At 44.2% G+C, this 287,389-nt stretch overlaps 7 protein-coding genes across 29 annotated transcripts; 1 reads left to right on the plus strand and 6 right to left on the minus strand.

Annotated features, from left to right (window-relative positions):
- The first annotated feature begins 4,428 nt into the window (after positions 1-4,428).
- On the plus strand, positions 4,429-44,723 carry CLSTN1 (calsyntenin 1). 4 transcript variants are annotated; one of them, XM_054849692.1, is made up of 19 exons: positions 4,480-4,791; positions 14,791-14,913; positions 21,528-21,557; positions 22,984-23,179; positions 25,307-25,515; positions 26,527-26,676; positions 26,775-26,960; positions 28,126-28,374; positions 30,159-30,280; positions 31,763-31,925; positions 34,052-34,102; positions 35,889-36,046; positions 36,710-36,858; positions 37,347-37,573; positions 37,986-38,156; positions 38,762-38,907; positions 40,410-40,545; positions 41,240-41,424; positions 42,096-44,723. In XM_054849692.1, the coding sequence occupies exons 1-19, from the start codon at positions 4,689-4,691 to the stop codon at positions 42,288-42,290; spliced, it is 2,949 nt and encodes a 982-aa protein (XP_054705667.1). In that variant the 5' UTR covers positions 4,480-4,688; the 3' UTR covers positions 42,291-44,723. The 4 variants fall into 4 exon arrangements, with proteins under 4 accessions (XP_054705670.1, XP_054705668.1, XP_054705667.1 ...); XM_054849693.1 differs by lacking the exon at positions 21,528-21,557 and having other exon boundaries at positions 4,460-4,791; XM_054849694.1 differs by lacking the exon at positions 34,052-34,102.
- A 114-nt stretch (positions 44,724-44,837) lies between these two features.
- PIK3CD (phosphatidylinositol-4,5-bisphosphate 3-kinase catalytic subunit delta) lies at positions 44,838-110,265 on the minus strand. 11 transcript variants are annotated; one of them, XM_054849681.1, is made up of 27 exons: positions 110,214-110,265; positions 105,930-106,014; positions 105,179-105,214; positions 104,871-104,915; positions 69,904-69,976; positions 69,358-69,521; positions 67,608-67,836; positions 66,973-67,202; positions 65,940-66,119; positions 65,138-65,287; positions 64,735-64,824; positions 63,485-63,706; positions 60,212-60,308; positions 59,683-59,813; positions 58,680-58,739; positions 58,309-58,476; positions 57,392-57,513; positions 57,087-57,230; positions 56,296-56,395; positions 55,271-55,449; positions 54,955-55,064; positions 54,261-54,339; positions 53,867-54,034; positions 52,857-52,980; positions 50,987-51,132; positions 50,604-50,736; positions 44,838-50,018 (listed from the first exon to the last, which is right to left on the minus strand). In XM_054849681.1, the coding sequence occupies exons 6-27, from the start codon at positions 69,496-69,498 to the stop codon at positions 49,881-49,883; spliced, it is 3,141 nt and encodes a 1,046-aa protein (XP_054705656.1). In that variant the 5' UTR covers positions 69,499-69,521; positions 69,904-69,976; positions 104,871-104,915; positions 105,179-105,214; positions 105,930-106,014; positions 110,214-110,265; the 3' UTR covers positions 44,838-49,880. The 11 variants fall into 11 exon arrangements, with proteins under 11 accessions (XP_054705656.1, XP_054705658.1, XP_054705659.1 ...); XM_054849683.1 differs by lacking the exon at positions 69,904-69,976 and adding an exon at positions 97,912-98,023; XM_054849684.1 differs by lacking the exon at positions 69,904-69,976.
- LOC129215827 (forkhead box protein E3-like) lies at positions 102,131-104,094 on the minus strand. The gene has a single exon (XM_054849700.1). The coding sequence runs from the start codon at positions 104,089-104,091 to the stop codon at positions 103,396-103,398; it is 696 nt and encodes a 231-aa protein (XP_054705675.1). The 5' UTR covers positions 104,092-104,094; the 3' UTR covers positions 102,131-103,395.
- TMEM201 (transmembrane protein 201) lies at positions 106,312-136,711 on the minus strand. Its single transcript, XM_054849696.1, has 11 exons — positions 136,421-136,711; positions 129,846-129,966; positions 129,003-129,197; positions 127,705-127,881; positions 126,729-127,120; positions 126,053-126,256; positions 115,355-115,572; positions 112,876-112,947; positions 111,706-111,996; positions 111,078-111,209; positions 106,312-110,626 (listed from the first exon to the last, which is right to left on the minus strand). Exons 1-11 carry the CDS (start codon positions 136,522-136,524, stop codon positions 110,529-110,531), a joined length of 2,004 nt encoding a protein of 667 aa, XP_054705671.1. The 5' UTR covers positions 136,525-136,711; the 3' UTR covers positions 106,312-110,528.
- Positions 136,712-137,710: 999 nt separating this feature from the next.
- Positions 137,711-159,654, minus strand: SLC25A33 (solute carrier family 25 member 33). Of its 3 annotated transcripts, none has more exons than XR_008580106.1 (8): positions 159,494-159,654; positions 149,989-150,168; positions 146,184-146,261; positions 145,152-145,252; positions 143,980-144,046; positions 142,347-142,630; positions 141,328-141,673; positions 137,711-139,967 (listed from the first exon to the last, which is right to left on the minus strand). XR_008580106.1 is itself a non-coding variant. In XM_054849699.1 (8 exons), the coding sequence occupies exons 3-8, from the start codon at positions 150,033-150,035 to the stop codon at positions 141,471-141,473; spliced, it is 780 nt and encodes a 259-aa protein (XP_054705674.1). In that variant the 5' UTR covers positions 150,036-150,168; positions 155,769-155,951; positions 159,494-159,533; the 3' UTR covers positions 141,098-141,470. The 3 variants fall into 3 exon arrangements, 2 of the variants coding, with proteins under 2 accessions (XP_054705674.1, XP_054705673.1); XM_054849699.1 differs by lacking the exon at positions 137,711-139,967 and adding an exon at positions 155,769-155,951 and having other exon boundaries at positions 141,098-141,673; positions 159,494-159,533; XM_054849698.1 differs by lacking the exon at positions 137,711-139,967 and having other exon boundaries at positions 141,098-141,673.
- Positions 159,655-209,841: 50,187 nt separating this feature from the next.
- SPSB1 (splA/ryanodine receptor domain and SOCS box containing 1) lies at positions 209,842-246,111 on the minus strand. Of its 6 annotated transcripts, XM_054849772.1 has the most exons (4): positions 231,422-231,598; positions 224,810-225,198; positions 215,308-216,138; positions 209,842-211,941 (listed from the first exon to the last, which is right to left on the minus strand). In XM_054849772.1, the coding sequence occupies exons 3-4, from the start codon at positions 215,999-216,001 to the stop codon at positions 211,814-211,816; spliced, it is 822 nt and encodes a 273-aa protein (XP_054705747.1). In that variant the 5' UTR covers positions 216,002-216,138; positions 224,810-225,198; positions 231,422-231,598; the 3' UTR covers positions 209,842-211,813. The 6 variants fall into 6 exon arrangements, with proteins under 6 accessions (XP_054705747.1, XP_054705742.1, XP_054705746.1 ...); XM_054849767.1 differs by lacking the exons at positions 224,810-225,198; positions 231,422-231,598 and adding an exon at positions 245,878-246,111; XM_054849771.1 differs by lacking the exon at positions 224,810-225,198 and having other exon boundaries at positions 231,422-231,575.
- An 8,140-nt stretch (positions 246,112-254,251) lies between these two features.
- Positions 254,252-269,061, minus strand: H6PD (hexose-6-phosphate dehydrogenase/glucose 1-dehydrogenase). Of its 3 annotated transcripts, none has more exons than XM_054849445.1 (7): positions 268,807-269,061; positions 268,261-268,402; positions 266,374-266,544; positions 263,954-264,610; positions 262,645-262,762; positions 260,152-260,421; positions 254,252-259,477 (listed from the first exon to the last, which is right to left on the minus strand). In XM_054849445.1, the coding sequence occupies exons 4-7, from the start codon at positions 264,578-264,580 to the stop codon at positions 258,120-258,122; spliced, it is 2,373 nt and encodes a 790-aa protein (XP_054705420.1). In that variant the 5' UTR covers positions 264,581-264,610; positions 266,374-266,544; positions 268,261-268,402; positions 268,807-269,061; the 3' UTR covers positions 254,252-258,119. The 3 variants fall into 3 exon arrangements, with proteins under 3 accessions (XP_054705420.1, XP_054705419.1, XP_054705421.1); XM_054849444.1 differs by having other exon boundaries at positions 268,517-269,061; XM_054849446.1 differs by lacking the exon at positions 268,261-268,402 and having other exon boundaries at positions 268,517-269,061.
- Between the last annotated feature and the right edge of the window lie 18,328 nt (positions 269,062-287,389).

Consider the following 287,389-nt stretch of genomic DNA (forward strand, 5'->3'; position numbering starts at 1 on the left):
CAGTCAGATTCCAAAGCATGAAAAAAAATAAAAAATCTTCATCCACCAAATCTAAAAACACATGAATTTTATGCCTCTCTATGTTCAGAGGATTGCAACCGTGTGTATTAGGGACAGCAAGGCTAGAAAAGATGTAACAGGTTATCTATGTATGGTTTTTATCTTCAAGCTGGTAGGCGCATTGCTCTAGCATTTTGTTGTGGGGTTTTCTTTTTGAATGACCCAAAAGATGCCACTTCTGCCTCGCAAGAGTACTCTGTGGTTTCATAGATCTCACTGTGAAGAATTAATTTTTTATATTGACCTTGAGTTATCTTTTTCTAAGTGCCATTATTGTTCACTCTTCCTGCTTGGCTTAGGCTGATAAAGCCATATCAGAACCAAAAAATACTAGAATTCAAATTCCCCAAATACTTTGGGATTCTCCTGTTGCTTTCTGTAGTGGGACTGGGAGTAGCTAGAGTGGAGCTATAATACAGCTTCTCAGAAACTGGTCTGTTGTTGCCTTCATCTAATATTTTGCTTGGCTGTGCATGCAACTCTCTCATGAGCTTAATTACTGCATAGTCTCTATGGCAATTGGTCCCCTTTCAGAAGTGGTTTCAGGGCAGCTGTGATAAACCAAATGCTTAGTAGAGGAGATAAAGCTAGGTTCCAAGTTCTAACTTCCCATTAAAAGCAATCGTAATCTGGAAACAAACTAGTACGCAGACATTAATTGAAGTACTGAGATGAAAGACGAAAATAAGCCCACACCCAGTTCTAGCCTCTTTAAATAAAGACTGGACCATTTTCTCAACCCAGTTCTAGATTATTTGAAGTTTGGACCCTTTCCCCATGCCTCCCCTTTTGAACAAGGGTCCAGGTCTAATGTCTAGAAGTAATGGTGCATATTCCGCATGTATTCAAAATCATTTATGAGCCTGAGCTCTAACAACCAGATCCAGACCTGCTGTTGACTGAGCGTGTCTCACTTCTCTCTGTATTTATGGTATGCACTGGCTTCCTTTAAGTAGCAAGCAAAGGCATTCATTTTTACCTATCACCTTATCTTTTCATTTCTGGCTGCTCAGCTCCATTCTGACAAGTGCAATAAATGTGTCCTCCTGGGTCCTTGCAAGCTGGGCATTAGTCACACTGTGCATTTCAAGGACATCAGTCCGATAGTTTTTCAGCTGTAACAGAAAACGTGTTCTGCCAGGAGCCATTTGTTCCAGTTTTGTTGCTTACTAATAAAATAAAAATCAATGGTTTTTTGGAGCTTGAGAAGCAGGTCAGAGAGTAGGAGGGAGCTAGGTGGTAAAAATGAAGGTGCTGAAGTTAGTTCTCTGAGTTTCTCTGAAATAATGGCATGTGGCATTTCAGATAAAGTGAGAATCTCTGTCAACCTGTGAAATGCAGTTACCTCTGGCAAACAGTATAGCTATTGTTTAACGGCAAATACAACTGGTGCATAGCAGGTCTCACACTGGACAATTTAAATAAAATTTAATTTTATGAAATGAAAGGTATTTGAGAGGATGTTGTATTTGGCATACTTTTAGAGTAAGTGCCAATGGAACATCAGTGGTGATACGGATCAGAATTTTATTTTGCTGTCTCCACCACAGGTGGAGTACCCATACTGTCTGTGTCCTCAACCACTAAATGCCAGTTCAAACCACTTAGTCATCTAACTAAACAGAATCATATAACTGATCTTAAAATACAGACTAAAGAATTGTTGGCTTTACTGAATCAGTGCCTTAGTCACAACTGACTCGGAGGAGTTTTGCTTGGAGAGTGAAATGCAATCAGTGCCTTCTCCTTGCTTGGAAATTTCCCAGTTTCATCGTGACTGATTCAGCTGATTAATTAATCTGAGCTGGTAGTGTCATTGTGCAATAAATAAGGTTTACCTAGACATAGTATTTCTTCTCTTAAAAATGTCTCTTTTTCCTAATTCTGCAGAATCAGAATAATTTAAAAGAGTCCTGATGGTAACACTGAAGTCCCCTTCTCACTGTGGTCAGTGCCAGTGTGCTTTCCCTGCTGTAATGCATGATACAGCTCAAGTGGACTGCAGAGCAAATTTTGCTCTTTAAACTGTCTTTTCTGCCACACCTGATGAACCTAGGTTGTTCTCCAGTTTAAAGGTAATAATTTATTTTGCAGAAAATGTTTTAGAGTATGTGTATATATTTGCATGCCAGCTGGCCGCTGACTTACAAGCCCTCTTTTATACTTTCATATTGACATTCAAGCTTTGTACATAGTTATATTCCTAATCAAAATCCAGTATTTGGGCAAATAGATTTGTGTTATGTCATGCATTCATCAATGGGCAATCATCTTTTAACTGATGATACCTTGCCTTGCAAATCTTTACTAATGGGGTGGTTCTTACTCATGCATTAAGTTAGACTAGTTTGAGAGTCATACTGAGCTGGACAGTTTTACTCTCCATACAAAAGAAAAATATATAATGTAGCATACTGTCAGCTGAAGCTGCGTTGGCAGAATGTAAAGACTCAGCTATCTGGCAACAGATTGGCTACAGGCTTCTTCTGACATGATCTGCCATCCAGCATATGTTAGACAGGCTGGGAAATCAAGGGGGTTTAGACTGAGGCTTTAGCTTTATTTAAAAAAAGAAAGATGTCTTAGATCTTGATAGAGCAGGTGGCCTACAGCACCATCAATGAAATAAATGGACTAACTTGGTTGCTCGGTTAAGGGATAGCTCCATGGCATAGTGTAGTAATTGGGGTATTGTTCATTGTATTAGACCGGTGTATTTCTCTTCAAATTCCTTTTCTGCTTGCGCGCACTCATATTGGCAAATACGCTTAAGGTATGGCAAGTAAAGATGGTTGGTTCTGAGGATGGAAGAAGCCGTTGGGTGTGCAGAACAGCTTGCCTTTGAATATCCAAACACATTGGCTTGCTGCAGACCAGATTCTGCCAACTTGCCGAGACCTCTGCCCCCGATCAAGGGCAGCAAGTTCGTTTCTCACCTTTGGCTGGTCCCCCCATCTTGAGTTTGGGCAAACAGGGTAGTCAACAGGGTGGGACCAGGATTGGGCTTGCCTTGGGAGGGAGGGGGAGGATTTTCCAGAACAGATCAATCTTGGTATTTAAATTGCATAGTGTTTTAAAATAAAGAAATACCACATCTCTAGGATTTTGAACATTCCGGACTTTATTTTTATTTCGCTGTGGGAGTGAAATGGCTAATAGGTACAAAGCATGAGTAGTCTTATCTAATTATAAAATAAGTTGGTTGCATTTTAGTTGTCAAAACTATAATGTAAGGTATTTTTTCCTCTGTTGAAGTATTTTCTACTTGAAATTTTTGACCAAAGAGCAAATAACTTTTCTATTACAGGACAGGTTCTGTGCAACTTAATTATTCCTATGAAACATCTTAATTTAGATAGTACTTGTGAATTTTTCCAAACAGAACAAATAGACTTTTGCCTTGATAGGAGTCAGTAAAACTAAACTAAAAAAGGTTTCTCACTCTGCAGAGTGTTTGTCTAAACCCTGAGGGCTGCTGTTCCTCCACTTAGGCAGGGTTAACGCCATGTCCCAGGACAGTCATTCTCTGCAGCGTGTGTACCTGGGGATGAGCACCAAGGAACCTCCTAGGTCTACAGGCGTTAACTTGGAGAGGCAGGATGGTGCTCTAAGGTGTGTTTATGTTTCAAGCAGACACGTTTCTGCAGGATTGCAGTTTTAGAGCTATGAAAACATAGCAAGAAAGCATGTATTTGTTTTGTGGTGCTTGTTGCAGGCAGGCATTGGCAGTTTGTTCCCTCCTGGGGGGGTTCAGAGCCCAGCAGCTGACCAGGGTTTGTGCATCCTGCTCCCGGTGCCATCCTGTGCCAGGCTTGCTGCTGGTGGCCTTGCTGTCTTTGGCATCAGTGTCAGGTTAGGTAAAAAATCAGCTTTTTTTGCCTTTTTGTTGAAAAGATCTGTGAACGTTAAGGTGAAAGCATTTAAATAGTTTTATACGGGTTTTAACTCTTTCTAATATGTGGGAGTTTAATCAGCATTTGCTTAAATCAGCTGCCAGGCTGCTGTGGGGCATCAGCTAAGCCCTGATTACACCTTGACCGCAGCTGCAGCAACGAGAAAAAAAAACAAAAACCCAAAACCACCAACCAAAGCCAACCACACCGGCAGGCCCCATCCCGCCTGGGTCAGGGGTGGAAGAGGCGGACGAGCAGCCGGTGTGGGAGCGGTGCGGTGCCGCAGTGCCCGCCAGCCGTCCCCCCCCGCCCCGGGCTCTCGGGGCGGAGCGGGGGCGGATTTGTGGCCGCCAGGCTGCGGAGAGGCGTTTCTTTCCGCCTGCCTCTCGCTTCGCCCGCCGCGCAGATGGGCTCTCCCGCATCCCCCGCGCCGTTGGTTCGCTCCCTCCCCCGCCTGGTAACCGGCGCGGGGGGACCGGCCGCGCTCGCCGCCGCCATTTTAGGTGCTGCTGGCGGGGCGCCGAGCTGCCAGGCGGGGGAGGGAGGGAGGGGAGGAGGGGAGAAAAGGCGAGCGGAGCGGGGCAGTGCAGCGCTTCTCCTCCCTCCTCTTCCTCCTCCTCCTCGGGGCCGAGCCGAGCCCTCCGCCCGGCGCAGAGCGGAGCCCGGACCAGCGGGGGCGCCACAGCCGCCCCGGCAGCCGGGGCCGCGCTCTGCCCTGCACCGCTCCGCGCTGCCATGCCGCCGCCGCGCCGCCCGGGCATGCCGCGCTCGCCGCCGGCCCCCGCCTCCTGCCTGCTGCTCGCCGCTCTGCTCTGCGGAGGAGCAGGGGCCGCTCGAGGTAAACAGATCCGGGGTGGGCGGGGGAGGCTGCCCGGCACCGGGGGAAGGGGAGGGCGGTAGGTCCCGTGCCGTTCCCCCCCCCGCCTCACACAGCTTGCGCGCTCGTTCCCCGGCCGCCCTGTGGGGCTGTGCCCCGGACGGACGGACCTGCTCGCGGAGGGGGGGACGGTGTCCTTGGCTCCCTGCGTCCTTCGGGAAGGGGGAGGGAGAGCAGAGGAGGATGTCTCGGCGGTCGGGAAGGGAAGGGAGGGAAGGAGGGCGCTGGCCGACCTTCCCCGGGGCTCGCTGGGTGCCGGGGTGACCCTGCCGCGGCCGTTGCACCTGTGGCGGGGAGGGAAGGGGCGGCGGCGGCAGCCGTTCGTTCTCCGCGCTCACCTGCGCCGGGCTGCGTTCCTCTCTTCCCTCCCGCCTCCCGAGACCTTCCCACCCCGAAGGTCGGTCCCTGCGGCCCTCAGCTGTGCGGCGGGGGGCTGCGCAGTGGTCTACCCGTTACATAACCGCTCCCACAGGCGCCGGGCCGCGGTGCCCGAGGTGGGCGGGGGTCGTCACTTGTTGCAGGGGGAGGGCGACGCTGGCGAAAAGCAGCGGGACCCAGGGTTTGTCCGCTGGAAACAGCCGCTCTCCTTGGAGCTCGGGCTCGTGAGAGAGCCTCGATGGCCAGCGGAATGCGCAGGGGAATTAAACACCTCGGGGAGCCCCCGGGGAGCCTGGCCTTCGGGCTTACGTGAAGGATACTCGTTCGGTTGTGAGCGAGAAAAGATAGTTTTGCTAAACCTCAAGCGATAACGGCATTTTTAAACGTCGGCCTTGTGGCTATTGATTGATCTTGTGGAGTAAAAGTATACGCATTGCAGGTCTCCTCTGAGCAGATTTCAGTAAGAGGCTTGCAAACGCTTACCTGAAGGTTACCCCTTGAATTGAGACTGCCATTTCTGCAAGATTTAGCTGATGATATGATGAGATTTGAGATCTTGCATTTAATTTGAACGTAGATTAGCAGTGTGGCTTTAAAATGGCTTGCAGATACGTCGAAGTTCTTGGTCTTAAACAAAACCAACTCATCTTGCTGCAATTTCCCTACATAGGATCAAGAAGCCCCTGCTGTTGTAAAGTCATTTGCCAGCTGTCTAGGTAGCAGCCATCATTTACCTGTACAAGATCTCTTAAGTATGACCTATTCGCTAGTATTCTTGTGACATTTAATGCTTGCCACACCAGTGTGGAAGCATAATTTCATTGAATTGCTATGCTTTTCCATCATTTGAAATTATGAATAAAAATGAGGACCAAAAACCCTTTTCAAAGAAAGCCAATATGTATTTGGAAACAAATGGCAAATTTAGATAGCATTACATAGGACAGCTCTGTTAGCTCTTCTGCAGTTTGTTAGAGGCTGTACTTGTTTTCAGTCTGATCTCCAGAGCTGCTGGACTGCAGGTCCTGATCTGTTAAACTTCATCACACGTAACTGAGTTACAGCATGAGGTCTGGTTTGGCTTAGTATGCGCAGTTGCCTTAGTCCTCACGACATTTTGGCTGCTCTACATAGGCCTGTTAATAACGTCACTTGAAGTGGCATTTAACAACAAGTAAGCTGTGGAGAACACCTGGAAACCTGCTAGAGCATCTCACTTTCATTTCCCTGTTGTTAGGAGAAATATTTGTTTGGAAGCATTTATGGTAAACTTTCTGGTTTGTGCTGTATTGTCAGTTCTATTTTTTTTTCCAAGTACAGATTCATTTTGTTCATCTGTTAGTTTAAAAGTCCTTGTTACTGAGGTCACTAAGATTTAAGTGGTGAAAACTGAATTGTGCTTGGTTCAGTAACGTGCAGAAATGGATGGGGGAAAGGCTACACCAGAGTGGAGAGTGGAACTCACCTGTGTTAGTCCTGTGGTTGGAGCAGGGGAAGTGAAAAGTGGTTTCTTCTTTGATGATGGAAAGAAATAGAAATAGCTTTTGGGGGATGTGACCTTACACGAAAGTTAGGTGTGAGCTAGCTACCATTTTCCCTGTAGTTATTTTAAGGGGTGCAAAGAGTGGTTTCAGAATCTGAAGAGGCATATTCCTGTCCAGCTGATGCAGAACTCTTAATTTAACTGAATTGATTATGTAATTGGTCAAGTTGACCCAAGTTATTTCTAAGCTTGTTGGACTAATGTTGCATTGGAAAAGCAATAGTTAGCAGTGCATTCAAATAGTGTTCGTCAAAGCAAAGCAAGCGGATGTTTATCAGCAGAGCTGAATGGCGAGAGGAATGGAGTGACTTTTCAGATGAGGAGGCAGTGCATCTAATGGCTGCTTCTTCCATATCTACTGACCAGGTAGAGCAATATACCTCTGTTGCCTTGGGCCCCTTCCAACTTATTGTCATTTAGGAAGGGTATTGATCAAAAAAAATACTATCTTGAAGAAGCTTTGCTGATCTGTGATTATTTCAGGAAGCTCTCTGGTGCTACGAATGCCTTAAATCCAAACCACAAACCACTTTCTCACTGTAACAGTCTTACTGCAGATGTTTCTTTGACACGGGAACAACCTTTATAATCCAGGGCTGCTGGTTAGGTTTCTATCTCCTTTATAGAGGCAAGGAAATTTAAGACTACCCTAAAGCACTATGAAGAGACAATTTGGCTATTTATGGGGGCTGGTTTTTTTTCCTGTAAGGATTTATGAAAGTAAGAGACCACAGAGAAGAGACAGAATTAAGCAGTGCTAGACCTTTCTATGATGCATAATGCTTGAGAAAGCAAAATATACAGCCATCTGTTCATGCAAACAATTTTAATCTCTTTTTCTGTATGTATTCTATAAAATCATATACTGCTGTTGAATTTGAAATGGAGGAGAGATGTTCTGGGCAAGCGTAGTTTACTTTGTGTGTTTGGAATACTATTGAGCCAGTTGTCTTCCATATTACTGGACTGCAGATTGTGCTGTCTGTGCCAAGTTATCAGGAAAAATTATCAACAGAAACTTTTCTAGGCTTCTAAATGTGTCTTTGGTTTCTGCAGACTTGAAATCACCAGTTTCAGATTATGGCAAAGAGGTTTTTTTTAAGGAGAACAGAAGCTAGGCTCATAGACTTCCATTTCTCATGGAAGTTGGAAGTTTTGAAGTTAAACCCAGATCAGGCCACAGGGCAGCATAATGTGAATGTCTCATCTCAAACAGATTAAACTAGAATTCTGGTATTCTGGGTAAAGCGGCACTTTTTGCCATGAAAATCTTAAGTATCTGATAGCTTAGTGGCTCATGGCTATGAAACTGTTCTGCAGAGGAGAAAACACTTCTGTAGTCATTGACTTTTTCTGAACATAAGCACTTTTACCATTTTTCTAAGCCTTATCTCTCATTCTATTTAGTTGTATTCAGAGAAGTCTCTCCGAACTTTTGTTTATGATATTAAGGGGCATACATCTTGTGGCATTATCATTATTGTCAAAGACAGAAGCAATACCTCAAAACATGGGAGAGTTTAGTACGTCGGAAGCCTTGGTCTTAAATAAATCTTATTTTGCACTCTAATGTATTTGATTTGTACTGATTGACTCACATTGGCTTCAGTAGGACTAAACCGCCTTAGGAGCCTTTAGAAAGGATTATTAGAAACCTCAGTGCCTTTGAAGAACTGTCTGTCTGTCCTTTGTTTATAGTATTAGGTCTCATCTCACTTGCTTTGTATTCAGATTGAAAACAAGTTGCTGCTGCTGCTGCTCCCAGTTGGTTTCTCTGTTTTTAAATGGAGTCAACAAGTAGAGCCAGCAGCACCGGCTTCGCTGAGATGATGTTTGCTGTGTTTGTAAATAAGATTCCCTTTCAAGGAGTGAAGTTTATAAATATGACAACAATTAGAAAGCGAGTGATTTCCGCTCTTGCACTATAATTAGCAACATTTAAGAGAATATTTCTTAAATGAATGTTTACAGTTAGACACTTATGTTTTCTATTTCAGTGATCTGTTTAGTTTAAAACATTTTAAATTTCACTTCAAAAATTAAGGCTTTGTTGCCTTAATCCTGTTTAGACTGTTTTGTGGTGGGATATTTTTGTTTTGCTGTTTCCCCGCCAGGCTTTTATCCAAATTGAAATGTGGTCAGTATATCCTCTAAGGTCTTTGGCGCTCTGAACATTTCTTCTGCTGCAGTTGTGGGTAATAAAAACTGCAACTAGTTTTTAATCAGTCATTTGCATGTACCTTAGTTTCAGGCGTATAGCAAAACTTCTGTGTATCTTTGTACAACTAAAATCAGATTTAGGCAACTGGTTCAGTGTATAACAGGAAACTCTGTAAGTGGTGATAAACCAGAGATTTTTTTTCCCTAGGTAAAATATAATTTAATAAACCTATTGAATTCCTACAGCCATTAGTTTGAATATGGTGTTTGGAGAATTAGTGTTAATTACACAGGCTCAAACTCGTAGGCACCTGAAAACGCATAAACATTATCTTGTGCTCCTAATGTATGACAGTTGAGCTTCCAGAGCACAAATTACAAATGCTCCTTAACTGTGGCAAATAATTCAAGATAGAGATCTGAAATTGTGGGATGAATTTCAACCACCTGATTTTCTTTCAGCTAGGAACTGTAGAGGTTAATGTTAATGGCTGCCCATGTGCTTACCCAGTCCCTCTCGTAGCGCACATTCATCCCCCTGTATTTTGTTACTGCCCACAGTTTTCATGTCCCAGTAATGGAAATTGTAGTTTGCCTTGGAAACCCATGCTATAGATAAGAAAAGTTCCATGCTAGCAGGAAACTCAGCATTTGAGCAAAACTTGTGTTCAGTTTCATCCAATTGATTGTGTTTGGTTGCAAGACTATGATTTTTGGATGAAATTCCATATATTAGAAGACTGAATTAAATAAATAAAATAGATCTTTTCATTACCGCTAATCTATTTCAAGTCGTTTATATACAACGTTAATCCTCACCCTTTTCTACCAGAAAATAGAGGCACAGCTCTGAATTGCAGGCTGGTGAGTCCAGGGCAGGAACAGAACACGTGTTATAATCGGGCCATGCTACACCCTTTCTTATTAAACTTTACTTTCAGGGTGGGGAAGGCATATTTTATTGTGTAGATCTTTACTCCTTGGCTGAGTTACATTTTTCTGTGGTTATGTACTACACAAATTTGTTCTTTTAATGATATTGCTTGAAATTTCATCAGAACAGTACTAAATTATGAATAGTCAAGGTAAGACGTGCTTTAGAGTTTTTATTGTCTCACTGAAAGGCATGCTTGTATTCTCTTACATCAAGAGGAAGACAATTAAAAGATGTACAGCAATCAAAATTTTTGTCAGAGCTTCAGGACAGGAGTAAACTCATTTCATTGAGTGCAGTTCATTTGAATTGACAGAGACTATAATTCTCTTTTTATGCAATGTCTGGATTTTTCATGCAGTCTCAAAGGTGGATTTTAGAAGTGAGTATTTTATATTTATCTACTGCCACTAGTTTGAGTATCTAGCTTTCAAACTCTAGTACTTATTATCAAGTTCAATGTGTTTTACCAGTTAATTCTTAAGAATTTGTTTTGACATAAATCATCTTAATCTAGTTCTAAAGATGCGTAGCATGGCTAAACAACACTACATATTAGAAGCAGTTATCCGGAAGAAAAAATATTTTCAGCTACAGTCTTTTCTGGTTGAGGTGTGTCTAAATCTTCAGTTACGTAGGTGCCAGATCCAGTTGAAGTCAAGTGAACTTCTGACCGCTTGTAAGAAGATAATGGAAGTCCTCAGAAAGGACTTCGATAAGTACATTTAATTTTAAATTTTTTGCATTCAAATAATAGAACTGAATTAATTCTGAATGTCTTAAGATTATAGCTTTTGATGAGAGTTTCCATACTAGTCCTAAACCCCACTGCCTTGCCTACATACTCATTTACATTCATTAATTCTTTTAAAGAGCAGGAAAAAGTTGCTGCTAGTTGATCTGATGGGTTGCATTCTGCATCATCAGCCATTGCTCTTGATGAAGCATCCTTTCTTTGAGGTACATTCCTTCTTCTGCAGAACGGTCAGTAGTAGTTCCAGTCTGTATTTGTAAAAGTCGGTCTGTTCAGTTCCATGAGAAACTGAGCACGTTTTCCTAGAGCGGATGGTATTTTAAAAACCAGAGTTCAAGGCACACGCCACATCAGGCACTAATTCCCTTTCCTCCTACAGCTTAGCAGCAATTATCTTTAGATAAACCAAGTTAGACAGGTGCCTTGTGCTCACCTCGCAGATGCATGTTCAGTGATTGCTTGGCAGCAGTAAAGGCTCTAGTGTGAGCTTTACAATTCCACTTGCTACCTGGAAAAAGAGGTATGCTTAGCTGTCTCTTAAACTATTTTGGCCCCTAAAAACTAAGTAGAAGTCAGCTTGCTGTGTTGTGCCAAGGTAGCTTCCCCTACTTGACTAGATGAAATGCTGGTTGGGATTTACAACAGATTCCGGTTGAGGCACTTACAAATAGTGTGAATATTGTATTTCAAGGAAACCGGTGTAGTTTATCCCAGTTAAATGGCAAGAGATTAACAGCTCAGGGCACTTTGTTAGTGTCAAGCTTGGAATAGGCCAACAGTGTGGCTTTGAACAACTTTCTCTGTAGATTTCACGAGTTTTGTGACAATTAAAGAGGGGAAGAAATGTGAAAGGATAGCTTTCAGTCCAGCATTTAATAATAGTTAAGGCAACTGAGATCTGAATAATACTGGGTTCAATTTCGTAGTTGGTTCAAGGGAAGCAGTAATGTATTGCTCATAAGCTGTGCCTCATATTTCACATGCTAGCTTGAGAATTTCTTACAGTCTGTGGTTATGCTAGAGTCAGTAGATCACAAATATGGATAACGGGCCCTTCCTGGATATTCAGCAGCTGGTTTGGTGTTTTAAAATCCAGTGATGTTTAGCCTTCATAAACACAAAGGGATTTAAGCTTCATGTTTTAAAATCTGGTGATATTTTAGCCTTCCTAAACACAAAGGGGTTTAAGCTTTATGATTTTATTGTCTACATCACAATAAAAGGACATGACTTTGCTTTTAACTGGGCTTGTTGTTTGAAGATTCACTAGACTCTGCAGATGCTTAGCATGCTCATAATTCTGTTCATATGTGGTTACAGTACTTCAAGCTTTTATGGAACTCCCTACCCTATAGTAGTGGGATTTACTGTAGGTTGCTAAGTTAGGAGAAGGTTTCTCAATGCTTAACAATTTTTTTGTATTCTACGTTCAGAAGTGTTAGAATGAAGATGGAAGGTTTTTTCTGGCAGAGAGTTGTAGTGTTTTGCAAAGACTAAGATGAATGGATGAAAGGACTCTGATGTGTTCAGTGGAGGTTTAACTGCCCCAGATGCACTGACAGAAAAATACACAACTGTGGTGTGTCCTCCTTGTGCTCCTAACAGCCACAGCTGTATTAGTGACATGCTTTTCTTTCGCCCAGATTTGAATTGAGAGACATGTTTCAGTTGGAGACTCACACTTCAGCAGTTATTGGTGCCTTCCTTCTGAGGGAGGAGTGACGTGTTGTTCCCTTTGAGCATGACGAAGTTGGTTTTAAAACGCCAAGTTCCTTGGAGGGTGCTGCAGCAGTGTACTTCTCTGGGGAAATAGAGCAATGTGGTTGACATTTAGCTGGCTATTTGGTATGCTGAATATTGAAAGCATGCCCATGTGAGTGTATTGAGGCAATAAAGATAGTGTTGCCATATTGAGTAAAACCACACAGCAGTAATTAAATACTGTTTGCATCGAAATAGTTTGTTGTGAGTTCTTTTTTGCTGCCTTACTGTGTATGAAGATATTGCATCCTGTCTAGCAGTTTGTTGCTACTCACCAGTAAAAGATTGCAGATGAAAGCATATTGGGAGAGTAGTATGGTTTCCTGTACAAGTTCTCTACCTCTAGGTTTAATCATTTGTTCAAGTGTCCTTTTATCACTGTTTTTTGAATTCTACTGGGTAAGCATATGACAGACATGAATCCATTTTGGTTTGTTGGAGAGGCAGGATTCAAAAGCCTAGGTTAGCCTTACGTCTCCGCTTCTTTTGACGATCTGCTCATATAGTTCTTTAGAAAGATGAAATAACAGGACTCAACTGTGTAGTAGTGTTCTAGCTGTAGTATGTAATTTGCTGTGATTGCATAGGCATTTATTTCAGAAGTTGTACGTACTTGATCTCATGAAGACCAAAATCTGGGTGATGTCACTTGCTGAATGCTATTTGGTGTGTTTGTTATAACCTCTAGCAAAGCATTTCTTATGTTTGACTACACATCCCTTGCTGAAGATGACTTGGTTTTGTATGCTAAGGAGCTGTTTTAAGGCCCTCTAGATAAATGTTTTCCGTAAGTTCTAAGCAGCTAGGTACGTACAACCTTCCAGAACTAGATCTGTGAAAATAGTATTAATTTAAGAAGCAAGAGTATGTGGTAGCCGAAGAGGTTTTTTGAAGTAGCAGATATACAGTGTCCAAACAGTTTAGGTGAAACTGATGCGTATCTGATATGTAACCTCAGCATGAAGAGAGCTAGACCAAGAGAAACAATACATTCAACTGTCAAGAAGAATTAATTGTTACACCACATATACTGGTACTGTAGACTACAAGCTGTATTTATCTTTGGAGAGCGCAGCATAAAGATAAATATTTAATAATCAAGGCACTCTCACATTGGATTGTCACGTAGTAGACGATAACCTAGTAGATAACATGTTTTTTTCCTCGCATCTTTTGTGATGTACTAGAAAAAACTGGTTTTGCAAGCTGATAGGAAAGATACTGCATTTCTTTGCAACAGAGGAAGAAATGGTTGGACTCGATGATCTTAAGGGTGTGTTCCAACCTAAACGATTCTATCATTCTGAGATGACCAGTCATCTTAAACATGCTCAAGCAATCGATTTACAGATTCTTATATGTAGAGTTGAAGAATGCTTTTATGGGCAATCTTTTAGTGGAGTTTCCCAGTCTCTTAAAGCAACTACTAAATAAGTGATATAAAAAGTAGTCGGTATTTCACTCAGATTTCAAGACATTCTGTTAGATGGCGGAAAAGGCCTGAGATTTTGGTCCCTTCTTCCAGTGGCGGCTGAAATTTGAATTTCTGTCTGAAATTGGGCATGTGCTGGATTAAAGACTACAAAGTACAAGTCTTCAAACTCAGAAGGACCTGGGACGCTTGCATCGCATCTCTGCGGCCAAGCAGAGGGCTGCAAAGCTGGTGTCTTGCCCTTTTCTATTGCCTCTCCTCTCTCTTCCTTTCTTGCATTTTGCATAGTTCCCCAGCTTCAGCACAACTCCTGGAGTCCTCCTTTCCCTGCGATGTCATATAAATGACTGGTAAAACTGATACAAGAGGTTCTAGGTCTAGATCTTATACTGGGACAGAGATGTCTGTCACTCCCTGTTTGTTTCCTTGGGAAGTGTCCTTAGGCCTTGTGGAGAAATTAGTTAAGTTTAATCTCTTTTCCACTGGTTCTCTTAATGGTAATAGCAAACCTCCTACCAGGCAAAATGCTGAAACTAGAAAAAGCCATCACATTCTGAAGAACAGTCCACCAACTGGATCCCATTTTCCAAGTTGGAGAGAAGTAGAGTGTAGACAAACACTTAGGTTTCGGGTTGGCCAGTCCATTTTCATCTAGTGCTGAACCTAGGTTTTTCTAGTGTCACGCTTGGCACTGATGGCAGTGGCTCCCCATCTCTGTTAGAAGGTTTTTGAATTGCACTTCAGGGGCGTCTTAAATCCCAGCATAGTTAAGAGACTAATTTAGATTCTCTGAGTTACTTTTGGAAAGCCTGCAGGGACGCTGGACTCTTCTGAACATAGTTAGCCAGGATTTTGTCTCAAATATTTTTTTAATTTAGTAAAATGCTGGTTGGGGTTTAGAAAAACGAAAGAAGAAAACATTGAAATGGGTATTATAAAGCATTTTTTAAAGAAGTCAGTTTCAAACATTTTGACTTTGTACTTTGGTTTCCTTTCAGTTAACAAGCATAAGCCATGGATTGAAACAACCTATCACGGTATAGTTACAGAAAATGACAACACGGTGCTCTTGGACCCCCCGTTAATAGCCCTGGACAAAGATGCGCCTCTGCGTTTTGCAGGTAAAGAATTCGTCTGCGTTTCTTTTTTAGGAAGTGGAAATGCTTTCTTGATGACAAATGCTGTGTGTTACTTAGTGTGCTTTCCCTAACAGTAGTATAATGTTTCAAAGCTTTTAGACCCTATCAAATGTTTGTGTGTGGACTGGAGTTTTATTTCATATTTACAGCCATAAATATACAGCTGTATCCAAATATCCAGACCAGAGAGTACTTTGTATTGCAGATATTCCATGCTTCTTTCAATTTCATCTGTATATGTAATTTTTTTATTTTGGGGGGGGGGGGGGGGGGTTGGGGTTGGTGGGGGAGGGTTTTGTGGGGTTTGGGTTTGGTTTGGTTTTTTTGTGGGGTTTTTTTTTGCATAGCATCTAACCTTTTTCTCAATCCTCTGGATTCCACATTTCACAACATTCAGTCTGGGAGTTCTGAAACAATTATTTTCCTATCATTCTGAAGAGAGGTTTTGGTTTTCTTGGTGTTTTTGATTTGTGTCTTAATATATTGAAAACAGGAATTAGTAGAATTAAGATTGCATTTCTTCTGTGCAGTATTTGGACTGAGAATTCCCGTAGAAATCCAGAATTTCTGTGATAAGCTTGCTTAGCAGTTTGGGGCGTTTTAACAAATGGACGGCCTCTTCTACCTGAAGAAAATGCTTTTTCTCCTCTAATAAAGAATATAGAGAATGATACACAAGCCATTTGCAAAATGTAGGCTAACTCCTCACTTTTGACATAGGCCTGACAGATGACGGTTTTCTTACAAACTTCTGCAGTTGTTTTTTTTCCTGGAAACTACTGTTCAAGAATACTGTATTCATTAAGTGGATGCAGTATTATGGAAAGTACTTTCTTGATTTGACAGAATAGTAGAAAACTCTGTTTGAAGAATACCATCAGGCATTTAGATTAGTTATAGTTGATAACACAAGCTTAAATTAGGTATCTACATAAGCTTACTTGGTTAAGTAATTTTAGAGTTAAGGATCCTAGTAAAATACCTAGAGGATGTTACATTAGGCATTTTGGGGAACATTGCTTAGCCTGGCTTCAAGGAGGAAGTGGTAGAAAAAGAGTGATTAAATTAACAGCTGCTTGAAATGTTCAGCATGCTAACTGCATTGTGTGCTACAGTATTATGGCAACTGGGTCACAATTTCTTAAAGTGGTACTTAAAATAACAGTTTTGTTGCATTATCATAAGGCTGTAATTATCTCTAATGCTGCCTTAGAAATTCAGGAAGTTCCGAGATAATGGTAAACCTCTGAAATTCAAACTTTCCCATGCATTGGATACACATGGCAGAGGCTCTTAAGTGATCTTAGCTGGAAATAAAACTGCTGTCTATGAACAAAAAACCTTTTCATTTCCAAATGAAGAAGCTTTTGTTGGGATACACAAAATCTGTTAAGTAAAAAGAGATATGGGACGGCTGACTTGCATACTTGGTGATGAGGAGAATATGAATCATCTCTTACAGTTCTTGAGTGCTTTAAATGTAGGCGCTGGTGGTTTGACAGCATTGAACAGATTTTGAAAATGGCAATTTTGTACCTCTTGGTGGATAGTAAAGCTTTCTGGAGTGCTGGATATCACGAAGCTTTAGGAGAGTACTGGCAGGATATCTTCAAATATGTTGTCAAATTTGCAGAGGAAACTCCAATGTCAAAGCGTCTCTTCAAATGAGACTGCTTTTCCACTGTGTTGCTCTAAATTGTATAAACCTGCTTTCATGTAATGAACTGGAAGTTGGTTTTATTAAACGTTTGTATAAACATTATATATTTTGGTTTTCAAAACCTGACAATTCTTAAGCTGCAGCAGAACAATGGATTTAAAATAGTTATCTTAAATTCCAAGTGTAGCACACTAACGTTGTAAAGAAATTTTCCTCAGTATGACTCTGTTGGATTTGAATTGCGTAAATTTTGAATGACTGTGCTATGGGAATCTATGAAAGTATTTGTCCACCATTAGATGGAACAATACTTGAATCTGTCTTTGAGTAGACCAAATGTGGGAGATGTGTTGAATCAGCATTATCAATTCTAGTTGGTGGTGCTGTAGTCACGTCCTAGAAGGGAGAATAGCGTTGTTATTGTCCAGCAGCATCTATGTGGGTGTTTAAGTGTGAGAAGCCCATTAGATCAGTGACATGTTTTCACAGCAAAACAAAGCGTTTGCAGGATTAAATGGCTGTTTCGGCCATAACTGGTATATTCCTACTTATAAATCAAATTTATTCATGCTTCGAAAGGTTGGATATTTTGAGTAACTGTGCCCCCTAGCTGAGCTGTGAAACTTTTGAACTGTGTACAGGTTTAAAATATTTTCAGTAGAGCTTTTTGCTTTATTTCAATTTTGAGCATGTCGAAACATCTTGGAACTAGTTCATTTAAATGCTTTGTAGGACATGAACTGTGGGGCAAGTAAAAGTAGTATTTTATTGCTTTGCTCACTCCGTGCTGCGGGTAGGATCCTAAAAATCAAGTGTGTGAAAATAAGTAGGGTTATATAGACATTTAGTTCTAGGGTAATTTGTATCATTTTGCATCTGAAACAACACACTTTTGAAAACGTAGTTTGAATATAATCGTGCCAGGTTGCCTCGTCATACTGCCTGACGTATAGGGACCCCATGGAGTCAGTCGTTTGTACCCTGATTGTCACAGATCTGCTGAGAAGACAGTGACCATTCTCTTTCCTCAGTGAAATTTTTCTATGTTACAAATTGAGTCATGCTGGAATATGATTCCAAATGGTTTTGCTGAAAAAATAAAGGACAGCTACATTTTCTATTGTACATAGAGTAATTTGTGTCTAAAATCAGTTTGATGTCTGAAGCTCTCAGTATGGATTTCCCCTTTGCTATGCAGAAAGGAACTGAAATTTTTATTGCATTTGAAACAAACAATATTATATCTAGATGCCTTCACATAGCTGGATGTGTTTTGTTACGAGAGTGTATCATGGGTTCTTGCTAGCAAGATGTTTGAAATGTTTCCCTGGTGGAAGGAAATGCTTCCTTGTTTTTGTGATGTGTCTGTAATAGGGTTTTAATCCCTCTTCCCCCACCCCTAGAGAAAACCAGTTCTCAGCTGCAGTACTTTATTTTCCCCTTACTAATCTGGGATGCAAGAAATATTTTTGTGGGGGTTAGGAATTTTTTGACTTAGAGCATGAATATGCATAGAGCTTTGAAAATGATCTTGCAGAATCTCTATTCATTCTTTTAAAAAAACAAAACCCAAAAATCCACCAAGCTGTTCTGTCAGCCTCTCTCCGGAGGTGTGTGGGGTTCACGTGTTGCGGTGGGTGAGTGCTGATGCCGTGTTTCCCCGCTGTGCTGCCAGCCTGTGTTTGTTGAGGGCAGGGAGCTGTGCTGACGTCACACCAGCATGTAGCGCAGTGCTCAGCGGCGTGATTGATATAAAGTGATGCGTAGCGAAGATGAATGATGCTCTGTAATCAAACAGATAAAGATTTTGATGCTGTCACATCCAGTGAGTCAGTCAATGGGCATACAACAAATGTCGCATGGTTGGTTGGCAAACTCAGGAGGAAATTTTGTTGCAATAGTATTTCAGCCATTTTTGCATCAAATTTAAGGCATGCACAACGTGACATTTTGGTTTATACCTCTCATGCCTACAAATACAAACTGAAATGGAGTTACCGCTAGTTGTGAAATTTAAAATTGGTTCACTTTTTAGCAGTTTTGTATGGTACTAAGAGGTACTTGCTTGGAGATGTTCTATACGTACTGAAATGGGAGGCTTTCCTGAAGTATTTATACTGTAATTAAGTATTTTACATCATTATAACAGTACAGAAAGAGATAAAACTAAAATTCAACAAAACCTTAAAATTCTACCAGGCCCTCACTGTCATTTGATTGTGCTGCACTAGAAAGGAGAATACTGAATGCCTTTAGGATACAGAATTACCGTATGTTTTCTGGCTAACCTAAGTTCCACAAACCTGTGCTATGTGTAAAATGAAATGGTTTTTCAACTTTAATTACAGCCGAGTGAAACACTGTAAAGTTCTATCCCAGTTACAGTTTATTTAGCTGAACAGTTTCCAATACATCATATATAAACTAATCTACAGATTGATCATCTAAGACTAGGAGAGGTCAAAATTTATTTCAGTAATGTATCTTAACTTCAGAATGAAATGAGAAAAAGCATTAAGCACATATGACAAAGCATGAAACCTTAGGGAGCATGTTATGGGACTAAGCTTGCTTAATGGCAATGAAGAAAATTCACTGCCAAGAATTCTGTAATAACAGAAGATCCTTACATATACTACATAAATATATGCATTTCATAACTGAGATGGAAATGAATATCATCTGTGTATGGGAATATTAATCTGTAAATTATCTTATTTGGAAACAGCTCTGTAACAGTCATATATTTTGGAGAAAGGAGGAGGAGCTTTACTTTTTTTGAAGTATTTTGTACTTTAGAGAACTGCTTTTCATTGTAGAGACACTTTGAAGAAGGGAGCTTAAAAGGCTTGTTTGGTTGGGAGATCTGCATTTGCTTATTCAGAGCACTAATACCATAAGTAACACCATAGTTTTTATGTGTTATAACTTCTTCAGTCACAAGTACCTTGTCTATGTAGTAATAAAAGGTCTTTTTGTTAATCTGAGTAGTGTGAAGTGGAAGATAGGATTGTATCAGGTCAGTTATTGTTTGAGAAACATCTGGCAGGAATTGAGCTATAGTACACCTTGAAGAGAAGCCTTACATCTTAAAAAGTATCTGGAGACACATGGATATTTACTGGAGAGCTTATTTATGTATTATGCTCAGGAGCCAAAAATATAATGCCTGAACTTCCTAGCAGCCAAATTGGTGGTGTGCCAGAGTTAAAGGTCACTTCAGATGATAAAGAACTGACCAGTTTTTAAACAGCCTCCCCTTCTTCCAAGTAGGTAATTCCTGCATTAATAAATACACTTCTCCTTCTCTCCATTATCAGGCTTCTTTCTGCTTTAATGTTCCCTTCCATATAATTTTTTTTCCTGTAATCTTAATGTTTCACACACAATGCCTGACTCTCAAGGTTAGTTACTGGAAGGAGGCAGGGAGGTGGGTGCCCTGGAGTAAGAGATGTGGAATATTTGAAAGCTTGCAGTTGGAATGTCACTTCTGGCTAACAGCGGTGTCAGCCACAAATTTAAGCAGTGCAAAATTCTCTTGAATGATCCTATTGCCAAAACATGTTAAAATCCAGGATTATATTTATATCTTGTGTAAGAATAGACTGAGATAAATTATGTGGGTGCCACAAGAGGCAGCATACTTGCATTAAAATAAAGAGCTGATTATAAGTCTAGGGATTACCTGAAGTGAATTTCAGGGAAAACTTCATGAGACCTATTTCTGAAACTGGCTCCTTTTTTTAAAAAAAAAAAAAAAGACTACAAATCATGATACATTATAAGGTATTTTTTGTTAATAATATTTCTATTTCAATATTAAGCTGTAAACTTGCCTTTTTAAGAAAAAAATTTCTCTGTAATTGTAGTGCCTCATCTCTTTTTAAGGCCACTCTAGAATGGAGACTTGAATAACTGTGTTACTGCAAGTTGTTTGAAATATGGGAGAATTAGCAGGAGATCTGCTAGAAGTGATTTTAAGGGTAGAAGTCTACTTTGTTCTACTGGAATTCAGGTCAGAGATGATGGTAACCAGGAAAAAATAATTGATATGTTGGATGATACATAAAAGGTGGTAGTTTGGGGTTTTAACAAATGCTGATTTCTGGGGGAGTGAAGAACAGGGTTAGCTGTGCAGCATAATTGTATTTTAACAGTAGAATAAAATTACAGAAGCTGTTGGTCGCTCGTTTAACCTGGAAAAGCAATATGCTGCCAGGACAATATATAGCTTCTCCCCCATCCCCACCCCCATTTCTTACATTAAAGCTTTTATGTTCATTAGGATCACAATTAAATGTGTATATTTTTAAATCATGAATTATGGCAATACTGTCAAGTTGAGTTTGATGTAGGATTTAAATTTTGCAAATGTTAGGTGTTAACCTAGACCGATTAAAAATTTATGTGGAAACACAAAAATCCCATTGACTGTTTTCAATTTTTTTTTTCCTGGAACTCAGAAGGAGGATATGAAGTTTTTTAATTGTAGAAACATGGTGGTTTCAGTATAATAGATAAAAGCTTGTTTAAATTATTTAACATCTCTTCTTTAAATAGAATAGCACAAATAAATTCTGATGAAAATTCTGCTTTATTGATAGTTCTTCTTCAACATGGAATTTTGAAAATATCTTTTGTTTAGCAGTTGGTATTACTAAAAAGGAAAGAAAAGGACAAAAAGAAAAAAACCTTTTGATAACCTTAGTAAATACTTCATAATTCTACAAATGACAACCTGGAGTTAAAAGATTAAATCATATTTAACATAACTAAAACTCTAAAATTGTAACAGTTACAGCAAATCGCCACTGGAATTTTAAAATACAGTTTTTCCAAAGCTTTTCTGTGTAATGTGTGCATCTTTGCCTTTTCCTTATTTGCTCCCTTTCAACCTTTCCTGTTACTGACTTGGGTTTATCTTTTCTCCCTTTAGAGAGTTTTGAGGTGACAGTCACCAAAGAAGGTGATAAAGGGTTCTTTCTATCCCTTTTATGAATATTAACATACTAACTTTGGTTATGAAATGGGGAATCAGCACTTAAACAGAAGATCCTGTCATGTTCTTTTGTCCCATTTATTCTCCCAGTTTTTTTCTATTTTCAAATCTATTGATAAAAACTGTTATGTAACCAAACCCTTGGTTAGAAATATCTGTAAATCAGACATCCATTTGAACCATGTGGGATTATTGTACGTTGTATGGACACTGAAGAAGTTATTTTGGGGGAAAACAGCATTTTCTGGCATTTTCACCGATAGCTTACTACTTTGGGACATCTTAAGTTTTTTCATATGCTTTGTAAAGTAATATTTAACTGCCGAAGCATTGTAAGGCCTTCCCTGCAGTACGCTTCCTTTAGTAGTTTAAAATCAGAATCAAATACCATTTTGTGAATACCTCTAGACATGTTTACAATAGGAGTGCATTCTTGGTACTGTGATACCGCTGCAACTATAAGAGCAAAATAGTGGTTTATGTTGGTGCAAGAAAATCACCTTCAAAACATAACAAGTTACACAGGTAAAAACACAGGGTAGGTGATCAAACTGTTTATTGAGTGGCTTTTGTTAGCACAGCTCGGTGTGCTAGGCTCACTCTGCTTACGTGCTGACACATGGACCTAGCTGTGCCAGCAAGGGCTCTTGCAGTGTCATCTTGGGCTTAGGTGTGTTTTTAAATGATGTGCTAGAGGCTTCTCCCGCAAGTTTGTTAGGATGAAGAGTTTGATGAGAAAAGAAAGCCTACTAAATCATTCCATGTGAGAGCTTCCTTGACTAATATTTGGTCTGCGTTAGTAGATAGCTGTTGAAATGGATGCCTGAGAAGTTGGTATTTCTACCTTTCTCATTCAGTAGTTTATTTTGATTCCCTAATTTTAGCCAGGTACATTGCACAGGAAGACTTTGTTCTTTGATCTGTTGACAGAATTTCTGTAATTATGGTGCTGAACCTGTACTTGAAGCTTTTTCATCCCTTGACTTGTAACTGTGCATTTTAACCTTTTGCTCTGGTCAAAATAAACAAGCTGCCCGGCTATTCCCAGTAGCTTGGCATAGAAGGTATTACCAGCGGCCTTGGCTGTATGCTCTCATAAGATCTACTCTTACCCTAGAGCTATCTCAAGTACTCCTGTGAAATGCCTGTCTACATTTCTCTTTTTCTCTTTCGTATTCCTGCATGAATGGATGCAAAGTAAACCAGTTGCTTGGAAGGCAGACGTATGCTTCTTTTTACTAAAGTTCCCAGAAATCACCCATTTTTTAAGCACAGTGCTCTTGCTTTGTCCACAGACCCTCACAAACCCTTGGCTGCAAAATATTTCGTCATTTATTTTAAAAAAATTTAATAATTTTGACCAGTTCTAACCTCTCTTACTTTGAATCTGTAGGTGAGATTTGTGGATTTAAAATTCACGGGCAAAATGTTCCCTTTGAAGCAGTGGTAGTGGATAAATCCACTGGTGAGGGAATAATACACTCTAAAGAAAAGCTTGACTGTGAACTACAGAAGGACTACACATTCACCATACAGGCCTATGACTGTGGAAAGGGACCAGATGGAGCGAATGCGAAAAAATCCCACAAGTAAGTAAATCTGTGGTGGGCTGAGGGGAAGTTTGGTTTCAAGCGGGCTCCTGCTCATGGTGATTTATGGTCTGTGTATTTAGAATAAATGTAAACCAAGTGTTAATACTGGAAGACTTTCATATAATGGTAATATAAATAGCAGCAAAATGGAAATGAACTCTTTTGACATCTCTTTAGCTGTATTCTAAATGATACTGCTTTATCCCTTGATATCTCAGAATTTACATTATAAAATAGTGTGGGGATAGAAGCAGGAAAACTGTTGATAAGGTCAAATCTGTCTTGAGTTGATATCAAGAGTTTGCATGGGATACCAAGCCTGGACATTGTTTCAGAATTCAGTTTCTAAAACTGAAGAACTGTTTCAAGAAGTCAATCTATATTAAACTTGACAAAATGGAAAAGAGTACAAGTTGCTGTCATTTCCAGACAGCCTCACCAAAAAAAACCCAAGATGAATAGCATAAGGTTCATCTTTGCCTAGATTAAAGAATAGGAACAAAGCAATCTTTAGCTAATCTTTATCTAAAGAAAAAACCACAATGTAAAAATGCTCTCTAGAAAATCCACTTGAGAATAACTGTTTAACACCCTGGTGTAAACATCTGCAGAGCATGTGGAAGATTACTGTTTGTGTGAAGCAAAGAAGGGCATAAATAAGATGAGGAATAGACCAGCAGTAGTCATCTTGGTGACAAATACAGCCTTGTTACTCTATAGCTGTATGCTTCAAATAGGCAGCAGGAAGTTATCTCCTCAAGGATTGCACTTATGGAAAATAGATATGCCCTTAAACTCTGTTTGATATTCAGTTTGTCTTTTGAAGAAAGATTTCAAAGAGAAAGATGGCAACAAATGTTTTGTTGGGTTGGCTGGAATGATATTCTTTGTTTGGTTTGATAGTGTACAGTTCCTTCTCCACACTGCAGAACTTATATTTTTCTACCTATGTTGGTTAATTGACAGATAAACTTTCTTCTGATGGGTCTAGTAAAAATTATGGTTATCCAAATTCATGGCTTTGTAATGAACCAGTACAGCTCTAGCAGCGTGCTGTGCAACTCTTCTTTTCCCACAGCAGAATCGTGGTTTTCCAAGACCTGCACCTACAAACTAGTGTTGAAATTTCCCTGCCCCATGGCTGGCTGTGTTATGTTTTTTGTGGCTTTTAACCATCTTGGAGTTTAGCCCTTAAAGTCAGGAATATAAAGTGTGTTTGACCATTTTTTTGTGGCATTTGTTTAGCACGTCGGATAAAAGAAAACCTTAGTTATTTTTTTTAGCATGAGCATTAGAAAACTTTTGCTTTTATAGAACGGCTGTAATGATTGAATTCTTTATTAGTTTACATTCCAGATACTTTTCATTATTCACTTTTTCTCATCAGTCATTGACAGAAACTGCATTGTTTTCCTGTTCTGCATATACCAGCAATTGGTGACAAGCATGAAAGGACGAATTGAAGATCCACTCTGTTTAGGGTTATCTAGCTAGCTATATGATGTGTTAAAGTATTATCTTCCACTTCTGTGATTCTTCCATTTAAATTGTCTGATTTCTTATTCCTTCATCCAAGAAATAAGCCAGTTTTCACTGACTTACACAGCTCAGTACTTTATTACCAAAAGAAAGCTAATCAAACGCACTTGACTGAGCTTTTAGTCTAAGACCAGTCTTAACTGTCATTCTTGTTCACATGAAATAAAAATTGGGTGTTTATATCAAATACTCTGACAGCAGGAAAAGCTTGAAGAATTATACTGTTTTAATAGAAGCAAAAACCTATTTTGTCACAGCTGTATTTTGTTGTATTTCTGTAAAATGGCGACAATTTAATAGTTGCAATACAAGGGTTTGAATTTTATTTGCACGTAAACTGCAATAGTGAGCAATAACCCAGAACTACACTGAATTATATAGCAACACACTGGAAAAATATCCACTGCTTTCCTAGTTAGGGTAGTTGAGATTGTTAGTTTGATTAGTCATTGGTCACTTCTTTCTGGGAGCTTAAATTCTGAAGGGTAACTTCATCTGTAGAAGAGGGAGCTGTTCTGTCAGACTGCTTGCAGGAATGGGAGGTTTGCAGTATATAGGAAGCTGACCTTTCTGTTTTATTTCCAGAGCAACAGTGCACATTCAGGTGAACGATGTGAATGAGTATGCTCCTGTGTTCAAAGAGAAGTCGTACAAGGCAACAGTTATTGAAGGGAAGAGGTATGACAACATCCTGAAGGTGGAAGCAGTGGATGCAGATTGTTCACCTCAGTTCAGCCAGATTTGCAATTACGAAATTGTAACTCCGGATGTACCTTTTGCTATCGACAAAGATGGTAAGAATATGATGCGAGATGGAGTGGGAATTACTGTAATTTGCCATCCTAAGAATAGGACTTCAAACTGGTCGGTGTAAAACTACAGTGACCTTGTTTTAACCCTTTCCTACAACATAGTTAAATGGACGTGTTCACTTTATCAGTTTGAATTGATAATGAAAAGTGAGACATCTTTCAATGCCATGTGCTATCTGCTGATGTAAGGAGCAGACGATCTGTTGCATGTGTGTTGTTTCTTGTAAAATGCTTTGCAAAATAAAGGAAATATGGGAGCTGTATTACGTTTAAAACCAGCTCTTGATAAGCTCCCCCCCCCCCCCGCCGTAGTTTCCTATTCTGTATTAGGAGAGCTTTTGCTAATGAGCTTTCAAAAATGGGGTTCCACGTGTGTGCTTCTCACATTTGTGATGCTCATATGTGGCTCTGAAGATTACAGAACCGTGGTTATTGGTTTTGAAGTGTAATGATTTGTTTAGGTCACTTCCGCCAGTGATCTGTGGACCCTTCAAAATCTATACGCTACTTCTAGGGGTTCAAGCAAGCTGATTAAGCAAAGCGAGGCGGTTTTTATTGTGCTTTAGTGTGAGTTTTGGGGGGATCCGTGTTGCCATTGGATAATTTTCATGGGTGTACAAATTTAAATAAAGTTAGAGAATCTTGGCATGTGCCAAACAATTTAAGTCTCAGTTGTTACATATGAACAGTTTCATTTAGAGTAATATAGTACACTGTTGAGAGCCTGATAAGTATATACCCGCCGTTGTGTGTATGTGTGCTCATTCTCTGGATTTATGTAATTTTTAAGGATCTGGGCCTGATGTCTGGCAGTGAAAAGTCAAGTAGTGAAGGGCTAATTCACTTGCAGATTTGTCTGTTACAGTCTTGGTACCTGTATGAAGTACGTAGATAGTATCTGGATGCATTTAACGTGGCAGTGACCCTGAGAAATGAGTAGATACTGACGTCTGATTGTTGCTTTTTGCTTTTTTTTTTTTTTCCCCCTGTCAGGTTATATAAAAAACATAGAAAAGTTAAACTATGGTAAAGAACATCAGTATAAACTGACAGTTACGGCGTATGACTGTGGGAAGAAGAGAGCTGCTGAGGATGTGTTGGTTAAAATTAGCGTTAAGCCTACATGCAAGCCTGGCTGGCAAGGTTAGTTTGAGCTCCTTTCTCACTACTTTTAGCATTTGCCAGTACCTTCAGTTAAACATGAGAGATTTTTAATATTATTTCTTTGGATAAATATACAGGTTGGAGCAAAAGAATAGAATATGAGCCTGGTACTGGTTCTTTAGCTCTCTTCCCTGGTATGCGTTTGGAGACATGTGATGAGCCAATAACCTCAATTCAAGCAACGGTTGAACTGGAAACCAACCATATTGGTAAAGGCTGTGACAGAGACACCTACTCTGAGAAATCCATTCACAAACTTTGTGGTAAGAATGCTTTTGTTAGAATAAAGTGATCTCTCTTGCTTATTAGTTTTTCTTCGAATATGTTAGACCACAAATCAGTGAGTGGATATGGTCTTCATTTGCATGTAGTTTCCTCCAACTTTTTGCCTATCAGGCAAAAAAAGCATGAAATTGGCTGAAGTTGACTTTCAAAATAATTCTCAAATGCAGTAAAGAATCTCTTTCTTCTACCTGTCTGCTAGCTTATATAGACTAATAATTTCCCTCACATGAGATTCAAGTTCAAGAGCTGAAAGGATGTTAGATATATGGAAGGGCCATTAAAATCTCTGTGTTTTTTTGAGGCATGATGGATGTGAAGGATGCAATGTAAGAGATACATGGTGGAAAAGAGGATGAGAAAGCCAAGGAAGTGTGGTTTGGAAAACACAGTTTACTTGCATCAGTTAAATTTATACTGTGATTGCTCTAGGAATAAAGGGCGCCTTGGCATCCATGTATGCTGCAGTTAAAGGGCTTATGAAAAGTTTATGAATCCTTTGTAGCCAGTATGGAAGAATGGAGATGCAGGACAAATTATCACCAATGATTTATGTCTTCAACTTCAGTTGAAGTTAGTTGGAAGTGTGAATACAGTGTAACCCAGGAGACCCAGGCAATTCCTGACTAAGGTCACTGTGACATTAATGATTTCGGCTTGAAGTAGGGAAAAAACAGCAAGCTGAGTACCTGCTGGGTATCTTTGCTCCTGACTATGATATTATTAGATAGTGATCTGGGAGGGGATGCCTGTGCAGCCCTCTTCACCCGGATGGATATTAGTCTTACAACTAATATAGTGTCAAGAGAAAGCCATTATGCTCACGGGCCTGAGGGATAAGTGGCATTAATGTAATGGTTCCTGAAATAGAGGCAAAATAAGGTTCTACAGCTGTAGAGGTAGTAAGCAAAAAATTTAAATGGGATTAGTTGTCTACCCAGTAGTTAAATTTATGGAAGTTATCGTGATATTAGATGTCTGTTATTAGCACCACGTTATTTAAAAGGAGAATTGCTTGATATGTGTTGGTAGTGTGTAATCCTGACGGTGCTGAAAAATTCGTGCTCAAAAAACCACTTTGGTTTGAAACAAGCAGTGATTTTTTTTTAGTTTCTGTGTTTTTTCATTTGAGTGTTTTTATTGTAGGTGCTGCTTCTGGCACAGCTGAGCTACTTCCCCCTCCAAGTAGTGCTGCTAACTGGACAATAGGACTTCCTACTGATAATGGTCACGACAGTGACCAAGTCTTTGAATTTAATGGCACGCAAGCTGTGAAGATTCCAGATGGTGTTGTCACAGTCAATCTAAAAGAACCCTTCATGATTTCAGTGTGGATGAGGCATGAGCCTGGAACCAAAGAGAAAGAGACAATTCTGTGCAATTCAGACAAGACAGGTTTGTCAGTACTTCAAATATAAACACTCTCTTTGGGTTTTGTTTGGTTTTATACACTGCGGCAGCATATGTGAGAACCTTCAGTTTTTTCTCTAGGTTAGGTTTTTCTTGGAAGTGAAACAGACTGTAAAAGTCCCTCTTCATTGTGCTTACCTATAGAGGCGTGGCCTTAGATTATCTAGCTTCAGATTAGGCAGGCTTGTTTTTCTAATTCTATTTCAATTTATATTATGCATTTCTTTTTGCTATGGTAGATGACTTATTCTGGCAATGCAGTCTCAATATTGCACCTCCAAAGATAGCCTTATTCTTGATGCTGCCTAAAATCATTGATATATATATATCAGGTTTAGTGGCAGCATTTGCTACTACATCTTTTTTTTTTTTTTTTCCTAGGAGGACATAATTTCTCTTTCTCCAGTGATGAAGTATTTTTTTCCACCCTGTGCATAATTTCAGTCTCTGAATGCTGCAGACGCAAACATTTTGCAGATGCTATTAATAAGAAGGAAATCTGATAACCCTGTTTCCATAATTGCTGTCTAATGGGGCTAAAAGAATTCTTGCCTTTGTTAGCTGGAACAGTGGATTTGTTCAGTGTATTAGAAAGATTTTATTTAAAATACTGCTAGGTCTTTCAAAGGAAACTACGCTGAACTAGATGATATTTAAGGTCCCTTCCAACCCAAACCATTCTATGAATATAGAGCAAACGCAGCAGCCCTTACCCTTAATTAAATTTTATTTGAAACCAAGAAAGATTTAACAATATTTGTAATATCCTAAAAGCATTTCTTTGAACAGGAGAAAAGTGACTGTCATTCAGAACCAGGTACAAATACTCTATTTTCCCTACCTTCGCTCATTCCTGAAAATAAAACTTGAATCTTTCGGTTCACGGAAGTGAACTGGAGAAAAAAGGCAAATTTTAACAGAGATTTTACTGATTTAAAGTCATGGGAAGCAGACCTTCAAAACAAGTTTCCCTTTTTTATTCCTTGGTTTGACCTAACTGTATAATTTTTGCCACAGTTTCTGGTAGTATAAATATCATTTGCCTTCATTTCAATGGTATATTTATTCTACAATATTGAAAGACTTGGAACTAGGTTTGTTGGAGGGAGGCAATTTAGAATATATTGCACTGGGACAATATAGTCAGATTTAATACTGTCAAGCTGAATGATTGACATGATTTTGGTATTTTGTTCATTCCCTTCTTTCTTGACTTATCCGTGCCGTGGAATGGATGATGTAGCTAAAATATTTCTTTTCCTTATTCTTACCTGTTTCTCTAGCATCTCACCTTTGTATTTATTTTAAATATTAAATCCTTCAGAGCTATGACTGTTTAGTTTTCTCTTAGGAAAGTGTGTCCACCTGCCATCATGTGTTCATGTTCCAAAACAGTAATTAGATGCAGTAGAAGCTACTCATTTGTAACAAAAAAGCTCTGCTGTTTGCAAATAGAGCTCTTGCTCTTTTTTCTTGCTGACAGGTTTATCTCTGTGAGTCTTCAGTCCTGTGCCTTGGTTTAGATTGGATTTGGAGATAGACATATCTATCTATTGTACAGTCTGTTGCTCATGGGTTGTTCAAGAACATTTTCCCTAACTACTATTACAAATATTTCTCATTCCTTTTAGCATGCCTGATTTACTTCTACATTTTTTTCTTCCTGTCAGTTACTTGGGGATTTATGTATGAGATTACAGAACAGGTGAATTTTGTGGAGTTCCTAACATTTACAGAAAATAACAATGTTAATTAAAACTCTTGTGCAGATATGAACCGGCACCACTACACGCTCTACGTACACAACTGCCGACTTGTTTTCCTCTTCCGCCAAGATCCTTCGGAGGGAAAAACATACAAACCTGCTGAATTTCACTGGAAACTAAATCAGGTAAGTTTGGAAGGACAGTTGGTAGGATGTTAGAATGCAGTGAAAACCATCGGAGACTAAACTCCCTGATAGTATAATTATTAATAAGTACTTTTTGCAACTCCAGGCTCCTGATGTCATGTCTTATAGAACCCAACAATACTTATTTTGTTTGTGGTAAGTGTCACAAACTTGTGGTAGATTCAGCTATACCTTTTCATCTTCACTATAAAATACTGCTTTAGTGGTTTTGTTAAACCCAGTGGGATACTCATGAAATAAAGTCATTGTCCAGAAAGGTAGTAAAATGTGGATTTATGTGTGAAAATACAATGTCAGTCTTTTAGCCGTGATGTCAGTTATCTTCACTAAATCCACTACAAGGTAACGTGCGTGAGAAAACAGGAAATACTCCAGTTTGTGTGAAAGTACTCCTGAGCTTTCAACATTTTTGCAGATCAAAGGATAACAGAAGAACTTACCTTCTTAGTCCTTTTTCACACTGAAATAAAATTTGTGACTTTTTACACATTGTGAGCAGTAGCTACAAATCAGTTTTCTTAATTAGACTTTACTCCACAAAAATAGAGTTAATAGGCCTCTGAGGGGTGCAGGTACTTTCTGCTTCCTATTTAGAGAGAGTAGTTGTCTGTTTGTATTCTTTCAGTCACGTGTTCCTAATTATTTTAGATTTGCAAGTGAAGACTGCAGTACCTTATCTTCCCTTTGGTCTTATTAAGATCTACAGAACTTATTTCTATGAATTCATTATTTTTATGATCATGAAGAGTGAGACAGAAGGGACTGAATATTTTGTGGGCTTTTCCAGCCCTCTGGATCTGAGTGCTAAAATAACACTTAGTATCTGTAAATTTATAAAGGTTCTTTTAGTTGCTTTAGGTTACTATTACAGGCTTGGTTTGCCCGTTAGTAAAACAATGAGTTACTTTCTAACATACCTAATTATATCCTAGTTTCTGTGCAGGGAATGTATACGGTTTTAATGGTAAAATGCCTATATATGTCCTTATGGGAAGATTGTTACTTTCCAAAAAACTAATCAGCTTTCACTATAAACAATTCTGTTGGGGAAGGCTTTTTCTCCTATTCAAAATGGTCACATTTTTCTCTAAACAGTCCCTCTCAACAAATACATGTCCTTTGTCAAGTAATGTTGTATTATAACAGTATTTCAGAATGTGCTTGCATGTAGATATTTTTAAATTGAAATATGCTGTTACTAGATATTATAAAAATTAAAGGAATGGAAATACATGCAGCTTCCTATATTGGCAATAGAAGAAAAGAAACTATTTATAAATGTTTAACAGTTGGTTTGCTTTTTTCAGATGCATGCCATGTGTGTGAAACATAAAGTATGTCTACACAGGCTTATAGGTTGTCAGTACACCTGCATGTATGTATGTGCAAAATGTGCATCAGAGTAGTTATTCAACTGTAAAAAAAAAATAAAGTAGAATTTTTAAAACTTTCTTCACTCAGGTGTGTGACAAAGAGTGGCATCATTATGTCCTCAATGTTGAATTTCCCGCGGTAACTCTTTATGTAGACGGTGTTTCATATGATCCTTTCCCTGTGACTGAAGATTACCCACTTCATCCTTCAAAGATAGAAACGCAGCTAGTAGTTGGTGCATGTTGGCAAGGTAACTATTTACAATTGTTAATACTTTTAATTAACTATTTTTTAATGAAATCTTCGTTGTTAGCCTAGAAGTACATAGCAGATCTTTTTAGTGCATGAGAGATAACTTGTTTTGTCTTTTGAAGGTTATTTTTGCTCCTAGCTAATATCACATATTTCCTCTTTCAGTAATTTTTTCCATGAGTGTTTTTTTGCTTGTTGGCCACAGGTGCATATGAAATACAAAGCTACGCACCAGGCAGCATTCCATCAAAGTGATTTTTGTGGTAACCGTGGGAATATAGATAGCTTATTTTTGATAACAGTTGTAAGAATACATCATATACTTAAGATTACTAAGCAGAACACTTAATTTCAAGTAGGTTGAAAAGCATATTGTAGAAAAAGTGTTCATGTAAATGGAAGCATGACCAGCAGACAATTCAGCTAAGCAGCACAGTGATGCTGTCTCTTGGATACTTTACCATTTCTGCTTTTAGAAGTAAACATGGAAAGCATCTGCTTTATTGTATGGAGACTATGGCTTAGAACATGATATTCTGCAAGCTGTAAAATGCTGATTCATGTACTTTAATACTTGTGAAACCTGCTCTTCAAAGCTTGAGGAAAAGAAGAATGCATCTGAATATGGAGGCTGATTACTAGAGATCTTTGTAACAAAGCTCTTGCTTTGCAGTCTTGAACTGAAACGTTTGCTTGCTAATTAAATTACACCCTAGCTGGTAGAAAGCTGATCTTTTTGGTCAGAGATAAAACAGCATTAAATCATTCACATTTCATTGTAGTTCAGAATGTAGACTGTAGTTGCAGTCTGCAACAATGCATAGAAGTAGCTTGTGAGTGAGTGACAAATGGAAAGCTTTGAGACATTTTAATCAAATTAACAATCGTCTGTCTTTGTCTTTTCTCTTTGAGTTTGAAAGCTTTGAAGTGTGAATGAAGGTTAAATTATCAAAATACCCTCTCCATCAAATTTACTATTTTGTGACAAGTTTGCCATCTTTCACTATTAATATTATTTCAGTTCTAAATTCATTCTGTTGTCCCTTCCTTTGAGTCAATTATTTTCTCCGTAATTCATCTCATTCAGTCTGTGACTTTCCAACTATTTCTTATAGCTCAAAGGGAAGCTATAGTGGCTGTTTTGCAAGAAACTGGAGCTTGGAAACTCTGTTCCAGCTAAGTGTATGGATTGTATAATGGCTTCCATATATGTTCTGCATCCTAACAAAAGCATATACTTTTAGCTTTAAAACTCCTGTGCTTTCATATTGGCACCATTATATGATTCTTTAATTTCTTCTGACATGAATTTTCTTTTTCATGACGGCAGACTGAAATAGGAGCATTAAAAGTCTGGAATACAAGAACTTGACGTGCTACCTTTTAAAAGTTCCACCAAAAGCCTGATTTTTAGGGGATTAGAACACGGGGGGAAGTATGCCAAAGGAGTGAAGATAGTGCTTAAGGCCATCCTCCTTGTCTTACCAAGATTTTGAAATAAATCAGGCTGCTCTACATTATATAAACAGCTCACCTCTAAGGAGAGAGAGATTTTATGCTTTTGAAAAAGTTCTTTTTTTTTCTGTTTTTCACTTTTGTCGCTTCTATCTGATAAATTGCTTAATACATATGATACTATTATTGTGATTAAAAAAATCTGTCAGTAATGGCTCCTTTTGATCAGCATTTAATACCTTTTGGTGATTTGCTGATAGAGCCTGGATCTCACCTTAATTTCCCCTTTAATAGTTGGGAGAGGAGAAAATAAATGGAGCCAGTTGATAGACCTGTATCTCATTACTAATTGTGGTTTGTGCGAGATTGGGTTTCTGTGGTTAAAGTGTTCTCCAGTGTGACTGCTTTTACTGCAGGTTATGTATGGGGCTCTTCAGCTGTCTTATCATGAACGTGTTATGTTCTTGTAACAACACAGTAGTGCTTCTTCCCTGTGTTGCAGCTATCAGTGTTTCAGAGAACTTATAATCCTTGAGAAGCTGGGTCGAGTTTAAGCAGACTTTTTTGGGGGAAGTGCTGCTGGGTGTTTTCTGTGATAAGAGAGTTTGCCAAACTGTAACAACTTGGTCCTTTCCCTGTTGTCCTATTCTTTGTCTTCCTTTTCTACAGAATATACAGGAAATGAAAATGACAATGAAACCGTGCCTGAGACCTCTGCAGGTTGCTGGAGTTTTTTCCCCTACTGTTTTATTTCATTTTTAAGCCAAGACATTGCTTCATCTCGCACACAGCATGAAATGCAGGCATTGCATTTGGGCCATTGACCTTCACATAATCCTCTCCTAGGCTTGTTTCTTCATTGTGCTTCTATTTCCAGAGCCTCATCAGCTGATTTCTTTTGCCTTTTTTTTTTTTTTGGTTGGTTGGTTTTTTTGGTAGTTATTTTTTTTGTTGCATCCAAACGCACATCCATGTACAAATCTGCAACCACTGTGATTGCAGTGAAGTGGTGTAAGATAAGTTGCTGATGTAAAATATCAGCTATAATTTCTTTCATCCAGTCTTGCTAACACATAAATGCACCTCATCCTATATAAATATATGTATATATATGTATGTAGGTATGCGTGTGTATTATAGAATTAGTCAGTAGGTTGGGAAGGATCCCTGGAAGTCAGGTAGCTCTGCTCCCCACTCAAAACCAATTTCACTTTTAGATCAAGTTGCCCATATATGACTCAGACCTGTAATTTACAGTGGATGCTCACTTGATCAGAAATGGCTATAAAGTTCTAATTACAGCAAATGGGCATAAAAGCTTTGGCTACCAGGTATTTCAGGTGGGCTACAGGGGTTTATTTTCTTAGAAATTTTTAGTGATAATTCAGAGGAATTTGTCTTGAGTTGAGACACTTAAAATCAGTGTATATTTCTAAAAGTGTATTGGAGATACGTACTTTTTATGTAAAGTTTAAGAATTCCTGGAATGGTCTAGACACAATAGACAAGAGGTTTATAGCTGTGCATCATGTTTTAATTCGGCAAGGATGTAACAGAGTCCAGGGTCTAGAAGCTGGAGCTGTACAAATCTAAACTGGAAATTACATAATTTGTAACAGGATAATTCACTACTGAAAATTTTACTGAGTTACACCAGGGATCTTTTATCACTTACAATCTTTAAAACAAGCTTAGGTATCTTTCTAAAAATCTGGTAGCTTAGTAAGTGACGACCTTGAAATACAAATTTCTGGGTGGTGTTCTGTGACCCCCAGTGTTTAGCAAGATATAGACTAGGTGATCATCGTGATGTCATCTTCGAAAAATCTAAGCAGCAAGGGATTTACTGGGTTGCAATTCATCAAACTTAACTCAGATATCTAAAAATGAGTTACCTGAGTTTAAACTGCTCGCTTGAGTCCATACAGAGAAGGCAATGCCTTTAGAGGGGAGCAATTAACTCCCCTTAACCTTTTTCAGAATGAGCTGAATCACTTTGTGAAGTTTCTTTCCATCCTTTGAGTGTAAAGAGCCTGCGATGATGGATTTAGATGTAGATTCTAATATCTGGAGGAAGGATGCTGTCGTCTTCTATCCTGATGAGCATTGCCTGTCTTGTAGAGCACTCTTGTAGAGTAGGAGGCATTACCTCAACATGAAGCTTCAGGTTTCATAGTTCATCTCATGGGTTCTGTCTTTCATTTCTGAAGAACACCACCTCGCTGTATGGGCGATTTCTTTTGAAATGTTTGTTATGGAAATATTAGCCTTAGTTTCACAGTTCGAGATGGCCACACCTCTTTTGAAGGCCATACGCATGGTGAACTGTTTAATTATTTCTTTATGCTTGAACATAATCACAAGGTTAACACCCAGAATGGATAAAAACTAACCCGCATGTCTATAATATGTTGTGGTACCAGAACGCATATTGTTTTACAAAAGAAAAAAAAAAGTGAAAAGAATAAAAACCTACAAAGATTTTTTCCTTCCTCCCTTTATGAAGGTGGTGAACTCCACATGGCTCAGTTTTTCCGAGGCTATCTGGCAGGTTTGATGATTCGTTCTGGTAAACTGGAAAACAAGAAAGTGATAGATTGCCTGTATACCTGCAAAGAGGGACTGGATTTGGAAATGGCTGATGGTGTTGGCAAAGGCGTGAAGGTAAAGTCGCATGTGAATAAAGGGGAGTATGTATATTGTTTTGCTGATAATAGTTACAAGTTTTACTGGCAGAGTTTGTAGGGGTGTCCCAAATTAAACAAACTAATCTGTAGTGACATTTTGCATTAAAATTACATGAAAACTAGGAAACCTTTCTTATATAGACATGGTCTTAGTGGAGTTTAAGAATGAAAGTTCTGTTCTCTTTTAAGTATTGAGGAGAAATTCCATATTCGTAAGCCTCTGCTTTAGCAGCTATACCAGGTTGTCTAATAAAATGTTCTGAACAAGCAGCTTAGTAGAATGAGACTAACTTGCATGCTTTCTTTTAGTAGCAAGGATCTGTGAACAGAGCTGCATTTCTCCTTTGTATTAGCTGTTGCTCTTTCATATTACTAGAATCTTCACATCAGAACTATGATAAATACCTAGATATTTTCTTAAAGAACAAAAACACTAAATATATTTGACTGGAATAAGGAAGTGAATAGGGAAGTTAAACTGTACTATAAGGCCAGCAAATAATGGCCTTACTGTTTTGAATACAGATGTAATTATTCTAGCATTTACCAGGCTTAAGCAGTGCTGGACTTCCAGTTCTAATTACCTGATCATGTTACTGTTTGGGTATTCTCTTATTTATTTTTTTCTCTGTTGTTTTAGATCCACATGAACCCAAGTCAGTCAACGCTGACCTTAGAAGGAGATGATATCGACAGAGTCGACAAGGCCATGCAACACATTTCCTATCTGAATTCCCGCCAGTTCCCAACACCTGGGATCCGGAGGCTTAAAATCACCAGCGTCGTCAAGTATGTCCTAGTGCTGAAATAACACATCTGTATGGTAATGCTGAAGCCTGGAACAATGTTCATGTATCTCAGATGTGATAAACAAAGGAGTCTTGCTGTATGTAACCATCACACATATGGCAAATGTTTTCTACACCAGCACTCTGTTTTCTTCTGAGAACGTAGTAAGGAGTGTGTAAGGTAGAGAAGAACTTGTTGCAAGGGTATGCTGTGAGTATGTCTCCAGTATTGCAGCCTTCATTAAAGGTGTTATCTGTGGCTGTTAGCATAGAAAATGGGGCCAAATGTTAACTGTAAGTAAAAATTAATTGTAAGATTGCTCCCTTGGCGAGGAATTCTTACTTTCTAACGCAGTTGATGGATTTATCTAAGACTCCTGGGTCCGAGACAGAGCTTTTTAAATATTTATAAAGCAATTACTCTGCATAATTGTGCCTCCCTCTCAAAGAGCCTCCTTGATTGTGCAAAACTGCTTCTGTATCTCATAGATGTTTCAACGACGAGGCCTGCGTCTCCATTCCTTCTGTGGAGGGATATGTAATGGTCTTGCAACCAGAGGAACCAAAAATCAGCCTTAGTGGCATCAACCACTTTGCCCGCTCTGCTTCAGAGTTTGAGAGTTCTGAAGGTGTTTCCCTCTTTCCTGAGCTTCGCATCATAAGCACCATTTCACGGGAGGTGGAGCCAGAGGGAGATGGAGATGAAGATCCTACAGGTAACATCATTTTCTGCTTAGGACTGTTGCTTATCCTCAACCCATTCAATCATCGCATTGGAGGATCTTCCTCTTGCAGAGAGATGTGGATTTGTCTATTAAAAGAGAATCTAGTAGGGGAAAAGAAGGGTGTGTATCTTGTGTGAGAAGGTGTAGATACTCTGCTCTAGGCTAACAAAAATTTACCTGGAAATGGTAGTAAGCCCAGGCTATTATCTTCATGTAAATATCCCTTTTTTGTATTTTGTATGGGTTTTTTAATCATTATTTCATGAATACTTGCTTTTTTTCAGGCTCAGATCTTAATATTTGTTCTGGAAGAAGCATTGAGTTTTCATGTGACATTTTATAGCTCCTGGGCTCTTCTCTACTTAACCTTTGTTTCTGCTTGCCTCTTTGGCTTTTTTTTTAGTACAAGAGTCTTTGGTATCCGAAGAGATCATGCATAACCTGGATACGTGTGAGGTGACAGTGCTGGGAGAGGAACTAAATCAGGAACAAGAAAGCCTGGAGATTGACATGACACGATTACAGCAGAAAGGCATTGAGATGAGTAGTTCCAACCTGGGCATGATAATCACAGGTAAGGGTTACTGCTTCTGGTCTTTTTTGTAGGAAGGGTCTGAAGACAGTGGTAATGGGAACAGTGTGCTAGAGAGATGGTTTGTAACACCTTACTCCAAATACTTTTTTGTATTTGTTTTTTGTCAAGAATTTCAAGCCAGAGGTGTTACAACTATTTTGTGGGAAGCAGTGATTCTAGAAAATACGTCATTCTAGAACCTCCTTTCTGTTCTTCTCTTATGTCCCAAATTGCCAGTTACCTCTGGACTGTGGAAATGAAGTACACTTTGCCCCAGAAGAGGCTTGTTCCTTGCACAGATAATCCAGTGCCTAGGAGTGTGCATCATTCCTTTCTATTTTATATCCAGAGTATGTTATGTATTCAGAATAAAGGCTTCTAAAATCCCTTTAAAGACTAACAGGGTCTAGATTTTATCGCAAAATCAATCCACAGAATTTCAGTGGGGCCACACAGGTGTGTGTCTATGGACTTACCTTTTTTCTACTAACCGAAAATCTGTCAGCCAAGAGAACTTACTTGAAGAAAGGGAGGAATATTTGTCGAGTATATGATGATGTACTAGTCTTTTGCAAAGTTATTGTTTTACTTCTTTCTCTCCACAGGGGTTGATACTATGGCTAGTTATGAAGAAGTTCTGCATCTGATACACTACAGAAACTGGCACACTGTTTCTCTCTTTGACAGAAAGTTCAAATTAGTCTGTTCTGAGCTTAATGGACGCTATGTCAGCAATGAGTTTAAGGTGGAGGTATGTAAGCTAATCTGATCACTCTGGGCAGTTTTAGAGCATGGATGGCTAGGAGGACGGAAGTTGTTGCTTGAACTGATAGATAATTGATCAATTATTTAGACTTTTGTCCTGTAAGTAAATATTAGTAAACGTATGTGTTTCAGGCTGTAGTTTATATATAAATGTGTTCTTAATCCTACGTTTTAGCTTCAAATATGGCTGCCTAAACAGAGGTGAAACTGTTGTGTTGTAGAAGTAGTAGCATGGCAAAGGGAAGCGTGAAGGCGAAAAGGTTGAATTGGATAGATAGCGTATTAATTTAGCAAAAAACTAGTAAATAAAGAGTAAACTTGAGTGGCCTTCATGTGTAACTTCAGGATTCTGCAAATGAACTTGCTGGGCCCTTTACTGTTTTGCTTGTGTGATGCTTAAAACACTGATACTAAGGGCTTATGTAAGAGTACAGACAGGCTAAAATTGCATTTCCTCTGCAGTAGAATACAGGTTACTTATTACTTAGTACACTTATATCAAATATATGGAAGTACAGCAGAAGAAAACATAAAGGGCACTAAAATTTCAGGTGCTGGAATGTGAAATTACTTGTATTGAGAGGAACTGTCATGTATCTCTGCATCTTTCAGCTATGAGCTTGAATTTCTACATTTTAAAGCTGACCAAAGGGATGACAATAAAGTTAATTGTATTTACCACTAGTTGGGTGGTTATGGTGGGCTGGGGAGCCTCTTGTGTTGCAGAATAGGAATTTTGTTATTGAGTAATGTGAGTTTGTTTCCTGAGGAAATTCTGTGAGCTTGAGTTGGGCTCTTACCAAACTGTTGAACTGCAAATGTTTTCCCTGTTCGTAGTAAACGTGCTTTCTTCCTGTTGTGCAGCTGTCAGATACCCTGTATCACAGTGCTGCACCATGGGAGAGGTATATTTACTTCTGCTTGTTTGGCAAGGAAAAGTGAAATATGCTGTGCAAATAATGAGCTTGCAGTTGTACCTGAAAGCCAGCTATGCTAAGTGTGGGTTAAACTTTAAAGCCTATTTTTTTCTTAACCCTTTGACTGTGATACATATCTTTTTCTTTAGTGTTAGCTAAAGATATATGGCAGAATAAGAAAAGATAGGAATAAAGAAAATGTAATTAATGTGCTATATATCTTTGTATATACTGTTATTTCAGGATTAAAATGGCTGGCTACCAAATTTGATAACAAAGTAGCTTTATCTGTTTTATTCTGAAATACTGGTGTCTGTACACAAACCTGCCAGACTAACTAAAACAAATTTGAGAGCTGTGAAACTGAAGGGGGTTGTGACAAGGAATTGGAACATAGGAGGAGCTGCTGATGGGCATGATTTGTCCCCTGAGACAAGCTGTTGCTGTCTTGAAGGAGAATTGGATGCCTGCTCTGGGAAATAGATTATTTTAATTATTTTTTTTTTCTTTCTATCTCTTCAGAAGTAAACTATTGCATTTCTGGAGTTCAACATTTAATTTTTGTTCCTAGGTGAATGTTATCCACACAGCTAACCCCGTTGAACATGCTAATCACATAGCTGCACAGCCACAATTTGTTCATCCAGTGCATCATACATTTGTGGATCTCTCTGGTCACAACTTAGCTAACCCTCATCCATTTTCAGGTAAGAATTAATGTCACTGAAGTTCAGCTGTTTTTTTTTCTGGCGTTAAAATGTCACAGAGGCTTCTTGCTGCAGAGACGTTTTTTTCCCCAGTGTTTAAACCAGTGTGTTAGACTAACAATCTGAGCAGCTACTCGGTCACGTTCTGCTGCTGCTCAGGCAGGGAGGACTGGATTACAAGAGATCTATAAAACAGCTTTTCCTGCCAGCTGGAGAGCTTTCTGTTGGGGTGTGTACATTGGGAAATGGGAGGTGTATGAGTCTTGGAGGGGACTGTAAGACCTGGATCAAGGACTGCGAGGAACTGGGACAGTATTTCTTCTGAATGGTATGAGGGAAGAATCACAGCGTTATTCCCCTGATGAGTTGTGGTATCTGTCCTTTCTTTTTTAATTTGGCATGGGTGTAGGACATGAGAGAAAGGGAAATAGGCATTTTAGAGAGGAGTCACTGTGTGTGGTGGAATCTGCTTTCCATGTGTTGTCAGTCCTTCAGATTGATGTAATTATACTTGAGGATTGTTTTAGTTCTTAATCTCCAACTGACTTTTTAAGTGCCCTTAGACAAGCTGCCTCTGTGTAGCTACATATAATATTTGTATAACGGTGTTTCCCTCTTGCAGGTGATGGGAACAAAGGACTAAGAGATACTTATCAGTATCCTCTAAGAAATGCCTTTTATTTTCTTGTTGCAGTTGTTCCAAGCACAGCAACTGTTGTGATTGTAGTTTGTGTCAGTTTCCTGGTTTTTATGATTATTCTGGGAGTGTTCCGAATCCGAGCTGCACATCAGAGAACGATGCGTGACCAGGATACTGGAAAGGAAAATGAGATGGACTGGGACGACTCTGCTTTGACCATCACTGTGAACCCCATGGAGGTAAAGCTGGTGTCTTGGCACTTCACAAAAAGGTGCTGTAATGGGTATGATTGTACGTGGACGGAGTAGTGGGGCAAAACCAACTGCAGAATGTAGAGACGTTAACTGTGAGTTTTTAATGAATGCGCCGAAGTGACAAATGCCAAGAGCAGTTATATTTGGGATCTTGTGTGGATTATAGCTTCACGATACGTAATCGGGTTTTACAGGTCAGTCTCCAACAGTAGTGTTTATTGTGCTGTACGCCACCTTAACCGGGATCTGCTTTTTTCTGGTTGCAAGAATTTATTGTTGAAACATCTGTGTTTATGATGTTTCCTTCTGCTGTGGTTGACATCTGAATTTTTAGAAGATCGGGAACAAGAAAGATGTGCAACCTTAATGCTAATTTGTGTGATCCTACTGAAAGATCCTTTTCCAGTAGAACGTGAAGGACTGGATCACACTCAGAATTTGTTTGTTTAGAGTGACAGGATTGATAGCAATATTACAAAGCTATTCTAAAGAGCACTACTTTTTCTTTTCTGCTTGCCTAATTACTGCTGAACATCTAAAACCAGGAAGGACTCTGTAATAGCTCCTTCTCAATATAGTGCCTAGTGCCTGAACTCACGAGAGTAAAAAGAATTTTGGCCAGTATGGTATCAACAGCTAATTTCTGTCTTAACCAGACTTACGAGGATCAACACAGCAGTGAGGAGGAAGAGGAGGAAGAGGAAGAAGAAAGTGAAGATGGAGAAGAAGATGACATCACCAGTGCAGAGTCTGAAAGCAGTGAGGAGGAGGAGGGAGAGCAGGAGGAGGACCAACAGAATGTTAATAGACAGCAACAGCTGGAATGGGATGACTCTACCCTCAGTTATTGATTCGAGCTGTTCCCTTTGTCTTTATGTTTCTGCTCTAGAGGACTCTGCTGTAATACACTCCATTGTTACCAAGGATTCATGGTGTTCAAAAACAAAACAAAAAAATCATTCTGGCCAGTAGATTCAACCCCCACACATCCCAGTGTGTTATGTCAGCTAGTTCCTGATGCTGTTCCTAGAATTGTAGTTAGCACCTCTTTTCCTTCAGCCATGCCTCAGTGACTGGATTTTTTTTTTTTTTTACGCTATGTGAGGAACCACCTTGCACTTTTTTCTTCATGTCATCTCAGCTAAGTGACTCTACAGATCTCTAGACATTGCACATGAATTTCTGAACTTTTTTTGCTCAGTGAAACAAACTTGGCTTTGTTCCTTTTTCTCTTTCCAAAAGATGCAAAGTTTGCTTCTTGACAAAGGGTAAAGCTGCTCATTTCAGCCTGTAGATTTTTTTTTTCCCCAAATTAGTGCATGTGTAAAGTGGCAGAATGAGGTTAATATGTAGAAGATTAACAGACTTTTTAATATTTTGTAAATATATTGGAATTATGTAATTATGTCATTTGTGGTAGTGAAAACAGGGATTGGGGTTTAAAACATGCTAAAGTAAAAAATCATGAAGCATGAAATATTACAAGTCTCATACTACTGCAGCAGGAGCACGGGCACAGTTATCTAGTGTAAATGTTTCAGTAATACAGTGTCATTGGCCTTGACTGCCATGTTTGCTCATGCCCCGCTCTGTTTTTTCTTTAATTTTTCTTTCCTTTTCCTTTCTCTCCTTTATTTTTGCAGAGGGACCAGACAAGCTTGTGAGAAATTGTAAAGGCTTTAGGAACCTCTGCAGAGGTTCAGCTGCCCTGTGCAATACAGTTGTTTGTTTTTTCTTTACCTTCCTTTTTTTTTTTTCCCCTCCAATTAAGTCTTGGCATAAGGGCTTTTAAGTTATTGGGAAAAAACACTACTCAGATGGTGGGCAAATCGGTGTGCTGTTGCTGTGGTGTGTTGCCACAGCTCCTTTTAATTACAGTGAGGCTGCTTGTAGCACAGTGATGGTCTGTTCATACAGCTGCCAGGGTGAATTATCCATTTAGTTGATTATTACGTCGGTAAGTGACGCTGGAAAGCCTGAGCCCTGTGTACCTGTGCACCTTGGCTGCTGGCCTACATAGATAGGTATTTGGGGGTTTTGGGCTGTTCGGTTTTTCCGATTTGGCAGTGGGAGGGTTTGGGGCATAGCTGATACCATTTCTAATAAACACACTCCTGCTCATTCCCTGTAGCCCCTTGTACAAGTAACTTGGACTGTTGGTGTATTAAGCCTTTGTTTACACTTAGTAATTGTGTTTTCCTGCTGGTGAAAACTATAGCATAAATTACCCACCCAGAAAATCTTGGGAAGCCTGTTAATATTATTCCAAGTCCAGATGATTTTGGTTGTTTCTAATCAAAGTTCTAACTTGGAATTGCAAAGGACTTTCTTAGAAATAGCTGAAAGGTACGAAAAGTAAGTTATGACCCCACGGTGGAGAGTGCTAGTTTTTTGTAAGGCAGGTCTTGTTTATTTAACTTTATTTGATCTTACGCAGAGCCTTGAATAATGAATATCTGCTTACTTGATTTTTATGTTTGGAGGTGGATTAAAAAGAGTAACTTGTTTTGCTTGTAACAGGAGACTAGGACTCCGTTCACTCCTCAGCATGGTAAGCAAAGTCCCAGTTTTTGATCCTGTCTGTAGTCTGCCTGTGTTGGAGGTGCACAGACCGCACATCTCATAGCAGGCTGGTTGGTGGCCGACAGCGCACAGCAGGGAACCGTTGCGCGGGGGGGAAGTGTGCTAGAGGAGCAGCAAGCAAACCAAAGGGTGAGGCACAGAGGGTCATAATTCCAAGGGATAAAAGATAAAGATTGATCCAAATGTTTCTAGAGTTTTGATTTTTCAGAGCAGACCTTTTCTCACCTAGTGATGTGCGTAATGGGATCGAACGGTGGGTTTTATCCGGGGTAACGCTTGACTGTGGAGTGCCTTTTACAATAGTAGATGGACCTGGAAGCAGGGAAGAGAACCCACACAACTAGCTTATTGTTTTTTGGGGTTGTTTTTTTTTATGTAAAATTTTAGATTTCTAAAATGGGGAAATGGTTTTGACTACTTACGTGGTAATATAACTGCTAGTTTTAAGTAAACTGGGAAACTTTTAACTTATGTCTGACAGTTGTCCTGTGTTAATGTGTAGAAGACTTATCCTTCCATATACTGTTGCTGTAGCTGCTGTATTTTAGACCAAAACTGATCATGACTTAATGGTGATACTGAAAGGTTGTAAACGTCCTGATGCAGTTTGTAGCCACTGTGGGTATAACTTTTCAGATGTGTATATTGGTAACAGGTCAGTTTGGAAAGTCTATAAGCTACAATAAATTTCTGGTTCTAAAGGTTGTTTGCATTTATTTCTTCCTGAATGGATGAAAGTTGAATCAAGTTCTGTTAACTGTGTGTTAATTTGCTGGTGGCAGTAGAAGAGTGTTTTTTGGTTTTGTTGGTGTCTCAAACATAGAAAGACTTTGGCAGCATTTGTGAACAACTTACCAATCTTTTATTTTTTTGACTTACAAAACATGTACCTAAAGCAACTGAAAAGTTAAACATGTAAACATTCTCTTCTTACAGAACCGTGGTTTGGCTTAAAAAAATACTTCTTTTTTCAAAGGCAACAGAATAAGCACAATTGGTTTGTACAGAGTTAAAAAATAATCACAGAAACATCTCTAAATAAATAGAAATAGAAAGGGGTATCGCTCTGAGTATATTTACAAAATCAGAAGCTACGTATTTATATATTATTTTATAGTGAAACGTAATATTTTTGGAAGTGATTTAAGTTTCAATCTTCAGTACAATTCAACTTACTGAAAACAATCAGGTGAGCTGCTGCTTTGTAAGTTTGGAGTCAAAGGCTCTTTGCTGACCTGACACAGCCATCAGAGCTTCATTCAAGGTGCTATTCCAGTGGTGTACAAGCAAGAAGGTCCACTTGATGACTCATTGGTATTTTTACTACTTGGAGGTAAGTCAATTTTCTAGACTAAGTAACCTCTGTAAAACTCTGCTGGATTGAGAAACACCTTTGGAATTGCTCGGTTCTTGCAGTTTACGCTGATACAACTTTGTTTTATTGCACTTCTCAAATTGAAGGACAGATGACATGAGCCACTGCTGCTTTGTACTTCTCTGGAACTATATTAGGGCCTGAGGTTTCTGGAAACACTACCAGAACAACAGCTGAACGTAGCAACCGTGGCAAGCCTGCAAACCCAAGTACCTAAGAGGGAGTAAGGAAACTGCTAGGTAAGAGCACCTTGCTGCAGCATGACAGGCAGGATCCTGGATTCCCAGTTTGTGGCGATGTAAGAGAATTGCTTTGACATTTACAACACTGTAGTATGTTTCTTCCCTTCCACAAGAATGTACAAGCCACTCATGAGGTGGTTGTGGGTTTAGTGCATCTCAAGACTGCATGTGGCCTGATATTTTTACATACTTTTTGCTCTGTAAATTAGTTAAATAAGGAAGGAAATAGCAATATTCATGTAGTCTCTAAAATGGAGCAAGGTTGTGTGGTCAAAAGGAACTCTGCAAGCAGGGTCTGGGCTTACCACCCCAGGGGAGGGAACACAAAGGGTTAGTAACTGTCTGCCTCCTGCTCCTGAGGGAGCAGCGATCTAGATGTGTCCAGTACTGTTTTCTCACTGTCTGATTTGCATGCAAAGAGCTCTTAAGTCCTGCAGTATTTTCTTCAAATATCAAAACAACCATTAGAGCGTTGAGCTTGTTTTCCTTTTTGCATTTCTTATTTGGTATTTCAGCAGGATCTCTGCCAACCTTACTTTATTCCACAAATTTTCTATATATTCCATGAAGCTTGGGTGCAGAATGCGTGGTCTCCACAAATCTGGCTCTTAAAAAAAATAAAACCTCGAACTACAAAAGATGGCAATGGTGGAACCTTGTAAGAGCATCATCCTAGAGGGTAGGTGACACAAAGGTTTGATGCACAAACCAGGTGCTTACCAGACATTCACTGTGTGCATTAGTCCTGCATCATATTAGCTGGGAAGTACATATGTGACCAGTTGTTTTTGGGGGGGGATATAGTAAGCAACAGTCATCAGATGGTGTGCAGCAGCATCTTGCTGTGAAAGCACAGACTCGCTGTCAGTTGTGGCAGAGCAGCTGACGTGTGGTAATCTGCTACCCTGTGGAAACTTGTTTGTCCAAGTCCTTGCGGTAATGGAATTTTTAACTGGATGCAAGAGATACAAGCATCTTCCTACTCCTAATTTAAATTGTGACACCCAGCATCCTCCTAGCCTGTGAAGCATGAGGCTATATAATCAGGCACAGGAAAGGAAAATTATCCTTATGAATACTTAAGCAGCTAAAAGCCCCCCTGTCTGATGGTTTACTTTTGTTATTTGTTGACCAGTTTCATAATGCTATACTTGTAATTGCAAATACGGATTCACTGTTTTAAGATCTTATTTGAAACCTGACACCCCTACCTGCTGTTCAGTTCAAGAAAACAGCGAGCAATATTCTAGCATATTGCAGAGAGCTCGTCTTTCACAGAGGACAATGCTCACAGACCACAGGAAGTTTCTTTTAGCCTGCTCTCTGGAAGCAGCAGCAGTTGTAGAATGCTTGGCTCCACTCGAGATGGCGTTTTGTTTCCTGCAGGTCAGTTTGTGTGCATGTATCCCACTGTTGTTTTTCTAGTGTTATGGTCGAATGCATAGTTACAGGCAGACCTGAAGCTAGCTTTCAGTTCTAGCTAACCAAGTAGGGTCTATAACACACAGCAAAACCAATTACTTGGTGCAAATATACTCTCAGTATTACTTATTTTTAAACAATATGCTGAAGAACTATTACAGAGGAATGTGTTAATAAGTAATTTGGATCACTTGAAAGGCTACATGCCATTCTATCTCAAAATATTCTGGCTACTTCGCCATCACAACAGCATCAGTTGGAAGGTGTAGAAAAAGGGGGGGTCTCCAAGGGTTATATAAAGTTAAAATGAGCTGTCTGCTATATCACTGTTTCTTCTAGTAACTGGTGCTCTGAGAGAGGCCACCTGGTTTATATCAATATATACTAAACAGTATAGAATAGACTTCATAGCATAACATCTTTTATGAAAAGAAACAGTAAGTACTTTAAATCAGAATTTAAATTAGCAACAGTGTATCACTGAATCATAATCTGCTAGTCTCCCTTTGTACGTAAAGGTAACAAGTTTAGTAAAGGGGTTTCATATTGCATTCACTGACCAAATCTCATATTGCCTACTGGTCATTTCTACTTAGCGTAGAAGTTACTTTTTTAAGGCAGTGTTAACTTGGCTATATAGCTGATGAAGAACAAATATATTTCAACTTGTCCTTAAAAAAAACAAACAGGTGAATTTGAACAGCCAGTATAAGGCAGCATTCTTTAAAGTACAGGGGCACCTGGTTTTAAAGTATAAAGAGAGCTGAAAGTCAGGAATGAGTGGTACCTATCTCTGTGCTGGATATAAAAACACTACCATCAAATCAAAGTTATATCTCATTTATTAAGAATAAACAGGCCAGTTCGGCCTCTGGCCTAAACTCGCTGGTTTTGTGGGCATTCTAAACCAGATGTGAAAGCTAAATTTACATGAGAACTGTCCATCATTTGACAATACATGCATCTCTTGTGACTTCAGAAACAGGATGTGAAATGCCTGTTTGTTTTTTTTTTTAACCTAACATCATTAAGAGTAAGTAAAAGTTTAAAAAAAAAAAACAGTTCTGTGAGTAAAAGAAAATTGCTCAACCTAGTTAAGGGCATACAAATCAAGTACAGGATTCAGCTTCAGGGGTGACTTGAAAAATTAGACTACGCTATTCGTTAAAAGGCAGGAATGATATAGCACCTCCATAGGAACCAGATGTTGTGGAGAACACAGGGAAACAGAAGGAAGCACCCTAGGGAACTGCTGAAGGAAGCAGGTACTGACCACGCTACTCTACCTGTCTTCCAGCATGACCCATAGGCTGCTGCCTGCTTGATGCACCTCACTACGCTCACGTGAGGCACTGCGTGGTAGCAGTGGCTCCTGTTCATCTGTCCCTGTGCACCACCAGCGCTCAGAACTGCTCACCGGGTGAGGACACTAGCCAGAGACAAAAATATGACACGAGTAGGAATACGTGATTCATTACAGCACCTTGTGGGACATGGGACAGATTCTGCTTGGGAAGGAGACAGGCAGCAGGGAGAACAGGAGGAGGCTGGAGCAGACACTGTCGGGATGTAGGTACCAGCACAGATGACGGCAGCTCGCTCTTTAGCCCCATACAGACACACACAGTCTTTGCACACCAGTTCTAATAACAGAGTCGCGTACCATGGTTGAGAGGAGGAAGAATGTGGAAGGGAATAGCAAATAAATTTCCAAGATGATGAGAATTGAGATGCTACTTACTGTGAGTAAGTGTTTCAGTGTTAAACCTGCTCATCTGGCACGCCTCTCTCCTCACACAGGAAGGCAGACTGGCCAAGTAACTTAGGCACAGAATGGTACCATCTGTCCCAGCTGACACTGGAACTACAGTGTTGGATCCTGGTGATTACGTAGGAGTGGGCCAGTGCCCTGCGTGCACGTATTACAGGGAAACCAGGTGGCAAACTAGCTCTAATGTACCCCAACAGGAGGTGCATGTAGCAACCAACGGTACATGCCAATTTTGAAAGTGCGATCTTACTGTTTTCAGGCTTAAAAACAGAATAAACACAGAAATCCAGGAATTGCTTGAGGCTCAACTAAAGTCTGACTTGGGAAAGCAAACAAAAATACCCAACCCATCGGTCAATCCAAGCCTGTTCCTCTGGCATGAGTTTTTTTGACAGCACTAGATGGGTTCCAGTTCAGTTTCATAACACTTTAGCCTCTGTAGCAGAGAGAAGGTAATATGACAACATGGATATTTTTACCCTGTCACAATACAGAGTAAAAAATTTGTCCAAGTCAGCTTCAGTGGTGATTTGAGCTGACCTGCCTTGATGTACACTGAAACAGGACAGGAGGAGCAATCGCATGGTGAAGTTAATGCCTCTCGGCTGTAATGGTGGGGACCTAGAAGGATGGGCCGTAGGAGTTACAGGCATAGTACGTTCTCAGTGTTCGGCTGAATTTTCAAGACAGAATGGACACGTTAACACACTGGAAGGATGTTACAACTGTCTCAACTCTTCTATGAGAAGCTGTATTTGAAGCTTAAGTTCTTAAGGATACAGTACATCTACCTACCTTTCATTGTCTGCTGTAATTTTATTGCCTCACATCTCTCCCTTGTTCCCTAAAGATCTACAGCAGACGTGATTATGTGGCTGATGACAGTCCAACAGTTTTTCAGTCATGCAGAAATGTCTGATCTCTGGGAATGCAGGTGCGGGATCTTCATCCTGGCAACATTCATCAGTCTTTAAAAACCTGTCTCAAATTGCTGGACTCAGTGCAGGTATTACATTCTCTTGCAGCAAGTGTGCAGGCTGATGTTGCTCTACTGTCTGTTATCTTTGGATACGTTGTGTGCCAGCCAGTTCACTTTGGTTTTCCAGCTCTCTCGCAGGGCTTCATTGAACTTCAGTCTGAAGTGCTTCAGTGCCTCCTCGTCTGTTTTCCCAAGAGCTAGGGAATCCTGAAGGTGAGAGGCAGAAATCAGCATAGCCTCTCTGAAAGTGCAACTGAACAATTAACTGCTTGACTACAAAGATGTCTACTCGCTGAGAAATTACTCCATTGAAAGGAGCACCAAGTAGGAAATGAGTAGCCATTAATTGTTTTAAATAGTTACTGTAGTTGCACAAGGTTTTTTCATTCTGATAAATAGATGCATCTTACTCTTGTGTTAGGAATAGGGAAACAGTAGGTTTTTAGTGCTCTTGTACGACACTACTTTGAGTTGGCCAGGGCTAGGTTGGTAGCATTTAAGATGCAAGCTGGGAACAGGAAACCATACACAACTAAAGAGCTCTGTCTCCTTCACTGCAAGCTGGTTCTTTCTACAAGGTACTTACTGCCTTTGGGCTGAAGAACCTGAAGCTGTATCTAAACACCAGTATCTGGCATTTCTGATGTCCTGCATGTGAACAATGGACACCTGCTTGTGATTTTTGGAGCTCGTTTGCTTCAAATATGCCCTTCCACACTGAACTCCTCCTCCTCCCTGAGCTACAAGATCAGGTATTCAGTTTTAACGGTATCTGGGGTCTGTGTCTCTTACCTTTAGATACTGAATGTCTTTAGAGCAGCTGAGTTCTGGCAGGCCAGCAGCTTTCATCAGTGCAAACAAGTGCAGGAAGAGAAGGCCATGACGCCTCAGAATCATGTAGGCTTTTTCGCAATAACCCCTGAATCTGTTCGGAAAGGAAGATGAGGCAAAGGAATGAAGACTGCAAGCTATACCATTTTATAAAACATGACTAGGTCATCTGCTGTCTGCGCTGATGACTACTAAGCTTTTTCACCTTCTCCAACAGGTAAATAATAATTTCCTTTTGTGTGTATAGACAGCTGTCAGCTATAGGCTACATACCACTGGTGGAAATAACTTCTGAAAATTCAGAGCTTAAAAAGCTTAAGTCAAGTTTAACTGCTAACACTTACCTTTCAAACTTCTCGTTGTTGTTAGTTTTTCCTTGCTGGATGACATGCACAAAGTCATAGGTTAAGATGAAAGGAACTCGTTCTCTGTTAATACCAAATTTAGTCTTGAAGTTCCCCAGAAAGTGACCAAAATCAATATGGAACAGCTGAAAATAAGGAAGAAAAAAATTGTTTCGTATCTATTTTAGCTGATCAGTGCTGAGTTCTTGTCACAGTTATTGTATTCAAAAAATACTGACTCTAGGATTTTGGGAGGGAGAAATTACCTCTCCCATGGCAGTCCTTTGGGAAAGGAGGCAATAATTTACTTGCCAAGATACTCTCTAGTGTAATTAGATATTGGATAGGGCAGAAAAGGTACTTACCTCTTCAAGACTTGGTATATCTCAAGAAATTACTGGGTTTCGTAATGTATGTCACTAGTAGAAGCAGAAAGAGAACTAAAGTGGCACCCTACCAGTCTGCAGTCCCAGACAGTGTGTGGAAACCCTGTTTTGAAGTTGCTACAAATATTACTTGCTCAGGTAAGGTGCTTTTTTTTTTTTTTTACCCCTCTCTTTTTTTTAACTACTAAGCACAGTGAAGCCGTTGCACCACTAGTGCAGTGATGGGAAGGAGGATCATGTGCAGAACCTTGCACATGGGTAATTTTGTGGAGCTGCTGTAAAGCCCAGATACAGAAACCTCAGGGCTGTGTACCGCGGGGCATCAGCTCCCCCGAGTGGACAAATAACTGAGGGGCTGCTGTGCTGCAGAAACCGTTTTGTAAGCTCCCTGCCCAGCTTTTTTTTAACGGGGAGAAGAGACAGTCCTAGATAAGGGCTGCTGCTAGTCACAGCCCAGGGAAGGAGGTTAGTGTCTTGTTAGCAAATGACACAGGTCTCTGTCCCTGCTGGGACCCCAAAACAAAGGCACGACTAGGTGTCTTTGACCATGACTGCTTGATTTAGGGGAATAAGATGTAGAGGAGTGGGATGCTACACAGAAACAGTGCAGGCAGGCGGTTGCACGTACCTGAGAGAGGGGAGTCAAAACGTGAGCAGCCGATTTCTTACTTTTGAATATTAACTAGCTGACTTCACTGGACCTGCAGGAGACTTACCTGGCACCTAGCACAGAGTTGTTTTAAACTTAATAGAATTAACAATTGTTAATTCTACTAACAATTAATTAACCTAACAAGAAAGACAGCTTAGACTTCCCCCTTTACCAAAATATTACTGATGTAGTTTAGTACGTGTCCTGTTAGCAAAGGGATTGTCTGTTTCCTAGTTTTGCCCTTTGTCTTCCAAGCAATATATAAGAAGATGTAAACTCTGGTAGCTATTCTTGTGGAATAGAGAACTAAAGGAATCGGTACAGGTATCAATGTGAAATTAAAACCATGCTGATCACTTGCATTCATTTGAAAAAAAAAAAATCCAACACAAAAACATTTTTTCCTAGGAGGAAGATTATAAATAATCAGCTTGGGTAAGCAACTGAGGATCTTACCTAGCAACTACAAGTGATTTGTGACTCTGCTGAAGTCAAGTAAGTCTTCAGACTGAGAAGTACAGTGCTTGAGTTTGCATCTGCAGACAATTTTAGGCCTGAGACGTACGAATTGCTCCACTGTAATTTCAAAGTGGGTATTAACAGCGGCAGCTGAAAGGCAGTGATGCTTATGGAATTGTAATTCAAATTATAAAACTGTATTTACCCTCTTAATTGATAGAAGGTATTGAGAATATTTGTCCAGTCTGCCTCTCGGCTGGGAGGTGAGGTACATTCCTTAGCAGTAGGATTGCACTGGGATGTGTCTGTCCATTGCTAAGTAGCATTCATGCCCCTCTTCCAGTACTTCAACAGCAGCAGTGAGTCCCCATACCTGTCCAGTTTCCCGGATCATGATGTTATCACTGTGTCGGTCACCTATCCCCAGAACATACGTTGCCACACAGTACCCAGCACAGGAAAGAGTGAATTCCTCTATAGCTTGTTCTAATGCGTCACTAAAGAAGGTAAGAAAAAGACTGAATGAGAATTTTACATTGAACACCAGTACATCACCACTGGGAAAGTTGCTTTTACAGCTTCCCCCCGTGCAAACCTGCAGGAGAAGGTAAGAGAATCACGTTTGAATTTCTGTAGTGCTTGCCAGAGGCGGTGCTCCCATCCAGGCTTCACAAAAACTAGCTGCAATAACAACTGTCTGTAACTGGAGAGGTCTAGATAAGGTTGTGTCCACAATCTCAATGAAAATAGTTTAATCTCAACTAAATTAACTCATTTCTAGATCTCCATAGATCCAAAAGATGAAGTGGGCTCCTAGAATGATTCCTGTTGGTGCCCTGTAATTTGGTGCCTGGCTACATCAGAGTAGCACTGACATATTGCTGCTGTCCATTTCTGTATCTAGTAAAACCCCAAGCTATACAGCTTTTGTGCTGCTTGCTTTTTTCACCTCCCAGTTTTGGCATTATTCCTTCTGCCCCTTTTCCAGCTGCCACCACGCTGACTATCTGTCTCTGGAGAAAATAACAGGACCAATGGGAAGATCAAAGTTTGGATCCAGCCTGTGGACAGCACTACCTTAAGCTGTCGAAGATCAAAAAAGCCTGCAAACACTAACCCAGATGCCTCCATTTCTGCTCAAGACCTGTACAGATCCACATGACGCCTTCTGGTGTGCCAGGCAGTGAAGCGGCCATAGATATTATGGGACAGCTTGGAAATAGGCATAACTGAAGGAAAAAAATTGAGTAAAGCAGAAGAGAGAGATTTAAGGTCCCTTCCAACCCAAACCAGTCTGTGAGTCTACGATGATGATTCTATGAAATGTCTCCAGCTGGAAGGAAGCAGTAAAGCAGCACTGAGTGAAAAGGGAAGCTCACTTACCCTGGGTTCTTGGACTTTAGCCAGTTCAGCAGTGCATCCTTGTTGAAGGCTGCAGTGGCCACCATGTTGCTCTTGTTCAGCTGGATGTTGGCAATGGTGTCTGAATGCATGACTACTTCTATTAGTCCAGTCTTGTCTCCTGTGGAGAGGCAGCCATAAGGGGTCATCCTGCAGAGATGAAAGAAACCCTTCCACTGAAATCTTGCCCAGAATTGGGTTGTGTTGACTTTTAAGCTTTCCCTTGTCTGTCATATCTAGTCCTACCACAAAACCTGACTGACTGCTCATAGAATACTAGACAGACCTCTCGGGGACAAAATAACCTTGCTGACAAAATGGCCTCACCACATGCAATTTATCATTGCAGTAGGACAAGTGTACGCACATTACTCACCTCAGGTCCAGGCCCTCCTGCTTCCACAGGATGTCCATCAACTGGATCATCTGCAGCGTCAGCATGTCCTGCCGAAGATCTATGCAGCATTACAAAGGAAAAAGGGGTCATAAGTACCTCCCATTCTCCACTCCTCTTGTGCTCTTGCAAGCAGCACTTGTTCTGCCCCTGAAGCAGGCTGCTAGAGGGGCCTTTGCCACGTTTGTCACTTGCTAGTAAAGAACATCAGCACGGAGCAATGTTTACTAGTGCAGTAATAGTGTAAAGCCACCATACTAGATACCTGAACTCAGACGTGATTATACTAATGGAGGTATCTGCTACTTCACTTTGCCAAAACTCTTCCCACAGCAGTCAATGTAGCACTTCAGAAAACATCCATGTGGACACAACAGTGAGCAGCAGCCGCTCCAACCCTACAAAGCCTGGACTGCTGTAGCCCTCAGACCTCACACTGAGTTTCTTTTTACTGTGCAAGCATATCCAGCTACTACTGTGCTAAAATCTTCATGAAGAGGGCAGCAGGTGAAATACAGAGGTGAGTTTATTATATCTCCAGATTACTGTCTAAAAACTCAAACACATTTTTGGTCCTCATTTACACATCATCTTAATGGTCCATATTTAGGCCCACTCACAACAAGAAATATTTGAGACTATTATGCCTGTGAAAACATATCCTTTAAAGACTTACCATCTCCATTTTTAAAAATAATGCCCACTCCACCTCCACCTGTCTCTTCATTATTAAACACAATCCATAAAGGTTTCATTTTGGAATCCATAAAGGTGCACTGGTCCACACTAGAGGAAACAAAAATATTACCATCAGAGTTTCCATCTATTAAAAAAAAAAGCGGCCATCTACGCTGCAAATTCAATAGCATCTACAAATGCTCATGGACTGGTGGCTTCCATGAGACAAGAGGGCCTCGGGGTAACCAGAAGCCTGGCTCTACTGCTGAACAAAGCCTGTGGCACAAATTAAGAGATGCAGCTATCTTCCTTACCAAACTTCAGCGAGGATAATGTTGGGGTTCAGGGGGGACTGGAGGTGGGAAAGTGCTTCAAGATAAGTTTCCTGCTTCATGCACATATGCATCATCTCCTTGGTTTGAGGCTTGGTGGCCTTCTGAGAACTCACTTTAACGAAGTCATTCAGAGCTTTCATCTTGTTGAGTGCTTCTCCCTGAAAAAAGGGATGGATGAAACAGGGTTAACAAATAGGAAATTCTTGGAGGAAGTTTAAAAACTATTAAAATCCACTGTGAAATGTAAACCTTGGTTGTAGCTCTTACTGTCTCTTCAACTGGTGGCAATTTCACACATTGCAACAAAACAAATTTAGTAGTACCTGCTTGAGGGAGATCCATAATCAATTATGGATATTCTGCTGGGCACAAACACACTGCAAGGTAATGCCTGCACCAGGAATAATGCACATTATCAAGCATCAAAGCAAGAAGTGAGGTGCACTGGCTACAATAGTGAGGATGAGACCTACAGACCCTGCCCTTCAATGCTTTTGGGGAGTTCTGGTTATGCAACAGTGAAAACAGAAGCAGCACTGGTTTGTGGGCACATCTTAGATACAACTTCATGCATACGAGTCCCCCACTTCTGAATTAGGTACAGTGATCCTGGATAGGTAACGGAAGTTTTAGAGAGTGCGTAAATGGCAGGATTACCTCCACACAGCAACTGAGGGAAAGAGTGCGCTGCTCTGAATCAGCCAGTTGTGATCAGCTCCTACTAAACAGTAACTCATTCAACTCATCTAATAACAGCAGTGGCCTTTGAACATTTTAAACACATAGAGTAGTTTGGGATGTGTGTGGGTGAGTAAGAGATGAGCAAAGTCACATGTGATAGGGAACTCCGGACTCCTAGTAGGATATGCCAAAACCAATATAGCAGTTAAAAGGAGTTTTTGGTTTGTTTGTTTTTTTTTTTTAATTAAGTTGGAAAAGCTAACAGCTGAGAACCTGCTCCAAGCATGAGGGAAGTCAACCTTATGGGTAAATGCAATTTTTACCTGTTTCATCAAAACTTTCATGTGATGGGTGCTGCCTCTGCAGTATGCTTCCAGGATCAGGCCAAACCTCAAGGCAACGGCAGGAACATGCATTTCTGACCTAGGGGAAGAACGGAGGTTAAAGCAATTCTGACTCACTGCAGTGAGTGACTAATTCTCCCATTCATGCCAGCACAAGGAGGGAGGGAGAAGAGGGTGCAGAATATTAGCTGCTGTTTAGAATCTTTCTATGTACTGGGGAGGGAAAAAAATTAACCCACCCAGAAGGTGATGTAGAAAAAAAACACTGCTGGAAGTGATGAGACATCCTTCTGGATAACTAAATTGGTAACCACTCCTTTGAGAATGTTACTTAAGGAGCAAGAACAGTTCAGAGCCTACAGCTCAGAACTGGCAGGTGGCCATGGATGTCCAAAGTAAATTTCAACTCACAGGCATGTGTGTATATATGAATTCTGAAAAAAACAGAACCTAATCCAAACACCACCACCACCAATGAAAAAAAATAACAAACAAAAAAAAGATTTTGTGTCCTCCTGGAATAATCCTTATTCAGTGTCCCAAGTAAAAAGCAGCGGTTCCTGGGTTTTGGTAATCACAGCAAGGAAATTCCACCAATGCTTTGATGAAAGCCACTAGTTAAAGGACAGCCAATAGCCTTTAAATAAATACCCTGGCATCTGTACAGACAGACATGCTTGCTGTTTCACTTCACAGAGCAATGACAAAAATCAGTAAATGCTGGTTTCACTTGATTACTGAGAAAAAAGAATAAAACATTTGCCCTTTACCTCAGATGCCAGAAGAGGAAGTGGCCAATCTTGCGGTTGGCTAATGCCCTGTCCAGCAGGAACTTGGTTAATTCACAGTCTAAGTAGGATTCATACTTAAGCACCTGGACAAGTTGTAGCAGGTATTGGAACAATTCATGATCTCTGTGGACAGAAAGGAAACAAAGAGAAGCTTATCTTTACTGCAAGAAGCATATGTGCAAAAACTGTAAAGACAAGACTGTCAGCCTTGTTCACAGTCCCCCTCAGCAGCCCTAAATATAAATAGAAAGGGGCTCCACATAGCCCTTTTGGCAAACACTTACGTCAGCTTCTTTAATGAGTTGATAGCAAAGGAACCAACATAACGGTCCGGAAAGCTAAAATCCAGCAGCTCCAAGGCATTCAGGACAGGCAACTCCGGCCAGGTCTGAAGCAGGGAAATCATCTGTAAGAAGAAAGGGGAGGGAGGAGGAAGCAAAACAAGGAAAAAGATTTTTATGACAATGGATAAAAATCTGAAATTCTACTGAGGGAAGAGCAGCTCCTTTGTGGGGGGTAAACCCTCTGTCTTAGTCAATACTTATAGATGCCTCAGAGCAAGTGTGCAAACACCAGGTCAAAAACCATTGGTCTAAACTTTCCAGGAAGGCTGACAGGAGGAGCCATCCCAGTCCGCAGCAGGGTTACATTTGCTGTACAACAATCAGTGAAATAAGCTCTTTGGGAAAAGCACTTTTTTGCAGCAAAATAATGTAGACAAGAACAGGACCTTTAGAAAGTCCTGTCAAAGCTCTTTAAGTAAGGAGGGATGAGCAGCACAGAGACCATCCCTAACTGATGTCTGACATTCTCAGTGGAAGAGACTCACTGACCCTCTGAGATAGCTTCTGTGCTGGTCTCTCACTATCAGCTCAGAAGATCCAATCCAGATCCTATTTATGCCGTGAATTAAACAGATTTTTTTCTTGAGGAAATAAGCGAGACCTTGTTGGTCAGTAATGAGTCTGGGACAGCCCAGAAGAGCCAAACCTCAACTCAGCTGGGTACCACTCAGCATACGTTCACAGTGACTGGTCGAGAACAGCAAATCTTCCTCAGCTTCAGTGATGCCAAATCTACCTGCGCAGGGGCCCTGTGAAACATCCCCCGCTAAGCTGGCCTCCCAACCACCACACACGAATGCAGACACTGAAAAATGGATTAAAAAAGGAGCCTTGGCTGCCAACCCCAGCATCCCCACCTGGGCAACATCTTCATGCTTGTTCCATTTGGTGATAATAAGCAGCTTTGCCAAAGCTTGTGGGTATTGGTCACGGATATCATATCTCATCTTCCACACCAGGTCTTTCTCGTGCTCATACAGTTCAGTGTGGCTCCTCCGCTCCAGTATCTCCTTCAGTTGCAGCTTCTGCTCATGGGAATCACAGGAAAGAGCATACACAGGGCTCAGTCTCAACCCAGAAGACTTGCTCTGCCCAGAGACCCCTTCTGTGGGGCTGGGATGTGACCCAGGTTGTTAAAAAAGCTGGCTGAGGGTAAGCTAGAAACATATAACTTGATCTGTGAAACCAGGCTTGCACATCACTGAAAAACTGCTGACAGAAGACTCACCTCCTCAGGATCTTCTGGTGCAGTGCGGGGTTGTTCTCCATTCCTCCCCAACTCCAGCAGCTAGGACACAAATAAAGAGTCTGAGAAAGTCTCCTAATTTCCTCTGTACTTCTGCCTCTCCATCACTTCAGGCATTTAGATCAGCATTAGAGATCAGTCCCTTGCCACCTCTGGAGAAGGGAATCACACCTCTCGCAGCCCAAGCGTACATAATGTACGCAGCAGGACCCCTCTGCTCAGAGGTGTAACCTAACCATAGAGTCCCTGCCCTGGTAGTAACAAGAATGACAGGATGAGTCCTTCTCCCCTAAAGGGCGCATCTGCACACCCATACAGTTCGTGAACGGGCTCTGGGTCACCAAGCTCCAGGCTAACATGAGCCATTCCAGATTCTTAGACCTGGCGTGCGTTTGCCAAGCAGACAGCGCTGCCCAAGCCACCCTGCACACTAGCACAATCTGTTAAAGCTTCTGAGCCAGAACACGCATCATGGGGGAGCATGTGTGTATGTCCCTGGCAGAGCAGATCTCCTTTCTTTCCTGTAATGGGCACATTTCTTCTTTCACTTTAAGTGTTTGGCCAGTTGCAGTGACAGATGGAAAGTCCCCATACCACACGGCATGTTATCACTCTGTGCTGAAAGGGAGGGAGCTGTCTACTTTCACTCATTTCCCCTTTTATTCCTCTTCCTTCCTACAGAGCCTAATCCTGCCTGCAGTTTAAAGGCGGCTCAGTTAAACACATTTTTAAAAACAAATGCTTGTCTACGAGAGGAGCTTTACCTCAGTAATTCGCAAGAATTCACAGCTTGGAAAAGTATTCACTCAAAGGTCCATTACTTAGGAGAAATATCAAATTTTCAGTTAACAATATCTATTCATCAAGTTTGCTTTTGCCTGGTCCCCATCGACAGCTGCCCAAGAGACAGTGATACTGTATGCTCCCACACCAGCAAAGCTAGGGAATTTCTGTGCCTCCCAAAAGAAGCGTCCATGTCCCCTACCTGCTCGAACGATGGGTAATACACAGGATGCAAAGCAATGCTGGGGAAGCAGATGACCAAGGCTGCTGCGCTTTCTGTGTTGGGGTTGCACTGTACCGTGCCCATGGGGTTCAGAAGTTCCCCTTTCTCATCTGAAAAGCAGAGTACATAAACCCATGAACCCAAATCTTCTGAGACTTTGTTCCAGAAAGCCAAGCACAGACTGCTTCCAGGTCTGTCACTGGGCATTGCCTGGCCCTGAGCAGCTCCCTTCATTTTCCTGACCTCTCACAAGCAAAGCATACATGACATCTTTAGGACAGCACCAACCTCTTATGTCATACGTGCAGTGCCAAACAAAACAAGGCCTTCATCTTGGCAGGGCTCTAGATGCCATCACAATATGGAGTGGTAATCGTACTGGGTCTGCTCGTCTGAACTATTATGGCCCCCTCCTACAACTACTGGACGCAACGCAGAATGCGGGGTGTCTCCTGTCTTTGTGGAGGAGACTAAAGACACAAAACAATAGCTCTGTGTCCTGACATACCTGGAAAGGAGGACCACATGTGCAAGCAGCACTCCCCTGTTTTCAGCTGGTCCTTATAGTCAAAGAGCATGACATTCACCCAGGCGATTGGGCAGTCCTGCAAAGCAAAGAAAAAAGCTCATTCAGGTGCTGTAATGGCAAAAGCTGGATGAAGGGATGAGAAGAACTAACAAGAAAGTGAAATATCCCCATGCAAAGCAAAGGCCTCGCAACACCCAGGAATAAGAAATTATATACTCTTTATCTTTTCCAAGTCTGCAAATTGCTACGCAGAATGCTACAGGCAGGTAACCTCCCATGCAAGAGTATGCAGGCACCCCCTCACCAAAGAGCTGCTGTTAAGAACATACCTCCCCAGGTAGCCACATCTGTCTGCTTACCTTTTAAGTTCTCCTAAAATCTGAGTACAAGATGGCATCAAATTCAGATACTTGCCAAAACCTGGGGTCTTTGTGTAGCGCTGAATGGCACCAAACACTCCCCACAAATACGTCTAAAACTTCATCACCCAATATTCTGCATAGCTGAAGAATCTCTAAGTTTCTGCTAAGGCCTTGCAATTCTATACTCGATGGTATTTGAAAGAGCTATGATACATATACTTCATATATTTCACAGTTTGAGGGGAGGGAGAAGAACCTTAATTTTGAAGCAGGGAACACAGAGTTAGCATGACTTCAGAAAACTAGGCAAAGAGTGCTAGATATTTCTGATAATGGCGAGAAAAGACTTGGCTCCTTTGTACAATAATAAACACTATCTATGGAAATCAAACTTTATGCTGCCAATTCCCCCTCACACCCCTAAAATAAAACCCACAAGCCCAAGCCAGCCACAGAAGTCAGTCTCATTTCAGAGGTGGGAGACTCCAGCAAGTGAAGTGACTGGGACATGGCCAAGAAAGAGAACCCGTCTCCCTGCTCTAACCCAGTTCCCGCCATCAGAGCAGACAGACATATTCCACAAGCGACCTAAGATTTCCGGCAGTCGGGTTCCCCAAATGGAACAGTTTACTTCACATAACAGTTTCAGCAACACCAGCATTTCATTCAGCTGCTCAAAACACACCAAGGCTTAAGCATACGCTAGCACAGAAACCAACTTGCAAAGAGGTTGCGAGGCAAAACTCCAGTGAGACGCACCCACAGCGTAATATTTGAAGGGAACCACAGCGAGACATCTTGTTCCACTGAGACATTCTAGAGAATGTACCAGGCTTACCCCGAAGGTACACCAAAGGACTTGGTGGAGGCAGCAAAGTCAGCATTTTCCCCTAATGCAACAAAATGAATCACTTCCAAGTGGCCTCTCGCAAACCTTTGAGCTGATCTGATTAGACTAAGTGTCTTCAGTAAAATCCTATTTGAGACATCAGCTTCTAGATCGTAGGGAAAAGCCAAACAAAGCACCACCAATAACCGTTTTTACCCAAGTAAATGACATCAAACCACAGCGCAGAGCCTGCCAAAACACAAGGCAAGATTTTTGGTGGATAAGGTCCAGCAAAGAAACGATTCAGCATTATAAGGACAGAAATCTCTCCTGCATGACTTACAGAAACACTGAAAGCCAACCCTCTGGGTGACATTAACTCTCTGACTCATCCAGTCAGTCTGCAAGCATGCCTGTTTTTGTGGTAATAAATCATTTAGTCCCACCTATCTGCTCTGGACAGTCTGCATAGACAAACAACATGCATGTAATTAACCTCTGAGTGCAGTAAGCAAAGCAAGCATAAAGATTATTAATCAAAACCAAAAATCAGAGTGCACTCTGACTGTTAAGCTCCTCTTACCAATCATTTTAAATCAGATCTGGACACCTTAGAGCTGCAGCTGACTATGTTGGAAAATCCATTTCCGCAGAGCTCAGCTCCAGCAAATATTCTGATTTTACAGTAAGAGCTCATCAGATGCATCCACCTTTCCCAGGTACCTATGAACAAGATACTCTTAACAACTCAGCTAGCCAGGCTGGTTTTGTTTCATCAATCAGAATAGCAAGATTTCCTTCTGACTGCTCCACAACTGAAAACTGTTCCAGTGTGACCACAAAAATGCAGCCTGCGGATGAATCAGATATTCTGCTCAACAAAAGCCTCCAGCAGGAGTTGGAGTTCTGCTATTCTTAAGTAAAAAAAACCAACAATAAAAAGGTTGATCCTGGTCCTGGCCTCAAAATGTTTCCAGTCTGAAGCCTCCAACCCAGAAACGGGTCCACACAAGCAGGACTTTGGTTTGCCTGTAGCTCCCCAGACATGAAAGCACTGTAACCCTGCGAGCCCTACTGATGTCAACACAGCAAAGCTCAGTGAACCTCCCAGCAGTGAAAAGGAGCTAGCAGGACTGAGACTAAAATCTTCTGCAATCACATTTATCAGTCTCTCATTTCTCCGCACTCTAGTAAAGATGGCATGACTAACGCTCTCTTTAAAGCATGGTATCGGTGTTTTTATGGCTGAAGAAACAATAATTTGCAGAGGAACAAATGCAGTTGTTGCTCATAGAGAAAACTTCACTCTGGCAAAGAGCCAGAGGCACCATGCTTAAGTTACAACACTGAGAAACTAGCAATTCAGTTACAGACTATAGTCAGATCTACTTTTAGTTACTAAATTATTAATGGACTAGAAGCTTTGGAATAGAGGTGAGGAAAGTGAGAAATATCACTACATTTCTGATCCAGAAGCTCAAACAAGCTTCCAAAGTGATTTAACACTTTCTGTCCTCAGTTTGCAGCATCTGAACAATAACCTTGAAGATTCTGCACTTTCATTTCACCACACCTAAAGCTTTGCTGTAACCAGTGTTTACATTCCCCATTTTCTTCCCCCTTCTTAGCTGTTAATTTGCTCCATGGGGGATTTGCATGAAAGACCTTACTAGAAAGATGGTTTAACCTCAAACTACAAAACAAGGAAGTTGCAGAACAGCAAAACGATGACACTAACAACTGATTCCTCTTTATGTACATTCAGATGCTGGGTATGTTTCTTAACGGTCTTTCTGGACAAGAAGTTACATTTAAAAAACCCTTCCTACAGGCAGCCACTCCTCAGGTTCCTGCTCCTGCTAAAGAAGTTACTGGCAATCATTCTGTAAGCTCTTTTATTCATGGAATCATAGAATTGTTTTGGGTGGAAAAGACCTTTAAGATCATCGAGTTCAACTAATAAAGTCGTCTTCTGAAAGCAAAGGGTATTTGGTTCAGAATGGCGTCTCATGCCCTCTAGCACTGGCAAGCCTGGCTTAGTCCCACATTGGCTTTACTTACAGCTTTCTTGGACTTCTTCTTTGTGGAACGTGCCTTCTTTGCCTTTTCGATGACAGCATAGAGAGCAAAGCAGAGCCGCGCCATACGGGGAAGGTCACAGATGTTAATATCAAAATCCAGCCTCTGCTTCCACACTGGCTCTGAGCATACGTTCACTTCAGAGCTTGACACTGTCTTGCACAGCATCTCATTGCCATGAAAGAGACCTGCTTGCACCACCAGCTGAGAGAAGGAGAAGTAAGAGAATACCATGAATCCACAGGGACTTGACCTGTTTGCTGAAGCATACACGATTAGAAGAGGAATGGGACAGGGCATCCACTCCCCTGAATAGGATGCCCTACTCCTGTCTCTTTTACAATTCACTGAGACATTAAGTTCATTAATCTTCCTCTTTACTCAACTTCAGTAAGGACATCATTATCTTTTTACTTCATGCAGACTTGCAAGAGCTGCTTAATCACTGCAAAATGCTTGGGTAATCCATTGGCAGGAGTATTACAGGTTTCATCCTGTAAAGCCAGACGATATAAATATTCACCAAGCCTTGCCCACCGAGATGCTGCAAAAGCTCAGGAACCTGTCGCGCTGAAAAAGCAGGGCAGACACCAAGTGCTTACGCCAAAGAGGAGGCAAATCAGCATCACAGGAGAAGGGCACATGCAAACAGCTGAGCCCCAAAACAGGCTGCAGCGCAGTGCCAACGGCGAGCTGTCTCCAGGTTTGCCTGTTTCTTTATAAAGCCTTGTTCTGCAGAACACTTGTTTACGTGATATATTCTTGCCGTTTCCTTCCTTTCCCAAAGGGCAGCCATTCCCTTTCTCGTTCGGCTGCTCCCCGCTTCATGGCAAACACCTTGCAAAACCCAGGGCTTTGCTGCATCATGCTTTCTGTGTTAACTTTACCAGTCACCACCTCTCTCATCATTCTCCCTTCTCAGAGCTGAATTTCCCCTCCCCTCCACACCGCTGGCAAAGGATATCACCACAGACCAGCAGCTGTGTTTGCTACTCAGAAACTTTTGCAGGGGAGTGTTTCTAAGAACGCATTGCTCTGTTACTGCGCTGCTGGCCTTCCCCTTCCTGTTGTGCTGCAGTTTAGAAACTGCCCAAAGGCTGAATGAAGCATAACGGAGGATCACGTGAGATCAAGGTGTCAGCCCCTGCTTTCCTCACCACACAAAACAAGACAGATGCTACTGGGAAAGCCAAAACACAAAACCAAAACCCCAAACTGAGTCAGTTACCTACCTTCATTCTCTCATCTGCATTGACCTTGCTACCTTGCACCAGCTCAATGTAGAAAGACTGCTCTAAGGACCAGAGAGAACCATAGTTTGGCTAGAAAGACAAAAGGGTTCTGATCAGAACTAGATGCGACAAAGACTTCAAGCCAGTGCCAGACCTCATCTCTCATCACATGCTTTTTGCTCCAACAGAAAAGAGCACTGCATTGCAGGTGGGCAGCATAAAGTCTGCGACAACCAGGGAAGTTCTGGAGGGAGCTGGAAGGCTGACTGGAAATTCCCAGCTCTTAGACCCTAGCTGAGAGAGGCAGGAAGAACCAGTCTCTGTTCCCAGACAAGACCAGCATCTCCACCAATGGATGAGTATGAGTTGAGGGTGACCCCGCTGTGTCACTGTCCCCCTTTACCTTTTTCTTAGGGAGTGGGGGAGGCTTGGCAACCATCTTCGGGGGGCTGGCAATACAGTTGGTTTGCTCATCTCTCATAGCAATGATAGTGGAGGAGTGTACCATGGTCAGGTGGGGCGTTAGGCCTCGGTGCAGGCAGCTGCGAATATACTGCAAAGAGAGGACAGCGTCAGCATGGATGAAACAGAGCCAGGCAGGCAAGAGCAGTCAAGCAAATGAGAACTGGCTGAAGCAGAAACAGGTGGAAGGAGGAAGGAAAGGACACAGCAACAATCAAAATGCAGTTTTAATTTATCTCCTCTTGCTTTATACACCTGCAACTCACTGGACTCATGTTGCCAGAACTGAGAATATGAAGTGCCTCTTATAGCTGGCATTTCATCAACTGATTCAAATGGCTGCATTAAGGGAAAACACCGAGGATTCAGTAATCCCAACAGCAGTTTGCCCTGCCAGGGGAACACAGGATACAGGATTACTTGCCCAACTTTCAGGAAGAGAACCCCCAGCCCACCATGCAAGCAGACAAACGTTTCCAGAGCCATAATCTATAAATCCATTTACGCAGCACTTAGTACCCAGGGACAGGCTTAGATCACTAGCCCCCAAAACTGTAAGGATCTGTTAGGTTGCTAGAAGTTTCCTTTGCCCTAAGTAGTATCCAGGTCCTGCCATCAATGTGTTGCATTCCTGTAAACAGCATTGCCTCCGTGATGGAGGACAACACCTCTCAATCCACCCTCCCAGCAAAAGGAGGCCATATGGGAACAGACTCATTGATAAAGCACGACAAAAGTCTCACCTGGAACTGGTACAGGGGGTAGTTCCCATAGAGGTATTCGTATTTCCCATTCACCTGTAGGGTGTAGTCCTCTGGGTTCTCCACTGTCTCATGGCGGAAGACAGTAGCCTGCTTCTTGATAGCATAGCTCATTAGCGTGATGGGGAACTCCTTTGGGGAGATCTGGAAAGTGAAGCTCTCCTGCAATCCCAACAACACAGCATACACTGTCAAACACCAGCAAAGGGCTGAAATCAGCACAAGGAGCTGCAGTAGCTCAGCGGATAGGTAGCAACATTCCTGTTGCTGACAAAGAGAAGGATAGGAAGGCAGAATTACCCACACACACACATTAGCGAATAAGTAGGGATGTTTGCCAAACTGGGCAGGAGCACATTTCAGCAGTGCAAGCGCAAGGCTGGAAATCAGGAACTTCAAGTCCAGTTCAAGGAGAATCACCAGTTCGTGTGGTTGGTAGTTAATAAAAATCTTCCCACTGTCATTCCACCAGCAAGGCAGAGGGTGGCTAGGGTCACCATGCTCAAACACACTGCTCTGGAAAGCCCTTCTCCCGTTGGGGTGGCTCCTGCTTCATGCTCAGGCAAACATGCAAAAAATCACATTAACCAAAGGTAGCAGGCAAGAACAGGGGCCCATGGGCAACACAGCCAGACGCCTGCAAGCCGTGTATGCTGAGCATGAGCTGAGCAGACTCTTGGGCTTCAAAAGGAAAAGCATGTATTGGTTTCTGTGCTCCTCTCCTACCCAAATCCAAAAAGCTTTCCACCACCACACATGCATGCAGCAACCTCAGCTACGAGCTAACCAGTACACCCAACGCATGTTGAGGAAGGGGAACAGCTCCCTTGGTTGGAGGCTCAGAGTCTCCCTCCCAACCATCTCCACAGGCAAAGGAATCTGGAGAATGAAGATGAACACTGAACACATGGAAACACTGTCCACGCACACATTATTCTGTCTCCAAACGCCCAAAGGTTCCCAAAGGGAAAGCACAAACCAGTTAAACATTGTCACAGAAAAGTTTGCGCTTTACCCCGCCAGACTGAAACTTGACGTTGACAAAAATGTTCTTGGTGGGAGTATGTAGAGAACCAGTCCCAAGGCCTTTGGCCATGGGCTCCAGCTGCAGGGGAAAGTTGTACTCCATCCAAGCTGCCCAGCTGAGCTGCTGCCGCTTTGCTGCTCTCTCCTCACAGAACTGGCACATTTTGGTGCGGAAATCATTCACCTCTGGATCCTGCACAGAGTCGAACTCATGCAAACCTGAGTAAGAGAGAAAGGCAAAATAAGCATCAGCACCCAACAGGGGAAATCAGCCTTTGATAATCAAGTGTCTGTGAAACAGTCTTCCTAAACACATGCTTAATATTTGGCCAAAAGGAGAAGAGTCAGCCAAGCTACTAATAATCACTATTTATTATGTACAACTGCACCAACTCAATTACTGCAGACCGCTGTCTGCTGGAAAGATGACCCTTCTCGGGTCTGCAGACACACTATTCCCTTACCAGATCCACCAGAGATCAAACTTGCTAATTTCATCTCCTGCATAAGCAGGGCTCCATCACTATTCCATAGGTAGCAAGGCTGTCTAGAACAGAAGCATGTTTCACCTACAGCCAACATCCTTGCCACACTCCTGGCGAGACTAATGATGGAGGAACTGACCTTTTCCAATGAGCAGGCTGATCTGGGAGTTAATAACTTTCTTGACTCTGTCACCTTCTCGAGCCACGAGCCGCAGTACCGGTAGGAAGGGCTGGATGTCACAAAGCCGCCGTTGCTCATCCTCCAGCTCTTGCTGTTCTGCTGTCTGGTTGATGCATGTGAAGACATAGGCCTCGGGATCACTGAGCATATGGTACAGCGGCTCATACTGAGCATGCTTCCACACCACCTGGGCCAGACCAACAGCAGAGTGAAACTACTGCTGCGCTGCCAGAACCCCATCTTCCTCTCACTGTCACCCCACAACCTCACTCTCCCGAGATACTCCATTTAGCAAAAGGAATGCACAGCCAAACCTTCTCACAGCGTTCCCGGACCTGCAATCATAAGCTGCTTTTCAGCCAAGTCTGGTGGCTCCAACTCGTGCAGAACAGCTAGGTAGATTTATTAGCAAGTGCCTTTTTAACTGACTTCCCTTTTTCGTGCTTGCCATTTGTTTCAGGCAAAGTAAATGCCTCAACCTGAGTATTTAAATAACCCCCACCTGAATACCTCACAACAAGTACCTGCTGACTGCTAGCCCTGTGAAGTAGAGGTATTACTCCTACTGGAAGCAAAACTGGGTTAAGTGACTTGCCCCCAGTAACATGAAATCTGTGACAAGAGCCAAGAACTTTTCTGACCTCTTATCCACGCTACCCAGTTCCCAAAGATCCTTCGCTCCCATGGATGGCACTTCCACATGACTGTTCATATTCCATTTCTTCACTCTCATTCTTCCCACTGTCATTCCACCAGCAGGGCAGAGGGTGGCTAGGGTCACCATGCTCAAACACACTGCTCTGGAAAGCCCTTCTCCCTGCTATAGGTGGGCCTCTGGTCTGACCCAGCATGCCCACAGGCTGTAAAACACAGACCTGTATCTTAACAGCTGGAACCAATCAGCTCTACTTACTGGTTTTTTGGTTGGGTTTGGGTTTTTTTAACCTGAAAATTGCAGCATGAGAAAACTTGGAATAATTTGGCACTGTGCTTCTGTCCCTTGTGATCGGTGACTCATCTAGGCCAGGTTGCTGCTGCAGAGAAAACCTTTTCCACTGTTTTCCTTCACTCTCCCCTAACCCTGCTTCCTGCCCAGGGAAACGAGGAAGCAGCTACGTTTTGTTTACACGTGGTTTCACTACAGCATTTATTCCTCAAATGAAGCACTACGAAAAATCCTCTCTATCATTATCATTCCCAATTTTCAATACTTAATTCCTGTGCTTCAGGCTGGACTGGCACCCTGAATACTTTGAGTCATTCCAGCATTTGCATTTGACTTCTCTTACTTGCATGCGCATACACGAGAACTTTCATAATGAAAAATCCAGCGCGGGGACTGGTTGGCTCAGGCGAGCAGCAATTGGACACACAGTCCATGAGCCTTACGTGGCCAACTCAAACCTGCCATAGTTACTCTAATTCTTATCCCAAGGTCGGATAAGTACCCAAAGAATTGAACCTGACCCCACTGGCACCACCACCAGCTGTTGCTGGCAGTCTCAGTGGCTAGACATGGGTCCATGGATGGCAGCGGCTGTCACAAAGGAGAGGCTGTGACAGTGAATCACAAGGAACTGCCTCAGAGCAATGGAGAGGAAACCCACTTGCACTGAGTTAAGACCCAACACATTTCCCCAGGTGCCCCCCAAGATGAGATTCCTTGTTCCAGGAGATTGTAGGTAAGACTGTGGAACAAGGCTGTTACCTGCTTGATGGTGCCCAAGCTGGCATTGCAGGACACGGAGAGGTTTAAGTATATGCCTGTGGGCAGCAGAAAGTCCACCTGGATGTTTTGATTTTCCCCCTTGGACCAGAATTCCATAGGGCAGTAAATGCCTGGGGGCATCCTGCTCACTTCTTAGCTACCACCTGCAAGAAAAGGGAAAAAGGCTGTTGCTGTTGACTACGTATCTTCTCAGATATTATATGTACAGATATACATGTACAGAGCTGGGCTCTGTACAAAGTTAATGTGCAAAAGAACTCAAAGAAAGAAAGGTTAGCATATTTTCCTGAGCTGTGAGGATATGCGCATTAGCCAAATTTCTAGTCCAGCGCCTTAAAGCCAGAGGTGTTCTTGCTATAGCATTCGCTTCTATCTCAATGCAGCCCTTTCTTAATCTCTACTAGACTAACATCTACATCTGCACTTGACAAAGAAATTAAAGAATTATCTTCACTTGAGAATGAAGGCGCTTGTCCCAATAGCTCATCTACAACCAAGCAGCCAACAGAAACCGCAAGTCCCTACCCCAGCTTTGTAAGGCAATCCTCAGGCCACATGCTTCAAGCTCCACTTTGTTTTTCCAGAGCTCAGTTCCAGTCTGAAAGAGGGAGAAGGTGGTGTTGCTGGTTCTGAGTATGCATGCATTTTTATACACACAAACAAATAATACTTCACTGTATATCCCCTCTCTACAAGTAGAGGAAAAGCTGAAATCTAAGGCTGAGGCAATCAAAACAGGTTTGTTAATTCCATCTGCATCCTTTCACTTGGCAGGGCTCTACAATTTATTCTCAGCACATCCAAAGAACACAAAGAAGAGAAAAAGAATCCTAATGCTATCAGGTACAAACTTGTTTTCAAACACAGAGTAAGCGCACACACAAACAGCTAAAACAAAAGGCATTCAGCAGAAGCCTGTCGCATGGTTTCTTTCTTAAAGACATGTAATACCAAAGTCACAGAAACCCTCACGCTCCATCCATTTGCCCACAAGCAAAATACTGCAGCAGTGTAAAATTCCAGTTTCCTCCACAGATGACAGGCAGAGTGTGGTGTCCCCATGTGCAGGAAAAGCTTGGAGCTGTTAGCATTAGCTCCTAGCAAGAGACAGGTAAGAAGCTTTAACTCCCTTCAACCACCTCAGCAGAGAAACCAGCTCACCTAAATTCCCTCTCACTTACCAGAGAGTTTTTCCACCATGGTTCCACCAGAACCATGCCAGCAGTGCTGCCTGGAGAGCACTCAGATAGCCATGGCTCATAGCTGCTGTGAAAACCAAGGCTTCAGCCTCCTGCCAGGCTGACTCTGCTGGTTCTAAATTCAGTCCTGCACGTGCTCTGAGCAATTCTAACGGTATCACTTATCCTCAGCCCATGAAACTAATATAAAATTTGCTCATTCACAACTTAAAATATGGCTTTGCAGCTGTCAGACAGTGTACAAACTTAGAAAAACTGAGCAACGTGCTGCCAAAGATTTGGGTCTCCCAAATCATGAAGTCCTGCTGGCAGCTTCTCATGATCCAGCCCTATGCTTCAGTATGACAAGCCGCTCAGCATCTTATCTGCCAGTGCCTGGGATCACACCACTTCCCCATCAGCAGTGAGGTAAGGATTCCCAGAAATGTGAGCTATGTTTTATCTGTCCTGCTTCCTCAGCACACATACTGTATCACACAGAGACCGGATACAGAGACCACAAAAACCACCCATGTGCATTAAGAGGGAGGGAAGTAAAAAGGGAAGGAGGCAAGGTTTACAAGTTTGAATAAAGCAAAACAAGCTTGCCTTGTCTTCTGCTCATTAATAATAAAACCAGCAAGTTTCTAGAATATCTGCTACCTCAGCCTTTCACAATGCCAACAAAAGCAGAAAACTACCACGGCTCTACTGACCAGCAGGGACAGAAGACACAACAATGGCTGAGCTGCTTCCTCCTACTGAGGATTTCTACCTGATGCCGCATCCCATCAGATATGAAGTACCTTATCTAAGCTATTAGCACTAGAATGTCAAGTTCAAGTTGCTCAATACTACCTTGTCTTTCCAAACTCACTGATTATCTCATGATGTAGAGGGATTTTTTTCCAACAGAACCTGGAGTGGATATGCCAAAAGGAAGAATAACTCTGGACTTGCACTGTCTCTAATACTTTGTTTACCAAGTCTCTCCCCATCCCATTGCTAAATTCAGAATGCTCTACTAGTTGGACCCTAGATCTGATCCAGTGTGACAGTTTTTACATGAAGCAAGCTCTGCACAGATTAATACTTCTGCACCACTCCACTTTCATCTTCCCTTTTGCCTTGGGAAATTGGAACAGTTCTCCAGGCTGTAACCTTGTTTGCACCATCTTGACCTCATGAGTAAAAGTAATTGCAATTACCTTTTCTCTAGGTCATTCTGCCATTTGTGAACAGCCAAATGCAGCATCACTCCCTCTTGTCAGAATTTACGCTACTAGGGTTGTTTGAGATATGCTCTTTGTCTTTCACTGTAGCAGTCTTTAAAAAAAGGATTCCCCATTGCAGCTGCCAATTTTTAAAAGCCCCAATGTCATCTCAGACTTTCATCCTGGTGGACAGATTACTGTTAAAAATCCCATGTTGTGGTAGTGTTCTGACCCATAGGTCTGGTAGCCTGAGGTTCAAGTTAATCAACCCACACTCGACAGCAATTAGTTTACTGCACAACTTGTACATCTCTCAAAGCTAGGGCAAGCAAGGGTGAGCAGAAGTTTGTGTTTTAGTGGGATGCAAACCCACAGAACCAACCTCAAGCAGGTACGCAGGCTATTAAAGACCCCTGCTTATCAATGCCGAGCTGTAGCCACCCACTTTCTACCATAAGACTCCCCCAGTCCTCACTCTTCCTACTGCAATATACCCTTAAACACCTTCCTGCTAGAATACTTCCATATTCCCCCACCTACATCTTCCTATATTACTTGTTCCTCCCCCACCAGCCACGTCTCCCACAACCCTCAAACACTCATTTCAAGAGCAAGGCACATACGCTGCTGCCTTCCGACTCCTAGAACGCCAGACACTTGAGCGGGACAGGATGCACGTGGCACTTGGCACCCCAGGGGCTAAGAAGCAGAACAGACAACCATAACGGACAAAGCTCTTGGTCTACATCCGGTGCGTACATACATCCCATCCAAGGGAGATATACCTCAAGACTGGCCAGCCAGCTGATCTGCTTGGGTGGCCTAACAAGTCATAACACCATATACATCCAGGCTAAAGACCTGGCCCTTGTGAGGGCCAAGTATATTGCTCTGTGAACTTCATGCAGCCCCTGAACTGGAGGCATGCACAGAACATTTGAGGAAACCACCGGGCCTCAAATACCTCCTCATCCATCTCAGGCAGCAATTTTCATCTGGGCCTGCTTGCACACAAGCCTGACCTAAAAACTGTCCTATGGTACATACTCACTTGGGAAGGACACCTAGGACCCTGCGCTGTAAAGGCTATGAGCGACAGGCTGTCTACAAGCCATGCAATCCTACCAACTCCAGGAAAGGGTATTGCACAGGCAGGAGTTGCAGGGGCAGAGTCCCAGTGGCAGTGCTGCTGGCATAGCTGAGCACATGAAAACAAGAAGCAGTTTGCTCAAAACATTATTCTGTTGCTTCCTGAGATGGGCAGGGCCCCAGCTGCCCTAAAGGAAGAACAGCTCTTCCTATCCCACAGGGAGGCAGTAATGGAAGCTCTTTTCCCAAAGAAGCAAGCACGCTCGATGGGAACCTCAGAGCTTGCTAAGAAAACGTGAGGAGTGACCGGCGACAACCCAACGGGAGAACCCAGCAGCGGGACAACCAGTGTGTGGACTGGCTGGTGTACAGCACGGGCTGTGACTACCATCTGTGTGCAGCCATCACAGATGCTTATTTCAGTCTGCAGATAAACAAGCTCTCAAACTTTGGACTTCTCAGAGCATTAAGAGGAAGAGAAATGCATGCTGACACACAACACAGGTCCCAAAGCATCAAGCACCCAACAATAGATTTCCATGGGTCTAAACATGAAGCTATTCCCCACAACTCCCACAGAATTCAAGTGTACTCCCCTTTTCACATGTATTTATGCCCTGTGGAATATTTTTGTAATGGGAAAGTAAAAATTTGTGCAAGACAGACTTTCTCAGGAGACTAGGAATGAAATACCCATGGACCCATTCCACACTGCCCCTGCCTCTGGTTCAGACCAGCCCAACAAGCAGCAAAAACTCCTAGTAGCGGACAACTGCTCCATAATCCCTCCGTAATTTTGAGATGTGGACTCATTCCTAGGGGAGCAACCAGGAAAGATGCATCCATTGGTACTAATCACTTACTTGCTGAGCGTCATATGGGCAATGAATCCATCTTTCAAGGCCCAGACCTCTTCATCACTGGGCAGAAAAAGAGGTGGAAGAAAATAATCATGGACAAAATTCCAGGTTTCATATGAAGGCAAGTCCTCAACTTCCTCTCCCCCCTTCGCCTCAATTCTGCAGGAAAGCTACAGGCTGCTTTGCCCTCCTTAAGGTCTCCCCTTGCATTAGTTGGCATGAAGGTAATAAATGTGTCTCCTTCCCAAAGGGGAGAGATGACCAAGGCAGAGCCGATACACACAAGGGACAAGTCCATGCACTCGCCTGCCAGGATGGAACATAAAAGTCCAATGTTACTGGTCACCATATAACGAATACAGGCACAACACCAGTAATAGCAGATAGCGTATCTTTTGAGTTCACACACCCTGAGGAATACATAGCTGCACATAAAGGCAAATTTACGCAGACCGTAACAGACACATTTGAAATTACTCAGTTGGTATTTAACACGACAACAGTCAACATGAAACACACTAACACAAATCTCTGATGAAGTTTATCAACCACAGCTCTGGTGTTTACAACATACAACTGGTATTGAGAGAGGAAAAAAGAAAAGAAAAAACCAGCAAGCTAGCAAGACGCACATGGAGTAGTGTTCCACAAACCTCTGAGAGGCTGCAGCGTTAGACAGACACGGAAGCTCTAACGCCCACAAACAGATTACAAAATTACTAAACCCCGGGACTACAAAAATACCTTTCAAGTTTATAAGAAATGAGTGGCGCAGAGCTCACAGGTGATGTGTGTTGCGTGGGAGACAGCAGGAAGCCACTTTCATTGCAGCCATCAACTTAGCTGGGGGAGGAGACCACGGGAATTTTTATGTACACACGTGCTTGACTTGTCCTCACCGCACAATCAAGACACACAGCAGATTTGAACCAACCCTAAGCTTCCATAGGCACAGACCCATTTCAGTGAGTGTTCTGAAGATGTTTTAAGCTTGGGTTAGCTTTTTTGGTGGGGGTCACAGGGTAAAACAGGTCCACCGTACACCACGGGCAAGTCATTTGAGCATTGACAGACTGTAAAATTAACACACAAATTCCCCTCCAAGAACAGACTGGGAAAACTCCTGCAGCAGGTCAGCGTGTCAAACTGTGATGGTATGTGGGAGTTTAGTAGGGGGACTCCCCGCCTTGCAGGGCTAGCAGGATACTCACACCCAGGTGCCAGCCACTTATCACACAGAAAAAACACACGCATCTGCTTGCCTTGCAGCATAACATAAAAAAATCCTGATTCAGGCTTCAGTCCCATGACGTGGATGCAACCAACAGAGGCTCATAGCAAGACTGGCCTTTGCTGCTCTGACAAGTATTGACAACCTGGGTCTTTTATTCATCTAAAAATGAATGCATGCTGGTGAGAGGTGCTAGAAACACAGCCTCAGGGAGTGCTGGCCTGCAGAGGTCCAAGTGTCTGCTGTGCTGCCCCATTCGCCCCAACTGAGCGGGGACCTCCAACGCAGCAGATCAGACTTGATGCTCTGGCCAGCCTACAGGATCCACAGCAAGACGGACTGAGAACTCACAGCCATCCCCTGCAGACTGCCACCAAGAGTGACTCTGAGCCCAGACGTTCAGCTAGCAGCAGCCTTTTATGCCAGAAGAATGGCTTAGCTGCCTTCCTGAATACCTGCTAATATCATTTGGGAGGTGGCATTAATAGGATAGATTTTGCTCTTGTATCGACAAAAGTGTTTCCTTTACAATTTGCATTAAGCTTTCTGTAAAATACACATTGGTGTCCCAACTGTGCTGTTAGGCCATTATTGCTCTCTTTCAGTTCCTGTGAAAGTGTTGCACCTTCAGTGTAGACCTGAGTTGCACCAGAGCTCTAATTGTCTCTGGTTCCTCCTTCAACACATACACACAAGTGTAAGACTTGGCCCATGAACTGGGTAGGAAAAAACTAGGACCCCTTGAAAAGGTGCGGAGAAGCATTCAAGTACTGAACAACCCCTAAAAACAATGCTTTTGTATCTTCAGGGTTTATTTCCTCAAACTCTAGTTTAGAATATTCTAATCTCCTTTACGTGGTTTACGGTAATAAAAGACTTCTACCTCTACCAAATACAAAAATCAAATAAAGGTTTTTGCATATTATCAGCTTCTGGTTTGTACATTGATCTCTTATATCCTGCTACACAATTCCCTGCACCGATTCATTCACGCTTTCAACAGTACTTCATTGTTCATCCAACTCTACGTAGTAGGCACAGTTACATTGGTTCAATAATGCCTTTTATGAGAGATTTCTAAGCCTCCGGTTAATCACCTTTACTCACACAAACCATTAGACTGAGGTAGACACACAATAGTATCTGCCCAGGATAACTGGGCAAGGGATGAAAATGCACGTACCTAACTCTTCAGGCCTCTAAAACACTACACAGCATCCCCTTCCCTACCTGAGGGGCCGACATAAACCACCATTTATGTACCAAAATCAGCATCTTCCGTGCATCAAGATGTCAGCAGAGAACCATGGATTTTTCCGCCTTCCAAGAAAATGTTCTAGCTATGCGCAGACTGCAAGGATCGGGCTTCGAACCACCACTGGATCCAAAGTATCCCTTGGCTTGTGTCCTTCCCTTTACGAAATAAAGACTCCTTTATTTTGAGCATTTATATTGCTCAATGCCTGCCTTACACATGCACACTCCCATAAAACAGGCTCACAGAGAAAAGTAATGGGAAGCAGAACTACACTAATGTAATCTGAACTGGAGCTAACCTTGTTTGTGTGCAGGGCTGATGATGAAAGGGGTTGTCAGCAAGGAAAGAGATAGGAAAGCAGAATGTACACGTGGTGATAAAAACAGGCTGCAGTTCTGTGGGGCTCCCAGCTCCAGAGCAACTAGAGAAAGAGCATCAGAATGATATGCCGTCACTGAGGCTCAGAGAGGGACCTTAGATCCAACCACAAGTAATAGCCAGAGGGAGGGAAAGAGGAGCTCAGGTAAAGCAACTTAGGAGAAATGGAAACCATACCTCATTCTGGAAATAACACAGTATCACTAGAGACAGGCAGAATAACACAAGGGAGTAAGAAAAGCATCTGAGGGGAGGACTTGAGAACCTTGCTCTGGTAGAAACTTTTGAGCAGCCTTTTAGGCAACTTCACAGTCAATCAATTATGTTTTCAGTATTGTCTGAGGAAGCATGTAGTGGAAAACAGTATATTTAATGGTTAAAGCAAGAGCTTGAAAACCAACAACTTGCAAAGTTCCATTCCCAGCCCTGACTATTGTTTGATGCGTGACTTCAAACAACTAACTCCTCCATGTTTCAGTTGTCTCATGTGCACAAGTATACCTCATGAAGGATGTTGCAATTCTTAAATGCTGGCAAAGTGATTTGGGATCTTTGCACTCTTGCTATTACTGCTAACATGAGCATAATCTGGGAGGTGGAGGAAGCTGTGATAAATGAAAGCTTCTAGCTGAAGAGGTTGCTGAAATTAGTTGGTTTTAACTGCTTCCGTGAGTGGACGATACCAGAAAGCCAAGTACATCTTCCTGATGAAAACAAAAAATAAGCCATACATTTCTAATGACCTTCCATCACTACATTCAACTTTCTTTACTTCCAGATTCTCATCTTGAGCATGTACAGCACCCCGTGCTTAGGTGTTAAGAGACTCTCTTCGGAGAGCTCCTAAAAGATTTCCTCAGCCCTGCCAAACTACGCAATCCAAAGCTAACCCAAGGCAGAAACACACATCACTGTTAGCGACTAACCCAGGCAGCACAACTTGGCAAAGGAGGTGCAGATGACCAGATATTGCCAAGCATGCACAAATCTCTGGGCAGTTCTTAAATGCAACGACAATTTGGTCCAAGCACCAAACCTTCCGGGCCCCTGCAGGACCAGAGCCCCTCTGCCACCCCGTGGCCCCGGTCCGCACGGACACGAGTGGTTACGGTCCAATTCCCGGCCCGAGCAGAAACCCCGCTGCCATCCACCCGCCCTGCAACCGAGAGCAGCGCTGCTGCCGGCACGGCCATTCCTGCGGGGGATGCGGCTTCAAGGGCTGACCCCCAAAGCAGCGACCAGTCTACGGCCAACGCGCGGATCGCCGGGTCTTAAACCGCCCAATTTTCGTAAAGCTGAAGTGTTTTTTCTTAAGAAGAATACAGTTTGTTAAAGGAGCCCGAGGAGCGATTAGGATTTGCCGCAAACGGCACGAAGACACGCGTAGGAGCGGGACACGGAGGACAGGGCGAACCTCCACCAGCCGCGCCCGGGCCGAACTCCCGGACCCGCGGCAGGGGGATGCGCGGCGGCCCCGGCCCGGCGGGGACGGGGACGACAGGCGGTCGCTCCTCGGCGGCCGCTCCTGCCGGGCCCCTGCTCCTCCTCGCCGCCGCCAGCGGCTCCACCCGGCCCCGGGCTCCCCGGCCCCCCGCCCGGCGCTCACCTGCGCTGCTCGCCCGCGGCGGCCGGGCTCCCGGCGCGGCCCGGCCCCGGCTCCGGCTCCGGCCCGGCCCCGCTGCCGGCTGGGCGGACGGCCCCGCCCCGGCCCCGCACGCGCCCAGGCACCGTCTGCAAAGGGCCGCCCGCGCCCCGGCGTCGGGCACCGTCTGCAAAGGGCCGCGCGCCACGCGAGCGAGCGAGCACGCGCCGCCCGCAAGTGTGCGTGGGCCAGCCGTAGCCCTGCACAGCAGCAACCGTGCAAGGACCCTGCACCGGGCTGCAGTCACGGCGTGCAGGCAGCCACGCACCTGAACCCCTGCACCAGCCGTGCATCGCACACCACCGATCCCCCAGCAGCCGTTCCACACTGGGCCCCAGTAACCGTACAGCTGTAGTCGCGTGTCACGCACCAGTAACCCTGCAGCGGGGACATGGCATTGTGCACCAGTAATCCAGCACTGCGCGGCAGTCGCCCTTTGTCACGCACAGGTCACTCTAGCTGTGCGCTGCACACCGGTAATCTGTGCAGCGCTGGTTTGTGCAGCCTAGCGCACAAGATGATGCGCAACTGGCAATGCAACACCCCCAGGAGAAATCAAGCCTGGCAGCCAGGCACAGAAAACGTCCGAAGCATTACATGGCTGCCACCAGCCTGAAGCTGCTGACATCGTGCCTGCAGCAAGGACATGCTGCTGGTAACACCAGACAATAGCTCCATTACTACCAGAGCTGAAGGACCAACTATAGGACACGATATTGAAGGTAGGCCCTAAATCCACATGTATGTGTAAAACTAATCATATAGGAGATTTAAAATGGTTCTGGATTCACTCCTTCCTTGGAAAGGGCTCCTTTGACAACCTCAATCACACAATTGTTCTTTCTTCATCTGGAAGAGTTTTGTGCAATAAGGATGGGGAAGACCCCAAATCCCAAAGGAGAGTCAAGGGATTGGGAGATGAGAAGAAATGCTGCCATGGCAGGCAAGGTGGCGGCGGGGCCAAGGGAGAAGCAGGGTAGCAATAGGTTGCAACACGCCTGATCTTTCACTAGTGCCTGGTAATCACGGGAGAGAGAGGAACCAAGCACACCTTGTATGCTGGACACCAAGGACGTACAAAGTACCCTTTTTTTCCTCCCCCAACTCTTTGCACGGGTGCGTCGGCTGCAGGGGAAACCCACCCAGGCACCAAACCATCGTGCAAGGGCCCATCCCACCACAGCCCCAAGGTGCCTCAAGGGTCGGCCACTTCTCAGACACCCACCCTTTTGCACAGAGCAGCTCTCTGACTCGTCATGGGAAATTAGTGGTTCCAAAGCAGCAGCAGATGAGGATAAGAAGCGTTTCCAGTGTTCAAAAGACAATCACTCTCCTCCGTCTCATTAAATTTTCAGCAGCAATTAGATACCCAAAGACCATTTGCTCATTTGAAAAAATCTCTCTTTTCACACGTCTCCTCTTGCACTTAGGAGCGCCCACCGTACTTTGGGTCACAAATAATAAGAGATTGTGAACCTGGATTTGTGCTTTTAATTATCTCACATGGAAACAAACAGTCCTGGTATAGGACATGGTTAGCGTCGGTGCATTGCGTTGACTGGTCCTGCAATTTTACAACTCCCAGAATCACCATTTTTCCTAAAGCTTCTACTGCTGGAAGCACGTGATTAAAGTATAAATTCTTTTTTTTTTTCCCCATGTTATAATCCAAGAAAAGCTCATTATTCTTGCAACCTCTTTTTTTTTTCCTTGAACATTAGTAGTTGGCAACACAGATATCTTGCCATCAGTACAAAATGTGACTGTTAAAACATTCCTTCAACTCCATTTGAATCTACTATCACGTCTTAATGCGACCTTTTAAAGCTCAGAAACTGTCTATTTTAAATCATCAGCCCTGACATGTGTTGAAGATATTTTTAACAGATTGTTTACAGGAATTCTGGTTTCTGTTCTGCTATTTTTTTTCCTTTTCAACAGCTTTTCTATTCATCATCTCCAAGTTTCACATATAGGACTGTACTGAACACTTATAGGACATTTGCCCACATGGCCTGTGAGAAATTGGACAACAGAAACCAGAAGGGAAAAAAGTTGCAACCTGCTACATTAAAGATCCGAGACCTCCAGGAAGAACAGAAGGGAAAGGTCAGTTGTTTTTCCTCCGTGTTATTGAGAACACAACAGCGTTAACGGGTTTGAAGAAAACACTCTTAAGAAGGGCTAGTGGTATCCCCGTGGCGTTATTTCAAGTGCATCCAATATCGGGCATGCACTAGGCTTGCCAGTTCAAAAAGACCATCTCCACACCATGCCAATCTGGTAGAAATTTACCCAGAGTTGTTCACAAAACTCTGAAAGGTTAATTTTGTATTAAATTCCCTGGCCATACAGCGGGCATGTGCTCCACGTCACTTACTCTGATGAATCCACCAGAAACATGATTTCATGATCATGCCAAGTCGGGGGTCAGCCTCGCCCTGCTCGGTGAACGGTGCAGACCCCAGCCTAGTACTCACGACTGTCGCACCACGGTCCGCATTTTATGCGGGGCTCATTAGGAGAGTGCAGAGGAGAGAAGAATGGTCGCTTTTCGTGTAATTGCAGGGGCTGATCTCTGCCACAGGGACATGGCAGCTCTGTCTTCAGTTAAGAGCCCTGCAATAATAACAAATAGGCTAGAGTATAGCAACTACAGCTTGACTCCAAGCTAAGCATCAGGCAAAGAATTAAAATTGGTATCTAAAACTTATGTGGACACAGTTGTTGGATAACACAAACTGACTTTCATTTAAAAAAAAAAAAAAAATCAGTATTTGCCATGCATAAACGAATGCACTTGAAAACAAGAGGGGATATTCTCTCAGACTGCATTATAAAGGACATGCACTGCGGACTACCCAGGGCTAACAAAACTATAGACAGGAGAAAGACAAATGGACAGGAGAAAAGGGACGGCGAGTTCTCAGATATTCTGCATCATACAACTGCTGGTTGAGGGAACAAGTCTTTGCAGGATAAGGAGTGCCCAGAGCTCACAGGAGAGAGGGGAGACTCCCTACGGATGGGGATAAAAATCCTGCAGTGCTTAGCTAGGGTTAAGGACTGCTGTCTATTTTATATTTACCAAAGCCAAATCTAAAGTACAATATTCTTTTCATCTTTTGGCTGTACCCTAGTTACAATGACTCCTGAGAAGAATATCTTCTTTTTATGTCGCTTTTCTTCAACAAAGACTTTTTCAATCCCTTAGTCTTTATTATCAGTCTTTTATAGCTCCACCTCTTAGCATTTATCCTCACATCCTTTTTCAGGTTGTTTCCTCTCTTCACTGCTCCAGCTACACCGTTCTTGCACATCTGCTTACCGTCTCTGCATCCCTTTACACAAGGGACATGGGTGGAAACACTGGCTGTACAGCTCAACCATCTCCTTTCCAAATCCTTTCTCTACACCAATTTGCTGCATGAGAAATTTAGCCAACGTTCGTAACCTAGATGAGACTGCTGGTCAGCTTTTGGAGGAAGAAGGAACAGGAGGAGAAAGAGAAGGATGACAACAAGCAAGTAATGTAACCACAGCGCCTTGGTATTTACAGGAACACTTTCAATTGCCAATGGAGCACCTGGAGAGAAAAACACCATGCCTGCCCTCCTGCGTCCCGAGCCACATAGATGTTGGCAATTTTAGTCAATAGTAGCATTTATGAAGCTGCATTGACCACTTCTACAGATGAGGCTAGAAGCAGCCTCTCTCATCCTCCAATTACTGGGGTAGGAGGTAAACAAACAAATTAATGCCCCCCCTCATCAAACTCACCACAAAGCAAACAGGAAGCCAAAGCAGGTTTAGGAGAGTTGAAGCTATTTACTCCATGTGGTTAACACTACCAATAGGCGGGAAACCGCGTTTTTGCTTCAGCTACACATTTGGTCTGCAAATAGGGCCGGTAACTTGCTCTTATTTAAAAGTCAAAAGAGTTTTTTTTGGCAACAAGATCTGAAATAGGATCACAGCCACATGAAGCGTACAACATTGATCCACACCAGCTATCACAGAGGCAAGCAGCAGAGCTCGTCTGTGTAAGTACAGCCACAGGATACATCCTTTGCTGAGAAATGCCCATGGCCAAGCCAAACAGCACTTCAAGATTTGAAGATCGCTGTTTCTTTTTGCATCTTACATGAAGGGTCTCTGCTATAGCATAATGCTACACTGCTACAGGCTGTTCATTCTTTGTTGGGATTTCTTTACATATATATATATATTTGGGCCTCTAGGCTCTCTTGCAAGCAAGCAATGTGCACGCTGAAGGGAAGTTAGGATATTAGGATAAACTGTACTAAGAATTTTAACTGCAGCTTACAGCCTCCAACTGCTGTACACATTCATTTTCATGTTTTGAACTTTCCAATTCTCCATCTTCAAATAGCCAGAGCTGCCACAGCCTTATCAATTAAGATGAACTTCATAAACAACTTAATACTGCTGTATTTTACAAATGTTTATTCAAATAGAACACAACATAAAAAATGAGGGGAAGACTAGACCTTCATCATTTTGAAAATGAGTGCTAGTGCTCTAAGGAAAGCATTGACTAATTTAAACCAACTACAGATCCAAAACCTCCTAAACTTTGTTGGGGAAATTCAGATATGAATTCCCAATTTTAATGTCAAGCCCCATATTATTCATATAGCAGTCAGCGGTGCAGTAGGACATTAGCGATAACGTGCGCAAACTGCTCAACTAGCCAGAAGTATTATCAAAGCAAACGCTCATCCCAGGGAAACCAAGCTCTGATCTAGCACTGGGAGTATGACGGCACCAACCTAATTTGACATAAATTCCTGTTTGATAGGAATATAGCACTAGTAATAACAAATAGTAAATGTTGTTAGTATATTCAGAATACATGCACTTTCATTTGTACTGCTTAAAAAACTTAAATAGTACGTACTGTAAACTCTGCATACCCATGCCTTTCCTCCTTTGCTCTTGACACACAAGAAAACCAAGGCACAGAAGTGAATTGCCCAAAAAGTACATAGGGGGATGATGGAAAAATCAAGTTAGATCTCTGGAATCCTCGCTAAAGGACTTGTTTTATAAGGATAATGTAAATTTACTTGTAGAACATCTATATATTCAGTAAGGAGAAGAAGAAGAAAGAAGAAGAAAAGTGGAGGAAATGGTGACTTAAAAAGCCAGTTAGGTACAGAATAATTCTGGTTGGGAGGTGACTGGGCAAAGGACAGCAAACGCATTGAGACCTATGACTGGTGGAAGTGTGACAAGACGATGGACAACGAACCACCACAGAGCTGCAAGGCAGACAACCCCATGGTTCCTATGATAGTGCTGGCTGCTGCCAGGGCTGAGGAAGGGGAGGAAGGAGGCTGTGAGGGCACAAAGATAATTTCCCTGGGCACAGCAGCACAGTAGGAAACATGGATTTGCTGTGGCGAGCAGTGCAAGGATTGCAGGGCAGTAGCCCCTGACAGATCTCTGGAGAGAACAGAAACTAGCAAAAAGCTGTGTTGAATAAAACTGAGAGGAGAAATCCACCACAACCTTCTTAAAATGAAGACTAAAACTATCACCTCTCTCAAGAGATCCATCACACGTCTCAGGTTCCACTTTCCCCCCAGCTCAAGTCCCACAAAAATGGCACGTCCCCTGCTAAGGACAAGGTAGAGGACAAACACCACATGAGGATACTTAGGGGAAGAAACCCCAAAGGATCGCAAGCACGTTTACCAGCTTTACCCAGTATGGGTTGCATTAACCTGGGGGGACCACCGATACAGGGACAAGGGCTCTTCGCTGCCCTGGGCTGACCACCTCCTTGCACTGATAACTTGTCACATCCTGAGGCACACGTCCTTAACCACCCCTGAAACGTGCTGTTTTTCTCCTGTTCTTCATCTACGCTCAAGCAACCTTCCCAAGAAGAGGATATTTCTCTGAAGAAAAATGCGGCAGTTATTTCACAGCTTGGACTTTGGGACAGCTGAGTGCACAGTGTTATAACATGAATTGTTTTTCTTCCAAGAACAAGGCCACAGTTTGCTTGTTGATATTGTCACAAGAGATATTTCAGAGAAGAAAACCATGACAAAGCCTCAGTACATTTTTCTCTTCATTTGAGGGACATGCATTCAAACAAACTCACCAAGTGAAATCTTTCCATTAGCTGTATAGGAGCTGATGGTGAATTATTAGGGAGTGGGATTCAAAGACCTGAGCAGCCTGTTTGTTCAGAGCCTCTGAAACAGTGTCAAGCCTGGGACCCCTGAATGACAGGGAGAAGGAAGAATGATGGCAAAGATACTCAGCTCTCTTGCTGAAGACCAGAATGGCATACTTTGGTGTCCTTGCCCAGACAAAAATACTGTTTTATTTGTGTGACTACGCATTTAAATGAAGGATGCTGCAGACTTGAGAACAATGCATTCCTCCATGATTTCCCCATAAATGTTTGCAGAGGAAAAATAAGCAACAAGAACTGACCTGAGCTAGCTGCAGCAAGCAGCTGAGATTCCTATCTTGATCATCAGCGACACCACAGGACTTCTAAAGAAGAAAAGTCCCTGGAGGCAGATCTCCTTAGGAGGTTATCAAAATGAACGAGGAGGCTTCGTTTGATACCTCCTTAGATGTTTCTTCATCAGAATTTCAAAGTTACAACCTCTGCCCGTGCCAAAGTATTGCGTTAAGGAAAAAGCAAGTTCTCTTAATTGTTGGTGTTGCAAGCAGCACAACATCCCAGAAAACGGAGTGGAAGATATTAGTCAAATGCTAGATGGGAGGAGATGCTACTGACCCAGTTCTGCAAGATACGTGAAGCTACAGCTATGTCAGGGATACAGTTTGGGTTACAGACTGCAAAAGCCCAAGACAAAATAGTTTGGGGAAAACACACAAAACCAAACCAAAACCAACAAAAACTCCCGCCAAAATTACACACACACTGCTCCAAAAACCCAAGACTTAATGCTTTCAAGGATAGGAGCTGGAGTAAGGTACTCACATTCTACTCCACACACTGGCACTGATGCCACGGCCTCTAATAAGTTGTTTCACCTGTTCCTCTGTGTGCAGAATACAGATAATATTACTTCCGTGTTTCACAGGGCATTTTGTGAAGCTTTGCTGTTTGTACAAGTCATTTGAGGTCTTTAGCTGGTGGTGCTACAGAAGTTCAAAGCATCAGTGTCTCAACACAAAATACTGTTTACTTCTTATCACTTCAAAATATAATTGCATACATACACCCAGCATTTTCCCCCCCACACAAGGAATGCCTCTCAAAAACTCACTTCTATTGAAGATGATTTTTTGATACAAAACCAAAGAATGTCAAATGCAAATGGACAGAAGGTACATCCCTTCCCTGACTATCAGTTCTTCAGGAGGGACAAACAACCTTTTAAATAACCTTTTTTTTGCAATACCATTTCTTGGGAGTACTTTTTGCGGAAAGTGAGTGATCTGTGAACCCACAAATTTCCATTATGAGTTGTAAACTGCCTGTTTAACTAAACTACACTATTTAATCTTGAAATTACCGTTAGGGGATTCTGGATCCTTTACCTTGCTACCAGAAGAAAAGCAGCACCCAGTCTTCCCACACTCAGAAGTACAGTTTAAGTTCACATGAGTGTTGGGTTCTCGAAAAATATAAAACTAGACCTCAGTGATAACATCAGAGCGTTAAAAAAAAAAAAAAAGAAAGAAAAAAGTCCTTCATCCAGTTTGGGAATTTTGGGGGTCCTTATTAATTGTTTCCAGTAAGACCGGATCTTGCAAACCTTTGCGTGGGTGGGTGGCTGCACACTGAAGACAGACAGATGCAGGTGCCTGCCTGCACTAAATATTTTGCACAAACTCATGTGTTTGTTATATTTGGGTGATTTTTGTTTGTTTAGTTTTATTTGATGTTTAAAGTGTGTATTCCAAACTAAGCAACATTCAGAACCCAAACAAATATATTCTGGTTTTTATGCAGAGTGTACGTATCATGTTACAAGATGAGGCAGATGCCAGTGACAAATGCTTTAAGAATTTTTTAGCAGCCACCTGAAAAATCACTTAGAGTCAGAAATAAGTAGCAACAGCCATTGCATGAGTCATCAATGACAACAAGGAGAAAAGGAATGTGAAGGGAATTTTTTTTCTTTTTTCCAAAGTGAGAAATGGCTTTGGCTGAAAAAAATTATTTTTTTTACTGTTACCAGAGTAAAATTTCCATTTGTGAATGGGGAATTTCCACCTGAGACGTATTGCTGAAGAAGCATTTACATAGCTGGAGGTAAAACCACAACTTTTACCCTGGGAACAGTGAAGGAAAAACAAACTCTTTTTGGTAGCAGGAAAGTGCAAAATTTTTGTCCTCAAATTTTGGTCCAGAAATAGATAATGTTTGTTTTCATTAAGTCTTTAAAAATACTTAAAAAGAAGAGAAGATGTATTTCACAGAAGCAAACATTCCAGCCAGCCTAAACAGAACTGGGACTGGGAAACTGTACCAGACAAGTATTAACTATGTTAAGCAATTACTCTATATGCTACAAGGGTGAGTATGCCTCTCAAAATAAAATAAAAAGCTTCATTGTTTATTATTACAGTATAATCATTTAAAATGTGGCAGCAGCCAGGATTTGAGTGAGACTGGGTCTCCCCTCACATCAGCAGGATGCATTTAAGCATCTAAATTTGCTGCCTCAAAGGCTTTTTGCAGGTCTCACCCTGCCCCTTTCCATGACATTGGCAATGCTACAAACTCGCTGCCTTAGTTTCCCTTTCAGGACAGTGGGAACAGCAATGTTTGGTACTGGATCACTTAAGAGATAAGCGGTTTTCCTCTCCCATCTTTATTGCCGGCTTTTCTTCTATCCTCACAAAAAAAGGGAAAAACAGAGTACCACAAACTAGGAAAGTCTTTAAAATCAGTCACCTAAAACCAGAAAGATAGGAGACTCTTGTGGGAAAGTTCAGGAAAGTTGTCCAGCAGCCCAAAACCATCTGCCCCAGTGCAGAAATCAGCAGTAAGTCACAGCCCGAGGATAATTTTGGGCAGTCCTTGGGATGGATGCCCTGGCAGACGGTTTGGTCGGAAAGAGCTGCTCAGTGCTAGGCTGGTGTCCAGTAGCCTGCTACGTTTTAAGGCAAGGGTAGGAATGGACATGTCCAGCAAAGCCTAGGTGTTTTGCAAGTCCAGCTCCTCCTGGAACACCTCTAGGAATAAACCTTCTTCCTATTAGAATGCTTAGGACTGGCATCACCCTGCACATCCACGAGACGCACTTCCTATGGTAGACAACAATCAGCCTTACACTGCCATGCTGCATGAGGAGGCGCTGCCTGTGAGCACACACGTGACACGTTATAGGCACATACAAAGTAAGAGATGAACTACATGCAAAACAGCAAAGCAAGACACCCAGAAGGTGGAGTTACAATAAGCATTGTATCTAAGCTATTGACAAAAACCCCAACTCGCTCCCACATGTGTATCTTGTACCACATCCTTTTGGGTCATCTGGAATTATCATCAATAGTTGCAGAGCTTGCGTCTTTTCTCTGGGACTTGAGGAAAGAAAAAAGCACATTCTTCTGCAAAAATTGTACATCATTATGATCTGCAGACTGGGTTTTGCACATACAAGACATGCCACTTATTTCTGAGTGTACGTTGTCCAGGTCCTCATCCCAAAGGCTGCCTTTCAAAGCCAAAGCACTGCACTCCTGGTAACTCACCTTCCCTCAACGCCCATGAAAAACTGAAACAGATTTATTTACTTAAAATCTTTTCCCTTCAATTTTCCAGGAAGACCATGCTGCTCATTTGTCAGGGCTTATTTCAAGGAAAACACTCGAATACTTGCAAATTAAAGGGGGGGATAAAAGTCCCACATTTAACTGGTGCTTTAGCTGAGTCTAGCACATTAAATAAGTCATCTACTCCTAAACAGATAAAACTGTCCATATTGGCAAACACAGAATATTAATTCAATTATTAAATCAATTGAATGATGGCAGTTTCCATGTGCAGTCTTAATTGCTTACTAGAACAGTTTGTACATTTTACAGCCCTGAGTAATGAGGCTTCACCTAAGTGATTTTTCCATTTTAACAGAAGGACAGCCATGTAACACAAATTACCCCAAGCTTACACACCTTTGCATATACAACTGCTCAGTCACTTGGTTGGAAAATTGTAAAGATCTTAGACTGAATTTGATACAACTATTTCCACTAGGTCCTCAATAGCCAGCTTCTGTATTAATATGACAAGCACACAGCAACTCACCCCCCATCTCTTTTAAACAGGTACAACTTTGGTCCTATCCAGACTGCCTGGAAGTCCCTTTTCTAAATTGTCTCTGCTGTAAGCCTGTTCTGCACCAAAGACCTTAAGTCCAGCTTTACCCTGACACTAAGAGGAATAAATCATCAAACAAAAGCAGCCATAAAGCACCTGCAGCCTGTGGTGCTGGTGGGGGCTCAGCAAGACGACAACTTTGTGCTGAATTTCCCATTTTATTTCCTTGTTACCTGCAACAGACTCAACCTCTCATTTCCTTCCTCCTACCCACTTTCTGCTTAGTGTTTTGAGTGACCGGTGTAAATTAGCTACAGTGAGGAGCCAGATTTTTCAATTTGCTCTTTTTCTAAATGCCATGGGTAGAAAGACACAGAGCAGAGTCTCCTGGATAAAATGAGAAATGACAGGGGTAAGGAGAGGACAGTAACAGACACACATAGTTAGCAGAGCCCCAGGCAGCAAGAGACTTGATGCTTGGATGCCTACAGGAAGAAACCCAGGGCATGCCACTATCAAAAAGGAGTGGATTGCACCACTGAGTTCGTGCACAAACTTTGGCAAGGCAATGCTTTCAGAATTAGGCTTGGTAATTTAATGGAAAAGTTTAGTGAAATCTGTGCAGCCTCTCTGCATAAGCACCAACTTCATAGGTACGTGCTATTATGTACGGCACAGTAATACTGCCAAAGCACACTGCCAAGCCACACCGCTTTGCGTGACTTTGAGAACGAGTTGACCTGGAGTTCCCATTGGAGATACCAAGAAACACGGAAACCACTTGAAAACATAGACCAAATACAGCCATTTGCTCGAGTACCACAAGAGGGGATGTAGCTTGTTTCCAGTGACCTGACCATAAAACCCTACTTCTAGAAAGAAAAGTTTTGAAAGAATTAGCAACAAGAAACAAGGCACCAGAAAAGGGAACTATTCCGTTTACGTTAGTGTCAGCAGAGAGTCTCTCTCTACCGTCCCATTTCAAACTGCTATATTCTCAAAGAGCAGCGCGCTCACAGTGGAGAGCAGCAGGAAACCTTGCTTGCTTTGCTCTGAGAAGTTGGAGATGCCAGGTCTTGAGGTAGATGTTTTGCTGGGAAGCACTAGCTTCAACTGTCCAAAGAGCTTATGGGCACTGAACTGCCTGTAGCACGAAGACTACCATGCTTTGCAAGCATGCTTTTGCAATCCCAGCATTGTTACTATGGCGCAGATGCACATGGCTTGCAAAATTGCAAACTGTATCAGCAAGCGTCTCGGGCTATGCAGGCTGGAGAAGCGGGGGGCGAAAGCAAAACATGACTGACAATGCCTTTTGTTGTGGTTACCTATTGCTAGATGTGTGGCTCACCAGTCAGCTGCCCAGCAGGTTAACAAGCCTCCTGCAGATGTATGGCACGACACCCCAGTGAACCCCCAATGGCAGCATTTCCTGCCTGCTTCTGTGGCGACCACACACCACCCACCTGCTCATCCGGTCAGGCTCCTTTGGGACGCTCTGGGGAGCCAAGATGCTCACTAAACTGTCTAAAGAAAAGAAGCCTTTAAAGACACTTCCTCCCCACCCCAAAAGCCCCCAACAAAAATATACCTAGCCACTACACATTATGATTCCTTCCATGGCAAAAGCAAAAGAAATTCACAAGCCCTTTGACACTAAAAATATATCCTTCCTCCTCCTTAGACTTCTCCTTTTACAGAAGCGTTTCTCTTTCTGTGCCATTTCCCACCCTATCACACTTGTCTGTCTTACTAGCTCCCACCCTGGAGCCAGACAAATGCCCTCTGAAAACACAGAGCTCCAGATGATGCCATATGGGCTTTTAATGTCATGCCATTAAAACCCAAGCCACAGCACCCGCTTACAGACCATTCAGTGCTAACAGGTCATGCCCTGACTATTCCTCCATGCACATTATTTATTTACCATTGTTCTCTTCCTTCACTACTTTATTGATTGCTGCTGTTTACTCCTGTGCACTCTGCTTGTGCATCCCATGTTGGGAGGTCATATGCAGCAGTGGGGGAATGGAGGGTAGCACTGCTTTCTGTTCCTGAAACACCAGACAGTCTTTTCCCTGTGGTCACATAAATATCCACATAGCAAACTTTAAGATTGGAGTAGCTCCCTCAGATTAGCAAATGACAACAACCAAAACCAACCAACCCCTCAAAACCCACACCTGATCTTTTTTTCACTGCTGAATCAGAACCACCGAAAGCCCACAGAGATGTGAAATGTATTTTGCCAAGAGGGGAGATGCACAAGTACACACATCTGATCGCATTTACCAGAATGGCTGGTAATCACCTTTGTCTTCCCTTATCTCTGATAACAGCACCCCAGCATGTTTGGTGGTAACAGATTACTTGGCACTGGGAATTGCTCAATCCAGAGCATCACAGTATTTTTCCCTACTCCTTGTCCTGAACCTCTTTTGTGGGGTCCAGCTGACCAAAGGAGGAAGGTCAGCCCAACTTCTACTCAATTTACAAATGACAAAAAATAGCACATGAAATCCTGCTACATTGCAAAAAAGTAAAGATGAGAATACCTGACAAACTTGCACAGGAAAGAGCGCTCACACACAAGAGTCTTCCTCTTCAGGCACTTTAGACAGCAAAATGACCAGCTGTGGGACAATCAAACCTTGACTGATTTTTTTTAATCGCCTTCTCAATGATCAGTGTTTCCAGCTCATCAACAGATGGCTGTGCCTACTACCTTGGCTGTACTTTGGAGACCTCGTAGCTACGAGCTGGCATGGGTGAACATGTGTCCTGGTAGCTCTGCTCACATGTGAATTAGCAAAGACTGAATGAGTCCAGTAAACAGTGCTCCCATCATCTGGGTCCAGGGGAAAGTGGTCTTCCTCCATGCTGGCAGCACCAGGAGAAGACATTGAGTGTGAATTGTCTAGTAGTACTCTCCACTTACTCTCTTGGGATCAGTCTTATAGCAGAAAATTAAAACCAGTCACACTGCTGCTCTTATGTCACCAAAAAAAAAAAAAAAAAAAGAGGCCATTAAAAAAAGCAGCATAACCGATTCTGAAAACAATGTTTTTCTCTGCTTGAGTGAGGAGTCAGCAGCTCTGATTGCACGTGTGTAAATTCCCCCAAAGTTTCCCTGAAACTTTCCATTACAGAGAGGCAACTGAGCTCTAGTAAAGCCAGCCATTAAGTTTATGCTGATACTTGTTTATTTACTTCAATTATCTGTTAGATCTTATCACGGGTCACTGAATCATCCTCTACTACATATGTGTAGTGCTCCTTTCCTTCAAGGAGAGTCAACATCAGCAGTTCTACAGATTGCAAGTGCTCAAAATTCATCTGGCTGTAACGGAGTTTCTCCCTGCAGTGCTTCCCCCCCCCCCTCCATTTTTAGCTGGTTGCCTTATGTGAAGAACAATGTTCTGTTGGGAGGACTGGGAACTGCTAACAGACAGGCTGATTCCTTTAAAGTACAAGACAGTTGTAGCTTTTATGCTATCTCTGCGCATCATGTAGGTTTAAAAAAAAAAATCTTCTTAGGTAATACAGAAAAAGATCTTGGCAAGAGATTGCAGAGAGTCAGGTGAGAGATAGTGAGATGCAGCACTCCAGGAGGAGAGAGCATCTGCTAAATTCTAAACAGAGGTCCCTGGAAGACTTGCAGTGGGAAAGAAATCCAGGAGGATAATGACCCTAGGAATTAATCTGGAAGACATGAAAGGGCATCATCATGAAATCACCAATGAAAGTTACATTCAGCACACAGCTAAATCTTATTAACTACATCCTTGTATCACAGTAGAGAGCTCTGCCCACAAAGCAGAGACCACAGCATTACTGTGCAAAAATCATTCATATGCTTGCTGGTGGCTCTGGAGGGAACTGTAAAATGGAGAAAATTGAATCCTAGTGAAAGCCTGTTCCTGTCATTTGGGAACCCGGACTAACCAGCATTCTGGCCAGTTCCTTTACAGCCCTGGTACCAATACATATATGGAAAAGCCAGGCAATTCTTCTCGACAAGGATGTGCAAGCTGTTCTTGCCTCTCCTTATTTCACTGGTCATATCTGGTACCACTGGTAACACCTGCTGAAAAGCCATGAAAATGGCATTTAATCTGCAGGAGCCTTTGGTGGAAGCCAAGAGCGGGCAGCTTAAATGAGGAGATGTCCCCTCCCTCCTTGCCCTGCTCTAATGTGCATGCAAAGCTCACACATTAATTTTTCATCTCTCTCCCCAGCCACTGATTAAAGGGACGCCTTACCCAATTCTCCTTCCTTGTCTATCTCCAGTGAAGTCCTATCTTTCCATGCTTTGGCAGCTGTTTTTCTCCACCTCCCTGCCCATTTGCCTGCTGTTGTTTTGCTAATTATTTTTACAAGGCTCAATAACTGATGCAATCTTTCCCATTTTTTCATCTCCTTCCTACAGCACTGTCTGGCAAGCAAGGAACTCCACAAGCAGCTGTGCTCAGTTGGTTGCCCATCCGCCTCCTGCGGAGAGGGACCATTGCCAGAACAAGACTTTGCAATCTAATCCTCTATTTACCTTTCTCTGGACTCTGCAACTGTTACCCAGAGGAGCAGCTTTTGAAGTCACTTAACAACATGTGAGCTCTGATGTCACCAATAAAAACAGCATCTCAGAAAGACCTGCTTGTGTCATGCCTTGAACCAAAGTTATCTGCAGCCATCTAGCTCCATTCCTCAAAAATTTTTGCTTCTAGAGAATTTATCTTTGACTCACTGGCAGACAAGGAAGCACCACAGTGATTTCAGATTAAAAATCATCTCCCATTATGCAAGAATCATACTGCCTAGAGCACAGGACTCCTTGTGCCTGTCTCTAAAGTGCGTGGCATTGAACGAGAACACAGATCAGATACTGATCCTATACGGTACAATCCTACAAGTTATTCATCTATCAAAGATGAATTATGGACTTCAGTAGAGCGAGTAGAGACTCACTCATGTCAAGTCTTTGTGAGACTGGAAAAAATGTTTTCAAACAACATTGTTAACAAGTCCTGTTCAGGAGAGGACTGCTGTAGGTTTGACTCAAGCAGCACACCTCACCCCAATGATATCCTAGAAATAGCTTTCTTCACATTTTGCATTTTACTGATGATCAAACAGAGCATTTCCCCCCTCTCAGAACAGAGGGGAGAAGACATAGCACTAACTACAGGAATTACACTAACTAGGAGAGTTCCTAATGCAACTTCTTTGTTTTCTATGAATGCTGTCAGGCATCAGAAAAACAGAAGTCACAGCTCTCAAGAATTTCAGTTCTTTGCAAACCGTTAGCAATTATTGTCTGGGTCACTGTTTGGGAATCACTTCTCTGAGCAGTTCACTATCATCCAGCCTTCGGACAAGCTGCCAGCTGCCTAAGGTCACAGAAAGGCAAGGCAACTCATAACCGTTGCACTTCGAACTAGATGCCTGCTCATTTCACACACTAAGCAAACCCGGACTGCATGGGGGTTTTAAAGCATAAAATCCCAAATTCTGCAGAAATCGGCACTGGTGGTTCATCTTTCAGCATTAATCTGACACTGATTGCATCTGACTCATTATCACAAGATGCCCAAATATAGGACAAATTCTAGTTTCGTCCATTCAAGAGCAGATGAGGAAGGCAGCTGCCAAAGAGGAAGATTAATGGGCAGTTCTGCTGCAATCACGCAGCACTGAGCAATGCATTTCTGAGGAGCACATGCCTACCACAGCACCACCTCCTCAGAGAGCCATTTTTGTGGTACACAGCCACAGGATCACACCCAGAGAAATACAAAAGCATGCAGTGCCTTTTCCAGAGCCTCTTCCAGAGCCTGCACCCAAACCTTTTGCGAGCATCGCCAGAGGCTTCTTCCAGACCGCTAACCTCCACCCCCTGTCCTTCTTGCTGCTTGCAGTTTGTTGTTTCAAAGAGCAGTGGTGTGAAAAAACAGGAAGCCATGCAGAGGAGAGAGAGAATACAGATTGAGGCACAAAAGTGCAGCAGCACCAGCTCCCCTAACATGCACCCCACCCCCTCTTCCCTTCCCACCCCCTTACCACAGGCCACGTTCTTGGTGAGAAACACCGTACTTGCTCTTGACGGGAAACTGGTTACGGAGTTGCACGGCCAGAGAGCCACTGAGGGAGGGGAAATCCAGCAGCACCGAGGGAAACGTGTCTCACCAGACTCTGCTGGTCTTGGGGGCGGGTGGGAGTGCAGCTGATATCGAGAGACCCACACTAAACCCACAGGTATCGGAGGTTCCTGGAGAGCCTGCTACACTTCACTATCAACGTGAGTCCTAGCACACACCATCCACTCCTGTATGGTGGAAGAGGCAGCACTGAGTGCAAAAGTCTCCCACTATCACATTCTCTTCTTTAGGAGGCTGTGCTGATGGGGATGGCTGGGTGCAACCTCTGACCATGCAGCAGCCCTGCATCTTGCAGCCAAGTTCTGGAAATGCTGCAGGAGCGAGGCAGGCAGAGGGCCTGCTCCAGATCTACCCAGGGCTCTGCAGCCTCCTGCCATGCTGAGAGAGATGCCACACTGACTGCAACCAGCAACTGCCCTCCAGCACAGAGAATAAGAACCAAGGACTTTGGGGAGGGGAGAACAGACTGGAGAGGGTACAGCACACCCAGAGCCTCTGGGGGAACAGGAGCTGTACCTTACCTCCCTCCAGATAATGCATGAAGCATCATTTCCCATACCTCCCCTCTCTGAGCTCCTTTGTTGCTGTCACTGGGAACTGGGATTGCTCCTTGCCTCCCCTTCTCTTCTCCTGTGTTACTTATCCCTTGCTAAGGTAGCTGGCCTTTCCACTGCCACTGTCAGCCACAACTCTGAGCACACTAAGTTCAAGAAAGTCAACAAATTCTGTTGCGATTCTTGTAGGCTGAAGAGGGATTTTTGAAGGGAGACGCAAGACTGAATTGTTGCTCATTTGTCCCTTTTGCAGCAGGCCACTCACAGCTATTACCTTGGTTTTTAAAGCTCGCCTCTCTTTGTAGCTTGGATAGGGGATTCTTGGTCCCCCATGCACAGGAAAAGTCCTAAGGCTAGACTAGCTTTAGGAGGTAACACAAGACTAATTCCTGCTCTGAAGGTCCTGGGGCCATGAAGTAAAAAGAACAGGTCAAAACAGGCACTGTTCCACAGGCAGCTCTGCATCCATTTTATGCTCTAAATGTCAAGGAAAAGTATGTAAATCCCTTGGTCCCCAAGAGTTCAGATTTGCAGCCTCAAATATCTACTGAGGACCATTCTACAGGCTATTTGAGCTTCATCTATGACCTATTGCATTTGAATGGCTCTTAGCACCATTTTTACACCCATATATATATAACATGTTTAAGGAATAAGGATTCTGAGTCGCATTTATCTATTGAAGAGGGACAGTGGATCAGCTTGTCTGCAGCTCTCAGCACTCGCAGCTCTCCCAACTCACACTCTGTTGGCAGCTTCTGACAGAAAAGTTTCTATTTTGCAAGAGTCTTCATTATTCACACCCTTATCTTTTCAGTCTTCTATACAAGAGATTAAAGGGGTGGAGATGATGAAACAACAGTTAGGGGTGAAAACATTAGTAGGGGACAGAAAGGCCAAGCAAATCACCAACACACAGACACACACCCTGGCTTCTATTTCATATAAAGTATTTCCAACTTTATCTCTGTACGTAACCATATCTGTGTGTATGTCAACCAACTAACTGGATAAAAAAAAAAAAGGAAAAGGAGCAATGTCATGGGAATCCTGGTATGCTGAAAGCAAGAGGAAAAGCCAAACACAAAGCACAGCTTGGCTAGTTTTTCTGGAGATGGGTGCTCAAAATTTAAAGCAAATGCCGGTGGGATAAGCCCGCACAACCTGAGCCATAGTGGGTAACAGTTCACAATATGAAGCCACAAAATGATCTAGCACAACCCATGGTGAGTGACAGCTCAGGAACAGTTATAGGCCTTAACATGTTAAAATATCAGCATGGTATCTCCCTACACCGCACTTAGCTTGGATTTTGTCACTCAAAATCTTTTACATCTGTACTAATTCAGCACTGTGCACAGGTGAATTGTCCCTCTTTTCTACTGTTAATAACAGATAAAACCACTGTTTTAATTGCTAAAACCAAAAAGGGAAGGAGTGAAGACAGATGTGAGGCAACACAATGGAAAAGAATGAAACAATCTGATATCTACTGGTGGGAAAGGGGAATGCAATATTTCTTTAGTCATTTTCAAAGCCTCTGTATTGCTTGCAAAAGGATATGCTGTGCTGTGGTTTATTTATAAAACCTATAAGAATGTTGACCCAAGGCTATAACTTGAAGAAAAAAAGCAGAGGTCAAGTTTTCTAAATGCCATCACAAACCCCGGAGAAAGAGACTCACTAATAAGACCCTCTGCTGTTAGAGGGATGCAAAACACAGGAGAGGCCCCAGTGCTTCTGAGCTGCTAAAAAAAGCCATGCAAACCATGAATAATCCCCCTGGTTTAAGTGCAGCCAACACTGCAGTTTTCTGTTCCAGCCACAGAAGCAAGGCGGGGAGTGGGGGGGCGTGAGAGCGCCTCAATGAGACTGAAGGGGATTCCCAGCACCTCCCTTTGTTGGCAGAGCTAGCCAGCCAGCCTTCCTAGGCAATTCAGTTTCTTGCCTTTTTATATAACTAATGAAGAGACATGCTCCTTCAAGCAGTGGTTCACAGCAGGGCCTTCATCTAAATGCTCTGAATCATTCTTTGGAAGAGACCATCTCTGCTGACAATTGAAGGAGCCTCCGGAGAAGGCAGACAGCTACAAGACATGATTAACTCTTCCACGGCATTCACATCAAGACATCCATGTAAGAGACCTAACTATTTGCTATTGGCACTGTGGCTCATTATCCAAACCTGCTCAAAAAAAACCAACAAAAAAACAACCACAAAAAAAAAAAGGACAAAGCGGGTGCAATAAGGAGCACGAGAGAAGGAAAAACAAGGCCCCTTACAACATGGTGCGCAACCCAAATACTTAAATTTCACCTACAACTGACCGGACCTGCCCATAGGCCCCATCACCTTAAGAAAAATTAATCAAGCCCAGCACGATGGGGACGCTGCTGGGAGGGGGCGAGCAGGAGCAACCACTGCAGGTGAAAATGGCAGTTGAACTTGTATTCCCATCTCCATTTGCAGACTTTTAGAACCTCCCTTTCACATTGCTCCAGCGTGTATTTATTGTTTCACTTTCCAGAGGGGATGGAGATGCAGAGATCTCACTAAAGACCTCTTTCAGCCTCATTAATGACGATCCCCGACGTCGGTATGCTGGCACGAACGCACCACCTAGTGGCAATCACAAATGGAAAACCTGTGGAACCAACGAAGTACTGGCAAATAAATGACGCTTACCGATTTAAACAGGCTGCTAAAAGTAACGAAGGGCCAACATGACACGTGAACCCACTGGAGAGAGAAGACAAAACTCTTTACTCTTCTGGGTGTCCTCAAAAACTTGATAGACCTGTATATTTTTTAAGAGAGATGAAAATCAAGAGCTGAATCAACGTAAAATTCCTGCACCTATAATCACCTTGTATAATTTGACAATATTATTGGTTCAGAGAACTCCTGTGCCCATTTATTCACAATGTTCATCTTAAAATAGGATTTAACTGGAAACTTGAGATGACTTTCTTATGCTTTGCCTGATGTATTATATTCTGTTTCACAGTCTCTACCGCCTACAAGACACTCAGCATTTCGTGCATCACATACAACTTCTTATCCACTGCACAAAGGCACTAGCTAGCACACTACTGAATTTAGTTTTTGCCTGCCCTATGGTTTCACAGCACAACTACTGTGCAACCAGAGCCTCACAGATACAACGAAGCCACATATTTTCACACAAGTAAGTGTGGAAATGTATACACCAGGCTTTGGACAGGGACAGTCTTGTCTTTACTGTAGTACTGCCACTATCCCTTTAGATCTTTGCCACTTAATCCTAAGAAATTGGTCTTTTCAACAAGAAGTGGTGCTCAAATTTCAAGAAAGAAAATTTATCTTAGGACTTAGAAGTCCTATTTCTAATACACTGTATTATCTTTCAGTATTTAGCTCCATCTGTACCTATTTCCTGTTTTTCAGGAACCTAACATATAAACAGAGCTCTTACTATGTATTTGCAATGATATAAAGCTTGGAATATCATTTCTAGTGTCTCTACTGCAGTTGGTGAATAAAACTGAGGCCTGTGTACTGACCGCAGTTTCCTTTTCTAGACAGTAAACATTTTTTTGGATAGAAATGCCAGGGGTCTGAATGCTATAACTGTGAAGATTATTACACAGAAGTCTGTTGGTAAACTACAGTTATAATTAAATACATCCAGAAAAGTTAAAATCTAGAACTGCTTCAGGAAATCCTGAAGACTTAACAAAAAAACCAACAAAACAAAAACACCCCACCTCCAAACACCAAGAACACCTCCCTCCCCTCCCCCAACCCCTTTAAAGCCAATGTTATTTGGGAAGATCATTTATTTACTCAGAACCACACACAAAGATGAAGGATAAGACAGTCTTTGAAGGATTTCAGACATACGAAAGAACTTTCAGCTACTACATCAGCAAAGACAGGGGATTAATAATAAATTAGCTGTTCACAAATTTAAGTGCAACTGTAGAAGTCCAAATTGAAACACTTTTAAATGCTTGATATTCAAAAATCTTGAGTATCATTTGTGCAGGACCCAAATTCACTAGTTTTGAAAACCTTGGACCAGATGTATCTAATAATTTCCACTGTGCTCATCATCTCTTGTGTGAGAATGTGACTCTAGTGTCTGAGGCATCCAGAGTCATCTGAAAGTTAAAACAGAAAGTAACAACAACCAAAAAAAAGCCACAAAAAACAACACCAAAGTCCACTTTTGAGTCTGACATACCTTATTTCTTGCTACACGCAGGATTACAGGAGCTGGACAAGCATATAGTGCCGTAAAGTGCTTGCTTACTTGTCAGGTGCTGTAAATGGTTATAAAAATAAACTATCTTTTTGCCCTGCCACTCTCGGCTGGGTCCTGGCCCAGGACTGGAGCCTGTGGCTGCTACCACAGCACACAGTAAGTAAAAATTGCAACAAGTATTTCCCTCTGAACCCACACAAAGCCAACCCTGGCAAGCGCCTCATGCGCCACAGGCACGCAGACTTCCAGAACCACCTGGGCTGTTTTCTTCGGCCTATAAAATTCACTTTATACCCTCTTTGTAATCTCTTATTTTCAAGGGGAATTACAGGGGCAGGAGTGATCTTTACTTAAAGGGCACATAAAAGTAGCCTTACATATGCATTTGGCGGGAGTACACACAAGACAGCACCCACAGTTGGGAAGGCAGGGAGCACCCCTCACACGCCCCAGCGTGAGGGTGCCAAGTCATAAAATAGGCCATTATAGAAGTGAAAAACAGCCATCACTTACCCCAGTCCATTCTCTGCCCCACAACTGCTGGGGTCGCAGGCAGCTTTGCTCCAAAAGCAATCCCCAGTTCAGGTCTGGCTTCCACACAGATGGACGCACCTTGCAGAAACCAAGAGCTAGCAGGGACCCACGGGCTCACCAAATATGGATCCCAGGTGCAAGGAGAGCTCTCAGCCCCACCACAGCTCACCGAGACCAGAAGTGCCCCCAAAGAAGCTTCTGGGCCTCATTACACAGATGAGCTGCAGCTGCATGTGCTCCCAGCTAGGCAGGCTGACCCTGGACCTCTGGGTAACACCAGGTTACCTCAGAAAAATTATTAACTGGCCCTTCAGAAACTGGAGCAGCTGTTGCCCCTCTCCGAGAGAAGGTATTCCACATAAAAAAAACCCCAAAGAAGGAGAAGCCTTCTCAAAAAGCCACCGCTTGGGCCTAGACTTTGCAGCCTGCACTGGGCGTAGATTGTAGACTTTACTGCGTTCATGCAGGAGGGCACAATTAGCACAATTAACATGACCCAGACTGGGACCGAGACACCCTCCTGAGAGCCTGCAGCCCGCAGGTGACAGAAAACCAGTAAGAAGCACTAAGAGCAGCACACGGAAATCCTTATGTGTATAACCAACCTTCTGCGCAAATCATCACCTCCCCAAAGGAATTGGGATGGATTGAGCACAGCTCTTGGCAAAAACAAGGGAGGTTAAGACTAGGAAGGAGAAGTACAGGTGTTTGGCTTAAACTGAGCCTGGGGAAGGGGAGGAAAGGCATTTCCCTAAGTGTATCGTTGTGTATGGGGTTTTTTTTCCCAGTACCTAAATCGGTGACCAGAAGCTGTACTAACTGGCAATAAAGTCAATTAAGGAAAAATTCCCCAAGTCAAGACTGTTTTGCCTGCAACAGGGCCACGGCCCACCACAGGGTTTCTAAGGACACCCCATGCACTGGACCTTTACCTGGCAAAGAGAAAATCAGAAAATCCAGTTCTTTGTGGGGATGGGGTGTGATGGAGCCAGTGAGCAAGGGCGCCTGTCCCAGTGGCACTACAGTTAAGGCCATAGAGAAAACCCTGAGCAAGTCTCCTCCAAGACTCGATTTCTTTCTACTTCTAGCTCTGGAGATCCAATGAAAGCACGCACACACAGACAAAACCAGACACATTCACCCTTCACAAGTTATCTACACAATAGAGTAGGAAGAAGATACTATTGGGGTCCAGATCCATCTTTCTAACACTGGCTACACCACACTTTAAAAGTAGGACGGCACAATTAGCTTACACACAAGCAGTTAGTTTATGTCTGAAGGCATAATGAGTCCACGCAGGAGCTAAAAGTTCATGCATAAAGCACACAAACAGTTCATGCACAAGGGCAAAGTTAGTTTATGCATAACCGAACAACTACTTAATACCTGGGCAAATAACTAGTTAATGCACGAGCGCAAGATAAATTTAACGTGTGACTGTGGACATTTTCACTCTTTACACGTTACCTATGGCGGAACAGGAAGAAATACCAAAAGAAGAAATACTGGGTCTATTTGTACTAACGACAGCTATACCATGCCCAGAAGGCAATTCTATTTGAACCAAAACAATTATCCAAGAAAACAGATTGATTAGTTCTTTGTATGCACACCTCCATTTATTATTTTAGAATAAAATGGGAGTCGTTTAAAAGAAAACAGTTATTACTCTTTTGAGCTCTGGAGAGTAAGGTCTGTTTTATGGAAAAGACAATTATCAGCTGAAACATCATCAGATTCAGTAACCTGCATATGGTGCTTAGCTGACAAAGCAAGCTGTGAGAAGCACACACCAAGTCAGAATTTCAGAAACTCTTCCTATTTTCATAATTATGTGCACAGTGGAATTAATGGAAGTGCAGAGGTCAAGTTTAATGCCCCAAATTCACCAGCTGTAGTTTCACATACGTGTATCGTTCACATATGCTCTAAGCCGCAGCAGGGTCTTAAAAACTTTGCTGATACAGAACAGAACCATACATTATTTAAAACAAAAACCCTAGAAGAATTTGTTTCCATTGCACGGAAACTTACCACCAGCTTCAAAATGCGACAATTCTTATGTACTTGCATTCCACTTTGGGCACTGAACTGATTTTACAACCAAAGTTTTTCAAAGTATAGCAAGTAGTTTAGTGTTCAAGATTATCAGGGGCTACATGAAAAATGAGACAGAGAACAAAAAGCAACCTGAAAAATGATAAAACTGCAGTATCTTTAATACGTTGGCATCCTGTAAGAACAACTGTAAAGTCGTTGCCCCAGGTAAATCTAACAATGTTTCCAGCATTGTGTATATCATATTGCTCAAATTTAAAGATGACATTCAGAATCACTTTGTAAGTATAAGAAAATATAAAATGACTATAAAACTGGATTTAATTTGCACCTTCTTTCAAGGATCACCAAGAAAGCATCAAAATAGTTTAAGTACTTTCTGAAGCCACAACTCTCAGGAAGGACAATTTATTAAAGTCATAAAATATAACATTCAAGTGCTGCTCTTCACATAACAGTGTTTGAACTCTTCTCTCCTTTAAACCACCATTCTTATTAGAAGCACATTTTGTGTCTGAACACTTATTTCGAGGGAAAAGCACAGAAACTACTCCCTTCGAAACTGAAAGGCAAAAAGACTCTTACATAGTAATTAGAGCATCATTTATAAGAAACATGTTAAGAATTAACATATGTAAACATATATAACAAGCAACAATATAATACAACCTTTTAGTGTGTGAAAAATCCCAGAGATTCTCTTTAAATACAAACTAACAATTACTCCAAAGATCTTTGTGTTTTGTTGGGGGGTCCCCCAAACCAAAAAATACATATATTGCTTTTTCATAAACCTTGAAAGAAAAGCTCCAAAATAAGTTTAAGGACACTTGAAAAAATAACTTCCCTGCGTGAACCAAGTTTCGCTTTTGCAAGGAGTAGCATCTGCATGACTCTTCATGTACTTTCAGATTTGAGAAGATACTGATTAGCTTGGCTCAAGTTCTGCAGCCCTCCTTCAAGCAAGCCTGAAGGTTCAAACAGCAAAATCATGCCCCCCCCTCCCCAAATCCAAACGGATAAAGCAGAACAGAAGCACAATTCACACTCCTCACAGCGTAGGAGTCAAACAAAGCGGCACATCTTCGTCACTGCAACTATTTCTTCTGAAGAAAGCCTTTAACCAGCAGCAGGGCTGCTGTACGAACAGGAACTTTTAAGATCCATCTTCCTTCAAGCATTTCCCACAGCAGAGCCTTTTTAAGTCACTTTTTCAGAAATTCAGTCGAGATGCAGAAGCACCCCGAAACCCGCAACAGCAAGCCGACTCCAGCTCTGCCAAGCAGAGCAGCGCCCGTCCCAGGGCAGCGCATCTCCCGTCGGGGACTTTATTTAAAGGAGGGGGGCAGCTTTGCCCCAAAATCGCAGGTTCCCCCAAGATCCAGGTCTGCCGGGCGCAGAGCCGCCCTCGCCCCGGCGCCGCCGGGAAGCGGCCAGGCTGGCAGCCCCTGCGGCGGCCCCAGGAAGGCGGGCGGGCCCCAGCCGGGCAACTCGCCGCAGCGGCAGCCGCGGGGCAGCGGCAACGGCAGCGCCGCGCAGGGACCGTGCGGGCAGGCGGCGGGGCCGCCGGCGAGCGGCGGCGGGGGCAGCGGCAGCGGCCAGGGCGCGGTGGCTGGGGGCGGCGCGGCGGGGGGCGGCGGCGGGGGAGACGGACGGCGCGGACGGCGGCGGCGACGGCGGTAGTCGCCCTCGGGGAACATGTCCTGGAAGGCGGGGTCCAGCGCCCAGTCGCCGCCGCGGCGGGGGGCGGCGGGGCCGTCGCGGCGGGGCAGGCGGCGGAAGCAGGGGTTGAGGCTGAGGTTGTGGCGGACGCTGTTCTGCCAGCCCTTGGGGCCGCCGCGGTAGTAGGGGAAGCGCCCCGCGATGTAGGCGTAGATGCCGCTCAGGGGCAGCCGCTGCTCGGGGCTGGCCCGGATGGCCATGGCGATCAGCGCCACGTAGGAGTACGGCGGCTTCTGCAGCGCCTCCGCCGAGACCGGGCTGCCCGCCGCCGCCCGCGACTCCCCGGGGTCCGCTTCCCCCATGGCCCCGCGCTGCCGGCCCCGCTGCTGCCCCTCTAAAGCCTCTCTCTTCCCCGCCTTCCCCTTCCCCTCGACCCGGGGCTGTTTGGGGTCGCGGGCGGGTCAGGACGTCGCTTTCGGGTCGCAAACCCAAATACTGAGGAGCGGGTCAAAGGCAGCGCCGGGACCCCCCGCCCGGGCCAACGGCGGCTGCGGAGGGGGGGGGGGGGGGCGACGACGGGACTGCGGGAGGGGAGCGGCCCCGCCGGCCCCTTGCACGACAGGGAGGGGAGCTCGGGGCAACAAGGGCAGAAAGGCGGGGGCAGCCTCGGCAAAGTTCAGCGCTGAACTGGAGTTTACCTGCAGTAAACCCAATGGAATATATGGAATCTTACCGTTTCAGTGAGATTAGGTGCTTAGCTGCACGCCTGTTACTTACAGATGCAAATGCATCTGGCACCTATGCACCACGTACCACCATCCCTGTCCCAGCTGGTACCCCAGCATCATGGGCACAAGGGGAAGTGTCAGCTTAGCAGATCCTTGCAGGTACCGAGGGGGAACAGAGGTGCAGAGCTCCGTGCTACAGCAATCGTGACTTTTAGTGCTTGCACAAACGCGGCACTGATAATTTACCAAATGCTTCAAAATACATCCATATGTAAAGAATTATTAGTGGGATGATGCCAGTAATTTAATTGAAACACATGTCCTCCTTTGAAAAGTGTTTCTTTGATCGCCATTAATTAAACAAAAGACCAAAACACCAATAACCCTTAATTTAAAAAAAAATCATGACTCACTAGTCTGGAAGGAATCAGTTCCTCTTTTCCAAAAGTTGTACAGAGCTAAGAAACAGAAGGAAAACATTGATGACTATCAGGCTGTTGTTCTCAGTTTACAAAAACCACCTACAGTAGCTGGAGAGTGCTGGGTCAAACAATGCTGGCATGTTGCATATTTTAAAAATACTGTACGGGTCTTTGAACAGAATACTTTCACTGGGCTAGACTGAAATATTTAAATTATTAAGAATGAAACACCCCTACTGGTTATAACAAATCTGCCAACAGCAGAAGGAAGCTTGTTGATGTAGCCCAGGAAGACTCACCTGTATGACCACAGCTTAGTTCTTTTTCTGCGAGGCCTGTGTAATGGAAAAGAAAGTAAACAGAACACCACTGTTGGAAATGAAAACAGACTGCAGAACCAAACAGGTCTCTAACACTGAAAGAAGAGGGGGAGAAAGGGAGAGTATCTGAAGTACATCCCCTCCTGAATAGCTATACACAGAACTTCTCCAGGTATTTAAGGACAAGATAGAATACATTGCCAGGTCTTAAAACAAATTAGCAGCACATTTTAACAAAGTAAAACATGAGTCATAAAAGTATAAATGGTGGAAAACTTCAGCCTTTGAAGGCTGTGCTTAGAAAGCCTATGCCTAGAAGCTTATGCCACCCGTCTATTAATTTACATTACAAAATAAAAAAATTAAAGACTATAAAACAACACACAAAAGCACAATCTTGGAAAGTCTCTCAGCCCCCATCTCACAGAGGAAAAAAGCCCTTAAGCGCCAAATGAGCACGAATCGTAAGGTGTGCATGTAACTGGACCACTCTGACACTCTGTGACTGCGGGTATCTTGGGACAAATTCTGGGGCTTCACTGAACACCCCTTACACGTGCCCAGTCCTTACCCATATAAATAACACTCTTGGCTTTCTTGCTAACATAGGCACGATTGGAAGATGACTGGATCAGGACCAAAGCACCTGCATTCAGCACCTCCCTTACACCCCTCCTCCCCACCTGCCAAAGTACTGGAAATCCAGATAAAATGAAAGTGTTGGTGTTACCATGCAACCCTACGGTCATCAGCTGAGGTCAAGGTTCTCTGGAAACAGGGACGTAAATGACAGTCCTATGGGGGAGCAGCTGCATCTGGGGAGAAGTTCAGAACATCAGTTAATGGCAGGAGATGACTTCCCTTTTAACTGATGGAAAGCCTTCAAAGCATAACAATGTACTTCCCCTTCCACTTCCATCTCCAAATCATGGTCATGAGCTTCTCCTTGCTTTGAGGAAGCTCACAAAGCTTTGTGCTTTCTCTTAGTTCTTGCTAGCTCTAAAAGAGTGAAATCAAAGTTAATTTGACCATACACACACACAAGCACAAATACTGTCTCCCTTTCCCCCAAAAATATTCAGCTCCCCAAGAAAAAGAATCACACTAAGGTGAAAACTTATCCGTTTTTATTTTTTAAAGAAAAATATTCCTCTTTAAACACAAAGCATGAACTAAAAACCTCTGAGGAACAGCTTCTCCTCCCTTGGAGCGCATTTAACTAAACTGTACAGTGTTAGAACTCCCCAAACAAGTATACACACATGACATACAGTATTTCTTTCACAGGAAATAAGGTTTAGGACTCAAAATTGTCCTGCTCACCCTCTCTAGATACCCACTCCACCCAAAAGTACTCTGTCCCTTACTCCCACCACAGGACACAGTGATGATAATTTCTGGATGCAACGTGTATTTAAAAACAAACAAACAGACAAAAGTGTTGGCCACATTGGCCCTTTCTAGCCTTTTAACAAATGTCCATGAGAGAGGTTAAGACCATCGTTATTTCCAGGAATGGTGCTTGGAAGAAAAAATATAGCAGCATCCACAGGCAACGCAAGCCCTTGGTTCCAGCTGCCCCGTTTGAAGGAACCCAGTCAGTTCAGCAGTTTTACAGATGTTCCCATCACCCACAAAGAGGGAGTGGGAATAAAACATTCATGGGCTAAATTTGCTGCTTGAGCAGACAGCCTAAAATTCAGTGAGTCTGGCCTACATATGCCAGTAACTAGTTTTTTTCCCACATTGCCATAGTGACCAATTTCATATCTAAGATTTTATGTAAAAAGATATGGTGACCTTCAGAAATCAGCAACTCCTTCTACCAATTCTTTCTATCCCATCAAGTAGATATGTGCATAATATTTGTCACATCTGCCAAACTACCCAGACTGCAGAACTGGAACCAGACTCTATAATCCAAATTCTTCCTAATTTGGAACAGCAAAACCATCGAAATTCTCTTGCAAGGTCTCAGAACATGCCTAACAAGCCCATATCCAAAGAAGTAGTACCTGGGTGTTTTCCAGGGAAGGTAGGTAATGGAAAAGGTCTGGAAATGGAGCTCATTTTTATCCCACCTGATCATTAATTGTTGGTATTAAGTAATGCTCAAATATTTATCAGACCATTTTGTAAAGATCTTTTTCCATTCCATACATTCCAACAGGTTTTACAGTAGGAAAAATATTAGAAAAATAAAATCTCGCCCCTGAACAACACTGTATGAAGATCAATATCATCAGTCACAAAGATTTTTACAGGGAAACCAGATAATCTTTTGTCTCCTCCAAACCAGCTTCCTATAGAAAACAGCAGCAAGATAGACACGGTATCTAAGAGCTAGATTAAGGCCAACAATATAAAGACAAATGTGGGCTCAGATATTTTGAAATGAAGAAACCCTCCAAATGTTTTTATACATAATGCATGCACACGCAGATACACACACACACACGTATACTCGTGTGTACGATTCAAGCGAAGGCTTCACAACCGTGAAAGCACCACTGGAGAGTGTTCTAGCACCAGAATGAAAAAGTTGGTTGTCTTCCCTCTTCAGCACTAAAATCCAAAGTCTTTATATTGCTTTGGACAAGGTCACCAAATACCCTTCCAAGAACAGTTTCAGTGAGCAGATTCAGAAGCGCAGTGACAGGTTAAAGTGTTCCTGTTCTGGAATATGGGCAAGAAGAGGTGTGTTGAGAGGCCGCAGCTCCTGGGTTGCCGGAAAGGAGGAGAAAATTTGTATTGCAATCTGGTAGAGACAAGAGACCAACTTGGACTCCAGGTGAGTGCGATGGTAAAACTCAGCGCTGACTGGGAGGTGAAAGTGGAAAGTTTGCATACAGGAAGTCACAGTGCACATCTGTTGGCATAATAAAGACAAGCAAAGCCACAGTATTCTCTGGCAGGCTTGTCTCTGCATAGGAGGCCCCTGGGTATGCTGGAAGTCGGACAAGGATCCATGAATGGGATGCCACACACTGCACCAGGACATCATCAAACTCAAACAGCAGAGGTCTAAATAGAAGCTTGTAAGTTGGTCTGCTAGCATCTTGCCTATACACATGCTCAAGTGAGCCTGCAGAAGTCTATAAAAGGGATGAAAATGTCTGAACAGCAAGATTATGGGTCAGGTTCAGCTACAAGTAGCAATTCATGCAAGTTACAAAAGAATTAATCATCAACCTGCAGCACATCTTTCCGCTGCAGCTCTCCATCCTGGATCTAGGCTTTTGTATAGGACGTGCTGGCGGTGCAGCCCTTGGCCAACACTCTGAAGAGGCAGAGCCAGGAATGACATCACCACAGCCTCTCAGATCAGCACGTGTGGGCAGAGGTCTGTCCTCTGCCTGCAAGATGCAGAGTAGGCAACGAGCAGGCCTCGCTAACAGGGGAGGATGGGGAGCAGCGGCTGGAAGTAGGCTGCTAAAACAACGCAGGAAGAAATGGAAGAGACAGAGAGAGGCTTAATTTTTCAGTGCCTGAATCGCCAGCAGTAAAGCCCCATTTAATCTGTTGTATAGCATGCTGATTAGAGTCTGGCTATCACTCACATGATGTACTAAGTGAGGCTGTGGTAGGAACTCAAATTAAAACATGCAAGAAAAAAAAAATGAAGTGAAAGGAAAGGTGATTATCACTCCGAGGTGTGAATTTCAGACTCAGAGGAGAGAATTACCAGCAGAGATACACTTTGTTTCTGTGCACATGCAAGAGTACAATAGAGGGAACAGCAGCAGAACTGAAAGGGAGGAAAAGACACAGTAAGCACAGTGCTGTAATTCAAGATGCAAACACAGGACAATGGGGTGAGAGAGAGGAAAGAGAAGTTTGAGGTAAAGGAGCCCAAAGGAAGAGACTATAGAAAAACTGTCTATTAATAGAGTCAGTCCTGCTTCAGGAAATACATAGCTAATGTCAGTTGGCTCTCTTTTCACCAGGTATCCTTGAGACGTTGGTAAATCTTCTCTCTGGACTTGGGATTTAAGAATCAAAACATAAAGGTCAAGATTTTTTTTTCCCCTAAGATGTACTAAATGATGTTGGGTATTCAGCACAACACTCTAAATGGCCCCTGAATTCTAAGCAATGCTGAAGACTGGCCCAAAAGCAGAAGTGCCCAAATTCTAAACTGCTTTTGAAAATCTAGGGCTACTTCCTTTGGGTTAGAAAAGAAGAATCTATTCAGAAGGCTGAAATGTCCAGAAGCAGGTTTGGCATTTCTCACTGAGAGCACCTTGGCATTTAACTAAGCAAGAAATATCTTAAATGGTTACTTAGCAAATCCCAATATCAGATTGAGGCATCAGGTTTCTGGATAAGTGTATACAATCAAACAGCTCCTCACGTATCTTCTAATAGAACAGATTTGTGTGATTTACAGCAAGAACAAGCTATGCCACTCGCCGCTTCAGTGAAAACACCAGCAGAGCTGTGAGCTGAAGCCCTTTGACTGTGGTGCAAATCACATGGGGATCCTTTCTTATTACAGAATTATTTGCAACAGAATTAATGCCTCCTGGGTAGAGCAAAGCGCAGGCTTCCTCTTTCTAATGCAAACCACAACGGGAGGGATGTTTGTCTGGAGTTTGTGCATACCTACAGCAACAGTGCTGGTCGAAGGTATGTACAGACAGCAGTTTCTGAGAACCAGCATGACCAGAGTGGCCACAGGTGACAGTGGCCTCAGGGCACAGCCCAGGTGGAAGCACATGGACATATAAGATGCAAGAATATGACAGAACAGCCAAGGTCACCCATGTGCTTAGGCAAGCTTAAGGCAACTAAAGAAAATTCACTGATAATTTAGAGGAGAGTGCCAAAGGGAAGAGAGAAGAGGAACCACTGGGAATGCTGTTACAGTAGCCAAAGCCCAGCACCAGCTACTAAGCCATCCCTCTTCTCCAGCTCATTTGTCCTAATTCTCCTCATTTTACCAGCACCATCACCATGAGGTTAGTATGTCAGAAAGAAGAGTTGGGGATAGGTTCCTAAAAACATAGCTTACACATTTTCAGGCTTGTGTCTCAGGTCAGTTCCTTTGAAAGAAAGTGCATGGGCCGTTTGACTGGCCTCTTGCTTTGAACTGGAGCTTTCTGGGAATTCTGCCTGCCACCTCCAGAGACAATCCTGTGATATGTTCTACCTGGAAGTGATGGCAGCAGCTACCTAGGTTCCTTGTCATGACAGTTGAGCATACAGTAGTTTTTTTTAAAAACAGCATGCACCAGTGGCACGGCCATTAGACATGAAGCCGTGGTTGAATTCTTCTTGTCTCCTCAGAAGCAGGTGGAACCAGAAAGAAAGGGAGTGTTGGCACAAATCAACGCAGGCTCCGGTAGACATAGGCTGATGTGAAGATAGCATTGAGAGTCAGACTCACGGCTAGCAGACCTCGGAGAGTGGAGTTACCAAAATGACCTTAGTAGAAGAGAACAACACAAAGAAAAAAGGGAATAGTAGAAAGAGATATTAAAGAATTGATGAGATAAAGAACAGTGAACATACGTTGTGCTCTTTCTCTCTCTTTGCCCAGTGTTTTCACCATAGGCAGAAATTGCTGAAGCACTTTTCCTGTCAGGAAAGATTCCACTGCTCTCTTTGGTTCTATTTTAATCTCATTGCTCTTCCCAACACCTGCACCCCCATCCCTTTCCTTCTGTCTCAGTTTAGCACTCTGTCAGTATTTTTCAAAAAGTCCAAAGAACAGAAATAACCTTATTAAGGTCTTAGAACAGCAGGCAGAAGATCCATTTTGCTACTAATTTATTTGATCTCAAGATCAGATCACTACTACAGCACTGGAAAGATCTCAGTGACCCTCACAGAAATGCTCATACAAACATGAAGCACTCGCATAACTTGCACCTACCTCTCCAGCCTGCCAAATCTTCCCCTTTGGTAGTTGTGTCTACCACACAGGTAGATGAGTGTGATGAGTGATCCTCCTTTTTGATGGAATTATCGCTGCAAATACTCCCGCCTTCCACAGCAGATCTCATATCTGCAAGGAGAAAAAGATATGAAAATTCAGAAGGCACCAGTGGAAGGCAAAAGTAGCAGAAGTTACCAGACTAAAGCTAGACTTAAGTAATGAATGGTTGCTTGGTAAAATCATGAAAGGATTGAGGACAGCAACTGGAAACAAAAGGCACATTTCACTGCTGTGCAGCAGAAGTTGCCTGCATGTTTGTCTCGGACACTTTCCATATCAGCGTCACCACATCCGTGGTTAAAGGAGTTATCCAAACAAGGGGAGCGGCAGTTGTATCCCTGGGGCCCCACTAAGTGAGAAAAGGACATCTGTTTTGGCAGACAAGAGGCCCTCCAGGCCAGTGGATTCTTAAGGGAGTTTTGATAGCCTAACAGTCATCACCACCTGGGTTTTTCCTGAAGGTTCGCCATCTGTTGTGTGGCCTAGGTGATGCACGGCTTTGCCTGCAAGCCAACTCCTTCCTACAAATGCATTTCCAGGAGTGCAGCAAGTTGCGCCAGCATACCATGCATTCCTCGCTCCCCGAGGTTCTTCTTTGGAAAGGAGGACAACTCAGTGGTGAAGATGTTGCTGTCTGAGTGGGTGTGCTCCTCTGAGCTAGTTGGGGTGAGCAGACCCTCATTCTGAGATGGAAAAAGCAGCAGCTTCTGTCCTTTCAGGTTCAGGCGGGCAGGGCTGATGAGTGGCCGGCGGTACCGCAAGGAACCGGAGCTGGAGGTCACAGAGCCAGCCACCGATGGTGCTGGAGAAGGGATGCGGGAGGGCGCACAGCTGCCTGACAGCAGGGAGAAGTGCTCTGAAATGGAAGCATCCCCAAAGAGAAAATAATGAGATCCAAATACAGTAGGCACAGTTTTCTTTAACAATTCTACAAGAAAAGGGAACGGGAGTTGCAAATGTCCAACATATCTTGTACTAAAATTCTTTATTCATTCAAGTTCCCACACTGCAAAACATGAAGAAATTCCATGTGCACTTTGGTACACTCAAGAATGACTTAGACTAGAGGTAGGTCTATCGAGAGCCGGGTGAGCTTTCTCTCTGCTCAGCTGAGTCCATTCAGGAGAGCCTGCATTACACGTGCTGTTTTGCAGGTAAATTAACCATCCTGGCATGCCCTTTGAAGGCTGTTGGGAATGGTTATCAGGATGTGAGGAGGTCTGCACACCGGCATTAACCCAGGCTGTGACTGCATTTCCAGCAGCAAACACTTAAGCAGCACAAAGAGCCAAAGGATTCATTTGGGGTCAGGAGGGCCACAGACAGGTCGCTGGAGGACATGGGAGCAAAAGGGCAGAGCAAACAGGCTAGCCAAATTAGCAGTTTCTTGGGTTGGGAGAGGGAAATGAAACAAAAGAGCTGCCCTAGGAACAGTTTAAAGTCTCCTATCAAAGCAATCTCAACTCAGCTGTAGAGCAGGGAAGGGATCCTTGCTTTGTCTCACTGATTTCACTGTGAGCTCTCCCAGGGAGGAGGACATCCCACACATACAGCACCTTATATTAATGTAATCCCACTCCTAGCTGGAACGGTCTCTGCAGCATTTCTAACAGCAAACCTGACATTTTCACTGCGACGTGAGCAGGGAGGAAAGAATTAAACTTGGATCGTGTGTTTCAACCCACTTGCTGCAAATCCTGCAAAGACAGTTGCTCTGGAAGGCCTAGTGCATTACCTGATGTGGGAGATTCCTTGGACTGAGAAGACTGCGAGGCTGGTCGACTTCCACTGAACAAGTAGCCAGAATCTAAAAAGCAAAAATGAAACCGTTTGAACCCAGCTGGCTCAGCTGCTAGAGGTCGATCCTTCAGAAACGTAACTGCATCATCCTGTCATCATTCTCAAGGGGACGGGTGGTAAATGCAGGAAGGAAAAATGTCCTTGTTTTCCTGGGTTAGGCTATGTGCCAGCATCAGAATAATCCACTTTTCCCCAGCTGCAGCAGAATCGATCTGTCCAGCAGGCTCCAAAACCAAAATAAGACATCCTCCCTCAAAACACGAAATGAAGAGTCTACATTTTTTTAGTGGGCCCCTTCTTTCCCTAGCCTATACTGGGTCCAGAAGGCTCTGCAGGTTCACAACACCACTGCTGCTCTGATCTGCTGTTAAGCCTCAGGAGCTCGGGATATCTGACACAGCTCACCAGGACCTTTGTCCTGCTCTGAGCTGCAGTTTGGCTTCAAGGGACAGTGAAAGCTGATGTTTCAGGAAAGGCTTAAGGAGAAGCTATGAAAGGGCAGAAGGAAGAAAAGAGCTAAGCTTGCAGGGAGACTTACAGGTCAAACGACACTTGGAAAGGATTCTGCCCCATAGTGCAGACACAGTCCTGTTCACTGGGCACCACTCTGGGAGTCTTCATCTTCAAGACCATACTTCTCAAGAAAACCTTTCCTCTGATTTCAAATAATAGCAGACTATCTCTAGCTTTTAAAACAAGTGCACACAAAACTGCCCTGCTGGTTCATTACTGTGTGCAACTGCTCCTCTCCAGTACCAGGTTAAAAGACAAAAGTTTACAAGCAGTAGATCTGCAAATTGTCTGACTGCCAGAGGAAACCAAGACCTGGAGACCACAGCCAGGCTATGGTATATCTACCTGCTGCCTTCTGCCTCTGTGCCAGTGGACTCTGTCACTGCAGAACTGGTTTATAATTATCTATCTAATGTTGCATAGAAGCAGATGATGAGTGTGCACACAATTTAGTTGCTGTGAAGGTAGCAACAGAAGGATGGTAACTTCTTCACCTGCTCCTAGCAAAGCTGCTAGACAGCTTCTGAATACAACATCAGGTTCAGATTATTGACCCTGTGACTCTATCACAGCCTGGCTTGCTTCTACTTTAAAAGAAAGAAGGTGATGATACGATTGTATCCTTTTCTCACGAAAAGAGCCTTACGGATAGATCATAGGGTGAGATGAATTCCCATGTAGCTGTAATAATGAGGCAGAAAAAAACCCAAACAATTAAAAGTCCTGAAGTCAGGAAAAAAGAAGTGCTACAGATGAAACCTCAGAGCTTAGGTACTTGATTTACATAATGATAGGCAAACAGCTTTGGAAGTTGAAAACTTGCTGTCTGCGAAAAATATTCAGCCCTGACAGCATGCCCTCTCCAGCCTGCCTGGCTTTGCACCTTAGCAAAAGAAAGCACAGATCTCGCAAGGGTGGTTTAGCACGCGAGGGAATCCCAGCCACCCGCTGCCCTTCCGGTGGCAGTGAGGTAACTAGGAAGGTGAAGGCCTTGCCAAGAGCTGCCATGCTGCTGAGAGGTTTGCATGGCTGGTCTTGCTCTTGCTTTTTGTGGATCTGGCAAAACTGATGGCAGCGTGAGCCACAGAAACGTCGAATGAACTAAAAAATCCCAGCAAGACTGCTCTCTTTGCTGCAGTGTTATTCTAAAAACTGCCACGTTTTGGCCTCTGACCTTCTGGTAATCAGTTAGTGACACGGGAAAGCTTAGCTTTCCTTGGATAGAGAATAGCATTTGAATGCTGTTTCCCATCTGTTAGTTTCAAGCACAGCAAAACTGAGGGTTCATTGAGTTACTGGGAGGGAGTCTTTCCTTAGGCCTATAAATCTTTCCTAGATCACACAGGGCCCTTAAAAACAAAAGGAAATGGGGTCTCTAAAGCAGCTTCAGTAGTTGTGCTAATGCGTATCAAATCCAGACTGAGGGAAGAACCTGCCTGCAGCTCTGCTCCCTTCAGCTGTAGCAACAAAAGCAAACTACACAAAGCAGCTAGAAGGAATGGAGCGATCGCTCTTGCCAGATCGGTTATCCTAATGCTCCCAATGACTTCCAAAAGCTGCTTTTCTCCATTACCATGTCTAACTGCTCTTTCTGTCTCTCTCCCACACATGGCCTTGTGCCATACTGCCATGAACTCCTGGAGAAGCCTCTGGATTTCAGTAAAGCCACAGCAGGCAAGCACTCAGTGAGACTTTTTGTTTCACCAAGATGGCAATGCTATGCTGCATAATTTCTTAATGCTAAAAATCAAATTACCAATGCTGGATACACTCCTGTGCCACAGGAGCAACAACACCTAAACAGGACTATAACGTGGATAACTCACAGCCCATTTCCTTCTGAAGCATCGTACCACACCATTGTCACTTCCATTTGGCCAGAAAGTTTCAAGCATACTTACCTGCTCTGGCCAAGGAGGGGATGGTACCCAGTGAGAGCGCCCTGTTGAGACGACCAGGAAGAGAGGAAGAAGTTGTTCTGCGTGGGGATCTGAAGAGCTGTTGGTTCGTCAGCTGGAGAATACTTGGTGGTGTTGGGACAAAGAGAGACGTAGCAGAGGAAGGGAAGCCAGTGCCAGTGCCGCTGGGAAAGAGAGTAATCGAATCCCCAGAAAGGTACCTGCAAATGACACACGTGACAGACATTGAGCAATGAGTACATTCCAGTATCTCCCTCTCTCAGTTGTACTTCTTGCGTGAATGCTTACTTTGTTATCAGGTTTATACTAATTTTTCAGTGCAGGAATACAAGATGCAGAATGCTTAACAGTTTACTGGACTGTTCCTTACTCCTTTGAAACTGGGGAAGGAAGAACTGCTCAACCTTACTTAAATTATTGTGCACCAACCTGTCCCAAAATACAGGGTGGAAAAAACGGTGGAACAGTTTAGGAACTCAGGTGCATGTAGGCATAGTACCTTGGTTCTCACTCTGGATGAGAAAATTACCCAGAGACCACCAGAATGCTTTACAAAGTCCAGATAAACATAGGACCAACAATAGAGTACATCTTGTCTTTGTTATGTGCACATGCAAACAACATGCTTAGAAATATCATGACTGTGGGAAGTAAGCAGTTACCTACTAGTTGTTTTGTCTTTACAAACCAGAATCAACATCTTACCTCTGATGCCAGTATAGAGAAAATTATTTGTATGGGTACCTAGATAAAGATTTAGGCACAAGAGCTCCGTTTTAAAACTAACATTCAAACCTCTCTAATACATTTGCCTTTACTATACTTCTGTGAGATAATGAAGATTCGGTACCCTCATTTTACAGGTGGGAAAGAGAAGCAAAAAGAAGTGAAGCGACTTGTTGAGTCACGTAAAAATCCTATGATAGGAGAGAGACCCAAACCTGGATTTTCCAATCCTAAATTCAGGCCTAAACCATTACATTTTCCTTTCTCTGCATATCATAATGAGTCACAAATATGTACTAGCATAGCCATTCAGAGGGAACTGTGCTCCTGTAGCATATACTCCAGGAAGCGTCTTGCTTCTAGTGCGTAAAAAACAATCACTATTACAGTGCCTGGAAAAAAATTAAATTGGCAATAATAATAGCAATTATATTCCTAGGTCTGTAAGATGTTTTCTTTCAATGGGTTCTTTCCAAGTGAGCAAGGGGAGCTGCAGAACAGCGTGTCCAGCTTGAGAACACAAGACAAGAGATAATGGATAAAACATACTCAGGGTAGCTGTACAAGCTAGCTTGATTTTTAAGTACTACAGACAAACTGACTTCTATTCCACTGGTAAAATAACTGTATGAGAGTCCTTTGTAGTTTAGTTTTTGCAGCTAGCACTGCCACAGTATTTCACACTCAATTACTATATGCAAATAAACTATGCAATTAATTTCTGATACCCCCATTTCATCACCTACCTCTGCAGTGGTTTAAAATTTAAAAATCAACCTAAGCTGAACAATCTGTGAAAAACTTACTCCTACTTTTTTCTTCTTTCTATTCCTCCTCACAATCACATACCAATCTTAATTTCTGTGTACGATTTAGTTGACTACATTGCATCAGAAACGTGGAATCAGCTTTGAAGTCTCACTTGTGTCCTCATACCATCAAAGTGAGCATTCAAAGAAGGTTGCAATGTTGAAAATATAGGAATTTTGTATTAACGGTTGAATAAAATACATGAAAGAAAGTCTAGAATATGAACAAGATCTCTCAAGGATCTCCTGTAAGATTTTTGTTTAGTTAGAAATCGGTAATACACTTGTCAAATGAGTCGTGATAAAGTACTAACAAAGTATGAAGTGTATATATTTTAAAGTGGAGATATCAGACTTTGCAGCATACAATCAAGCTGTGACATCTGGAAGTTTAATCTCACTTCTGATGAAAACAGAGACAGATGAGAGCAGCAACATGGCTTTTCTTCTGTCAGAGGAAAGCCAGTAGTAAATCAGCGTGAAGGCATATACGTATCTCAATCTTGCGCTGTGAGGTGATTTATGCATGTGCCCTTCTCTCTTGGAGATTAAAGAGGTGATGCAGCAATATTATGCAGTGCTAGCATGTCCAGAAGAAGCAGTCTAAAGATTACAATTTAAAATATCTTATAAAACTACTTATCTGCTAGTACGAGGCAGACATCAACAATCCCGACCAGCTTAATCAGGCTGAACAACATCTGAGCCAAACAGCTTCCTGGTGCTTGCAAGCAGGACATGCCTTTAACAGCGGCAAGGAACTCGTCAGTCTTGCAGCAGAAACTGCCCAACCTCTTCAGGTTACAGAGGACCTGGAAGGGTGTCATGCTTCGCAAACCTGCAGAGTCCTTTAGTGCACACACATATACACATTTGCCCCGCCACACATAGAGATGTAAATAGCAGATGTACATGTCCATCTCAGCTTTGTAAGAGAAAACGAATGGGAAATGAAATTAGAAGTGCAGCTCAGGACTATGATATGAATCAAACCAGAAAGAGTGATACCTACCACTCACTGTGTCATGTCTGTGAAGGGCTGAATCTGAGCATCGCCTGTGAACAACACAGCTCTTTTTTCCTAACTTTGCACCTTTTGTATCTTTGGGCTAAAGAATCCAACTTTACACAACTTGCTGCAGTGGAAAACAACTTATCTGGCTTACTGGCTTTTGGCAGTTTTTCACTTAACGGGGTGGAAGATAATACAATCATTTATCACTCATAACCACAATCTCTTTCCTGGGATTGTTAACTTTTTTGGATCAGACTTCCACGGGCTCTGCTGCCCAACAGGCCCACTTCTCAACCCCACCAAGTTAGTGCAGTCAGATCCTCTGGACAGCTGATGAAGCGTTTGTCTTGCACCATCCAGAAAAGGGAATTTTTCTGGTTAGCAAAGAAGAGCTGAAGAATTTTAAGCATAACATATTAATGCCTTTGGACTGAGTGCTGACCAAAGAATGGCTTAAATATTGATCTGCTCTGAACAAAGTAAATTCCTGCAACATGCAAAAATCCTGTTTCTTTGTGCTCTTCTCTTTAGTGTTTGCCACTGTTATGTCAAGAGGGCTAGATGCTGCTAAAATGATGGTGCTGTCATGGGAATGTACTTCATGCCTGAGAATAGTCAGCTGAACTAAAACTTCTTTCAGAAGCAGATGAAAAAAGGTGAGGAGATCAAGAGGATCACAAGGCAGGAAGCAGCCACATCACAGCCCCGGAATGGAGCAGTCCAGCTGTGTCTCAGACTACCACATTGCTCCAAGCCATTTGTGCACGTGATAGCGGGTCTGGTAACAGTGAAAAAGTAACCAAAAAAGGAAGAAGGGAAGAAAAAAAAAAAATTAAAAAAAAAGGCTCTGGAGTCAGACAGTTTGTGGAATTAGTCAGGGCCCGGAAGCCGTTTATTTCAGAACTTGGTATTGTGAACATCAAAAATTGGGTACCTTAATTAGTGTTTACATTGATCACAGCATTACTAGACAGTTGGGCACAACTCTGCTACACAGATACTTTAAAAATAAATAAATAGAAGGTTAAAGAAGAGCATTACATGGAACGGGACTGTACACTGTCCTGAAGAAACACCTCCTGCCAGCAGAGCCTCCCCTCCTCTGTCCTCCCTCTTATCCAAAGACATCACCATATGTGTGCGCCTTTTTAATTCACATTTTAACCAGAGATGCTGCACCACCCCCGGGATAGAGACAGACATGGGAGAGCATGGGTCAGGTCAGACTACAGGGCTGCAGGTGGACCCACTCCTACTGTCAGATAATTCAGTACATGAAGAAAGAAGGTAACATGCAGTCACAGTCAGGCAGCTTGCTGTTTGTGCCCAGCTTCATCAGCTTGGGGACACCCAGGGAACCACGTGTCAGTCATGGGGTAAAACATTTCCTCTGGACTTAAGGTCCCATCATAATTTAGCTATGATATAGCTAATTTAGCTTGCTTACTGCTGGCTGTGAGATAAGCAAGTTTCTGTGACATGCAGTCACTTGTCTGGTCTGCTGCATCACATCAGTCAGTGCCATAACCTGTGCCTCTGGCCAAGTTGACAGATCAGGAGTAAAGAGCAATATAGTGAATAAAAATCAGACACACAGAGAGGGGACAATAATGCTAAAAAAGGGCACAGGTCTCAGACACATTAAGATTTTGATATGTGACTTAGAAAGCTAGGAACTTTAGCTGCCAAGACTTAAGAATTCTGTTCTCCTACATGCTGCCCTGCTTTGGATGAAAAAAGAGGGTTCAATTAGAGCTGGAAATGCTGCAGCTGCCAGGTCCTGCACTAACACCTTCTAGAGTATGGGCAGATGTTTGGCATCAACTTTGCCTTCCCTCCCAGCTGGCGGGACAAAGGTCAGGGTGCGTGCATATGCACATCCCACGTCTACAAAAATCCAGACTCGCTGGCATGACAAAAAAACGTTCAGAGGACCTCTTCCCTGCCCATGTCCTTGATAGCTTTGGTCCCAAATGAGGCTTTACAGGGGATGTCTCAAGGTACGCTTCAGGACTGAGTACTGCCCCTTTCATATGAGAGCATCTGCTGTGGCTCAAAGAGGCCCCAAGGGTACTTGCAGGTGATGGCACACCTGGAATGAATTCGCAGGTTATATGTGACAGCACACAATTTCAACAGCATCTCTTTAAAAACTGAAACAAAGGTATACACCACACCTCCCTGCTTTCATGAGTGGAGTCAGTCTGGAGCAAGCATCTGGCTATTAATGATATTGATTTTTATAAGAGTATAATTTGTCCACAATACATCAATACATACTTTCTATAGTATCGAAGCACGATTATTAGCGTCACATAATTTCAGTGTACTTGAAAAATATTCATAAAGCCAAAATAAAACACCACTACACCATTTTCATATTCCCCTCTTGTCCTCACCCTTTGACACACCCAAGCTCAGTTCACGAGGGCATGCAAAGCACAGACGTAGGAAAGGAGGAGTTAATAGAAAGGAAAGAATGGGGTACAAATATAGTGTTTTTAGAATTGTAAAGGGCCACAAAGACGCCAGTTTGCATGCACTGATGTCAGCGAGGGATTCAGGAAGACCAGAAGCAGCAGAGATGCTTACTTGGTTGCTAGCTCTGGGTTCTCCCTTAGCCCCCCTATAGTCTGCAGAGTTGCTCAGAAATTTAAGAGTGCAGCACAAGCATCTTCTTATGCCCAGCCACACTCACTGGCAGCAAATGAAGGACAAAAGCACTGGCCTGGCAGACATACAGGCACCGCTGTCCCATGTTGCAGCTCTGTCAGTTCTACTGAAGCAGAGCAACAGTGCTGTCATAAATTTCGTCCAGGGAAAGGCACTTAATGAACCCACATTGGCCACTTCATACACCCAGCTCTGCTGGGCAGGGTACAAGATGCTTTGGAGTTGGCAGATCAGCCACGGCCGTTGTGAGAGCAGAACGGAGTCAGCCACTTTGGGCTGGAGCATATTTGACTTCAAGTGACGTGCAAACCCACTAACAGTCCTTCATCATCTCAGCTCCGTTCTGTAGTCCTCTGGTCCAGACACCAGCGCGTGGCCAGTGTAAAAAAGCAGCACCTGAAATTAGAGGCTTTTGGGCTAAAATCCTCTAATATGGTTAAGATGTTTGCATGTTCTGGCCTGCATGGCTGGAAGAATCCACATGCAACAAAGCTGCATCTGGTGACCACAGGTTACCACATGTTCCTCTGTGGCCTGAAATAAGAGTCCAGCTAAGTGAAAACAAGAAGCTCAAAGCACTGATCAAGTGTTTCTGGATGATTTTTGTGTCAGTCGTGTTAGTAAGTTACCAGCCCTTTGTTAGCTATTACCCCCCTCAGCAGAAGGAAACGTACACCCATGTGTCACACAAAATAGCACCTCAGCTTCACGAGGATGGTGGCACTGTGCTCAGGTGTTGGACTGGCACTGAAGAACCTGAGCTGGCAGCATACATTTCCTTCTGCTAGACTCACTGGCGGGGAAGCAACCAGGCAGTTAGATGGCATATCTAACTGCTGAGCTATTTCCTAACTGAACCTCGAGTAAAAAAAAAACCGCAAAGTTGGCAAAGCACCTTCCATATGGAACCTACAACATGGCATAGTGTTTAGGATGGTCTATTTGGCAGTGAAATCGGGTATGGCAGGAACAGTCTCAGTAAAGGCAGTGGTGGTTTAACTATTTTTTTTTTCCCAGAAACAGTCAACAGTAACACACTGCTAACTTATAAATTATCTTCTTCAGGCCTAATTGTCTAAGGAGACACAATTGGTATAGATTGAATGCTAGCAGTTTATAAATCAGAACACCTCTGGAAAAAAAACACCTTTCTCCTTTCTTCCCTCTCCTTCAAAAAAAAAAATCAATCATTCTCTACCATCAGCAAAAGCATGTGAGAAAGGCAGAAAGAGAGGAGTCTGTCAGCATCAGAGTCTCTAAAAAACCAAAAATCCAATTGTTGCAAGTTTGGTTTTGAGGCTCTGAGGTTTTTTGTTATTTTTAGAAGCAGCAGCACAGACATGCTGAGGCACCAAGAAGTGGGAAAATAAGCTGATACCTGAGCAAAGGCAAAAGCTTCTTTGGCATTAAAATTGAACCACGCTTCAATACGTGTTTTGTCATTTTGTTTTGCCTTTGAAATTTTTCCAATGATGAGTCCAAGAGTTCTTCAATTACAACTTGGGGACAAAGCACCACAGAGACCAGGGTTTCAGTTGTACAGCTTGGCCATAAAATGAAGTAGCTTTCTGATGTTCTGACATATAAAATTAGTGCAATTTGTAAATATACTTCATTTGTATTAATCTGCATAAAGTGAAGACAAATGGATTTCTTGCTTGCATGTCAACTGCAGTTAACATATGTCCCAGATGAAAAGATTTTAAACTCAGTATAGATGTGCACGTGCTGTGCAAACAGAGCTAAAATATTTCTTAACAGTATTATTCAGGCTTCACAGTGTAAACCCCACTCCTTCGCACAGTGCTACCAACTGCCTGTTCCTGATAGCTAGTGTGCATCCTCCCCATTCCATCACGGTACTACACAGGAAAAAAAGACCAGGCTCAGGAAAACAACGTAACGCTTAACAGCAAAACATCCTAAAAGGTGCCAAACCCCAGGGAGCTCAAAGATGGGGCATGTTTAAATTGAAAGAGAAAAAAAAAGTGCCTTTTTTTTTTTTTTTGAAGGGAGGAAAACAGCTGCTCAGAAGAGCTAGGAGGCCACATGAAACAAGACAAAGTGAAACTTTCAGCTTGTGAAAGCAAAACATCTGAAGAGGCTGACAAGCATCTTTAGACACTGCCTTTGAGAGTTTCCTTGCTACTGGGCAAGAAAATGTGGACAGATTAATTTTATTCTTACTAAAAAAGGCAGGCTATTATTATAAATCAGGCATGACATTACCATGACCGTCCCCACACATTTTAACAGTTTTTCAGCTGCTCACTCCCCTCCTCCTTCTAGCGGTCTCAATATATCCTTCTAAACACGAGATTCCTCCCATCACTTGGACATACTTGACAGCAGAGAAGCAAGAGGAACTGCTCACCTCTGCTGCACCAAGTGGTTGCAAGTTTGTGTGCTAGAAGCTAGTAGGAACTTTCAATCCAACTTGTATAGCTAAGTGCAGAAGACAAAAATCACAGCTAGAAACATCAGTCTTTTCCTACATTTAACTTCATGGGGAAAACTTAAAAGTACTGAAGCAGAAGGGAGAAAGAAAAAAGTCTAAATGTCTTATTTCAGTTAATGGACATAATAGCTCAAGGTTTCCTGGGTCTTCTGTGCAGCTTGTTTAGAGAATGGCAGAGCTGGCACTGGATTTGGTTCCAGTGACCATTTCACTAGGTGGCTTCGTCCACCTCACTTTTAACAGCAGATGAGCTGCAGAAAAATGGTGTTGGAAGGCCCACTGCAGTGGGAGGTTTCCAGGGGTGAAAACATTATGGCAATCACTGCACCCAAAGGAAAGTCAAGCAGACAGTGATAGCACATCCATACACAAAATTGTCCCCTCCTTTTTTTCCCCCTGCCACTGCCTGTCCTTTCACCAGTTTACTACTGTCTGCCTGAACATTGCTCCCTGCTCCAACAGGCTGACAGGTACAGAAAAAAGACTGGATTTTTAAGGAACATTTCCTGCTAAATCTCCTAATGGAGAGTAGGAAAAAGGCGCCAGAGTGATTGTGAAAGTCTAACCCAGCACTGAGGACCCTGCACACTTTTGCTGGCTTTTTTTCCTGTTTTGATGAAGTCACGTGGTTTCTTGTAGTATTTATTTTGAAACAATCCTCTAAATTTAATAAAGTGTCCCAGTGGAAAATGGGACATGATGGTTATCATTTAAGCATTTTGAAAGTCTGAGACTGGAGCTAGAAACAATCTGGGACCGTGAGCTGGAAGACAAACCTTTTGGGTCAGGATTGATAAATGATGGGAATACGGAACCAGACTTTGCAGATGCTGGATTCCTTTTGTGGACAAGTAAGTAAACAACCCTCAGAGCAGCATCATTCACAAGCACCAGAATGGAGAAAGGTGTTCTGTTTGCTTGGCGGTGGATATTGCTGTTATCTGAAGGCACCAGAAAAAAGTTCCAAAGGAGTGCACACATGGGAAGCAGGTTTGTACGTCCCCTTCCCATGTCAGTTGTTAAGTTAGAGGCACATGGTCCTTCAGCCAGGAGCTGTACCTTCCCATGACACACTCAGCTTGGCTTATTGTTAATGAATAATAAGAGCTTTTGTTAGTGCTACTTTTCTGCTTTCACAATGAATACTGGTTTGAAGAACAGTAACTATGAAAAGCTATGAAATACATGTTTTCTTTCCTTTATAGAAGCTTCTATAATTTCACCAGCATCTGCAGCATCCATTAGTGTCTGAATCTTTCAGCAGGAGATGCAGATACTTCACAGAGAGCTCCATTCTGATTATTTTAGAGTTTCAACATAGGAAGATTGAGACACCCAATTAACTTACATCAGACTATGCCCCATCTCTGGCAGTGTTCAAGGCCAGGTTGGATGGGGCTTTGGGCAACCTGGTCTAGTGGAGGGTGTCCCTGCCCATGGCAGCGGGCTGGAACTAGATGGCTTTAAGGTCCCTTCCAACATAAACCATTCTGTGATTAGTGTGGCAAGTTCCATTGTGCTATTCTGAACAGAAGAAAATAGCAGATCTTCTGCAACAATGCTATTTCCTCTTGAAAGACCCAAATCTGGATGAAAAACTCAGTGGAGTGCCTTGCAAAAAAACAGCGCAGGATAATCAGACTGCTTATCCTAAGAGGCCCCAACAAGTTAATCCTACAAAAACCCAAGCAGCTGAAAGCTCCTTCCTCCCCACACAGTAATAACCAGTTACCCCAGCTTTTAGCAGAGGACTGACAGGCAAAGTCACAATTTCCCAGCCCCTTTCTTCAGCAGCATTAGCACCAATGCCACACTTCAAAAAAGAACCCCTCCAAGTACCAAGAAAAATTAATCTCTATTGCCATGCGGTCCCACCCCTTCCTATAGCACATTCTCCTAATCTGTGTTCTCAACAATAAGGAAAACATTGACTGAATAGGTAGTGATGTACAATGAAAGCTGTCCATATACCATAGCATGAGCTTGTTAGTCCCATATTTCTTCTCTTTCTAAGGCTACATGAGTGGAGGAACATATGCATTTTTATCCAGTTGTGCTTTTACACAGATGTTCCTTGGGGAGTGGCAGGTAGGTAAAAAACCCAAAGAAAATCGGCATTGAAATCAACAGCCACTGGTAGATTTGAAAATTTAGCCTAAAACAGCTGAATACTTTCAGATATTCAATCAAGACACCCTGAGCTACATAACCTTTTAAAGCACCCTTTTAAATAAATTATTGAATTTCCAGTCAAAAGCACTTAAGGACGCCTCTCCATTTAAAATAGGAGTCATAGGAGAAAGGCAGAGTGAGAGAGCATGCAGTTAAGTGATGCTACACAGTGGAAGGCAAGAACCACCAGGTTATGGACTACGTGTGGTCCCCTCCTCGCATGCCTGTACACCATGCAGGGTTACTACAGCACACATTACGAGGACTCGGAATCCAGAGGCAAGTTCCCATCAGTTCAAAATTAAAATGACCAGCACCATTAGAAAACTGAAGGTGGCCTGGGCCCCATGGAGCATCAAGGCAGAGGATTCCTCTGTGACTGGCTAAGGATGGACAGGCAGTGAGAAGAACCGAAGGACAGAAGAAGCCAGAATCTCTTTGGCTGGAGGAGCAGAATGGGGAAGAGGCTGCGTTTATGGAGCAGTTTGTGAAGCAGCTGCTGGAAGAATTGGCTTTGGGGAAGTTGGATATTTGCACTGCTGACGTAGGATTCAGGAGGAAGGGAGAATGGAGGCAGCAGGAGTAGCTTCCATGGCTAGCACCAGCAGTGGAAATGCTCCAAGCAGCTAGCACAGTGGGAAGCAAGGATGGGAAAAAAGAAAAAAAAAATATAAAGGAAGAAAAGATCTTCACTGCTTATCTAATTAAAAAAAAAAAAAAAGAACCAGAGGAAGGGAAAATAAAAAGAGGAGAGAGAAGCACCAGTTGCAAGGAGTTCACAAGGCTTTTTTTCCTCCTTCCCCCAGCGTCACTGCTCTGGCTCTGACCTTCGGGGCCGGTATCTCCGATGGCCCGTTGATTTCCGTGTGGCCACTGCTGCGGTGAAGCCCACCAAGCAGCACAGGGATGTGGTGCCAAATTTGGCTGTGTCTAGCCAGTTGGGTGTTTCTGTCTTCAGGTACCTCTCAGCTAAATGCAGACTCATCACTACGAACCACAAGACTGAAGCAAACGCATCAATTCTCCGGAGCCTGCAATGCCAAAAAGAAACCAAACAAGACACATGGTAAGAGTTTAAACACCGATGAACCCTCTTGGGTCCTGAGGAAGGAGAAGGAAGGTGGGGAGGGTACACAGACTGAGCAGGTTAGGTACTATCTCCTACTACAGTTCTATCATCTGCAGCCCTTCCCACTCCTGTGGGAAGTACCTGAATAGATCAGTTCCATTTTCTACCAGATTACAGAGCTGCACAGGGAGCTTTTCATTCACAGTAATTCAAGTTTAAATTGAATGAACCAAGGCACAGATCCAAGGCAAGTTCTGCTGTCTCCATCCAGCCGGCTAGCAACCCAAAGAACAGGGAGAACCATACCACCCAGTACTACGTGTGCCATTCTGGCAAACTTTTTACCCCCGGCTCACTGAGTCAAGACTGAGCAAAAGACCTCCAACGTAATGCAGTTTTCCTTTAAGTGAAACAGAAGAAAAGCGCACACCCACCTGATCCGCCCAGCTAAGAACATGGCCAACAGGCAGGTGAACAGCCCAAGGACAGCGACTGCCATCTGGTGATTCTTCCCGTAAGCCCATGCGGCACTCAGGTTCTCCACCATCTGTTCTGGGAGCATGTGGAGCAGCTCCTGCCAGCCTGCCACTGTCACGGAAGTGTCATTTTCCAAGTCTGCATGTGAGCTTGTACCAGTCCTGTTCCAAATAGATGCTGGACCAGAGGAGACAGGTGCAGGAACTGCCGCACCGAGTGAGAAGGGGTCGCCTGACCCATACAAGGCCATCAGAACCAGGAACGCACAGCTGAGGAAGGCCAAGAACCGCAGGAATATCACCTGAGCCGGTGTACTTATGGAAGCTGAAGAGGAGGATGAACATAAATTCTGCAGAGGAAGGGAGAAACACCTTGTCAGAAGCTGAATGAACTGTAATAAGGTTTTGAAATGGTGCTTTATGAAACACTTCCAGACTGTATGGCTTATTGGACAGTTTTGCTCAAGTCCTTCTAAGTCTCTGTACTGGGCTGACATCACTAGCAAAGAGCAACAGCAGAGCTATGAGCAAAAGCCAAGTCCAAGCAGGGCAGAGAGGCAAGGAAAAGGTCACAATTCACTTCCCATTGTTCTTTTCCCCCCCCCCTACTCTGTAGTTGTCTGCACTGTACTCATAAACTGGCTTCCCTATCTCCCCTTTTCTGCCTGTCCCACTATCTTCCTTCCATTCTGTTCTTGTTACTACATTAGACTTACCTTCTAGCAATTGCACTGAATGACACCAGCAAGAGGAAAGCCTCAAACTAACATCAGGAGCATCTGTGGCAACTATCCTGTGCTCTTCTGAACTTCTGCCACGCAGAGTTAGAAAGCCCCAAGGCTGCTGCCTTCCTTTTCCAGCAGCAAACCCAGGCACAGAGGTACCCACTTCTCTGCACTTTCCCCTAAATCCTCTCATCTGTCCCCCCACGTACCTGAGTATAGTTCTTGTCTGTCTCACGGCGTTTGAAATGGTGGCTGAGCAGCAGTGCCCGGAGCTGCCGATTCTGATGTTTTATGTAATACTCCACAGCAGCCTGGCATGGACGGCACAGCTTGTAGGTCTGCTCCAGGTGGTGCTTATACACCTCAATCTCCTCATCGTATTTGCCCTGGTGAGAGAACAGGAGAGGAAAAGTAGGTGAGGACTGCAGGTTCCTCACCAGTTATCATGCTTGCTGCTGACATGTGAGCAAGGCATGCTTCCAGTCTCCAGAGGAACAGGCCCCGGAAACCAGGCTTGAATAGCGACCAAGCTGGAGGCCAGCCATACAACCAGCTTTGCATACAGCTGACCCAGCCCCCATGTCCCAGAAGAGACAAAACCGCCCCTGGAGAAAGCTGCTGTGGCCCAATTTCAGGGTGCTGAATTTCTGTGGCCCAATTTTATGCTGATTCTATGATTCTATACACAAAGCAGACTGGATTAGACAACCCAGAAGATCAACGCATCCCACTATGGCGCAGTCTTATAACCCCAAGGCTTGACCATGGTTGAAAGCTAAGGACTGTAGCACTAAATTCGCTGCACAAAACTTAGGGGGGGCCATAAAACTGTGAAGGAGAAACCCCACTATCCTATCCTCCATGCATATTAAGTAATAGGAAGGCCAAGAAGTTGCTCAGCAAGAAATCCTGCTGCTGTAACTGCAAAATCAATCCCTTTGCCCTCCGAGGCACAAATGCCTAACCAGGGAGATGATGTGGTTGCACAGGATTCCTCTCCCACTCCACTAGTAAAAGCGGAGCAGCACAGCCAAGGCCTCAGGAAAATAAAAATCTATTAAGGCTTCAAGGTGACTAGTGGGCTGTTGTGCCTACCAGATCCCGTAAGCTCAGCAGGGTCAATGGCAAGTACTGGAGTTATAAGCTGATCTCAGTGATAAGTATGTTTGGTTTGGGGCTCAAGCTTCAACTTCCAGTGTCCATCTAGAACAGGTCATTACATTCTGGCTTTGGAGTAGGATTAGGTAGATTTGCAACATTAATGAGTAACCTTCTCTGCACTGGAGTGCCACATAGTGATTCTGAAGACTCATGAAGCACCATTCCACAGCACACTGAAAAATTCCTCTCTCTCCTGCTTACAAGGCTGCAGCATGATACTGTTTGCAAAGCCAGACAAAATAAATTTTCACAGAGCACATTCATCAGAGCAGGAATTGCAGACACATGCATGGGAATGCCTTGGACAAACGTTCTTCTGTGATGCCAGTCCCTAACGAACACTTGCCTCCTCCCTTGGTGAGAACGAAGCCAGCTGTTTGATCTTCGTGGTTTGATGGTTGTTGCATTTCTTGCAAAGCAGAATTTGGCTGCTCACCCACTGTTGCGGTTTGGTAGGATCACAGAAAGTCGTAGCACCTGACACAACATGGTTAAGGTGTTCCATATACTGAGCAGGGATGGGCTTGTTGTAGTCTCCATTCTGACAAGAAGCAACAAAGGAGGCAGGAGGAAAAAGCAAACATGAGATCATAATGTCAAAGCTATGCATCCTCTGGTTAATAACAAGATTCCCTAAGCTCTGTCAGGAGCACTGGTCTCCATGCATTTGCCTATGTAACAAAAGAAATAAGTTAAAAAAAAAAAAGGAGACAAAATGCTTCAAACCTCCCCCATCTACTATTCTGTACACCTATTGCAAGCAGTTGGTGGTGGTGGACTTTGGCGTAAGACAAGCTCTGTTATTTAATACTCTAAATAAAGCAATTCAGCTGTTCCAAAATACAAAACCAGAGAAGACTTGTTCCATATATTAAAAAAAAGATTCTTAAGAGATAGTGGTGAAAGTGTCAAGGCCCTTTTGGCCCTTTGAAGCAAGAGAGGAAAATTTGTCTTTATCTTTCTATGTCAGCACATCCCAGTATACATGGACTCTTTCTCAGATTTGATCAAGTGATCAGCTGCTGAGTTCACAGGTGTTCAGCACAGAGCTGCCAGCTGCCGAACCGCTGGATATTCATTTGCACTGGGCCTGTGCCATCTTAAAAGGAAGAGTGGGCTTCTCCCACAAGCACTGTTCCACAGGCCATGCACCTTCCCAGCCACCCTGCAAGCAATTTGTCACCCGTACCTCTTGGAACCCATTGTACTGTTCACAGTTGGGGCAATCCCAGCAGTTGCGATTCCCATATGGCACTACCGTGTCCTGATTGCAGAACCAGCAGTTCACTGTCACGTGTGTGGGCTTCTTCCTGTTAGGAAAGGAGACGTGATAGGCATCAACACTGATTTCAGCTGATGTAGAGGAAAGCAATGGCTCTCAAACAGGGAAATGCAAGAGAGGCTGGAATAACAATCAGCCTTCCCATTCAGTATGTTTAATGGTATGACTCAGAGCAGTCATTTTAGCAATGAAAAGATGGAGTTTTAGTCCATCTTTAGTCCAAAGTAGAAATAAATTTCTGCCTGATGCTCATATCTCTTTGTGCTAGTACCACGGACATGCCAGAACTTTAGTAACAACCTTGTGACTAACACACTTCACTGCTTTTCAGAAGCATATTTGGGGATGCAAGTCCTCTCCATAATCAGCAGTGTTAATATATGCAGAGGGTGCAGTAGAGTCGCTGCTTAATACAGAGGATTTTGGGAAACAGAAGTTACAATCCACAAGAACTGCAGATGACAGTACTCAGATACCTAGGAAATGGGCTCATGGTTACAGTTTTGTCTGCCCTGCTCATTAACAAAATTTTTCAAGGACAAGGGCATATCAAATTATCCCAAGGTTCAGGCACTGTAAAAAGCTGTTTCTTCACAGCTTTAGATACATAAGAAGGAACTGAGGAATCACTATGTCTTCCCCAGTTTTTATGCACTGGAACTGAAGAGGCAGAGACTAATAACCTGGATCCATGAGCCCCTTGTTTTTTTAAAACAATCCCATTAAAACAAGTCACTACAAGAGAAACAGCTGTGACATGGCCCCATTGCAACAGGTTGTGACAGATGTTTGAGCAAAGAACTTCAGTGGCCTGGCCTTTGAGCCTGCCTGCTAAAGAAGGTCTGCATTTGTCTTGCAACTCGGTGCAATATCCAAGAGGAAGCTTCCCGGCCGGCCAAGGCAGCACAGCCCAGCTGTCTGGGTTTATCAGAACCAGTCCCAGTCACACCTCCAAGGGAAGGCAGCTGTTCAGGCAAAGCCCAGGCAGGGACTCACTATGGCAGCTATGCAGAGACAGATGGACCCAGCTGACACCAGCCCCGTTTGCTGCCTAATTCAAGTAATCGACGTGCCTCCCACCGGACAGCTTCTAAAGCTGCAGTGAAAGCGACTGAGCAGGGAGGCTCACTGAGGGCCTGGAAAGCACGTAACAGTAGCCAAAGTGCTCACCAGTTGAGAGCAACTTCTCTTCTTCCTGCTCTAGGAAGTGTGCTCTGCTGCTACAATAGTCTCTATCAAAGCATCTTCCAAACGCTGCAGAAGTGATGTCTGGCACCCTGCAACCAGACAGGCAGGTGGTTCCACCCTTAGTTAAGCTGGCTTCTCTCTCAGCCATCACCTTTGTAGCTGGATGCCTACAATGAAGATTCTTCCCCACTCCCATTTCCATAGACCATGTCTTGAAACTCGGTTCATAAAATATCAAGCCCTCAAGTGATGCCTAGGCCTCCTGTTTTAACTACTAATGATGAAAATAAGCTTGAAATGAAGCACCAGAAAGAAGCCTGAAAAGCCAGAGCGCACAGAGGATTCCCTGCCAGATGCTAAAAGAAAATGGCTGGAGCTACTAGGGTGACAGATTCTCATCTCAAAATAGACGCATACACCCACATCCCTCTTAAAATGAGTATTCACTGCTCGACTTTGTTCGCTGCCAAGGGGTCTCAAAACAGTAAGTGATCCGAGTTAAAAATACCACCATTGAAACTGACAGGCAAAAAAAAAAAAAGTTTAAACCAGATAGAAATCTAGGTTCCTAGTCCGAGTTATCTATGAGCTACCACTGCCCAAAAGCCAAGCAAACCACATGTCAAAATGGCCATATGAAGGATGGACAGCAACACCCGTGGGTGGTGTTTCATCTCACTCTCATAGGTGTAAAAGCTATGAAAATAAAATGCATAGGCTTCAGCATGTTAACCACCAAAACACAAATCTACTGCACCTTGACTTCGATAGCAACCACAACCTAAACTCCGTCCTCTGATGTAGGTTATTGCACAGGTCCTCATACTGTAGAAAGTGCTACGATCCCACCTTCCTGCCACTGCGGTGTCACCCTCTGGCACCCATGGAAATAAGACATGCCACGCTTCAATCTCCATCTACCACCAGTCTCTAACTTCCATGACATGACGGAGTAGGTAGAAGCACTAATTTCAAGGATAACACAGAAGAGGAAAGCACAGGCCAAAAAATTAGTAAAGCATGCATGCTATAAACCAATGCCAAACCCTATCTGAGAACTAATATTGGAGACCAAATCCTTAGTAATAATCAAGACCTTGCCATCTTTTCCAAACAGGATTTCATTTCTCATTCTTGAGGCTGAGGAAGTGCTACCAAGGGTTAAATAGCAGCCTTTCATTCTCACAATGTAGGCAAAAGAAATTGCTAAGTCCTGGATTATTTAGGATAAAAAGCAATAATCCTTCCTTTTGTGAACCTATAATCTGTTGCCATAGAAACATGTGCAAAAAAAATCAGAAGTTCTCAACCTGCTGGATGCAAAAGGAAGCGGAGGAAAAAACAAAGAAAAAAGGTCAATTGAGGCAAGAACATATAGGTAGGGTGCTAATTTTCTAGTAATTGGGCAGGACTTTAAAAATAAAAAGCAAGTACTGCATTTGGAAAGACTCTCAAATACGGATTTAATGACTTCAGAACTATATATACCTTGACTGAATTAAGGCAGCAGCTGAACGTAATAAGCTAGAGCACATATTGCTTCTGAAGTCAGACATTCTGTTATGAGAAGACAGACAATGCAAAACCCATATAAGCATTTATCATGTGCTCAATCCATTGCAAAACACCAGGCAAATCATCCCTGAGGAGTTTATAATCTAACACTGTATTAACTCGAACTAGCTTCACTGGACAAAGAACCACCCTGCAAAATAAAACCTAAGCAGCAAGAAGTGATTGAATTACTTACTGCATAGATTCCATTAATAGCTGACTTGCTGCGCTAACTGTGTAGCCTGCGCACCCAAACAAACTAGAACAAATTCCCAGGTTTGGACTAATTGTTTTGCAGGTAGAAGATCTTTGCTTAAGATGACACTGGGGTGACATACCTGGAGTAAACTTGGTTATCAGATCAACACCTAAATGTCTGATACTGCTCAGACAATATAACAAAACATTCCTCTGTGAGGGACTATTAGACTCCTTTACTTCGCTAACAAGCTTTCTGTCCTGTGCTTGCAAAAATCAGACTGCAGGTATACCCATTGACAAACACTGTTTAGCAACTAGTTTGTCTCTCTCATGTAACATAAGAAGGAACTTATGTTCCTTCCAACTCCCAGCACTCTCCACTGTTCCCCATTTATACATATATTTAAGGTCACACTTAAGTCTAAAATTTAATGGATTGCCAGAACAACAGTCTCCCTGATAAGTGCAGGTCAAAACAGTTACCTGATAATAATAAATTGGATTTCCAAATATTTTTATGTACATCTATTCCCCCCCTTCCTTTATTGCTAGGTCAGAAGATGATTTTTCATATTCATATTTTCCATATTCTTAAAAGAGGCCACAGGTGGATGTGCAGTTCTTTGCTGGGTTACCCTCATCCTCCGCCAAGGATTAAAAGAAAAAATAATTCTCCATTAAAAGTATTTAAAGCAACACTCTTCATTCCAGCACAAGTGGATTACAAAGCAATTATACAAATGGCTATGCCAGCAAATCTGAAGAAAAAACACACTAGGAAGAGGAGCTCTTCTGCACAGATCAGTTTTGATCAGAACAACATCTGATGGTAGTTTGACATAACCAAGCTGCCAAAGCTCCAAAGTGTAGAGCAAGCCCATGCCATGGTATGGTCAGCATGACTGAGTTAAAAGGAGCTCACTGGACCCAATATCGTGCTCAGCTCACAGTCAGGGAAGCTCCTGGGTGGCAGCTCACTGAGCTGCCATAATTCCGAGTTGTGCCCATGTCCATCATCTGTCAATAAAGGGGTCTGCCAGTGCAGCCCCAATGCTAAATGCCATTTTCCAATGTGAGAAAAACACATCACAGCTGTCTAGATTCCAGCAGGCAAACTATATCATAGATGCATTTGCTCAGAACTAGCAGTTGTAGACAGGGTTGAAGATTTAACCACGAGACCGGACTTCTCATACAGTGTCATAACACAGCCTTAGTGTCCCCTTAACAGGGAAAAAGGTGCCCAGTGGACCTAGGCAGGGACACAGACCCACAGTCATAACCACCTCCTGTGCTGTCCCCCCTCTAAGGCTGTCTTCTGTCAAACTGCAACTTTAGCAACTTCTAACAGTCTGCAGAATATCAGCCATCAGGACAGGATCCCCCAGAAAAGGTGTCTCTTTTTGCTATCTCAGTGTCTGTGACAGGCTTCTCAATTAAATGAACTAGCTGCATGGCAGTTCCCAAGTTCCTACCGGCCTCTTTTAGAGTGAGTGATGGCTTGTCTTGACTTTATTTGTAGAAGGAGCAGATTCTGCCATCACTGACCCAAAAAGTCCCAAAAGAGAGATCCTCATGGGGTACTCTATATTGGTACTGACAAGAAGTCACTAGCTAATGATCAGGAGGGGCCCAGAAGATGAAGGAAATGTGGCCACAGCTGCTGGTCTGAACTCAGCAACCTGACTTCCGAACAATATGCAACAAGCAAGTAGCCAAGCTGTGATCTCGAAGAAAGACCACAAAACTTATCAGAGTTTTCCTACCTGGCCCAAACTTGTAAGGTTTAAGGAGTTCCTGTGCATATCTGGACATCAAATCCTTTTTCTCCCCGATACAAAAAGCACAGTCTTAGATGATGGCACAGTTACAGTAGCGTAACTCCACATATTGAGTTATTCCAGAACTACTTTTCACTAGGTTGCTGATATATTTTATTTCCCTTTCTACAGGGGGCGGAAAAGGCACCTTGCTAGATATGTAAGTGCACTCATGCTGAAAACGGAGCAAAGCAGGGCTGTATCATAACATTAACACCAAAGGCAAGGGCGGCATCATGTCTGTGTTTGGATCAGTCCCTTATAAAGCTGTCCTCCTTGATGACTTTGGAAGATTCATTTAACTAAGGCAAAGTAAGAAATTAGGTAGTATCAGAATAGTATTGAGAAACACAAATATGTAGCCCCAAAGAATTATCAAGGTTACCTCCTGAAAATATTTACAGCTCACCAGCAGTTTTCAAGGACTTGAGAAGAAATGCTTCCATCCCAGGGACCTTTTGATGAACTTGAGCAAAACAAATCCAATCTCTTCCCTCAAAAGACATGTTAGCCTCAATGGGTCAAAGAAATGCTGCCTGCTTTACCGGGAATTGCTTTAGGCCATTAGCATTTCCTAGCTGCCCTAAATATGCCATAGAAATGCCAAGACTCGTATATGGGCTCATACACCACAGACCATTTATATGGTTGTATAAACAGCAAATGCTTTAGAGCAAACCTGAAGTATTTGTTGCAGATGGAGAAATACGCTATTTCAAAGCGTAAACTTGAAGTGAACCTTAACATAATGAGCCTTTCGGCTGCCTTTTTCTCCAATAGAAGTACTCAATAGATGAGCAGACTGCTCAAGTCTGTTCTGTCATACAGTCTAAAGTGCCCTTTATTCCATATATTCCTGCATTCATTTCAACCTACTAAAATAAAATCTGTCAAATTAAGCTTTACTCCATTTATGAAACCTGTATCCTGACTTCTCTCCTGATGCTTTTCAAACCTTGTTTTCAATTGATCTGTTTGAATTTGTCCTAAGGTCAGAAATGTTCCGTGCAATTAAGAAACAAACGACTGAAGAATTTTGGTTACTAAGTAATAACTTTCACTTCTATGTAATCTTCCCAAGTTTTAGCACTGCATTAACAGCGTTGTTATTTCTATGGCACTCTCCCACTGTTCTGCCTGCAATCATGCTTTCACGTCCAAATCAACCAACACAAGAAGCAAAACATTCTCTTCCCCTGCCTCAAACCAGTCAGAGAACAAGAGGGGAAAACCCCGAGCCTTCAGCAATCTCTGTAATACCGCTAATAATAACGCCAGCCTCTAGATTACGGACTGGAGGAAGGGAAACGTTTTGGATTTCCTAAGCACGGCTCCTACAGCAGGCGAGTCCTTGATGTTCAGTGCTGGCACACAAAGACAATTCCAGGGGATACGGAAAAACGTATCCAGCCATTTACCTACAAGTTTTTGTTACCGCTGCACAATTTGGGAGGATTTTTTCCTAAACACGCGCCTCGTCGGTACCGGCCCCCCCGGCCAAAACCAAACCGACCCCGAGCCCTGGGTTTGTTCCCAGCCCTACCTGGTCTCTGCGCTCCCCGCTGAGGCCGTTCCCTCTGCCACCGGGCAGGGCGCGGAGTCCCGCGGGGAGCCTTCCCGCCGCCACGGCCCGCATCCGGCCGGCCATTGTCCGCCCCCCCTCCCGGCCCGGCCCGGCCCGGCCCGGCCCGGCCCAGCCCAGCCCAGCCCGGTCCCTACCTCCGCGCGATGCGGTAGAGCAGCAGCCCGGCGGCGGCGGCGCAGACGGTGACGCCCAGCCCGCCGGCGGGGCAGCGGGCCAGCAGCGCCCCGGCTCCCTCCATGCCGCTCCCCCACACGGGCCGCCGCCGTCGCTGTGACCTCGGCGGCGGCGCTTTGTACGCCGCGGTGCCGTGTGTTCCCCCCTCCCGCCGCCGCCGCCGCTCCGCCCCTCCGCCGCGGCGGGGGCGGGCGGCGTGAGTCACGGAGCGGGGAGCGCGGCGTGAAAGGCCGGAGTCGTGCGGCGGCGCCGTGAGTCAGCGCCGCAAAGGCCGAGATCGTGGCCGCGGGGGCGGGGGCGGCCCGCCGGGCTCCCTGCCCTTTCGGGGAGCGAGGGAGGGGAGGGAGGCCCGTCGTGCCTGGCCTGGCGCCGAGTTCAACCAGCTTTTTTTATTTTTCCTTTATTTTCCTAAATTTAGACTCGTCTGCATTACAAAAGCAGCTCCGGCCCTTCTCGGTGCCGGCCCTGCCGGAGCGAGAAACCGGGACGCACCGGTGAAGGGCGGTGGCAGACGGGGACTTACACCGCTACAGGCCCAAGCCTGGGGAAAGGCCTTAAACCCCCCCCCCTCAGAGGATTTCCCCCTGGGGGCCGCTTGCACAAATGAAACTGGAAACAACGGGGGGCTGCAACAAGGCAAAGAACTGGCCATTAAATTTAACGTACTTTGAGGGAAGAGGATAGCTGTTCGGAGAATGATGGAAACAAAACATGGGCAGAGGAAGAAGAGATAGTTCCAAGATGACAGAGAACCTATCAGGATGCACTTTCCTACCAAACCACCTAGTTGTCTGGGGAAAATGGAAGATCCCTCCAATTATACTGCGCTACCCTCCCCACTGATTTTAGAGCACAGGTTATTGCCCTTTTATGGTCCCTCATCAACTTTACCCAGTCAACCATGTGCTGCAAATAGCATCTCACTTTACCCAAGGGGTAGTAGAGCAAGTGGAGCAGGAATTAAAGCATAGGGCTTTGTGGGCAGTTTGTTACCTGCGAGCCAGAAGCTGAAGACTGCTGCTCTAGACTTTCCCTCTCTCTGGATGGATTGATAAACAATACAATTTTGCTGAAAGCCCTCAGGTCTCTGATGGGAGTAGTTCCCGGGTCAGACTTGTTCAGAAGCTCTCCCCTAGAAAGCAAAGTAACACCCATTTATGCTCTGCCTCTCTCGGCACGCATGGGTGGGATTCACTGTTCTTACAGAACTGGAAGCAGTTGGTGGTTTGACAGTCGTGCCCTGCCTTTACATGAAGGTAAGACCTCTCCAAAATACGAGACTGACCCTGCCTCAAATTGCATAGCTGTTTTCCTGATTAAAACCAGAAAGCTCTCAACACAATAGACAGAACTGCTTAAAATTCAGGAGAACCAAGTTGCATCAACATCATCTTGTTAAAAAGCTCTTCATAGACAAATATTTGTACTGGAAGTAAGCTCCACTTTTAAGCTTGTCCTAACTGTGGTGGGGGTTTTAACTGTTACATTTCTATCTCCACAGATTTAACCATGGAAATTAATTATATGGAATAACAGTGACTATTTCCTCTTGATAAATGCGAGTGGGACATAATTTTTCCCATCTGTCCTCCACTGTTTAGCTCAATTACTTAGGGATTGTTTTATGAGACCAAATGATAGGGAAAGGAGGAAGAACAACCCAGTCATTTGGCACATCAAGCCCTTCTGCAAGTCCTTTAGAACTTCTGTACTTGACTGCTTATTTTTTCTACCGAAGTCATCCCTTCCTGTCAACTATATCTGCAGTATCAGTCCAACCACAGATGCATTGTTTACCAAAAGTTTCCTCCTTAAAGGAGCTAATGAGGAACTTGTGCAAAACAACTACAAATCACAGTGAAGGGCACAATCACAATACAAGCATCTATCACAGCCACCAGTACATGCAGATAATTTTGAGGGATATCAAGGCAACCATGGATACCTAAAAGGAGGCAGTAAGTCTTAAAATGTAAGGACTTGAGACATCTTCAAATGCCTAAGAAATGCTTCCAAAGCTCAATTAACCAACATGAGTAGCTCATACTATTGTAGCAACAGTGTGTTTGTAATTTCAATTGAACTGTTAATTTATGAACAGGAACAGACTCGGTCCTGGTAAAGTTAATGGAAACTTTGTGGTCACTTCAGATAAGACCATAGCTTCATCACCTTACTGATAATTAAGGTACAAAGGGTCTTGTAATGAAGCCTGAACCTGGAGGAAAACTGCCCAGGAAATTCTAACTGGTAACAAATTTACCTACCTTCCATGAAACTGACTTTCTGTGGAAGCTGAAGAAGTGGAATGAACAGTGAAAAATGCTTCTGGTTTTTCTTTCACAACCAGAGAAAGGCTGGTTATTTTTAAATTCAGGTATCCGTTTGGGAAAAACTACTTCAAATTCGTCCCTCTGGTAATAGGCTTACTCCATACTCAGTGACATCAATGGGATTGCTCACAAAGCATCACCTAAAAATGTAAATTCTTTACAGGGTTAAGGAATCAAGGGTTAGTGAATTTTAAAAATTCTAGTAGAGAGGGGAAGGAAACAGGAGTAAATTATACTAATCCAGAAATTCTATTGGCTCCCAATATAGCTTATTAACACCCTATCAAATTAAGACTAATTCTGTCAGGGTTGGTAGGAAAGCTTAAAGAACAAGAACAAAAATCCAGCAGAATTCCTGATTTTCCATCAGATTTAGGTGGAACAAAAATTTGTTCACTCTCCCTTACCAAGTCCCAAAATCCTCAAGAGGGTCTGAGTTCCCTCCCCTCATTCTCCAAAGATACCAGCAGTCTACAAATTTGACTAACATTTTAAAAGTCAGAGGAATACTAATTTAAGGAAATCTCAGAAATCGTTTCAAAGTAGCAACACAAGTGTCCTAGTTCTCAAAAATAGAAACAGCACGGTATGACAGTTTTGACTCCTATAAAGAGACTAAAGCTTTTGCTGCTCATCATCTCCATAAAAAAAAAAGCCAAGCCAGTTTTTAGTTACTCAACTGTTTCCTATTTTAGCTTAGGGGTAATGTGATATGTTATTTTCAGTAAGACATAATAGAAATCAGTTATTTTTGCAGTTCTGCCTCATAATGAGGTACACACAAATTCTACCCTCTTTGTACTATGCTCCTCCATCACATTGATGTCAAATATGACCTCAAATACCAGTCATCAGCTAGGTTCTAATAAGAACATTCACGAAGGTTTGAATCCAGTTACCACCCATTATATTTCTGCAACAAAATACTAGCCTGAAAACTGTATCTTACAAAAGACAGCCCTACTCACTACTAGGCTGTTTCTTAACGCTTTGCATGATCCTTCCAAGTCCAAACACCACCTCCGCTGTATAGGGTCCTTGAAGTCAAAGATGTCCATAAACACTTGTTTACGCTCAAGAACTCAACACCTGCTCAAATCATGAGAAGCTCATTCTGCAGTTCAACAGCAGGGAAGACTGAAGCTGGGCTCAAATGCTGTAGTGTTTGTCTCAACTGCCAAAGCAAATGACACTAATGAATAGGAGAGCATAGTATGGCCAAAGCAAAACACAGATCTACCCGTTTGACTTCTAAAATATTTTATCCTGCACTATCAGTAATTATTCCTATACAATACTTTAATCACAAGGTACTGCTGCAATACAAGTGGTAGACTACTAAAATTAAAAGCATGTTCTAATATTTATGAAAGGACTGATCTCAAGTATGCAGGATATTTGATTTATAACCGAAAGGTAAGAACTGTATCCTGACTACTGTTGAAGAATATCCCTTTGATATTGTGTCTTTGAAGGGGAAGGCAGATATCGTATCTACATGAAATGTGAGATCTGTTCAACAGGCTGCCTTAAGCTGGCAAATCCTTATTTCCTTCAGTAAGAAATCAAGAAATGACATAAAGAAACTATTTACATAGGCTGTGGATTTTTTTGGTGTTAATTCCAGCGATGTGTCCATGAGATAACATAGTATCTCATTCCCATCAGAAGCACTGGTCTACAAGGACATCAAATCAAGAGGGACGTATTCCCGAGTATCACAGTGTAAAGCAGAATCCAGAACTGCATTTATAGTCTATAGTGTTTGGGACCTATCTCATCTACTCTTCCACTCTCCAGACCCCTAGCACTGAAGTATAAGGAAAACATAACACAAAATAGCCCCATAGTAGTAAAAGGCTGACATCAGGATACATGACCAAGTTACTGTATCTCATGGCATTTCCACAGGGCAGCCAGGCCACAATCACCGACTCTCCTTACGCTCTCAGTCCTCCACAAAAGGAAGGTCTAAAAGCCAAGTCATGACAGATCAGTTTACACACACCAGCACAAGCACGTACCCCAAATGCATAGGTACACACAGTGGTGCAGTTAATTTTTTACTAAAAGCCTCCCACAATCATACTCCAGCAATATTGCCAGTGTAAGTGGCTTTTCTGAGATTCTGGTGTACACGTTTCATACTATCAAAACAGATAACTATACTACAAGATTGTCCCACTTGAACACTCCAGGGTGTTCACACAGCAAAATGGATGATGCACCTAGAATAAACCAGAAGAACTCTCAAAGTTATTTGGGCATTAGGCTATTACAGTGCTAAAAAGTGACATGACAGAGTTTTAAATTTCCAAACCAGTTCTTCTCCTGTTTTAATACAGTTTTAATGAACATCAGTCCAAGAGATCACTTGATAGAATGAGGTACATTCCTTGACCACATATGGCTGTGCTTAAGGAAAAGGACAAACATATACTTAAATTAAATAGTGTAATTTAATTTAGTAGCAGTTTAATTATCATTAAGTTAAAAAAAGTTATAATTAACTATTAACGTTAATGACTCAAGACCTTTCAGAAAGCATGAATCCAAAAGGAAATATCCAGCAGGTGGTCACAGACTTGTAGGTTTTTCCACCTGCATCAGTCTCTTAAAGGATTATTTGTTCAACGAAGAAATTGGTCTACAGTTTATGACAGGAGTCTTGGCTCTGCTACTTTGCGTGGTCTTCTAACAGATACACGATCAACTCATAGGTGGACAACACAATGGCTGTGTTTGGTATCTGCCGGATGAGTTGGGCAAAGAGTCCTCTATAGAAGGCGAGATAGCCTTCTTCACGTGCTACCAGACGTGCTGTCTGAATGAAAGTCTTGTATTTAGTGCCTTCTTCTCGCAGCCGTGTCCGTATGACCTCTGCAGAAAAGTAAAACAGAGCACAACGTTAACAAGACTTTAACCTCCCCATTGAGAAACATGCCATGACCAGGAAAGAGTACACAAAACCCAGGGACATGAAAACCTTCCTGTACCAATTGCCCGCCAGTACTTTCAGCCATGGAATCCTGTACACACTGCCCTACAGGGCGAAGCAAAGTTAAAGATGAGTTCCCTTTCATGTGGAATAAATGCATTATTTGCTCATTCAAGCTGCTACAGAACTAAATGCTTCACTGACACTCACATAATATTGCTCTTTCCATATAACCATGGTAACATTCACATCTATCCAAAAAGAGGAACACCGCTCACCCTATAAGTGTTTCCCACCACTTGATCACAGAATCCCAAAGGCTGTGGGGACTCAGCTAGATGAGGCTAGTAGTGAGAACAGAAGCATTAGGCATTCAATTTCTTTTTGGCATTTTTTGAGTTGTTTTTAAATTAGGAAGTCCCAATCACCAACAAGGTGGCTAACTAGGAATGGTGGGACCAGCACTGAAAGTGCCAGTGCATATGCACACACCACAGTAACATGCATTTGGCCATTCATACGATTAAGAATTTCACAGCCCTAAACCCCATCATTTGTCTTGGATTACAGGCAACAGCTGTTCTACTGCAGTCATAAATGGAAAAGTTAACATACCGTGTGGATAAGCAATACAAGAGGCACAGCCCTTGGAAACAGCAGCAGCAAACATCAGTCCAAAGAAGTTTGTTGAGTTCCTTTCGGTCCCATTAGGAGGAGAAGGGGGCAGTTGGACTTCCTTTAGGTGTTTTTTTAAACTTTCATAAATAGCAAAGCAGATAATGGTCTCAGAAATCCCAGCATAGGAGGCAGTCAGGCCCCTATAAAAGCCGCGGATGCCTTCTGTCTGGTAAACATATCTAGCACACTGCAAAGCATTCATTGGTTTTGAACCCCTGACTCTAAAAAACAAACAAAGCAGAGCATATCATGAGCCCAGAAAAAGAATTAACATTAAAAAACCTCATGGCTTTATATAACTTTTATATAAGTTTTTATAATTACAGAAACAGTTCTCTGCTAAGTTTTACTCCAAAAATCCTCTAGGAAAGCTGCACAGAGCAGACTGTCATGCTAAGAGTGCACACTTGGCTTTGCTAATTCACTAATGCATACTCGTAATAATTCTTACAGCTCAAGTTCTATCCAGTCTGTCACAGTTCACACCAATGCTTTAAAAGACAATAAGCATTGAAGAGACACTGCTGTGTGTTGAACTAGTAATTCCATTTAAAGCCATCTTCAGCAGGCCAAGAGACAGGTCTGCTACATGCTACTACTCTTCAGTTTAAGAGGCAGCACTCAGTTCAAAGGTGCCACCCTGTGAAGTGCTGGAATTAAGTCTTATAAATTATTTTTAAGTTGTGATGCCTTACAGGATCCTTCTTATCTGACCCAACACATCCTTGCAGGAAGGAATTTCCATTTGAAGTAGTCATGTTATTAGCAGAGTCCCTCATTGCTTCAATATCCACCAGTGACTGTGAATCACTCAACTGAAAGATATTACTGTCAAATTCCCTCTCTATCTTCAGGAAGGATGTTTAACAGAAATACAATGCTGAAGGAAGCAGAAGAACATTAAACCACTGCAACAGATTCTTATTGCCTCCAGAATGTTTTATGAAACTAAACTAATGTGGCTTCATTACAATTTAAAAACATCACCCTTTCTGTTTACAGGTACCTAGCTGCGTATCAGTAACCTTGGTTTGCTGCAGTAATACACACATCTGTGTGATCCAGGATCAGTACAAGTGATGGCGCCAAATGGGACACAGACTGCAACCTCATGCTCAGCCTCCCACGAGCTCTTCTGACCTTCACATAGCCTCTATTATTGCTGTATCAAAGCATTTCAGTTCTTGATATGTTTATCCTCAACATCAACCCATGAAGTACAGAAGATTCTGTAAGCAAGAGTCTGAGAGAAAATTAATGCTATACCCAACTTCACTTTAAATTTACAGTGAAACCAGAAACTGAACCTAAACTCAGCACTCGTGGCAACTTCCACATCCTTCTCAATAGTAATTGTCTATCAAACTGAAACATGACACACAGAACCTTAACATTTGGTCTGACTAGGCAGAAGCATGGCGGCTTGAGAGGTGGAATTGAGAGTCAGGGAAACAAGTGGGCAAGATCTATCAAAGTATGAAGAGCCATGAGTAAAAACATGAAAATTTGGTTTTGCAGACGCTCCCTTAGCCACTCAGTGGCATCCAATCTCCCTCAATCAGTTACTTACTTCCGTTCCAGTTGCATTCTGGTTTTCACCATCCATATAGGATTCATCAGGGAATTTGTGATAAAGGCTGAAAAACATAAAAGAAAACTAAGTATAGCTGAATCCAGGCCGGTGTATTGCCATGGCAAACATGAACTTTATACACTGTGCAGTGAGACAGTTCTAGTTACCAGCTCTATCTAGAGGTTTCAAAAGACATGCAGGTGTGTAGCTTACAACCTCTCTCTTGCCTGAGAGCCATCTCATGTTAAACTTCAGGAAGCATCAACCAATGGCCTTGGATTTTTTTAAAGGATTCTTCCTTTTTGCACCTATTTTAATATGTACTTCATGTTTCTAAAGATACCTTACTTACTGACTGGGTTTTAGAATAATACATAAAAGGAAACCTGTGGGGAAAACACAAGTATCAGTCTTTTGTTCTCCCCAAGGCTCTAGGTGGTGCCATTGAGCCATCTCATTAACAGAACCCACCCATAATTAAGGGATTAGTTTGGGAAAGATTATTTTTAAATGATCACTCTGGTGACTGATGCTTGAACTAGTGGAGATCTGCAGTATTTTTCCTACAAGAACAAACAAACTATTTTCCCCATCCTGGTAGAAAAAATACAACATCCTAAAACAATTTGAGTAAAACTGTATCAAAAGTTTGCCAGTGTCTACTAATTTTTTTTTCTTACATTCGGAGACATTATGATAGCATTGCAGTTGGATAAAAGTTCATCTCAAGTTAGTAAACAACAATCTAGAAATATTTCAAAATATTGAACAGAAAAATCTCTGCAGACAAGGTAAGTTAGGAGCTAGCAAACTCCTGGTTTTTGGTATATACAACCTCAAACTGAGTGTGCACTTTCAGAACGCACCACATACTGGCCTCTGTACTCATTAATATACCAGAATTATCCAGACCTGTCAGCCAAGACTGGCCTATTAGCCTAGGTCCTGTACAGACAGACCGAAAGTCCAGTCCCCGCCTTATGATTCATTCTTTTCATTTCCTAACTATTGAGAAGGATAGAAGTCGTTTTGTAGCAACAACAGCTTGGAGTAAATACTTTAAAGAATTAGGGTGCATCTCAGAGCCAGATACCAATGCATGTATTGCAAGGGGCTGGACATGGGGGCATTGCTGCAGACCATACGGAAGATGAATTACAAATACTTACCGGCAGAACCCGCAGAACAGATGTGCACAATGTTGCTGTTGGGCACGAAAATGCCATTAAATCGCTCTTTGGCTTTGGAGTAGCATGCAAAATAGACAGCTCTGGGGGGGAGGGAGGAAGAGAAGAAAAAGCACTATAATACATACATTGTCAAATTAGACATATTACTATTCTTCCAGTCTTGGATTCAGATCCCTGCTGCAAAGATTACCTGTACAGAAATAGGATTCCCCACTTCCAGGGGGAACATCCTACCTACTAGGCAAGAGGCCAGAGAGGGAGTACACCACTGTTCAAGTTCCCTTTTAACTGGTTCCATTTCAGGCAGAGAACATCTGCCAATTTTCTGATTGCTAACAAGTTCTAACATTTGCCAGGCACAAAGATCTTCAGCCCTGCCAAGAATGGGACGGTCATAGGTAGTAGATGTGGAAACCATTTAGGTGCCTGTAAGACTTCCAAATACAAACTTTGTAGCTACTTTTGTTGTTGCTGTTTAAAAAAAAAAAAAAGAAACTAAACGAAGAGGGACAAGAGTGACACACCTATCCCTTCAGGGTTATGTGGCAGCAGTGCAGGACTTTTCCCCTCAGCTGCAGTTTTTCCTTTGAGAAGAATTTAGGCAATCAAGGATCAGATCGGTACTCCTCTCCCCTGGCATCTAGCTCCTACTCAGTGTTTGGCAAGCACTTTTATGTATTCACAGGGAAGTAGCTGATCGTATTAGAAAAATGCAAATATTAATCCTACAGATTTTTCTGCACTCCTTTCTCTTGTTTTCTCAAGCACATAAGTGGCTCTTGCAATGACTTAAATTCTAAGTGCCTTATTTAATCTGCACCTTCCAGTGTCATACAAGTGTAAAACAGATTTTTTAGAAGTATTTCTTGATATGTACACTGTGCGGTATACATGCACAATTCTCAGTTTACAGATGGGATAACTTCATGACCTATTCTTTTGAATCACGAATGCACTGCAACATGAGTTAGTACCTTAAATGTGTCTTTCAGCAATAGTTTAACTATTTACCTTGATGGTGCAACTCCAACCAAGTTTGGACCCAGCCCTCGGAAGAGTGACCTTGGTCCTTCTTTTTCCAGAATTGACCTTAAAATAAAAACAAACAGGGAAAAAAGAAGATAGTGTTTTGGTTAAAAGCTATGCTTCTTGTTCCATCAGTCAGTCAGTCAAAAGAACTGTACAAAAGCCATAAGTATTCATGGTGAAGCTGTTAGCTTTTAAGCTACATAATATACTTTAAAAATTAGCCGAATTATACACTAGTGAATAAAACCCACCATACCATAAAACTTCAGTGCACTACAGGCAAAAGTGTGTCATATGGCATAAGGTTATAAGTCCCATTCTTTGAAAGCTGTCAGGAATTGAATTAAAGTTTCATGGAGAATCCAGTGATAGTTGACTTTGATGAACAAAGAATATTTTTGGCATTCTCTGTATCTAAGCAATTCAAAAGTTTGCTTCCTGTATAGAGACACGAAAGAAATCAATCCTTTTCCCTTTCACAATTATCTAGTCATGTGTTTTTTCCCCAGAGTGAAAGTTGAATGTGACAACCATATACAAGCTCCGTACCCCAGGTAGTTCAGGGATATCTGGTTTTGAGGGCATTCAAAAGAGTTCACATCATCTTTCCGGAGTAAACTCCAACTACATAGGTACTGCTGTGAATCACTGTCAGGACTAGACTTCATGATCAGGTCTAAAGCAGGAAGATCACCAAATGGTGCTTTCCCACAGTTCTGCAATTGCTACAGCCCACGTTTCCAAAGCCATTCCCATCCATTCTTCTCTCACATCTCAGAAGACATGCTGGGCTAAGACGTCTTTGAAGAAGATAAACTGTTTGGATAAACTGCCAAGCTCTGTACAATACCTTGGTGAAGTGCCTCATTAAAAAAGACTTATCTTCAAATTCCTTGCACTACTAACAGCAGACATCTTTACAAGGTCTACAACAACAGCCAAACACTAGTGAACAGCCAAGTATTTACCAGTGAAAGCCAGGTACGGTCCAGTAATCACTGGGATTTCAGTGCACAACCTGCTAGACTGCAGTCCTCCTAACTGAACTCACAATGTGAAAACCATGCAAGAAAATCCAGATAACACCGGGCTCCATGGGTAGTTCACGTGCACCTGTTGGAATTGCCAGTTTTTCAGAAATTGCTTTCTACGTCATTAGCACTGTCGAGAATTTTCCTCACAGATTCCAAAACCAAGTTCATTAGACAGAAGATCTAGGAGCTTCTGAAACACTTTTTCTGCAGCAGGCTTAAACTTTCTGTGTACACTCCAGGGCTGAGTGTCTCCAAGGAGACAGATCCACCAACTACTTGTTCTTTGTCACTTAACAGTCACGACTGCAGATTCCAGCTGGGGTGACTCATCAGAATCTTAAATGGATTAGACAAAAACAGCCTGTCCTTCTGAAGTGCTTTCTATTCAGCAGCAGGTTTAACCTGCCCTCCCCAGTACCTACTTTCTTTCTATTTGCAGCAGTTAAGGGGCTTTCATACTCAACACCTTTAACTCTTACACAGCATTTTTACATGTTGGGCTCTAATGGCTGCTTCTTTAGCCATACAATTTTCTCAAACTAGAGGGCCCAAGGGATATCCTGTTTGGCAATGCATGAATGACCAGGATTGAGAAAGGGATGGAAGAGTAAAAGCAAGAGATCCAACTTCACTTCTTTCTTCACACATTTGTATTTTATCAGAAAGATCATAATCAATAGCATTATTTGTTCTTCATAGATGCTGCCTGCAAAGGAATGACAAGATAAATATTTTGCTCTCACTTCTCATTCCTCTGAAGCAAGCAGGTCAAAAACTTGGTGATACATGCAGCTGACCAATTCCTGAAGTGAAATGAAATCAAGATCATAGTCACAATATTTAATGAGCTTAACAAATATATTAAAAGGTTGACCCAATCTTAAACCATTTCCTCTCTCCCTAAAAAAAAAAAAAAAAAAAAAAAAAAAAAAAAAGACAACCCCAGAAAAAGATGGGCCAAGAGGATGAATTAAGAGCCTTGTGCCTTTAAGTTTTCACTTCTTTAGTTACAGCTGCCTGAAGTCCAATGCTGCAAGGTGAAAAGATAGCAAGGGAAAGGAGATGAAAATCAAAGGCAACTGGCACTACCTTACATTTTCAGTCACGAATTGCTCGACTCACCTCCAAATAGACAGAGAAATGTTTGGCAGGGGAAGAAAGCACTGTTTACAATACAGAAACTCAAGTCCCAGAATGACTCTAGCCAGATAGTTCTGCAGAGAATTTGAATTAGCACTGTACTGTTATATAACTGTGCAGCTTCTCCCCAGGCAATCTGCCAAGCGTGTTGGCCTTACATAAAATCATTCAACTTGCTTTGCTAGTCATTATTTTCTTTGGCATTTCTACTACCTGATCTAAACAGGACCTCTCTGCATCACCCTGGGGTGCCCGATGATCCAAATGAACTCATTCCATTTGCATGAGGTCTGAACCATAAGTTTATGGTGCTTTGATATGAAATACAGTAGCAGAGATTTGGACTTTAGAGTTGCTGGTAAAACTATTGAGCAGTTGTAAGCTGGGTGATTTCACATTTCCTCTTTGTGAATACACATCTGACAAGGGAACAGCTGGAGCATCAACTGCTGCAGTCTGAACCACACAGAAGGCTTTTAACAGAGTCTGTAATACAGGTGTAGATAGGATTAATGCATAATAATAATTGGAAAAGACAACATCTAATAACGGAGGAGAGTTTGTTAAGTCAGCTATAGCTCAGGAAAAGATAAAAGATCCCAACACCCCAATTAGACATTATATTTTAGTGACACTGCTTTTGCAAGGTGTCCTTCCTTCCCTCCCATGCGTTTCAGTTACAGATCATCCACATAAGAGTGCAGACAAGCCTAACTTAAAATATATGGGAACACAGAATTCTGGAGGTCACCTGGTTCAAACACATGCTCAAAGCAGGGCTGACTTCAAAGATAGATCAGGGGCTGACATGCACCACTGAGTGCAGAGAACCAGAAACCTTGTTACAGTGCTGGTCCATGAAGGTGAAGGAAAGGCTACAGGCTCTCACTTTTGTATGATGCTCCAAAGAGAGAGCACTTCAAGAGAGGAGTTAAAACTTCCTCCATCAAACAGGTAACTAGCATGGGCAAGAATAGTAACAAGCATCTCTAGTAGCTACTCAAAGCAAACCGGGAATGGCTCCAGGAAAAAGAAAAAGACAGCGTATATGGCTTATTCAGTCTTTCAATCATTTGCCAAGAATTGGCCCCAGCTAGTAAGGATTACCCGTTCCAATGCTCAAAGGAGAGAGTAAACATGATTATTCCCAATAAGAGACAAAGATGACACTTCTCAGTGTTGAGAGAGAAAAAGTCCTCTCCTCCAGAATATTTTCTGTGATAGTTCCCACAAGCTAAGGCATATCAACAGTTTAGAGTATGTCCTGCATATTGATCCCTAGGAAGTCATAACTACCAAGAAGCCTAAATGTGAGGAGACAATTTAAAAATAGCACCTCCAGACACTTGTTCAAATCAATTCACTTTGAAAAATTTCTAAGTGCTGGAAGCAAATTTCTGTGGAAGTTCAAAGGAATGCTCAGGAGTCCTGAATATGTATGTGTTTTTAAAAGAAAATTTATCTTTCTACTGCTGAAGGCAAATGCCCAACTGACATGAATCCTTCCAGTGCAAGTCAGGAGCAAAAATCTGCATTTTGTGTTTGCACACAGGAATTCAAACTCAGATCACTTGTGCCAAGCACCACTGAATGACGGGAGGAGCAGTACTCACTTGAGAACGCTGAAGAGCCCAGGTGATACAGACGTTGGCCTGACCATTCCGTCACCACTGATGGTCCCCAGCTGGACTTGTGGGTAGTAGACAGCCCGGAACGCTAGCTTTGAAGATTGGAGCCTAGTCTTTATTACCTCTAAGGGACACGTAAAGATGGCACCAACTGTTCCTCCGCATCTGTAAAATACAATTTAAACAGAAGACAGAGTCAGGACAACATAGCTGCACAGATGTGTCAAATCATAGCATGGTGTATAAATATAACCTGAAGACGTGTCTCCAGTTGCTCCGCATTGTGGGCAAATTATTAGGAGCAGGGCAGTTTTGGCATTTGGCAAGAGAGACTGCTTCCAAGCCCTGGGGGAGCTGAGAGAAGGTTGAGAAACTTACAACGATCATTTGTAGCGATGAGAATGGTAAATACCAAGATGATACCCAGCGCTAACAAAAATCCCTGACTGACCACCTGCAGGTCCCATGTTCCGCTAGGACTTGGAATTCTGCCTGTAAAAACTTTAGAGGCATCCATGTTTCAGAGGTTGTTGTCCTAAACCAGACATACCCTTGGATAGATATTTCTTATGGGAAGCAGGAAGCTGGCAGATGAGAACAAGCCACTGGGGATTAGGACAATATAGACTGAAAACACAGCAATGTAATTCTTCACAATTTCAGTACTTTAACGATTAAAACAACTGTCTACAGAAGCAGCAAATATCAGAACTACACTAAGTTAGGCCCTCTTAAAAACAATGGATATCAACTTTTTTGGGGGAGAGGGGGAAGAAAGCTGCAAGGATGAGAGGGAGGGTGGGAAAACAGAGTAACAGGACAGAAAGGCTACTAAAGAACAGAATTCCCATACTCTGGTAACAGAAGGACAAAAATAAAATACTATACACCCACACATGTGTGTGTATATACACATACATACAGAGACACACATATATAAATATATATATATAAAGAAGAAATTAATGATCCTATAATAGACATATAGTCATCTTACTGTAGTCAGACTGAGCCTCAGAAAAAGCACACCAGGCCAAGAATATAAGGTGTACAAGTCCTAAATTTCATTTTAATCAGTGATCTGGAAAATGACTGATCAAACCAATTCTCTCCCTGCTGCTGTTCCTCTTTGGTAATTGAATGTCCCTTCTGTCAAACTGCACAATTAAACATAATGTTGAGGTTGGCTAAAAAGCACTATATCTAAATTTTATTAATCAAACATGTTGGGATTTAGGAAGACTTAACTAAAGATTTCAGTTTTTTTTCCAACAGCTTTTACTACAACTGAACCTATTGACAAGGAAATACTTCCTTTGTTTACACAAGTGTCAAAGCATGTGATTCCTTCAAAAACCCATGTTTGCGATTTTCCTTAGAAAACACCAGAGTCAACAACTTAACTCTCTTTCACGTTCATGTGAAATTGTAAGTTGTTTTCCATGAAAGGGAGAGGAATTTAAAAACAAAACAAACCAAACCTATCCTTTGTCTTCTGCATAAAAAAAAGTATTGCTTGCTAGAGTCATAAGAAGTTTGCATGCGCTAATTTGGGAACAGAGATCCATAAAAGGACATTAATAAAGATACTAGTGCATATTTTCTAAAGCCCCATCTATACATGAACTATTTTACTAGGAGAACCTTTTTTTGAAACACATGGAAAATGGTAATTAAAGAATGGCAGAAAAATCCAAGCTGCAGCTACATACCAGTTTATAAATGCTTTATCCAGTACAGCTTATTTTGCTTGCTGAAACAGCATGTCTTATATCAAACTGTAACCATTCTTGGCCAAAACCCTGAAGCCTCTGCACTTGCACTAACAGCCTGGCCACAGCAGCTGTACAACCACAAAAATTAAGGTTCTTTATAAGGTTCAAAAGTACACCTGATACCACATGGCTGGGGAATACAACTTCCTCACTAGTTTTCATGTTCTGCAAGATTCTGCCCAAGTACACGATCCCAAACACTATGCTTTTCACATACAAACGCATCCAACAGAAGAAACTGTTTTCACTGAGACTGGCAATACGATTTAACAACATGCTTCAGTGAGTTTCTCCTTTAAGTTCTTGCTTCTTCCTCTTCCCTGCTGAAAGGGGAAAAACACCTAAACTAGGGACAATCCAAAGTGACAGATACTACAAGAAAGAGCTTTGCCTTCATCCCTTTTAAACCACTTATGCTTTGACTGCTGAATAAAGTCACAAAATTGTTCATGGAACTAGGTACATAGCAGCTGAAGTTGTGTCATTTGGCTCAAAAATGAGTGTTCACAGAGACCTTATCAGGCCTCTGATTATTTTGTGTCAGTGTCTGATTATTTTGTGAACTGAACCAGGGCTTGGACACAAGCCTTCTGCTGTGTCAATACTACTGTGGAGGACGTTACTTCAGTTTATCCTTCTCTGTTTTGTCAGATGCATCTCACATTGCTCACATTTCCCTGAAATTAGATCTTGGGGGAAAAAAGAGAGGTCAGGAATGGCTTCTCCAGCAAAACTTTCGTGTTCCCACAGCTCATACTTACAACTCGGAGCAGGAAGTATTTTGAGGATCCCTTTTGCAGATCCCCACTGCCACCTTTCCTACTATGTATATCCAATACAGACACAAGTATGTTATAATTAACACTTGACTAATCAACATGCTCAAGAGAAATTGTAAGTCTGTGGGAACTTGATGAAGAGAATTTGATTGCCTTAATTCCCAATTCATTTATCTACCAATGCTCCACTGCTGCGTACTCCATCTTCAGTCTTCATTTATTTCACATTTATGAACATTAAAACAATACTGTCACAGTAGCAATTCATAAATTCAGAACACAAACTCCATTTGCTGTTTCTGAACTACCAGCTGCTCAGTCTAGAGTGACATCTTGGCACACAATTTTTTAGCCTCTCTGGCATATTCCTTCCTGCATCAGCTGTCATCTTGCCTTCCTAGCCCACTCCTTGCCTTTCATCCTTTTTGATAATCCAGTTAATTTACGCAGCGTTTAATATTTAAGTACTTCTGGTAATGGCTATGCAATCCTCTGATATTTGACACAATGAGTTAATATCTGCATCATCAGTTTTAACAGCTCAGAGTTTGTGTTGTCAGTGTGACATTTAAGAAGAAAGCATTATCTAACAGAGCAATTCTCAGAATGTCAACAGGGTGCATACATTATGTCCCAAATATAAATACACAGCAGATAGTTCAAGTTAGGACTTTGATGTATTGGGCAGCTTTTCCAGATGAGCTGATTTTCCTCCACATGGGAATTCTATGCGTCATACCCTGGTGTTGCTCTATTCCCTGGAAAGATGGCTGAAAAAATAACACACTGTGCATAAAAGAAACACTTTGTATTCCTAGGGTGTTCCAAACGCCTACATCTGGGAAGAAAGGAAAAACAACCAGCCTTCCACAGCAACATTAACAGCCATAAACCCTGAAACATTCAGACTATGGATATGCAGCCAGAGAAATTTCATTTGGGAAAATCTTATGCTGCAATCCAGGCAAAACCTCCACATCTTCATACTCGTTTGAGTCAAGGATTTTTTTGATACATCGGTGCAGAACTACAGGTCCAGAGATGTTAAGTGGTGTTTACTGCACTAGCCTCCTGCAAAAATCCCAAAACAATGTCTAAATCTGTCCTTAGTCAAAAGATAGAAATGTCCCCAGAAACAAAACACTACGGTAGAGCATCTTCAACAGGCAACCATGTACCAAGAAGTTCCCAACCATGCTTTGTATGTATCGGATAAAAAAACTCTTCAATGTGAGATACCCAACAATTCCTCAGCTTTGACCTGTCACTTGCTGCCAGAAAAACAGTACTTGTACTTCAGGCTTTGAATGCCTCCTCTAGTTATGTGATAGGCCAGGCAGATATGGCCATTAGAGCAGTAAAATGGAGTTCTCTGCTTTGAGATGTCCAAAAAAAGGAACTAAGGTGATACCTGTGAATATTGAAATATTAAGATCAATTCAAGCAATTAGAGCCATTTGTCAATAGATGTAACCAAACAAAAGGGAAACCATTGTAACTTAGAAAATTAGTTGTAAGATAAGAAGCTCTGGAACAATCTCATTTTAAACAGCTCGGCCTTGGAAGAACAGATGCGCAAAGATAAGAAAGTTACAAGGTGATCACAAAACCAGCCTTGAGGGATAAGGTATATGTGATACCAGGACTGAGTCTGAAGACCCCCGACGACCGCCTGGAGGTGCCAACAAACATGCGCGAAAGACATTAGCATATGCTAACGAGTTCCTGGAAAATCCATGAATGTGATAAGCACTACTCGGAAACATACTGAATATGTATATTAACATAGTATAAATACTTGCTAGTTTTGTCTTTTGGGTGTGCACGTTAGGTGGAGTTATCCCCCGTGCACCCAGCGCTGCAATAAAGAATGCCTGCTTTCTAGAACTTCAAAATAAGTCTTACAGAGTGAATTATTTTGCCGCTTTCCGGTAACAAAGGAAACTTTTGGTCTGAGAATATGAAACATACTTTGCATTTATGGAGGTACATAATATACATTAAGAGCTGCAGAAAAATTATTTACTTCCATAAAAAGAAAGCACTGTTTAAAAAACATGCCAAGCATGTAAATCTCAAAATCCAATTCCAATTTTTCTCTTGCTGCCAGCTTGCTTTCTTTACAAAGTCCACACCCCATATACCAATGACTTGCATTTGAAATAAACTCTCAGTACCCAACTAGCACAATTGATATAGATGCCAAGAATCTTAATTAAGAGTAGAGCTTATTTCATCTGTCCTAGATTTAATCACTGAGCAATATGTCTAATACAAATAACAACACAATGCTGAACATCAAAGGAAGTTCTACAAAACAAACAAACAAAAAGCATCCAAACCTTTCATGACCTTTCAGTAGCATGCCCCTGACTTTACCAAAATTATGAGCAAAGGTGATGAGCCGCTTGGTTAGAGGACTTATAACCCAGCCTGACACATTTTGCCATGTCAGCATTTGAAATTACCTCTTCCTCCCCAAAGGACAGCAACTACTCTCAACACTTAACAGTGAATTTTTGACAGACAGGCATCAAGCGAAACACTTGCAAGAGAAGTATTAGTGCAAATAGTCTGGCAACTATACTTAATGGGCCACTTTAAGAACCAGGTTGACAAGTATATGTGAATTCAGGCTTGATGGATAGCACCACATATGGCTTTAAAGGTCAAAATACACCTCAGGAAATCATTTGGTACTATTGACTGGACCCCTCTGATGTATTCAGAAACCTGTAGAGCCCCGCAAACACAACTGCAAGACTCTGAATTCAGCGAGACAGACAGGGATACAGCTAAACCATGGCACTAACAGGGCAGAGTATCATCTGCTTTCCTGGTTGCTGGCATAGGATCATGCCCGTGAAGGCAGATAAAGAAATCCCAAAGTGAGCAGTATCTTTACAGCAAGCATGACAAGTTTTAAACGAGATTGTATTTGCAATAGGAATTTCATTCTGTTTTTCTAAAACATGCCACATGCTCTAGCACAACATGCATAGCATAAACAGCAAAGTAGGTTATATCTTTGATTGTTACTGCATCATCAAGACTGTAAACAAAATAAGCTGCTGCATTCTCAGATGCCATAGGAAATTGGGTACCAAAGCAATACAGACTGTTCCTAATGCCTTAATTTTGAGTTATTAAGCATTCAATAAATTTCCAGCTAATAATGTTATCATGTATGGATATTCCTGTAAACACTTACTGCGTTCCATGAGCTGATACACTGTTAGTGAGTTGCAGAATGCACGAGAACCCAAACTAGGTAGAGGGCTGGCAGACAGTCAATCTCAGCATCAACTCCAGCTGTCCTGGACCACGCGCAGTACAGCAGACACATACGTTTCAGGTGAAGACTGCTTCTCTCCACAAATGGAAACATCATTTCCTAAACGGTTTGCCAGCATGAGCACATTGCTTAACATCTGTGGGAGCAGTATACCAGTCTCTTTCCTCACAAATCGTTCAGTTATTAATTCGGGGAGTAACTTTTCATTAGTTCTGTGACCTGTACTAGACACTCCAGCAAGCCCAGGTCAAATTCAACACTTTGAACAAGGCTCTCGGCAACCTAGTGCATCAAACACCTCTCGGCTGCAACCAGACAATCAACCTATGCCCATGGAGACAGATGTCACTATGCCCTCAATTCAACCTTCCCAAAATACACTTCCAACTCTTTTACAGGTGGCTTAAGCAAGCTTTGGTATCTAAGGTCACTTTTCAGAGCCACAGGAGTAAGGGAGTTATGGACAAATGTCACCAACATGGTTTTATTCAAACAAACAGTCGTCCCACTTTGAACCAAACTACTAAAGAATATGAATCACACAGTACGGATACAAAATCAAGATAGTTTGTTCCCAGTTTTTGCTCTTTGCCAGTTCTGTGAAGGGCACTGCAGCCTCTAAATACCACTTCTTAGGAAATCCCTGTAGTAAACAGTATTACTCAAGCTGGAAAGACAACATGGAGTAACCTCTGCTGCAGCATAGGCCACTGTTTTTCCCAAACAAAAATAAGCAACAACCACATTGACTTCAGCAGGAACACAGACTTGTAAACATGCTTACATCTGTCGTGCAACTTAGACATCATTCTCCTTGCTGCTTTTGAAATCTTCCCTGCCCTCAGAGTCATCTTCCCATCAAAATGCCAAGACCCTTTGGTTTGCCGTTACCAGTGTAAGCTTTAAAAGGAACTGACAGAAACAAAAGGAAGCCAATGAGCCTGTCTGCCTATAAGTCGGCTATTAAGAAGCTGTCTCCTTCAACAACTTGCTCTTGCTTTATCTGCAAAAAATATTTTAGTTGAACAAAAGTTAGCATCTTATACAACTTACAAAGTATTCTGAACTTCCAACACTTTCTTCTGCTGCAGAGATAACTTTATAATTTTGTTCTGCAGTTTTGCGTCACAACACAACCATTTATTATCATAGGGTTCTGTAAAAGAAAGTGCAAAGGTATTTGAAGGACTGAGGAAGGACCTCAACAGAGACTATTGCTCAAGCACTAACACACTAAGAATTCTTTCTAAAATTCCTTTAACGATGTCACAGATGTAGCAAAATATTATCACAGCTGAGCTCCTCTGATCAGAATTTATTGAGCAGGCATCCTTTACTACTACTAAAAATCGACATGCACAAGGCAGACATGGCACAGAGCCTCATATCTAATATGATTTGAGTTTCTAGCTCGCCTATCAGCTGCCTGGTCCAGCACCCCTCTAAACACATGACGTATTTTCTACTACATTTCTTACATGTGGAGAAAGGTGTTTTAATAGCTTGGGCAACAGATCGAAACCGATGTTCAGTTTCTTATTCTACACTAAGAAGTCTGCATTTCTCACCTGAATAGCAGAGATAATAGCATTAGTAGATAGGTACACACACAGGATATGGAAGTTCAGGGCCTTGAACAGGGAACCGCTCTGAAATACACTGTTTGATGGTGGGTGGTGGACCAAACACTTCAGCATTGGCTGGTGTGTGAGAAGACTAAATTTGCTGTCTCATTTTCCTTTCTGCAACATCACAGCGAGATAAATGATGGTATACTTTTCTGTGTCTTTGTAAATAGTAAGATAAGTAGAATAAGAATCAGGTCCAGCAATGAACATTTAAAGGCCTGTACACCCTAAAAGACCATTTCTTTGTATTTTCATTGCTGCTTTAGAAATAGATCAATCTTATTATACCAGAGTGGTCAGGGCATATTCCCTGCTAGGTTTCCATTCTTTCCCCCGAAGCTCTCTCCAAAAACAGATCGGACCTGGTGACTTCCTAGGCATGCGGCAGAAAATGTTTGTTTACTAGGATCCTTAGAGAAGGTAGAAGGTACATTAAATGAATAAGGAAGATGCTGCTCACCCAGTACTAGATTAAAACACTGATGAGTTTAAAATTCCTATTTATTTATAGTCTGACAAGTTATGTGAGGACACCTAGAGTTCTGGACAGGCATTGTTACTATCCAAACAAGTTGCATGGGTACATGCAGGTCCAGTTTCTGTCACGGGCTCCAGGTGCTACTCTAATGGATGTGGGGGAGGTGGGGGAAAGACAGGACTTGGAACAACACAGAGTATCCAAGTCAGCAGAAGAGCAGTGTCTCTGAAAAACTTCGCTTTGTTGGGTTTAATATTATATTAAATGAACTTACTGCTCCAGGGACACGTCAGAGGAGACTGAAGTCTCCTGTTTAACAAGAGAAGAAACAATAGTCTACTATTAAACAGATCTAAACAGTCTACTATTAAACAGATTTAAACTAACAACAAATTTCATGTTGGCTTCCTAACTTTTGCCAGCTGACAAGCACCACAGAATATTCTACTACTTTGATAGTTTAAGCCATTAAAAAAAGATTAAAAGATTTCTGATAAGGACAGAAGTGCATACAACAGCACTTACTATCTGCATAACAGATGTTTTTTTTTAATTAATTTACATTATAAAATGATCTTACGGGACTATTATTAAAATTAGTGTAATAAGTTAATTAACAAGGCTTTTTGGGGGGGTTTTTGGTTGGTGGTTTGTGGGTTGGGGTGAGTGGGGTTGTTACTTTGAACTTTTAACATAACAAAAATAAGATGTTTGCAACTCCTTGCAGGAACTTCAAAGCAGTGGCCTGGCGTGCCAAGTCACTTACCCAGAAGTGCCAGGACCTTCTCTGATTCTCTTCCCTCCCTCCCCTTTCCCTTTTTGGAGTGCTTGCTTTTCAGTAGAATTATATGCACCAGGCAGTTACACAGCCTGCACTATTGACTGTCACCTACTAAAGTGTTGTGCAAATACATTTCTTTGTAACATCAAGCTATGGTCCATCAAAAAGCCTAAGGCCTGCTGTCTGGACAATGCTTTTTGGATGATATCCCTCAGTTCCTGCTCGATTCACCAGGAGCCCACGTGAGGGCAGGATTTAGAGTAAAGTGTTTCATTTAACAGAGCCGGATGCCACAGCTATGTAAGATTTTGACATTATATATAGCTAAATATGACAGCAGCCCAGCAACTCTGCCCAGCGCTGACCTCAAGTCACACCATGATCCCTTCTTCCCCTTCCTGCTTGGCTTGCTAAGGATGTATTTTCTAATTCTGGTAAGGCACCACTTGCCTCCTTTCACAGAGGGCGAGGAGAAAGCTGCCCGGCTGTCACAGACACGGCTGCTCCGAGGGCAGGCGGGTTCGTGAGGGAGGCGGTGGAAGAGAGGCGGGCTGCGCGCGGCGCCCACAGCCCGCTCCCCCGCTGCCCACAGCCGGCAGGCCGGGGGAGGGGAGGGAGGGGAGGCCGCCAGCCCGCCCCTCACCCGAGGGAGCGGCCGCGCCCCTCTCTGGGGACCTCCCCGGCGGCAGCCCCTCCACCGCGGCCGTAGCCCCGCGCCCCCGGCCCAGACCTCCGCCGCGGCGGCCGCACTCACCCCCCGGCGAAGAGGTGCAGCAGCGTGTTCTCCTGAGGGCCGCCCGCCATGATGCTGCTGCCGCCGCCGCCGGCTCAGACTGAGGCTCCGGCGTCGCCGGCGGAAGCTGGAAGCCGGGCCGCGGCACGCACGTGACGCCGGCGGGCGGTGCGTACCGCGTCAAACGGCCGCGCGTGACGTCACCGCGGGCAGCACCACCCCAGCCCGGGGGCGTGGAGCTCGCTGTGCCCCACCGTAGGCGGGAAGGAGGGTGCGGGGCGATGGGGCGCGGTTCTCCGGCCCGGGAAGCGGCTGAACACGCCGCGTTCGTGACGAGGACTGCGTTCATGGGCCGATGCCTCTGGCCCGCGCGAGAACTGCCTGCGCATCCCCTCGGGCCTTACAGCACAAACCGACGGCCTTAGAGGCACGGTATTTAGCGCAGAGCGGGTTGGTCGTGTGACTGGTCTTTGGAAGCGCAGACACTTCGGAGAAGTGACAACACTGCGTGCGCTCCTCAGGGCTTACCTGTGCTGCGTTTGAGCCAGCGCTAAGGCTCACAGTGGCTTTGGGCCCCCGCTTTTCGGTGTATACGTGCCCCCGGGTGCTGATGTAAGGTAAACTGGCACGTAGAGAAGAAAGCTCGGGCTGGGCCCTTTGTGGTGTGAGCCACAGGCGTGCACAGCTCCATCGCTGTAAGCCCCGTCAGCTGGGGCAGCAACATCTCGCTGCAGATGTCAGCCTTGCGTGATGTGTCCTTGAACCGCACACTGCGAGGGCGGATGGGGCAGGCAGCTTATTTAAGCTTGAGACCCTGCAAGAAGAGCGTAGATGTGCCAAACGGGCCAACGGCACGGAAACGTATGGAAATCGTCCCCTGCTGTAGCCTGTGCTCCGGCACGTCTGAATGGTGGCATCCAGTGAGCAGCATGGAAATAGGCCTTCTCCCTCCCTAGTCCCCAAGGATTCCAGAAACATCAGGCTCTTGTTTATGCAAATGGCTCTTCCATTTTTATATTAAGAACAGAGGAAATATCTCAGTTATTTGACTAATCCAACAAAAAACCCAAAGTGCTGTTTACATGTGCAGAGCCTGCAGCTTTCCTCCAGTCCTCCAAATGCCCTGGGGGAAAGCTCAGACATCTGCGCTGCCGGGTAAGTGATCCGCTGACTATTTCTGAGAGGCGGCTCAACAGTGATCTTTAGAAGTATTTGTATTTAAGGGACACATGACATGAGGCCTTTAAAATTTACACGCCCCTAAAGTCAGTGGAGGAACTTTGGCCCAGTGCAGTGATTTACATTCATTTGTAGAACAGATGCCATCAGATTATAGGCCGTGGGTTAATTTCACAGCCAGGACATTTACAAATGTCTGGCTTTTAACATGAAAGTTAAAATCCTGAGGAAAACATTAAAATCTACAAAAGGACCCTGGGTCTGCATGTTTTCCATATACACGAGATTTCTGTTATCCTTGACAACAGGCTTGCACAAACAGCCTCCTAGCTTGAATTCAGATCCAGCCATGAAGTTCACTCCTGCCTTATGGCACGACCCAAACTTCCCAGTCCTAATACTGCTAGCCGCTGGAGTTTGAAATTTGGGTGTGCACATTCCCAGAGTTTAAAGTTCAGCGTACTCAGAGAAAAAAAAATTGGCGTAAGGGTTAAAACCAAGAGGTGAAGCAATACCTGGGTCCACAATGGGGTCAATGCTGTTTTGGTGTGCCTGTCCTGGATTCTCACTCCCCAAAGAACAGCCCTTCTAGACCTTTCTGTTTCTTTTTGAGGTGATGATGATGAATCCTAGGGTGCTATAAAGAATGGTTGCCTCTAAGTGATCTTGTGTGGTGGCCGAAGAGTAATAATTTAATGAAGCAGAATCAGTCTAGTGGACAAGGGTGATGGGATCCCTTGTCTACCAAATTTGCTGAAACTGAGGAATGAATACAGCATTAAGTGCAAATAGGATCTCAGGCAAAGTTACAGCTCTGACTACCTGGTCCCCATACATCCTGGGATCCTGAGCACCCCAAGTCATCATTAAGATTCTATAAAGTTACTCTTTATAATGACCTAGAATATATACCAGAGATCTGCGCAGCAACATGGGTTTGCTAGTTGTAAATATATCAAGGATGCTGGGCCTGTCAAAGGGTGAGATAAATGAAGAGTTTTCTCTAAAGCGTAATCCCAACAGATCATGCAAATGAATCTAAGAATAAAAAAATCTGGAGAGGATATGACTCAGAAGAGAGCTGGTAACGATTGCAGGTTTATCAGAATGCAGATGACTCTATTAACATATCTCTTTTGTTTGCCTGAGGTATTGATTCAACCACCACGTGATCTTTGGAGGCCCACCTTGTTATAGTGCCTCTCACCAGCCAAAAACCCCACTGACCTTATCACAATGACAAAAACTTCCAGATAGGTATAAGCATTGCGAAAACACCTCTATGGCTCCCGATAACACCAACACACCCAGAACTGGCTGTGAGGACCGGCTCCTTTGCTAAGACTTCCAGCTCAACACAACAGCAGTACACATGCACACTGCAAATAGGTAAGGATTCACATGAGCACGTAATGTATACACAGTGAAAGCTGGGCCAGATATTCTTGTTTACACACAAACTACAAATGCACAAAGGCAGAACTACTAGCCTTTTGTATTCACACGCAAAGGGCCCTATTACACATACATATAAGTAGTTCAGAGGAGCTTGGTCAAGTGTTTTCCCACATATCCAAACAAAAAAGCTCCCCCCACACATCAAAACCAGTTTTGAGCCCCAGTCTTACGCTCCCAGTTCCACAGAGGCAAAGCAGCCCGTCTCACAGTGTGCGAACGTGCAGAAACACACCAGTTTGTGGAGAGAGATGCAGTGGCCGGAGGTTATTTCTAGCCCACCAGCAAACTTCAGGAACACAACTCCTAGATCAGTGGGTTTGTATGGCCTGGGGAGGTGCCAGGCAGCCCTTTACAGTGTGGAAACAAGGAGCTTGACCTGAGTGACAGAAGAAAATCTGCTTCAAGCAGGGGGCAAAGGAAAGGAAGGAGAAATCAGCCTTCCAGGACAACAGTGGATGGGGTGACTGCGACATGGGAGGGAGAGGAAGAAGGTGAGATGTTCAAGTAGGAAAGGTATTGGTCAGCTGGTTTAGGGGCACAAAGACATGGGGGAAACTGATCCTGACAGGATCTGACAGGCCAGAGTTGCGCAAGCTGTATGAAAAAGGATGGGAAGTTGCTATGGCAAGGGAGGTCGAGGAGACAAGCAGCTGTGCCTTCTGGGCACAGAGAAGGAGGGGAAAATCAGTTTAAGTAACCTTCAGAAGGTGCACATGGGATGGGTGTCCTTCCCCTCGGTTTGCGGTATTCTGTTGCCGTTCCTTTGCTCTTTCCCTGCCCTTACCCTGTGCACATTGACGAATCTCTTGCAGCTGTCCGTTGGTAACTGGGCAGCGGGCATTGCTGTAAGGCAAAGGGCCAGGCAGGAGCAGGAGCAGCTGCCAGGCAGGAGGGAAGCGCCAGGGCCCTTGTCTTGGGTGGCAGCCCACGCGGGGGGTGTGCGGGAGGCGTAGGCTCAAACAGCCACTCATCGCACAGCTTCCCAGAAAACCCTCTGCGCAAGGGTTTCTAGCAGGGCTGCTTGTCATCTGAGACCTGGGGAAGGATGTGTCCAGAGCCGTGTTGTTTTTAAATGCAGCCGCTTGGAGTCGGTTCACTGACTGGCATGGCAGGGTTATGTGTGCAGGAGGGAGGTCATCTTACAATTCTCAACGTTAAAGCTGTAGGATCTGATTTCCAGTTCCTCTATTTCCATGTGGGCTAGGCTGAGGTAGGACAGGTGAAGGTCAGCAAACTTTATACTGTTTATAACTTTGGTCTAACGTACGCTCTGCATCCTATGCCCCATACGAAAGCAAAGATGGGCAGCAATAAAAAACAGCTGTAAGGGCAGACTGCAGCCCAGCACCTCCCTGTCTGTCCCTGTGTGAGATTTACCAGGCCTATGATGACTTCTTTAAATACTCAACTTTACAGAAGCATCTTCACTCCCTTTATGCTCCTTGGTACTGCCAGAGAGACATACAGCAGCCATGGAAGTTTGGTACTTGAACTCTAATCGTTCACGTGGAAGCAATTTAGGAGACGTCTGACTGCGGCCTGCAGAACTGACACAGTTGACTCCTCAGTATCGTATCTACAGCCCAGCATAGCAATTTAAATGTGCGCAGATTTCAGTTAAATTTAATACATTGCAGCAGCTAATGTAGGTTGGTTTCTTAGGCAATTACCCAGACTGTCTACCTATGAACACTTTCTGCTTAGTTCTCTATTTGCTGTAGGGTATGAGACCGCGTATCCCAGTTTATCCCCACTAATGATGTTTAGTAACAAGTTGCAAGCTATTGAGAGTTTATGTAATATCAGTAAAGTAGCTACAGGCTATTTATGGGCAACACTGCCTCTAAAGAATGCTAATTAAAGGGGAGGACTCTACCGTAACATAACACCATACTGGTTGGAATCAGTGTTCTGATTAAAACTACGTTTTTATCTGATCTGCACTGAAGACGCTTCTGAACGTGAAGATGTGTCCGCAGAGCCCTCTGGTGGAAGTACCACCGAGGAGCACAGAAAGGTGTGTTTTTCACCAGGCCACCATTATCAGCTCCTGAAAGTGATGTACGTTAAGGTGAGAAAAGTGCTCTTCCGTCACCAAATCCGAGGTTAGCAGGGCCTTTGCTAGTTAGCCTAGTTAGGTGATCAACAGCTTATGGTTTTCCATTTTACTACGTGATCAGTTATCCTAGTGAAATTTACTGTTCGCCCAACTCACTATGGCCAGCAGCACAGTAGAAGCAGTAAAAGACACTAAACTAATTGTCCTGCCAAGTTCATTAAGGAGTCTGTTACACGTGATTCCAGCTGAGTGTCCTGACCGGGCAGCCCGAACATGCTCCATCCTGCAGGAGAAGCTTGTTGGCCTGGAGAAAACGCCAACAGAGCAGCAACGGGTTACTGGCTCCAGACATCTATCCCGCCTGCGAAATTTATTCCTGGAGCACAGTTCAGCCTAGTTTGTATGGGTGGGCCAGAGGACGTTGTATACATTCACTGGAGCAATGCATAAGCTAAATTTGCACATCATTCCTTAGCCTGTGATGGTTTTCTACCTTCTAGGCTAAAGGATACTCGCAGCCATGCTTGCCTCTACCTCTCATTCCCCAGCAGAGAGCACTGTAAGAGCAATGTTAGAAGCACAGCCACCTTAGAGCAGTGAGGAGTTGGGCATAGAAGGTTTGATCTTCACCAGCTCCTGCACATGTTCTCTGGCTGCAACTCCAGTTTTGCCTATATGAGCCTATCATCCCCCCCCCGCCCTGGCCACTCCGAAGATGCTCTGTCTTGTGGCTCCTGTTCCTCTTCATGAAACACATCTCAAAAGGGAGATCAGTTCTAAAAGAAGGCTGGGGGTGCACAAGCAGCTGGGAGGGGACACGGCCGGGACAGCTGACCCAAACTGGCCAAAGCGATATTCCATACCATATGATGTCATGCTCAGTATATAACTGGGGGGTGGGCTGGGAGGCAGTTCAGCTTGAGAACTGGCTGAGCATTGGTTTCAGGTGGTGAGCAATTGTGCTGTGCATCACTTATTTTGTATGTTCTATTATGATTATTATCTTCCTTTTCTGTCCTGTTAAACTGTCTTTATCTCAACCCACGAGTTTTACCTTTTTTTTCCCTCTAGATCCTCTCCCCCATCCCACTGGGGGGGCAGTGAGCGAACGCCTGTGTGGTTGTTTTAGCTGCCAGCCGGGTTAAATCACGACAGCATATCAAAGCACCAGGAGAGTGGGCCAGATCTGGGAAAGCACTATGTTCCAGACACTGTTTTTATAGCATGTGGAGTATTTCTAGGGAATTTCACGAGCATAAATGTGCACAGAAGCATTGTGGCCTCCACAGATCAGACACCACAGGAGCCACATCAGGGGAAGTTCCTAAATTACTCCCTTGCCAGTACAGCATGAACCCAACCAGGAAAGGGTTGAGCTGGCTATTCTTGGGACTTGTTTTGTCTGGTGGCTTCCTACAAACTGGAGCAAGGACTCACCAACTTGTTCCACATCATTAGCAGCTGGCAGCTTCCCAATTATTACCAGCGTAGTCTGGATTTCACCCAGCAACTTTGAGATGAAAGTCATTGCGGCACCACTGCACTCACTGTTTTAGGTCCCAATCCAGCTCCCACTGAAGTCAGTTACTCTTTTTTCCACTGAGTGCAGCTGAAACTGGGTCTGACATTTCTGTAACAGTTCTGCCTCAAGTCCTCAGCTAGCTGAAATATTGGTAAAATAGTCCAACACAACAGATAGATGCCTGCGACTCAGCTATTTTCTGGCATTCAAATTAAAACCAGCAACACAGTCAAGCAAGAGCATGAGGAATTATGTTTCTTTCCTGAAAACACTGAAGGTCTGAACTCAGAGCAGCCGAAGCACCTGGTGAAAGGAATCTAGAAGCCTGCATTAAATGGGTGTCTGTCAGGAGGCTGACATGTACGTGAAGCTTTGTTCTCTTCTCCAAAGCATCCCTGCCAGGAGCACCATCAAAGAAATCTCTCTGGTGGTGATGAAGATACTGATAGCACTGAGTTGCCCTAAGAACGGCTGAGGTCACTGCTTATATTTTGGGGGGAGCCTTGGGAGAAGTTGCCAAAGTCCAAGGGTGTAGGAGCATGCAGGACAGATATGTATTTTTACAAACATATTGAGGAAACACCTCACCTGGCTATTTTGTTGAGAGTACTTTGAGTGATTTAATGAACATCCCAAAGGCTGTGAAGTATGCACACATAATTTGAATTCCTTCTATCTGTCTCATTCTGTAGTGAGCAATTATTGACTCTTCCTGTTTTACACGCGGAAAGCTGAAGCACAAAGACAGCAGGCACAAAACGAGCAAGCGGAGATGAGGCCAGGACAGAGACCGCCTTGCCCTAAGGTCAGCAGTTGTCTCTGGTAACACATACTGCCTCCCCGTCAGCTGTGCTCAGATGCTACAGATGGAGGGCCTGGTTTGTTGCAAGACTTGGCCACTGTTACTAAACATCTTGTCATTGCTAAAATGGGCTTAGTTTCACTTTCAGGGCCCAGAAACCAAGAAGCAGCTACCATTTTAAATACTGCGCCATGCAACCACTGCAGGGCTGACCCAACACCAGGAGCAGCAGGCTGTCAGCACAGCAACAAAAAGAGCATTCAAGTGAATGAGAAACTGGGTAAAATTAAGACTGGCAAAAGAAAATTATTTTTTCCACACTAACATAGAAGCTTGTAGTAAGAGGATGCCACTGAGGCCAAGAATTTACAGTCTTGTTTTTTCTCTCTAGAAGAACAGGAGTTGCAATCAGTCGGAACGAGTGACTGAGAGCCCTGAGAGTCCTTGGTTATTGGGAGACTGTTAAAAGACCGCCTACATACAGCCTGGCTCAGCGCTGACCGAGCTATCCCAGCCATTGACTGTGGGAAGACCAGCTCTGCTCCTGCTATGACCATAATAAGAAAATCCTGGTGAGTTGTAGTTAATGTTTACGCTGTGGGCAAGGATGACCTGCAGCACAATGCTGAGACACCTCAGTAGTTTTCCCTCTAAAGGATACATGAAACTCCTGGGAGTCTGTGAGGAATACCAGGAGCCCATGAGAGCCTTTTCCCAAGAGCCAGCATGACTGAAGTGCGGTGGGTGAGCAGAGTTCCTCCCCCCTTGGCAGTTCAGTGCAAATATAGCCTATATAGCCAAACACAGGCAGAAAGAAACCTGATTTCTGGACAATGAAAAGGGGAGCAATGGAAAAGAGGAGCAGCATCCCTCCCCGAGAGCCCACTTCCCTCCATCCCCACAGCAAGCTTCTCTGCAGGCAAGACCAGGATTAATAGGAAACATATGGGAGGAGAGTCTGTGATCCAGGGCTCCAGGACGAGCAGCTGAAGCATTAAGGAGCTACCTGGACCCCATTCAGCAGTGAGCTCAGGGATCAAACATCTCACGAATGGGGAGTGGGCTGGGTGTGGAACTTAAAAGGTACAGGCTCCAGTTTGGTTCTTCCCATCCTCCCAGGGCAACACGCCAGTCTGAGAGGAATATTCCAAAGTGTGAGAATCACTAACCATACCCTGCATCTTCCACGCAACATCTCTTTCCCTCCCTACCCAAATCAAATTGTTAGAACTAGACTCATAATAAACCATTAGGGTTCCAGTGTGCTAGTCCGTTCTGTTCTCAAGCTCTGAAGCCTCAAGGTGCTTCCATAAATCTATGTCTGCAAGCAATGGACTGATAGCAAAATCAAACACCCTTCAATTTTGCTGGAGCTGAAGACTGAACTCAGAAGCTGGAGCTCAACCCCTCTATGGAATTTGGTGGAGGCAGATTCCCTCACCTCACTGAGGACACAGCCAGGGTTCTCCACTGTTTTGCAGCATGAATGTACAAATAAACCCTTATCCTCCTTTCTGCTCCATCTTTCTTTCACCCTCTTTCCTTCTCTTTGGATTTTCTTCCTTCCCAAGGACAAAGCAACCATTACCAAAGCCCATCACTCTACTCTTAAATGCAGCTAAATATCTGACTTAATAGGCAAGGGACAGCCACAGAATAGCAACTAAACAGAGTAAAGGGGTCTGTCCTGGATACCAGAGACGTGGTCTGAAGTGTCAAGGACAGACCCTTAGACAATGCAAACCAACGGTGCAGTTACACTGTCTTATACATCAACTACGAATCTTGTCTTTGGGTGAAAGAGGGGAAAAATGGCCACAACCAGAACCACTGAATAATAATATCCCCAAAGCCGGGGAGAGTTTGTATCCACACCCAACCTTCACACTTCATGCTTTTTCCATAAGGAGTGCAAACACAACTTGTGGACTCAACCACCTTTGCACTGAAATTTCATAGGCTTGCCTTATGGAAAAATGGCAGCTTGTTCCTGTACCAGTTTTCCCTGAGCCACACTGACATCCTTTTGTTATTAGCATCTCTTTGGCCAAGCTTCTCTTTCCCTGGGAGTCCAGAGGCCCTGGCAATCACACTACTCCCTCAGTATGTCCTCGTCTCAGTCCTTGAAAGGCAGGGTCGTGTGAGAATGCTGCAATGCATATACAGACGACGAACCTGGTGCCATTTCCAGCTGTAAATTCACATGAATACCTCAATTCACTGTCCTTTTGGTTAGAAAAGCACTGGCATTAGACAATGTGCTCTGGGCCTGTATAAGGACTTGGGGGCTCAAAAAACACGTGCCACTCCTGATCTCCCCCTGACTTTCTGGAAACCTGGAACAATTCCCTGCTCGTTACCTACCCAGGGTGTGATCTGTTTGGAGCAGGTGCTGAATCTCGCCAGAGTTTAGCAAGAGGGGACAGTGCTCCTTGCAAGGGTCTTAAGACCACGCTATAATGCAAGTGAACAATATAATTGTTAGGCAGAAGAACTGGAGGTGTTTCCAATTTAAAAAAATAAAAATATCATGGTGACGTACTGCATCATCTACATGCTCTTGCCATCCTGCAACTGGAATTACAGCAGGAACAAGGTGGGGAAAATTTTCAGTGTGACAGTGACCTGAGTATCTTTGTTTCCCATGTTTGTGCTTCTCTGCAGTTTAACTAACAAAATATCTGCAAGAATGAAATGAAATATGCTTCGTCTCAACAATACCTCTCACCACCCTGGATTTGCAAATCATCACTTGATTCAATCTTTCCCTTAAACATTTTATTATTTTAAGAGGAAAAAATTAATTTAAGTAAGGGTGGGATGCACAGAGATGAGCTCAGTTACCAAATGCTCTGCTGTTTTATTAGCTAACATCAGCATAAAGTGCTTAGCAAAATGGCTGCCCATTCCATCAGATTTATTACCTTCCATATGTGCTTTTTTATTATCATTAGCTTAGCTTTAAACAATCCTTTCCATCCTTTCCTGTCTCTTGATTTTTGCTGTCCTCACTCCAGAATTAAGTACCAAGGTTGTAACCAAGCATTTTCCATTCCTTATCATACAAGGTTCATCGGGTTACTCCGGGACTACTTCCTTTACCTCATCCCTGACATCCTGATTCTGCCATGAAGTCTGTGCACAGACCCCCTGAAATTAATGAGGCTCTAGCTACAACACTAAAGCTCTGCATGACCTCCAGATTTATAACCTTTCTGTCCAACATGGCTTTAAAAAGACTTGGTCTGATAGCCCAAGATTAAGTTTTATAGAAACAAGAGCAATAATTGCTACAACTTGAACATATTTTTTCCTGGGTTTGTTTTTTATTCAGTGGATGAGGATTTTCATTTAAATATGCTTTGTAATGTTACAATCTGGATATAAAAGCAGTGAGCCAACATGGATCCTGCAATACAGCAGTAAACCCCAAAGGGCTGAGTGTTCTATCATTACAGCTTTATCAGCCCTGCCTCTTTTTCTATAAATTTGACACTGCTGATCACCAGATCCTTCCAGAAAGCTCCCCCCCAAGAGCTCCAGAAGAAGCTGCAACGCCCTGAAATATCTCAGGATTTCTTTTGGGACCAAATCTGGACCCAAGGATCTTTCAAACCTCAGTCCTTTCCCTTTTTCCTGATGCTGAAGGGCTGCAATGCACCTCCTCAGTCACACCAAGCCCACTTGGGGATAGTTACGCAGGCAACCTTGTCAGCTGTGGATCCCGTACGAGCCGTGTTCATGTCACTGACAACCAGGACTCTTTGTGAGATGGGACTCTGCAGTCAGCGTCCGTCAGAGGTTGCACTGTTGTGTGTGGTGCATGCAAGACTTTGGAGCTTTTCTCTGCTGGGGCCACCAGCCTGGAATGTGCTTCCTCCTGAAATGTGTCCCACTGACACTCTTTCTACTTTACTTTTGCTCAACTGTGTATATGTGTGTGTTGTGCGCTTTAATAGCAGCCATGGCTATCATTGCTCTTTTAGCGTGTCTTTCTTTTTTTTGTCTCTCTGTAATTTTATGGTGGGGCTAGGCTGGTTTTACTTAATGAGAAATGGTTTCATCAGTATTCTGCAGCTTCCCACTCTCTTCCCAACCCATGTGCTTTTGCAAAAGTATGGTTATTTATAAAGAAAATAGTATGCACTGTTATTATAACTCCGTATTTCAGCAGAGCTGTTGGAAGAGCTGGTGAACCAGCACAGACTGAAGTGCCTACAACACAAAGACATCGCCTGGCTCCATGTTTCATTTCCCATAAGCCAGAATAAATGGCATGGTAATAGAAGGGGTGGGCTAGCCATGGACCACAGGCATTCTGTAGGTAGATTTATGCTGCGACTGCAGAGGGCCTGGATCTAGCCTGCTCTGCCTCTCTCCTGCGTGTGGTTAAGAAAAGAGCAAGAGATGGAGAGAGGAAATTAACACAACAGAAAACTTGAAATAAAAGTGGTTTATATCATCTCCTATAAAACAACCCATAAATCCCTGCCCTCCTGCTCCACCCCTCACATGTTTTTCATTTTGCTGGCTAGCTGAAAAACAGAGAAGTGTAGGGTACAAAGCACATATTCTTAGTGGGAGAGGCTCCCCCTTTCCCTACACACTTCCTACTCACACCTTGTCCCTATGCCTACGGCACGGCATTCTCTTCTGGTGAGTAATCAAAACATGGAGGAATTCAGCATCTGTCTGCCATTTGCATAGCTCTAATTCTCTAATTCCTCCCGCTCAGGGCTCTCTGCCCCTCTACCAGCATCCTCAGCCGTCTTTGCCCTCCTGGACAGAACTGCGGGGACTTCTCAGCATAAACCCACAGGTAAATGGAACACCAGACCCGCAGCAAGGCCCCCGGGGATACAGATCTGTCACTCCAGTGATGGCACAGGTCACTACAGACAGCTGCCGACAGGAACCTGGAAGGGTTGAGGCACTGTCTTCCACATACCACCTCAGACTCAGAGAGCTCACGGCTCCTCAGACATTCATCCCCTGGATGATGCAGCAGCCACCAAGGTTTTCTGAAGATAGCAACAGATAATTTTTTTCTGTCCTAGAATTCACTGACTCGTTTAAGTAGCTTTTCTGATTAGTAAGTCTCTAATGCCTGAACATAACCTAAACATCCAAAGTATTGTATAAATGCTATTAATTACTTTTAGTAGAGTTCGATAAACAGAAATGCTAATGCTTCAATTCCAGCATTTATAGCTATGAGAATTTTGCCATTGGAGAGAAACTACAGCTCAAGAAATTGTTAGATCGACATTCTCCATAGAGTTAGAGGCCCCGTGTCCTCTGAAGCTCTCAGGGGTTGCAATGCTGTCTGTCATTGCCAGCACAGATACTAGCATGGAAGGCTTTCTTTGCTAACAAGAGAAATCACAGACAGCAACTAACTTCCGAGATCAGCCAGGTTTCATTCCTCTCCTCCCACCTCCACCCCCAAGCACTCCTCACCAGAAAGAATGACCTGGTGTAATTCCAGGAGCCGACCAAGCAGAGAGGGATTGAAAACGCCTGCCTGACTTGCACAGAAACGTAGTCGCTTTTTTTTTTTTTTTTAAAAACGAGATCTGGTAGGACAAGCTCCAGGCAGGCGCCAAGAACATCTTGTTCAGAGGCAAAGATTTGGAGCAGGTTTATTCCCAGTGTCCTCTCCCTCACTGGGTGGGGACTTACACCAGCTGAGACCCATTTTCTCCAACCAGCTGGTGAGATACACTGTCAGTCCTGGACTGTGTCAGACTGCAGTTCCAGCCCTTCTGGGAGGAGAGTTGGGTTTTGTTGCCATGGCAGTTTGGCATGTAGCTAACCTGGTAGTGACTCTGTGTGTACATGAGAGCCACTCAGACAAATACAGTTCAGACCAAGGTTGCACGCGGGTGGAGGGAATGTACTTTAACAGCTCACTGCACAATGGTTTTTGCATTTTCCACTTCTCCCAGTGCTGCAGGGCCTCATTCGGGCTTTGGCACTGGTATCCAAACCAAACTGTCTAGCCACTACACTGTATAAGCTGCCATCCTATACCCAGTTTTTGCTGGCCTAGCAAGTGACCTGCCGGTGCTTCCCCTCAAAACCACTTACACATTTGCTGACTTCAGACCTTGCCATAAATGGGTTCAGTGCACGGATCTGCTGGCAAACTGAGGAGTTCTCCAGGCTCTTCTTGGAATTCATGCCAGCCACCTCCAGAAGTGGTCCTTCAGCCCACGCTCTGCTTTCTAACATGCTGGCCAAGCCAATCCATACAGGAAATGTTGGATGGGTCCTAAATGCCACTGCAGTTGCGATACCTTTTTATTTGATCCTCAGGATTCCACTGCAGTTTTAATCCCATTGTCAAGACCTACATGGTTCACAGTCTAAGGGGATAAGGCAGGTAAAAGAAAGAACCGTTCCTATTCTGGGGATGTGCAGAGAAGGCAGCAGGACCTGGCAAGTGGCTGACTGCAGGGTATGCCAGTGTGTGGTCCTACGGCATGTTGGCTACTGTTAGAAACGCACCCATTGCTGATCTGTGACTCCATGGCAAATGGCATCATTTGATGTAGTTCACACTTCTTTGTCATCCCTGACTGAAACAATAAGGAAAGGCAAAGGATGAGAATGAGTTAAGAGGGCAGGGGAAGAAGCATAAGCAGATATTAAAAAATAAATTAGTCACTGCATTCAAGGCAAACGGCAGCCTGTTGATATATCCCACCCGAAGGGGACTGAAAAAGTGACCTCATACTGCTTGTCAAATATAATCCCATCCCTCCCATGACTACCTAATGCTACAGCTCCATCTGTCTGGAAGTGAATCCCCACCGCATCAGGGCCAGCTTTACCGTAGAGACAGAACAGTGCTAGTAATTTTTAATGACTGTCTATTATACAACCTACCCTGGTCAAGGCATTTTCCAGTAAATCTAGGAGCAGCAAACAAATACTAAGTCCTGCACTGTAACATGTACGTGATGCAGAATGGCTGTGTGCTTAGGTACAAGTTTATGTCATGCTACACGCACTGTGAAAACCCTTAATTCATCTTGATATTGCTATTGTCCCTAAAGACCTCGTCATGGACCTGGATCCTCAGCGTGCTAGGTGCTGTGCAAGCAGACAAACAGGAGAATCTCTGCCTCAGTTTTGTTGCTCAGCTTGTGCACATTGCCCTCAGGTAACACAATCCAGGCAGGACAAATTGCAGCACCCCTCCCGGCATGATACGATGATGCAGGCGGCCACCTGAAAGGACCAGGACATCACGGTGCCTCTGCTTGGGTAAGCTTGTCAAGAGCTCTGAGCACAGGTTGAGCTTCAGCCAATTTGGCTTGCACAAGTAGCTTTTCACTGAGGATTTTATGGGGCTCCCTGGGACCACGGGCAGTGGCAGCCCCTCTCTCCCTGCGCCTCATCGTCCTGACGCTAAGTTATTTTACAATTATTATCTGAAGTCAGTGTTTAGCTGTTGCCCAGGTAACAGCTCAAACATGCCTCACCTCGTGGCCTCCCTGCAGCTTCGCATGGCTGCTGGAGAGCTGGGAAGCAGACTTAGTGCCAGGCGCTGAGGAAATGAGCTCTGCAGCCTCCCCAGGACGTCCCAGAATATTGGAGAGCTTGGAGGAGAAACATCCCCAGATTTCCTGGGGGTGCCTGCCCAGGCACCTCATTCAGCACAAAGCGCCTGACACAAAATCCACAGCATCCCCCCACCCCTCACACCCTTTGGTTTCTGCAAACACAGGCAAACCCACGAGGCAAATGCAGTCCAGCTTTCATCACTCCCATTGGCACCTCTCCCCCTCTCCCCTACCTGCAAAGGCAGGGCCCACGACATATCCTCTAGAAAGTATGTGTGCTCTGACACACACGAGGAGTACTTACAGCCAAATATATAATCCTGCAGTACATTCTCTGCCCTGAGCCACAGCCTGAACTCAACACACACAGCCTTTCAGTCCATGCAAGGGGTTAAGGAGCTGGAATGAAGGCTGTGGCAGGCGCTCAGCAATCCTCTACTGCTAATGCAGGCAACTCACTCACTGAAGTCACAAGGAATATCACCTGCGTAAAGACGATAGTATCGAGCTTGCTGTCCCTGTTACAGCCTTTGGATCAGATGTGGTCATCTCCCAAGTCAAAACGCAGTTCTTGCAGTATTGAGGTTCAGCTTGCTATCGGGAAACAAACACATCTGCATGTTGTTTGGTATACCATGATCGAAATGAGGGTGCTGCGAAAGGGGCGAATGGGATTTGTAGTGATGGTGCCTTGCATGTATTTCTGCACAAGGAAACAAATAGCAAGTCAGGTTAGAGCAATAACATGTAGGAGGCAAGTGCTGTGCCCTGGTGCTGCAGGTCATTGCAGTGGACACACCAAACAGGGAAACCATAGCCATTTAGCAATTTCAGTTCCTCTGCGCCCATAAATCTGCAGAGGGTTTGGTTTGGGTGTTTTGTTGTCTCTGTGGCAGCAGTTGCACGCTAGCTCACACTTCAGCTGGTGGCTGCAAACAGATATGCTTCCTGCTCAAGTATGTATGTTCAGTTAGGTGCTTGCTGGGTAGTTTAAGCATCCTGAAAAAACTTTTTCTTTCTTCTCCTATTCCTCCTTTTTCTTCTCCTATTGCTCCAAGTCAATAAGTAAAGGATCAGTCCCTGAGCAACTCAGAACATACGTCTTTGGCGCACTACAGACTCACTGTGAGGTTACAGGACAGCAACACCAGATCAGGATTTGCCACCTGGCCACGTGGAGGCCTGCATCTTTAAGTGTGGTAGCACTTCTGCAACAGATCATGTCTGATATGGGCCAGACCGCACATCGTCTAGGCACCAAAACCACTCGTCAGGTATTCTGGAGAAAAGTACACAGGAATGGTGATACCTTTTGTACTGAATGGGTGGAAATATTTCCCCAGAGGAAATAATCACTGCTTGGACGCTTGCTCCCAGTCAGGCACTGGCAAAGCAATCCTTGGGAATTCTTCAATAGTTTTAAATACCGTGAGATGATGGTGAGGTTCCAAAATATATCTTTTTGAACTGTTACTCAATTCCTTTTACTGTCTCCCTGCTGGGAGCCTTGATATGAGGGAATGTTTAACTCCCCGAATGGGAGCAGTTTTCAGATTACTGAAAAGCTGAGTGATTTTTGCCAGTACAACTGCAATCAAGTTTGCTTCAGATTTTTGTCACACAAGCTGTGTGGGCACTAGCACAGTGTGGGGAGCAAAGTACCAGTATCCCCTGCAATCTTCCATGAAAGAGGAGATTTCTCATGCTTGTTTTGTCTTTTGTTCCCCTTTGAAAGCAAGGGAAGCATTGAATCAAGACCTCTGTAATCCTCGCAGCGCAACAATGCAAAAAGAGCTGGAGTTGTCAGAAAACAAAACTGCTGGGGCCAGAAAGTAATCAAGTCCTGCACAATCTTCTCTATGCGTCACGGCAGAGACAGAATCTGCCCCTATTTCCTTTTGCTGATAGCCAACTGACCATCCCTCGTGCCTAAGGCAGCTCCGTCACCACAGACAGCTAGTAGCAGCAGCACTGAGAGCCCTCCGGTGCGGCAAGGTGTAACTTGTTACACCTTGTTAGGGTTGATGGAATATTTCCTCATAAGCATCGCCGAAGGCAAGACTGCTTCCGAGGGAGGAGAGAGTCACCGTGGTGCACCGAGAGATCTGAGAGAAGAGTCGCAGTCTGCATCGTCCCCATCCCGTTCGGCTGGAGAAGCCGAAAGGCTGCCGGGGCAGCGGGTACGGCCGCGGTCGGTGCTCCCCGGCCCTGCGCACTAGAGGGCGATGCCCCCCTCCGTTAGCCCGGCCGAGGCGGCGGCAGCCCGGTACCGACCCTCCGGGGCAGGACACAGGCTCCGCTCGGAGCTGCGGGTCCCGGCCCCGCTGTTCCCAAACCTGCCTCTCCGCTGCGCCTGGCTCGCTGTGGCTCTTGCGGCTGGGCAGGCAGATTTCAGCTAAGTCAGCACTGGCCCGTTTTACTTTCTTTTTTTCTGTTTTGGTCCTTTTCTCATTTGGCCCTTCTCGGGCTTGCTTAGAGCAGCCGGACCCGCTCGGGGCTGGTTTCGTTTGGATTCATGCGAGAGGCCAGTTAGATGTGATGCGGCATAAAAGGAAAGGCGTGCCAGTGCTCCCCGTAATGGGTGCACGCTTGCTCTACCGTTCAAAAGCCTGTAAGAAGCTGAACTGCATCCAGTAAATCACCAGGGACATCTCAGGGACTGACTGGCAGTTCCGCGCTCCCTGATGTTGGGAGCCCTGTCTGCCTACATGCCACAACCGCATTGAGATGTTCCACAGTCAAGCAACACAAACTCTGTCCCGATTCTCTGTTCCTTCAGGGAATACTCTGGCCTTTGTGAGTTAGCGAGGAGCAATGCTGTGTAGCACTGAGCCAGCCTAGGGAGTCGACCAGGCTTTAGCATGCTCCTTGCTAAGGTTATGTGAGATTTCACATGGGTCTGACCAGTATCGGCACGAAATATATTTACAGCCAGTGCTCTGATGTGAAATCTGATTTTCTGTTCTGTCATTCATCCATCGTGTAACAGCCCCACAATATGTCAAGAGCGCTCTCAGCCTCCAAACAAAACCCAGAAGTGGGAAGGGGTTCATGTAGCCTCCTTTACATAGATACAGACGATCTGGCCTTAGGTGGTTCACTGTCCTTAGTCAAAATATGTATTATCACTCACATGTTGCATGGGGAAATACATCAGCTTTGCTTGTGACTCTATATTTACTAGCAGAGGTTCCTGCTGCAGCTATAGCAGCACGGCTTTAACAGGCAGCTAATGCTTGTTTGTTCTTCCTCTCCAGCTCAGTCTTGCAGCCATTCCACCCCCCCGGGTATCTCAGTCTGCCTTGCTAGCCCAAGCCCAGCCTCAGCTTGGATCTGTCCAGGCTAGTGAAGGTGAGTCTGTGATGTTTCGGCCCTCTTGCACTCAATGGTGCATTGAAGCACATCAGGAAAGGATAAGGTCAGGTATTTCCTTTGGGCTGGGTGCCCAGTAGCTTTGGAGCAGGGGAGGAAGACAGTTTCAAGGCCCCTTCAGAAAGCGGGGCCAGTGCTTTGGCATAGCAGGAGGAGAGAAGTCTCTTGCCAAGTCCCCCCTGGACCCCTGATCAAACACACTGGGACACCCCCTTTGTGCTAATAGATGAAACTGCTCCTCTCATGAACTTGGGTACCCAATGCCAAGTTTAGATACAGTCTAGACGCAGTAGCGTATTTATAACCTTGGCACATGACGTGGCAGGCAGTGGGGTATAAACAACATTCAAAAACGATGAGGCGCAAAGTTATTTATACATCAGAGTGTTGAATGTAGGGTACCACAGCCCCAAGGGCAGAAGTCACACCCTACTGGAGATAGGAAGAAGCTGCCCTGTCAGCAGAAGTGGGGGTTTTCAGAATAGGACACAACAGGAGTTAAGATCACTGTCTAATCCCCTACCTGAGCTCCAGCAAGACACCAAACTGACCACATCTCACTGGTAATTTTGAACTGCAGTAGGTTTTTCTTCAAGAATAAATTTGATTTTACCTGTTGCTGAAAGAGATGAAAAGAGTGAGGAGCAGCTGAAAGGCACAGCCACTGCCTGAGATGTAGGCAAATCTCCATTCAATGACAACAGAAAAAATGTCCATATTCAGCATGTAATATTCACAATGAAACTCTACCAACAGTTTGACACCATCCAGTGGATTGAGTGGCAGCAATTCTCTTACCAGTCTAAGAACTGACTAATTCATGACAGTAACAGAAGTTGTTAGCATCTGTACTGCATCTTGAATACAAGAGAACGTGAGTACAGGGAGCCTGCAGGCTGCTCAGGCTGTGAGGGGGTAAAGCATTACTGGATATACAATCTCAGCAGCTCCTTGCAATGAATTCAATTTTATGTGACAGATGCAGTCCACTGTCAAATAAGGTTTGGGCAACATTGTCCTGAGCTGACAACGTCAGCTAAAGATCTAGTTGAGGAAACGGAAGAGTTACAGAATGATTTGTTCCAGAATCTTAGCCTCTCTATGGATAAAACTGATCTAGTGGGGGGTTAATATCTATGGACCTCTTTGGACTGAAATGGGAGGGAAGCACAATGTGTTATTATTTACCCGGGAGTCTGAGCTTTCAGCCAGCTCTCTGGCTTCCTTGTGGAAACTGCACCCTTAGAGTAGGCTCACAAGATGATTTTGATTCCATCTTGGCCTTGATGCAGGAATCAAGGCTTATACATCTCACCAGGCAGTGGCTCTCTGGCATGTTATCATAGTGTGGCTAAGTCATGTCTGGTGGCTATTAATGTCCCAAACCTCTTAGAACACGGACACCCTGAGAGACAGGCTGGCTGAGACAGCCAGGCAAAGTGACGGGATCAGTCAACGATAACAGGGTGAAGGAAGTTTCCATGTCAAATCTTCCTTCAGCCCTTCAGGGGAAGGAGTGTCACATCAAGAGCTGGACATGACTGCTCTTCCCTCTCCTTTCTTCATCTCGCTGCAAAGGGTTTTAGGTTACTGCCTCTAGGTGGGGAGAACCGGTTCTGCAGGGGATGGTGGTGAGCAGAAGGGGAAGAGTAAGGTTGGACTCGTGTGGCAATAAATACTCATCTGTGTCCTTTGTGTGACTTGCATGTCATGAAACACCTCAACCTTCCACCCGGAAAGAAACTTTTACAGACATAATTGGCTTTAATAATAGCTTGCGCACACACAGAGTACTTTCTCCTGAGAATCCCACGCACCAGGCAAACATCTGCCGTACAAACCTCTGCCCTGAACACAGAGATGTCACTGTCATTCATAGGTAGAGATGGATTATCCAAGAAGAAAGTATACTGCTCAAATGTTAGCTCATCCTAGCAGTCAAAGAAAGGTCAAAGAATCGAATCCTCCAGTGCTTTCACTAGGAAAATGTCCCTTCTCCCTAGGCGGTTTTTAGGGAGGCTGTTTTCCTAATCTGCGAGATTAGCCTTACTCAGTTCCTCTCTAGCCATGAACATGGGCCCCCAATTCTGTGCCGTACAACACATAGATAAACTGCGGGGCAAACGTCTCTCACTTCGAGCTGCAGTTTTGCAAGGGTTCAAAGCAAGAGACCATCTTTCATTATGTGCAACAGGAAGAGTTTCAGCAAAACAAGATTCTCCCACACTGCAAGAATAAGAACGTGCCATTTGCCCATGCTGAGTCCCATTTCACGCTGGCATGGATCCCAGAGCTCCCTGCTTTCGAGTATCTGCTGCCTTTTCTGTAAGGTGAAGGGGATATCAGCAGAGACTGATTTCTGCACCATCTAGTCTTTGGAGGGAGACAGACAGACAACATAGTCCAGAAACACTTGCAGATCCTGGAAACTCTAGTGGGGGGCCTTATTATCAGTAATCAGTGCTATGATTTGTCAGAATGGCCTCTCCCCTCTCTCATGCCCATCTGACCTGTGAGAAATTGTGTCATCCCAGGCACCTGAACTGGATTTAGATGAGAAAGAAGTGGGCAGTGCAGGGAACCACTGCCCATCTCAGTAGGCCAAATCCCTCATCTGACAGCCATAAATGCAACTGTGAGGGGGAAGTGTTAGCGTGGGGGTGCTGAATCATCTCATCCCAGAACAAGCCTTTGAGAGGTCACCTAGTTCATTCTCCTGCACAAAGTGGGGAACTACATCAGCATCCTTCCTGGCAGCTTGCTGACTGCAAAGCTGCAAAAAACCAAAGACTCTCCCTTCTGCTGAAAAATGCTTGCACTCTTCTCAGCCTACTACTGCACACACAGTCCAAACACCTTCTGAACGCCCCTTGCTGCACCACAAGCTACAACCCATCTGCGCTTTTACACAAGAAAGCGAGAACGTACTGTCTCCTTTACCTGAGCCAACCATCTGCGTAGCACAGACCATTTCTTTTTTAACTTCCAGCATAACATTAACCAAAGTGTTGAGACTTTGCAGGTATGAAAAATAGGAAAGAGAAATGTGAGAGAGGCAGGGAGAAATTATAAAGATCAACCTGTCTCATGCCTGCTCCTTCTCTTCCTCCCCCCTTTTCTATCCTTCTCAAGCATCTGTAGGGCATTATTTGGTTTGTGCTGGACTGGGAGGATGCTGCCAGGTCAGCAGGATATATTGTCCATTTAGACACAAGGAGTATTATTTAGTCTAGAGACTCTCAAAGGAAATATCCATTTGCACGTGAAAAATCTCTGGAATTCCATTTGCTCTCTCCACTGTCCCTGTATCTCTGCAACCTCCAAAATGCAGTTGCTGCTTTCTCCATTCTCTGCTGGCTCTGGACTTCAGCCGCTCTTTGTTCAGCTGAGCTCACAGTGAGTTTTTGCCTGCACCAGGCATGTTAAATAACAGGTTGAAAGTTTTTCCTATATCCCCAACAGATTTGCTCATAGATGATTTGCCAGTGACTGGTTGAAAGGGAAAGTTTTCAAGCTGCTTTGGAAAGGAGACTTTGTGCTGCTCACCCAGGCCAGTATCTACCCTCAGTGGAAGATGCTGGCATAGCATGGTGCCAGGAGACTTTGGAAAAACAGCCAGTGGATAGATGGGGGTGGGAGAGGAGGCAGGTGGTGATCTTCTCTCAGTTTGAAATATGGAAATAGATTGACTTCTTTTCCTGTGGGTTGGTTTTGGTTTTTTTAATTCACTTCTGGGTTCTCTACCTGTACTCCACTCCTGCTCTATGTTCCTTCATTGCAAAAATAGCTTAAAACTACCTAAGAAACTGAAATGGCCTGCAATACCATAGCAGTTGAATGTCTGAGTATCATAAATATATTATATTCATAGTGCCTCTGTGAGGTGGACCAGTGCGTTGTTCCCAGGTGTGTATAGAGAGCAAAGGTGTTTGCCTGAGGTCATACATAACATCTGTGAAGGCGAAAGGGGTTGAATCCAGGTATCTCAATTTGCAGAGAGAAAATAACAAAGCAGGGAGCAGGTAGGGAGAAAGATTTCAACAAGCAAGACATGTTTCCTCATTGAAACATCTCTAAATGTTAGTTAGCTAAAATAGCAAACCCATCAATTTGCTTCAATTTTTAAGAGGACCAAAAAAGCCCAGATATTGTTGTTCAGAATACCTGGTTTTCAAACTGTCACCCTCAAAATTTCCATGTTAGAATCTCACCCTTGCCCCTGCCCATCACACCCGCAGCAACCTGCTGGATGACTGAGCATAACTCCCTAATCTGCCAAGGAAATGAACGTGTCAGCCTGCAGCGACCTGTGTCCACTCAATTTTTCACTGACAGGATGGAGCTCAGCGGCACCCAGAAATACGAGGTGGTACAGCTCCACGGATTAGAACCGGGGAAAATTCATGCTAAGGTTCCTCTTTCATGGTTTTCTCTTCTCACAGCAGTGAGGACAGCTGGAAAGCTTTGTGACTGCTGTACCTTACCTACAGAGGCTCTGCGTCTGGGGAAACCAGACAGTCTTGCTAGAAAGGTGCTTCCTCCATGGACCAGCCTGTAGCTCTAACTCCTCTCTCAGTGCAATGATTGAGGGCACTCTGAAAGCCAGGAGGCAGAATGTTAAAGAACAGTGGCACAAAGGATATGATGGCAAAGCTGCAGCAGCCTCCCTCCAGGTGTCTATTACACAAATTTTCCAGCCAGACAGTTGGCGCTGGTCTTTTCTTTTCACCATGACTTGGGCATCCATCCTCCCAGGCTTCCCCTGGAAGCCCCGAGTAATGGACACCTGCTTCTACGTTGCTTCTACTTTGCCATCAATACTGGATGGAAAGGGGACCTGGGAAGTCTGACAGCACGTCAAGTGCATTTTCTCTGACTAGTAAACTGGGCAAGTTTCTCTCTCCGTAGGTCTCCTTTATTTCTGAGGAGTGGGCTGGATGGGGTGCCCTAAACCACTAATATCTGCCTTCCTCCTCCTCCACAGCCCTTTCCTGTGCAAGCATGAGAGACCTGCAAAACCCAAGCATGAGTATGTGGGAATGAGGAGAAATGGCAGGTGCCCAGGACAAGCTGAGGAAGCCTGCACATGCAATGGTCATGGCTTGTGTTTGCTGCTACCAATCCCCACCGCTCCTTCCTGGTGAGCAGATGAAGCACTAATCAAAACCTGAATCTGCAAGGACTGAGTAAGTTTATCCCCACTGCTCCTTCCCGCTCCCTTAGCAGCAGGACAGCAGCTGGCTTCAAGGCTTTAAAGATGATAGGACTGAAAAAAGTATCCAGCCCCTTTGTATGGGGAGATTGATGAGGGACAGTCCTAGCAGCTGCAGCAAGATGATGATGCCAAAAGCTCAGCTAGATTTCTCAGAGCTCTGTGCTAAGCTGTATAGTCTCCATTCAGCTGTCTCTGCAGCTGTGTTTAGGTTTCCCTTACTCCCATCCAGGAATATCAATGACACAACCGGCGCTCTCTGGGCTGTATTAAGTCCTACCTGGAGAAGAATAAGCAATCCTCCCTCCAGGGCCATCCCTCACTGCCACCAACCCCCCAGCTCAGGTGACAGGCCCCATATGCCTAAAGTCTGAAGGGGTGACGCAGGCTTGCCTAAGAGCATCAGAGCCAGAACCTAGTTGTGTCCATGCACGTTTTCCCTTCATCCCTTCCCAGGGCCTTCATGCTTCCCCAGGCTTACTGCTGGCGATCTGTATCATTGTATTCCCCGTCTTGTTATTAAGATTTATCTTTTAATGAGCTTACTGAGATCGCTCTAGTGACGCACTTGCCCAGTGATGTCATCACCCTCACCACAGCTTCCAAGGCACTTTTGAGTCATTCTCTTGCCACACAAGCAGAGCTATTTGGCTGAATAATAAAACCACCTTCCCCTCCCAGAGCAGCAGACGCTCAAGGACTGAAAGTGAACAGGCTGACATGCCTGGTCCCGGCAGTGAGAAAGCCTGGCGGGTTTGCAGCCATCTCTTACCCACTCCGGGCTGGCAAAGCTTGACTGGGTTCTTTCCTTCAATCCCTTGCTGTAGTTTTAACCTGTCGATCCCCATCTTTTCCCTCATGATTAGGCCAATTGCTATTCCTATTTGAACAGAAGTCTGTGCTAATTTTGAAAAGAAACACTTCCCTCTACTCCTTCACTGCCTAAGTTTGGCAGAAGTGAGCGGCACTCTCCAGTTTCTTTAGTACCTGAGCCTAACTGATGCTATCTCCTTCGCACCACTGGATCACAGCCTGCATCCTTGTCTTACTCCCATGCAGCCTTCTCCTTACCTTTTAATTGCTGACAGCTCTGGTCAAATTCAAACAGAACCCAAACAATATATTAATCATAGAAGTTATTTAATGTAAAGACATTAGTTTCTTATCATGCCCATATAATTAATAGTAGAGCACAGAAATAAAAATGATAAAAGCAAAAAAAAAAAAAAACCCAAAATCTCAATTCAAGCTTAAAATTTTTCCTGACTCAAAATGTAACAACTTCAGAGCTATACTGGGTATTATGATTCTCACTGCACTTCACATGATGCCTACCAGATAACAGATTTCTCACCTCTGCATGCCACAGTCCTGACAGCTGGGCTAGGGAAGACTCTGTTAACCGTTACCATGAGTAGATTTATCACAGGCACACACAGAACAATGGCTCCAGACTGACATAAGTTAGGAAGCAGCTAGTCCCATTAGGAACATCAGCATATTAAATTACACGCCGTGCCCTGGTCTTGCTTTAGAAGATTGCTATTAGTCATTACCTCTGAAGCTAGACTGTAACCTCCATTGGATTCCATCAACACCACTGTCTTTTTCTACGGGCTTTCACACAATTTCACTACTACAAAAGTATCTTGATCTGTATAGGTGTAAATAGCTTACAGGAAAGTAGCACCTATGTGTACACATGGTAGTTTTCAGGTCTGTAATTACATTCCACTTGTTTCACAGCCAGGGACTTCCAGGACATTGTACTAACTACATCGACCTCATGGTTGGAGGAGAAACTCAGGTGTAAGATGTAGCTCAGGAACAAGGAGGAACAACATGTTTATAGTATGTAAGACTGATATGTAAAGGAGCACAACTTTAGCAGCATGAAAAGATTGCTAGGGAATTCTTAGGATTGGGAAGGAAGGAAATGATACAAACTACATCCAACACACTTTTTATTGTTAAATATTCCTAAGAAATTCATACATGCAAACAAGAAGGAAATAATTCTTCTTTACACAAGCACCTTTTGTCTCCTAAAATTTTTCTAGGAATTTTACATCTAAGCTTTGTACATTTCAGTGCTAAATGTTATCTGATGTCATAGATAAACAGACAGTAAATTACACTGTAAAGCAAGAACACCTTTCTACATTATGGGCAATCTATTTAGCCAGCTCTTGTGAACTTCAAACCACACATGGTCACAACACACGATAGAACAGCAATGCCCCAATGAGAAACTTCTGGTTACCTTTCACCTCACGTGCTGCTCCCAGCCTAGTTAGAGAGCCTCCTAAAAGGGGTAGTGTCACGGATCTGTGTGCTGTGGTGAAGAGCCATGGATGGCAGTTGCATCTGATTCCTTTGACCTACACAGTATGTGGGTAGCACAAGGGTCCTTTCTTTGATTCCGAGTACATGTATTCTGCTGGACCTCACTCATGGAAGAGAGAAGGGTTCTTAGCAACTCACTTATTCCTGTTGCAAAAACAGCACTTCTGACATGATTTCTCCCTGTTTGGTGCACAGACATTGACCATGGCCTCCTGATAAGGGAATCATTGTTGAGAAGTTATAAATAGCTATCAGACAGGGGTCGCAAAGCCTGTGTTACTCACAGCAAATGTGTCAGCCAAAGTTCTTCCATCAGGAAACTGCATTTCCCACCCTTCATCTCTCTCACTCTCTCCTCCCTTCCTAGAGGTGTCTGCACCACAGAGTATTAACTCCTATCCCTCCAAGTTCTTTTCCTAATTCCCGTTCCCCTTCCTTTCTTCAGTGCGGCAGGGAGAGAAACATACAGACACTGTAACGATGACATCATTCATCAGGATCCTCTCCTGTCCTGACACCATGGTTTGGAAAGTGTGTTCTTACAGAACAGGGAATTGCCTAACCAATGCTGCCCTTGTGACAATTAGTGTAATTTAAGCACCATGCTCAGTAAAGAAGCTTCAGTCAGGTCATACTAGTGAGTCAGAGTAGAGAGAAGTGAATAAGGGATGGAAAGTCACAACACTGAGTTCCTCAGGACAAACTCCCCAAGGGAAAAGACATACCAGAAGTTCCAGCAAATCCACGGAGGAAAGGGCAGTGCTACATATGTGTTGAGTAGTCCCTTTGTCACAGCCTATGGGAACCTCAGCTGGGAAGCCAAAATTGAGATTAGGCCATTTTTAGGTAGCAAAGAAAAGACTGGCAGGGTAACACTGTTGGTCCCAAAGACACAGCTGGGATTACAGAGACATTAACATTACACAATTGTCTTTTATAGAGACCCAGGGGCAAGCGAAAGGAAGGACAGGGTTCTGTTTTCCCTGAAGTATCTGTACTAGCTGTTCTCAGAAGTTACTGAGAAGACTCAATTACATGAGTACCTAATATAGCAAGTTCTATGATCATGGAGCTATGTTTTCTGAAATTTTGACTCACCCATTTGTACACTTCTAATGGTAAAGGTCTTTACTCTGTGGAAACTCTTCCTACCAGAGCTTCAACTGACTCAAGGGAACATTTATTTTGGGAGACTGTTCTTTAAACAGAAAACAGAAAAAAAAAAAATCAAACTCTGAGCACTATTCACGTTTATTCATGTCTTGAGTAAACTGCTTCCTGTGCAGACGGAGTAACATAAAAACTAGGCAACACCCAAACCCAGAAGCACTGTGTCACTGTGAAGAGAGCTCTGGGCTGGAGTTCAAGAGACTGTGGCTCAATTCCTAACTCTACACTGGCTTTTTGACTGCCACTCAAGGAGTCAATTCATTGATCTGTGCCTCAGTTTCCCTACTTCTGTAACAGGCAATGAGACAGACATCCTTGGGGGTCTACTCCTGAACACTGCTAAATAAGTGTTAAGTACTGCTGCCAGTGGGCTAGCCTAATTCAGCCTCAGCACATCTCTCTTCCTGATGTGTTTACTAGACTTCATTCTTTCTAAAGGATCCTGTACTTCAAACACTTCTTAGAATAAAAGGCAAAAAATGTATACTAATAAGTAAACAAACCACAGCTCCATCAGCCAGGAAGAAAAAAAAACGTTTGAGACAAAGAGACTTATTTGGCTACATGACATCCTGCCCAGGCAAATTGCTAATTGCCCAAGAAGCATCTTGTGAACGGAGCTGGTTTTGTGTCCTCAAGTGAGGGTGTGTTCAGTTTGGGGAGCAGAGGAAGATGAAAACTGCACAGAAATGAACTCCTTCAGCTGGCGAGAAGGAGAAAGGCTATGTAAAGATGAGCCTAACAGGGTCATGTCAGGAGTCGGCCCTCCCTTTTTAAACGATGACTTCATGAAGGCACAGCAGAGGTTGGTTTGACCCTGGTGTCTGTCTGCTCTGACACCTCGAGGCGTGTGGTTTCAAATCCTGTCTGCCTCTGGGTCCTACTGAGCAGCAGTGAAAGCCAACGGACGGGGGGGGGGGGGGGGGGGGGGGAACGGACGACAAAGAAAGAAAAAAAACAAACCCAACCTAAACCCAAATCTCTTTAAAGGAAGTCAAAGGCCAGATGTTCCTTGCTTCCTGTCCGCTGCTGCCACAGTTGCCATAGCCTGTGGTTGTGGTTAGTCTGTCTAGAGCTCAAATGTGAGAGACTGAAACAGTGCTTACTGGAACCCCCCCCAGCTCTGTGGGTGATCATCTGGAGCAACACCTGACAGCGGACAGCTTTGCAAAACTCAAGGTTTATCTCAAAACGGGAGGTTTTGTTTCTGCTAGGCTCATGTTGCTAATATTCAGAAAAGGTGTTCCTCCCTCAAAATATAAGATACGCAAGCATGATGTTATTAAAAAAGTGTATTTTGGACTAGTTTTAAATGAAATATGGCAGAAAATGGTTAATATCTTTCTGCACAAAGAAAGTAAAGAAGTTGCTGTATTGCATCTGAGGCTTTGATATTACAGCTCCTTCTGTGATAGGGTCATTCTATGCTTTATGCAAGAGCAAAGATTGACCTTGCAATCAAAATTAACCATTTTCAGCAGGAACATGCTGACAGAAATATCTGCTATAATTACAGTTAATTCAATCAACCATTTGCTGCTTGTGAAATTACAGAAACTCTCCCTTGACATCATGGGTGTTTGGACTGGGAATTGTCTTTTGGATGAAGTCCTTTAAAAGCTACTATTCAAGTACAGCAAGGAGAAGAATCAAACCCAGCCTATTTCCAGCAAGTAAAGGGGAAGGAATAAGGGGAGCAGTAGAAAAACTATGCTTTTTAAGCATCACGTACTGCTCTTCCTAATCCTACTAAGGAAGCATAGGTTTAGTTAGACCAACAAAGCGTATTTAAGTATAGGATCTGCACAACCCTTTTGTTCTTGCGATACAATTTATAAGTCTAAGTCCAGTTCGGACAGTGGCAGATGATGAGCCTATACCAGATGACAATATACCCAGTGGAAGCAGGATAAAACATTTCTAACTGGCAAGCAAAGAGAGAACACTGATGACAGGGGTTTTAAAATTACTACATAGATGTTTAATGGGTTTAAAGAATCTGTCTGGGTCTTGTGGTAGAGGGTAAAATCAGACCCTAACAGTCCAGATAATTACAATTCTGGTCTGAGCACTCCTTCTCTAGTTCGTGTAGAGCACTGAGAATATTTACGTGCCAGACTTGCAGGACGCCATGAAAAGAGAAAAAACCAGTATACATCTCTCTCTGCATTTGTACCAATTAACGAGCACATTCTTCCCTGACAGTAAGTTACGGAAAACCCTCCTGCACAATCCAGGAAATGCCAGGAACGGACACCAGTGCTATTTGCTAGTACCCATTGTGAGTGCCAACACTGTGTAATAGCTGTGGATATAATGCGTCTGGCAGCTCTAGCATCTGGCCAGCACAGCGCGCTCTGCTATGCTAAAACACTAGCACAGAAAGATGGTAACAGCAAGCCTCATGTTGCTCCCTTGGGCTCTTTACTCTGAGGAACTGGGAGGATTTAAAGACAGTAAGGTGTCTTCTGGGCTCTGCCTTTATGGGTGGCCAATGGCTTTCACACAGAAGTGATATTCCCCTTTTCCCCCCAAATGAAGTATTTCTGGCAGGAGAGAAACTGAAATCAATCCCCACATCCTCCACAGCAATCTCTTTTCTGTCTTCTTTTACCATACACAAACATTCTCTCCCCCTTCCGTGATGCAGGTGAATGACAGACCTATGTTTCAGTGAAAGAAAACACGAGTGCACGTGCTTTGTTGTAGCGTGGAGCAGTGAGGAGGTATTTCTTTAAACGGTTGGGAAGCTTTCTATTGGCACAGTGTCCCGTGGTACAGAGCACTCCAGAAACTAGCAGGATGTACAGAGTCAGGCATAAAATGTTAAGTGTATGTTTAGTAAACACCATTATGTTGGAACATGTTTCTTCACATTGTTTCATACACAGCCAGTTACACAGAAGCAAACACAAAAAATAAATACAATTGTCTCTACTACAGAAAAGGAATTGTAAGCAGGCAGAGCACAGAAAGCAAAGCAGACACGCTGCATGGCATATTTTGGTCACTACCAAATAGGTGGAATGTATAAGATGGGCCAGCATGTATACACACTGCTAACAACTGCTCCCAGGTCTCCTGCGATCAGAGCACAGCAAGTAATCCAAACAGCTTGGAGAGGCTGGACAAGTCTCCAGTGAAGTGGAACTAGCAGCAAGACACAAACAATTTATCTAAAACATTGATGAGGCCTTGGTAAACCATATTAGTTCTCACCCTGCATGTAGAAAACAGTACCTTTTTTCTGCTTGAGATATACAGGGAGCAGCAATAAGTCTTAGTGGAAATATGCGCAATGCCTCAGGGTAAGAAGCACTGTAGAATATTATAGCAGCATTTCTCCGTGCAGGTTAGGGCCTCAGGGACCTCACAGCCGTTCTTTCCCTTCCTTAGACAGGGCACACTCTCCCTCTGTGTTTTATTTAATTGCGGTGTAATCCTGATTTGTTACAGCCTGTTTCTTGCTTCTCCACAAAGCTGCGTGGGCAGCACCACTCGCAAGGCTGTCTGCCTCAGCTCTCTGAAGCGGAGCCAGAGCAGGAGGACCGAAGCACCGCACCGTCTGGCCCCCTCTCTGGCAGGAAGCTGTTGTGTTCACAGCACAGATAGAGCCTTCGAGGTGGCTGCAGGAGGATGTCATCTTCTCCACATGTGGTGGAAAAAGGAGGCGGAGGAGTGCAGAGTAGGGGACCTGCACAGGGAGGAAGAGTATAAAGCAGGAAAGAGAGGCAAGGAAGAACAAAACCAAGGGGGCAGAGCAGCAAGAAAAGTGAATCCAGCCGTTAGTATAAATCACTTCAGAAACACTGAGATGAATCGGTCTGAGGTACCGGATCAATTCCATCTGTGGTATCAATTCATTGATGTCAGCAGACAGACATACCATGCAGCTGGATTTGTTCACTTCAATGGGGCAAACTTTGTTCCCTTCAGAAATACCTTCATCTGGTAAAGCACAGACTTCTGGCAGCCCATTGGCTTGGGACAGCAGGCTTGGCCACTTGCATGTCATTCTGCCTGGTGTACGTGGCCAGGCTCATTGCTTATGTACAACGTGTGCTCCGGTCCAAAGCATAATTTGCTCATGCATCACACCTTATGCTCTCTCTTATTCCTGGGGATAGGTGAGCATAAGAGATTGCTGAAGTCAGCGTCATCCATCACACTAATTTCTACCAGTGCTTTAAATCAGACCAGTGGATAAGAAATAAGTGAATATAGTAAGTAGCTGCTTCTGCTCTTTTTCCTAGCGGTCAATAGCTATGCACAGGGAATGGTAACACAGACCCTGGCTCATTAAAAAGTGCATCTTCCCTAGATAAAAAAATGCAAAGGTGTGGCTGCTAGTTGCAGTTACACACAGTACTTGTGGCACTTTAATCAAAGGGGAAGCAAACCCATCCAAACCACAGCTGCTTGTCCCTCTTTTTTCTGGAACCATAATTTGCTGCAGAGCAACATGTACACCTAAGGGCAGGGACTGAGCCACACCTAAAAGGGCAAGGGATCCCTATACCCCAGTCCTCCATTTACCTGGATTCAGGCACAGGAAGCCTTAGAAAGCCTGGTCTAAATAACAAATTCATAGTTCCTAGAATAATTTGTAGTACAAACCCTGGATTCTCTCCAGTGGAACACCGTTCCAAGAGGGGAGGAGGTAAGAGAAGGGTGGTGGATGCCTGTTCACTATGCATTCAGTCAGATGGACTTCTACAAGAAGCCAGAGCTAGGCGATTTCCTATAGATGAAACACTTGTGCTCCTCTGACATTTCCAGCGTCACCTCAGCTCTTGGAATGGTCCCTTCTGCATAAATGTAGAACACCAGCTGCTACAGGGCTCCCAAGACAACACATCTCCACTGAGGCTCCTGCACATTCAGCTTGCTTCCAGCAACCTTGGCACATACCTCTTGCTACGGCCGTATGTGGTACCTTACACCACTTTGTCTGTGTGACCTTAAGAAAGTGATTTGCTAATTAAACATGACATTTTCAACCTATGAAGTCTGCTTAACCAGCATGAACTATTCTGCTTTCAAGTGGTTTTGGCTGCAATTCACAATAATTAGGGGGATTTTCCATGCTTGTCCTTCTCTTTTTAAGCAAAGCTGATTTTTCTGCCTCTGATGCTTAGCCTGGGTGGCATTTGGCCACCAGCTATGTGCAGGAGTCACATGTACGTCCAGTGTTCTTAACCTGGCAGAAAGGAGCAAGGAGTAAGCATAGGGGTTTGAACTCTGCTGATTCTCCCCATCATTCAGCTCACTTCCCTGGTGATTTATTCATACCAAAAAAGAGCCAGTTATACTTCCGTAATCACCAGGAAGGAACCGACAGCTTTATACCAGTGTGAATGAGAGCAGCACTGCATTCAAAATCTCCCTAGACAGTGCCCTGGGTCATAGTCCTCTAATGCGTTGGATCATGTATCCTTACGGTCACAAGCAAAGCAGGCAAATTCTTTGGGGTCTGTGTCTTTTGCAAACTTCCTACTCTGCCTGACTGGTCTCACACATAGCAAACTGGCTGTGCAGGGAAAAAAAATTCATCACAGACATTTCCTCTGGCAATGGCAAATAAATCCTGGCCAATTCCATGCCACTAGGAAGCAAAGGGTAGTCCGCGGAGCCCCTGGATGCAAGTAGTATTGTCACTTTTCACTGCCATCTGCCTGGGGCAGAGGTGACACCCTAACATTCAGGACATATGTACAGATTAAAATGTCCTGCCTGGCCCAAAACCTTCTAAGGGAAAAAGCTCGGTGTACGCACAGGCCTCCTCACCTTCACATCCTTTGTGTCCAGGACTGAAATGGGCATCTCTGGACCACATGTGTTTAGGTAAAGAGATTGATACATTGCAGTTTGGCCTTGAGTTTACTGATGATGAGACATAGCTGTCATTACAATCAGCCATCACCACGATCAATCAAGTCCTCCCCACCCCTGCCTGGATGCGCACATTGTGAATAACATCCCCGCTATGAAGAAAAGCTTGGTGCTAGCCTTGGCAGAATAGAAACACACTCAGAAGATTCAGATAACAACTGGTGCAAATCCCAGCCTGGGCTGGATAAGACTGAGCTGAGCCAGATGTTTTTGTCTCAGAACAGACTTTCTTTCCATGAGTAGCCTGTTTCCACTTACAGCAAGACAGGGACAATGCACAATTTCCCCCTCTGAAGGGCAGGAAGGAGAAAAGCTAATTTGTGTTTTCTTCCTCCTCCAGGATTCATAAACAATGCCACACTGAGACCATTTTTCTAGCAAGTATCTTTCTTTGACAGTGGTCTGTAACAGATGTTTAAGGAAATAATACAAAGTAGACTACAAGCATGCCGTGATCCTTCTTCTGATTTACTCCCTTACTCCCATCAATAGATGGGCTAGCTACTGCCAGATTTCAGGCTTGTGACAGAGTACCTACCACCTTTTCACGATTCTGATTCTCCACTAATGTTGGCTTGTGAGGCCCAGCATGCCAGATGGAAGAAAGGGAGTCAGATTTCATTGGATTTGTTTTCCAGCTTTACCACTGGCTCACTGCGGGACCTTTTGTATCTCAGTTTCCCCAGCTATAAAAATGGAGCTGATAGTTCTTGCTCTACCCTTTGTTACGTGCAAGACATCTTTGGATGGAAGGTACGATATGCATGAAGGATAGGGAACATGCATTCCCAGCCTGGGCTTCAGTGATGCTGAGCAACTGTAAGTCCCTGTAGCTTCATGGGATGCAGCGTGCTCAGCATCTTTGAAAAATCAAATCAGAAGTGTGTTTTATCACTGCCTGCATCCGACAGGAGATAGGGACCCAGAAGACTTAACAGCCAAGTGACATGCGTGGGTTAGCCTAAAAGTCAAATTGATTCTCTATCCATAATAAGCAGCAAGCAAGCAATTCCTTGTATTTACAAAGACCAGGCATGTATTACAGGTAGGCATATCTGTACGAGCAGAAGGACTAACTGAAGCCTGATTTCTTGCCTATTTATGTCTTGTGATTGGATTCTCTCATGTCTAATAAGGTGTAGCTCTTCCTATGTTGGAGGTAAAATCTGAATTCTTGGGAACTGAACTCACAAGGCAACCTTTCACAGTAGAGACTATCACAAAGAGGACCTCTGTCCTTGACCAGGTGCCATTTCAATGAAAGCTGCAGGAACTTAATGACTTAGGAACCTCTTCCTCTCCATTAGACTCCTTTGCAATGGACCAGTAATTGTTTGGGGAGACAGACAGTCAACAGGCCTAAATCCAGGCTAAAACAAATGTGGTGGTAAAAGCCATGGAAATTACCCTCTCTGTAACCAACACAATCACTGCACTTCTGGGTCACACATGGTCTTCTGGGGGACACCCACATTTCATATCCGATACTATCGGCTCTTCACTCATAATCATGACTTGTGTTCTGTGTCTGCATCTCTAACTGTCTGGAGCCAGTGCCATATCTCAGCGTTACATCTTTAATCACAAATCCACTTCCTGGTCCATGCCTCAGGCTTTCTGCTCCATACCTCCAGCTTTCTGCTCCCTTCTGCCATGACTCATGATTTCAGTCTTAGGCAGAACTGTGGGTGGCAGCTGATAAAACAGCCCAAAAGCATTCCATGGAGAGGAAGTTACACTGCAATTGCATTTCCTCTGCTGGGATTTTTCTCCTCTATGTTTTGCAGAACAGTAAGGAAGCGGAGAATTATTGGTGGTGTGATGCCCTGTGAATTGAAGGGAAGGTTCTTACTCAAAAGTCTTTGAAATCTTTCAGTATGTGGTTTGCAGTATGACCCAAAGGCCTCTAAAGCTCATGAAAACACTCACAGTTCCTTCAGCTTTCTTTGGATTGAACTTCAGGTGAGCTGAAAAGATTGCACAGGGGATATTTCCATAGCCAGGAGGAACAATTCAATACTGCCCTTACACTGAATGGCTCTACCAGAACTGGTGCTAAACACAAGACTATCTGTCAATATTTAGTTCTGCTGCATGGGCCTAACAAGCAGAAGATAAGGGAGAAAAGGCAGGGTAAGGAAAGCAATGCAAAACATGAATGTAAAGAGGGCTGCTGTGATGCTCTAATGCAGATTTGAAGTCGCCTTTCTCTGGGAGCAGCAGTTACAAGCTCCTTTCCAACAAAAAGAAACCAGTCATGTAGTTCAATGAATAGGTCTTCCCAGGACTGACTGGGATAGCATAGAGAAGATGGGAAGATGTAGTTTCTCTAATCACAACTTGCAAAGCCATCAGACTGAGTGACAGGAAGATATGCAGTCAGAGCATAACGGGGGGGAAGGCAAGAACAGAATCAACCTGAGCAGGTTAAAGCACCAAGAAGGGAAATCAACCTAGTTCAGGGTGGAATTGAGACACTGTGTGTGCCCAGGCAAATCTTTTGGCTTCCCCACACCTCAGTTTCCCCAGTTGTAAAACAGAGATGACAGCCCTTCTCTCCTACACAGGGGCATTGTGAGGCTGAGCTCATTAACGTTTGCCAAGCTGCTTAGAAATCCTCTGACGGAAGTTGCGTGAGCACAAAGTTGTTGTTTTTTGGTGGGGTTTTGGGGTTTGGGGCTTTTTGGTTGGGTTTTTTTTTTTGGAAACACTAAAGAGATGAGCAATTGAAAGAGCAACCAACATAGTTCACTGCCTCTTTAGAAATGCCTAGTGAAATCCTAGCCAGCAAGGGAAAAGGGTTTGTGAGGGAGATGAGAAGCATTGCTGACGCCAAGTCCACTGAGAGAGTTCTGGCACAAGGAGGATGAACCATCCATCCCCTCTCACACTTGCCTGGTGAGGAGAAAAAGAAAAAAAAAAAAGAAACAAAAAAAGAAAAAAATAGAAAGATCAGAGAATGAAAAGATAGAAGAAAAAAATAAGAGAAGGGGAAAAAAAAGAGAGAGAAAGAAAGAGGGAGGGAACAGGAATCCAACATGGTTGGAATAACTCTGCTCACTGTAGCCTGTCCAACAACAGCCCTGGCGGATCATAAAACAGCCTCTCACATCCATGTGGTTTTTGCTGCTAGGAGACAAGGTACAAAACACACAACCTCACGCCGGGCTCTATAAAACCTTATATTCCCCCTCAGACCCAGAGTTCATCTGAAGAATTTGCATCACCTAATTAGAACCAGCCGAGTTTAAAAAAACCCCAAAACAGAAAATAAAATAGAAAAAATGAAAAGCCCCTTTCCCTCCTTTGTCCCCTTTTTGCGATTTCAGTTACCATAAAATTTGCAAAGTACCTTCCTGACCTCTTCCCAGGAAAATTTCCACGCAGAAGCTTTGCTGGCAGGTCTTCACTACTAAGCACGTTTGAAGGCTAAAGTCACTTCCTTCTAGTGGTGCCAGAGGCAGGTGTACCCCGTTCTCCTGCCTCCATGGTGAGAATTGCTAACAGGCAGCTCCTGAGAAGCACAAGGAGACCTCAGCTGCTGTTGGCATTTGCAGGGTTGTTTTTCTGGACAGAGAATGAGAAGACAATCTCTGCTGTTACAGTGTGATGATTTTTCTCTTTTATTTTCATTCTTTTTATATCTTTGTATTCTTTTTTAGTTGTAAATCAGGATAAAGCATGCTATGGCACAGTGCTTAGGCTAGTGTTTTCTCTCCCCATAACAAAGAGCCTCATAACTTACTTAAGGCATTTTACTGCCATGAATTTCCTTTGCGTGTGAATGCAAAATCCCCGATACTCCAAATTTACTAGCAGCTTTTTGTGCACATCCTCCCACTAGCCCTGTCCAGGGCCTCCCATGACTGCAGGCCATCATGCGTACGAAATGTCACGGCAATTCTGTGACTGGCTGAGAAAACCAAGGTTTGCAAGCAGATGCTGAACGGTGCAGCCTGGGTCACGGCTGCTCTCTGCGCTCTCGTGCCGCTCCCAATGGCTGGCCGGTCCCCCGGGGGAAGGAAGCCATGGGCAGCTACTCCAAGCAGCGGCCTGTCAGCTGCAGTGCGAGAACAGGGAGGAGTGCTTGGGAGGAGGCTGGTGATTCACGTGGCCTGCATCCAGGCATTACAACCAGCAGAGACCATGGGCATGTCACGTAACGCAGGCCCAGGGCTCCTCTGCCATCCTCTGCAGCAGAGCCAGAGCGTTTCTCTCAGAAGATCTACCAGGCTGCATTTACTGTTCCTCTCTGACGGGGGCCACTGGGAAGCTGCTCCAGCAGTTATTTAGCCTCATGACTAAAAGCATACACTTTATTTTTGCTCTTATTTCTCCCTTGCTGTGGACAGGGAGGGGAGCGTGGGATTTGCTTACCCTCTATGCACCTCCTCACAGCCTGCCTGGCAAGCGGGTGCCCCAGCTGGCTTGTGTACAGGCAGGCCCCCGCTCTCCCCAGCCCTCAGGGGCAAGGACAGCCCGGTGCAGTGGCAGCACAGGCCTGCAGCAGTGGAAGGCTGCGGCAGGGAGCGGCTGCTGCCCAGCCAGGCAGCTCACGGAGCAGGGAGTTGTCCCTCTCCTTCAGAGAGGCAGGCAGATTGAGCAGAGCCTGCTGGGAAGCCGTGAGGGCGGGAAGGAGGTGCCAGCCGCTCTGGTCATGGAAAAGGCGGGGAGGTGAGTGCCACAATAACAACTGCAGGACTGCTCTGGGACTGCTTCAGCTCAGCTGAGTGCAGCTTCCCCCCCACGCCAGGTCCCAGGATCAGGCCATGCCGACTATCTAAAGAAGCGACCCTAACGACCCTTGGCAGCATCCTGCCGACACGCCGTGACAGCTAGCATCCATCCACGCTGTGGAGAGTGTGCTGTCTAGGAGAGGAACACAGTGGTGTGACCCTGGGCACAGTCCCTTTGGCCCATCACAGGGTGGAACAACATCATGCTGATGTAGCAGCGGCTTTTCTGCTGGTGGGAGTGAGGAAATGGAATGCTATTAAGCCTTCATCCATAAGGCCTAGCAGCAGCACAGTGATGCCTGTGCAATTCCAACACAACGTGTTGAAATCTCACAGCAGCAACAGGCCAGCTGTTGCTTGCTCTGTGGGACCCAGAATGGCACATCAACACTGTGTGGCTAGAGGCAGACTTGCAGTGGATGCCACAAGGATGAACACAATGTCAGGACCCTTCTCAGAACTTGCCAGGCCAGTGTGAAGAACCGGAGCCCTGTCCTTGGCTTGCTTCCCCCCATCTGCCCACACTTTATTGCTTCAGCTAGGATTTCAGCAGAGGGGCTCTAAGCGGGGGACATGCTGTAACTGTGGGTTCAGATTATATTTTGATTACAGAGGCTGTGAGCAATGTTCATTCCTAGTGGGTGTATCACAGCTATGGCTTCCGGAGAAAGCAGCCAGTAGAACAGCAACAGATCTCTGACAGGGAGGGCCATATCCGCTACAGCCTGTACACTCAAGAGGATGCAGCTGTATCCTCCTCACCAGGCCTGCACTTGCATTTTCCTTCATCAGAACTCAAGCAAGTGCTGCACCTCCTCTCCTTGCAGCCCCAACGATAACTGACCTCCTAAGCGTGCCTGCCCTGCACAAAGTGGTGGTGGGCGAAAGGGAATTAAACATGTCCACCCTCACAGAGCCATCATATCTGTCAAAAGCCTTGGGCTGTCTGCAAGACGAGGCAGCTGGTTGAGGAGAGGAGTTACTATAACGTGGCCTCTCCAACTAGAGTCCACCCTCAGAGTCTTTCAACACCTATAGAGACACGAGCGAGGACCTAGCCTAGAGGCACTGAAGTCAGCGAGACCTGATGGACACTGTATGCGTCACTGCGCTGAGTGAGAGGAAAAAGTCATCTCAGGGAGGGAGAGCACAAAGAAAACAAGGACCCTGAGGATCACGTGCTCAGAGGATGAGAGGGGAAAGAGGTCAGTTCCTGACAAGCAGCTCAAAACAAACCCATTGTTCTGAATGAGACCCCGTCGTGTCTTTTTCACCAGGTGTTACCTGGAAAATCCATCTGCCCTTTCCCTTTCCCTTTGCCATTCCTCTGCCCTGGCTGCTAGCAAAATGGGGAAATTCGTGAGACAGCTGTAATGGCAACAGTTTCCTGGCCAGTCTCGCCTCACCTTCCTAGAGGAAAATCAGCAGATCTGATCCGATGTCTGGAGGAGGAAGCATGCTCTGGACTGAACTGGAGAACTCCATGGGAGAACTGTGCACCAGGCAGCCCTGAGACAGACTATCTTTTTGGTAGAAGTGCCACATCCCATGGTAGGACACTTATATTTCATTACTTCTGTGTTTTTTCCTGGCCTGTATATATCTGATCTGTGGGTTCACCAGCCAGACACTGCCCTGTAATAATACATACCAGGTTTAGAAACCATACCAGCCCATAGAAACGCTGCTGTCTTTCTGACCTCCATAGTTTTTCCACTACCTGCTGTCACCTTCTGGAAAGGTTAAAAGGGACTTTTAGAAGAAAGAAAAAAACCAAACAAACCCCAAAACTAAAACCAACCAGGCCTTCCAGGCCTTTCCTTGTATGTGACAAAATAAGTCCAAATCTTTTCCTAGCCCCAACTCCAGGAACTCCAGTGAAAAAAATCCCTTCTGAGTCTTCTCACATACATTCCAGGGCTTATCTGTAAGACATTTCAGCTCAGAACAAAGCTCCAGTCCTGGATTTTGCATCCCAATGAAGACCATAGCCTAGCAAAATGATGCTAAAAACCGGTTCTGTCACGTCTATCACTGCCTTTGCATCACAGCACCGCTTCCCTGAGTTGTGCCAGAGCAGGCTCCATGGGTACACATGGAGTATATAAGCCTTTTGCATAGAACGGTTATTTTAAAAATTCCTTGAGATCATAGCACCAAATAAAGGACCCTGCAGAGGCCAGTGGTGCATAAAATAACATTATGCTCCCCAAAACGCTGTCGTGGGGAAGCAACACAGAGAAGGGAACTTCTTGTTGTGATTGATTTACGGTTGCTTTGGCTCACAGCCAGCTTGGAATACCCCAAGCCTTTGGAGAACCTATGGAAATGAAATGCTGAGGAAGTCGTAGATCCTCTTGGAGAGTCAACTAAAAACAAAGTGCAGGTTTTATAAACATGGTGTGCGTACACTATTAAAAGACACTCTTTCTGCTGGGTTTTGGCATTGCATCTAATACTGCTGGCCAGAAAGGCTGATTGGGAGCTGGAATTTGGGGATTTCTTAAAAATGACAGTATTGGAAAAATGTTGAAATGTTGATATTTCCCACAAAATGCGAGTTCCAAATTTCATTTTGGTCAGGAACCATTAAACTGTATCATTTTGCTTCTTTTGAAATAATATCCGCATTCAATACAATTGTATGAGCATGATTCTTCCAATATTTAAAAGGAAACATGAACATTTTAACCTTTTTTTGCTCTGTAGTACATAACTGCCCCTTTATTTGTCAAGAGAAAAGCAACCCACCAAAAGCTTTTTAAACTTTGTGATTTTCCTTCTTTTTTTCCGCAATAATCTCCCTTCAGGGACACTAGCTTTGAACTGGTGGTAACAACAGTTAACCTAAGTGCTCTTTACAGAGGTCACCTATGTGAGTGTTTAAGTTAAGTTTGGTTTTTAACACCTGCTCTAACATGTTCCTGGTCTGAGGCCAAAGGCAGGCAAACACCAAGATCACTGAATCAAGCTTTGCCACTCACAGCAATAGGATTTACCATAAGCCCATTCCTAATTGTATTTGTCATTAAAATTGTAAGGCAAGTCCTTGTTTTTCTGATAGCCAGGCCCTGTTGTATGGCATTCATCCCTTGTTGATGTGAATGCACTGGCCCTTAACTGTAGCCTTGCTCATCTGTTTTTTATAAAGTACAACTACTATTTCAGATCGGAAGAGAATGTGTTCTACGCACAAGTATCTTGTCTGCTTCAGAGCATGGCAGTTTCCAAGCGGATGCCACTCTGGCTCCTAGACCTGTCTTCCAGAGTCAAGCAATAAATTCCATTCCTTCTACACAGTTTAGCAAAGGCCATATGAGTCATCACTGGGTGTAAGGACAATGATAAATGTTACTTTAAAATGGTTTCTGCTTGACTATTCCTTAAGTGGCCTTTTTGAGAAGATCTAATCAGGTCCCTAGAAAGAAGCGCTGCCTCGGGCCCTGACAGGCTGTACAATGATTTCTGCTATGAAAATCTGAAAAGACCCTTCTCCAGGTAATTAAAGATATTGTCCTGTTCCCCAGGGGTATTTGCAGTTAGGCTACTCATTTCATGGGTTAGTTATGGCTTGGCTGTGATGGTAACTGCGTGGATCCAGTTGGCTATCTGGCTGCTTCTGCCCTAGTCAATGAGACTTGGGTGCAAACAGCAAGGTAATTCTCAGTGGACGTAGCCATCACTGTCTCAGAAAGGTTTGGTGGGGTTTTTTTTCAATGAATGCTAAAGATTTCCATGAAACTTTTGGGTAGAAGGAGATGCAGTAATGAATACTGACAACAGTGTCAGGTGGCAGCAAGTGCAATACAGGCCAACAGGCCATCAGGCTATTCTGCTAGTGCATCTCCATTCTTAAAGTCCTCTCCTTTCACTCCTCTTTTCCTTGCTTATGGATTTTGGCAATAAAAAGGTCGGTGAAGCACCTAAAAGTCAGCTGGGAGTGTGCACATCCCCATCCGTCTGTGACAGGTAAGTGTGGCCTGTAGAGAAGCCATAGGCAGGCATCCTAGGAGCATGCGGAAGAATGTTCCTCACAGGTGCGGCAGCACTGCAGGAAGAAGTGGTCTGTTTCTTCAGCCTGTGGCGTGCTTTGGCATCAGCTCTGCCATTAGAAAAAGATCAGTACATGCTTTAAGTGAGTATCAATGCTTCCTTAAATAGCATCAGAAAAGGAAATTTAGTAAGACAAGTCTTGATGTCAGAGAGATCATCTCTGCAAAGGGAGAACAGTCCAGGATTCTTTGGTCCTACTCACCTCTCTGTCACGGGCTCTGAGGGTTTAGATTTAGTCATTTAATTTGTTCTCTTCCATACTTTTCCTGCTCCATAAAAGACAGATCTTAGTAACAATCTTGTGAGACTGGACAGTAAATCTGGAGAATAATTCTTTACTAACTGCGACCAGCTTTGAAAACCCCAATGAAAGAAGCTGCTGGCAATTAACACTGCTCAGTAGGATGGATAAAGGGAGCAAGGTGCATACCAGGTGCATGGAAAAGGCTGACAAAAAGGGAGAAATGCAGCACTTCCCTTGGCGATCTGAACTACATGTTCACATTTTATAAAGGCTGTTGGTTCCTTCAATTAATAAATGCAGGTCTTAGCACACTGTTCTCTCTTGCATGCTCCCAGCGCTTGGGGGTGACACGTTCTGGAGAGTGCTGCACAGTGGCTCTGCACAGCTGTAACGAAGAACAGACGCTGCAAGAAACCTTCCCCTTCCTGCAGGAAAAGACAGCTGAAGATCTGTATAGGGAAAGCCGAAGGTGGCACAAAAACATTTCCAGTGCTCCTCTGTGAAAGTTACACGTGCTATGTAATTGTGAGCTCCATCCCCTGGTTCCTTATCTGGAAACTATTTACATTTCTGAGACACCAAGCATCCCCTGGCATGGACCCAACCAGCTCCGATCCCCTCCCAGAGATGGCAAAGGAGGTGAGAACTGTGCTGTGCCTGCCTTCACACAGCCAGCCTCTCCTGCCAGTCTCTGTCTGCAAGCTAGTTTGACAAGAGAAGGAAGAAAAGAAAAAAAAAAAACCCACCCAAAGCCCCAAGACTATTTTTATTTATGATCATGTCCATGGGCCACTCTTTGTCTAGACAGCTGGTATTAGTATCTGAAGCTGTCCTGGAATCTGAAATACCATTTATTTACAGGGGAAATAAAAGCCCTAGATTAAACAGTTCATAATAATCTGGGAACTGACACGGGGCCCAAGGAGACCAAAGGTAACAAGATCTAGAGCAGGCATCTTTGTTTGTTTTGGCTGCAGAGATGTTTTCTGAGAAAACAAAACAACTTCCCCTTTCCAGCCACCCCCCAAGACAATTTGGCTTCAAGAGAGTGTCTCCTTTTGCTTCCTCTCCTCCCACCTTTGTTTGGCTGCTTTAAATGTATCCCTGTCCACCCTCCCAACAAGGAAGTTTCCAAACAAACTGGTCACCCAATTGAAAAGCAAGACTGGAGAGGGGCTGCTCTTACCCTTCCAAGAAAATCCTTGGAACTGGGAGCTGCTCTATTTTCATGCAGAAAGACTCCAAATGTCACAGATGCAGCAAAGTCTTGTGTTGACACTGACATCTGACAATCTTTTTGCTTCTGCCTGCAGCAAAAACTAAGAGCAGGGAGGTAGATAGCAGGAAGCCCTTGGTGTGCCCTTTTGGAGCCGCAGCGGCTCTGCCAGGCAGCGATCAGTGCCTACTGCTCTTGGAATGGCTGTGTTGCAGACCACCTGTTTGGCTTTCACACTGCACTCATTTTTCACTGCCAGTTGACAGACTTTAGGTTTCCAGACACAGAGCTAAGCGGGAAAAGAGCAAAACAAACTTCTGGGTTCCATCTGCTCCCTTCCCTTGAATGAGCAGCTTACAATCACCCAGGGCAGCGTATAAAAAAAGAGTTTGATGGAGTCACCCTATAATTTTACACAGCAGCTGCCAAACTTTAAAGACAAGCTACACTAAGGTATGAGATCTTCCCCTTTTAGAAGGAGCCACTGGCTCCTTGCTGAAGCAGAAAGTTTGTGTTAAGTGAAGCGTTAGATGTAATACATAACCACTTGGCTAGCGAAGTGCTACAGTGCTCAAACCACACAGGGACAGTTCAATCAATAAGGCGGCAGCTGCAGGAGAACACAGCAGTAGCAGGCTGGCCACGGACTGTCTTTGTGTGGCGTCGGCAGGGGGCAAGAGTTGGGCTAAGGATGATGGGCGCAAGCAGTTTGAAAGTATTTTGACTCAAATGTCTATGAGGGGAGAAGCAACCCTGGATTCTGCGATCCTCAAGAGTGCTAAGACCTTCTGTTTTACTTTGCTAGCATCTAACGTGGGTTTTTCTCATGCAGCCATTCTGGCAGACCCCAAACATGAATGCAGAGCGTGGGCCACAGTTAATGAAAGTACCAATTACAGTCGGTAGTCTCATTTTAAAATACAATCTAAGGAAATCTGCCATTTTAATCCAATGCGGACAGTAAAGAGGCAAACAAAAGCCTTGTGCAAATCACCTCTGTTGCCTGTGTTCTAAATTTCAGGTATTAAACATGTTATAAAACTATTCCCTCTTTGTCTACTTTGTGTGAGGCAGATGCTGTCTTTTATAGTGCAAAGAACAACCAGCACAAAAGACTGTATATATTACAAAATAACGATCTGCTCCCTTTCTTCTTGCGTGCTTTCTGCAATCTTTGAAGCATCTGCCACATTATCAAGAGGGCCACTTTCTGTGGAGAATAGCTGAGTTTTGGCTACCGTTGCAAGACCAAATTTACTGGACACGGTCCTGACCCTAGATGGCCAAACTTGTCATAGTATAGAGACACTGCTAATGAGTTCAGAGTCTGAAAAGACAAATTCCAAAGCGCAAAGAGAAAAGGATGTTTTCTTTTCCGCTGGACAAAACACAACTTTTCTGGCAGGCACAAGTAGGACAGTCTGTCCACTTTGGCAATACCCTGCACGCCTGGACGTACACAAGTGTGTTTTTACATGCAACCCAGTTTGATTACACAATCTCCCTCCAAGAGAATTTGGCAAGAAAGATATCCGAGACTTTAGAAACAGAGAGCAGTCTGTAGCATGCTGCTTCTCTCACACTATTTCTAGCACCATTTGGAGCAGCTGACCGCTGGGAAAACCACCAAAGAAAACCACCCTGACTGTTGATCAGGTACCCAGCCTGCCATTTTGGAGATGTGGCAAGGTTGCAGGTTCAGCTTGTACCTACCCACCTTGATCAAATAGCTGGGTCCATGATCAGGCACTGAACCATCCCGTAGACTAAACCTTTTCCTCCTCTTTGTTTTCCCAAGAATGATTCTGAACCTTTGCCAAATGCATCTGGTAAAAGATTAACAAGTCAAAGGCTTTTCCTGACCAACAATCTTTTTGCACCTTGGCTTCTTCCGAAGTTGGATCTGCTCTTTCAGTGTTCATCCCTTCCTGAAAACACTGTTTAACACCCATCTGGGGAGATAGTATTTAATGCTGGTGCCTGATTCTCCTACACTCCAAGTTAAACTTTCCGGGAAATGCATCATAGCTTGTCTTAGGATTCTCATGCTTGTTTAGGTTGCAGGTATCCTACCAGTATGACCATAACATTATTTGATTGGCATTTGCTGTTTGTAGAGAAACATACATACCTTGTGCTCACTGAAATGTACTTGAGATTAGTGCTAGTGCCAGGCAACCTTGAAGAGGAAACCAAGTTTATTCTAGTGAAGGTCATGGTTACTCTTGATTATGAAGTTTGAAGCACAGCTAGCAAACACAAACACACAAGAAAATGCAGACCTAAAGCATGTGTGGCACAAGTCTCTTACTCTAAGTGTTAGGCATCCTCCAAGGCAGTGCTTGTCTGTGGATCTGCAAAAACCCACCTCAAGAGCATCTGAACTCCAGGATGCAGCTTCTCAGAGTGGGTTCCTGTCCAGAAATGTAAATAAGCCTGGAGTTTAAAAGGGCGATGGACATTTTTCTGACTATTTTTTAAACACAAATAAAAATGTCAGCTTGCATATGAAGAATCACCTTCTTTCCTTTCTAGTAATGACGACCTTATTGCACAGCACTTCACTTTGGAATAGATAGTTGGCATCTGTGAGAACGTTAATTGAAAATGTCTGTATTTATCCAAGCAGGATACATCATAAGGACTCTGAGTGCTCATTCTTCTAGGTTTTCCATTACAAAATCAATTAAAAACTCATTTCTAGCATTTTATAAACCTGATTTACGTTGCTGTGATTTCCTATTGTGCAGTTTCAGTCACTTTTCATTTCACATCATTTCAGAGACCACATGTGATACATCAATACTGCTTACTGTTTTAAGGCTTTACTGTGTCAGTGTTGTTATCAAACACCACAGCCAATAACTTCAAAATCTTGAAATTTGTGCACTGTCTATACCAGGTCAGAATGAAAAATGTCAAAATGTCACCCTTAGTGATCAAATTTCTCCCCTTGTCTGCTTGATTCACTCTTTTCCCCTGGGTTTCCATATAGCTCATTAAATAAAGCAAACCAAAACCAGGCCTTTATATAAAGAAAAAGTTTGACATGATTAACTAGCTTTGCTGGTACTGTGTGCAACCCACCCAGGTGTCTAGACAGTTTGAAAAATACAGATCATATTTAGGAGTAACAGCTGTTACTCCTCAGGTCTCTGCTAGACCTCAAATTAAGTAGGAACAGACCCTATCAATATTAGGTGGTCCTCTTCCAAAGGAAACATCCAGCGTGTTGCAGGAAATTAAGTTACTGATTCAGTAGGTGGCACTTGACCTTTCAGATCAACATACCACTTGCGCAGCCTGCAAGAAAGTTCTGCGCTCCCAAGTGTACCTGCTTTGGGAAAAGTTAGAGAATAAAGAGTTCAGAGCCTCAGTTGTGGGAAAACCTCAGTATTTTTGTCATAAAAGGAAAAGAAAAAAATCAACACCTGTATCCTGGCCAGATGCCAGTTTAGGCAGGTGTTTCTTGCCTGCCCATGTACCCTTTATAATCATAAGCTGGAGAGCATGTTTGCTTATACAGGTTTTAGACAGTAAAATTTTGCTAGGCCCTCCTAAATAATAGTTAATGGCTTAACACGAGGTTATGAGAGGGAACAATGACAGACTCTGGTAGGAATAGGCATTTATGGAAGTCCTCAGGACAAACAAGGTGCTATCTAGAAGGTTATCCAGAAGTAGCATCTATTTCTTGGCCCGTGTCCCCCACAATACCATTGCACAGCAAAGCTTCCCTGGCCCATAAGCTGTTGACTGCAGAACGGACACACATTAGAGGAAAATGCAATGCTAAGTGCTTAAGAAGTGTGGACCCAAACCCCCTGATTATTAAAAGCTGCAAGCCTGAGCAAAGTGAAAAACTGCAGGTTAAACCCATTTAATAAGGACTCTGCCTCAAGATGTTGCATTTGTATAGACATGGTTTTGTAGGAGTGCGCAGTGCAGAAGCACAGAAAGCCAAGGATGTGTGCTTCCAAACCCGTAGGCATATCAGTCTGCTCCCAGCTGAGAGATTTTACACAAATAGCCTAACTGGCTGGGATGCTGCTGGAGCTGGGCAAACACAAAGGAAATCTTGAGGTATCCCTGTTCAGCAGGTATATCTTTTGATTGAGTCTAATTTGTCACAGTTCTGAAAAAAACACAAAGATCTTTGCCCTGCTTCGTTGTATTTGAGAATTTATTGCCCATCTTACTTATGGGGGGAAGAAGATTTACAACTCGGCTAAGTTACAGCTAGTCAAAGAGGCTGCCCAAGGCATGAACTGTGGGTGTTCAGTGTAAGGTTGTTTAGCAAGGCCTAAATTCAGGCCATAAGTGCTTTTATAAGAGACTGTAAATCACCTTAGCTTTTATACACTGTGGCAACATGTGAGCAGAGGAATGTGGCTGGTCTGTGCTAGTCCCAGAAAAGGTCCCAGATGAGGCCAGCAGATTGGGCAGCAGACGTGCAATACCGAGCCTTTGAGTAAAATACTCAGACTCGTATCTCCCCTGTGCTACGTGCGTATGTGACTAGGGCAAAGGGGCGGGAAACCAGCACAGAGGTGCCACAGGAACGGAATGCACAAGGGTAGCTTGAACACCCGATGGGAAGAGCATTGCTAAGCAGTAAGCAAATTGTAAAACACAAGTCAGACAAAACATCTGGCAGCTGCTTCAAATAGTTTTCTGTCTGAAGGGCAGACAAGCCTGCAATACTTTCAAATCAAAACATGTGCAAGGACAGGATCAGTGCTCCGATGTGTTTTGTGCAAGCATTGAATGAGTTTTGTTCCCTTCAGCACTGTTTTGCATGCCAAGAAAGGTTGTGATTTGGGTTAGGTTTTTAATTTTAATAAGCTTTACTAAATAAATCACTATGTTTTTCCTCCTCCAGTCAAATGCAACTTAGTCTTTGGCATAAGATCAACAGCATTAGCTCTGCATAGAAAGCATATGGGAGAAGAGAGGGAGCATGCTAGGAAATGTTTTTCATAATTGTCTTACCTTATGCAGGAGAGAAGGTGTGACTGCCGAAATAAGTTCTTAAACATATGATGCATATCCTTCTAAGTTTGCACATCTCAGGCACAGGGAAAATTCCCTTGTGCTAGTACTGGCGAAGGACTTGACAGGTACAGAGCAATGTCTAGGCTCCAACAGGGAGGTTGTTTGAGCTTAGAGAAATCAATTCTCAGTTCTGCAGATAAAGGAGAGAATTAGCAACTGTCCTCCCCACTCCCAAGTCTCCCTGTCTTGACTTTGTCATAGCTTTGCCCAAGATCCACAGTAGGGATGATGGCTGGCACAGATATGCTGCACAGGAGCGTAACCTGCACCCAAGACAGGCTTGCCTTTGGAAAGCAATTGTGACAAGACTGCTAAATCAGTACGACATGCTTCCTTATCAGCTACTAAACTCCTCCAGTGAACACTTCCCCTCTTGCACACTTTTCTAGGCTCAAATTACTTCCACCAAAACCTCAACTTCCAGGAAGAAACAAAAGCTAGCCTACTGCTTGTCTAGAACATCAGGATACCAAGATTCTCTGCAGAATTGCTATAGTGCTTCTACATCACCAGCAAGGCAACAGCTGGCAAACTATCAAGGCCAGAAGCCTCTTATAAAATGTAGGAACAGCTCCATGTGCACGGACATGATTAGTCAGCAACAGCAGGATGAGATGCTGGCCAGGGTAACAAGGTTGGTTTTTAAGGAGGCCCTGATACAAGTAGAACTTGCAGTTCTTAATGCTACTCAAAAAAGAGTAGGTCTGCCTGCCACATGCCAGTGCAGGGGAAGCAGAAAGCCACTGATTCATTAGGACTTGCTAATCTGTGATATCATTTGTTGATTCCACCAAGTCCAATCCCCATCTCATGACTTCCTCCACTGTTGCCATGGCACTGTACATAAACACTGCAGACTCCCAGCGCTGAGCAGGTCATTTGTTTCAAATATTCCATGCAGCTGGAACGCAAGCCTGTTTGGGTGTCTGGAGCTGAGCGTGAACTAATTTCTCAGTCTTCTGCACCCGCCCCACCTTACGCACCCTCCCCAGCCTGCTGCTCTCCCAGAACCCCTCCAGCCACACTTCCAGCAAAGCAGAGACAGCCTTCCACTGAAAGGTAAGGGGAAGCTGGCCTTGTTCACATACAGGCAGAAAATAAGTATTTCACTGAAGTCCTTCACTACCTACAGCAAAACAAAAGTGATTATTATTGAATATGCTGGATATTTAGGCTTATGATGTACAAACAGTTGTCTCCTAACATGTGGGAAAAGCAAACATGCTTAAGACATCCAAATTAAAAAAAATCTTGCCCTGACTGGAGACAAAGACAAGAAAACATTTTTTTAGGCTCCCCTCATCCAGTACCCCATAAGGCAGTTTGTAAGCATCTCTCTGAGCTTTAGTTGAGCCTCACATATTGTAATGTGTTTGTGTGAACTGATTAAATCATTTGGTTTGTCACATACAAGTTGGTAACTGCAGGGAAGACAAAAAAGTGTGTGGACACAACAGTGAATTAAAGTCTTTGCCATTGACAAAAGTACCAAGCCATCTCACTTCCAGTCAGTTTGGAGAGGCTTAACCTAACTGCTGACACAATTCCAGAGCATCTCTCTATTGCACTGGTTGGAGTTGGAGGAGACTGAAGGCACAACCAGCCAAGCAGTAAACAGTTTGTACTCCACAAACAATATAACACAGCCCAGGAATGAAGCCTCTTGTGCAGATCTCTAAATATATGAATACACAGCTACTTATAGCAGTGGGTAGGGAGTGACTGAAAATTAATACCAAGTGACTTGAGCTAAATGAAGTTCATGACCTGAAGAAGTCACCCAGAACACCTTGAAATCAGTCAACCATTTCTCAAGCACACATGATACAGGAATGACTCTCCCACTCAGCTTCACCTGCCACAGTACCTTCTGTAATTAACTGTGCTGTTCTGCTGGCCAGGGATCCCTTTAGCTCTCACCATTTTATTTTGTTTTTCCATTATCTCCTTTCCTAAGAAAAAGGACAGTCGGGTATCAACATAAAGTGGTAGGTTACTGACTTGTTTTCATACAAGCTTCTTCACCAGAAGAAAAGGATAAGTTGTTTACTGTAATCTACAACGCAGAGTTAGGCAAGATAACTAGAGCCCTGTCTATTTACTTGAATTTATTTGAAGAAAAAGAAGTATGGTGTAACGAGTCAGTCGTAAACCAAGTTAAATTAGGAAACCAAGGCTGCTGTCTCATCGCAGATTTTATTCAACTCCATCTGGACTAGCCATTTTTAGGCACTCGTGGCAACTCTAGAAAAATCTCAGGTTCTCACACCCCACCACCCTGCACCAATAGCTGCAGCTTGCCCTCCACTTGTACACACCTTTTAGATGCTAACTTGAAATTGTTATTCTTCCAAGGCAAGACAAGGCCACAACACTTCTTGCTTTACCTGTTTGGGCTGGCTTCTTCGGAGTAAGCTCACCATTCATGTAGAAACTAGATAAAGAAGTCTGATCATTTCATGCAAATAAAACCAGCATCAAGTAATATTTAATAAAGTTTATTAGGTTACTGAGTATTATCTACAGTCATAAAATAGAAAGTCAATTTAAAACTGTACAAAGCAATGTACTGGTGAAGTGAGAAGAGATGGAAACAAGGAAGGACAAAGAACATTACAAGTAGGGAGAACACAGCTGCTTCCCTGGAGTTCTGGAAGACACTGGTTCATGTTGAAGGCAACCAAGTAGGGCTCCATACACACTGAATTTTCTTGTGTCCTACCCTGCAACAGAAACTAGTACAAACCCCTACATCAAAAAAATCATATAATATTAGATTAAAAAAGGGGCATATCACACCCCACCCAGTCTTGGCACCAATTCTGTGCTTTAAAAAATATACTATGCAAGTAGTTTATTTTAAAAAAGGTACCCTACAGCAGCTGTTTAAAACATGTTCTTATACATACACCACAAATATATATATTAACATTTTCAACAACTAAACTCATTTGTACCTACACAGAACTGAAGGGATAACTCAAGAGCAAAAACCAACCACACAAACATTTTTCAAGACAAAGAAATGTGCAAATTAACCCCAGAAAGGCAGCATAGTAACCTGTGGAGAGGTCAAGAGAGCAGCTCCTGCTAGTAAAGGAGTGTCATCCTCTTTACTTGGCTACTGAGGTGAGAATCTATTTGGGATGTGCTGATTTTGCCTGAATTGCTTGTCCTGTTTATTGCAGTTCTCTCCTGCCCCCCATCCCCAGCTCTGGAGAGGTTCAGTTTCTTCTTGCTGTGCCTGAAGATCACCCCACTGGCCTCTGTTAAAGTCTTACAAGTTACATTCCGCAGCAATCACCTTCTGGATGTCTTATCTGCTGATGGTACTTCTGCAGCCACACTGCTACCACCTTCTCTGGGACAACTTCCCACCCCCGAGCAAGAACCAGAGAGAACTATTCCTGCTGCATAGTTAAGTGGAGATTATGCTGATGGTCTATGACAGGACAAAGCCTGGTTTGGATGACGACGCAGCTTATCTAGAGAAACACATTAGTATGTTTCTCTCAAGCCTTAAAATGTAACAGGCTATATAGAAACCAGACCTAAGATGGCAGGACCTATAGCTGTGTAACAAATCTCAGCTCATACAGCCCCCTATTGCAGGGGAAGTTTGTTCCTTCCCTGTGCCCCACATCAGCAAGGAACCCCTGAACCCGGACTAAAACCCACAGTTTTAAATCAAGAAGAGGACAGGTGAAGACATGGTATGACTGCTCAATCAACTGAGTCAAACCCACTAAGAAGAGGCAGAACAGGGCATGGAGCAGAACTGAGAAAGCAATGGTGATAAACAAGAAAGCAGGATTCACTGTCTATGAAATAACATTAGAACATGGTGAGAAGTCCTGGCAGAGATAGACATCAGCGACATAATCACCTTCTCCGAATTAAGTGTCCTGGTGGAAGGGTTCTTGGTTTTGGTGTTTCAGGGTTTGGGAGTGGGGTAGGGGTTTTTTTGGTTTTTAAAAAAACTCAGCAATTAATTCTTCTTGGTATTCCAGACTCTTCCCAACTCTGCTGGCCACCCTGTGTCTTTCCATTCTTAGGACCTGGTCTTAACATTTCTACTCCTAATGCCTTCCCTTCCCCCAAATTATGTTCTTCCCTTTAGCTAGTACAGAAAAATCATTCATTCCTAGACTCCACAACCTAAAGGATGCATTACAGCCTTTTCTCAGGAGAAGCAGGGAAGCACTGAGCTTCTGTAAATGTTCCTTTTGTAAGTGTGCTGGGGAAGTGACTTCCAACGAACAAAAACAGTTGTGAAACAAGGATTACTTGAGAGCTTGCCAATAAGGGCACACAGAGACTTAAGTGGCGGCAGGAATACTTTGGCCAAGGAGTTCCAACAGTAGCGATGACACGAGGGTGGAGAACCCATTTCCCAGTGGGTCAGCTCCAGATATTTTGCCTTGGGTCCAACTCTCTATCCTTGAACATGAAGGTCATTGGTAGAGCAGGTAACTCTTGAGGGAGGCTGGCAGTGGCAGTGTAGGGATCTCGTTCAGTCTCTCCTTGCCCAGAGCAAGCCTCACAGCTCGCCGACACAAGTCCATCAAAGGCAGTGGTTCAGCTGGGAAGAGAGACCCAAGACATTAACATCCCAACTCACAAGTTACACATTCATTTTGCTAGTTCCAAAAATCCCACAGAAAAGATTGAACAAGAAAAGTGAATGCCTGGCATGTTTGCAGGAGCCAAGCCATACAGCATTCACCTATCAGCAACTTCATCAAATACACAGGCAGAGCATGATTTTTCTGTAGAGGTTATTTAAGCCGTACATATGTGTGAACAAAAAAAAAATCCTAGAATCCCCTAATGGAAGTTCCTGCTGTGCAACACCATTCATTCAAGTCAGAACACATCTTCTAGCCTGTGCCTCTTACTGCAGTATCCAAAAAACCTTTGTAAGAGATTCACTGAAGTTAAAGACTGCAGCAAACAGTTTGCTAGCATCATGTGGTATGGGTACTCAGAAAGTACCATGGTTTGTTTCTTAGAGTAGGATAACAGCTATCAATCCTTTCATTTGTACTACATACTTCCCATGAAAAACAAAGCCATCCATCAAAGCTTCATGTCACTACTTGTGATATTTTCCATTAGAGGATTCCCTCCTGTATCATAAACCTGGGAAAAATACAGGCTTCTGGCTATTGATTTTTTGCATCCTGTACTTTAAACACTGAACAAGATAATACTAGTGTTTCAGGAATGGCATATGGGGCCCTTTGATGCTGAAGAGTCATTCACAACATACAGGGGACTAAGACCAAAGCCAGAATTAACATATCACAGCTGCACAGGAGGAAGATACAGATTAGTTTCTCACAGCTGCTGTTGCTAAGGCTGTCAAAGCTCACCTTTACACAGTTTGCTTCTCAAGCCTAAGAGGTTTCTCCTCCCTCAAGAGAGGGCTAACACAAAGACATCCCAAATTAAGCAGATAACTGGACATGCTTCTAATAGCCTGAGGGCTCAGCACGCACCATTCGAAAGCTTCCTTTACAGACATCTTGGGCTGAACAGGCACCTAAAAACATCCACAGGAATGGAAAAGTTTGGCTGATAATCTGCAGTTTTCAGGAACCTTGATAGATGCCAACAGCTCTAGCTTCCACTACTACAAGCCAAATTAATCTGACTGTTCATACAGCTGTTTTAAACAGCTGAGAGACAGGAAAAGCTTAGTTTTTCTGAGCATGGACATTTTTACCAGAATTCATTCCATGAATAAAGTAGATACAAGTCCCTTCCTTCCAAATTCAAAGATAACAGCTAACATTGAAAAGCTCAAAGAGAAGAACATTGTCAGTAGCCTCTCATCAGGCCACTCCTGCTTCTACTTTGGAGAAAGTAAACAGTCATCCTGTTCCATGTAGAAAACATTTACAATGAAAAGTGGAGAAAGCTAAGTTTCATCTAATTTTTGACAAAAAGTCTGTGAGAAAGGCAGTTTGTTACCAAGTCTTTCCTTAGCTAAGTCAGGAAACACGTGCTTGAATTGTTCTGTCTCCTCAAGTTAACAGCTAGAGCTGAACTAATGCCCTATTTCCCCCCTCTCCTTCCCTGCTATGGATCACAAGCTATTACCTGCTCCAGGGGAAGCTGCAGTGGAATGTCTTTTCTAGCAGCCTCCAAGAGTTCTCCCAGCGCTTCAAATATTAATTATTCCTGAGGAATCGTACCCCTATATGCACATCTCTTTTGCACTGATGGCTGGGGGAAGAGCAGATCTGTCAGGGCAGTGCTATTGCTTCCCAAGCCTCACCATTTGTCATACATGTCCTGTGCCACAAGTGAAAACGCTGCACTTGGCCCAAGGTACCGCTGGTCTTGCCTGCTCATGCCCTACTCCAGGATCCAAGCTGCCTCTTCTGCAGGGACAGGTCTCTACAGCTGGACTGCACATCTCAGCTCTGGCTGTCATACTGCCAGAGAAGCCTATTACTGGCAGCACTCCTTTGGCACTTCCCAATATAGCTTATTCTTAAATCACGAGGGTACAAATATGCTGTATTAAAATTCTGTCCCAATTCCTTCTGCTCCGTATGGAGATAGCTGGGACAGAAGCGGATAGAGCGAGACACCTTCTATCTATCTATGCCAAAAGAGCGTCCCATCATTCCTGGCCTTATGCCCACAATTCACTCTTATGCTGAGAGCACATTACAACCAAATCCAATACTGGAGGTGGCCGTTTCCTTGCTAAGGGCAGTTCTGTGCCAACAACTACACAGACTTGCTGGCTTTGAGGAGAGCTGCAGATTTTGGCTTTGACCCTTCAGAAAAAACTGGTTACTGGAGCTGCTGCCATGCTGTAGGCTGTTGTGGCAGAACAAGCTAGGTTTCTTTTGGTGAGAAAGTGCTCTGCCAAGAGCTCTCTATTTGGTCCTGTTGAGTTGAACTGTGTTTCTCAAAGCACTTGTGGATTTTGCTCCTATCCCTTTGCAAGGCTTTCCTGGTTATTCTGACAGCTCACTTTGTGGTGCTCAGTGTCAGTGTTGTTGTACCTCATGTCACCAGTGCCAGGGGTTTACCATTGCTGGTCCAGCATTAGAATATGTTCTAAGCACAAATAAAAGAGCCCAGTATGCTACAGCCTTTGGGCAAACACTGTTCTGGAATGCAGGGGAAACACTACTCTTTTCATATCAATACTGCCAAATTTATTTCACTAACAACATAAATCCAGATTTTAATCCACTTCCTTCACCTCTCTCCTCCACCCTACCCAGAGGACTGAGTCACAGTCTGGCCCAGTGGGAACTTCTGACTATGAGAGATAACAGACTTTAGCACATTTGAACAGCCAAATTTATTACTAAGCTTAGCTAGAGATCAATGTCCCTATTCGTAAAAGGCCTGGCATGCAAGTTGGGCTGGCTACAATATCCAGCCCCACACTAGAAATGAGCACACCCTGCCCTGAAAGAAGCAGAGAAGGGAGCTACTTCATGAAAAATGAGACATTCCCATTTCCTTAGATAGGGACAGATCTTCCCATTCTTGCTTGCAAGGGATTTTAAGAGTCCCTTCATTAGGCATTCAAGGCAGGCAACTGTTCCCTGTAAAGGGACACTCAGATTACATTGCCAGTAGCGCAACTGTTAGAATGATGTTCCTGCTGATGCGTTTGTAGCAATATATAAAGGTTTATCATCCCTAGGTGGAGAACTGGCATCACCTTCTCCCACCATACTACTTCCCCAAACCCTGCTTGCTCCCTGCAGTGCCTTGGTAACAGTACTTGTGTACAGCCAAACTTTTTGAATTAGCCATTAAGGATTCAGAGCTGTATCAGCAATCCTACTGCTGAAATGAAATCCTCACCTCTGACAAAATTAAAACCCTCCCCAGGATGATCTAGTAAGCCGGCAGTTAAGTAGCACACAGATCTGTGCTGCTAGAACAAACACACAAGAGTTATACTCACGGTCAAGTCCGTTCAAGTAGCGCATCCGTATTTCACAGTGTCCCCACACTGCGCTTACCACTGGATATAGCTTTTTCCCTTTGAGTCCCCGAAATGCAACACCCATGTATTGCCCATCTACAATGAAGCTCAGCGTCCCATCATCCATGTCCAGAACCACCAGGAAGGAGTCCGGCACAATGAAAGTTTCATCCGGTTCCAAGAAGGCAGGATAGGTTTTACTTGGCTGGTTCTTGCCATCATGGTACAGTCTGTTGCGCCCAAGGTCCCATCCCCAAGATTCATGGTTATTTCCTACAAGCGTTGTGTACCCTACTGAATGCAAAGGGGCATCTGCTGTTGCCACCCCTACCACAGCATGTGTGCCTCGCTGCCTCATTGCCCACGTGATCTGCCACACATGCAGTCCTCGTGTATATCCCACTTTGCCTCTGATGGCATCTGTACTCTGAGCCACCGGATGCCGGTGAAATATGAGTTTGTCATCCTCTTTCACAAACACATTCAGCGAGCGATCATCATTGTTCCATGAATGCAATAACTGGACTTCGTATGATACTGGAGGCATGTCCAGTAGCAAGTCCAGACGTGTGGGTTTGCTGTAGTCGAGTCCTTGGAGTTCCTGTTTCAATGGCCTGTATACAGGGTCCCTCATATCCACAGTCTTTATCCCACCTGTGACCTTCTGACCCATTGTGTGTGTTCTGATTTTGCCTATTTATAGGCTCCCAAGGCAAGCTCATCGATTTACCCGGCCACTCCTGCTGTCATTCAGCCCTACAGAAAAGGTTGCTTGGAGACCTTGTCAAGATGTGCACCAGTCAGTATTGCCTAATGGATGGAAAGAAAAACAGGAGACAAGTTAAACGTTAGCACATACAGCCTTGTATGCAACATTTACAGAGCACAGTTTTAATCTGTTTATCCTGACAACTTGTCCTTCCTTTCCATCAGCAAGGAAGGGTAATGCATGCTAATTATGCAGTATACCCTGTGTAGCAGAGATAACATATAGATAGGCACCAAGTTTCTAATGCCCCCTTCAGAAAGGCACTTGAATTTCAGCTTCTTTGTCTAAGGAAGGTATAGATTCAGCCACCAGAGCTCATCTTCTCCGTACAGTGAATGCACTGCTCCTCATTACTGCATCACTAAACCTTAAGAGAGCACATCTGTATTTAGGCTGCCTCCAGCAAACCTTGCTTTTACATCATCACCTATAAGCTGTCCAGACTGGAAAATCTGAGAAAAGAGTTTATTCAATGCAGAAGACTCTGAACCCAGTACACAGTAATGCTCAAAACTTAAGTTTTTCCTGATTGTCTTCAGTTGGTAGGAAGACTGAAAGCAGTGTCTTGTATAAGCCTGGTCTCCCAGCCATAGTCCATACCACAAGGTCCGGCTGAGCAAGACGCACCAGTGAAGGCCTAGGCTGCTCCTGGTGTTCACAGCTCCAGCTCCTTCCAACCACCATGGAGAACTTCTCTTACCACAGCCATCTCTATAGCTACCCACAACAGAGCCATAACACACAAGGCATTTAACATTCAGAAAAAGAGTCCAAGCAGCTTCAGTCAGTTTCTGATAGACCTGAGTTTACAACTGCATTGCCTTCAGACCCTGTAGCAACATGCTACAGCTGACTAGTAGTGAGAGCTTGGTTTATATGGGTAACTGCACTGAAAAGCTTTAGTCAGAGCTGTCCCTAGCAGGAAAGGGTGACATTACTGAATAAACTTCTCCCTCTGCTGCTCTAGAGAGGTTGGAACTAGCCTTCAGAATGCAAAACATTCATAAGTATAGCTTCCACTATAGGGAAAGGAAAGCAGGCTGCATTTCAGGAGGGATGTATTTGTGTTCTAGTTCAAGATCACAGACTGGCAAGTAGAACAAGCACTAGAAACAGGCCTAGTACCTGCAATGTTTTTCCAGGGTCCAAAACAGCTTATTAGTGTAACGCACTAGTTTAGTACTTTGTGTTCTCCTAGCTGGTATTCCAGTGCTTCCTTCCCAGATCTGACAGACATTAGATGAAGACAACTAAATTCCAGCCTTCCTTTTTTGGCTAACAGTTGTACGTGAAAGTTCTTGGGGAACCTCTAGGACATAAGCATCCCCTAGAGTAAAGGCTACATACTGCAAAGACATACACAAGTATTGCCTGTTGTTATTCAGCCATAAATAATTTTCTTCCCTCGGCACAAAAAGTTCCAAAACAGAAATAAAGCATTGATAAGAAACCATCTCCCCATAGCAGTGATCAAACATGGTAGGAGCCAGGCAATAAAAATGAAAGCTTCTCCATCTGGAGAGTTACAAACCTTCCACAGATCAACTGGCAAAGCAGCTAGCAGCCATTGATACAGGTTTGAGGAGATAATTCTCTTCAACCCCACTAAAGCTTTGCAAAGTACCTTGGAGGCCTGACTGCAAGTCCAAATCAGCAGACAAAACCTGCAGGGTCCAGCCTCAGGGGACACCCGTTCCAGCAGCTATTGGTACTATTGGCCCCACTGAATTACTATAGTCAAGAGAGCAGATAAACCTGCTGTATTATTGGTCTCAAATGAGCAGCTTCAGTTGGGGCAGCTTCTTTTCTCCAAGAGGAAGAAAAAAAATCCACAGCTTCAGGCACAGAGTCCAGGAGGAGGAGCAAGATTCTTCTCACAGTTTAGCAGTTTTCCTTCCAAATTTCAGAGAAACCTCTAAAAAGCTTAAGCCAGCTTGGCTAGAAATACTAGCTCACTTTGCATACCTCTCCTCGAGCACTGCATCCACCGAAGTGTCTCTGCTCTCACTCAGCAACACAAACAACCCTCTGTTAAGACAGCTGCCAAACTGGGGGCAGCTATTAGGAAAATTAGAAGTGGGAGGGGAGCGAACTAGCTTTCTAAGAAAAAAAAGTGTTATTTTAACATTTCCTGAAGTGAGGCAATCATGCAGGGCTCCTGCCAGCTACAGTCACAACACTTACTCACAAGTAAGGACCTCATCTGGCATAGAAAATAGAGGATGAATCAGATCTGGTTTAAAAATAAGGTTACTGGACATAAGCAACAAGGCTTCAGCTAGAAGGTGACAGGGAAGGCTCATGTATGCTCTGGGTTTGGGATAAATTCACCAGCTTCCCTGCAGGTTTTTACTACTAGTCCAGGGTATGTCATTGGAACAATGAGCTCAAATCTTGTAGTTCTTACGTAAAAAAAAGACTACTTTTCCTTTCCTTCCCTCTTTTTTCAAGTATGGAGAGGAAAACGCCTGAGGTTCTTAAAGTCACATCCAATGCACATTACTAGGCAGCATGATAGCTATTTCAAACTATTCAGGGACCTCAGATATACAGCACTGACAGACAGGAGATGGTTTGTTGAACAACTGCCATTTAAATAAGGTCCAGTCACATTAACAGCTGGTAAGATAACTTAGATATCCTGCAAGTTAAATAAGTCCCATCCACAACATCAAAACAAATCCTGAAGTATGTAAGCCAGCTGGCCAACAGCCAAAACTAACCAACAGCAAAACCAATTGAGGGATGGCAGAGTCACCAGATGCCAGTGCATCACCCTCCCCAACGCATTATTTTGTTGTTCTGCCCCACAGCTCAGGTGCTTGGGCACAAGTGATCACATGCAGTTATTCAAGGGTTTAACAACAGTTTCTCCCAATCATCCCACTGTTCCATCTTTAAGCCCTCATGCCTGTGTGTACTCAAGTTCTCAGTTTTATACCTCAAAGCTGACACCAACTCTGTTATGAAGAGATTTGTGAAGTCACTCCAACAGGTGTCTTCCCTGGGAGAGGCACATTAGTGCTGACCAGAAGCAATCATTTTTAAGAAGTTTCACTGTAAGTCAGTCATTTGCTGAGGCTGGAATAAAGACCATCAGGCTGCTGAGGCAGAACTGAATCATCTGCTGTTCTACAGAGAGTACCAGATGAACTACCTGGCATTCCCAAGGCCTGCGGCATATGGACAAAGGCTGTCAGCAAGGCACTGGCTAAAGCACACTTGGAACTCTACAGGCAATTCAGCTGTTGGAACTTTGATTAGGATAAAGGAACAAAACATTGGCAGAAGGAAGAGCCAGAGATTTCCTGAGAGACGTACAGTACATGTGAGAACACTGCATAGGAAGCAAGAACCAAAACAAAACAGACTGCAGGAGTATTGGTGCAGACTGCTTTGAAGCACAAAATGCTCAAGAGAAGTAAGAGAATACAATTCTGTGCTCTTCATTAGCAAAACAATGCCTCATTCTTTATGACTTTTTGCCTTTTGCCAACATAAGCGTCATCATATTTTTCTCAAGGCTGCTGCATCGGAAGGTGAATCACCACAAAGACAACAAGGACTTCTGAGGTACAGGGGATAAGGTATTGTCTCACTGCCCGCTCCAAAGGGAAAGCAGCCTTTCCTGAACACAAGCACCACTCACTTGTATTAGTTATGCCTTTTCCCAGGCAGACTGTTAAAACTAGATGAAGGACAATGGCCAGAATAAAGAAGAGAAAGAGAGAAGACAGAAAAAAAAAAAGACTGGAACAAAGGGCTCAATTAGAATAAGAGCAGGTCAGATACTGAGCACTATATGCCAAGGTTTAAGAGCAACATGGCTCCTTATTAGGGCAAGGCCACGATTACTGCTCAGGGCTGGCTCCACTGTTCCTGACACTAGCCTGGTCTAGAACTGCAGAGTGGCACCTTGCCCTACAGTCAGGAAGAACAATTATGCCCTCTTTTTTTTTTTTTTTTTTAAAAAGTAAAACCTCTTCATGCACAAGACACAGGCACTTTCCCTCAGCAGGACAGATACAGAAAAGCTTACTCACTTAATGGATTCATGCCCTGAGCAGCTTGATATGAGACACAGCCAGCCATAAATTAAAAGATATGCTAGGGAATTATCTACTTCAAAACCTTTGAACTGTTACAGGTTTAAGGACAAATGTAAGCACAGAAAGTGCTTTTATCTATCATATCAACAGTTCAGGCTTGCTGCAGTTCTGCTCTGCTCTATAAACATAAGCTCATCCCCCATGATGCTCCTCTCTGCTCCCATGCTATTTTCAATTTTATGTTAACCTTCTAGGCTTAAAAGCTTTGGAACAAAATTATAAGAGTGTCTCAAAAATGCTCACTCCTATTTTCAGTGACAATTAGATCTCCCCTCAGTTTAGCTGTTCAGAGCAAGTAGGCAATTTGCCATACTAGAAAGATATGCTATCAATAACATGAACTTAAGCCAAAGAATACTCACCCAAGATGCCCTCATTGTTTTATCTGAAGCCAAAAGGCTGTTCCCACACAAGTTTTATCACACAGTGGGAGGTTATTTCAGGTACCTACATCTCAAAGTGACACAGGAATTTTAACAGGCTGCTGTGCAAATTTTCAGCTCCATTTGGAAGCAACTTGCACAGCAGCAAGAGCCCTCTAAGTCCCAGTCCAACACCTGCACACAAGGCAAAGCATCAGTACTGGCCATGCAGAAGTCAGTCACTGCTGGTTCCATTAACCACCCCAACTCCTGAGCTGCCAAAGGCTTAGTATAGTATTGATGGCTCACAACTGGGAGGTCCAGAGCATAAGAGTTCTAGAAGCATCCTCTTTAAAATAAGAGCAAGCAAAAAACCCCCAACTTACTGGAAGATGCCTGCAGTTGTTTAAACACCTGTGAGGCACTCAGCCACTGAAAATACCTATTTTCATGAGGCTGAGTACTGGCAAACCATGCTCTTTCAGTTAAACTTTACCAGAAAGGACCAGAAACACTTCAGAGTTAAAAAAGTTTGATAACTTTAGTTGAGAAAACCCATGGCTCCTCATAGGTCCTCCCCTTGCTCTGCAGCTCAACACCTATTGATACCTCTCTGGAACCTCAATTACAAGAATACATGAAGCCTCTGAAATTCTTTGATTCCCAATCCAGTTTCTTCAAGTCAGTTTACTGAGATCTCCAGCCTGGAAAATACCTGAAGAGAAGGAAAGAAAATATATATTCTGCACATAGTCATTTACTTGCTTACAGCTTTGGAAAACTGAACTAAAGGATGCCAGACAGTGCTAATAAGAGACTGAAAAAACACACCACTGTAGTTGTGCTCAAGTTTCCATGATTTTAATAGAAAAAAGTAGACTTAGTGCATTTTCTTGGGCTGATAGACAAAAGGAGCTATACTACTCCTCGTTTACTGAACCTGCTGGCAGCAGCTTACCTGGCATCAGCTTTCACATCCTTCAGATATGTGCACAACTAGTCTGCTAGAAACCCCCCCAAAGACCCTTCACAGTGCTAGCCCTTCTTTAACACCATCTCTAGAAGCTGCTTCAACACCAGAGGTTTTCCTCTTCCTCCGTTGGTGGTGTTGAGAAGAGATCTCTTGATCACGTAGACCTTTTGAAAAATAAGCTAAAAGCCAAGATGGATCAGTAATACTACAAAACATCTTAACTGGGGTGGAGAGAGAGGAACTTGCATACCTCAAATAGCAGTCAAATTTTAGCCCCAGAGAACCTGGACACTCCATTTTTCCTGGTGTTAATTTTTAGCATCAAAAATATACCACCCTACTTGCACTGTGTATTTCTGCCTACTGCAGAAACTGGTCACAGGAAGGCCATGACGTCTCAATCAGCACTGATGCCATCACTTCACCAGCATTCTGGCTTTAGCATCCTTCCTACCCCACTAAATATTGATCAGACCTTGGGAAAAAGGTAAGCTCACCTATGCTGTTGAAGTAGTTTTCCAGTGCTGTGTTAGCAGAGACCAAGCAGCTACAGATGACAGGAACAACTGCACTAACAACATGGTTAGAGCTGGTTTCGGAGTGTTGCAATTTTGCTTAGATCAGGGCTGGGCAGGCAACCCTCATTGCATAGCATTGGTTTTGGCAGCACCGTCAGCCCCGCTGCTATCTTGCTCTACACAGAGAAGGTTGCCACAGGGGCAACTTCCTCAGCCCCACCTACTGAAGAGCAGAAGCAGTTTGGCTCAGCAGGTTTAGCTGTTGGCAGGGCTGCGTGGCCTCCACAGAAAGTGAAACTGCAGTCACTCTGAGATCATAAGAGGTTGGGCAAGAAAGAATTAAGAAAGATGGCACGTGTCCCAGCAAGCAGCAAAAAGGAAAATCCTCCATAGTCAGAGGCCCCTGACAAGTAACTGTGCTCAAGATATGCCAGGGATGGAGTGAACAAGATACTTAGTATTTGGCAATGCTTGATTTACCTAGACTACAAAGTTAACAAGCTACCTTGCTAAGCAGCCTCATTCATCTACTAAGCAGACACCCAGAGCTCTGCTCTTCTCTACATGAGGCAGCTAGCATAAGCATGCTCACCCTGAGACATACCAGAAAAGGCTTCTGTCCAAGGAAGCCAAGAGCATGTCATCGTACAACACTGCTAGGACTTGTAACCACTAAGAATCAGCTTGTCTGTATGAACACAGCACTCCAACGTTCCTCTCTTTGGGATGATTCACAGGTTCTGCAGAAATTTTCTAGCTATATTTGCAATGTTGAAAGCCAGTGTGATGAAGGCAGCATACCCTCTTACACTGTGTATGGAGTGTCTGGTTCTCCAAAGAAAAGCGTGAAGTTACTCAGAGCAGCACATCTGAGTAAACTAAAACCTGAAGTAACAACAACCACCCATCCTCAACTAGGCCTTTTAGTAGAAACCAATTTAAGCAAGTTTCCACTGTCCACCTACCCAGCCAGTTCCTGTTAACTGCAGTGCTGCATAATCTAGCAGAAAACACTACTAAGCAGCAGCAGAGAGGTTACTTTGCTAAGTATTTGTAATGATGGAAGCAACTCAGACAAAAGGAGATCCACAAGTTCCTGCCAGACATCTTCTCTCCTATTAAAGGCTAGTTACAAATGACAATTTTGGTTGCAGAGAAATTAAGATATTTCTTTAAATGAAAACAGTGAACTCAGGCTGGTTTTCCTCACAGAGGAAGTTTAGCAGATGTTTCAGAAAGGTCGTTAGACTCTTCACAGCTCTGTATAAGGTACTCCTGGATACCTTATGAATGCCAACTGCATGTTCAAGACCAGGCAAAATGTTTCCTCAAGGCCCCCTAAAATAGCTTCTCAGAGGCAGATTCCAGACATTCACTGCCTGTGGGAATGCCACCTTTGGTGGGCATCAAGTCTTAACAGGGTCAAGTATTTTGAGTTAAGTTCTCCTTTTCACTCAAACCCTGTACCTCAAAATTATAGCCTCTCTTCCCTAATAAGCCTTCAGAACCACAGTGGAACATGTGTTCTTCCACAGCCTCTCCTACTTATGACTAACCTGTACTCACAGGCACCGCACTAAGATCAGCGTGCCATGCTGACATAATGGCTCTGTCCACCGGCACAATCCATGACCTTTCATCCATCCCACATGCCTGAGTGTACTCTGCAGCGCATTGCAGAAAGGATTGTTTCAGAACAGATGTTGAGCCACCGATTTTCCTTCCTTAAAGGACAAATGGCAGTAAAGTATCTCATCAGGACCTCCGATTCCTTGCCTCCCTCAAGAAGCAGAGGAAGCCAGCCTGACTGCTAGTAATCTGCATCCATAAAGAAGCTGGGATCAGCTTTTTAGAAGACTTAGTCACTGCAAGCCATTATGTTCTTGGCATGAGGCACTGTTAGCCCATCTTCCTATAGTCAGTCTACTTAGACCAGTACTCTAAAGCAATTATTTTGTACCTTTTCTAAAACTACTTTGGGGACGCTTTGTCCTTGGTATTCTGAGGACAGCAGCATTAGAAAGCTACATAGGTTAAACAATTACTACAGCTGGCTTCAGGCCTCTGCATTACCAACAGCACAGTTTCTCCTTATCTCCTTGTCTGGTATGTCCATTTCCTTTTTATCCTTACTCATGGTCTGTGGCCTTTACAGACCAAAAACTGTGTTCAAGTCAGGACAATGAGACTCTGGCTAGAAATAGTTTGTTTACTGGTAGTGTAACATACAGATGTTAGGAGTTATGCAATTGTCTCTGGTTTCCCAGCACGCTAGCTGTACAGAGAAGTTGACTCCAAACACATATCCCCAACACTGCAGAACACTGCCACACAGGGATACAAGTGCCTGTACTGCAGAGTAGGCAGCGTTATATGGCATAAGAAGGGTTGCTAAGTTGACCATGGGGCCTGAGAGAAGCCATAATGAAGTATGCACAGTGAATAGAAGCTGGCTGAACAGGCCAGAAAGCCAGCAGCTGAAACTCTTCCCCCTGCACAGGATGGAGCCCCGAGTTCACCATCCTACATTGAACTGACAGCTCTACATCTAGCTAAGCACTGAGAAATTTAGCCAGTCCCTTCCCATGTCCCACATCTGCAGCTGCAGCACTGACCTTCTTCACACCTCTCCCCTTTGCTCCTCTCTAACTTCCTGCTGGTCCAGAATATTTGTTTGTAGCTAACTGGTAAAGTGCTACTTTCCAGAAGCAACATATTCTAGCAAATATTTACAGGCAGCTGTTACAAACCTAGAAGGCCAACGTGATGAACTCAGGTTCCAGGTAGAATTCAGAATCTGAATCGTGCTTGATGCCACAGAACAGGTTGTCACATACTCAGATGACAGCTCAGCTAGCAGCCTAATAGTTTGCCTGTGGCTCTCAAGTTAACAATACATACAAATGAATTGCAGACATCACTTGTTCTTAATGCAGAAGTTGTGGACGGGCTATAGTGGGGACATACTGCTGATGATCAGATGTGCCAAGTTCAGCTTTGAGCCATAGATCTGCACTCCAGATAGATGCTTTTGGAGGAAATAGCAAAAACAGCTGTGGTTTGGCAGTTAAGTCTGAGCTGAGATGGGACCTGTAGATGGTGTTACAGGAGCAGGAAGATCCACACAGTTCCCTTCTTCCTGTGAGAAAGTATAGGGAGATGTGACAAGAGGGGCACAAAGCAATGCAGCCACTGCAGACAGACAGCCTGGAGAAAAATTAAGTTGTTGCAATTACTATGCCCTTATGTACAGCCTTATTCCCACTCCAAGTGCTTTGCACAGTCATCAGTACAGCCATTCTGGAGTGCAGGCTGTTTACAGCTGATGCACTGGTTTGAGCAGCTTACGGGAGGCTATAGCACCCCAGCTACAAATTGTTCCACCAGCACAGCAAGTTCTCTGCATGCTGAAGCATGCAGATATCCATTTAGAGAACAAAACACCACCAGATCAAATGTCTTCCAGACCAGGCAAGACATACTTCCTGCACATCAGGTTCTCATCTCACTGGTCACTTTTGGCAAAGTCTTTTTTTTTTTTAAGCTCCTGGTACCATTTGCAGCTAGATCCATCAGACAAGTAATTCTTTTTCTCATTGCTTGTGTCAAGAATCCATTTTCTGGGGATGGATTTGGCTTGTATTGAAATTAAGACTGTTGATAGAACTATGGAAGGCTGCTCCCAGGTTGCTTCAGTGCAGTCTTTTACTTAAAGGCACTAGTGTCTCAAAAGAGCTTATTCCAAGGTAAAAAAGGCTAGCATAGAGATACCAACTGCAGAAGTCGCCTGCAAAGGACATAGTCTTTTCACAGTTCTGAGTTCTTTACATGCACTCAAGAGATGTGCTTGTGGACTAGGTACTATGGAAAATAAGTCACATAGGTAGCAGAAAGAAAGGTCACATGCAACCTTTTTTCACCTTGTCCAGAGGTTCACCTTTCTTACACTTTTGTACCTATCCAACCACCTTCAATTGATTTTTTCGTTATGTTACTGAGACTTTGCAGGTAAACAAGCACTGCTTCCAGAAGAAGCCTCACATTCCTGTAAGGCTGAAATCTGTGCTTGGCACATGGCAAACAAAACCCCCCAGTTTTATAAACAATCTGCACTTGAAAGACTAGTTTGCAGGACTGAACTACCAAGTACACTGTCCAACAATATTTGTCTTACAACTTCCTTGTCCTTTAGCAGCCAATTCCATGCTGGTTTTCTACTGTCACACATTCTTAAAATTAAAGAACAGCCCAATTATTAAAAATTCTTCTATAACCAAGGATTATACTGAGACTTCTGTTCAGATGCCATATAGTATTGCCCTTAAATAAAAACTTACAGGGAACGGGGCTGTCATTTTATCTGTACAAGGAGCTTAGCAACTCCAAGACAACCAAGTGCTAATGCAGCCAGCATGGAAGTGTTTCAAAGGAGCTTATCTTCAGGACCTGGGGGTTAGATGGCTACTCAGGAATATGTCCCAGGGTCTTCCAGTGCTCTATGCAGTTCATCCTCAAAGTCAAGAGAAGAGCAAGCATTTAGAAAATCTACCTTTCAACCATGCCTTAAAAACTAAATTGCAAAGTTATCAACAAAGGATAGTCTGAGTAGTGTCAGGAGAATGAACAGGAACAACAGAGAACTGAAGAGGTACCTGCCCTGACAAAGTTAAACTACAACACTGGTCTGCTTTAGCATCCCACTCAAAAGCATGTCGAACCCAGTGACTAGGTTGGTCAGCTATTCAGAAGCTTTTGTTTAAAACTGATCTGGAAATGGAAAGAAACAGGGGAAGCAGGACAGTCTACCCTTCCACTGTACTTATTGGCCAGACCAGAGTATTATCATCACGTCAGGCCTCGTTCCAGTGCCATGAGAACCACCGTCCAACAGTCTATTAGTTACTGGTTTCTCTTCCTCCAGCCCTCCTCATCCCACTCCCTCACACTGCTGTACTAATGCAAGCATCAGTGGAACCACACTGAAGATTGCATTGGGGAACCAGTCCAGGATGATATTGTTCCCCAAGATGTTTCACTGCCCTGCGCTACAGACATTTGCCCCAGCTCACAAGAGGAGCAGAAACAAGCAGCAATTATTTTAACAGGCACTACCCTCCAGAAGCCATTCAACAGGTGAAATACTAAACTGTTCAGTGTTGGTGTTTGAAAAAATAAAGTCAGTACCTGGCCAAGTTGCCGTGCCTGCCTAATGCTTCTCCCTCCTTCCCGCCAGCACTGGAGCCATAACATCCCAAGATAGGCTGCATTTAGAAAGGCATTTCCTCCACAATTAAGCCACCATAAATTTTAAATAGTAGATGTTTATGTTCAGAGCTATTTGCATTAAGAAGCCCACATAATCTATAATAAGTCAGCCTCTTGCACAAGAACTCCCTGCTTTTAGTTTTTTCCCTACTTACTAATTTGCAGCCTACATTGTCCATCCCTCATTGAAGTATCTCAATTCATTAGTTTTGTCTGATAATCAGTAGATGGGGAGGGGAGCAGTGGGTGGAAAGAATGAAGCTTGATGTTTTACCTCTTTTCAGAGTCTCTATTTCTGTATCAAAAGCACTTTTTTTTTTTGCTATGACTGCAAGATTGGCCAACAAAACAAGCCATCAGGACAAAGGCATTGGTAACAAAGTGCTGCCTTCCCCTTGAAACAGTTAACAATGAATCACCATGGTTTAATGCTAGCAGCAGCTGCATTAAGAGAAATCCATGTTAAAGTTCCCAGCAGTCACCTACCAAAACTCCCCTTCTGTCTCCTTCCTAGGTGACAACAGGGCAGAGCAAAGACATTTGTACAGCTGAACTTTTGCTACCCTCCCCCAGGTCATGGCATGTCAACCTCCTATTTTAGCTATCCTTTGCCTAGAAGTAAATTTTTAGAAAGCCTCTGGTATGCTATATGTTTGAGGGAACAGGGGAAGCAACGTGGTTGGGCTTGTCACAGGCCTAAGAGTCAAACTATGATATCCCAGTTGCTGGAAGTGCTAGTTTAAGAGTCCAATTTTTTTCCAGAATAGCTGCTGTGCTGCATTCAGTGGGCAGAATAGGGCAATGCACAACACCTCCATAAACACGGAGAGCCCATCAAGAGTTGAATGAAGTCACCTAGTACACACCAAGTACTAATACCTGCATGAGAACAGGAACTGAGCCCTTACTGTATTAAAGTCATAGATTTGTGTATTATAGACCTGAAAAGCAGCATTTTCTCAAATAGATGGCTTGAAAATATAAGGTACACAGCAGATTATGAGGATTTCAATCCTTGCTCCTAAAAGCAATACAGTTCCTCTGTTAGGAGACATGTAGAATCCAGCAGGATTCCTTCTCTCAGGAAAACCATTTGCAGTTTGAGCTATTTTAATATTAAGGTTGCCCAGCTACTGCCTCCTCCTTCCTCTTTTCATTTAAAGATGTCACAAGCACTGCTAACAGTAAAGCAAAAATCCCCACAACAGAGCAGCTGCCAAGCACCAGATTACTCAGCCTGTTGCCCTCAAATAGGTTTATTGTGTCTGAAGCTTCAGTACATGTATCTGCATCAAATACATCTATGCCAGAGGGGAAGTTGTGCAAGTGTCTAGTACCGCTCATCAGCACTACGGAAAAAGCATAGTTGAAATCTGGGCCACATACTAGAAACAAATAATTCTTGGTCCATTACAACAGTGTCTCTGCTCCCTCCAAGCAGAGCATTAGATTCTTACAGAATTCTTACAGAGCATACTATTCTCTGCAAAAGAGGGCAGAGCAGCACCTTCAGTCACAGCAAAATCAGGGCCTTGTGGTGCAGAACTGAAGTTCTGTTCCATCCCTGCTTCATTGCCACTCAGCTTGGGAAGCTTTAGCACATCATGGCCTTGGATCTGCATTTCCCCCATTTAGATGGGCAGCAACACCACTATCAACCTACCATGCAGGGTAGGAGAAAACACTTTTTGTATGAGTAGAAGGTCAATGGAAGTGTTGCACACTTATTGCATCACAAGAGAACTGGGGCAAAAGGTAAAGGTGAACAACGGGACCACAGAAGATGCCTCACAAACTACCTGCTGCTGAGAGGGAAACTCCAAGGCCCAGCACACTTGATATGGACAATATTCGGTTCCTCCTCACAAAAAGCTGCTTTGTCCCTGACATTTAAGGAAGCAAAAGTTAGCTTTCCTTTCTCCTCCAGTTTTACAATTTTACATTTGCATCCTCAGCAACTGAGTTGGCATCCTTTTCCTCACATTCAACAATCATGCTCCACTTTCAAGTTCATCCCTTTCATCCTCCCTTTTACAGGCTGCATTAAGTCACCATGTTAACCTCTACTGTCACAGCAATCCCACCACAGTCAGGAGGATGGATGTACAAAGACTCCCATCCAACTATGCATGCTTGCTGCTGTTCTTCAGGGAGGAAATAAGCAAGCTCCTCAGTCAGGAGTTAGTCAGCTTCCCAATTGAGTCTTTTCCACCTGATCAGATCATGAGACATAAGAAAATTCACTCTATAACCCTGGAGCTTAATCAGTTAAGGACCTTTGCAAAGCTACTGTGTCTTTCTACATGACAGTGCTCTAGCATAACCCAATCTATGCAGAGCTTTAAGCAGAAAAGAGGAGCAGAGAAGGATGCAGTATAACAAGCACTTCTCCTCCCCAAGCTCTTCCCTTCCACCAGCTCAAAAACTGCTGCTAGCAGTACCTGGTCACCAGCAGCCTGCCTCAGCCTGTACAGTAGGTTTCCCTCTACCCTTTCACCACCAGGTCAGGAGATGAAGTTAATTGTGCTCCTTTCACCTATCATGATAGTCATGTCCCTCTTTAGAGAGGGGTTGACATCAAACTAAATGCCAAGCCTAGAAGCACTGCAGTTCAGTAACTGTTTTTATCTTGTCTTATTGAACATCATGTAACAAGTAGGCATGCTCTCTGCCTTCCAGACTGTGGCCTTGGGCCAGGTTACTTGGGAAGAAAAACATCTTCCAAAGCTACATGTGACTGATCTTAGTTATACCTTACAAGTCAGATGTGTCATCCTGTGGATTTAAGGGATATGAACTGTTTCCTACAATACTGAGCAGAAAAATAGTTTGCCTTGTTAAGAATTTCTCCCACATTCCAAACACCTTTTAAGGACACATTTCAGGATGCTGCTCCTTCCTATAAATCCAGAAAGCAGAGGGAAGCTGCGAGGTCAGCGTACTGTCTTTCTTAAAACTTAGTCCTTCACCGCTCCCTGAGAAAGGATTCCTCAGTTTTGTGTCTCCTACCACATTCTTCCAACATCCCAGAAAGGACAAACTAGCAAGAACTAACACCATTGTCCAGTCCGCAGCACTGCAATGAGTTTTCAAAGGATTTGGAGGCATAGCATCGTACCAAGTACTGCCAATTGCTATGACAAAATAAACCCAATATGACTGTAAAAAACCTCCTGACATATGGATGGATGGGCTTGGAGGAAGAAGATAAAGCAAGCTTATGTAGCTGTTTTGAGAGCCTAGAAACACTGGTGTCCTTCCAAGGACAGCGTGCTCTAAAGGGAACAATTGTCAAAGCAAAAGAACTTGCCACTACTGAGCATTCAGCAATACTGCAGGTTAGGGGGTAGTTGTGAAGTTAAAATCAGAGCCAAATTTTGGTTGTAGCTCACCTGTGACATTGAAACACAACTGGAACAAAGTTTTAATTAAAACATTTGTATAAAAAAAGTAAAGAAGTTTTAGTATTGATGCTGAGACATTTTTCAAGTAATTCATCTCCTCTGTATTTCAGGGAGACTTGTAGAAAATTAGTTATGAGAGTTTTAGACAAGCTGAGAAACAACCACTCAAACCCCCGATTCTAGCCTGGCTATGCAGGAGATAAGTCTTGTTGTCTATCAACTAATGTAGCAGCCTACCGACTTCCAGAATTTAACTCTTCTGATAATATCACAGCAAGATGCCTATACAATTTATATTTCATACAATCATAGACTAATTCAGGCTGGAAAGGACCTCAGGAAGTCTCTAGTCCAATCTCCTCCTCAAAGCAGGGTCAGACTAGGTTATTCGGAGCTTTATCCAGTTTATTCTTGTAAACCTTCAAAAACAGAGACTGTACAACCTCTGGGCAACCTGTTCCAATGGTGACAAAGCTTCTCCTTATACTTAGGGTTATGCATCTTCCTCCCTGTTCCAGTCACTCCAGTTTCTTAATCAGCCAGTTTCAGGGGGAATTTAGTGTTAATCCTCAGACCAAATAAATCCTAAACAAGTGAATGTAGTTCAGCCTCTTGTACTAGCTGTTAGTGCCTTCTTACCGGATAGTGAATTACTCTAAGCAATATAAACATAGATAGGGGTTTTTTTCTTACCTGGCCACATGGAAAAAATTCAGCATTCCTCTACAATGTTCACCCAGATCTCTTCATCGTGGGCATGTTAAGTGTTAAAAAAAGAGGACTGAAGTTACATCCTTGTGTACAAAGGCTCAGTAGATCTTTCACAGCTTAAACTATAGATTCAGGTCTTTCCTGTCCTGAGGTCTGTGGAGACTGAGGGTGTCACCACTGAAGACAAAAACCTCACAAGTGGAGACAGTTGAGTCACTGAGGAAGTGATTTTTTTTTTTTCATAGTTTAGAAAACCATTCTGTTCACTTAGCAAAAGGATGTTTTCAGAAGTCAACACCCCTGCACATGCATCCAAAGCAGGAGCTCACCTCACAGTCATGGCAGGGTCTTTAAATCAAGTTTAGGCTTCCTAACCTGAAAGCCTGTCAGATTCTTCAACGCCTCCAGCACCTGCCTATATGCAAAAAGCCTTTTATGCCCTCCCCAGTAAGTTTAGTAGTTTCAGGAGGACCAGGCAGAGATGAAAACAACATTGCCACTTTCAAAAAAATGTTTTTTGCAATTCATCTCCAAAAGCAGCTGGCTTCTGCCATTTTCTAGGAGACATTTCCCCTAGCCCCTACTTTCAAATGAGATCTTGGATCCATAACCTGCACATCAGATGTGCCTCTGCTGTATCAGATAGTTCTTGTAACATGCTAAATGACAGCAACATCTTTTCTTCCACGTCCTGACCACTAGCCGACCCAGCCATGGTCTAAGTTTAGGAATCCTTCATTCCCCAAAGTCACCTGCTACCTGAGCATTGCTACAGCTCAGCCTTATCCACCAGTCACCTTCCCTGTGAGGACAGGCATGCTTCAGCATCCCCCTTGGAAACAATCCTCCTAACGCATGCAGCTTAGTCACATCACCCTTTAGGAAGTATTGCACCTTACAGGAACAAGGCTCATCTTTTCAAGTGGAAAAGATGAAAGCCAGAAGCTGGATGTTCATACAAGCCTCATGCTCAGTACAAGTCTTTGAAGGCAGGAAGGCTAGGGAAGGCAGGGTGGACTGGGAAAAAAACCACTGTCTGGCTAGAGGATACAGATTGCTTCACTCCCACAATGAAGTGTCTGAAGACTTGTGTTCTCCTCAGCTCCTTCCCCGTGCTGTGCTCCACCTTGAGCTGTGTGGTTGGCACTCTTGTGATACAGCATTAGCCACGCACTGCAGCTTATAATCATCTGGAAAGAAAACAATCTGCAGGAACACTGTGCCTCAACATCAATGCCTGCCACCCTCTTCCCCATGTACAGCCTCACCCTGAAGAGCTCATCTTCATCTATACCTCCCTCCTGAAAAGAGCAGTCACTGATGTTCCCAGGCAAGGAGGGATCTGCATGTTAACTTAGAGCTAGCAGGGTTCAGGAGCTTCCAACCCTCAGATTTGTTTCAAAGGAACACAGAATTACCTTCAAGATAAAAACAACAGTTTTATTATCGAAGTTAACTAGGTACTTTGCTTTGAAATACAATTTCTTCCCCTGCATCAAAGGGCTGTTAATTTTAGTCTTGTAGCAAAAAAGTAGAAGAAATGAAAGCAGCATCTGCTTGGAAGAGATGAATGCAAGATAAAAGGTGTCTGTGACAGAAAGCTGGCAGCAGCCTTATGTTTTCTATTCAAGTTTGATCTGGGAACAACAGCAGCCCTTAAAACATAACAAAAGCTGTGGAAAAACCCTTTCCAAATCCAACAACATAGCCAGAAGATGCAATTTCTCTTCTCCAATTGCTGCAACAGCCAGTTGAGGTGAAGAGTCCAGACAAATCCAAACTTGCTATCCCAGTGTAATCAAGCACCTTGGCTTGCTCAGGGCCACAATATCCCCCCCTTCACCTTCCAATTCCCTCTTCCCTTCAAGTCTCCAGAGGGAAAGCAGTTTCCTAAGGATCTCCCTTAGCAAAAAGGAAGCAGAGTCACACCGTGGCAGAACACCTCCAGAATGTTTGGGCATAAATGGCTTGCAATCCAGCCAGTAGAAAAAGGAAAAAAGCATTGGCATTTCTCATCTGCCTGGGACGGTCTGTTCTTTGCAGGGAGTCAAGTCAGGATCATCATGAGTTTGTTATATAACACAAGTTTTTAGACATGCTCAAGTCCAGTCCTGTAAGAGTAACAGAGGCACTGAAGTTTGTCACAGAAGCGTATCAAGGGTAGGTACGTGAAATGTGCTCTGTTTTAAGTGGACTTACTAGCACTTGACACATTAGGGCAAGAGACTATAGCTTTTACAGCACTGAAAACATTAGGAAAAACCACCATGCTGTGGTGTACAATGGGCTGCCACTGGAAACAAACCAAACAGAACAGTTATGTTCTGCAATGCCACTCGCACCATCTAACCAGGGAGAATATATAAGCACCTTGCTCTTGTTTGCCCCAGTACCTCTGAGACAAGTCCCTTTAAATATTTTTACTATGCAAACTCATTAGCTTTACTGAGGGTCACCTTGATCTGCCATCCTGAGGTTTTGGGTGGGGAAGGACTGTTTCCTGCCCTTTCCTCATGCTTTTTACTAGCATCAAGCTTCATCTGCTAGAGCTTCAGGCAAGCATCCAGAGAGAACCAGATAGCTAGCACAGAAGTACAAGGTACAAGCAGCTAACACGAGAACTAGCAATGAAATGTGGATCCAATACGAGATTTGCAGAATCTAAATGCCATGTTGATTACCATGCACGCATTTATTGTTTTACTTCAGCCCAGGATTTCTGCAGTGGAAGCATAGATCCCCATCCTTCCACTGATTAGCAAGTAATATAGAAAGCTACTTCTATCTGACCTTTAAACTGTTTGAAACTATCAAGCAGCGAAGCCAACATAGTGCGCTCTGCCTGACCCAACCCACTGCCAGTCTCTAAAAAGATGTGCTCGCCTCATTTCTGGGGCAGCTGCCATGTACAGCAAACATTGGTTATATGAGCAAAAACACAAAGAAAGAGTCAGATAAACATGCAACAGGCTGGTGCTGAGGCATTTGTCAACATTCAAACCACTCCTTCAGTATGCTTAGTAAGGTAGGCCCTCCACATCCAGGAATACACACAACCAACAAGCCATCTCACAGCAGCTCTCAATAAAGTGCTGAACTAAGAGGATATTCCTGGCAGACAGATTACACAAGAGACAACTCACACTGTCAGCTTTACTGGAACATACACAGCAACTCCCCAAAGCACAGCATTCTGGGATGATGCCTTACTAGACTTCTGACTTGTCATTAGCCAAAAAAGTTTAATGACATGGTTGGACTCTATGTTTAAATATAATTGACCTGGGACATACCATAATTAGGAAGAGAGACATTGTACATCTCAATGAAGCCTACAGCTGGGCACAGTCTCAGCATGATGCAATGTTTTGCTTTCACCATTACCTGAAAGGGTCCTTCGAAATTGCCATGGTGGTTTGAGATAGACAGGGTGACCAAAAGCTTCAGCTGGGCTCTTACATCATCCAGCAAAAAGGCTTCACAATACATAGCACAATTTTAGAAAGCTTTTCTAACCTGACTGCTTGAAGCTTTATCCCTATACAAATCAGATTTGAAAGTGCAGAGCGTGCCAAAATGAAATGGATTAAGACACATTATACAAACTGTGGCTGCAGGAATACATATGCTGCCTTCAGAGGACATCTGTACTGTAAGGTGGCCAGATATCCAAGAGCAACTTTTTCCTGGAAATAATAGTTGTGGTAAGACAGAACAAGTGTTTTTGCCAAAAAGCATGACCAAGGCCTGCACCTACAGCACTGTTCACAGTTGCTTCACTACTGTTAGTGTCCAGAGTGGCTCATTCAAGTGGCAAGGAGTGGAATTTGTCCCTTAGTCTTACTGGTACACACTCAGCAATGCATTCCTAAGCAACAGTTTCACTAGCTTCAGCTCTGTAAATCAAGTGAGATTTTCAGTGGCTTCCTCATCACCTCCTGCGTGCCAACATTAATCTGCACCTCACTTGGTCTGAGCAACAAAGCAAATCTATATGATTAGGTCCAACACTGCTAATTTACATAGTGGTAGTACCTCTGCATTGGAAAAAAGTGAGTATGAAGTAACAGTTCACATCGGTTGCTTCAGCACATGGAACTAGAACTGGTTAGGAGATAGTCATGCTCTGAACCATGCAGAGGTGATATTTATTGCTGAAGAGACAGGATATAGTGGCTAGAGAGACAGATTTGTAAAGACTTTTTGATGGTAAACAGCTTTAAGTGTCACCTTTTCGGAAAGCATCTGAAAGCACAGAAGTTTTTACTGTAGGCCACTTTAGCATATTCATCCAGACTCACAAGATTAAGTCTTGTATGGACCAGTCCATCTTTACACCCCGTCACAAGAATTTCTCCCAAATTATTCACTTCCAAAAAGCCTCCCAGCTCAGCATCATCAGTTACATCAACAGGTATGATGCTAGAACATGGAAAGACTGGCAGTAGAAGTACCCATGACAACTTCAACATCAGTTTGAGGAAGGATACTGGAAGGAAAGTTTGTGTAAAGGAAATTAATCTCCTCCTTTAGGTATCAAGCATCTACCCTGTTTTCAAGGCAGAGCACCACACCAGAGATCTCCGTTTAAATTTGTGTAGGGACACTTTTGGCTTTCTCGGCAGTTTAATCTGACGGCAGTCCAATATTGTAACTTATGGAAAGAGCAGTGAAAAAGTGTTTAAACATTCTTTGCCTGAAAAGATTCTGCCCACAAATAAGCTTAATTTCAGATATCAAAGTCATACCTAAAGTCTTGCACTTCTTGTAATTTAGGTTCAAAGAGTAAGTTTTCAAAGTTATTTTGCTCTCTCAAAAGTGAGGTAACTGAACACAGTTTGCAGCTCTACACAAGACTTCTCTCTGCTCCCCATAACTATGAAACAGATTGCTCTTGCATACTCAGAGAGTACTCAGCCACATGTAATAATGTAATTTAGTACAGAAGTCCAGTAAGTCTTGCAAAGCTAACTGATGCAAGGGTTTTGATTAGCTACCTGCTAAGACAGTCTACTGCAAACACACTAGCTACTAGCACATGATGTTCATAAGAAAGGTTCCATAACACCCCAAGCAGCTTTGGAAAGATCTTTTCTTTAAATTGAAAAGCAGCACAGCCTCCTGCAAGGAAGTAAAGAGATAGCCACTGCTCAATATCTGAGGTCTATGTGGAGGTGAGAGGGGATGCCAAGATGGTTTTTATCCCTTCTGTTTCCACCTTCCAAATGCCCTGACACTACCACAGAAGCCTGAGTAAGCAGAGTTTGAAGAATGTACATGTTCACCATCTCTTCCTTCCCTCCCTAGGGCTTCTCAGCAGACTAAACTGTGGGTTTCCTCTGTAAAAACAGCAACATTCCAGTACCTGTAATTAAGCAGACAGCTTTCTGCTGTGACTAGTCCAGCCATTGCTATCTGAGTCCTTTGCATTAAGGTTACCCATTCAAAAACCTCGCCAATGTAAGAGACAAGAAACAGCACAATAGTGATGGGACAAGCTCATTAGATGTAAGCAAGCCTGAGTCATCTTATCTAGGCATTAAACAGCTGCCAGTACTTTTATGGTTCAAAGGCAAGACAAAAGCTGCACAGTTAACCTATCCTTCCAACATACCACAGTCATCATAGGTTGCCATAAGTCAACATGCCTTCTAAATAAGTGTTTAATATAAACATTTGTACAGTCACTTAATTCCTGGTGAACCAAGCTATTTGATGTGGGCCACAGAAACCTCCCATGATATCAATGGAGAGTTTCCAATTAGGAAACCAAATTTGGAACACATTAATAGAACTTAGAGAAAGAGGGAAAGAAACCTTGTAGAAACAGTCAAAAGATCTGTTCTTAAAGATGCACTCAATATACTCTGGAACAAGCAGAAAAGATAAGCTGCCTTGCTCTTTTAGAGTTTAACAAAAACTGTAGAGATAAGCACAGTTATGTTAGCTGTTCCCTTCAGCATCTAAGCTTCTGTCTTTTCCTGAGACTGACCAGCCTTAGAAAAGTATGTTCAACTGTTTTTTAGCTGCTACTTAAGTCTTTACTTTTCCTTTTGAGGAAGCTGGATGGCTTTGCCAAGATTTGCTGTGTACAAGCATCAATTCAAAAGCAATGAGAAGGCCACTGCCAGTCACCATTCAGTGCACCACAACCTCCCAAACATGGAATAGATGTAAACTGTCTAGAATATTTAATGCCTGGAATATCAAAGTCACCACATCCAACAGTATTTTCCTCCCTTAAAGACCTCACACCAGAAAAAACCCTTACCTTGCAGTTTTATTTCTACAGTCAATTCATCACACTACTACTTCTAAAACTCAATGAAAGTATAAGCTGAAGTCACCCTACACACCCATCCCCTACAGATAATCCCAGTGCTTTGGTGACACCATACTAGGACTTGAAAAAGCTGGCTACAGAGCTCTTCACCCTGGATAAATGCATCTAGGCATGTATTAATTGGGCTGCCCAGCTTTTCTATCAGACTTGCAAGCAAAAAAGGGTTGCATTGAGCAACCTGCAAAGCCATGGCTTTCTCTGCTGCCAGCCTGCCACCTGCTGGGCCATCTGCTTTGTCCTAAGGACAGGGCTTCCATTCGATACCTTTTCAGCACCACAACCCTGGGCCAGACACAATGTCCATGACAAGCTTGTTCGGCGGGTGTCTTAGACATGCCAAAGCAGAATTTGAGAGTATATTGAATACTGCATTAGCACAAAAGCCCTCTCAACAGTAAAGTCACTGATAAGCCTTCTGCTGTACTGTTCTGCACCTTGAAACAGAGATTCCCATGAGGCCATGTGTTCTTTCAAGAACAGTCTAGACGAGGGCTTGGCTGGCATTTTTGGAAGGTTTGAAGACAGCCTATTCCAAGTAACATAAGAGCACATGCCTCCGAACAAGTACTGGTATAATACTCTATCCTTCCTCTTCACCTTAATGACCACAGGCTTGAAAACCATTCTCCTATCTCAAATACACAGGGGCATTTGTTGTCAGTCTTAATATATGGTCTACAGCACACTGCTCCCCAGTGCCCACTGAGGTCTTACCTGCATCAAGAAATCTCTTCCCACTTAAAGCTCCAAGAGCCATTCAATTCTTGTTTCTTACCAGAAATAGTAAACCCAATAACAGCCATCCTTCTCCATTTTCACAGAAAATTATTACTACACTTATCCCATAAAACAGAGTCCAGGTAAGGATAAGCCATATATCTTATCTTGCTCTTGTATGTTCCTAGATGCAAAAGCCATGCCACCCATCTGGCCTAAAGTCCAAACCTGCTTCTTCCTACTAAGCTTAGTCAGGGGACACTGCATATGTCCCATCAGCTGTGTGCAGTCAATGGAAATTCTGTTTACCCCCCACTGTCAATGTGCTGCCTTATGGTCAAGGAGCCCACAGCAGCAAGCTGAGCCATTCTACCTGGAGGGGACACCGGCATGCACTTACCACCACATCCCTACGTCAAGGGACAAAGACTGAAGGCACTGCATGAGTCACAGCCAAGTCCCTTTTTGGAGAAAACATGTACAGCAGAAAGTCCTTATAGAAAAGCACCACCAAGTATGTATGCAAGTACACCTAGCAGCAAAGACTCGCCTCTTCCAAAACTAATAAACTCAGTAAAGCAGCAGATTCACTGAAGTTCCTTGTAGGCAAACATCTGGACATATCTGCCATCCTGGAGTGACACAGCATACTTGGCAAGTTTTCCCTAGTAAAACCACCGCTATGGAGCAAGCAGGAGGGCAGTTGCACAATCACAGCCTGCCTGCAGATGTGGGTTATTGCTCCTTCCAGGTTCTCTAGTCAGGTGTCCCCTCCCACTTAAAGTGTTGACACACAAAGCTATGCCTCTTGCAAATCCAGTTCAGCGTCCACACACCAGGCTGAGTAATCAGATAAAGCCTCAGGTTTTAATGTTATTCGTGCCAAAAGTGCAGATTTGGGCCTGTGTGGGCACATATGACCTGCCCCTTCAATCTCACTGGAATCTCACTGGAAGGCAACATCTTACAGCCACTTGACATGCCTCATACCCAGAGGATCAGAAGAACATGAGGAACACCATACCTCAATAAAACAGGATTCAGCTGGGGAACGTGTAGAGTGAACCTTCCAAGAAAGCTCTCAGTTCCTTCAAAAGATGCTTCTTACAAACACTAAGTTAAACTATTTAGCAGTTTGTTGGTCCTTGAGTAGATCATCTCAGAGTCAATTAACTGAGGCAGATATCAAGAACAAACTACAGTATCCAAATTCCAGGATGAATCTCAGCCACTGAAATAGACCCATATTGATAAACATAAAAGATACACACTTTGCCCTTTCTTCTTCTCCCCACCCCAACATACAGCAAGTCAAACTCACAACTTGGGAAACTAGTAGCATATTACTAAGCAGGTCTGCCTTCACTCCCTGAATTTTCACCATTACCCAAGCTCACAGCCACTTCACAGCAGATTAGCTGCCCCTTTTTAACTTCGACATAGCAGATATTGGCAAAACAGTGTGCCACATACCTAACCTTACAGCAATATCCTGCTGGAATCAGTGCCATGTGTGCAGCCCTGCTGCCCTTTTCCTCTTTAGGCTGCAAACTAAGCTATGCTAGCAAGATCTAAGAGATGCATGTGCCTGAATAAATACCAGAGTCAAGTCTGAGGCTGGAACCACTTACAACTCCCTGTCTGATCCTCACTGCAAAAGGGACACACAGCACTCAAAGCTGAAAGATAATAAGGAAGAAAGCAATGCCCTGGCTCACAAAAAAATGAAACATGTTCATTAGATTGATTCACTCCCACCCCCAGCTCCACTTCGTTCCAGCTGGAAGTGCACAACATACCATATGGAAAACCCCAGAACATTAGTAGTGAAACTGTGTGGGACACCAGGCAAGGAAGCCAAGTGTTCAAGCCAGGAGCACAGAACCATGACAGCAAGCTGTAGGGTAACACCACAGCCCAGCCTGCAGCAGCTCATGCCTATCATGTAACCCCATGCTACTACATTTCCTGCCCAGAGGAGTCTCAAGCCAGGTACTTTCTGGACTCACACAAGCCCCAAACTTCTTGTCAACAAAAACATCAACAGGTTTCTTCTCCAGCTGTTCAGCAGTTCATAGGTACTAGGACATAAATGTTCATTCTCCCAGTTCAGTTTACTCCTTACCAGCTGGTCCACAAAGTTTTAGGCATTTCTTTACATGGGCACCACATGAAACTTGGAGACCCAGATGTACTACTGCCCTGGGATTAGTATGGAACAAAGCAATCCTTCCCTCATTGTCCAAGTTCAATAACATGACCAGTTTAGCCTTTAAAAAACATGGTGAGACTGTCCATCAAAGAGATAGGCCCCAAGTAGAACTGCTGACAACACACCACCAATCCCATACATCCCACATATGCAGTGGCCCAATTCCCCCATAATATGGATCAAAGACTACTGTTTGGAAGCTTTTCAAGGGTCATTCTTCTCTTCTGACTGAGAAGCAATGCTTCTTTTCCTGCAGCACAGCTCACTAGGCTACACCACTATAAACCCAGGGATTCTGAGGCACCATATGACAGTGAATTAAGGTATCTAGGTAAGAACTGCACTTTGGCAAACTCTGGGACTTCCTTCAAGCCTCCCAACACTGTAGTTGGAATCCAGGCATTTTTCACATCTCTACTTAAGAGTTTAACTTCTGGTTTGAATGGCCTTTTGGAAGTTATCTACAGCGTAGTTCTCAAAAGTTTAAACTAAGAATTTCTAAACATCTGAGACCAGTGTAGCTTTCTCATGTAGAGAACAGCTTGGCCTTACCCCTTGCTTGCTTTTCTTGGCTGTTTACCATCTGTGGCTCACGTTCTTTAGAACTAAGTTGTTCCTGCAGTTTTTGTGCAACCGAGTGCCTTTGTACATTTATGGTGTCAAGGCCCCATCTGGGATCTCCTCAGGACAGATTCCTGACTTGATAACATACCAGCTGTCCAAAGAAAGCAGTTTGAAATTAACATCTACACAGCTGCTCCAACTTACAAGCTTCATCAAATTCCCCTCCCAGGCTATAAGAAAAAGCCCATGTTTGGTATCTCCATTCAGACATTACCACCTTCTCCCCCAAAGCTCTCAAGGCAAAAGTTGTTGCTGTCACTTTGAAATCAGACAGATGGTGGTGGGGTGTTTTGGGGTTTTTGCGGTTTGTTTTGTTTGGGTTTTTGGGGGTTTTTTTTGGTTTAAGTAAAAAGCTTTCTCCTCCCAAGGCAAGTTCTGCAGGTTAAAAGCCTTACTATTATATAGTAGCAGCACTGCTTCAGTTTGAAGTCTTCCCATGTTCTAGCAGAGGAAAAACTAGCAGAGCCATATGACAAGAAAATGTTAGCGGACAAGATGCTCCAGGGTTAATGAAAAAAAGGTAAGGCAAGGGTAGGTGGCTGTTTCTCTATTAAGATCAGAAGATGTTAATCCAAAAATCTTTGAACCTGAAGTTCAATGCTGCTTAAGCACAACATAAAACCAGAAGGGAGGATGGCAAGGCCTCTACCACGCAAATAAAACACTGGAAAGTCAATGGCACGCTAAGTCCTCCACTCCTAGCCGTGACATTTCCACACTGTCAACAGAAAAGCCATTTCCCACCTTTTCCACCTGACTGCCAGCAATCCCTGCATCATAAGTCTTTTCTACTCCTTCTTTGAGAAGCCACAGGGTAGAGCCCATTAAATAAAACCAGGTATTAGTATCCATCCCTGCCAAAGGCGATCAGGCAAGAAAAGCATTAACTTGATTTTCTCCCTTTTTAAAAGCCCTAAACCAAAATGTTAAGTGATTAAAGCAAGGCCACACATCAAGTCAGATGTATAGATGGGATTAGCCCACAGCTGTCCCTGGCTTGCAGCCCTACCCTCATCCCTCTAAGCCACACTCCCTGGGGCACACACAATCCTGTCAGATTGCCACAAGCACCAGCTGGCCTGGAAAGCTCTGGACCTTGAGCCCAATCCCAAGCACGACAACATAAGACAAAAAGAACTGTCCCCAGCAGTCATGAGAGCACCAAGCACCCATCTCACTAGCCAGCACTTGCATCTGCTCATCCCAGTGGTCCAGGCCCCGAGCTCTTGCCATGCTAAGAAGTTGTTCTTCCCTCTGTACTCTTCCCAAAGGGCCTCTGCAAAGGCAGCCTGCGGCGCCCAGGCAGTCCATTGGGCTGGGAGAGTTTAAGTTTTACTCAATTTCAGCTCAACATGAGGACATTATTAATTTCCATTACATATTCTTTCTAGGCTTGATACTCCTTCACCTATGATCACCTGGACGAGAATTTCCTGATCAAGGCAGACCACTTTACTTTAGCCCAGGAGCTTCCAGAGCATTACCTATGAGGGCAGAGCAGTAGAGTTGAAAGGGAATCTATGATCAACCCCTTCCCTGCTTCTTTTAAAAAGGTGACACTGCTTTAGTAGTCCCTGGGGAAACACAATTAACAGTGGCACTTCTCTTCCCCCCATCCCCTTCCATGTGCTTGGAAACTAGTACTCTAAAGCTAGGTTTTCTCACACTCAGTACAGCATGTTTGGCCACCTCCTGTAGCATATATCCCATCTTTGCAAAGGACAACTGCACTCATATCCCACCCCAAGCAATTATTTATTGAAACAGCAGCAGCTGTAGCAGTTACTCACATGGAGTAACTCAAGTGTAGAATTTTTTGTCACTCAGAGCAGTGTAGTAACTGGAAGTGAGTCAACACCTTGACATCAACCCATCCTACCATGACCACCAGCAAAGCAGCCCAGTGACTGCAGTTTGGTAACCTTGGTTCTCAGACACTTACTCACTTTTATTCTGCAAGCATTACATAGCTTTGTCTGGAAGCAGCTAGTGTCTAAACTTATATCTTGTACCAGCAACTTAATTTGCTAAGTCACATCACATGCCTGCAAATATAAAGCAGCAGGGCAGCAAGTTTCACAGCCAGCCACATATGCCAGGCTTTGGTAAAGTCAAGGTTAGGGAAACTCATACTAAAACAGGGCTTGTTGGTATAATCTACGCAGGTCTAGTAAGCAATAATGCTACATCATGCTACTAGTTAATACAAGTCTCCTTCCACAAGACAAAGATAAGCACAGCCCAGTGAGGTCATCTCATTGATCCTCCCTGCCAACACCAGTTAATCCTCACTTCCCTTGCCAACACAAGCCCCCAGTGACTCCAGACTCAGTCAGTACACGTATACTACAGCCCAAAGCCATAAGCCCAGCTTGCATTGGCCTATCAGATCTGGCCTGTTTGAATTGGCTATCAGGTACCAGTGTGTCCAGTGCACCAGCCACAAAATTTGACTGAGACACAAACCTCAGACAGCCACAGAGCATACTCCCTTCCACATCTTGCATTCTTGAGGAGCTACACCGTGACTCGGAAGATTAACTGTCAGCACGGTCTGCACTCATTCACAAAGCCTGGCATACACAGTGTCCTGATTGGCTCACTAGCTACAGATTCTTAATTCTGGTAACTTCAAGAATTCTTAATTAGCGCTTGCAAGACAGACTTGACAAGACAAGCAGCCCTTGCAGACAGCTTTCACTTTTTCTGAAGAAAGGAGATGTAGGGGACCAGAGGGGAAAAAAAAAAAAAAGACACAGGAAAGCAATGAGCAGAGCACATTTTCCACATCCAGGCTCTAGCAGCAGTGAATTGACTCCACACAAATACAGCACGTATCAGCTAGCCAGTTCCTGGAACACAAACCCCACATCTCAGAAGTGTCTAGCAGAGGTTTACAAACAAACTCCAACCACATTACAGTGCACTTCAGTAACCTCTAAAGCAGAGGAGAGAGGCTGCAAAAGCTTGCTGCTGATGTACTGCAACAATACGATGCCCCCCAGAGGAATACACTGCTTAAGTTCATCCCTCATCTTCAAGGGAGGAGAAGAATAAATTGCTGCTTGATGCATCCATCATCACAACTACTGAGAGCCACTACAGGGCCCGTGGCCAGACATACTGACAGAGCAGGGAGGAGACAGGCACCGTAGCCACTGGTTGGTCAGGGAAGATGCTCCTCTGCAAGCCAGTTAAGTGCTTCCCAGCATTGCCATTCACTTTGTAAACAGTAGTATGGCTCCATCACATTCCCAGTAGTTCCCTTATCAACTCACCACAGAAATATCCTTCCCCAGAGGCTGGGATAGCCACTTTGACCCCATCCATCTTATAGTTCTTTTACTGCAAGCCACTGGAAACTTCAAGTAGTTTGGTCCTGGTAACTTAGCAGTCAACCTGCACCCAGCAAGACTAAGCTGCTTATACTACCAAGCTTTGCAATGCAGAATCAGGTGTAGAAATCAGACGTTAGAGGGGCGGGACAAGCAAAGACTGCTTCTGGGACAAAAGGTTCATAAATTCATCCTGCATCGCCATCAGGGAAAAAAGCTGATCTTTCCTTCCAGGTAGCAACTCCCATTTTTACAATCATTTTGTACACTTCCTTATCTTGAGCAACAGCTCAGACAATTCGTAGGTTTCTAATCAGGCATGGCCACCACCAGTCACACTGACTGCCCACTTCTCAGGCAGGTAATAAGGAGAACAAATGCCATATTTCAGCACAAGGCTACAGCAAGATTAATCTCTTCTCATAACAGCCTATACTTCGCATATAGGTTTACATAAGCTCCCGTTGTAGTAGCATAGGTTTATGTAGTAAAAAACCAGACATATTAATTAGGCCTTGTAAGGTGTGCTCCAGAGACCACCACTGTAACCACAGACACTGAACAAACAACCTGACTTCCTTAATGAGTTGAAAATCTCTGAACTGACACTATCAGTGTTTGCCTTTCAAATCCACACGCAGCTACGCCAGCTGGCCTCTGGCAGCCACCCATCTCACAGCATCCCAACTGCAGCTCCAGGAGACTTGCAAATGCTGGGAGTCCTTCAGGCCACGATGCTTGCTTGAGCCACGGGTGCCCCGTTAGCCCCAGCACCTCCGTGCTCTGCCACCGCGCCCCACCGACACCAGCGCTCCCCGGGGACGGGGCCTTCCACGCTCATAAGCGGCCCCACCGCAAACGCGAGACGGTGCCCAAGCTACTCGTGGCTTGCAAGTGCCTTCGAGCTGCTGAGGCAGGTCAGAAAGCTTGGCCTCACCCCAGCCCGGCGTTTGTTGTGTTTTTTAAGTTGGCACCGATTCCGGGGAGCTTGCACGGGCGGGAGGGGAGCAGGGAGGAGAGACCAGCTCCGCACCCGCTGGGAACGGAGGCACCTCCGAGGAGAGAGGGAGGAGAGGGAAGCGGAGGCCGCAGCAGCCCGCAGCCCGAGGCGGGGAGCCGGGCCGACCGCCGCCTCCTCCCCGGGGAAGAGCCGCCGCGGAGCCGCCCGGGCCCGCGGGCACCCGCCTCGCCCCACGCCCGCTCCTACCGTTCCCAGGCTGCCGGTCGGACCATACCAGCGACCGGTTCAGGCCCCGCCGGAGATCTCCTCCCGGGTCCGGCGGTGCGGAACGAACCGAAGGCAGCTCCCGCCTCTCCTCCGCCGCGGCGGGGAGGCTGGAGCCGCAACTCCCAAACTCCTCCCGGCGCCAGGCGCAGCAAGCGGGGCCCGACCCGTCACATGGCCCAAATAGCGCTCAGCCGCGGCCCCGCTCCTCCCCCGGCCTGGCCCGGGGCGCGGCCCGCTCCGCCCGCCCCCGTTTCCCGCCCCCTTTCCCGACCGCGGCTGCCGCCGCGGTCGGGAAAGGGGGCGGGAAACGGGGGCGGGTCCCGGGCGCTGAGGAAGCGGCGGGGATCGGATGGCGCCGCCGCGGAGCGATGCCGGTCCGCCGGGTCTGGAGGAGCAACCGGTAGCGGAGCGAGTCCTTCGTTTGGGGGGGGGGGAGGAAGAAGAGCAGCTCTGGCTCTGCCACACGAGTCCCGCCGTGTCGCCCAGGGGGAGAGAAAGGCTCAACAGCCGCAGTATTTCTGGATGAAATCGGGCTTGTTTGATGCTTTACTGCCCTGCTTGCTCTAAGAATGGCTAAAAATAGCAACGAGGTTCAGGCTTAACCCTGTTTGGGTTTTGGGGTTTTTTTTTTGGGGGGGGGATACAATGTAGTCGCTTTTTAATGAATTGCATCCTCAGTGTGCTTTTACATTGACACAATGTTGCAATGTTTGCATTGCAAACACTCCAGGGAACGTGTGTTTGCTTTTTTAAAACTGATTTGTTTACCAAAATAAACCAGGGAAATACAATTCTGTTCATTTCAGTCATTTTTCAAAAAGCAACTTTTTGGACAAATTCAACCCAGTCGAATCTCTTCGAGATGATTCATTTTTCAGTATTCCCAGACAAAAAGACTCTGTAGCAATACTGCTTGGAGCTATAAACCAGTGGATTGTCATAAATTAAGCAAGCCATATTGCATGGGATACCTCCAAGGACCACCTAGGAGCTGCAGGAAGTGGTATGAATGATTCAGGAGGTGGCAGCCTTCCATCTGAGTCAGTGTGGAACGAATGCCCCTGCATGCTGCTGAACTGACTTGTTTTTTGGGGGTTGGACATTAATGTTGGGCCTTGATCAGTTCCCATCGCTAATGGTCTTGGGGCACATGTGATAAAAAGAGCAGGGTTAATTTGTGTGCCCTCATCTTTATTATGTCCCCGCTTCCAAAGGACTTTGCTTTCATCTCAGCTGAACTTCATTTCCAGCACAGGGCCTTAATTCAAACAAAGTTCAACCATAAAAGTGCAAGTGCATTCTCCTTACCTACCTTTTAATTGGATGGGATAGTCAACCATTTTTCTCCTGGCCGTGTGCCTCTCAGGGCGTGGGGAGGTGAGTAGTGAGGAAGGTGATTCCTGGGTGTAGATGTGCACTGGATCTCTGAGGAGGCTGGTGGAAGGAGGCATGCTCTGCTGAGAGCTGAACAGGCTTTTTGTCACATTTCCTGGGCCATGCATTAATGTACAACTTAGTTATACCTGTGCTTACAAGGAAAAATGTCCTGCACGTGGGATGAAATTAAATTGCACGGTCCCCAGGGGCCATAAACTCCCCGCTGCTATGTTATTCCTTCAGTGGGGTGGTCACAGCAGGGCATTCAGCGACACATAACAGGGCAAGGTCCAGTGCTGAACCCACTGAACTGTCAGAAGAAATAAATGTGATGTGAAGGCCAAGGTGTGGTAGCTAACCTGCTGAATACTCCCTTCCTCCTCACCCCTTTCAGGCCGTGCAGTCAAAAAAATCCCAAAAGAGGACTTCAGCCAGTGCAGGAAAAGAAATCCAGTGGAACTCCATGGGACAGTGCATGCACGTGAAGTTGTTCATATGTGCATTCATATCTTTGCAGGACTGAGGCACTAATTTGTTAAGCATAGGTTGAAGTCCTTGGGGAATAGTTGCTCTATGCCAGCCATTGTGGCTCTATGCCAGCCATTAAAAAAATCACATTCATATTAGATTAAATTTATTACTCTAGCTGACCAGAAACACCAAGGAGTTTGTAGATACAGCATGAATATGTTCTTTCACACCCTGCAAGATAGAGCTAGGAGAAGTTTTATATTAAATAGATACATATCTGGGCAGCTTTTTCAAAACGACTTTGCTTTGACCTGGTCCTGCTCCCATTTAAGACATTTTCCCCACTAATTGCAGCAGAAGTTCTTCAGCAATAGTCCCCCAAGCGTGTTGTGAAAACTTCCCCCTTTAAGCTTTTCCTGCAGATTACCGTTCAGTTCTTGGACAGTTAGCCAAACCTTGGGGGCCCATGCTCACCCTGTAAATATTGCTCTGAGGGAGCTGAGGAAGGATTCTGACACTGCAGAGTGGCTCCAGTGTTTTCTGTTGGCACGCTTGCAGCTTGTTGTGTGACTCCATCTTTGTGCAGAGTTCTCCCAGTTGATCTCCACTGTTCAGAAGATCCACTCCTGTCTCTTCCGCCAATGCCGAAGATGTTAGAGGAATGTGCCAGGCATACGTTAGCTGGAAAGCAAGACAAACTGAAGTGCTGTCTAGGGAGACTCCAAAACGGCTTAGAATCGGAGCTCTGTGGACCAAATTCTCCTTTACAGTAAATCAATCTACTACACCTACTAAAGTACACTGACTTTAAATGCTTTGTTTCATTACTGCCAAGGTGGGAGACTGCTGCAACGTGAGAACCTGACTGGGGCGAGTGGGGCAAAGGCTAGCATGGATTCATAATCTAGACAGGCAGCGGGGAGGCAGCTGTTAGTTGGCTGACAGTAGCTCTTGATGCTTGGAGATGTAGATGGGGAACTTTCCTCTTACCCTGAGACCTTTTCCTGCCCATCTGCTGTGACCCGGGGGAGTAACAGAGCACTGGCCAGGGCCAAGGTCCTGAGGAAAGCCCAAGACCTCGCTTGTGGAGACTCAAAAGCAGGTTCTCGTTGGCCCGCCTAGCCACAGCTCCCCAGGGTGTATTAAAAGGTCAGCAGAGCATCAGCACCTTCTGCAGCAGTAGAGACATGCCATCACTGAGTCCAAGACAGCTGTGAATGATGTCGGAGAACGGTGCAGGAAACAGCAGGCTTTAGTCTGCCTGTGAATTCAGCTGCTCTGCTACCTCCACCACAGTCGTGTTGCCTGCTGCTCAGCACTGCTCAGCACTACCACCCATTATCTCTCCCCGAGCACCTTGCAGCACATTGCCATTGCCAGATGTGAACTTCTTTCTCTGATGGCTACTCACAGGCTTGCATTTTCTTGTGCACTGATTGCAGGTGTGCAAGGGTTTCCTGCTCCAACAGAGATCCCTGTTCTTTACAGTGAGAGGGAGAAATGGGGTGGAGGAGGTATAAGAGCAGCAGGGAAGTTGGAGGAAACCAGACGTGACAAGTGCTGAAGCAGAACTTTTCAGCTTTGTGGTGGCTTCTCGCCAGATGAGATCACAGCTCCTACGGAATCTTGTCTCCTTTTATTTCCTTAATGTTTGACTTTCTTGCTTCCTTAAGAAGCAGGAATTGCTAATCTTCAATCATTTGCTTTGAATACTGTCTACATCTCAAACAGCAGTGCAAACAGTGGCAGAGGGGGGTGGCCGACAAATGCCAGTGTTTATGGCCTGCAATGGAATCCCTCTAAGCCTGTTTGGAAAACTAACTGGGGATGGAGCCTGGATTAGAAGAGACTTTTCCAGCTCTCATCCTTGTGAATTTATGCTATGATTATTAAAAGGGAGGTGGGAGGGGGGATGACTTGGCATGCCTTCTGTTTTGTGCTCAGCATTGTAGATTATCTATGGGGTCTGGAAGTGGATGGGCACCCGCCTTCTGAGAAATGGGTCCCTTTTGAATGTCCGAAGTTAAGCATCTAAATCCTTCGTAAGAGCACAGACTCTCAGGCTGGTACAGACTTTGTAGATGTGCTTTATGCTTGACTGACACTAACCTTGCAGCAGTAGGCTGGTAGACTGTATCAAAAAAGGGGATCCTTTTGCTTTGCATTTGGGGGTGGGGGGGGGGGTGGGGGTGTGTGTGTGGTAGCAAACATGCAGCTTTCTATGCCCTGGGGAGAGGGGGAGAGAGAGAGAGTAAACACTCTGCCCGGAAACATGTACGTGCTGCATGAAGGCTCTGCCTGTGGGAATTAAGGGAGACAATGCAACAGATAGTGAACAATGAGCGTCTGTAATGTACAGCAACAAAGCCAAAGTAACCCAGTGTGCCGCAGAACAGAGAAAGAGACTGTTAAAACAGCAGTCTCATGAGGTAGAAATCCTGCCAAGCCTGCCTAGAGGACAATCAACAAGCTCTCCTCAGCTGGAAGATGGCTCAATGTGATGGAAAGGGAGTAAAAGAGAGTGGGATGGAGGGGAAAAAGAGGCATCCCCAAGGGACCCTTTGCAGGAAAAAAAAATAGTCATCTTCCTTTTAGTTAGTCTCTTCTTGTGAATTCAGACCTCAGCGCAGTCAACACAACCCTTTGCGCACTGCAACACAAGTAAATGAGGCTGGTGAATGAAATGAAACCCTTTATCAGAAATGAAGTGGAATCAGGGATTTTGCTTTACATTCAACTGGAAAGCAGGGGCTCGTGTGGCGTCTCGTCGCTGCTCCTTTGCCTTTCTGCTTCAGCATAGGTGCTGGATGTGAAGTGGCCTGCCTTAAAGAATGTATAAATGTATAAAAATATGTAACTCTGGAGCACTTGGCTGGAGAAGATACTCTGCAAACTTCTGATTCTGTTTGGAACAACCCTTACAACACCACCTGGTTGCCCAGTTACCTCTGAGGTACGTGTAGTACAGACATGACTACCTCGTAATGAGAGCACATGCGAGGAGCATCCCCTTAAAATCACGGTACCTTTACTGGCTGACACAACTGTCTGCAGTAAAAAGGACACATCATAACACCCATTTTGCTTATTGGACTGCATGGTGCAAGCCTGTATGTAGGGGGCTAAGCACATGGTCGCAGTCTGTGCATAAGAAGCCACTGGGAGTGGGGAAGCAGAAAAATCACCTCCTTGCCTTTTTGATGGGGGCCACGAATAGAAAATGGTAGCAACCAGGCTGATACAGGAATAGCAGCTGTGGAGTAGCTCCCGAGAGAGCAGGCTGACCAGAGAGCTCACTGTGCCACAGATTGGTGCTCAACTCTGCGCTGTGTGTGGCTCAAGGAGCCAGCAGCAAAAGAGCTGGTGTCAGAGGCCCAGCTGTGTCGGTCTGTGCCTCTAGGAAAAGCTCCCTTTGCAGGACAGGGCTGGGAAAAGTGGTTCCCGCTAGCTCCTGCAGCATGAGGAAGCAGCACCCTCTGCTGCTGGCATGCCTGTCTCCAGAGCACCTTTTTAGTTACAGAAACTCAAGTGCTTCCAGAGAGAAGTTCAGGAAAAGTCCCTCTGCAAGTCAAAACACTGCAGCATGTGGGTGGTTGGTTTGTCAGACAGTTTGGTCATGTCAAAATACTGCTGTTGGGAAAGGAGATGCCAGGCAGCATCTGCCTGCAGCAGATAATAGCAATAAGAACAGGTCCTGGCTTTGTGCTGAAAAGATTTTGACTGCTGCTGTTCCCAGCAAGTACTTTGGCTGATGTTGTTTGATGAACATGACTCGATACGCACAACAGGGATGCTGTAGGATAAAGCTCTCCATTCCTCCAGCAGCCTTCCTCTGGCCTCTTCAAAACATTTCACATCCCTGTGAAGGAGCTAATTTACTATTGCTGCATAGCAAGAGGAAAGGGGAGCTCGGGCAAGAACGTGACTCGCCCACAGTGACTCAGTGGCAGAGTCCTGCCCCTTCAGCTCTCTCCTGCTGACCATGGACCAGCGATTCCCATGGGGCTGGGAACACAAGGAAGGAGTCCCGACTCCTCCCACCCCTAAGCAATCCTACCATGGGGCACGGAGCTGCGATGCTGCATCACTATCAAACTGGCTAACTAGGAAGCTGTGGGATGATGCAGGATCTATGCAGTCAGATGAATTGTAGTTGCCCATGTTTTTCCCCTCCCTTTTGCTGAGGACTTTTTGTTTTTCTCAAATTAAGCTGTTTAACATTCATCAGGTCTATCCCACAAGCACATTCCCAAATGGGATACACACAGACACAGCCGACTTGGTCCCTTCCTCCTATTTCTTCCCTCTCCCTGAATGCAGGCTGCCCTCTTCCCTAGCGGCTGGCCCCAGGTTTCCCTTCTTCATGTGGGGAAATGAGCTAAACTTGTTCCCGGTTGCAGCTCCAGTCCCCCACAGCTCAGCCAGAGACATATTTCAGTTCCCACTCCACCTCCCCATCTCACAATCTTCCTCTCTTTCTCTCTGCAGGCAGCAGGGGGGAGCCTCCCCAAATCTTCAAACACACAGAGTACTGTGTCAGCCCATAAAATATGCCCACGGAAGAAAAGCATGAAAAAAAAAATGCCTGAGTCCCGCTAAAAATAGGCTGGGATCTACAGAAAAGAGCCTGCTTAACAGTTTTTTTGTCTGTGCGCAGGTCTCATTTCAGCAACAGCAACACTGCTCAGAGCCAAACATCATTCACACAAGACCCAGATTGTTTTGTGGATAAGGAGATGCCTACAAAAAGGGAGCCCTGTTTAAGGAAAAAATGAGGCGATGTCTGGTCAGAGCGCCACCAGGACATAGTTTCTGCGGGAAATTCCTCTCCGTAGAGCAATCTGTCAAAGGAGAGCCAACACGTCCCGCCGCAGGGAGCAGCTTGAGGGCACAGGCCTGGCACGGTCTGCAGTGCTGCTTGCAGGAGAACCTGGTGCTGCATTGCTACAGGATGTCATGCCAGCTCTCTGCAGGGGGAGCAGCTGGAACGAACCGGATCGATTCACATTACCCACAGGCATTTCACAAGGCAGCTTGTTTCAGGATCGCTCTGGCTCCTGAAATGTACTGTTTTTCACTCTCTCCTCTCCATCTCCTTTCTTGCCTTTTTTTAGGCAATAGCCACATTTTTAGTCATCTGTTTGGGGAAAGGAAGGCAACAAACCAAATCCCTACTAAGGCAGGCAATGAATCCAGAGGCACAAATCCTACTAAGGATTGCCCTGAGCTGTGGCCAAAGGAGAAGTCAAGCACAGCACCAAAACATTTGTTTTGAAAAGCATTGAGACACTGAAAATTTTGCTGCTTTTACCACCACTGCCTCTGCTCCCTCTGTTTAGGGAGGATTCACTAATCCTGTAACTGCTTGGAATATCGCTCGAGTGATGTGCAATGGTCTCTAAACTAGAATTAAAATGCTTCTGACTTGGATGGGAAAATACTGTCCCAGCCCTATGACGTGACCATTAAACCGCCTCACTTGCACAGCCGTCTTCAAATGTATGGGTCGCTTAGATAATTCAGCATCACCAACAGCATCAGGAAGTATCATACACACATCACAGCAATGTACCCAGCCACCCAAGGGAGCACTGGAGAGGATTTGGACGCTGAAGAGGAAGAGACCCACATCACCTGGTACTATAGAAATGCTCTGCTACATTAGCAGCCCATGAAATCCACTGAAAACCCACGAGTCTGTGAATGACAGCGCCCTTTCAACTGCATTCAGGGGAACTAGTGTTTGTGAATCAGCAAGACTGCAGCAAGAAAACAGCTGATTTAAATCCTCCTATCCTCCTCCTGCCAGGAAAATGAAGCCTTCCCCTGGGGCAAGAGGATGAAATTGCCGTGCTCCTCCTCCCCTTCCCGGGGCACACTGCACCTTTTCTTTCTACGCGGTGGAGGTGCCAGGTGAGACCTTCGTTTCACCGAGGAGGTGGTGGCTGGTTCTGGACAGGAACACTTGGGTATCAGCTAAACCAGAGGCCAGGGCTCCGGGCTGGGACCGTGCGTAATGCCTTCCCAGCCAGCGTCACAGCACGGCTCGTTCTTGAAGTTCAACTGTGTAATCTTAGCTCACAGATCTTGAATAGATTATAGTTAAAAATGCAGCTCTATAAGGTCTATGTTATTAAGCAACTCTGTACTATGGTGATAGTATCTATGGAAATGCAACTCGGGGAGTAAATGGGGATCAGTGGAGTCTTTCCCAAAGCCTGGCAATTTCAGGACCCTGCATAGTATTGGGTGATTCCATCTTCTCACCTTAAAAGGGCTTTGGCTGTTCCTGTGTTTTGAAAAGCCCTGGCCTTGGTTGGATGATACATCCAAAAAAAAAAAGAAAGAGAGACTCAGAGTGAACATTTAAGACTGCTGGTTTCATGCTACAGAAAATTCAATGTTGTCTTTTTTGTACAAGTAGGACATTAAAAGTTCACTCACCAAGAAGACAGGGAAAAAAACCCAGAATGATCACCAGTCTTTGAAAGAAATTAAGACACTCTTGTTAAAAACTATTTATTTTTTATAAATATAATTCTCTATTAATTACACAACATGAAAGGAATCACAAAACTTTACTCATGGGAAAATAAGATTTTTCAACTTGATTTACAAAAGTTGAAGTGAAAAATTCATTACTTCCAGTGTTAGTTTTCTGTAAAACATAAATAATCATACCATTGAATTCTAGGAATGCACTTGCCATTTAAAAAAAAAAAGTTGGTATCAATAATCACTTATGGGAGAAACAGACTATAAGAAGTTACTCCATGGAGTTGTTTTTGCAAAGAAAGGTTAATACAAGCTCTCAAGTAGGTGCACACCTCCTATTAATAGCTTTCACAAAATAAAAATAGCGCTGCTTCCTTGGCCTATAGCCCAGTGGATTTCTACCATTCTTCTTCATCATTTAACCCTTCTTCCCATCCACAGTCTCCCTCTTGCTAGTCCCAAATTTTATATATTTAAAGATATTTGGTTTTCATTTGGCAAATGCTAAGTATTGAAGAGTTTAACAGGAATGTCTGTGTCAAAAAAAAAAAAAAGAGAAAAAAGAAAGAGAAAAAAAGAAAGAAAAAAAAGAAAGAGAAAAAAAAGAAAGAAAAAAAACCCCAAACAACCCAGACAGCTATGTTCACAGAGGAAAACAGGTGTAAGCTTTTACTGAATTTTAATAAAATCTAGGATGAATTTTGGGGTGACCCATTACAGACTTCGCAAATTAACCCTATTTTCAGCTGGAAAGAACAGCAGCTCTCTGGGAAAAATACACATGCTTGTTTAAAAGTGCAAATAAACCTCTCTAAAGCTTATTTCAAAACCTGCCAGCCAAATATTGACAAGAAAGTGTGCAGAAATAACACCAATGCCACAGTCATCTATAAAGTAGTAATAAGTTCTGCCATTCATGACAATATATTTATTCTCGCATAGGTGAATTTTTCATTAAAACTTGTTCCCTCACACCACATACAAAAGAACTGGAATGAAGTTAACATGGCTATTTTTGTTAAAAAACGAAAAAAGATGTTTGAATTTATGCACATACCAGACCTAAAACATCTTCCTCTGCACAGCTGTTTCAGCCACTGTGGTATATTTTGGTGCCAGTGCTTGCTAGCACTCATCTACGAAGAGAGTTATTCCAGAAGAGTTCTTCCTGTTAACTCCGAGGCGCGTGCTCTCATTCCAGGCTCCACTACCAGCACATCCACTTGACAAGCAAGTCCTGCAGCAAGGAACCCGCAGTGCTCACCATCCTCCCCCTTTTCTATGCTACTCTCTTCCCCTGCGATTTATTTTCACCCTTTGGTGTTTGTGCTGGTAGTTAAGCCTGCCTGTAACCATGAAACAGGCAGGAGCAAACTTACTCAACAAAACACCCACAAAAGGCGGATTACCAGCCACCCGGGCTGTCAAACCAGACCAGTTAAGGCACTTGTGTCTCTTCTGCGTTTGAGCTTTTGAGAAAGTTACACCACCACAAGTCCCCTCCTTTGCCATGGAAAAGCAAAGTGATGCACATCAGTGCAACTCAGCTCAGCTTAGGCAATACAGCCTGTAAAATGCAGCTTTTCTGGACCATCTGCAAGGTGGGGGAGGGTGTCTGCCAGAAATCACAGCCAGTCCCTGAGAATTTGGCCTTTTCCTGCTGCACATAGCTTCTGCCAGGTTATGTTCTCCCTGGCTCTGTTTGCCTAGGGACTGCTGACAAGTAACAGGCTCTCTAGAGCTTGCTCAGTGCACTTTTATCTGTGCAATTAGCAGAGGACAACGATTCTGATTTCTGCGTTAGGAGAAGCCTTATGCTGAAAGGCAGCAACTCGGGAGCCTGGGAGCACAGGCTGTACGGACCTGCCCACCTTGCTTCGTGTGCTATCAGCCCATAGCACCTATTTATACCCGGATTTGCATCTTCACCACTAGGATTCAGCAGACTCCTGTGCAGGGAAGGATTTGAAGCTTTCTAAAGCAAAGTCTCCTCCCTTCCCTCCCTTTACTGCAGACTTTCAGGTCCCTAAGGGGTCACCAGACTCCCAGGTCCAGCTCCCCAGGATCCTGCTTTTCCCTGGTGAGGCTCCAGGGCTGTGAAGGGTGGCCCAGCCGCAGACCAGCCCTGAAGGAACAGCACGCAACTTGCTGCTGCTGCTCGGGGTCGGGGCGCCATCTCCTGTCAGCATCAGGGTCCCTGCGGAGCCCTCAGTCCCTGGGTCACCTCAGACCCTGCCATCTCCACCCGGTCACCCACACACAGCTACTTCTCTGTGGAAACAAGGCCAGCATTCACAGGAAGAAGAGGGAAATCCCCTTGAAAGTGGCCTCTGCTCCTCCACGGAATCCTCCTGCAGTGGGTCTGTCCCATCCCGGTGCCACCCTGGGTGAGGGAGTTTGTCCCCAGCCTCTACATGGACCATCAGCCCAGATTTTCCCATCTTGCACTGCCTTGATTTCCTTACCAAAAGCTGCACTCTGGTGTGCTGGGGTAAATTACGCATTAGAGAAGATCACGGAGCATTTGGGGATATCATGAAAGCAGAGAGACACCCGTTGTGCGTGGCAGCGTTCTGGGAAGGTGAAAGTTAGGAAGGGCAGAGTGGGGTCTGTAGGCAGGACTAGATGTCTCCAACCCTTCATGTGACCAACAGCACTATACATTTCTATAACCACTTAATGTCATCCTGACAACACAGAGATGTAATTTTCTAGTTCCGTGTGCCCAAGAGATATGTACAGAGAAAATTCCGTCCCCTTATAAGTCAGTGTCCCTGAGTTCAAACTCCACCACCGCCATCTGCAAACACTGTAACTACCTTAATGTGTGCTGTAATGACGGATATGTTGATAGTTATAAAGCTGCCTCCTGTAGAAATTTGATAAGCCACTGAACGACACTGCAAGTGTCAATTCTGAGGACAGAGAAAAGTTCACTTCAGAAAATAAGACAGAAAAAGATGGTTAAAGAAAACATTTCTTTGCTAGCTAGACCCAAACAACTTCTGTGAACACCAAGCTTTTCCCTCAATAATTACTGCACTGCAGGCAAGTAACGGCTCTGTGAACTGCCATATTCCTCACTCTGTCCCCACTGCTCTAAGACCCTAAAAAGCAATGTGTCTTCCTTCTCCATCCCCCATGGTATCACCTATCCACTTCACGAAAGCAGCAAATTACTGCTTATAAGCTCAACCTCTGCTGCTGGGCAATTTGCAAAGACTCAGGACTGCAGCGAGCTCACAAATCAGTGTCAGCATTTAGGGGCCACATGCCACAAAAGCAAACGGGCGCCTGTGCTTCCAGGGGAGCACAGCCACAGTCTGTGGCTGCCTGACACCGAGATGGGCTGCAGATACAGGACCACAGACCCACGTGCACACAACTGTCGTTTTCTGTCGTTCACCGAGACAATGACTCTGTCCCAGCCAGACTGAGCAGGGCAGAGGATGAACATGTTATTACTGTCTTCTAGCCTGAGAATTAAAAAAAAAAAAAAATAAAATTGGCAGGTACTTAATTTTAAAAGTCTCCTGTAGCGCCTGCGAGGTAGTTAAATGCTAATAACCACAAAGGCCTGACAGGGAAAACCGAGGCACTTCAAGGTGAGGTAATTTGTCCAAAGTCACAGTCTGAATCCCTAGCAGAGCCAGAATTGCTGCACTGGGCTCTTGGCTCCTACTTGGCTCTGAACACTGAGCTGAGCTCCTTTCCGGGCTCAAATGTCAGAGGCACTGCAGGCCACGGATTTCCCAGAAGGTTAGAGGAGCCTGTCAGAGATGAAGCTGCTGCTGGCAACAGAAAAACATGGACATTGTGTAGGAAAATCCAGGCTGTAAGGGCCACGCAGACAAGGGAGGAGGGACACTGTGAAGGCATCACCCAAGCAGAGCTTCATAATCCACATACCACACCAGCTGGCCAGAGCTGGGGCTGACACCCGAGATAGGCCATTTCCTTGGCTCACGGCCCACCCTGCTGAGCAGGGTGGTGATGTCGTGCTTACCCTTCCCCAGAACCAGGACAAACACCTGCCTGGCCTTGTTGATGAGGGGTAGGCTAAGGCTCATCCTTTGGTGAGGTTTGACAGGGCTTTCGGTCAGCACCACAGCCTGAGCCCCTTCCAAGCCATTTTCAGATCGGGGGAAGAGCGAGGCAGTGTGCCCATCAACGCCCACCCCCAGCAGCACCAGGTCAAAGCTGGCATTGGCCACCAGGGCCATGATCTCCTTGGCATACAGCTCCGTGCCTCCGTCCTCTTCCACACAGAGCCGCTGGTTCAGGTGCACAGGCATGGGGTGGACATTGAAGTAGGGCACCCTGACACTCTGGAGGAGGTGGCTGTGCAAGCTGAAGAAGTTGGACTCAGTGTCGGTGAGAGGAACACAGCGTTCATCTACCAGCCAGATGTGGGTGTGCTTCCAGGGGAAGGCATAATGGTGTCTTGCCAGCCGCTGGAATAGGACCACTGGGCTTGAGCCACCTGAGAGGGCCAGGTGGAACTGCCCAGAGCGTGCCACAGTCCTGCTTGCTGTCTCCTCGATGTCAGAAGCCAGCTGGGAAATCAGGTCCTCAGACCATGCTGAGACCAGGGGATTTTGCCGAAATTTGGACTGGATTGACCTATAATCACTTGGCATCAGCCTGCTGGGGTTCAGCAGTTCCACCGGCTCTGCCAGTGTGAATGCCACTTCCCCACTCACCATTTCAAAGTCTAAGAGGTGCTGGTTCTCTGTGCCTCCAGGGTAGAGGCGCAGGGGCTGGTGGGAAATGCTCTTCAGCAGTGGTGTCCAGAATCCCCAGGAGGCCAGCAGGTTCTCAGTGGTAATGAAGAAGTCCTTCCTGCCATGGTAGATGTTGGAGATGAGGACAGAATACGCATCTCTCTCCTTCACAGGGCTGTACACATAGTAATCAGACAATGGCTGTCCAAAAATGTGCAAGTCGGACGGGCCTGCTGCTTCTCTCCAACTGCCTTCTGGCATGACAGGCCTGAAAAGGTTCCTGCTCACAAGCACTGCAGGGGTGTTGAGTGCACCATGCCCAATGTAGAAGATGATCTGCTTGGCTTTACACTGGCTGTGCCCTCCATCCCGCAGAGTCTCACTCTGAGTGCAGTAGGCCCGGTTCTTGAAGAGAACACGGACATAACCTACCCGTTCATCCAGAGCTTTCCCAGAAGTGAGGAGGAAAGGGACCCCTTCCCAACGCAGGCTGTCACTGTGAATCAGCACACCTGAAATGACAGTTGTCTCAGCTACCAAATTAAACCTGAGCAGCAAGCAGATTTGAGGGGATCTCTATCACCCATCATTCTCCTTCCTTAGCTCCCAGAAATCTTGGCAGCCACTGTGTCTCCTGCTCCACATTCAACCCTTTCCTGACATCACTGGACTACCTACAGCTACCCTGCTGTGCTTCCTCCCAGATATCCCACTTGATTAGCCTCCTTTCATCTTGCAGGAAACCAGTTTCTGAGCACAAATATCATTCAGATAAAATCTTTAATGTCCAGAAGACACAGCATGGCCACATACGGCCTTGTGGTCTACTAATCACAGAGAACTGCCAATGTTTTCCCCCTCAGATGCAGAGAGCAACTCGACTTTATAAAAAGGCAAAGGAGTTTGCAGGCCACTTCTAAAAATAACGCAGAGATCCTATCAAGAATAATGGGACTTAGCTCTTACGCAATGCTTCCCATTCACTGGATCATGAGTTACCTAACATGACAATGGTATTATCTTGTTACAGCTCCCAGTTACCATGCCGGCGGATGCCTGGAGACATCCCTGTGTCAGCAGTGTGGTCCAGAGTCATGGAGCTGGTATCAGCATGCAAGGACCCACATCTCCTGCTCTCCTCAGCTCTAGACTACTCCCCTCTCCAGGGCCGAGACCAAACTCTCACCTGCAAAAGTTGGTGTTGTGCTGATGTAGTCTTGTGCCTTCTGCAGTTCCTCCTGTACTTGGCTGGCATACGCCTGATACTGACCCAACACGGCACTGTTTTTCTCCAGGCCCCGCAAGGACTGGAAGGCCTGCAGTTTGCACTGCAAAACCTCTTCAGCCTTGCTCACGTTGGCTGGGAGCTCCATGGTCAGGAACATCAGGGCCTCCGTGAGGTGGTTCTGCAGCACATCCCGGATGACTCCGTATTGCTCGTAGAAGCTGGTGCGACCTGAGGACAAAGAGGAAGTAAGATGCTGGTAAACTGATGTGGTTTTCTTGCAGCCTTGCCCTCTGCATGTATAATGTGTGTGCCAAGGAGAACAAAGAGCACAATCCATAATTGGTTTGCACCAAGCTCCTCTTCTCCTGGCCCAACAATTAACTTGAAGCTATCAAGCTCAGAGAAGTTGTGGATGTCCCATCAATGGAAGCGTTCAAGGTCTGGTTGGACAGGGCTTTGAGCAAGTGAAAGGGGCTGACCTAGTGAAAGATATCCCTGCCCATGGCAGGGGAGCTGGACTAGATGATCTTCAAAGGTCCCTTTCAACCCACACCATGCTACAGTTCTATGATTCTAAGCCTTTCCTCTCCCTCCAGAGGGGCTTCCAAAATGTCTCTGCTACTGCATTAAAGATAAAATGTTCCCATGGCCTGTCCTCCACAGAGCCAGACATAATCCTCCTTTTGGGTGCTTACAGAGCTTAAACCCAGCAGGAGTAATGCTCTTGCCTGGTACTTCCTGAGTGCACAGGCAGCTTTGCTTTCCTGGACTGCTCGTGCTTTGAGAAGCTGCAGTCAGTGACTTGCAGCAATACCCAACTCAAACCCCACCCATGCAGCATGATGCACGGCCCCTGTATAACTCTCGCCCTGACACTCCTGTCCCCCAGGTCACAGCACCTGGCCTGGGACTCCACACAACGTGCAGTTCTATGCAAAAGCTTTGACGGAGTAGCTGGAAAGTGGAGTCAGAGCAGGGACCCCAGCAGCTCCATAGCTACATGCCAGGTCGACAGAAGAGCTGAAGCGGGGCCCTGGCAATGTGCGCTGCTCTTCACTGCCTCTTTTTCCCTGGTTTTCATGTCCTCTGAAGGCTCTGGCTGAGCCATGCCCTTGACAGACAAAATTTCACACACAAAGCCCTGCTTCTCTTTCCCTGCCTGACTTCTCATGCAGGTGGGAACAGGGGGAGAAGGACAATGCGCTTACAAAGTGACTTAAACAGCTGCCTTGCTGTAGTCCAGCAGCAGCAGGCTGCACACTGCAGACTGCATCACAGCCATAGGCTTCCCCTATTGATTGATACATTTATCTCCCTTGCTCTAATCCAAAGGCACATTCATTAACGTAATCAATGCTGCAGAGTTGCTTGGAGCCAGGTTGCCAGCTGAAGCCGCACAGGAGAAAAAAAGATGTTAAATAAAAAATTACAAAGTTGTTCAGACCAGGGAGGGTACAGGGTGTAGCTGGGGCTATGCACAGACAACACTGTTCTCCCTAAATCTCTGCAGTTCCTCCCACAAACAGGCCCAGGTGAGGTCTGCGCTGCCAAACCAAAGATTACTCCAAGTTTGATAAAGTTGCATTAATTGAGTTTGTGGTGGCTGAGGAAGGAAGGAAGGGAGGGAGGGAGGAGGAAGATAGAAGAGGAGGTAAAGCAAGTGGAGAAGCAATCCTGATGTTGCAGAACTGAGGGCGCCTGACATCCCGAGAAGTGCTGCGGGTGGCAGTCCAGCCCAGAGAGCTTTATGCTGAGCACTGCAGAGCGGATGCTGCAGCACTGCAGGGAGGGATTGCAGCCTTGTCCTTCAGCAGGAGACCCATGCTAGCAACTCTGGGCTTGGATTTTCCCTCTGCAATGCTCTTTCTTCCTACAGAGAGGAAGGGAAAGAAACAGGCAGACAAACACAGACTGACCGAGGTACCTGGACTGACACTGACTAGCTGGTATGGGTAACATCCGGGCAAAAGATGCAAAGCATCTTCCAAAGAATAGCGCAAATGTATATTCGGTGTGAGCTTGGTAGCTAACAGGACAGGAATACAAACGGGTTGTTGTTACAACCAGCTTATTGCAGCACTGAACTGAAGCAGCCCTAGATTGCATCAATTCCAAATCCAGTGCCTTTTACCAAGCTTTGGGATGGAGAGCTGGTGCAGTACCCCCAAAGCTCTGCAGCAGAAAAGGGTGGGGGATTCTGCCCCTGCTCCCAGCTGAACTGCAACAGGAATCTTTTCTGGGAAGCAGCAACACTACATGGAAGTGAGTCAGTCCCTAGCATAGGAAGTGCAAGGCAGTCCCTCTCTATTTCCAGGGAGCAACATATCATTCATCTGCTCTTTTTTGTTTCTGCACCAGCACTACCTCAAGGGCCACTTTCATATAATTAATGAACCTGCCAGTTCTCCTCCTCACTCATTCACCCTAGCTTTGCACACTCGCCTCACCAACCTTTAGCATCCACAGTCTCTTTCAAGACAATCTCCACTCTTTCCACATGATGTCGGTTCCAAATTGGATCCAGAAACTGTCGGTTCTGATCTCGAAAAGGCAGGATATGGGCTACAGCCTGTGAAGGGAAAAATCAAAGACCCAACAAAAACTCACCAGGTATTCTCTGCCTCCCTGCCCCATCCGGCCCTGGGATGTGGCCAGCTCTGGGGTGTCAGCAGATGTGCCACACAGCAGAGAGCAGAGTAGGTCTGAGAAGAGAAAATCAGCAAGGGAGCCTGCAGTGATGCACAACAGGGTCTCCAATGACCGTACAGAGCAGACATTAAAGGTATCTCTGAGGCATTTTGAGGTTTCATGTGAAAAAGGCTGAACTACAAACTGCAAGGCACTCAGTTTATATCCGTCAAAGGACAAAGGGCTGAGTCAGACCATCCTGGGACTAACGTACAGTTCCAAAATGCTGAAATACATCAGATCAGATGCTTACACCACTAAAGCCATCTGCTCTTTTTGGGAGAAAAAATAAAAGAAAAAAATAAAAGAGAAGAAATCCCCCCTCTTAGAGATGCCCTCCTTGCAGCTGGACATGCAACCTTCTGAGTAAAATCTGGCCACAGTGCCACAGCTGGAACAGGCTACTTTCAAAATGTGGCATCGCATTCCTCTAAAACAAGGGTGGCATGTCCTTGAACACGTTCCCTCTGGGACAATGCAGCTCCACATCCTGAACTGTCCCTGCAGCAGCCAGTCCTCCATGCCCCGAGTGGAACACAGGGCAGGAAGAAACCTTCTCCTAAGCATCCCACAAAACTAACATCCCATCAGCTCCATATCATATTAAATTAAAAACCGCTTCTAGAAGCCATGGCTAAGCAGAGAGGCCTGTGTGTAATGAGATGGGAGAACTGTGAGAGGGAAAGGGCGTTGCTTATTCAGCGAAATCAAAGCCCTGACCTTGGTGAGAAGACCAGATGAATTCTGCATCTCTCCTTCACGCATGCACACGGTTCACCCCTACGCCCTGGCTTCCCCCTGGAGAGGGGACCCTCATCACTCTAACGGAGAAAGCCCTGCTTTGGTCTGCACGCTCCCTCTGCTCTGTAGGAGGATGGAGCAGCACAGTACAGGACAAGAACAACAGTACAGGACTCCATAAGCAAATGGAGGCTTGGGAGCGCACTCAGTGGCTCTGCCTGAATTTGAGAAGGGAACGACACTCTCATTAGATGCAGAGCTGACATCCAACACTCTCCCAGCCACTGAGTCCCTCAACCTGGCAGGGAGCTGCACATTGCAAGCTGCTCACCTGTTTGCCAAGGTAGTGGTCCACCCGGTACATCTCCTCTTCCCTGAAGAAGCTTGTCAGCTCTGCAGCCAGCTGCTGGGCTGACTCCAGGTCATGGCCAAAAGGTTTCTCCAACACCACACGCAACCAGGCTCCTGGAGGCGGCCTGCAGCTGCTGTTGATGTGGCGGGCAATCTCCGTGTAGGCAAATGGTGGTACTGAGAAGTAGAAGATCCTTCCAGCCTCCTTGAGCCCCTCCTGGCGAAGCAGCGTCTCAATCTCTCTGTTCAGCACAGTGTAGTTTTCGGCAGTCTTCAGCTGGTGGTATTGGCTCAGCTTCAGGAATTGGTCCTTGAGCACAGCACATCTGTTGGGAGATTCATCTGGGGGACAGGCCAGGTTCTTCAGCACATCAAACATCAACCTCTGCCCTGGCTCCAGAGCTGTCAGTGCAGCCCCATGGAAAGTGAAGCTGTGGCCACTGCTCACTTGGTCCATGTAGAGTTGGAATAGACCCTGCCACAAGTACTTCTTGGCCAAATCACCGGTGGCTCCCAGCAAGACCACTGAGATGTGGCCCTGGGACACTTCAGCAAGTGATGGCAAGGCTCCCATGAACAACACTGTACACAGGACTCTTCTCAGCATCTTGGGAAATAAGGGGTAGACCCAGGAGCACTAGAGGACAGGATTAAAAAAGAAAATCTGTCAATCCATGTTATAACACTGCAAAACACAATGCAAGGTACCTGCTTTCCCATGGCTGAAGAGCCAGAGACTTCTGCCTGGATCCTCCACCCAACAGTCTCTCCTCCCCTCCAAGATCTGAATGATGGTAGCACCCAGGGCTCTTGAAAGGACTGCAGCCTTTTCATGCGAACCAAGAAGTGGAAGACAGCATGTGCCTAAGGGCTTTCGGTAGCATAAGCATTGTTCCCACGGCTGAGTTAATGAGGGGGTGTCAATGCCTTTAGACTGTGAAGCTGAAATCCATTTTCATACGAATTTCAGAGCTGGCTACAAACGAACACGTGTGCCTGCAAATTAAGTACTGCTTTCAACAACCTCCTGTTTGGGACTTTGCTCTAGTGGTATTATGGTGCCTTGGCATTGCTTCATGTCAATATTGTCACAGCAGCTCAGAGACGAGCATGACCACTGGCAGTTCCAGTACACAGGCTCCTCTTTAATACACTGCGCTGCAATGGCTCATGTGCACTCTCATGAACGGAGCTGAATTAGGTTCTAATGAGCTACTGGGAGACAAATGGTCTGATAAAACAACACAGAGGAAGAAGTAGCTTAGTCCTTAAAATTGAGTCTAGACATGAGCCGGTCTAGATGCTGCCTGATGATGGTTGTGTATGCAGCCAGGAGGCAACGTGAGGTTTGTGTCTTGCCTAGTGCAACTTCCCATCTCTGAGGAGTGCATGTCCACACCCACTCTGGCCTTCTCCACTCAGTACCCATTCAAACAACTGCAGGCAGTAACAGCTGGTCTCCCTGACTAAAAAGCCCCTTTGCTCATTCTTATTTATTCTTGTTTCTCTAATCCAGAATAAAGTTGCTTTTAAGACATATAGTTCTTATACCTAGAAACACAGCAATGGATTTACAGCTCAAGAGAGCTAATCCAGAATAAGTGAATAAACCATTGTGCTATTCTCATTGCATGAAGTATTATTTCAGAAGCTCTTACACGGGCTATCTCATTCTCTTAATTTCATTTTCTGAAGTTGTGTTTAGTTGCAGCATAGCCTTCACAGCAGACAAAGATAATTAACCTTCTTTAAAAACTTTTGGTTCTTGTCAATAAATTTATACCTTTCAATTTTCCCTGTGTAGGAAAACCAGCCATTTTTTGACAGTAAGAGGCTATTTTATACTGGAGCAGTTGCAGTCTCGCTAGGCTTTGCACTGGCATGATTACACCATTTTAAAATGGCAGTTTTGTGACCATACAACTGAGAAATGGATCTTGGGTATGAGAATGAACATGATCATCTTATACTTCTACGGGCAGAGACAAGACAGAAAAGTGTCTCATCAGATTCATACATTCACAGTCAGCTAGAAAACATATCACTGGCTCTGTGACTCCAGTTACAGCTGCACATATGCCCCAGGACCAAAAGCTGTTAGCTTTTACCTGCCCAGAATTACCCAGGATTGTTTTTCCTAGCCTGGAGCTAAAGGCCTGGTCCTTGCTCCCCTTGAATGGCAGAGGGATGAAACACAGATGTTGTCCTAGCTCTTGACTGGTTCTCCCCCTGGAAAGCTCCCAGAAAAGTCATTATTCCATCCCCAAATCAACACAGGATCTAAATCAGCTAAAGGATGAGGATAACTAAATCAAAACAAGGAACTTCGGAATATCTCTCCCTATCTGCAGCTCGAACAGGTCTTTATAAATCTCATGTTTCTCTCCCCAGCAGACTCACCTGAATAATACAGGAGCTTTACAGAGACTGCAGTGGCAAAAGTAGCTGGAAATTTGTCGTCTTCAGAGTCCCTCCTGAGTGCAGATCTCTCTCCTCCTGTGACCGAGTGTACGGCAGACTTTCTGATCAATGGTCAGGTGAGCAAGCAAGATAAGACAGGTTGTTCCCTATCTGGTAAACGGGAGAAAAGACCCAATTACAGCAGAGAAAAAAAAAACGAATGTGCCTGTGCCAACAACGTCCCAGCACATCCCAGCTCTCAGCCCATACACGGTGGCTGTGCTGAACCTTTTGGCTGCCGTTTGTGAGCAGGCAAAACGCAGGCACGTGTGGCAACTCCTGCTCCCAGAGCGTCTTCCTGACTAACTCCTCTGGTTTGCACGTGAGCTCAGATCAGTGCTGAAGGTCTCCAATCGAGACCCCAGTGAGCCTCCCCAGGAGAGTCCCCCACTCCAACTCTCAGAAGAAAGGGCTCCCCAAGACTACCACCCAGAGGCAGTGAGAAGGGGTCGTTTTAGCGAGCCCCCCTAGGACAGCACTTGTGCGATGCTGCTGTGCCTTCTGGGCACCCTGGCTTCCCTCTCAAAGGTCAGTTTGCACAGAGACTCCATGGCTTTTCCTTCCCTGTTTCCTGCAGGGAAATCACACAGAGCTGGGTATCAGTTAGCCGACCACAACTGCAGCCCGCTCTGTTCCACCATCGTGCAAGGAGACAGCCCCAGTGCTCCCCAGAGGGCACACCACTCCCTCAAGAAACTGTCCAGTATCCATTGCTCTTCTCTGGACAGCTTCACCAAGGTATGCTATATCTGTGAGTCTAACTCATATCATCTCTCCCCAGCCTTCTGTTGTGACTGCCTCCCTTCCTGTTGTGGTATTTAAGCTCCATGTACCCACTTAAGGAATCCAGCAAATAGTGCTGGCAGCTGCAGAGGGGCAGAAGTGTGGCTCCTAAGATTCTGCCTAATTATCACTTTAAGCAGAAGTTTGGTTTTACTTCCCCCACTATGTGGCTACAATGCAGATGACAAAGTTTCTCAATGCACTAAAGTAATATTTACATTTTCTTGAGCAACCTTTGTTCCAGGAACCTAGAGAAGTTTGACATACTGCCCATTGCACCTCGGCAGACTGCAGTTAACTGCGATGCTGTACAGAGTCCGCAGCTGACGAGCAGGTACCTACTATGGAATGGAAGGGTTTGGGTGGGTCATTTTTTCCCACGTACCCAAGGAAACAAGTGAATTAGCCAAGTAGTTTCCTGGCAGATTCAGCTACGCAGTCACATGTATTTCCAAGTCCACTAAAAACCTGTTTCACAACACTCCCAATTGCAAAATACCGCACTACACTGCCCAGAATAAGGACAGTAAACCCAGGGATGTTTGTTTACTGCTTTCATATTAGGTAACCACCACTGTTCACATTAAAAAATAAAACTCTAAAAATCCCTCAGCCAGACAGTACACAGTTACTCAGTCAGGCTTCAGGAAAAGATTCCTGGGCCCAATCCATATAAAATGCTCTAGGAGCTTAACCCAGCAATATGTGTAAGACTGTGCATTCCCTTGCGTGGTCACTGGGGTTCCAGCTTGACAGGAGCTCATTTCAGGTATTCTAAGTTCCCCTGCTGCACAGAGCCAATGAAAAACATCTTCTTTATTACTGTTGCATCCCCACTGAAAAATAATTAACTAATGCATGGCCAAACGCAGCATGGCCTGGGGTTCCTACAAGACTATGCACATGTGGTACATGAAGGAAAGTTATCGAGATTCTTTGAGAATCAGGAAAAACATATTGGTCATCTGCATATGCAAAAATCAGAGCAGGAATGACCTCACCATCAGCTCCTGGAAAGGTCAGAGGCTTAATGTGGAGACTCACGTTAAAAGGAAGCTGAGAGACGCATGAATTAGCGTTTGGCTTTTCTTGTTAACCATCCAAGGCAGCACTGACATACAGTCTCACTCCAAAAAGCAAGCAAGCTCTGGCCCACGACAGTGGCAGTAGCTCAGTTTCCAAAGCCCTGGAAAAGTAGGAAGGACAGGGTTACAGCAAGAAAAATGACTAAAGTGCGTAGGCACCATCTCAGCCACACAGACATGAAACCCAAGCGACGAAACCTCCGAGGTGCCTGTACCTCGCTGTTACAGCCAGCCTGTGCCAGGAGGGACCCAAATCTCATCCTCCACCTTCCCCAGACCTCTCGCTGGCGACGTCCTTCCCGGTTTCCCGAGCACCGGGGATGCAGAAAGGACCCGGTGAACGTCCCTCCCCACGGACAGAGGTAAGCGGCACCAGCACGCGTGAGAGGGGCCAGAGGCCGTGCGGAGAAGCACGGCGGGGCGCTGGGAAGCGCGGCAGCACAACGCGCGCTGTGGGACGGGAAGCGGGGCCGGGGCCGGGGCCGGCTCTGCAGCGGCCGCTCACCCCGCTCTCGGCAAACGCCTCTGCCCTTCGCTTCTCCCCGCACCGCGGAAAGCGCCGCCCCGGGCTGCTCTGCCCTGCCCTATCGGGGGACGGGGCGGTGGGGTAGCGGCGGACCGGGGAGCCTCCCGCCGTCCACGGCACGGCACGGCACGGCCTTCCCGCTACACAGTGCTGCACGGCTATGTGCTGCACGGGAGAAGGCCGCCTTTTCCGGGCTGCCACACGCAGCCGCGGCGGGGGGAGCCGCGCAAAGAGCCGCCTCCGTCTTCCGTGCCCCGACCCGTCCCCGCTACCGCCCCCCACTCACCTCCCTCCCACCCCGGGCCCGCGAGTGGGGCGGTGGCGGCGGCGGCTGCGGGCGGGCCCGACACAGCGCCCCGCCCGCCGAGGCGCTCCTCCCACCGCCGAGAAAGTCTGCGGTTGGCGTCGGCTCTCGCCGGGCAGCGGCGGTCGGGAGGGGCAAAAAAATCGCAGTGCAGAGGGGGGTCGGGGGGGACAGGCCCCCTCCCTCGTGTGGGAGACAGCCACCCTTGCCCAGCCCCAGCTGAGCACCACCACTGTGACTGCAGCGTGGGCAATGAGGTTTGCACCCTTTCGACACCCGGGGGTTGCATCAGGCGTGTCCACATGGATGGGGGCATGGTGCATTCTCTTGGAGCGCATTTGGGCAGGTTCATAATGCACCATTACACCAAAACCTTTACTGACACCAGGAGTTTCAGTAACCAGAAGAAAAAGTCTCTATTTTCTGATCTAATTTATATATACATATATATATGCATATTTGCCTACAGACCTTGCATTGCTTTGTCGTGAAATTATTGTGACTTGAGCATGCTACCTTGTAACTACACATATGTATCCACAACTCTAGTCTTATGTTTTCTAAACAAAGGAAGTACCTTGTGAACCTCCTGCAGCGTATTTCAGTTCAGCTTGACAGTGCTTTTAGACACATCAAGTTTTGGGAAGGCAGGTGGAGCGATGAGAGGCAGACAAAAGAGGTGCTCCCTCTGCCCCTTCGTCCAAGAACGCACACAGCGGAGCGCTCTTATAAAATGTCCTGGTACAATGTAAAACTTTCAGCGGAGCTCAGCTGTTGTCTTCAAATTCACTGAGGTGAACAACGTCATAAGTATCACTTCCATAGGTGGCTCCGCTAAGTGCATTAATACATGGAAATCTTTACAGTTGCTGGCTCTAAGGTCTAAGCAGGCTGTAGTCAGTCTCTGCTAGCATTGGGCTCACTGCTACATCAGGGATCTGCTTATGGATTCCACCAGCTCCTCATGAAGCAACACATAAAATTAATACAAAGATTAAAAACTTTGTTAAGAGCCCTGGCCAGCCAGACTTCACAGATACCATCCTGGACTTCAGAAAATGGTTTGGTTCTGCAAGCCATGACTTATATGGCAGTAGCAAGGAGCTGTAAAGCAAATTTACACAGTTAAATAGCTGTAACTGTATCCAATAATAAATGGCATTACATTATATGGCAAGACTAAACACCATTCCGATTGTCTTTTTCACTCAAAGGTCTCAAATTATTTTACACGAGTAGATACACTTCACCACAACTACTTTACAGACGGAGAAACTGAGTCACACTGGCAGAACTGAGAACAGAATTGGGATACCCTGCTGCGCAGGCCAGTAATCTACCAATGACATTATATATAAGACCAGCCTTGCATTATATTTGTGCTATAACTTTGAATTACATTTACAGTACAATTTGTTGATGCCGTAACAACATTCTTCACCGATCAGTTCAAGACGTTATTCCATCCGCATGTGTGCCTGATCTCAGAAAGACCCTTTGTGGTATTGCGAAGGTGTCAGCGTGACACAGAGCGGTAGCACCTAGGCTTGTCTGCAAGTACGGGTCCGAATTAGGGATGAGGGAGACTGCAGTCTAGCCTGCTTTGCATTACACATTGCTTTATGATTCTGACCATGTTACTAATGCAGCTTTGGATTGGGTAAAGCCTGAACGCCTCTACCAGTGGCCCTGTTTTGGAAACCCAGCAGAGGGTAGATCACAAGCATAACTCAAGGGATGAAATTTAACAAATTAAACTTGGTGAGGGAGTAAATAACTCATCTGAAAGAGCTAGCTGGACAAACAGTCCAGCTCCAGAGATCTCCCCTTACCACTCTGTGTGATATTACTACACAGTACATGTAGCAAGAAGCTCAGGGGAATCAGCACTATATCCCATAGCTACGTATTTAACCCATTAATGACCTGATGACAAAGCTTGCTTAGCTCTTAGAAGCTGATCTGGGTCTGTTTGGGTATAGCAGACTGTGAGAAGAGGTAAATGTGACTCCCCTTTTACAGTCTGTTTTCTGTTCTGGAAGAAAAAGGGGGTTGCCATCTACTTTAGCAGAAATCATTAAAGTCCAAATCTCCCTGCCGCATATTTTTGGCACATTGAATGAGATGAACAGCTGAAGCCCTGGTCACTTGAGCCTGTTATTATTATAGATCGAGTTGGAAGTTGGGAGTAGTGGCAGTTGGTTAACATCTTCTGTTGAGAGACCATTATATGGTTATACGATGCCAAACTTTAAATATTGAGGCTGAAATTGTAGGGGGGGTGTCACTCTATGCAGTCATTCTTTGGAAGTCTCTGAAAAAAAAAATGGTGCAGCTATTTCTGAGCTGAAGGTCAGAAGATAAAATAGGTTTTTTGACCATGTTAAAAATATCTCAGCTGTTTCATTACGGAGCTCTAACATCTCATAATTTGGGGCAAGTAAGATTTTATCAAGATGATGGTTTGGATCAGAATGTGCTTCTGTCAGAAAAAGTGTGCTTTTGTCAGTGCCTTTTCAGACTTACTCAGTTGCATGCTCCTTTAAGGGAAATAGGTCCAGTGTGACAGATGAGACATGTGATGCCAATAAAGGAATAAAAGGTAGTTAGCAGGGGAAGGGGCATTAAGGAGCCAGATGTTCTACAAGCAAATAAAAGCTCTGTAGGAGCTGTTCTGGTTGTTGTTTAAAGATGGTGTTTCAGAGGAGGAAGTATTAAGCTGAAGAGAGCAGCTTATCAGTTAAGAGATTCTAGCCTGTAAAAGCTGTGTTTTAGCATAATAATTGAAAGTTGCTCCATAGCAAGTAGCTCTTTAGTTAGGAGTGGGGGAAAAAACAATATAAAAAGTGAGTTTGATGTACTGGGAGGTTTTTTTGCCTTTTGGTATTGCATTCACAGAGTCATTTCAAGGTGTGGAGAGGTGAAACCAAGCCAGGATGGGGTTTGTACTGCTTTGAAGAGGTAAGGTGTGCTTCAGTATAGCAAGCTTTTGATGAAGTAATCCAGAGGAAACTTGCCTGATATCTGCCCGATTTATTAGTCTCTGCAAAGGCACCTACTGCCAATGATCTATAAATGTGGCTGTAAATGAGTAATTTCTGTGGATGCTTTATTGTTCCTCAGTTCTTGTGTGTTGTTTCATGAGCTGGGAGCCCTGCTTGGTTGTGCCTGAGCTTGGCCAGTCGCTGCTCAGGGGAGAAGCTTCCAGGAAAGCTCTGAAGTTCTAGACTATCAACCTCACATGACTTTGAATAAGGCTGTTAACTTCTGCTGTGAAGCAATAAAGAACAGCTGTACAGCAGCTGGGGTTCTTAGAAAATAAAATTATTGTCTTATGGCTTCTGGAAAACCAGACTGTAAAAATCGTAACAACAGTTCTTAAACTGGTGTGGGAGAGAGTAAGAAAGAGGGGCTTTGTTATGGCTATTGGGGCAAGTCAATGACTGAGCTACTTAATGAGTTCTGGAGCTGCAGTTGTGCTCGAAGTTGGTTTGTGGTTAAGCATGCTCACTTAGAGCCTTGAGTAGGCCTGATAGAGGGAAATCTCCAATCCAGTTTAAGAAGTTTAGATTTAAATACTTCCACCTGTTTGGTATTAAACAATGCCATCTCTGTGCATCCAAACTATGTTTAGAGGCTGGGAAGCTGACCTAAACAGGAGGCCTGTTGTAGCAATGGCAGGTGATGTTCCCAAGACCCGACTGCTCTGGTGTTCTGTCTGGACAGCTTGGCTTGTAAAGAGCTTAGCATCAAAGTAAAGCTGAGAGGCTCCAAGGTGACAGAGTATTACAGTAATACTGCCTCTTAAGAGCTTCTGTTTCTATTGTTTGTTGACTTTCCTTTTTAAGCTGTAGGAATGGTGTTCAGTGAATGCCTCACAGGTGTGCAACTTGAGTGGGGCAGGAAAGTGTCTTAACCCAGCTGAGTTGCTGGGAAGCTTGAGTGAATGGCATTACTAGCTAATTCAATTACCTCTCTGCTGCTGTCCCAAACCAGTGTGTCACTGTAAAGTTCAGTCACCAAGACTAGATGAGTCCTTCAGCAGCGCTGCTGCAGTACTGATGCAGTCTGCCATCCCTCAGCAACCAGGAGGCAGCTGCAACACAAATACTCCATAAAAGCAGTGACAAGGGGAAAGGAGTTGGGAGGAGGAGAGCTAATCTCCACCAAGTACTCTACCTGAATCAAAACAGAACTGACCAAGTAAGCTGTGCCTGCTTTCTGCCTTTTGTTCTAACAAAAGTGATGCTCTCATCAGCTTGATCAGCAGATCAGTGCTGGCATCTTCCCCAGGGATGTCCCTGCACTGGGACAAGCTGCCTTCAGTCCTCTGTTTGGTCTTGGGCTAAATGAGGATGGAAATGGAAGTTATAGGCTAAATATGCTGGTTTTCCATTGTAATGCAGGGAAATATTATCTTGTGCATGAGGACAAAGGAAGCTAGGCAGCTTTGCTTACCTTTTAGTAGCTGGAGACATTACTTGTGGCTCCTGGGCGCCTATTTGTGCATTAACTAAGAGAGTAAGTTGTACTTATCCTATCTGAGAAAAAAATTGTAAAGCAGCTACTGGTTCCCATAGTTGTAGACATAGCATGTGGGGATGGACTAAAATATATCCGCTCAAGATAAGCAAAGGCAGTTCACAGATGAAGTGATTCCCTCCTCTCTGCCCTTGGTGTTAAGAGTAACCATCTTTCTGTGTTTGTTCTCCAACGTGAACTTTTCTCAATATGATCCAAACTGATTCAGTGCTTCAGGAGCTTTGAGTCTGTATCGCAACTCGTTAATTTAGTTCCGAAAGAAGCACAAGGCGGGTAACTTGTGTTGCTGTCTGCCTGGCTCTCACAGCTTCTGGAGCGCTTGGGAATTGGAGCTGCAAGCCTTTGAAGGCTTAGCTAGACTCTGGCAGTACTTTATCCACTGAACAATGCTGGCTTTCTCCAAACTCTTTGGGGCTGGGTAAGAAAGAAATGACTCTTCTTGGCTTGTGATGTAAAAGGTGGACAGAAGACAGGCATGTAGGCAGTACTGTAGGGCTCAGGGGTACTGAGCTACGTGAAGTTCCCCAAAATGTACTTGACTGGAGCTTAATAGTTACTGTATCCTAAGTAAATATTGATTGATGAAGATTGACACACTGATCTTCTGAAATTAATAATGCATATTGTTGTGCTGGTGATCAGTTTCCTGACTAATTAGTATTGGACTTGTCCTAGATTAAAAAAACAACAAAATGAATAGTATATAAATAGCACACTTGTGAGAAGAAATCTTCAAATATGTGGAGGCTTCCTAGTCTAGGAATATCTCAGCTCTTGCTTTGACTTTCATATCTTCTGTCCTAGGTTTTTACCATTCGGAGTGGACAGTGCAACACTAAATGCCAGCGTCCACCTTTACATTGAATTCTTATTGAGCGATATAAGTTTAATCATTGCAGTAGGCTTATTTCTTTTATCCAAGAAGTCCTGGAAACTGTAATAAAACCAAACCCACTATCTACAAACCACCTTTATGTTCTAATATAAATAGCGGCCTGGGCAGTATCTGATGGCATAATACTGCAGCAGAACTGTGTTGCACTTCATGTCAGAGAGCTGATCAGCCCCAGACTGCTGCACTCCAGAACAGCTGAACTGCATGAATGCAGCTGAGCAAAGTCAAAGGTTTTCTGTGAGCATCTGACAGCTGAATGGGAAAGCAAAGTCAAAAAGATATCACTCTGCCCTTATCTCAATGCCATGTTAAGATTAGACTGATTAATGAAGTTTAAAACCAAAATCCTTCATCATAACATATTTGTTCCCCTATAACAAAGTGAAATGCACCAAAATGCATAACCATGTTACTATTAATGGACTGTGGTGCTGCAGCAAACTGGTGCAGGAATTGTTCAGGACATTCCTTGGCATATTGCATATGGGCTGTGCGTTGGAGCTTTGTTTCGCTGAAGTGGTGCTTTTTCTCATCTATTACAGATTAACTGTGTGTTTCTGGATTGCAGAGTGAGTGGCCTTGAAGTATTGTGAAACACTTCAATAAATCAATGTTTTCAAAGCCTTGGCGAAGATGTATAAAATGTCAGGAAACGGTTTGACATTCAGGGGAGTCTCTTCCTGCTGCTGGTTTTAGTGTGCTTCCAGGTGTCACTGAAGGCCAGGAGCGGTAGTGGACTTTCTTATGCTGAGAATTTCCTGCCTCATAATGCTCACACTGCCATGCAGCAGCTGCAGCAGTACAATGCTGGTAGCAAGGCACAAGTAACTCTAAATACAAAGCAGAATACCCAGCTCTGTCTCTACTCTTCTGTGGTGTTGTAAAACCAGAAGAATTGAGTGTGTTATTCTATGCAACAGGTATAAAGAAGTGAAGACTGACCCAGTCCCCTGAATCCTAGACCTCTGCTGCGTGGGTGGTAATGACTGGCATGCTGGATGCAGATCTTAATCTGCATATGCTACATCTCACCTGGCAAAGAACAGGTATCCTGTGGTTTTGGGTTATACAAGTGACAGGTAGGTGTAAGTGGTCCAGTCAAGAAAAAACTAATCTCCAAATGGAAAAGCAATGAAGGTGAAAAGGAAGGAAAAAGCTTTCCAGTCAGTGCCAGGACTCTTTTGGACGCAGATAATCAGCGTATCTGAAAACTTGATCTAAAAGCTTTCAAGGGTGGTACCAAAAGGCAATAATAAATTTAGATTGACCCTGATGTACACTTGGCATTTTGCTATGGTGCATTGAAGTATGTGGATGAAAAATTAACATGTTTCAAAACTATCACTCTGCAACTGTTGGTTCCAGAGCCAGCTTGCTGTAGAGCTTTTGCCCATGTATTTTAAATGCTGCCTGGTTCAGTTGTGCCCTGGCAATGTCCTTTAACAACCTTGAGCTTAAACTGGTTTCCTCTTCCTCAGCCTCACTTAGTACTGGAGACGAGAATAACAGAACCAGAAATCATTGGTTACTGGTAATGCTGGGACATAAAGTGAAGTCTCTTCTCTTTTGATACTAGTTCACTTTTTGACACTAGTTCTTTTGTTGCATAGTGCTGACTCTCACTTCCATGAAACTCAAGGGAAATGGATGGGTGCATGTTGTCTCTGTGCACATTGAATCTCTCCGCCGTGAAAATGGGGGCTGAATCCACCATGAAATACGGGGTCTCATAGCTTCGCTACCTGTAACCTTCCAGTGGCTTAATCAATGGAATAGCGGAGGGATAAATTGTGCCTTCTGTCAAACCAGTAAGAGGCAGGAATTAAATGTGCACAGGGCAAAAAGTTTTTTCTAGGCCTGAGCTGGTTTAAAACAACATAGCTTTGCTGAAGGTAGTGATAGGTTTTGGATCAGGCTTTACGCTGTGCTGTGTGTCAGGGAAAAAAATGGGACCTGTTAAATGTGTGTGGAAGGTGTGAGCTTTTTGGTTTTTTCAAATTTAATATTTATACTTGCAGCTTCTGAGTTGGTTAAGACTGGTGTTAGAATGAGATTGCTCCCTGTTCTTTTTGTCATCCCCTGTCCTTACTCATTAAAGTTACAGAGCACTCTGCCTGCATCATTCTGGCTTCTGCTTGCCTGAGAAGCCACTGCTGACTTCTGAACAAGTTCCAGCCTGCACCCCAAATTTAGACGAGCTGAGGTGGGAGCAGGGTATGTTTGAGAGGCTTCTGCAGATGTCTAGTTCGCTTTTCATTTTTGATCTTGCGAGAGCAACATCACCAGGTGAGAAAACCCAGCAGGCAATCAAATGGCTCAGTCTCCACCTTGTCAGGAAATACGGCTGTACAGCGAGCGAGCGCTTGCTTTTTAGACCCAATCCTATAGGATCAGGGTTCTTGCAGTGTCAGGGATTTAAGACTTTTTAACTCCCCCTCCCTCCCTCCCTTTTTTTCCCCTTGCTTCTCTGAACAGCTCCGGGCTCTCCCGGCATCACTTCAGTGCGAGGACCCGTCTGACACTACTTATGCCAGGTCCTGCCTCCCTCACAGGAGAAGCAGTCTGCAACTTTTGCTGCTCTAGACAACGCTTCATCTCTGAGAAAGCAGAGCTCTCCAGAGTGGATTTGGGGTAAGAAGAGAGAACTTCTGAGGGAGGGAGGGTTTCCTAAACTGGTTTAATGGAAGCTTTTTTTCCTTTGCATGCTCTTTTAGGAAGGGAGGCATTTTAAGGAGGCTGTGGTCTTTCCTCCTGCAGGGTTGTCTTTTATAATTGATAAAAGATTAAAAAGTCCAACTTCTGGTGTGTGCTCGCTAATTAAACTTCATTCAGTTCGTTTCCCTTCTGCCTTTTTAAATCTCCTTGGGACCAATATGAGGGAGGCTGAATCAGTGATGTCTTTTTTTTATCTGCTTTTTTAAAACAAACAAAAAACCCCCCAAACCCCAAAACCAGACTAAACCCACTAAAATTACTTCTCAGGAGCTCTGGTTTTGCATTATCTCTGTCGCTGATTTTCCAAGCAGGTGGTGGGGTTTTAATGCCTTTAGGCTGGTGCAGTTGTGCTGCAGTCCGAGCCCTGTGCTAAGCTGCAGAGCCTTTGCAGGAGCGCATCAGGACGCTGACTTGCTGCTGATGCAGTACTTCAGGGAAGGAAACTTCCTCCATCTCTCCTCCTTTCCCCCTTCCTTGACATCTCGCAGCTTGGCTCCCCACTCTCACTCCCTGTCATCACACCCCCCCCCCCCTCCCCAAAGAAACTGGGGGTTGTGTGGCAGGATACGGGAGGACGAAGGAGAAATTGGACGCTGCGGCTTTAAGAGTGCAGTAGTGCCAGAGCTTTTCTCCTTCAAGTGATCTGCAAAGCAGCAGCCTTAGCCAGGGATTCCCCTTTCCGTGCTCGTCCTGAGCTCTCCGGAGCTGCCAGCTGGAATCAGGGGTTTTGCAGCCCTTACTGACTTGCCTTTACCTCTGATTTTTAAGCAATCCGTTAAAAAACCGGTTGTTTCCTGAAATGTCTGGACTCAGACCTCAGCTTCAGCACCCTTCTCCCCAAAGACCATGTCCTTGTGTGCTTGTATCTGCTGAGCTTAAAAAGTGTGTTTGATGAATCTAAGAAAAGTGGTCTCATGATCTCCAAGCATTAATACCTTTCTACAGCCTTCAGAAGTTGAATTTGCGTTGGAAATGTGTTAGCACAGCCTTTTTCTGAAGGAGTTTAACTTGCGCTTTCTGGAGAAATGTGCAGCCTGAACACGATTTGTTAATGGCATGAGGACTGAATTTTTAACTATAGAGTAAAAAAATTCACTTGGACAGACATGTCTGCTAGCAACTTGCATTTTCCTAGTATAAAAATATCTATATTAATTGAAATGTAGCTTCTTACCAATTCAGTGTCTTGGTAACTATGAATGAACAGGGCAAGGGGAAAAATGCAGTTTGAGCAATTATCAATTCTGTTGAAATAGCAGTGAAGTCGGCTGTGCTGAAATCCCTGTAGATATGGATTTCATACTCTGTGTCTGGGGGCGAGGAGCGGGGGAAGCTACTCAGCAGTCAGTTATTACAGCACATACCAAGTTAGAGCCTTGCTGCTGCTGTGGAGTTGATGCTGGATGACATTAGCAGTGTCTGAAATGACTAAATATTTGACTTCCCTTTTTTAGTGATGTCTCCTGACACCAGGAAGGGTGTTCTTGTCCCCACCGAGGCTGAGGCAATTACTTGTGTCTGCAACTTTATTTGACAGTAGTAGTGTATGTTTACATTGATTAGATCTGTAATTGTGGTGGCTTTTTTATCGCATGCTTGCACAAGGACTAAGAAAAGTCAGTCAGATCTGTAGGAAAGGTGTTATCCTCATCACAGAGGAGGGGAGATGGGACCAAAGCTTCGTCTCTCAAGGTCACACAATGCAAGCTGATGGTAGAGGCAAGCCCCTAGGCACCCTCAACTGCAAAGTTGTTCTTTTAGATTCAATGAAACTTTAAGATCAGAGATATCTCTGGCCCCGAGCCTTAGAAGACACAAGGGGAGTCATGGATGTAAGGATGAAACCTTGAATTTTGCATGATGTAAATCATAAGTTAAAGTAACTGAAAGGCAAACACTTGTGATGCAGACTTTATGCAGCCCACTAATATTATGTTACTTTTGTTTTCCTTACGTCATATTAATGAGCAAAGAGACTTCAGTTCATTTGTGAAATACTTGTGCACAAGTTTGTGGCATTTATGAAGAACCACCCTAATTGGTGGAATAGGAACAAAAGAAAAGTGACTGAGCTAACACTGTGCTTGATGTAAATCACGAAGAGATAATGAATGTGATGGGATGTTCCAACATATGGGCATTGTGGAAGGGTAATCAGGAAGAGAGCAGTATGCTTTTATGCTGAAGAAAAAACCAACTGCTCTAAAGTTGAACAGAAGAACAGACTTCACCAAAGGTGATACAAGTGGTGAAAGCATGGGAACTACGGGGAAGCAGCTACAGTCTCTGGAGTTCTGCTTCCTAGAAGTGGACATGAGAGCCTTGAAAGGGCTCTCTACATGTCTCCTTGAAAACCTGGCCAGATGACTGTCTACCAGATAGAGCAAATAGGAATGATTATAGCAGACAAAATGAGCCAAATCAGACTTGTGCATTTCAAACAGTAGCCCCTGTATTGAAGTGTCATTGGACTAGTAATCTACTCAGGTGGAGTATAACTGATTACATGCTACTATAAGGAAATTAAGGGCAAAGAACCCTTCAGTGCTGAGCAACGGGAGGAAAAGTTGCAAAAGACAAAATAGCACCAGAGTGAAAGGGTTGGGGGTGGGGGGGGGAAGGATGTGCTTTGTTATCTATCCCCTTACAGCCTATGCTGCCCTAGCAGTTCTTGCTTTGCGCACCTGAGAAGGCATCCTCAGTACACATTAAATCTTAACTGGAGTTCATGGCACCTCCAGTACCACCTTAAACTTCTGTGCTATGCCAACAGCAATCCAACATGATAGATAGACAGATAGTGTGACTATAACGTAAGCCAGTATACCTGAGTGCATAGATTCAGTGCCTCTGAAATCTCGGCTTTGCTGTGTCTGGTGAAAGACCATATTTCAGCTGATTTCTTCCTTTAATGCCAGTCTCTGATCTGGGAAGCAGTGATGTTTTCCTGGTTGCCATATTGATTCCAGAGTGAGTTTTAGCTTTTTGGGCTGCCTGGTGTATTTGCTCCTGCAAGAGGTCTTGAGAAAGTATTCCTTATTGCTAATGCCTGCTCTTGGGGCTCATGAGCTTGCACAGAGATACGCCATAACAAATTCTTTGTGGTTATAGCCAGCACTGCTACCAGAGCCTCAGATGACTCTGCTTCACCGCATGTTTAATGAGTGGGACTTAAATGGTGGTTTGCTTGTTACTACTGATTTTTCATGATCTATTTCCAGTGACTGGTATGGAAATGGTTAAGAAAGATTGAGTCAAATGACAGCACGTATTTTTGCAGAAGGTCATGGATTCTGTACCTGGTGCCCCACTGCAAAGGGCACATATCCTTTAAATATTTGGATATGTCTACAGTTTGTTTTAGCAGCACCAAAGGCAGGAGTTAAGGCAACTGTAGTGTAGTGCATCAGCAGGCTGCACGCTAGGCTGTAGTGATGTAGCTTTTTTCCAAGCTAATACGTGTTTCCCACCCCGCCCTTATGAATGACATACTCCATGGGTATTACCTAGCACTGCAGCAAACTCACATGTTGTAAATCTCTTTCTTACAAAGGTCTGGTTTTATGAGTGAAGAAATACAGGAGTGATGCGAGGAAGGGTCTCTTATGCAAAGGGGAATTTAAAAATTGCTGCTGGACCTCAGTTGGAGGGTTGTTGGTAATTGCCTGTTTCTGTGAGGAGTCGGGAAGATAGCTTTCCTTTCCTGAATGATGTCCGGCATTTAACAGTTTTGCCATTTTCCCACGGACCTGAAACACTTGGGTTGGGGCAAGGGAGAGAGGCTGCTTCTTGCAAAACCTCTGCAGATTCTTCCAGTTGGCTCTTTCACTGCAGAAGCCAGCGTGATCAGGAGTGCAAGGGGTGGGGGAAATTGTTGGCTGTCTCAGTTGCGCGATGTGATGCACCAATGTATTAAAAAGCCTTACCAGCTCCTGTAAATTGCTTTTTGCCCATCCCTGTCTGACACGTGAACACAAGAATTCCCATGTGCTAGGAATCTTAATTTTTTTTGTTCTCCTACCTCCATGCCTGGGCGTAAATGTCCTTAAGATGTAATTTTTCCAGCTCAGCCTTTAGAATTTCTAATTATGCTGGGAAAGCTAAACTGCAGCAGGGTTGCCATTCGGCTACCCTTCTTGTGCCTTTCCCCGGCTTTTCAGACAACCGATCTTTTGAGAAGGGAGAGTCCCTACTGCTGAGTGAGGAAGAACTAAAATTTGGCAAATCTAAATGGGTTTTAATTTGCGTCAATATTCTGCAGCAAGTATCTGTGCACATTTATAAACAGAGGGCAAAGCTTACCTCATGTTAAAAGCTTTTGTGATGAATAGAAAGTACTCTGCTGTTGTCTTAAGCACATCCTCACTTAATTTTGTTCTTTATCGAAGATGCTCTTCGCTCAGTTTAGCAGCGGAAGTTGTGTTGAATCCTGTGAAAAGAAAATAAGGTCCCTGCCCCAGAAAGCTCACACACAAGAGCCTTATTATATTCAAGAAAAGCATGGAAATGGCCTTGAGCTAGCTGTTGACCTTGAGTTGTTGGTGAAACTTTTAGGTTTAAATATTAGTGGATTGTAATTTAGCATCAGTCATAAGTCCTTTGCCAGTCCTGTCATTCAAAAAAGGTGGAGAGTTGGCTGATTATGTACAAAGGGAAATTATGTGGAGAGCCATTTTCAACTTTGAAGGTCACTGTCAGACTGGGGAGAGTGGGGGAGAAAACTGCTGTTGAGGTTGTCCCTAAGGTATTGTGTTTTGGCTCCTGGGGAGCTCCAAGGCTCAGAAATGCTTCCCCACACATACCTTCTACCAGGGGATACCTGAGTGTACCTTTACATGTAGCGAAGAACATACTCTTTTTTTTGACATAAGTCATTGTTGTGCTACTGCAGCAGCACTGTTGGTGGTAGAACACGCGATGTTAACCTGTCTCCCTTGCACAGTTTGTAGAAGTGCTCGAGCGTGCCTGCTGTGCTTCAGAGAGCAACATTTGAACTGCTCTAGGCAAAGAGGGGCCCGAAGCAAATATCCTTGAACTGAAGGGCAGGAGGAAACTGGTCGCTGAAGCCTATCTCAGAATTAACCTGGACTGTGGAAAAGCATGCAAGTTACAGCACGGGGTTGCAGTCCTGAGGAGACAGACCTTGGACTGAATACCAGGAAATATTCCTAGCTCCGAGGCTGCCTTGCCCATCGAGCTGGTAAAATCAGCATGCCTCGGGCAGAGGCAAAAGTGCTCTGCAGAGAAGCTGTGTAAATGTGGTTATGGCACACAGAGGGTAAAACTGAGCAGGATCCTTGTGTGCACCTGGAGGAGTTTAAAGGAGGGGTGGTGCAAATAAGACCTGCTCCTCCTTGAAGGCTCAGTCCTATAGACAGGCTATAGGCAGTCATCCAGTGTCTGATTACTAAGTATCAGCTAGTGTGCCTTGGGTAGATGGGGAGAAGTGAGGAGAAGAGAACAATTTGTGGTTTGCTGGCAAGTCACCCGCTCTTTGATGCACTGCAGCAAAAGCCCTATCTGAGAACTTCAGCAAAGGACGACATTGCAGGGAAGGGCGGGGGGGGGACGACACACGGACGGCACACGACTGAAAGATGCTGCTGCAAGCGCTGTGACAGCCAACCCCTGTACTCTGCTTCCCCCCCCCCCAATCATTTAGCAATTGAGTTGGCCAAGTTCATTGCCTTACGTCTGTGAGTAGAATGCAGTGTCCTTTTCCTGGATGTCCTTCAGTTGCAAGGAGGGATGGTACCGCGTGCAGGCGTGTCCTCAGGGGCTTATTGTAGCAATTTGGGTAACAGTCATGATGAGGAAGCAGCAAAGCTCCAATAGGTGAATTGAACTTGGGTGACAAGCCACCACTGCAGCATCTGCTCTGCAATTGCCTCAGCCAGGATGTTATAATGTCCTGGGGACTAAAATGGCAGATGTAGCACGTTATGTAGCAGCAGTGTTGATGGAAAGTAAGTGTGGACCACAGAAATGGCTAGTTGCTGATGCAGTGCAGGTGATCCTTGGATTATTGTTGTTGCAGCATGCACTAGGTATCTGGACTGCACCCTAGGCAAACAATAAGATAAAGGGTAGTTCATTTTATCTCCTAGGGATTAAAGCTCTTCAATTGGTAATAGACTTTTCTGGCCCCCCCCCCCCCCAACAAATATACTGTTGCTGCAGAAGACAACTGCAACCTGCAGACCACCCTGTCAGACGATCTCCTCTGCCCCTCTTAGGAGAATTACACCCAAAGTGCAACCCAAGAGTGGAAGAAGACCCCACTGATCCATGAAGATGCAGGGCTGCTAGCCACGGTCTGCCAAGCACTCAGGCGCGCGCTCGTACAGGGGATGTCCTGCTAAGCCGCTTCCAAGCTGGACCCCTTGGCAGCGCAACCTGCTAGCCGAGCAGAATTTGGCCATCTTCCTCTGGAAGGAGTTGCAAGAGAGTATGGTAAGGTTTTTTTAACTTTGTCTCAAAGTTAACCTGTTAGCTTAACTCCTTATACTACACTCATAATATTGAGGTAGAGGAGAGAGGCACTTCCTTAGATTCTTATTTGCAGTTTCTTGTGGTGCTAGTGAGCTGACAGTTTAGCATTGGAGAAGCAAAGTTTGCAGGAGACAGAAGTGGAAAAAACTTGCAGTGGTAAATTTTTTTTGTATTCTGACCATTCCTGTATAACACACAAGTTGAATACATCATGTGATGAATGTATTTGTGTAGTAGGTAGCATTCATGATATTATTATTTAGCTGATGTTTATTTTCAGACTCTCTATTTTAAGAAACTGACTCAGATTTACATGTGATGGATGTTTCTGGTAACAAAGCTCTTAACTCCAGCCACCTTACTGGCAATGTTGGTGTGTTTAGTTGTGTAAACAACTCAAGTGGCACAACAGCTAAAAACAGCCACTTGAACTGTGAACATGGAACTGGCATTCGTGTGCCTGCGCGACTTGAGTGAAAGCTGGCCTTTCTCGCCACGTTCTCCTCGTACGTCCCGAAGGGCTGCGGTAGCAGCCGGGAGGGATGGGGAGACCTGTGCACGCGTAGTTTCATAGAATCACAGAATGGTTTGGGTTGGAAGGGACCTTAAAGATCATCTAGTTCCAACCCCCCTGCTGCTGTTTCCAAAGCTTTGAATCGCTGCAGTTCTGTTCTTGTTGGCCGCTCTGCGCAGTGCCATCTCACTGGGTTCAGAGCTGCTTTTCACTGGCAGGAAGGGGTTTGGAGAGGGCGGGTGTCCCCGCAGGGTCCGCTGCCTGCTCCCAGCAGAGGGAAGCAGCAGCACAGCGATGTGCAGTCGTGCAGCCTTCAGCTGCTCTGTGCTCTTTCAGCTTGGGTGTCGTTAAAAACAACCACCACCCCTCCCTCTCCAACACCTCCCCAAGAAAAGAGGTATTTCTCTTGCTGCTTAACGATAAAGCCTTTGAGTAGCAGGGATTTGCTACCTGTAATTGCACCAGCTAATCCTACTAGCAAGCTCTGTCCTTCACCTTAGGTACTATTCTTAGTTCAGTCTCTACTGGATGTTTGACAGAGCAAATGTTAAGGCTTGGTCTGTGCCTTTGAGAGATTAATTGAACGAGTGAATTGGGAAACATCTTCCCTAAGAGACAAAGCCTTGCAAGAGATTGATGGAGACGCTGCTTTTCTGAGGGAGGTAAGTCAAATACTGGTGGAAATGCTAAGAAAGTGGTGGAAATGCTGATGGATGAACTTGGTGAACTCAGCCCAAGGGAGTAGACTAAATGACTTAATTTTCTTGTGACTCTTAGCTCTTATGACCTTAGTACAAAAGTCTGTCTTTTGTCATCTTGCCTTTTTTTCTCCGAAGCTGGGTCTCCAGCTTGCTGCTCTTTATTTGTTCCCTCAAATAATACGTAGAATCCCTGTGCCATCCAGGCCCTGCTCTTGTGGGTGCGTGTGACGCTGGGGAGGAGTGACAGTCCGGGAGGAGATTAACGGCTGTTTGAAGAGACGTCCACTTCTTAGAGGAGTAATGTGACTGCTATGTCCTCTGTAGCATTATTTTCCCTGAGACTTACAGGAATGGGTTTTTGCATTGTGGAAAAGTGGAGTATGTCAAAGTGCCTCAAGTTTGCGCTTTTGCAGCCTAGTGAACATCGGTGTGTCTGAGTCCATCAGTGGTACAAGTTCTTTCTAACAGGGCAGTTGCAAACCGTGTCAGTGTGTCGAGGTGTACCTGCACCTGGCAGTTACAGCCGGATGCCGTCTCCTGTGCAGCGTGGACATCTGGGGGGTCTGTGTCCTTGCTTCGGTTCCTATTTGATCAGGAGGGAGAGAGAATCTTACTGAGAAAGAAAAATCCTGACTTTGCAACTGGTACATGTCTGAGCAAGGCCAAATGGACTATCAGAATGAATAAGGCACTTCAGTTTGAGCTGTCAGATGTTTCAGTCATCACTGGAAACATACTCAGTTGCCTGGAATGTCACCTCTTGCTCTTTCCTTGAATTGGTATGGTTCCTTACGCTAATTGCTCCGCTTCTGTTTCCTGTTTCTGCAGAAAGGAGAAATGTTCATAGGCTGTTGTACCCACGAAATGGTTCGGGAAAGAATTTGCCAGTGTTCTTGGAGACCAGGAGCTTCTGGGAAATGACACTTTTGGTGATGTCTAACTGGGTTTGTGGCTGTTTAGAGAGAGGCAGCACAGGAAACAAAACTGGATCCCAGTTGCTGTGCAGAGATGGGAGAGGCTGATTGGCATGTGGTATGCAGGGGTAGCTTGTGTATTAGATCATTACCTGTGAGGTGTCTTTATCTTAAGATATTTCTCCCCTTGGGCAAAATATGCCTTCACAAATCCTCAGAAGTGCTTATTGACACACTTAGTTATTTTATTCCCTCCACCGTCTTCACTTTTCCCTTCAAACACAGCACCTCTGTCTGGCAATTGTGATGTGATATAAGCATAGCCAGAGTGCTGCCAGCAGCCTGGGCCGTACAGGATCCCTGACAACCTGCCAGCCATGCAGGGATTTGGGAAGGCTCTCCGAGCTCCGCAGTGTCTCGTGTCTCAGGGCTTTTCTGTTCTTGTTGCCAGATCTTCTGCAGTCTTTCCAGTTACGCCCGCCTTAAACGTGAAGCAAAAGGAAAGCTCAGCGTTAGCAGGTGTACTTGCAGAATGTGGCAGCTAAAGAACAATCCGAACACTACAGAAACTAGATTCAGGATTCGAAAGACCTTGGTCCTTCATGTGGCTGCGAAAGTGGTAACTCGGATTTGCAAGACGAGTGGGAGCACCAATAACCTAACAACCTAAGCATTTGCTGAGTAGCAGTACGCTGGCTGTTGCTAGTCACTTTGCTCTGTGTTTACACTTATGCAACTGAAGAGGCTTTATCCCCAGCTAATTAGCTGTAATTGGCCTTTAAGTAGTATGCGTGTACAGGCATGTATGTCTGCAGCCGTCTTGTCAGAAGACAGCCTAAGGAGAAAGTATCTGCAGAGGAGCTGAGGAGAGCTGGACCTGTATGTGAGTTTTCAAGTCAGTGAGTTCCCGACAGCTTGTGCTCCTTTAGCAGCCTGAGAACTTCTTTTCTGCTTAGGTTCAAGTTCCAGGTGGTTAATGTGTCTTAGTCTCCAGCCCTTGTCCATCTAGTTGCTGCAAGTAAAAACCTGAACAGAGAGCTAGCTTCAAGAGTGAAGTAATGATATGCTTAGACCCCAATCATGTTATCTCAAGTTGAGTTGGTAGGTGAAATGTGCCTTCGTAGTCCTAGACTATGGTATATGAGAGGTAGCTGATTCAGGCTAATGCTCCCTCAGTGTGAGCTGATGTTTGTTGTGTTAACTCCCGTTAACACAGGCTGTGAGCTTGAACACACGGACAGTTAATCCAGCTCTGCTGAAGCATGGCATTCCCTTAGCTGAGCTAAGGGAACTTGTTCAAACATATGACACGGCAGTTGGATGCCTTCCACATTCACTTGCTGCTAAAGTTTCCCAACTTAGATGCTAACCAAGTTATTTCCGCAATGGAAGACGTAAAACAGGTTATTGAGGTTTGTCAGGTTTGTATGAAGACCTTGGGCTATGGTTCAGCCATGTTTTACTTGGCCTCTGGGAAACTCTCAT

The sequence above is a fragment of the Grus americana genome, chromosome 21 (assembly GCF_028858705.1).
Source record: "Grus americana isolate bGruAme1 chromosome 21, bGruAme1.mat, whole genome shotgun sequence".
NCBI lineage: Eukaryota > Metazoa > Chordata > Aves > Gruiformes > Gruidae > Grus > Grus americana.

Excerpts from the sequence above, each read along its gene's own strand:
- CLSTN1 (XM_054849692.1), top strand. The coding sequence starts at position 4,689 with ATGCCGCCGCCGCGCCGCCCGGGCATGCCGCGCTCGCCGCCGGCCCCC. Across the intron at positions 4,792-14,790 it reads AGGAGCAGGGGCCGCTCGAG|TTAACAAGCATAAGCCATGG; the intron begins GTAAACAGATCC and ends GTTTCCTTTCAG. Across the intron at positions 25,516-26,526 it reads TTTTGCTATCGACAAAGATG|GTTATATAAAAAACATAGAA; the intron begins GTAAGAATATGA and ends TCCCCCTGTCAG.
- PIK3CD (XM_054849684.1), bottom strand. The coding sequence starts at position 69,498 with ATGCCCCCAGGCATTTACTGCCCTATGGAATTCTGGTCCAAGGGGGAA. Across the intron at positions 65,288-65,939 it reads ACCCCCTGTACCAGTTCCAG|TATATTCGCAGCTGCCTGCA; the intron begins GTGAGACTTTTG and ends CTCTCTTTGCAG. Across the intron at positions 60,309-63,484 it reads AGAAGAAGTCCAAGAAAGCT|GACTGCCCAATCGCCTGGGT; the intron begins GTAAGTAAAGCC and ends TTTGCTTTGCAG.
- LOC129215827 (XM_054849700.1), bottom strand. The coding sequence starts at position 104,091 with ATGGGGGAAGCGGACCCCGGGGAGTCGCGGGCGGCGGCGGGCAGCCCG.
- TMEM201 (XM_054849696.1), bottom strand. The coding sequence starts at position 136,524 with ATGGAGGGAGCCGGGGCGCTGCTGGCCCGCTGCCCCGCCGGCGGGCTG. Across the intron at positions 127,121-127,704 it reads CAGACAAGAACTATACTCAG|AATTTATGTTCATCCTCCTC; the intron begins GTACGTGGGGGG and ends CTTCCTCTGCAG. Across the intron at positions 111,210-111,705 it reads CGGGGAGCGAGGAATGCATG|ATATGAGATCTGCTGTGGAA; the intron begins GTATGCTGGCGC and ends TTCTCCTTGCAG.
- SLC25A33 (XM_054849698.1), bottom strand. The coding sequence starts at position 159,543 with ATGGCGGGCGGCCCTCAGGAGAACACGCTGCTGCACCTCTTCGCCGGG. Across the intron at positions 146,262-149,988 it reads GGGCTCTTCAGCGTTCTCAA|GTCAATTCTGGAAAAAGAAG; the intron begins GTGAGTACTGCT and ends TTTTATTTTAAG. Across the intron at positions 144,047-145,151 it reads CTGTTCTGCGGGTTCTGCCG|CCTTTATCACAAATTCCCTG; the intron begins GTAAGTATTTGT and ends TATGTTTTTCAG.
- SPSB1 (XM_054849767.1), bottom strand. The coding sequence starts at position 216,001 with ATGGGTCAGAAGGTCACAGGTGGGATAAAGACTGTGGATATGAGGGAC. Across the intron at positions 211,942-215,307 it reads CTACTTGAACGGACTTGACC|CTGAACCACTGCCTTTGATG; the intron begins GTGAGTATAACT and ends CTCTCTTCCCAG.
- H6PD (XM_054849445.1), bottom strand. The coding sequence starts at position 264,580 with ATGCTGAGAAGAGTCCTGTGTACAGTGTTGTTCATGGGAGCCTTGCCA. Across the intron at positions 262,763-263,953 it reads ACCACTACCTTGGCAAACAG|GCTGTAGCCCATATCCTGCC; the intron begins GTGAGCAGCTTG and ends TTCCCTTCACAG. Across the intron at positions 259,478-260,151 it reads CACAACACCAACTTTTGCAG|GTGTGCTGATTCACAGTGAC; the intron begins GTGAGAGTTTGG and ends CTGTCATTTCAG.